The sequence below is a fragment of the Tachypleus tridentatus genome, chromosome 1 (assembly GCF_004210375.1).
Source record: "Tachypleus tridentatus isolate NWPU-2018 chromosome 1, ASM421037v1, whole genome shotgun sequence".
NCBI classification, from domain to species: Eukaryota; Metazoa; Arthropoda; class Merostomata; order Xiphosura; family Limulidae; genus Tachypleus; species Tachypleus tridentatus.
Genome location: NC_134825.1, coordinates 81,885,604 through 82,173,961, shown reverse-complemented (window position 1 = coordinate 82,173,961; position 288,358 = coordinate 81,885,604). Strand labels below are relative to the sequence as shown.

Genomic DNA, 288,358 nt, shown 5'->3' with positions numbered 1-288,358 from the left:
ATCAGACCGTACGCAACCGTCGACGAGATTCTTAGGCCCCATGTGCAACCCATCATGGTGAACGTCAACGACGTTTTTCAACATGACAACGCCCGTTCTCACACAGCCCGACTCACTACTGTCTTCTTGAGACACCATAACATCAACGTTCTTCCCTGGCCCTCCAGATCACCAGATTTAAACCCCATCGAACATCTTTGGAATGAGTTAGAACGACGTCTGCGACGGCGACAACCGCAGACTCTACCTCAGCTTGCAGCAGCTTTGCAAGCTGAGTGGACAGCCATTCCACAGGATGTGATTCGTCATCTCATCGCTTCCATGGGCAGGAGATGCCAAGCAGTTATTGATGCTCATGGGGAGCATACTCGTTATTGACGTTGAGTGACGTTAAACTTCAACTAGTGAGCATGGACTTCGCCTTTGCAGACTTTGGATGTTCAGCAGTGAATGTGCAAATTTTCACATATGTCATATAGAACTACCCGGAATAAACTTGTTAACAATGTGTCTCAAATTTTGCCTTTTGCGTTTCTTTTTTTGAAGAGTATATTTATGTCTCTCTCTCTTTTCAACTTTCGAGTTGTAAACAAGTAATTTTTTTAAATTTTTAAACGAGTTTTACATTTTTGTTTGTTGTTAAGTGCAAAGTTTTTGTTTGTTTTGGAATTTTGTGCAAGGCTGCAAGAGGGCCATCAGCACTAACCGTTCCTAATTTGGCAGTGTAAAACTAGAGGGAAAGCACTTAATCATCACTGCTCATTGCCAGATCTTGGGTTACTCTTTTACCAACGAATAGTGACATTGACCGTAACATTATAACGCCCCCACGGCTGAAAGGGCGAATATGTTTGGTGCAACGAGGATTCTTACCTGCGACTCTCCGATTTGGAGTCGAACGCCTTAACCCACCTGACCATGCTGGGCCAAGTGCGAAGTTACACGATGGACGGCTCGGCATGGCCAAGCGTGTTAAGGCATTCGACTCGTAATCCGAGGGTCGCGGGTTCGAATCCCGGTCGCACCAAACATGCTCGCCCTCCCAGCCGTGGGGGCGTTATAATGTAACGGTCAATCCCACTATTCGTTGGTAAAAGAGTAGCCCAAGAGTTGTCTGTGGGTGGTGATGACTAGCTGCCTTCCCTCTAGTCTTTCACTGCTAAATTAGGGACAGCTAGCTCAGATAGCCCTCGAGTAGCTTTGCGCGAAATTCAGAAACAAACAAACAAACAATACACGATGGGCTTATCTGTACTCTACCCATCGTGAATGTCGAAACCATATTTTATTGCTATAAGCCTACAAATTTACAGCTGTTACAAGGGGGGAGGCATTTTATTGTGTGTCTTAATTCATTTACTAGTGTTATTTACCTTCTTGTCGCCTCACCCGTGTTAGTTAATATCTTTAATTTAATGAAATGTGTTTACTTCAATCTTGTAAAATAGCCTATAAATATCATTGAACGTTAATATTACCCTTAAAAGCAACAAGTCAAAGAATAAACTATTCCTCTTTATTCCTCGTTATTCGTTCTTCAATTAGATTCACATTTTGGTGAGGAAGAGATATTCACAAATAACTAAACAATAAGTCCGTTAAAGAATGATGGATAAAATATCTTAAACTATTGGCAGTGAGTAATGGATTATACATTTAAACTAAACAAACTGTTGAACGTTATTAAATTGTAATATTTCAGTTTTCCTTTGTTGATTCATTTGTTTCATGTTAAATTACGCAACTCGTGAATACACTCCTTGGAATTTACCTATCAAAACCGATAGAACCTGTCAAGAAGCAGCTTCTTGATGTTTTTATTTTAATGTGACGTTGTGCTGTCATAGCCTGCAACCTGTGTGTGAATTCTAATGGATACTTCGAGTGTTTCTCAATGAAAGTAAGAAATCTCTAATACCGACAAAGACTTTCGCTCATTACATCACAGCTGATATACAACAGACGTATCTTTATTATCTTTACACCCGTTGAGGATGTAAACAAAAAAATACATCAATCATTCGAGACGTTTAACGAAAATGACTGTATTTATCTGGACAGTAAAAACAAACATTTATTAAAGATAATTACTTGACGTACATGCACAGAAAATTAATGATAACAAACAAAAATAAAATTATTATTAAACATAATAAAATAGGATGATCGAAACTAAATATCAAGTATATTATCTGTACATCCTCACTTAACAAACACCTAAGAGTCGCGATACGTACAAAAGAAATCTGACAGGTTGTCTCGAAACTGATCCCTCCACTGACACAGCGGTATGTCTAGAGACTTACACCGCATTAGATCGCGTTTCGATACCCGTGGTGGGCAAACCACATATAGTACATTGTATAGCTTAGTGTTTAATACCAAACAATAGAAAGCGTAAATAAATAGACATAAATTTTTTCTTTAAGTTCAGGTTTAAAGATATTCACGAAATGAATGCCAACACCAAGCGATAGAACCTTAGTACGAGCAGAATAATTCATAGAGTTAGATGTACAGAAACACAAATGTAACAGTGTGAGGTAAAAAGCCACCTGATAAATTTTCATTATCTATTCACTTAGGCCTAAAGCTATCCTTAACAAACTAAAAACTAAATTTCGCATATTCAAAGACATATCAGTTCACACAGAAGAAAGTAAATATAATGTCAGTTATAACGCTGTGTATATTAAAAAATAATCTAAGTACAACCGTTATGGTGTAAACTAGATTAAGATGGTGAAATTTAATTTTCTTTTCATTTATTTGTGTTAAAACATCCTAATTAGAATAAGGAGATTTTTAACTTTATATTATTATATTTATTTTAATACCAAGTTCTTTTTATTATTATTGAATTGACTAATTATCATTCAGAAGAACTAACAAGCCAGCAAGCAGTCCACTTGATCTCGAAATAGATCAAGCAAACACAGTGATGACGAGAAAACCCACTTGTAGAGAAAAATATACACGTAAAAAGCGCTGGTTTGGGTTGAGGAAATTTTTATGTAGACGAGCGAAGAAGGTCGAAAAGTTGTTCGTTCCTCTACATAAAAATTTTCTCAACCCAAACCAGCCGTTTTTACATATATAAGTAGACACAGTGTTAACTGGAGAAGACCATAATGATCAGTGAGATACAAACAATACGTGTTTAATGTGTTTGCCATTCTCTGAAAGCCTAACTTTGAATGAACTTGATATCGGGCCATGAATGATGCTTATGAATAATGTCCTTTACAAAATTAAGCCAGCATTCTAATTACCAGCAGAAACAGGATAATTAGTCACAACTGAATATCACTAATTATGTTCATTATACAATTTATATTATAAATCAATTACTCTTTTGTGATTAATTTGCAGTGATTTATCAGTTATGTTTGGGTTTTTGTTGTTTTAGCGCAACGCTACACAATGGGATATCTGCGAACTGTCCATTACGGGGAACCAAACCTCAGATTTTAACACTGTAATTCCGTAAAGTTTTCTCTAAACCATTAGGGAACATTGTTATAAAGAGGAAAGCTACCCAACGAACTATCTGTATTCCGCAACCACAGATATTGATCCTCGAGTTTTTGCGTTAAAGGTCTCTCAGGTTTACTGCGAATCCACCAGAAGGTTATCAGTTATTTACTCTTAAAAGTAATAATGTCAATAATGTTAACATTCTGCTTAACCTTTAACACCAAGGTCACAGTTCCTTATAGCAGTGTTTTGGATATTCTTTGTTCAAAATGTCACCTAGTGTCTCTTTATTACCTTGAAACAGTCAAAATTAATTGTTTATAACAAGATTTTTATTGGCTTTTGAGAAAGAATTTCAAGAAAAATGCCAAGAAAAATTGAAATTCTCTTATAAACTCGGTCATTGTCTTTTTCACACGAACGCTATTAAGGAAAGAAGTACTGATGAGTCAGTGATGTGCAAGATAACATGGAAGCTGCTATGTAGAAAATATTATATTTGCTCTATTGGTTTGTTGCTGTTTTGTTTGTTTGTTGAAGTTCACACAAAGTAACATGAGGACGTTCTAAAAAAGCTTTCGCTCTCTATTTCTACCATATTATATTCCCTAACTATCTGGTCTCTGATCTGATTTCAAACCAATTAAAAAGGATATTCATATCAAAGAACTTAATTTGGCTTTGAAGTTATTTGACAGTTCCAACACCTGACGCCTGTTTCATTATTAATCAATATCCAAATATACAGGGTGTTTGGAAAGTCACTGTGCACTTATATATTTATTAACAGTCATGTTTCAATATATTAGGTTGAGGAATAATTCGTGAGCGTTTTTAAATAATTTCATTCAAGCATTACATGCAAGACTATACAATACTTCAATGCATGAACACATTACACCCAAAACATTTATTATGATACTTTATTTCATGTAATACCTAGGTATATAGTATGCATTGTTTTAAACGAAATTGCAAGAAATTAAATGCGAAAAGCAGATGGTGTCGAAAATGCTCGATTTTGTCCACTTGACATTCCATTTAATGAGCTGAAAATGAAAGCAAAAATTAAAGACATATGAAAATCAAACACACCATCTATTAGAGCAAAAAATTATCTACCAAATGACATGAAATATTTTGCGAAAGCGTTTCATTTATGAATATATTTGTTTAACTTGAAAAAAACGCTCACGAATTATTCCTCAACCCAATAGAATACAGGAGGTAAATATGAATGACAATTATAAACAATGTTGAAAGTGACACCCGTTGGCATCAATACAGGCTTGGATCATTCTTATTTTGTTTATAAACACAGCTATCAGTTGCTGACTTGAAATAGACTGAATGAATGCTGATTACAAAACTGCACAGTGACTTTCCGAACACCCTGTATAACTAATATGACAACATTAACAACTGGTTGCATAAAAATATTAACTTTATAACTCTAATGAGTGACCTTAACTAAAATTATTCATTTTTAACAAGTAAAAGTAGTGTTAACAGTTCAACGTCAGAGAGAATAACACTATATAGAAGATAGCCACCAATCTTGAGGTCCTCCCAGTATCTCATTGCTAAAAAAAGAACACAAAAAATCGGATTTCGATACTCGTGGTGAACACACCACGGATAAGCCATCATGTACTTTGGGGCTTAACAATAAACAACGAAACCAGTCTTGAGTCAAAATCCTAACAAATAAAGTCAACTGATGTATGATAGTGTTTTGTAACGTCTAAAGTGATTTAAATATTGTTTAATAAGGAACGGTTGAAAAATAATTACCTCAGAATTTATTCAACTATGTATGTTTTGGATAATATTTAAATAATATACTACAGAGAAATCATCTCTGTCTTATACTTTGTTCCAGAAGCTGTTTTGGTTAACTCTGAACAACGACTTTCCTGTAAAATGTTGAAGTGAATCTACATTACACATATTGTTACTGAGAAAAACACGATCGAGCTTTCATGTGATGTTGTCCCCTTGTAGCACTTACAGAGCATCCACAAGCCTAAAAGGAATGATAATACAGAATCCAAAGCCTATTCACGTGTGTCCACATTAGATGCGCTAAAGTAAACCTATGAATTTCCTGAAAAGACAATTTATAATATTTTTCACAAGCGAACGTTTATCGTGTTTCACTAGCACATTTTAGAACCTAGACGCTGTTATATAACATGCTCTTAGGTTCCTAGTACTGTTAAATGGCTTCATACTCAACCAATCACGCACGAATAAGCACCGAAACTATCTCATTCGTTTGTTTTGCAAACTTCCAGCAGATTACAATATCTGTTCTCTTAAATATACACTATTCATAACGATTTGGCATTTTAAACTGTTAATCAGTCTATTAGATATGTCCTCATAGTTATCAAATTTCCAAATAATGAAAAACTAGTTGAACTATGTTATATATACAAGTTATCTGTGTAATTATTATAAAATAGGTGGTCACACTTTGAGAACACACATACCTACACTTATATGTTAAATATTTTCTTTTGGTTTTTACTATCTCTTATTGTTCACTTTATGTCTATTTTGTGCATTGATTTGTATACCTACAAAGTAGGTAAATCTCAGAAAATGTAATAAATATAAAAGAGAACTGTTTGTCTGATGTGTTATTTCAGTCGAATTTTAAAAATAACTAACAAAAGGACTAGCTTGCTGGTTCACCAGTTCTTCTAAATGATGGTAAAGTTAAATCATACACAACAATAGCAGTAAGAAATAAATAATCGGTGTTAGAAATGAATTAAATGATATTGGGTTAATAATCGTTTTTCTAACAATCTGATTTATAAATCACGTAAATAAAATTTACAATGATTACAATTCACTTATTATTCTAGTTCATACCGTAACAGTCGATGCTTTCGAAAGTTGGTGATATAAATAGCACCTCATCAGCCATTTATATGTTAACTCACAGCCTTCTTAGTTAATTCTTATATTGACGCAAGACCTCCTCAGAAGCGAATATATCAGATTTAGTGTGGTTGGCATATTGCAACATTTATACATTTTTTACTTTTATTTATAAGTTCTTCTGATACGTAGAAACCCGGCATGGCCAGGTGGATTAAGGCATTCGACTCGTAATCTAAGAGTCGCGGGTTCGAATCCCCGTCGCACCAAACATGCTAGCCCTTTCAGCCGTGGGAGCGTTATTATGTTACGGTCAATCCCACTAGTCTTTGGTAAAAGAGTAGCCCAAGTGTTTGGCGGTGGATGGTGATGACAAGCTGCCTTCCCTCTAGTCTTACACTGCTAAATTAGGGACGGCTAGCACAGATAGCCCTTGTGTAGCTTTGTGCGAAATTCCAAAAACAAACAAACAGACCGGGACATGACTTTATGGTTAACGTTTTGGACAAAGGATTTAAAACATGATGTCATATTATAGGCACGTTATAAAAGAAACAGTTAAACCGTTGATCGTCTCAAAGAACATGGCAAACCATTGTTGTAGCCGCAACTGATGACTAGCTGCCTTGCCTCTCTTCAGTTATTCAAAATTATTCCATTAAGAACAGCTATATCTGAATCCTAAGGTTTTTGGGCTTGTAGCTTAGCAGATGTGTGCATAAAGTGTCGATTAGGTTGAAAATTCTTATTTCGATTTCAACTGTTTTTGTTTTTCCTATATATGTCATAAACCTATGGTGTATAACCAAAACCGAACTTGCCAGACTGAATGAGAAATGACACATTTTTTATTTGAAGAACAAAAAAGGAGTGTTTGTTTCATTTGGTATGAATTCTGTGCAAAGCTAGATAAATTTAGTGATAATTTAGAAGAAATGCAGCTACTCAACACCACCTACCGCCAACTCTTGGGCTATTCTTTTACTAACAAGGACTGGAATTGATCATCATAGTATAACGACCCCACGGCTTAAAAGAGGAAGAATGTTTAGTGATGGAGATTCAAACCTATGACCTCTAGGTTGCGAGCGAAGAACCTTAACTACCAGGTTATGCTAGGCTTAAACAGTTTGTTGCAGTAATCAGTGATGACGAGAAACCCACTTGTTGAGAAATTTATATGCAAAAACGGCTCGTTTGGGCTGAGAAAACACTTTACATAGAAGAGCGAACAACGTTTCGACCTTCTTCGGTCATCGTTGTTCGCTCTTCTATGTAAAGTGTTTTCTCAGCCCAAACGAGCCGTTTTTGCATATAAGTTTGTTGCAGTGGTTTGCAACATGTGAGAAGGGTAACTAGTAATCAGTTACTTTTTAACAAAACCACGCGTCAATATGAAACTATGTCTGTAATTTAATTTGTAAAATTAAATGTTCCCCGTGCACAGAATGGGAAATTACATAGAACTCAATACCAGATCATTATACATTCCTTGGGCTAGAAACACATGCAGGTTCTGTATACGCACGTACAAATTGGCTTGATAACAGTATAATGGTAAGCATACCTTGGTGGTGCTCAGACAGCTTTAAAAGTATGTTTAGGCCAATGGACAAAAATATTTATGGATATTGGCTTTCCTGTTTTTCTGTATTTCCTTCTGTTGATGTAATGTTCAAACATTATCTTTTATATATATATATATATATATGAAGCACAAAATGCTGTGTTTATCTCTTTGACTCTTATCTAACTACTCGTTCGGCCAATCTCAAACAAAATTTGTGGAACGATAGTTTGTAAGAGGGTACAGGTTGATGGAAGTTCGCAATCCAATCACTTCGTACTATTACTCTTACTAGGCATTTATTATCTTTGATATAAGTTAACATTAACTACATTCATAGATGACGTAAACTCCTTACGCTGAAAAAAATATTAAATTTACTGTAGCCCAATATAAACACATAAACTGTGGGCAATGACACATAAATGTTTCATGTGATATATATCACAGAGAGTGCGCTAAAATTGTTCATCAAGGAATGCAATGACGAAAAAAAGGACGCCACTATTACAATAATATATAAATTCAACTGAACTGTCTACTCCAAAAGTCATCATAAAGCTGATATAAGGAGCAGTTTTTCTGAATTATAACAATTCCCTACTTTGGCGCGTTAATTTTAAAACTTCGGCCAGCAAGACACTTCTGCGCCCAATGACCGTCAATTAAATAATCATTTGAAACTCTGTAATTAAGCATCTACAGCTCGGTGTTAAAAGCGAGTAATATAAAGCAGCCATACCGCCACTTCTTTGGCCACTATCTAATCATATAAAGTAACCCTGACCATCGCACATTGCGATGTATACTCTTAAGTGTATACATACTGAGTTTGCTTTGTTTTGAATTTCCCACTAAGCTACACAAAAGCTATCTGCACTAGCCGTAACTAATTTAGCAGTATAAGACTAGAGGGAAGGCAGCTAATGATCACCACCTACCGTCAACTCTTGGGCTACTCTTTTACTGAAGAATAGTGAGATTGATCGAGACATTATAACGCCCCTACGACTGAAAGGGCGAATATGTTTGGTGCGACGAGGATTTGAACCCGCGACCCTCAGATTGCAAGTCGCACATATTAAATTATTAAAGTTTATATAAAACGTTTATTGAGGTAATAATAAATACTGTAATAATTTGTTATAAATAAATTATGTGAAAGTTAGGAGTTTCGTGTTGTTTATCACAACGGCCATCTGCACATTTTTTAAGTTCATAAACTGGACAATAAACGGGTACCTCATCTTCTATTGTGTATTGTATATACTTACATTTTAATACGTCTGAAAGTAGTTCATGATAATAAGAATCCCACTTGAAGTTAAAATGTATTCTAAAGACGGCTGGCATGGGTATTAAAACTTTAATTAAAATAAAGTACAGAATGACCTTCTTTGGTCATCATCAGGTTAAAGAGAGTTTGCAACTAACCGCTGCTAGGTACATGAACAGATAAGATATTGTAGGGAGCATTGCACGCACCCGTTTCACACAGCAACGGTCAGAAGGTCGAAACATTGTTCTGAAATTTATTTTAATTGAAGTTTTAATACCCACACCAGCCATCTTTAAAAACACGAATCTGAGAATAGTTCGTTTTCAAATTGAAATTTCTAGCTTTCTAAATTTAACAGTTGCATAAGAATATAGATTACTGAATTGATACAAATTCATAAAGTTTAATCAATGTAATTCTGTATAATCTGACAAAAAAAAATAATATGAAATTGATCAGGAAAGGTACAAAATACATATGTAAGCAACGTAATGAAATAACGTACTCAATGTTATTAGGCGTTTCATGTGTAACTCTAGTGAATATTTTTTCTTGCTTTTACAACTTTGAAAAATTATTTAAAAACGTAAAATAATTCAACTCAAACGTGGAAAAAAATCGCCTCGATCACAAATAAAATATTCAAGTATTAGAACAAGTTTTATTTTCATCGCTAGATGGCAAAACAATTACATCAATATCGTGTAATTTCAAGGTAATGTTCCTATGTGTCTAATAGCTGAATGTATTGTATAAATATATATATATATATATGTAGGGTCTGGGATGGCCTAGCGCGTTAAGGCGGGCGCTTCGTAATCTGAGGGTCGCGGGTTCGTGCCCGAGTCGCGCCAAACATGCCCGCCCTCCCAGCCGTGGGGGCGTTATAATGTGACGGTCAATCACACTATTCGTTGGTAAAAGAGTAGCCCAAGAGTTTGCGGTGGGTGGTGATGACTAGCTGCCTTCCCTCTAGTCTTACACTGCTAAATTAGGGACGGCTAGCACAGATAGTACTCGAGTAGTTTTGTGCGAAATTCCAAAAAAAAAAACACATATATATGTGTACACTTTAAAATTCCTCACAAAGTTACATAAATTTCTTACAGATATTCCTACTAAAAGTCGTTTGTTTAACTTTATCATAAATAAAGTGAAAATTAAAAATTTATTTTTATTTTGTAATTTGAATTTATTGGGATAAAAAAGGGCTTTTCATTTTATAAAAAAAAATTTCATAACAAAATTAAATTGTACCTGTAATTCTGAATAATTTATAATATATGGCGTTGTATATTATGTTACATGAATCCACAATGATGACTGAACATTACATTATCACTTTTAAACGCACGCAATCACAATACGAGTTTGTTTATTCCGAATATTCGTGTAAACTACACAAAGAATTATTTGTGCTATCCGCCACTAATTTTGAAAATGATAGACGGCCAACTCTTTCACTACTACAGTTATATAGTACACTTTGACTGTGACTGTTATAAAGCTTTCATGGCCCGAAGCAAGGGGCTATTTTGAGCTAACGGGACGTAAACCATGGTCTTTGTGATCCACAGGCATGCTTACGACTTAGATATACCTAAATCAGGATGAGAAGAAAAAGAGAATTTGAAGTGTCAATACATTTTATGTTTTCTATCGAAACTTTAGTGGCAAAACTAAAAATGTATACATGTTATAATTTTATATTATTATTTTTGTTAATTTTTTTAAGGGCAAAACGTTCTCTTATTTAAATTTGAACTTTTTTAGCGTCTTCTTTAATTGGTAATTAAATCTGTTATTGCTATTTTACGATTCTGTTTACAAAAAAGAAAGCCGTTCTATAAGACAACTGAGTTGCGCGTTTTAGTTATAGTCGCTAATAAAAAAGTGAAAAGGTTTTCCAAATAGGTAAGATAGAGTTTCCTTAGACCAAAATGACTGATCAGTTAATTTCTTTTTTTAACCAAAAATCAATACTAAAGAGATGTTTATTAATATAAAATACAATAATTCTGTTATGTGAACAAAATGGTATTTCAAATTTGGGACTTCAACGCGAGTAAATATAATGTTTTTATTATTAAATTATTTTTGTAATATTAATGTTAAAAATTAACTAAAAGTTTTGCATTAATTTACATATGTCACGTAAACAAAATAAAGAAATATTTTAAGGACAGAATGTTAAAAAATGAAATATTTAAATAAGAAACATCATTTTGAGTTTAGATCATTCTCTCAGCTAAGCCACTTCGCTGTGGAAGATTCAGAATGACAAATTGAAATAGGTATCTTTATAACATAATTCACATCAGTGCTTTACGCAACTCAACAAACAGCTGACTGTTGTAGTTTAAAACTGGATAAGTAAACATCTGTTTTTCCTGAAACAAGTTATCCAATGCTATTCTGACTTATAAGCAACTTTCTCTGCTGTCTTTCGTACAAATTTCGTCTGATCCAGCTGTTGGGCATAATATTCTCACAGGTTATAAAAACATAATACACTCCGTTAACTCTAATGTTAAACAAATGCTAGTGGTTCTTTACTTCCCTGACTTGGCGTGGCCAGATAATTAAGGCTCTCGACTCGTAACACGAAGGTCGCAAGTTCGAATCCCCATGGCACCAAACATGCTCTCCCTTTCAGCCGTAGGAGCGTTATAAAGTGACGGTCAAAATAGTATCCCCAGAGTTGACGGTGGGTGTTGATGACTAGCTGCTTTCCCTCTAGTCTTACACTGCTCAATTAGGGACGGCTAGCACAGATAGCTCTTTTGTAGCTTTGCGCGAAATTCAAATTAATATTGAATTCAAATACTAATATCGTATGGCCACAATTCATTTTTTATTTATGGAAAGTAGCATCCAAGCTAGATCTGGAAACTTTAACATTTCTACTTGCAGATTCGTCTTTGTCATTTTAATATCCAATTATCACTAAAATGTTTACTATTCGTTTGTTCTAGTCATCACAGTTGAAACTTCGGGTTATGTAGCAGCATAATGTCCAGAATCCATATACTCTACAAAGAGCCTACCCAGTCCGTGTTGTACAAGGAAAGTGCGCTACTGCAACATTATAATACAATGCGTAATTATAGTTGCCAGTTCTCTAAATTATCTACTTTAGCAATAAATTCTATACGATATGAATAGTAGTAAAAATAATGGATGAATACTACCTTTCTTCAACATACATTACTATCATTAAATGGATGTCACCATTGAGACTATGTACACTATAAGATGACACATATCATTCTCTACCTGGGATAACACAACTGCAATCACACTATTTTTGGCATCCATATCCATGATGAATAAAACATTTTTTCTTGAATAAGTTAACACAGGTACATCAACAAAGGCGCATTTTATGCAACTGGAGTAATTCAACATGGTACTCAATGTATTTAGAGTGAAATTCAACCTTTATTAATATAGACAGCGGTGTTTCTATCGTAAATAAACTCATCACAAAGTATCTTTCATGTGTCACAAAGCCGAGAAAGTTTCTGACATCTTGTTTACTCTTAAGTTTTAGACATATATTACTGTAGGATCGGTAAATATTCAATATCTATTCATTATTTGTCTAGAAACATGTACATGCATTCACGTTAGAGAAAGTTTCTTTGGCTTCCTTTCCGGGTCTGCATGTCACATTTATCGAAATACTGTAGCCAGGTTTTTCAAATACAACCTGAAATTTGTAACCAGGAGCTAAAGTGATGTTGGTGTATGAACTACAACGTTTTTAATGTAAATACATACCCTGAGTTTCACCAGGTGCTCAAATGTAGTTGGTACATACATTGCAGATGCAAACTGGCATAACAAGAATCTCATACAATGATGTAAGCAGTTTTCGCTCTTCTCTCATTGTCTGATTTTTGATCTGCATGTAGCTGGAAGAAAGCTGCAAAGTAGTAAATCAAAATGATCTTCAGATGCAATAAAAGTTGAATAATTCTTTCTATTAACACTTCATCTGCCTCAGTATTAGCTATATCACTGGTGCCCTAAAGAAGCCTGCATATTGATTGATTTATAGAACATAGATTTCAGATAGCTATGTGATACTGTATGATGTTTGTTTCAAGGAATGTATTGGTAAATTCTATAAGTAACTTTCCATATTTTCTCTGCTGGTCTGCACAATATTTAACCAGTAACTTAAAATGAATTGGTAACTGTAATTTTTATGTGTTGAAGCAGTGTGGCTCAAGAATACTAGATACACTGCTTTTGACCCAGTATATCAACAATAATATCATCTATTTCATTCAACAATGTAGAAAGGAACAACTAACCCCTAATTTTATAAAGGTAAAACTATCAAAAAATTTTAATAAATACACAAATATTATCCAAAATTCACAGAAAAAACTACTTAAAGCCATGTTGAACACCAAATACAAAGAACTACATGGCTTACAAAAACAAAAAAATGAACCTAGACCATCAACTGGCATGCTGCATTAAACCAGAAATTTACGGACTGGTACAACGAAACATAAACCAAATCAACACTAAGAATGACAGAGACAAAAAGATCTCCCACAACAAAAAACTAGAAAAACTAAGATGCAAACAACAGAAAAAAACACCAACACGACAAACTGTTGACTAACGTCATAATTAACAGATCCGACCGACAATTAAACACAGACGAGATACATCTACTTAACAAAGGACCTAACTTTGCAATAGCACGTAGGTCATTTCAACCTTAGAAATTAAAACATGTTTAGAAGATCCAGCCAGGAGACTTGTAATACTTTCCACATAAAACAAAAACAAGAAAACAACCGAAAACAACTAACAGAAAGAAGACAATTTAGACAATTTTATTGACATCCAACAGCCAAACTTCGCAGGAAAAATTAAAAATTAATATTTTTCAGAAACACCTAAAAACGACATCTTAAACGATTTTTTTCAAAGAATTTTCTCACAAAACCGTCAACATAATTTCACAAAACAGAAAGCTAAAAAACAATCTTATAAAAAGAGACATTAACATAAAAATTCTAAAAGCAGATAAAAGAAACGCTATAGTCATAATGAACACGAATGAATACATCCAAAAAATGAAGAACATCCTATCAGACACTAACAAATTTAAACTAATACACACAAATCTAACAAAGACACGAAACGCAACTAAACAAAATACTACTAAAAATGAAAAAAGCCAACACAATTTCACAAACACTTTATTCCAACCTACGCAAAACCGACTCACGCACACCACAAATATACGGCATTCCCAAACCTCATAAACCAGATTGTCCATTACGACCAATAATGTCCACATATGAATCATTTAATTACAATCTTGGTAAATACATAGCATGGACATTCTCCAAATATGTAACATCAGCCAGCTCATGCATCAAAGACTCTTTTAATTTCAAGTCTAATCATAATCAACTTAATTATAAAGCCTTAATGGCCAGTTTTGATGTTATGTCCCTTTTTATAGAAGTTTCAACCGCTGAAGCCTGCAAGATAGCCTTAGAACTCTATATCCGAGACCCTAACCCATCTATAGACATTCCCAGCAAGTAATTAGCAGCCCTCATAGAATTCACCACGATGAAGAAAAACTTCGTGTTCAACAACCACAACCATATACAAATAAATGGCCTAAACATGGGCAACCCAGTATCACCAGTTCTAGCCAATATTTTTATGGCACAAGTTGAAACACAATCAATTAACACAGCATTACATCCACCACTATGCTAGTACAGATATGTAGATGACACAGTTGCGGGATTCAGATCTACAGAACACACACTTAATTTTTTCAATCACATTAACTCTATACATCCCAACATTAACTTCACATGTGAACAGGAAGAAAGAAATCAAATATCATTTCTTAACCTCAGAATTACAAGAACCGATACACAGTTTAAAACAGAAATCCACCGAAAAATCACCCACACTGGACTAAACTTTCCTTGGGACTCAGCACATGAAGCAAAACAAAAACTCGACATACTAAGAAACCAAATAAACACAGTCATAAAACTATCCTCACCAGATAAAATTAACGATCAATTAGACAAAATAAAACAATATTTCATCAACATCAACAAGTTTCCTCCACAAACCGTAGAAAACATTATACGCAACACCTAGACAGAAAGCAAAATCAACCAACAAAAGTAAATGTATCTCACGAATCAAAAAATGACGTTACCGTATACTGCTGCATACCATATATTCCCGACATAAGCAGAAAAATAACCAACATTTGGCAGAAACTGGTAACAAAATATGACATTCCAGTTAATACCAAATTTATTCAAAAACCAGGCACAAAACTGAGGTCTATACTATCAAAACCACACTTACAAACACCACACCAACATTATTTATAAAATACAATGTGATAACTGCCACGACTTCTATATTGGAGAAACAAGTAGCAAAATGGAAACCAGATTCAAAGAACATAAAAAGTCACCTTCACACGTTTTCGAACACTGCAAGTCAAATAAACACAACATAACCACAGAAAACACTCAAATACTAAACAAAGGAACAAACGCAAAATTAAAGAAGCCTTACTTATACAACAACTGAAGCCCAAAATAAACTAATACAAAGGAACACCTTTATATCTGTATTAAAAATAATATAATTTGTTTTTGTTTTCTTGAATTTCGCGCAAAGCTACTCGAGGGCTATCTGCGCTAGCCGTCCTTAATTTTGCAGTGTAAGACTAGAGGGAAGGCAGCTAGTCATCACCACCTACCGCCAACTCTTGGGCTACTCTTTTACCAACGAATAGTGGAATTGACCGTCACATTATAAGACTCCCACGGCTGAAAGGGCGAGCATGTTTGGCGCGACGGGGATGCGAACCCGCGACCCTCAGATTACGAGTCGCACGCCTTAACCCGCCTGGCCATGCCGGTCCCAATAATATAATTAATAATAATAATAAAATAATAATATAAAAATTATATATACAAACATCTAAGCACGCCCTCTACATTCCGACACTCAGTTACACAACCCCTTTCAAACATGTGGTTAGATTCCGGTCAGTTACCTCTTTCTTTCTTTGTGAACCTGACGATGACCGAAGAAGGTCGAAACGTTGTTTGCTCCTCTACGTAAAAAATTTTCTCAACTCAAACGAGCCGTTTTTACATATATAATAATATCATTTCATATGTATAAAACCTATTCTTCATACTTACAAATCATAACCAGTATATGTCTTGCTTTAATATAGGTCCTCTAATGGGACAATCTTAAGTCTATGATTTTAACACTAAATATGGGTGGACACAGCATTTAGTTTAACATGGCTTTGCTCTAAATCAAATAAACTTTCGCAGAGAGAACTGTTTATACAAGTGTACATTGGCTTTTCAAAACAAAATAACGGGTATCGGATACTGCTTCGACTTTATGTTGGCTGGGCATGCAACCAGTGGACTTTTTGTGTCAATTCCTGTGGAACAAAAGTTGTGTATTAAATGTAATTGTAATTTTCTCACCTATACACTCTCTTGTGCATATTATGGCCAAAGATTTATGATTTCATCAGTATAACCATGTTATATCACTAGCATGTAATTTCTGTGTAATATGTAAGCCTAACATGCAGATTATGGAGTCCAAATAATTGTGACTGATAAACAACAAGCTAAGAACTTTTTAGATTGCACAAACCAAACCATATCTAGACCTAACGATGTAAAACTAATCAGCTCATAAGGAACAGATGGACAGTTGTTATTTCCCAGATCATTAGCCAGACATGATAAGAGTTCACTAGTTTAAACTATCAGATCTGATACCACTTACAAAGTTTTATCTTCCTCAAGCCTGTTGCTGATTATTCAGTCAAAGGGTAAAGGCACTTACGCTATAAATGATAAAATTATCCACAGTTATAGCAGGTATATCTTATTTTCTGATCACACTATGATTCAGAACATTTCCATATCTACATTATTGACACAGATGCTGCAAAAGATGTGAAGTCTCACTATTACTTTGTTGGCAGCTGTTCAGACTTAAAGGGGTCGATGTATGGTACCTGTGAGGGACGGAACCACCTATTCAACTCTTCCCTAGCCCACTTGGACGTAAAATCACTGACAATGTCATTGTACCTATCAGTTTTGTATGGGTATGTGTATTTTTCTGCCCTTATACTGGGATATGATTTACTATGTAAGCGTCATTTTTCATAAAGTACACAGCAAACTTTATCTGGAAACCACAATTTATGAGGCATTTCACATGGTAGATGGATCTATTCTCTACACGATCAAAAACTAATACAACCCTATGACATTGGCTTCAGAGCTCTGGATTTAATCAGCTTCCAGGTGTTTGACAACATCTAGTCATATTTTATCTTAACTAAGCAGCAGACACTGCATCATTTGATTCTGAGTCCAGATATCCCAAGCAGCTATTTGGTGAAGCTACCTAAGGAAGTGATTTAAATCTTCTCTGGATGAGCCTCTGGAAGATGTAAGGGAGATTTCTTTCACATCATAACTTTCTGTCAATTGAGAGAAGGATAACCTTCCATCATTTATTTTATATCATATTTAATTTAGTGTGGAAATGAGGTTAACATAAGCATTAACTCCTCTTTCGTGACCAAAATTTAAACATTCTTTAAAATTTCAAACACTCACTTGTGTTTGTTAGTGCAGCATGTCGATGTAGTAGTGATACTGCTTGTCAGTATTTCTCAAACACGAGGTTATAGTTTGAGCATGTCACAAATGTTCCTCTTTTCACACCCATAATGTGCCTGGTTGATTCGGAGTACATCACACACGGGGTCTTCTGGTGGTCACACTGCTGGGAGGTAAATAAGATCAAAATGACAAACACCGCCATTTGCATCTCAGCTATAGCCATTTATCAGGGATTAACCCAGTGTGGGCTTAAGGATTAATGGATACAGCTTTACGTAGATCATTACTGTACGGACTACTCATTGTCTCAACACTTATTTCTTCCTTGAAACTTCCCACCATAGTCCCCAAGTACAGATGATTTGCGTGAGAACAAACGACATTACAAGTTTTCAAGTGTACCATACCACAATTTATATCTTTGGTAAGTAGAGAGTGCTGAAGAGAACTCAGCATTCAACTTTTAAATGTCAGTCAGAAATCCTTTCATATCAGATTGGCTCTCCTCACCTCTAAGTCTTTCCATAACAAAGGGACATATCTTGTAAAGTATCTCACAAGAAGCATAAAACAAAACACCTTAAAATAATCAAAAACTTATATTAACTTCCATGTCTGCAATAATGACACCATAATTTTCTCTTAACTGGAGTCTGTTATACTATTCCTATGACTAACCTACCACAGAATTACGTGATATACACAATAATTGGATATTCGAGGACCTAGCATGTGGAATAATAGATTTATCAGTCTGTTATAAGTATCTCGCAAGAAGCATGAAACATAAACACCTTAAAAGAATTAAAAACTTATATTAACTTCCATGTCTGCAATAATGACATAAGTATCTCGCAAGAAGCATGAAACATAAACATAAAAGAATTAAAACTTATATTAACTTCCATGTCTGCAATAATGACAACCATTTTCTCTTTACTGGAGTCTGTTATGCTATTCCTATGACTAACCTACCACAGAATTACATGATACACACAATAACTGGATATTCGAGGGCCTAGCATGTGGAATAATAGATTTATCAGTCTGTTATAAGTGAAATAAAAAAGACAAAACACAATGAGAAACTTGATAAAAATAAACATTTTGCTTAATTGTGGGTCCGATGGATTTTGATAATTTAAGAGTGAAACAAACTGATTAAGGTAAAAGTAAATAAAATAAGCTTTGCTTAAAGAGGAACTAAAAATAAGGCATGCAGATATCTTCGTGTTTCTGCGCGCGTGTTCTACAGCAACGCCACATTGGACTATCTGCTGTGTTCACCATGTTTAGCATTGAAATTCGTAGCCTTGCCGCCGTTCCACTTCTTGAACACTACATACAAAATTAACTGTTGAACAATGAAATGGAAATAACACTTCGACAGTGTGTTTTGGTTCCTTTAAGACAGAAAGTTAATTTCTCTGAAAGTTCCAAACCTACATTCAAAATTTACTTTCTCACTGTAGCTAACCAATGAGATAAATGGATCACAAAATCTGAAAATGTTTATATTTTGTGTGAATATTGTATAGCCGTTCCACGTATATGTGTGAACACTGTATAGCCGCCCCACATTAAAACAAACAAACAAAATACAACACACCATCCTATAAAATAGTAGATAGTTTCTGTGTTTAAACCTTGCTTTAGAAACGAAAATCTAGGGATGGTTTTAGCAAATGATCTCATTCAGATTCATTATAGAACTTCATAAAATATTTTATATTTTCTAGGTATTAAATATACTCTACAGAAGAGTAAGATATATTGTTAATGCATACCACCTAGGCAAAAAAAAAAAAAAAATAAATTCAGTTATTCAATAACACAGGCTAGCGAATTTAAACTTCATAAAATTTGTTATGGTTTTAATAATGAACATTTCATAATTCAGCTATCCTGATTTCAAAAATATTTTTCTATCACATAAGAATTGTTTTACAAATCGGGAATAAAAAACGCGTAGTTAGATTAAATTAATATTTTGTTTACTGCGAGAAATGTGTTTTATTATTATATTTGAGTTCTGTAACGGTCGATAAGACTCTCACGTCGCGATTGGTCTCGAGAAATTTATAGCTATTGGTTGGCAACATTTTAAGTACAACAAAATATGATCTGCTTTTAATGAAAATGATTCATTTATGTAAAAGTACATATGACGTTTTATGAAAAATCTGTACGTGATGGAGAAAAATGGATAATGTTTTCGGATTCAGCATACAGGAATTATTGTAGGACATATAAAAATATCAAGGCTATGATGTCATCGCAGGCTTGTGTAATTAGTCTAAATATAGAATTTGGTATATAACACTAGTCTTTACTAAACAGTCAAGAGTATATTTGGAGAGGGATAACATTTGTCAGAGCGCTTTGTATGGTTTAAAGGCAGCTCTTATATTAAGGGTTTTCAACACCCTTTTGATTCTTTCTCAAATGTCCCTGATGTAAAGACTAACTACAGCTTTTAGTGATTTACTCTCGTTTATACTTTTATCCGGTGGGAAAGCGGCACGTTTTCGGATTTATAATGATAAAATTAGGAATTCGATACCCATTGGTGGACACAGCAGATAGCCCAGTGTGACTTTGCTATAAGAAAACACACACACACAGGTTTCTATTTTCTCATTCCCTTTCCTGAGAAAAATCATTGCCTTTCGAAACTTTGGGGGCAGATTTAATACTGTTTTATATCAAATTACTGTCATTATTTTTATTAACCAGAGTAGATAACAAATAATTTTATTAATAATGCACATAACTGGCTCTTAAATGCTTCTCATTCTGAATTTTGTAAATTTTTGTTGTTTTATATTCCAACCTAATCTAATATTAAAGGACAACAAGGAACCTTTGGCTTAACTTGTCTGTCGTATTCACTACATTGAACTAAATAATAAGAACTCAAAACCAACTTTATCATTCAAATGTTTATCTAGTTTTCCCTTAAATTAGATGCAACTACCCCATCTGAAAGAAAACGCTTCCGAAGACCAGCCACACTGTAAGAAAAATATATCTGTCTCGGCTGAAGATGGTTTTTTCTCTGTCAAAATTTATATTTGTGTCCCCTAATCTCAGCGTTAAATATGAAACAGGTGATGCATGAATACAATTAATTCCCTTAAAAATATTAAATATCTCAATTAAATCTCGTCTAACTCTTCTTTTTCCAAGAATACTAAATACCAAGTTCAGATATCTTAATTTATCCTCATGTGATAACTTTCCTATCCCAAGTATCATCCTAGTAGCTCTCCTCTGAACCCCTTCCAACAACACAATGTCCTTTCTGAGGTAAGATACCCAAAACTGAACACAATACTACAAACGTAGCCTAACAATGACTTTATAACATCCTTAGAGCTGTATTCAATATTTTTGTAGATACAACCTAAAATCCCATGTCTTTGCCACTAGAAACATTACATTGCTTGGATCAACCAGAACACTAAAATATTTTTTTCCATATCACCGCTAAAGTTTTTTCTATCAAAATTACACTCATTATTGAAATTATAATATCCCACACGCATTACCTTCCATTTATAATAATTAAAAACAATCTGTAATTTATTAGCTCAACTAATTAAGTAATCCAAACGCTTTTGCAAAGCATTTGCAACCTCATCACAGCCGCCAACACCCGAAAATTCAATGTCAGCAAATGTAAATACTCGTTTGATCATTACTTCTTCCATGTCACTGTTCTAAATCAAAGAGATAAAGGTCCTAACACTGGGCTCTAAAGTACTATACCTATGATATTAATCCAGTTTGACTAAATTCCATTTATAACAGCCTTCTAGTTTCTTCCTTCTTACCAGTTTTCTATCAAATGAACCAACTTATTCCTCATGCCTCTAGAGATAACTTTTTAATAAGCTTATTAAATGGCACCTTCACAAATGTTTTTTTAAAAAATACAGATACACCATATCCACACCTGTAGCCTCATCCACATAAGCTGTAAACCCTTAAATGAATGTCCTTAAATTTCCCGGTTTTTTCTTAGTGAACTGAGAATTAATATGATTATCTTGTTCAATTCTGTTTCCCTCTGACAACTTTTCATGATAATGAATAATGTTTATATCTTGATTCGTAAAAACTGAATTTGCAGCATATGCTTTTTGCTTCGTTTCTTCGATACTTGATTTTTGAAATTTGGAACCGAAATCTCATTAATCCTTATGTAGAAGAATATGAAATTTAATTTAACAGTAGGTTATCTGTGCTGTGTACACTACTGACACTGAAATCCGAATTTTGATGTCTTAATTTTCAGACTTCTCTTATCAGTTTGTTTAGAACATTTTACATTTTTGTTATTATCTCTACCAGCTTTTTAGATTTTTGACTTTTTTTGGCTAGAAATACTATATTACTTCTTGGCGATTGAACTCAGCACAGTGGAAAGCGGAAAATGTTGTTATATGTAAGTGTATGTAATCCACAGCATGAATATAGCTTTGTCACTGCAATGTTGAAACAACCAAAAGCACCAATTGCAGATATACATTATACTAAATTATTTTATATCATTTTTACCATATAAAGAAATAAGCACATTCAAACACCAATTCATGTACCAAAGAAATTCATTTAGGACAAGTCCAGTCTGCATAGCCCAAATGGTTATGACGTAATGTCTGATTAGTCAAAATCATAACAAGTTACACCACTGTAATTTCTCACAAAAAGCAAATGAATGAGACATCCGATACAATCACGTGTAACTTTTAAAGCATTGTTTCAAAAACATAGTTTTAGCTAGATGGAGAGGGGCACGGCATGGCCAAGCGTGCTAAGGCGTTCGACTCGTAATAAAAAATGCTCGCCCTTTCAGGCGTTATAATGTGACAGTCAATCCCACTATTCGTTGGTAAAACAGTAGCCCAAGAGTTGGCGGTGGGTGGTAATGACTAGCTGCCTTCCCTCTAGTCTTACACTGCTAAATTAGGGACGGCTAGCACAGATAGCCCTCGAGTAGCTTTGTGCGAAATTCAAAAATAAACAAACAAACCCGATTTGTAAAAAGTACTTACGTGGCAGAATAAAAAAGAACATTATTTTCAAAATCTGTGTACCTGAATTATGAAAAGTCCATTATTAAAACAAAACAACTTTTACGAAATTTAAATTCACAGACCTATGTTACTTTGTTACTTGTTTGTTATTGAGCTTTATGTTGAGAACTCATTGCGTAGCTTTGCGCTTAACTACGAACATGTATTTGTTTTCTTGGATGATAGATGTCGTAGTAGCGAATGTGCGAAAAAACTTAAGCAGGGCACTTCACGATTTTGTGTTGTAACTGTGTGAGGGTGAGTGTATTGTAGTGAGGCATTGGTTACCATTAGAGTAAGTGAAGGTTTTATAGATTTCATTATTACATAAAATTTTATGTACATGGCGAAATAGTTTTATTTTAAATTTATACTTAAACTATTAGTGAGTTACTACTTACGTTTATAAGTTCTTAGAATTTAAATATCTTAAGAAATAAGTGTTTTACAGGAGAGCGTGACTCGTTTTAATATGCTATATTGTGACCCTTGAAGACTTGAGTAAGATATCATTTGAAAGTTGAATTGAAGTAGGCTTAGCTACATTGTTGACTAATAAATTGTGACCTATAAATTATAATTTGTTAAACAAGCCAATAGCATAGGCAAAGTACGACTGTTAGTGTTACTAATATAAAATATCTTGTTTCTCGTGTTAAAGTACCGCTAGAGCGAATCTGAAATCGTGATTATTTTGGACAAGTTGTTTTAAATTTAATATCCATTTCTTTTTTTTTTACCAGTAACATTCTTCATATTTTTAAATTGTTTATGATATTGTAATTTAGAAGAAATATTTCAAAATTTTTAAAAACTGGTTTCGTAAAGGAAGTAAGGAATGGGTAAAAACGAGATGAGCATATTATTGCTTAAATGGGAAACTTAAATAGTATTAAGTGTTATTATCATTTGGCTGCTTCAGTTCTCCCGTAAAGTAATATAAGAAAATAATTTGTTTGTTATAGTTTTTCAGCAATATAAAAAGCAATGCCTTATTAGTGCTATTTAGGTGCCCTGTGTGAACATGCTGATCTGTTATGGAGGACAGATTTTGACCTTCAAAGGTTAGGCTTGCATTACCAACTAAAGGTTTAAACCTGTAACAGTTCTAACTTCGAAAATTTAATTGTAACACTCAAAATAATTATTTAATATTTTATTGGAAACGATTATATCACAATTAATTCATATAACTAAAATATTTCACATAGTTTAACTTTTAAAAGAACAATTTTTTATTTGCATTAAATAAATTAATGTGTATTGTTTATATAGAGGTATCTGATGCTACACTCAATATTCATAACAACATACTTTAAGCTTGCACTTAAAGAGTACCTTATTGCAACCAGTTAGCTCTTAAATGGCAGCCATCATCAGTTTGTGTTATCTACAACATTCCTGCTGTTTTTTTAAGGGTTAATGGAAGTGTAACTGACCTAGGAAACACATCTTTATCTTAATAGTTACCATTTCAAACAGGTTAAGTCATAGTCTATTTAACATAAAATTTTTGAATAACTGAAACATGTTTAATAAACATTGTAAGTTAACAACAAAACAGAACAGAGTAACACCAACCACTCAGAAATAAATACAAAGATTTAACTATAACAAAGTGTTGCAAGAGAGTGTTTATCAGCCACACTTCTTATTAAACAACATTGTTGGTTCATTAAGCATTTGATGTGGATAAATGTGTAGGCAAAATAAATAAATGATAAAAATTAATTCTACATGAATAGCAACTTAAAATGGAGTAAAGTAACTTAGGTTGGAAAGACATTTTAATTCTGATACTTTAAGCATTTAGAACACTACTGAAGCACTGCAGCTGATAAAGGTTAACCCCCTGTACTTCACCATAATGGTCTGATCCAATGCATAATAAGTAATGTTTTGACAGTGTGTGCATGTGTTTTTACTTAATACAGTAATGTTTGTTGAAGTAATGGGCATTATACAAATCAAAGGTTTGAATTGTCACATGTGACATTTAATTTGTATGTTCTGTTAAGACATTGTCAATGGTTTCTGTTAGCAAAAGAAAAAAAATTAACATTGTTTGCCACTTGATTAACTTTCAAGTGTTTAGAATTGTCTTGGCTGGTGGCCAGATCTTCAAACACAGCCCTATTATACATGATTATCCACAGCACAATAAATACATTTATTGTATTACAGAAGGCTTAGTAACTAGTGTTCTTAAGCAAGAGAAAATGCTAAATGTTATGTACTGTATTGTTACAATGTTTCATCACTTGGCACATCAGTGTTGTGGCTGTTTTTGTTATTCCAGTATCATGTTTGGTGTTTGGTAGATAGCAGTTTTATTTGACACAAGATATTAGTCACTATTTTTTGAGCTTGCCCTCCTCCTTCATTCAACAGTAGGTATTGGTATTGTCACTCTGATGCTTAATTTTATGCAGCTAATTTGAATGTATTTATGAACAAGAGAGGCTTGCTACAATACTTTGTTAGTTTTTTCTATTACATTTATGATATTTTTTTTTATCATTTTCAGATTGGGAAATAAGCCTCTCCCTTCAAAGTTTAGTCTTAAAACCAGCTCCACGCTCAAAGTAACCTGCTTAGAGGCTTACTATTACTAAATTTACATTATTGGAAAGAATATCTCAAAGTTCAGTTTCAGTGAAAAGTCACTGCTGTAAGCTCAACATACCTAAAAACTAATGCTTATAGTCCTGTTTGGGTAAGTGAAAGATGTGTAACAATAATATGAATGTTAAAAGAAACTAAGTCAAACAACAAAGTTGCTTCAAGGCATAATAAACATGAAGTAAATGGAATAGAATTCTAGCATTTGTATATTTACAATACATAAATGTTATCTAGCAATGTTTTAGAACATACATGAGACTATTTTAACCATATGTGATGGAGGTAATTGTAAAGAACCAATTAAAAAAATGCAGATGCCATAAATAATTTGGTTTTGACTGCTAGATTTGTATTGTTTTTTTGTTTTTCTGTTTAATATATTTTGTAAGTAAAACAAGTTTAATGTGATGAAAACTAATGGAAATTAATCGAATGTTGTATGTATTAATGAAATATATTTATACATTAATAAAAGGTAAAGTGCCATTCAATTTTGTTTGAACTTATGCTGTGTAGTTCAGGTCATTTATGATAACCATTACATGCTTGAATAAGTAACATGAGAAGTAGGAATATTTAAGTTTCAGACTTGTGTGATCCTACTAAGACAACTGAATGCAAAAAATTACGGTAACTTGACCAGCAAGAGTGAGCAGTTAATATAGTATTTGATAGTAAGTAATGCAACATTTAGAAATGTTTTTATAATTAAAATATCATAATACATAACTATTCTAAAGATTAACTTTAAAGTAAAATGTATGGTGCAACCAGGGTTGAAATTCTCAGAGTAGAGGTACTTGGCTGGGTGAAGTGGACCTGTTTTTGAAAAAAATATCTAGTGTAAACTTAACAAACAGTAATTTGAGTGACAATCAATAAACATTTTCTGATGGAGCAACTGAAGCACACGCATCTAAAAACAGCTCAAATAATTCCTGTTACTAGTACTGCTTTAAAAAGTAAGTTCCCAGTACCTGCATAGTTTCACCTCTAAGTGTATCATTGCTGTTATGATTACTGTTTTCAGTATTCAAATGTAATTGTCTGTGATTAACAAAGTAAACCTGAAAGTTTATTAAAATACATCCTAATGATTTGCAAGACGACAAAAGTATAAATTTTAACTAGCTCTCTGAATTTTTTGAGGCAGTTTAGAAAGTGAGCAAAGTGGTTGCTTGGCTTTCAAATAAATACTAAATTTTGTTTCATAATTATATGTTCACTTAATTCTTGGATAGTACAATTATACAAGTATTCTATATTTTAATGTGTCTCACTTTTTAAAAGTTGAATAGCTTATTTGGGCATTTAGGTTAGCAGTATAATACCCAACATATCACACCCCATTCAATTTACAGTAGATTATTAGGAAATGAAATAAGAAATACTTGAACAATAATTGGTAATAGAAAGCCTTTGTTTAGTCATTCCACACTCTTCAAATATTATCATGAAACCTTATTTTAAAAATTATCTTGACAGTTACCATTATTAGTTGTGTCTGCATGGAAATTAATATTATAGAAATTACAAACCATTAAGTTTTCTTTAAAGAAGTGATGAAAAACTATGATTTATACGTAACAATATGCAGCCCCTATTTATTTTTATTATTTTAATTTATGCAAAGCTTTAATAATGTTTACATGTGTGGGTGTTTTTTCTTCAATATAAATGTGTATTATCAATTTTTTTTAATCTAGGTTCTCACAGTAACCTTGAATGCAAGAGACTCTTGTCCATAAACATATACCAGATGGAACATGGTTTGTACATATACAACTTACCTTCTAGTAAACATGTTCTACCAACATTTACCCAATCTTTTAAATAAATCAGCTAATACTTACCATATAAGCAATATGCATATCTTAAATATGATATACCCAAACCATAAATTTCAAAAGTAAATTTGTAGCTCATTTTATCTAATAGACTTGTATACCAAAAACTTCTTGAAAATTAGTGCATTACACTTTTTTCCTAATTTATTTGCTCTTAATCCAAAAAGTCTATAGAGTTTTTTTTGGAACATAATTATCTTAGATTGTTAAAAAAGGATAACTTATAAAACCAAATTAAGTATCAGTTTTTAGGCATTATGTTAACAAATATATACTTTTTCCTATGACATTTCAGAATAATTTGTAGTACATAACCACAGGTTCCAGTTATTATAAAAGTAATTGTGCTTTTGTTTGGCATGATGGGTATTTCTGGCAAAAAGTGCAAATGATATTACAGTGAATGGTATGTACATTAAAGTGTGGCAATGCACATGAACATTGTTGATGTTTTGTGGGGGGGGTTTGTCTAACGTGTGTTATATGTACTTGAGTGATTGAAATTGTGTTGAGAATTTGCAGACATGGTTATTACTTGGTACTTGAAAAATAACACAAAGTTAATAACCAATAAAATTAGTTTCTTTATAATGTATTTTTGATTCTGTTATTAATATTGTATTGAAATTAAGATAAATTTAATGAAGATCATGAAGGTGTTTACTTGTAATACATTGATTTTTGTGTATGTAGTTATGATATACTGTATTACTTTAAATTTAAGAAACCTTTTTTCACATTTTTCTTAACTTTGAGGTATTTTTCACTCTTCAAAAGTCTGACATCATTTTCCTCAAACAACAGAGTTCTGAAAAAATCCTGCATTAAAAAACAGATTGGATTATATTTTGAAGAGAACTTAGACTTTAAAAAACATGTACAAAATGTCAAAGTTGTCAAAGTCAGCACCACTAGCAGAGTTTAATATTACTGTCTTCAGTCTTTGTCTGACTTTCCTGTTGTTGACACTTATTTTATTGTTGTTTTTTTTAATTTTCCATTTTTTACCCATGGAAGAGCATTTTATGTACGATACCAAATTTAAAGTTATTCTGTATACTGAACAGATTGGGAATTGTGTAGTTGGTAAAAAGTATACAATGAGTGAGGCAAATATATGTCGTTGGCATGGTATGAAAACCAAGTCATTTTCTTGCAAGAAAAGTACAGTCACTTTCTAGCCCAAGAAAAGAAACACATTCTGAAATTGATGTTGCTGTTTTAATGCATTTCAGAGAGTTACAAAAGAAAGGACTGCATTTAATGTTAAAAGCAAAAGAATTTGCAGAAAATAGTATTTCTTTCAAGGCTAGTTGTAACTGATGTGATAAATTTATGAAAATAGTAGGTTTATCATTATGGCAAAGAACAACGAGTCAAAAATTGCTATCAGATTTTGAAGATGCAGAAGATGGAACACGAGATGACATTCTTTGGGTCAATAGTGAATCAAATGATAAAGATACTTCAATTTCAGAATATAATAGTGAGTCAGAAGAAACATCAGAGTAGTATTCTAATTAAATAGAAAGCAGGAAGAAACATTGTAATGAAAATTTTAAATTTCCTGTATATCTTTATTATATTTCATTTTAAGTACATTAACAATTTTGATTTGTTAATAAACTCTTAAAACATATTTACTCCTTTCTAATTATCATCCAAGTTTTTTCCTGAAAATCCCTTTTTAAAAGTAGGATGAGTTAAGTTAGATGGTATCTTAACTTCAAAGTAATATGGTGTATAAATTATAAAATAATTTGAATTCTTAATAAATTTTTAAAATAACTGAAACTAAGCAGCAGTTGTGAATGTGGTTACAGGTACTTTTTTACCTCATGGCCTTTTAATTTTCAGATCAGAAGGATGAAGTTGGACCACATGATGATCCACAAGTTAGTGGTGCTCTACAATCCATCATACCTGCCATCTTAGGCATTGTTTTAGCTATCATATTTATCTGTTTTATAGTGTGGTTGATTAAGTATCTTTTGAGAAAGTAAGTAAATTATTTAGAAGTTTTAACTGAAGTTTAAAATATTCATACCATAAACTTTTAATCTTTTTTATTGTACTAGTTCTTATACTTAGAACAAATAAAAACAATTTATATGGGTACCAAATTAAAGCTGCTAACACTATTTTGTACGACTTGAACAAAAATGGCAAAGATTTCCAAGCTTTATATTTTAAAGTATGAATGTTATTTGAATATAGGATCATCTGGTTTTGTTAGACCCTGTTCAGTGCTGTTTCTTCATCATTTTTTAAATAAAGGACAGATAGAATCTACATGTTGATTTAGTAGTCCACCTCCAAGTATTGGTAACTTGACCACTCACAGTGCATCATTCATTCATAGCTAAGATATGATTATGGCATGTCTATCTTTACACAGGTTAATGTGTATTTTGAAAAAACCTTTTATTAAATTATGTGGGATTTTCCAGTAAAACAGTAGTTGTAGAAATGCTTTATATGATGTTTCTCATATCTACAGTTAAACATAATCGTATGATACATTTCATTAAACTTTAATTTTTGAATGCAATTTCAAAGTATAATAATTGCTCAAATAAAATCAAAGTTCATTAACACTGTAGCACTTTTTAAAATACAGATAACAAATCTATCTTTGCTTAATACATATACAAATGCTTCAGTTCTGTAGTTAAATGTTATTACTTGGAGGTAACAGTTGAAATCATGAAAGTACTGTTGGTTCAAGTGAACAATATTGGTGAAAGGTAATGTACTAAAAGAAGTTTCATAAAGATTTCCATATGTAGTATAGACCTATTTAAGTGAAAAATTCAAAGAAAACCACTGAAGTTTCATAATTCATTTTATAGATGGTTAATGCCTACTCAAACTTATAGAGCACTGAGAAAAGTTTTTTTTTTCTTAAATAAGCATACAAGGTTGATTTTAGAAACACTTTCAACAGGTTTAATGTTATAACCTAACAAGTTTCTTCAGTTATGATTTATTTACTCTTTTATCATTAATTTGGTTTTGTATTTGTATGGATAACCAGTTATTTTATCAATTGTAATGATTACAAACTGGAATTGCTGAAACATCTTAGGTTGGGTTTAACTGGTTTTAATGTTTGTAATTCTTGTAATTTAACAATGATTCCTTTCTTTTTTTTGTTACCTATTAGTTTGAGTATGAGCTTTGTTTTGTATGTAAATTTATCCACATTTACTATATTACAATCCTGGATCATATATATATTTGGCCTAATTATAACATTGCTGTTACAACTGAAAGCTGCAAAATAAAGTTTAGGCTGTAGTGTGTGTGGCATTGAAAATGTTTCTAATTTAAAGAAAATGTGCAAGTAATAGAGCAAAATATTCAAGAAATTACTATATAATTTAAATCCAGAATTGTATATGAAAAATATTTTAAGGACAACACAAATTATATTATCAAGTTTAATAAAAAAAAATTAATAAGCAAAACATAAATTAAGAATGAACATGATCACACAGATATTCAGTAAGATTTATAACCATGTTTTTATGACTAACAGTATGCCATGTCAGGTAACCATCATTGTAATTGCTTCACATTAAATGTCTAATTATGTAATTTATCTTTTAGGAAACAAAAGTCCTACCGTTTATACAAATCAGTAAGTGCAGATGATGAAGTGGAATTGAAAGACTCAAGCACAGCCCCTTGTGAATCTCGAGAAGGATCGTATTCTTCCATGCCTATCATGTCTGGTAATTCCTCATCTCCTGAAGATGAAAAAGAGGATTCAGGTAGGGCAGAACATCATCTTATAAGTTACATGACTCATTAGTTTTCATTCCAGAAATATAACTAGTGGATTAAATTGTTTGGAATTTGAGAAGACAATTCCTGAAAAGTGTGTAGTTTCAGAAAAGTACATTTAATTTTAATTGTTCTACTATTTTAATAAAAATGTTACTAATGTAGTAATTTGCATTCAGATTCTGAATACTTCACCTGCATGTTAATTTTCATGTTGAGTATAAAATTACTATTTATTATCTTAGTTTTCCCAATTCATTTGTATAATCTCTAAACATCACAAATGATTATCAAAAGTTGTTTTTTTTAAAGTAAATGTTTATTTTATTTACTATTTTCTCTACCATATTACTAACTGGCTATTATCAACATGCAGTGCAATGAAATGTTTAAAATTAAGAAACAGAAATACATTTAACTCTGTTGAATAATCTAAAAATATCTTTGGGTCACGTTAATTTTACATATTTATCTTTCACTTAGTTTATTTTTAATGTTTCCTTTTTCTTTACTTGTTTTATTTTGACAAGTGTAGTTAAGAAAAGAAATTAAAATAATATGATTCTCAACTTTTAAGTAAATATGCAAGTATAGCATTGTTTTCAAATGAGAAGAAATTAGTAAAACTAACAGTTTTATGCTATTTCATTACTCTTGATAGAGGAATAGTAAATTGAACTGTCCCAGTGATGCCTTAAATTGTGATGTCTTACTAATTTTTATAAAATACTAGACTTTAGTTAGTATTTGACACATCAGATTTGATAGTAGTGGTGGGGGAGGATATCATACAAACTGAATTACATTTGAACATTTTCTGGTACCACAGTATTGAGAATCCCTACAACATTAAAATGTTAGTTTCATCTGTTATTGGTAAAAAATTATAGTTCTAGTTGATACATGTGATTTTTAGTATATTAAATTTTGTATAAGAGTAACTTGTGTTTTACTTGCATTAATAATTTTAACATATGAACAGCACCAGAAATAAGTACAGAGACAGAGAATGTGGAATCCTCAAGTGAAAATGTAGAAAAAGAAATGGTAGGACATAATTTCTTTTTGATATTGTGTAAGCCTTAGGGATATATTCATATATTAACACAATCAGTTATGGGTGTTGGTGGTATATCATTACCTTTAACAAATACACAACTCTGTACACCATGCTTCATAGGGGTGCACCACTTAATTTTTTTTTTTTTTTCTGATACCAGTAGCTGATGGTTACTCAAAGTGTATGATACTCTATAGAAACAAATTGAAATTTAGCCTTTAGTTTATTTTTTTATCTTTCTGGTTGCATGTATAATAAAAACTATTTTAGACATGAATAAAATGAACAATAATCATGACTTTTTAAATACTTTGTATTAATTTTTCTAAATACATTTAACAAAATAAAAATACACAAAATATTAGCTTCTGAATTGTAACTAACTTTTGTTAGTTTATATTATAGTAAACTTTAAACGTGTAAATATTAACTTTACTACTTTTGTCATAAAACTCTTCAGCTAATTTTACATTTAGTATAATATCTCTGCCAATTCAGATGATAAAGAATGTCTTTTGGCTTCAATATATAATGTGAATATGATTGTAACAAGTTTAGATGAAGACAGAAAAAACAAATTGATGAGGTGCATCTTATTGTAACATTACTAATATATAAAAAAATTAATACATTTAGTAACTTAATTATTCAAGTAATTAAATCAGAATTATAGTTATGGCTTCCTAGTTTGAGTGTGTGACATTTATCACATTAAAGACTGCTGCTTTATCACACATCAGCCTGTTTGTCTTCTTGCCCACAGTGTGATGTAACACTAAACAATCGTTTGATGTAAACACTGCTACAAGTGTCAGAAGGTAAAACTTTTAAGCATCTTCAACCAAAGTGGGAGAACTACTTTTGTTACTTTCCCTGTATAAAAAAGTTGTTGTCTGCTTCATGGGAGCAAGTCTGAAGTACAATGCTGCAGTTCATTCTACCAGTTTTTACCACACCAACACTTTCCTCCAATATTTCATCATATATCAAAGACATGGTACTGCTATATTTTATAGAAGTACCATTGTTTGCTTGTGGTTTCTTTGTGAGAGGTTCTTTAGGTCTTGTATTATTTTTCATTGCATTTTGCTGTCTTTTGTTCTAGATGTGTCAAAATTTGCACAGCAAGCTTTTTTTTTGTCAGTGTTGATATAAAGTGCCTGTTCATGAATCTTGGACCGAGCAGGTCTGTGATTAAATAGAGGTGTTGTGACTGTATTTCAACTGAATTGAATTTCCACAACCTCTAGCAAATTTATTTTCATAGTTTTACTTCTGTGATCTGCATGTGCAACTTTAACCCTATTACAAGTCGGGTGGGTTCTACTCAGTCCATAATCACTAAAGTATCCATGAGAGTAATTATATTATGATCTTTGATAATTTACACATATCTTTATAAGAGTTTGCAGGCTATTGATAAACATTGCAAGGCTTTCATACATAAAATATCAGGTTTTTAAATTAAGTATTAAGATTTTTTAATTAAAGATTTTCTCTTAATTTTTTTCTTTCAGAATGGTGGCTGTCCAAAATGCAAAGTAATTTTGATATTAAGATTATAAATACTTGTACATCAGAACATTTTCAGATTTCACCTGCAAAATTTTTGTAATCTACACATAATAATCGTTTATTTTTAGAAAAACCTTTTTTATCTGTTATTTTCACTACTGCATTTGTATGGGGTCATTCAATCTGACTGACCTCAAAACTACCATACAACATTAGGAAGTAAATGTAAATTATGCATTTTTTATTCTAGAATGACTACAGGTTATAATACAAATGTTTAGTCCAAATAGCTTAAATTTCATAACATTATACATTTATATATTTTTAAAATAATCGACTTTTCAGCTGGCCTGGCTACCATTATAGAAGTTGCAATGATGTGGAGCACATGCACTTATGTTATCATATCCAAGGATAAAAAAGTGGTCTGTTTTGACTGGTTTAGTGAACTAGTGTTAATACAGTTATATATCTGTTATATGTTATGTATGGTTAAACATTATTAATATTTACAAACAAGTCTTAAATTTGTTATTTTTTAAAGCATAAACATAGAAGAGTAGATGAAAGGCTTGTAGAAAATAGTTCTCTTCTAGTTACAAACTTTGTACACTTTTACTGCTTACCATAGGTTGCTAAGCCTTATTAAATTTTGCACATGGAGGATGTGAAACAAAATTTTAAAAGAACCAGGAATCATGAATTATTCTATTAGTAACACAGAATTCCAACATAATTTATTATGCTTAGTAAATAAGTTGTATTTGGGTCTAAAAATATGAAATTTCAAGCTTCTAGTCTTACCTTACTGCTTGAGATATAGTTGATTAGTTTTTGGTGTTTATTTCTGCAAAGCAACTAGGCTATCTGTGCCTTGAAATACAGCATCAGAAGAATAAGTTTGCCATCCAAATACTTCAGAGAGGCTGAGAAAGCCATTAGGGGAGCATTTTGAGCTTTCAGTTAGTTATTCATAAATCATATGCAGAAGTCAGTGTACGTAAGCAAGTCTTTCCAAAAATGTACAGAGGTGATGGGGGTCAATGTTTGATTCAGTAAATGTAGCAATATTTCGGTAAATAAAAATTTTTTATACTCTTAGCTTGTCAGTATTGGTAATTTGAGTTCCTCAATGTATGAAACTATAGACTTTGTATTTGCACATCAGACATCTAATTTGAACCAATACTGCATTCAGCATACCCATGTGAAAAATAAATATTGATATTTAAGATTTTGTTTTAATATTCTCTTAAGTTAAAACTTAACTACTTTAAAACATTAAAATTTGTATTATTTACAATTTGATAACAAACTTATTGATACTCATTCCATTCTAGTGACTGATATGTTTTTTCTTTTATTCTGAAATGTTTATATGAAACTTGTATGTATTTATTTTTGGACATTGTAATTTGAGAGACTCAACAAAGCTTGTGATGGAAGAATGTTTTAAATATTTGCTCAAATCAAATGGTCTTGAGTATACAGTAAGTACTACAAATCTTTATGATTTGTTTTAACAAAAATAATTCAAGTGTTAAAATTATAAACTTCTCAAATTTTAGCCTAACATGTATTTCAGTAAAATAAAACATCTAAAGTTTTGTGGACTCTAATATCTGTTTAACATGACATTTCACAATGTTATTTTTACACCAGACCTACAAGAAACAGCCAGTAAGCTCTTGCTGTTTATTGATCTTGACAAATAGTCAAAATTAAAATGAAAGAGATGAGAAAAATTACTGAAAATAACTATAAGGGTAATTATTTAAAGTTATTGTCATTACTACTGTCAGTGCACAGGAAGTTCTAGTTATTAATCAAAGGGGATAAGAAAACTATGAAAAGAAGTATTTTTATTCTTTGCACAACTATCATTCAGACTGTCTTGATAAGAGATTCAGATATCAAAAGGGAAAATCTTTTAACAAAAATGAAAATACCTTATTGAAAAATTCATTTGTGTATGCAATTTGTAATGCTTACTGAACTTTTGCTAAATTTAATAAAGCTATACCTAGTAAATTCTGAATTATAGTAATTATAATGTATACATTCATAGACATGGAGGTAGTTAGTGTCACTGAGACTGTGAACAAATGGTAAGTAATAGCCTTAACCATAAACATGCATTTGTGAAATATCTATAAACAAATTTTTCCATAGATTGCATGTCATATGTTGCTGTTTCACATATAAAAGCTATCAGAAGCCACGTTTTAGTGTATGGCTGAGCTACAGTAGTCAACAAAAATGACTGCCAGCTCAAACTGACAGATAAAGATGAAGTCTGCTTTTATGTATTTACTTTATTACCAGAGATCTGTTACAGAAATCTTATTGTAGGATTTATGTCTGATAATCTTGACTAGATTTTATGATATTTGCAAAATGTAATTTTTTGCTTATTGCATATTTATTGAAGATTTTGTATGGAATAGACACAAAAACACTGCTTTAGAAGATGTGGCTACATTTGCAACTCCTGGCTTCTGACAAGTGTAAATAACTAAATCTAAAACATCTTGCAGCAACATTTGTTTTGTTGTTGAAAAGCACTTAAATTATGCATTCAGAAACAAGAACTATTTAGTCATGGACACTAAATACAGCATCTACCTCATTAGCGTTCAGATGAATACAATGTGGTGTGTGAGTTTAAGCAGTTAGTAAAATAATTATTAAAGTTATAAATATATTCAATAGAGGTCATGTGGAACTGGTGATGAGTTGCAAGTATTGATTATTAACTAAATCTTTAGGTAGTCATTTTTTCACTAAAGTTTCTAAAATCTTCAAAAGCTACCATAATGGAATTAGGCTGATACAATTTTTTTTTTTTTTAATGTGGAAATTTACTAGAATTTGACATTCTATATGAGAAGTAATTAAGCCTAGTAACTTAAATTTGTGTGTAATAAGTTTCAAAACAGGTTTTTCTTATTATAATAGAGCTTGTGATTTATACATCCAAAACAAGGATATTTGAAACTACCACACCAATTGTGTTTGGTTAATATGTTTATAACTAATCAGTATTTTAGCTGAACAATAAATAAAGCAGTTGAAATTTCCATAAAGATGTCGTGTATGAATATATATTGTAGAATTGTCAGTCAACTCCAGAAAAGGCTGCAGGCCCAACAGCTTTCCACAGGAACTAGCCGTTATATCTACTTGAAGTGTGGGCATTTCTTGTATGGAATAATGTATTTATTTCTTACAGTATTCTGTCTATTAAATGTTGTATGTGATTATGTCTCACTGTAAGAGGTAAGTTGTAAAAAATAGCTATTATTTTATGAATAGCTGTTTCAAAATTTCAAGTTTTTAATGGGTTATGTTGGTACTCTTAACCCTTTTGATGGGTTTAAAGACAGTGTCATCTCATTTGTTGACTTCAAAATTTTAGTGGACTAATTTTATGAATTTATCTAAGTTCACCTAACTATAGATTTTAATTCAAGTTTTCATATTATACATTATTTAACTTTTTGTTTTAAAAGTAAATACTAACATAATTTTTGTTACTTAGTGTGTTGAATACAGCACTTCTTCAGATTAGATGTTCGTGATGTCAAAATACAAAATCTATAGTTTTGTACAAATTAGAAACTAAAATAACCAATATTATCAAGCTGGAATACAATATAAAACCTCTTTGCTGAGATATTACTTGGGTACTGAACCAAACACAGTTGCTCTGCTCACGTCTTTCCATTTTTGGAAATGGTCCTTTATATACACTTCTATATATGATGTGAGTAATCAGTTGAAACCTCAAAATGTTCCTCTAGTGGCTTTCTCAGCCATTTGCAAACATATCTTTCTTTCAAGACAAACTTCCTTGTTGGTAAGTAGAGTCTTTGGCCTGTTTGAAATTTCATATTTTTTTAGACCCATATACGACTATTAAACTTGATAAATTATTGTGGAATTCTATGGTATTGATATATAATTTCATTTTTTTGGTTATTCAAATGTATATATAAAACCTGAATGAGTGTTGTTTTACATCCTCTATGTATAAAATTTCTTAAGACTTAGCATGTTACAACAATCAGTAACTTGAGTACGAAGGTTCTAACTAGTAGAGATAATTGTTTTCTTCACTTCTTTATTTACTGCTCTGTTGTAAGTAAAGTAAGTTTAACAACTTTTTTGTAAATAGTAATATCTATATGCATATATAATGTATAATAATTTAAATGTGACTGTATTTTACAAAATTCTAGTACACTAAAGCACAGCCATGACAAGTCACTTAGTAAAGACTAAAGATTTTTATATTATTGGATATTGTAACATCACAGTGCATATGCACCACATCATTGTAACCTCTGTATTGTTAGCTAGACACAACTGAAAGTCAAAATAATAAAGATGTAAATGTATAATATTATTTGGTTTAAGCTCTTTAGTCTAAATGTTTGTTTTCATGTTATAGTGTAGTCAAAGAAAAAGGTAGTTTATTTGTTATGGTAGTTGTAAGATTGATCAAACCAACTGAGCTTGTAGAGATTCATTAGTGTGAAATGACAGATAAAATATAAAGTATTTTCTTAAGAAATGTTTAATTGGTCAGAGATTATATGAATTTTGCTTGTGAAATTTGAAAATGTACTGATGAATTTTAATCCTAAAATGAAAATTACTTTGCATGTTGTATAGGATAAGTGATAATCTGCCAGTTTTAGCTGTGGCACAGTGGCTCACAGAATGGTTCTGAAGTTTTTTTGTATACAAACATTTATCTCATAGCTCAATCACTTCAATTTGAAGGTAGTGATAAAGATCCTAATGAGTAATAAAACTGAATTGGATATATAAAGCACTCTATGCTTAGTATTGCTGTTATAGCTGTTCAGAATTCTACCTGTAACATGAAATAATGCAAAATACAAATGTTTCAGGTAAACATTTCTATTGTCATATAGTTTGGCCGATATTTGATATTAAATGAAAAGCCTTCTTGGTAACAAGTGGAAGAAAATGTAAATCTGAGAATGTTTTTACATGCAATTAACTTATAATAAATTATGAACAAATTAGAAGGAACTGGAAGAGAAACACCTGAGTTATCCTTCATTAGTGATAATTACCACTTAAAAGTAAAAATATGTATTATCTGCTGTAACAACGTCTTTTGAGAACTTTGCTTCATTGTTGGTGGCATCGTTTTTTGTAATTAGCAAGTTTACAGAAAGTATCTAAGAAAAAGCATGTCTTCAGACCATGGATAGATGAGTGGACCACAATTTCTTACCTCCATCTACTTTCTTTTACATATACTGTGTAACCATGCTGCTACAACATTAGAAAAAATTATCATTAAAGTAAATATGTGAAAATTATTCAGTAACACACTGGCTACACTTACTTGTGTCTGTGTATACCAACAAAGTAAAAATACTACTAGTTCTTATACTTCAGTCATAAAAGAAATTTATTTAATCCTTTATTATAGAGTATTTACAGTTTTTTCTTCCTTTCCCAGGAGGAAACCCAGCCTGAACCTTCCACATTAAAGGATAGAGAGACTGAGCCAGTAGTGGTCACAGATATAGAACGTAAACGATCTGAACAGCCAAATGAAGAAAAGCCATCTTTGTATCCAGAGCTTATTTCAATTGACCCCTAAATATCAGAGAAATTGGAGCTTAGTTGTGAAATTTAAGGATGAACTTACAAGATATTTTTTATCAAACTTTTATTCCACTTTTATAGAACATGTATATTCCTTTTATTATATTTGGGGGGGAAACTGTCTATGGCTTTCGAAGTGATGTTCAGTATTTTTGTTATGCCTCTGGTATAATACAGCTATCATTTTATGTACTGAAATATCTCATTTAAGTGTTAAGTAATAGATATTAACTTTAAATAAAGAGTGTTTATGAAAATAGTTATTACATGATCACATGATACACGAGGTAAATCATCATTCCTGTTTAATAGAGCACCTTTTGTGGATTGTAGGATTGCATATTTTTGTCTAAGTTTTTTGAACTCGCATGTTTTCCTAATGTCATGAATTCCTGTTTTATACTCATGCATATGGTAATATACGCTGCCATATCATGATTGAATATTATATTGTAATTAATATGATGCAGTTATTGGCCGTCGTCTTTAAACATAGACAACTATAATGTAACCTAAAGGCTTAAAATTCAATGTATGCATGAATTGGTCAATGTCTGTTAGTTTGTCTTTTTAATAATTTGAGATTAATAACAATGACATTGTTAATTTTGCACAATTTGTTTTACTGTATTTTTTTAATCCTGTGAAGGAGGAACAGGTTTGAAGAACGTGACAATGTTGCTCTCTTGTGCATTTCCTATTATACACATTAACATTAGTTTTATATTTATTCTATGACACTTCTGTAAACCATAGGTTTATAGATCATGATACAAGTTTTTAAAAATTTAGTTTCATATTTTAGGAAACCATAAGATTAATCAACCTTGGTCTAAAACTTGTATCAAGAATTAGAATGTTATGAAATTGTCCTTCTTTGGTGAAATAATTACTAACAGTAGAGTAACTTTCTTTCAACACTCCCACAAGTTATCTGCTGAACAAAAATAAACTTGTGTGAGATAAGTCATGTGAAAGTGTTGTTTTTGTCTGTTTTTCTAGTAATCTCAGTTGTAGAGTCTCTTCAGGTCATTTTGTGATTTTCAATATGCTTATTTTTATGTATGTGCCTATTGGGAACTTGAAAAATTCAAACTAATTTAGTAACATTTATGTAATATAAAACTAAAGACAGTTGTACCTCATGAATTAAAAATTAAAAACATTGAAGTTAACATGGCAACTCCAGTTTGCCATGATTAGGCTTTTGATCACATGATTTTAGCCTCTTTTCCAGTTAATGTTAGGAATAATACAGAAATTTCACAATGTTAGCTCATCACCACAAATTTTGCCCCCCATTGGCACAGTGATATGTCTGTGGACTTACAATGCTAGAAACTTGGTTTTGATACCCATGGTGGGCAGAGCACAGATAGCATATTGTGTAGCTTTGTGCTTAATTTATAACAATGGTACAAAATTTTATTTTAAAACAAATAATACAGAGGAATATAATTTTTAATGTCTTAACAGTAATATAAAAGGATGAAGGTGAAAAACAAAACTGTTGACCTGTGAGCTAATTTGTTTTACTATTTGAACATTTGAACTAATCAGATAATTTTTTCTCTTTGGTATTAGCTTTTTTTTCACCTGGCTAATACTGATGAGAAATAAATCTTGGTTGTCTTGCACTTGAATAATTGTGTTGTGCATAGACTTTTGTCTGCAAGTTCTTAAACAATGAACATTAACTTATTAAGAGCAGAAAAGTATATTTACATTTTAAATCTGTTTTAAAAAAATCTACTTAACATTTTTCCATCTCTTTTGGTAGAGAGAAATACTCCATGTGAGACTTGGCTGTATTATTTCTTGCCATCATGATGAAAGTTCTATTTTTTATATATATTTTGTCACAAATACTTTAGTTTGAACAGTAATACAACTATTAATATTTAAGTAACTTTGCATATACATACATGTGTATGCACCTCAACAATATGTGGATCATAAATGTTAAAACCATTTGTTAATACTAACTATGTTTGAGCTCTTTAACCTTTTACCCAGCTGAATGTATTTTATTCAATAGATGCTGATAATTGAGGTTCATGGACTTATAAGTTGATTGGTAAAGAGGTTTTTGTCTATTGGCTGAACACACATTGTTTTACCTTCAACTAGCCTTCTGTAAGGTGGAAAAAAATTACATAAATTATATACATTTATCTACAAAGTTTTGTATGTGACTAAGGTAACACATTTTGTTTCATGTGGTCTTGCTTAAGAAGTTTCAATACCCCACACACAGGCTTTTTTTGTTGTAATAAGAATAGTGGCACTTGCATATTCTTTTTGCCATATTTGATGTAAAAGTTTAAATTTTGGTGCTACTGAGATATGTCCTATTATACATTCCTTAGTGATATGATTAATTGGAATATTGTTAGTACCAGAGAATGGAACAAATTGTGTGCTACTGACACTAAGATCAGGTATATAAAAAAGTTTAAGTGGTAGTATTTATCTATCATATTGCCATTTTTAAATTTTTAGTTATACTTTACAACTTAATCTGATATAGAAACTTTGCAGTAAGAATGTTTGTGTTCAGGAAGTTACATATAGTGTAATTGTTTTTGGTTTTACTCTGTAGTTTTATTTTACTTCCATTGTTTCAAAAACAACTTTTAATTTACAGTTGTAGATATATTTTATACTATTAATTCCTTTGGGGATTGAGCAGTGTATAATATTCATGTGTACTAAAATATATATATTTTACCTCTTGGTTTAGAATAGAATTATTAATAATCTCCATATTCACTTTCAGTTTTTTAAGGTGTATGTAGTTTTGTCCATTTTTTGAAATATTTTTTATTGTTTCTTGTATATGTAGGTAACAATACACATGCCTAAAGGAACATTTTTTTTCTGTACATTTAAAATATTTCTTATAAATCAGCAGTCTCATTTAGAACATTTTTATAGTCTATAAAAGTTATTTCTGTTTACATAATTATTTAAGTGCTCTGAAAGTCTGACTTTAATTTCTTTTTATGTAGATTGCTCAGATTCCTTTTAGTGTTAGTGCAGATAGCCCTTGTGCTGCTTTGCATGAAATTCAAACCAAACCTTTTATTGTGTGTGTATGTGAGCTAAACTATATCTCATAAATCTTGTTTAATAAATGTTATACAGAATAATTAAGATGTGGCATTTATGGTATTCCAGCACTATAAACACTTGTGCTGTCCTTGCTCCATAAACTTGTGGTTTTTCTCCATATTCCTAGGGGAAAAATGTTAATTAGTGCAACTACAATAATGATAAAGAAACAAATTTAAATGAGTTATAAAACTAATTAAAATACAAAACAATGTTTTGACCTTCTAAGGTCATCTTCAGGCTAACAGTTTGCAACTGTTAACTTGATAACCTAAGAAGATAGAAATGTTTTTCTGTACTTTATTTTAATTAAACTTTTTAATACCCATTCCAATCATCTTTAATTACATTTTTACTTCAGGTCAGTTTCTTGTCATAACAAATTTAACTGGGAACTTTAACTTTCAAACTGCAGTCATCATCAGTTGATGCTGCCACCTACAACATTCCAACTGTTTAATAAGAGTTAACAAAAAAACAAATTATGGTTAAGTATGACAGTACACAAGTTTTTAAACTTAGTTAGTCATTCAGCATGAAAGTATAATGTACAAAACAAGGAATGAAGCTTAAATAAAACCGAAATGTTGAAATGGTGCAATATGTGAACAAGAACAACTGTATGGACAGTATGAAGGTATTGTTTGTTTGTTTTTTTTAAATGAAGCTAACATTGTTCAGTTTATTTCTAGAATTAAGTACATAAAATTTTATCCTAAAAGTTTTTCTCTAATGAAAATATATTGTTTTTGTATATTTTAATGTGCAACTTTGAATATTTTAACAGATTGTACAAATTGGATGTTGAAGGTGTTTCTCATAAAATATCTCTGGAAATTCACATTAAAAGCCCTATATGAAACCATGAATAAGCAAATAATGTTTGGTTTTCACCATTGGTAATGGTAACATTTTATTACAGTTCTTACATTTTATGAGAATGCAATTAAATATAAAAACTGTTTAAATTTCTTAAACTAAAGATGAAACTAAGTAGAATAATTAGCTATGAAGTTATCTAAATAAGAGTAATAATTTATATGCATTCTGTAAATTGCTACATTTATATCTGTGTTTCACAAGTTAAGGAATGTTGCATATAACAAATAGAAATGTAATGAATTTAAGCATCTGATAACAACCAACTGAAATCTGAAATATAACTGCAAGAGTCAACCATGCTAATCAGTTAAAAGTAACAATATACACTGTAGGTATTACTGAGTGGTTGCCCCTCCCCCTAACCAGTAGATCCACATTACGGTTGACTATGCTAAGCCTTTGGACCTTGGACCTGGTTTCTTAACCCATGTGTATTGTAAGATGCCATTGAAACTTTAAAGTACCACACCACTGGATTAATACATGTATTATAAATTGATGTTTTTGTATCTCAGTATGCAGTCATATTAAAATGAGAAATGTAATCATAATACAAGATTTATTTTACTTGCTCATATTAGAAATTACAGATCTTCAATGTAACAGTATTTTTTTCCAATTTGAGAACTATTTTAATTTGTTTATGATTAAAAGTTTTCCATTTATTGTTTTTTGTGTGAATTTTGCAGCTTTGTCATTTGTGATTCCTAAGTACGTTTGTAAACTTTTGGTGAAATTTTGTCTATATGTCAAAGTTAAAATGTGGAAAATAAATTATATTTGTGACTTTTTTTTATGTTTCAGGATTATTTATTACACTAAATATAACTCTTCTTTTGGTGAACTAGATATTTCTTGAATTATAATTGTTAGCTAATGGAATGAAACATTCCAACCGACTAAGTTCTCACTAATGTTAACCAGTTGTACGTAATTTTATAATAAGAGCAAACTTCTCAAACTTGTATGACTTCGGCCATATAATTGATGGGTGTCTTGCTGAAATGTCCTGAGCTCCTGTCACAACAGACTCCAATGGTCACTTAAAACTTGTTCGACAGTAGAAAAAACATCATGGTGGCTTTAAACTAACTTCTGTGTACCAACTCTTACTGGAGTGGCTTCTGGTTGGAGGTACCCATGACTGAGTAGAATACCAAAGACAGGTGTATTCACTGGAAGAAGTTTAACTTGCTTCATTGAAACGTTATCAGATAGAATAAACACCATCTTGCTGCAATCAAATGAGATTAGGAATTAGAAGTCCACTAAGCTGGAAAGGTATACTTACTATGCTGTAACTGTATTCGTCAACCAAGGACTCTTTCGTGATGTCTATGTGATACCACACATTGCATCATCATGATTTCAATAGTAACATGCATTGCTGCTTGCTAAATCACCTCATTATGGACTTAGATGTGTGTGAATCTTCAGATTTCTAGGAGAAAACAAGAACGTCCTTAAATTGCATACTGCTTTTTTATCTTTGTGTGGTAGTAGTGAAGATGGTAACAGATTTCGATAAGCACAACTATATAATGATAAAGACAAGTTTAAACAGGTAAATTAACCCACTAGTTTTTAAGGAGATGGCAAAATATCTCTTGGAACATTTTCTTCAACATTTCAGGTAAGTTGCTGCTTTAGAGGTGCACATATTGACATTACAAAACGTGGTACTAAGTCTAGGTAGTCCTGAGCTTTATGCTTTAGAGCACTTGAACAAAGAATAGGTTGCTAGCTTTGAAACAGTTGTCAATGGGATGCATCACATATATGACACTGTCAAAAACTGAACAACCTATAGGGTTGAGTTTACTGGTGATGGCTTCATAAAAACTTGACTGTTTATATGGACTATTTAATATTGCACGTGAAGACATTCTAAGCTTATCTTCCGTAGGATTCCATGATATGCTTGTTGACAAGTTAAGCAAACACAATGTTGCATTACATAGACCTGCCATCAGCTCCAGTGCAGTAGATTCTATTAAGTGTCTTGATGCAGCCCTTTTGGTTCCCAGTAGAATAATAGGTCTTTCTTGACCCTGTTGCAATAGCCATACCACAAATCCAACCGAGTTGGATCTCGTTGCAAACTTTGGCAAATGTAGGAATAAACTTGTATCCCACATTGTGGTTAGTTTGAAGAACCACGCACTGGACACTACAATCGTATGTGTTGATGTTGATTCATGAGAGCAAGATTGAGTATCTAGTGAATACTAGTGCAGCTAGATCCTTGCATAATCTTGTCATGTATAAGGCACTTCTTGGAAAGCCACCACTTTGGTCAGTTAACAAGAACTTTTTCTAGATTCAAACTTAGTTGTCCTAAGGGGAGACCTGGTCAAAAATATTCAGCCAACTTTGCTTGTCTAACAAGTTAAATGTAGTTCTTTACAAAAAAAAAGTCCAGTATTGACCATATTGCACTGAGAATAATGAACTATGCATGTTCATACTGAAAAGAATATAATTCCCCTTATTGTGCAAGATGTTTTCTATTATATACTATGAATTCAGTCTAGTGCATTGTCGCCATCTGCCATATGATATACATTACACATGAAATAAGGTTTTCTGTCTGGAAAGCATATTAAACTTGCTTTAACAGTGATCTATCCAAGAAGGAGTGCTAGCCTATAACTAGAGACTTTCATGTACTAAACTTTCGTAAATAATCTGCACTCAATCCAAAGAAGATGACTCCGTGGATTTTTCAGAAAGTTTATTTATGTATTCGTAGGATCAGGTAGCTAATTCAGTTGGATATCATCACAATAACACTTGTCATGCGTATTATTAAACTTCCTTGCATGTTTCCTTGGAGCCTCAGTGATATATCCAGCACTGAAATTGAATGGCAATCTTCAAAGATTGAACGGTCATCTCTAGTAGTAATTTGCCAAAAGTAAAGAAGGAATGCCAGAGTTCTATCTGAATGATGCATTGATGCATCTTTGCTATGCACAGATCAAGGTCTGAATGTGTTTTTTTTTAGACGCTTGTTAATTGAGTATTATAGATATGTCTCGACAAACTAATATAAGTTGATCTAAGATTACTTTTAGCACTCTGAAAGATTGTATGAATTCCGTATCATACTATTCAGTTTGTGTAATTTATCTAGTACTTTTGAAAGGCTGATGAATCTTGCATTTACGTCTGTGTTTCAAATTGTAACTGAAAACCTGAAAATATTTCAAACCCAGATAATACACGTTCATATCCATGAAATGCAATTTTCAGTCATATTATATAAATGGAGTATTCATCAATAGTGTGAAGACTACAGCAGACAAGGACTAACCGTCTTCTAACTAATGAAAAATTATCTTCACCAAGATTGACCATTCATATTGGATACAGATGCCAATGATAGTGGACAATGCAACATTGAAATGACTAACGAACATCAAAATCTAGATGTATGTTTGTGTAATAGATAATAACGTAGTAAAGGTATTAACTATATTGTACAATATCCTCACTCCCTACGTCAGAAGCATGGAAATGTTGGTATGCTACCTCGCTAACTTTGGTAATCACGTCCGTGTACTGAGCATCAATACAGAAGCAGTGACAAATCTTATTTGGATGGATACCACAAATTATCACTCAGGGTGTAGATATAGTTGGATCCGACTTACCACACAGTACAATAACACATCTCCATCACCAGTTGGCAAACGTAGCATTTGTATAATCAATTATGAGTGCAAGATAACATGGTGTACCATAATTATGCACAATTAAGACGTGATTACTAACCAGAGATTTATTTGATGATCTTCAAACACCGAAATAGAAAGTACTTTAGACTTTGCAAAATGGAATAACTGGAGGGCACGTGAAAGTGTGTGCGGTATTACAAACAGTGGAAAAAGTTCTTTTTCTGGTATGTCTTTGAATGAAGCATTGGTATACACCAGATTTTAACTAAAAACATTCCTTGTTCATTGATGGAGGTCGCTTCACATGCAAGTCCTGGTGAAGCTGCACTATTTTCATTTAGTCATAAAGAATATACCCGTTATGTTTTTGTTGTGTTTTTTTTTTGTCAGAGGCCTTCGTACTAACTGTTTCCATTGTGTTTCAAGGAACGTACTTGGCTACATTTAATGTTGGTATCTACAATGACAAGATCTATTTGTCGTTAACCTTCAGTGTTGTGATATCTCTACCAAAAAATAATTTCTATTAGTTCTTGCACTGTCATGATATTTCTCTTCTCTGATAGCTTTACGGTGCGTTGTCTTATCTTTTTTTTTTTTTTTTTACTATAGGCATTCCAAGATATCATACGAACACGTTTACTCCTTATTGTGTTTCTTTTATTTGCTCTTTTTGTATTTTACCCCTCTAATAATTGTAAGCTATGAGATATATTTGTCATTGCAGGCATTCAAAGTTGTGTGAACTCAGTTTTCTAATGCTAATATTGTAACTAACGGATCTGTCAACCGCTAGGACAAGCTCAGAAGGAACCTTACTGCACCAGAGCTACTAGAATTAAAGTTAGTAATATTTCCCAATGGGATCAATGTCCTTCCAATTTTCGTTATATATGCCTGACCTCCACTGTGGCTGTTCGGCATGACCAGATGGTTAAGGCACTCGACTCGTAATCTGAGGGTTCGAATCCCCGTCACACCAAATATGCTCTCCCTTTCAGCCGTGGGGGCGTTATAATGTAACGGTCAATCCCACTAATCGTCAGCATCAGGTAAAGTGTCTATGTTTTTCTAGATTTGTATCTTAGTTAGTTTTAGCAATTATCTGTTGTAGCAAATTTTCACAAACCCTAGATAGCAATATCACTGGGACAAACATGGTGGTACGGACTGAATTCTCTACTATGATGGTTAAAGTGATTCTGTTTTAGTCCATTATGTACATACTACATTAAACTGTGTATATATACGTATATTTCGCAGTTGACAACGTAAAATGTGAGATGGATAGATAGATATCTGTGAAAGAATATGCCATTTTACTTATTTCTCTTTGTAATTGTTATTTTCGTGATAATGCTTGGTGGCTTTCGCGTACTGGGAAAATGAGACTGATGGTGGCATTAGTTATTATGGAAAATTGTTTGTTTGTTTGTTTGTTTTTTGGAATTTCGCACAAAGCTACTCGAGGGCTATCTGTGCTAGCCGTCCCTAATTTAGCAGTGTAAGACTAGAGGGAAGGCGGCTAGTCATCACCACCCACCGCCAACTCTTGGGCTACTCTTTTACCAACGCATAGTGGGACTGACCGTCACGTTACAACGCCACCACGGCTGAAAGGGCGAGCATGTTTCGTGTGACGGGGATTCGAACCACCGACCTTCAGATTACGAGTCGAGTGCTTTAATCACCTGGTCATATCGGGCTCACATCGCTGTTATGTCCTTCAAGTATTCATTTGTTAATTTATGTGTGACGATGAATTTCGAAATAATAAAGCTCAAGCGTGTTCCTATATTTAAAACGGTTTGTTCATATTTAATTATGTAGATGAATTTAATACCTCGCTGGGACAGTGATAAGTCTTCAGATTTATAACACTAAAATCAGGTGTTTGATTCCCATTGGTAAACACAGCAGATAGCCCGACGTGACTTCGCTATAAGTAAACACACACATGTATATAAATTTGATATTTTCGAGAGTGCAACTTTTTAGACGAATAAAGATTTAGCGCTTAAATTATTGAGATGGGTTATTTGGTAAAGAAAAATAATTAAAAACATCAATGATTAACTTAGGCAACATTTAGATAGAAAATATGGCTTGTTCTACGTCTTCTCAATGCTGATGAAAAATGTGTCTGAAACTGGAACGTGTTTTGGTAATCAACATGTTGGTATTTACATGCGTGACTCAGTGTTGTGTCTGAATATACATGTTCGTTCGAAGTGAAAGAAACCATGAAGTTGTTATAGTTTCGAGTAGTTTTTATTTATAAATTTTTTTGATTGAACAGTTTTCGTAAAGCTGAATGTTTTACATCGATATTGTTTCTGAACAACGTAGTCGCAGTTTACGTACTTTGTAATAACTACATTTAGTTGTGGTGTTACAACATAAATTTTGTGTGTGCTACACGAATATAATTCTGAATTTATTTGTGAAGTCATACGTGATTTTACATATTTATTCACATTATGTTCAACAGGTTGAATTTCTTGACAAACAGGTTAAAAAACCTTTAAGTTAAAAGTTTTGCTTATTATTTGTAATGTGGTTGATTTCATTTCAGTGACCGGTTTATCTTACTGCAGTTTAACCCCTCCCCCTTTTCTATTCAACCCCGGACACTATCTTCGTGACAACCAGGAAATGGGGGGAAAAACTCGTATGTAAGATAAAATTGCCAAATTCGCCGACTGGTGACTGTTTCCATCGGTCAGAACATTTAGGAGTCTGATTATGATAACTGCGCATGCACTACTCTATACCTGTATACCAAGTATTGTAATGATCGAAATGGTCAAGAATTTCACCGTACCATAACTATGTATCTTTTATCAATATTTGTAAATAAAGATTTTGTTTATTTGTTCTTTCCTTTACTGGCCGAGTCCGAAAGTACTATATAAAACACATTTCCTGAATTAACAATAATTTCGTGGCAGGAATTTAGGTTTAAATTAATGTCTGTCAGGCCTATCAGAAACGTTTGGTTCTCTTCACCCTGGCCGTGACAAATTGTTAGAGTTTGGATGGGACGTATTCACCGGGCTTGACTTTGGTAGAGTATGTTATTAGAGATGTGTGGTGGCCTAACAGATATCAACTATCTTCCTGAATCTGCACTTTACGAATAGCTTCATACTTATTTATCGGACATCTATTCATCTGAATACCACGATGGATGCGGAACGCTTAAACACCATTAGAGGAAAAAAAAAAAGACAGCAAACGTTATGCTAAATTGCGTTAAATATTGCCCATTGTCACCTACCGGAGAGAATAATCCTGATGGTGAAAACGAAGTGTATAATATTTCAAAGTTCTGTATTATTTACAGAATACTGTTGGTAATTGTAAGCAACATGTGGCCATCGCCAGTAAAGCCTGCATCATGTGTCTTTCAACAGTGTAAAAATATTAATAACCGGCTCATGTGTTTTCAATCTTTAAAAACAATCTGCAATTCATTCTATAGTATTTAGCTGACACGAGTTCGTTTTATAATACTTATGCATTTATGATGTGTGCTGTAAAAATGTGAAACTGTGTGAAATACTATCAGTTATCTAACACGAGTATGCTTCATATTATAAATGAATCTACGATGTGAACCGTAAAAGTGTGAAACTGTGTGAAATACTGTGTTGTTATCTGACACGAGTTCGATTAATTTGTTTTTTTTTAATTTCGTCGCAAAGCTATTCAAGGGCTATCTGCCCTAGCCGTCCTTAATTTAGCAGTGTGAGACTGGAGGGGAGGCAGCTAGTCATCACCACCCACCACCAACTTTGAGCTACTCTTTTTACCAACAAATAGTGGGATTGACCGTCACATTATAATTTCTCCACGGTTGAAAAGGCGAACATATTTAGAGTGATTGGGATTCGAACTTGTGAATAGATCGCCCTGACCATCTGGCCATGCCGGGCCAGTTCGATTTCTATTCATAGATCTACCATGTGAGCTGTAATAAATTCACACTGTGTATGTAAAACATTGTGTGCTGTTATATAGAGAAAGACAATGTACGCTAATAAAGCATACGTTACGCTTCCTTCCTTCTAAATTTTATTTAAAAAATGTGTAATTAATTATAAAAAAGCTATCACTGAGGGCAGTTTTTAAGCAATATAGACATGACTTTTGTCTATAGAATTAAATGTGAAAAATTCGTTTGACAGGTTTTTATGCATAAATCAAGTACAAGGCAATTAAACAAAAGCTATTTCCGCATATGTTGCTTTATTGTAAAGTTATATGTCGCATGTTTTATACACGCGGTTTTCAGGCGTATGAATAGTTCGACACATCACGTGAACTTCCTCAACCAGTTTGCATGAACGGTTGGCCTACTTTATTCTTCTCCGAACCCTAAATAATCTTGGCTGCTAGAGTTGGTGACGTCGAACTGAGTTCAGATTCAACTTTTGACGTTGTCATACAATTTCCCATGTTAGTCAAATACTAGCTTTCGCAAATCACGCATCCTGAAGTAGCCACTGTCACAGCGAAAACTGTTCCCTGTTAGACCGCCCTGTAGGAAACCTTTATAGTTCGTTTGTATAGAAAATATGAATACATCGTAATATCCACTAAAGTGATTTCGATTTCTAAAACCGATGAATTTATGAACAAAGAACTAATATAACTACTAAAACTTTTAATAGTTAAGCGATATAAATTGGAATATAAATTAAATACGTATATATAAACCCAGCTAAAAGCAATGTTTCCAGAAATAATTTTAGCTGCTACGACGTTTTTCCGTGTTTTTGTGTTCCTGTGGTTGCTACAAATTAACACACAAAGGTTAATTGGTAATCTGCGAAAGTCGGCTTTGAAAAAATGGACAACAGAATTCAGAAATAGTTTGTTCTTCATTGGTAATATTTTATACCTGTTGTTATGGTTTTGCGAATTTTCAGTACTGACCGTATTCATTCTAACGGAACGTTGGATACCACTATTCACAACATCCATTGACTTGTGCACAGTTCAACTGATTGGTGTAACCCTTCTTTCTTGTTTGTACCTTGGAATAAGCTTAAATCTTTTGACAGAGCCTCTAGTTCAGCTTGCATCAAATTTCAAAGGCATCAGGCATAGAACAATAAAGATATTACTCAACACCTGTGTAGCATTTGTTGCAGTTTCCACAGCAAGTGTAAAGACGGCACATTTGGCCTGGGCTTATGAAGAAGAGACACTAAAAACTGGTGTTTTAATTTTTGGTCCTCTTGGCAAATTGTCAACTACTTGGAACTGGCAAATCGAAAGTCTTATATGTCGCGTACTTATATCGAAAAGTGACGTTTTAAAGGATGTATTTGTTAGTGTACCATACCTTATGTACATTTTAACTGTGGTGCTATTAAGATTCTGTATCAAAGAAAGGACGCGTTCTTCTGTCTCGTTATTGTGTGAGCCAGAGAAGGGGGAAAAAATGGCATCAGGTAAGGTGTTATTAATTCGAAAACCCTACATACAAAAGTTGTATAACCCAGGTCATAACATATATTACACAGCACTATATTGGCTTCACTCCAACAACGTAAATCGCATTAAACTGTATTTAGGACATACAAATAGGTGTGGGCTTGTCTTATTGTTGGTTAAACTGGTTGTGAGTGTCATATATATTCACCTTTACTATTATTAAATAAGACATCATTTTAACGTAAACTTCTGGCCCGGCATGGGCAAGCTTGTGAGCGCGTGCGACTCGTAATCTGAGGGTCGCGGGTTCGCATCCTCGTCGCGCCAAACATGCTCGCCCTTTTAGCCATGGGGGTGTTATAATGTTATAGTCAATTCCATTATTCGTTGGTAAAAGAGTAGCTCAAGAGTTGGCGGTGGGCGGTGTGGACTAGCTACCTTCCCTCTAGTCTTACACTGCTAAATTAGGGACGGCTAGCGTAGATCGCCCTCATGTAGCTTTGCGCGAAATTGAACAATAAACCAACCAAACAAAACCTATCAACTTACGTTTTTTATATGGAACTAAGAATCCACTGTTATCAACTGATATAATTGAAATAGGAGCAACTGCCAGACAAAAAGAATATCACTTTTCACTTTATATTTGAGATACCCTTATACAGTTAATATTTTCAAGGACCTAACAGTCTAATATCTTTATAAAAACTCAAGATAAATTTAATCGAACTCTAATGTATACAATTTGAGAGTTTAATATCAAACGGTGATATTTTGTTTAGGGTTATTAACAGTTAATGGATACAGAGATGATCAAATGATTTCTAAGCGTTACGTTTTAAATGTCAATAACAAATAATGATATACTTAATGTTAGTTGGATCAGTATTTTGACTTTTGTTACAAGTTTGTGTCAAAATAATAAAGATAATTTTATGGTAATAACTACATTTTTAGTCGCGGCATAGTGGCTTAATGAATAACTTCGAGTTTTTCAAGTACAAAATTTTAACTCATAGTTCCGTCACCTCTTGACTGATTTGAAATCTATTTACAGTTTTGGACTCAAGAGGTTAAATCCTTATGACTAATGTATTGTATTTATCACCCCCAAAGTCTCATAGATTAGTTTATTTAAACTTTGCCTAAATGAAGTTCAAGTTCAACTTATATATATGTTGCATCTACAGGATATATATATATATATATATATGTACACACACACATATTTAAGGAGAAAAATATCTCAAAACTTGATGTTTTGGAAGACAGTGTGTGTTGTATTATAGCAAAGCCATTCTCGGTTATGTCTACAGAGGAGAATTGAACCCCAAGTTTAATGTTGTAAATCCGTAGCCTTACCGCTGTCCGACCGGGAGACTTTGGAAGACTGAACCTTGTGAACTGTAAAAGGTTACACTTTTATTTTTATATATATATCCTTGCAGGTTTAAAGAAAAGTTGTACTTTTTTCAATTGGAATGTTCACATATATTGGTATTCCCCTTCACAACGGTCGCAAATGAGTATAATAATAATATCGTGGATATACAACTTTTTCATCAAGTCGCTTCTTTTGAGAATTCAAGTTGATTTTATAATTTTGGAGACGGAGTCACAGAAAAGTGGTCTATGGCAAAGGAGGCAAAATTTGACATACTTTATTTGATTATAACGTGACAACTCCTTTTCAAGATAAAAAATTTGCGGGATTTATAAATTCAGTGCCTCAAAATTAGCTGCGAGAGAAAATGGGAGTACACCCAATAAACCTGCTTTCACATAGCGAGCGTCGAATAATCTACTTGACCTTTGTTTTTGAATTCCACGCAAAGCTACACGAGGGCTATTTTAGCTAGCCGTCCCTAATTTAGGAGTATAAGGCTAGAGAAAAGCAATTAGTCATCACTACCCACCGCCAACTCTTGGGCTACTCTTTTATCAACTGGCATTGGCTGTTACATTATAACACTCCCAAGGCTGAAAAGGCGAGCATGTTTGGCGCGAAGGGGGTTCGAACTCGCGACCCTCAGAGTCGAGTGCCTTAACCACCTGGCCATGCCGGGAGACGATTAAGAATAGCAACAATATTTAAAAACACAATTAGATACATGGTAAAGAACAAAGAAAAACTTTACAATAAAACCATTGTATAAACTACAGAAGTTAAGTGTATTTAGTCTACGGCTTAAAAGATAGAGCTAACATGAAACTCGCATTCTTCTTCATCGACCTTATTCCAATTTAATTTTGAGGTCGGTTAGTATTAGTCAAGAAATCTTACACATGGATGGTTGGTCCTAACAGTAACCCAGATGAGCAATATTTTGGAATTAAGCACAAACCTAAACAAAAGGCTATCTGTACGCTGCCCATCACTGGTATTGGAATTCGATTTTTTGCGGTATAAGTCCGCAAACATGCCGCTATTCCAGTGGAACAACAATGTTCGGTGAAGGTAATTTGAATCCGGTACCTACAGATTGTAAGTCGAACCCTCTAACCACCAGGCCAGGCTCGGTGAGACTCACGTAGTTGTGCCTGTTCTCACGCTTACACGCATTAGTTAAAATATCTCACGTTTTTTTCAAACTAACAACTTTCTAAACACATCATGGTTCTGGACCAGCTCGCTCCATATTTAACATCACATTGATCCACGAAATGAACTATATTCCATTATTTTGCTTTATTGAATAGAACACTTTTAAGGAAGCACGCCCCAAGACGCCCATAACGATATGTGCGTGAGATTTGAAAAAGTACAACTTTTTTGCGCAGTAAAATGCTTCGAGCGTCGAAGGCAGTCGCTTTGGAGAGAGAAGAGTCGCGAGACATGCTTTCCTTAAATAATGTTTTATTCAATGAAGCAAATGCATTTCTTGAATCAATATTATATGGGGTTAGCTAGTACAACAACTACTATTCGTTTCAGTTTTTTTTGTGTTTTTTTTGGAATTTCGCACAAAGCTACTCGAGGGCTATCTGTGCTATATACATATACATATCTGTGCTAGCCGTCCCTAATTTAGCAGTGTAAGACTAGAGGGAAGGCAGCTAGTCATCATCACCCACCGCCAACCCTTGGGCTACTCTTTTACCAACGAATAGTGGAATTGACCGTCATATTATAACGCCCCCACGGCTGAAAGGGCGAGCATGTTTGGTGCGACGGGGATGCGAACCCGCGACCCTCAGATTACGAGTCGCATGCTTGACCATGCCGGGCCTACTAATGTATCTAAACATGAGAATAGGCCTAAATGCTTAATTCACACGTTCAACGAGTGAGTATTGATAACTCTGTAAGTTACACAATGTAAACGGCATCAAGAATGACATCTGTTAATAACGAGAAGTTAGCTAATAACAGAACAAAGGGAAGAGGGTGTCGCGAGTTATAAATATAGACACCAAATCGTATGCCAGTTAAACATGTTCTCCCATAGGATCGTTCTGAAATACCTGAACTTTGTTCATGATTATTTTGTCAACCTGTGGAGAGACCGCTAGATAATGAATAATTAGAACTAGATTATTGTCTTGTTGGTTTTATACAAATTCGCCCCCGCTAGTACAGCGTTATGTCTCCGGATTTACAACGCTAAAATCAGGGGTTCGATTCCCCTCGGTGGGCTGAGCAGATAACCCGAGGTGGCTTTGCTATAAGAGAAACACACACTCATACATATTGTCCTTTTATTTATTTATTGTCTTATTAACTCTGTGTCGCATTTTCATTGTTGCTATTATTAACAGAAAAAGCTACCAGCATCAGTATATTGTCATATACTTTCACGGGTGTTGATTTATTTAACACAATGATGTTGTACAGAACACGTAAAATTGAAACAACGGTTTTTTATGTCTATGTAAAGACGTTAGGGTCAAATATCGATATGAATAAGCTTTATATATATATAATTTTAATACTCGTTCTTTCTGTTTTTAATTTTTTAAATAAATGTTTCATCATTTTCCTAATGCTATTAATCTGTAAACCAACTCATCTTTCAACATTATATAAATATCCCAGTGAACTGTTTCTGTAATTTTCTCACAAGCGCTCGACCCCAGTATCGAAACTTTCTACAAGCACAGCCCAGCATATCCGGTTGTTAGGATATTTTACTCATAATCTGATGGTCTCGGGTTCGAATCCCTACCACATTAAACACGCACGCCCTTTCAGCCGTGAAAGCGTTATAATGTTACGGTCAATCCTACAATTCGTTGATAAAAGAGTAACTCAAGATTGGCGATGGGTGGTGATGACTAGCTGCCTTCCCTCTAGTCTTACACTGCTAAATTAAGGACGGCTAGCGCAGATAACCATCTTGTAGCTTTGCGCGAAATTAAATGCAAAACAATCTACAAATTTATTTTTATATATCATATTAACGTCAAATTTCTAAAAACAATAAGTATTAGCTGTGTCCGTATTCATTTTATTAGTTTATGTTGTGTGTGACCAATGTTCGAGCTCGCGAAACGTTGCTGAACATGCTTTGAACTTTCAGAAAATATCTAAGGTAAAAAAGTAGTCGTCAATTTGTTATTCAGTTAGCTTTAAGAGCCTTTTATCTGGCCATTCAGGTCATGTGTCGCATGAGGTGACGTACAGATTGAAGATACGAAATATCTTATCATTTGCTTTTCTTTTGTCAATAAGTTATTATATATACCAATAGCTCAATGATACATAATCCAAGTATATTTTAAGTTATAATACAGAGTACATTTTACTGTATTTGTGATGCAGAATTTAAGCTACAAAAACTGTATAAAACGGCTATCTCTCAACACATGTGCTTGCAACTTTTATATATACAATGATGAAAACTCAACTGTCAAAAGCTCTGGCTTTGGAGTCGACGGCTGCTTGTGGGAAGAAAAAGAAAGGAAGTTAATTGCAGTGTTTATTCAATACATTTTATCCCACTAAAGTACTCTGAAAGGTTAAAAGGGTCAGCTGATCAATTTAAATTTATCTTCTAGTTACTAATAAGGCCTTGAAAACTGCATAACTTGTTCCTAATCTGAAAAGTAAAATAAGGTATGGTCTGAACTCTGTCTCAGAAGTTTTAACAATAACCAAATTATTTGTACTTTCATCTCTTACAGATCGGATTTCTTACCTTATCTGTGACAATGAAGTCAACCAACAAAACTGGATAAATCGGCTATCTCACAGTATAGCTGTTTGGATTGTACTGGGTCGTCCTTTAGTGATGGTGCTGGCCTCTTCGTATTTGGAAGGAAACTATTACGATTTATTTACACATGTTCTGTTGACTTTTACCACAATTTCACCAATTATAATTTCCTTGGAGAAGATTTTTGTTAAAAAATAAAATTCCACATTGTAACTTAGTACGTAGTAAAGCAGCTTTAATGTAATATGTTTAAGTCATATTTGTATTTAAAAATTGTCGGAAGTTGCTCAGTGGTTAAAGTGTTTGTACTGTGAATCCGAGGGTTTTATAGTTCGCGGCCCTCTGACACAGAAAATGTTCTCCACTTTATGGGGCGATGGATGAATTATACGAGTGGCGGTCAAGTTTTACTGTTCGCTTAGGTAAGTAGTTGGTGGTGAGTACTGCTAGCAAATTTCTTCTCTCTAGTTTATCACTTCAAAGTTGGGGACATCCATGTACGAGGCTGCAATTTATGTTACTCTGGGAGAATGATACATTAAAAATGTTCTTATAACAAATTTAAAAGGCCATGATAATTCAATTAAAAATTCCAAATAAATAGTACTTAGAGTATAAAATTAAAAATTCTTCTTTTAATTATTTATTGATTTATTATTAAGTGTATATTTATATCTAAACGGCTCAAAACAACAGCAAAAAACGTTCAATTCTTCCTTAATATTTGAATACGAATTTAGTATTCCACGATATACATTCGTGCAATTGAAGTAAATGAAGCCTGTTTTTTAAGAAATATTTCAATTTACATTATAAGTCTTTATATCAGTTGTGGAACTTTTTTTCCTCCTAATGCACCCCTTTTTTAAAAAATAAAATATAACAATAAAAGATTATATTGGTCATTCTTTCTGAAATAGATAGTTTTTCTCTCTTTAACAACGAAGCTAAACATATTACTCTTTTAAGGACATTTAACATCATAAATAAATAAGTGTGAAAAGCCCTAAATTTCGGAGCTGGTAAGCCGGGTTCTAATCTGTGCGATATCATAAAATCTTTTAACATGCACGGTAGGACGTTGGTGACTCACTACCTTCCCTATGGTCAGTAGTTCAAAACCTGAGACAACAGAAGTTACATTGGGATACCTGCTGTGTCCCAAGCGAAGAATCGAATCCCAGATTTTAGAGTTGTAAGTCCTTAAGTTTATCGCAGTCCCACAAGGGAACAACAATCCCTGAGATTTGTATGATGTAAGCAGTCTCCATTTTTTTAATCAATAAATAAAATATCAACGTACCACATTCTTCGGCAATTAGCACATTAAGTTTTTACTCAGACGTTCATGTAAAAGTGAACTTATGTAATTTAAAATGAAATATCGTAAAATTTCAAAACGTAGTCCTTATGGCATCTACTGATCACTAAACTAAATTCATCCAGTAGCTAACTATAATATAAAGAAACATTGGCTAAAGCTGAATGTTACATATGTACATAATTTTTGCTGGCACCAAACTAACGTACTGGTAGTTATAATTTATAATACTAACATTCTTGTTGTCTAACTGTCTTTTTCTAGCTTTCTGTGATTCCTTTTATCTTTCGTTCCTTCAGGTTTATTTTTAGTTTATTATCACCAGCTGAGAGTACTCGTAAGATAGTAAGAACTGTATAAAGAACAATGTTGTATAACATTCTCTTTTCTTCTTTCTTTTGTTATTAAATTTATAATTATCTCATTATATGTTAATTCCATTCTTCCATTCCCTGTTTCGTGGACAATGATAATTGACTCAACCGATGAAGTACTTGTGTCTAAATTTAACACAAAAAGTGTATATAAACAAGTGGAAATGTACCCTATTTCAGGGACTTTTTATCCCCCTTCTCGAGCAAAAGCCCTAAAACAAAACATTCCATATACAGTGTAAGATAGTTTCCAGTTAGCATACAAAAATATATGGAACTTGAGACAGCCAACTCTGGTGACAGATGCTAATACGAAATAATGAATCATCTTTCTCGTGAGATTCGTAAGACTAAGCACATAAGTTTTTGAAGCCCACTATTCTTAACATTGATAGGCCTAAAACTTGTGAAGTTTGAATCACTTTATTATATTGAACTTAAAGTAAATGCAGTTCGAGTTTCTTTAATTTGTTTAACTGTTTGTGAAATATTTAGCTTACATGTCCTCACAGTTACTTGATATCTCTTCACGGCATACTGGCCCGGCATGGCCAAGCGCGTAAGGCGTGCGACTCGTAATCCGAGGGTCGCGGGTTCGCGCCCGCGTCGCGCTAAACATGCTCGACCTCCCAGCCGTGGGGGCGTTATAATGTAACGGTCGTTGGTAAAAGAATAGCCCAAGAGTTGACGGTGGTGGTGATGACTAGCTGCCTTCCCTCTAGTCTTACACTGCTAAATTAGGGACGGCTAGCACAGATAGCCCTCGAGTAGCTTTGTGCGAAATTCCAAAACAAACAAAACTCTTTTTTATTGTGTTACTTTTTGATACTTTGAAAAAAGAAAACATAATAAAAATTAACTGTGTTTAATTTATGAATATATAGTTTCATAAATGTTGTACATTCTAAAACAAACCTTCCAGGTGACTCAGCGGTAATCTTGAAAACCTTGTAACTCTGAAATGTGGTGTTGTTATGATAGGCTTAATGCAGATATCTACTTTGCAAAATGGTGCTGAATGTATTTGTGCCGATTGTTAATAAGTTATGTACAACATATATTTATATTAAAATTATTATTTACATAAAGCATGTACATGTAAAAACTAGAATATTATTTTCATATAACATTTATTAAAGAATATAAAGAGAAGTAAATGTTGTTGACAATTCAAGGACATTCCAATGCTAATTGTTTTAGGAGATTGAAAATATGGGATTGAGCGCAAAGTTCCTTAAGCAAAGAGATGCTTATCCGCAATGGTTCATTGTTGTAATAAACAATAAAGCATTGTCTGAGGGAAAATAAATAGGAAGAAAGCATGTCTAAATCTCACCGTTATGTTGTAAGAAAATAGAAGGGTTCATAATTTTTTTTAAAAATCATATTTCAAGTGGGAATAAAAATGATTTGTTCAAGTAGCCAAACGTCAAAATATTGAATACAGAATTATGCACATGTGTCTCTTTAGACGTCAGAACATCCTGCTATGTACAATTTCCTGCATGCTGTTTGTTTGCCTGTTTTTGAAAAACTAGATGCACGAAAGTGCAATATGACGTCATTTTCAATTATTGTTTTCTTTTAGATGTTTGCGTATTTGTACCAGCCGTTCCTATTGTGTAACTGATATATTACATAAAAGGCGCTTAGTCCACAACACCCACCGCAAAATAACGATCTTTGTAAGTATTTCAGTTTAAGATCGCCTGAGATTTTCTAGAAACTCGGAAGACAACCGGAGACTTTCAAAAATTATCTAGTTGTTATTAAATGTAAGAGTGGATTGTTTACTCAATAAATAGAATATTAAGTAGAGTTAGTTGTAGTTAGTATAACTTAAAGATGTAATCTATCACAAAACAGTAAACATTAAGCAAAAACATGAGAAATAAATTTACCATATCGTATATCGTAATAGGCTGCATTGACGAACTATTATAGTCTTTGGTTCGTCGTTAGCCTAAACTTCGTGGATTAATTTGAACACTCGACGAGAATAAACGAAGTCAAACAACATGTTGTAAAATTAATAACTTTACTCAGTTTTTTGGTCCTAAGCTCTTTAGAAACAGCGAAAGGTCACTAAACGTAAATTTATTAAAGCAATATATATAAACATTAAAAACACATTTCGTAACTCACTGTGATACAAGTAGAATGCGAGGTGCTAATCGATTGATGATATTAATATTGCAAATTATTCTGATTGATCTAATATAGGTTTATTGTTTTGCAAAACTTTTGCATGTTAATAGCAACGTTAGGCATCAAACAAGTGTATATAAAAGAAAATCTTAAAATAATACATAACATAATGCTTAATTTAGTGAAAGCCAGTGACGACATCTACAAAGTATTAGGGCTGGTAACTTTTAGGAAACTATTTAAATGAGACTTGAAATTTTAACGTGTGTTTAAATGCTGAGAGCACCGAAAGCAATTGTGTATTAGGAGGGGGGTGATTTGTGGTATGTTCCTCGAGAAAAGTTTTTATTCAATAAAGAAAAAATATACACTCCCTGAATCAATATAGTACATAACAAATCCTTGATCCAACTTGTTAACCACTCATAATACCTTATAGAAAGCTGCTAACTGGACCCAAACTTGAGACTTGTCATCAATGAGGGTGAGTTTGAGAATAGGCCCAGATGAAGATAATGTCGTTCTGAATGGGTGAGAGTTGGTAGTCCTGCAGAGTATCACTGTAGTTGGTAGGATTACTTGTACAAATAATGCAAAATCGAGTCCAGGTAACAATAACAAATTAATGATACCATACACGTTTGATGCTTACTACGCAATATTTCTAGATCATAATGTCATCATAATTACATAATGACGAGTTTTCTCTAGCCAACAAACATATAAATTAAAATATAAAGCATATTGTTTATAACACTGCCTCTTCCTAATTTGTGAAGTATCTTCATTAATCCGAATGCACAAATAAAACAGCAAATTTAACTGTCCATTCATTAAGCCTTTCTGGTGGATTTCTTTTCCGAAAGTTATGTTACGGTATACAGATGAGGTAATTTCTCGTTCGTTATCTTTATCTGCTGTTCTTTCGTAGAAGTTCTCTTTAGTTAGGTGGTCGAGCAAATCCACTGATAGTTCTGCGCTTGGTAATCCTTGGATGGTACTGACAGTAACCTGGGCTCCTTAGTAGGTTAACTAACTATCTGTTAAATATTTTGTTAATGAAGTTATTCATCTCGTCTTTATCTCACCAAAGTACATTAAAAGATAATCGTAATGATTGACCATTGGCTTGGACTGCCTGTTATTTTGAGTTCTGTAAAAAAACTTCATTGATTGTTTTTAGTAGAGCATATACAGTCATGTGAAAAAGTTAGGACACCCTATGAAAGCCTGTGTATTTTTGTAACATTTTTGGATATATAGACATTTAATCTCAATTTTAACAATACTGAGATATTATAGGAATATAAATAATCAATTAAAACTAAAGAAAAGACTTTTCAAGATTTTCTGTAAATGTAATTCCACAAAAATGCATATTCTAACTGAGGAAAAAGTTAGAACACCCTACCCTCTAATAGCTAGTGTTATCTATCCCCTTTGGCTGAAATAACTGTGGTAAGACGCTTCTTGTAGCCATCTACCAGTCTCTGACATCAGTCTGAAGAAAGTTTGCCCCACTTCTCAATGCAGAATTCTTTCAGCTGTGAGATGTTTGAGGGGATTTCTTGCATGTACAGCCCGTTTCAAGTCACCCCACAGCATCTCAATGGGATTAAGATTTTGGCTTTGACTCGGCCATTCCAGGACTCTCCATTTCTTAGTTTTCAGCCATTCCTTGGTGGATTTACTGGTATGTTTTGGGTCATTGTCGTGTTGCAGGGTCCAGTTCCGCTTCAACTTTAATTTTCTTACAGATGGTCTCACATGATCCTCAAGCACCCTCTGATACACAGTAGAATTTATGGTGGATTCTATGATTGTGAGCTGTCCAGGTCCTGCTGCAACAAAGCAGCCCCAAACCATGACACTTCCACCTCCATGCTTTACAGTTGGTGTGAGGTTCTTTTCCTGGAATGCTGTATTTGGTTTACGCCAAACATGTCCTCTGTTCTAGTGTCCAAATAATTCAATTTTGGACTCATCTGTCCAAAGAACATTATTCCAGAGGTCCTGAGCTTTGTCTACATTCACTCTGGCAAACTTTAGTCTGGCCTTGATGTTTCTCTTTCTCCCGTACCTCCCATGCAAGTTAAACTTGTGCAGTCTCTTTCTGATTGTAGAGGCATGCACTTTAACATCAACAGTAGCCAGAGCCTGCTGTAGGTCCGTTATGACATTTTAGGGTGTTTGGAGACCTCTTTTAGCATCTTGCGGTCTGCTCTCGCGGTGAACTTGCTTAGACGACCAGACCTGGGCATATTGGCAGTTGTTTTGAAAGCCCTCCACTTGTTGACTATTTTCTGGACAGTGAAATGGCTGATTTCAAAACGTTTTGGGATCGTTTAAAATCCCTTATCAGACTCGTAAACTGCTACAATTTTCTTTCTGAAGGCCTCAGACAGCTCTTTTTCTCTCACCATGGTGCTCACTCTCACTTCAACGATCAAGAGCACACCAAACTAAATGTCTGAGGTTTAAATAGGGCAAGCCTCATTCAAAATGCTGAGTAACGATCTTCTAATCATATGTACCTGGTGTGATACACCTGTGTATGAGTTGAGCCATTTTAAGTGGGAATAAATGTGGGGGTGTCCTAACTTTTCCTCAGTTAGAATATGCATTTTTGTAGAATTACATTTACAGAAGATCTTGAAAAGTCTTTTCTTCAGTTTAATTGTTTAGTTATATTCCTATAATCTCTCAGTATTGTTAAAATTGAAATTAAATATCTATATATCCAAAAATGTTTACAAAAATACACAGGCTTTCATAGGGTGTCCTAACTTTTTCACATGACTGTAGTTCTTCTGAACAGCTACGTAACTTTAAAGCTGATTTAAGTATTTTCCGAGTAAAGTTTTAAAAATTCCGTTAATGTTGTTTCTTAGCTTTTCTTTATGCAAGTACAGTAGGTCCAATAACATTTTTAAATCTCTCTCTCAAACATCGGTGATTACAGTGTGTGTCCTGTAACTACACGTTTGGTAATTCATAAATGCCAATGAAATATCTTAACCCCATGTTTTCTGAGGCTGTTTTGTGATAATTGCTAATTGATCCAATGCATACGACCATATCTCTCCATCATGTCAATGTAAGATGGATGAATAGGTGTTGTCTTGGTTTTTTCTAAACTCCAACAATCTGACACAATAACACAAATGAGGCTGATTCAAAGGCCATCACTCATCTGTATGAAGATCTATAGACACCCCAAATCTTAAAACAAAATGAATTGCAAAATGTCTTTGCTGTGGTTGCTATTGCCTTGTTAGGAATGACATACTATTCTGATCATGTAGTGAAATAGTCCATCATAACCATGATGTATTTAATCTTATTGTTATTCTGTGGCAGAAAGCCATGCATCGATTGCAACTTTCTCAATCAACGCTACAATGTAGTATTGATATGGCTACCCGTGTTTTTTGTATTTTTTTTTTTGTTTATCACAGCATAGTTCACATGATTTTCTCAACAGATTCACGGCCTTCAATCCAACTATCGCACTTCTTCCAGTATCTTAACATTCAAGTATTCAGCTATCGAATGCTGTGGAGTTGATGAAGTGCTTTGTAATGCAGAAATTGTGGATGTACCAACTGTAGTCCATCCTTATTTCTTACCACTGACATCTTTTCCTTTCCAACATAACAAACACCCCCTCCTGTAAGCATAATCAATCCCACTGTGCTCGATACACTGTTTCTTCAAATTATGTGGAGCAACTGTTTGCCACACGGTCTTTTCTGCCATTATTTTTGATCTATTAAATAATTGGCTTCAAGTTCGTATCTTGTGGGTATCACACCTTAGATTAAACTGTGTTGGCACCTCAGCTTAGTTATATCACACCTTAGATTAAACTGTGTTGGCACCTCAGCTTAGTTATATCACACCTTAGATTAAACTGTGTTGGTACCTTAACTTAGTTATATCACACCTTAGATTAAACTGTGTTGGCACCTCAGCTTAGTTATATCACACCTTAGATTAAACTGTGTTGGTACCTTAACTTAGTTATATCACACCTTAGATTAAACTGTGTTGGCACCTCAGCTTAGTTATATCACACCTTAGATTAAACTGTGTTGGCACCTCAGCTTAGTTATATCACACCTTAGATTAAACTGTGTTGGTACCTTAACTTAGTTATATCACACCTTAGATTAAACTGTGTTGGCACCTCAGCTTAGTTATATCACACCTTAGATTAAACTGTGTTGGCACCTCAGCTTAGTTATATCACACCTTAGATTAAACTGTGTTGGTACCTTAACTTAGTTATATCACACCTTAGATTAAACTGTGTTGGCACCTCAGCTTAGTTATATCACACCTTAGATTAAACTGTGTTGGTACCTTAACTTAGTTATATCACACCTTAGATTAAACTGTGTTGGCACCTCAGCTTAGTTATATCACACCTTAGATTAAACTGTGTTGGCACCTCAGCTTAGTTATATCACACCTTAGATTAAACTGTGTTGGTACCTTAACTTAGTTATATCACACCTTAGATTAAACTGTGTTGGCACCTCAGCTTAGTTATATCACACCTTAGATTAAACTGTGTTGGTACCTTAACTTAGTTATATCACACCTTAGATTAAACTGTGTTGGTACCTTAACTTAGTTATATCACACCTTAGATTAAACTCCGTTGGTACCTGAAGTTTCCAGAGCCATCTGGTTAACTGGCATTCTGGATAACAAAAATTCACCAGCTTCGTTAATGTTATATGATCTCTCCAGTGTGTAAAAGTTTTTGTTCATATAGACATTGACGAAAATAATTTAGGGCTCCAACAACACTTAGAAGCTTTTTTTAAAGCTGTATTATACCTCCTTTCCGAAGCGTTCATTGTTTTACTATAGTAAGTAATCACGTGATTTTTCCGTGTTATATTCCCGAAACTACTGCTTCTACTGCAAAATTCTTCATATCTGTATTTGATTTCAGTGGATTTTTAAGTTTGTTTTTTGGAATTTCGCACAAAGCTACTCGAGGGCTATCTGTGCTAGCCGTCCCTAATTTAGCAGTGTAAGACTAGAGGGAAGGCAGCTAGTCATCACCACCCACAGCCAACTCTTGGGCTACTCTTTTACCAACGAAAAGTGGGATTGACCGTCACATTATAACGCCCCCACGGCTGGGAGGGCGAGCATGTTTTAGCGCGACGCGGGCGCGAACCCGCGACCCTCGGATTACGAGTCGCGCGCCTTACGCGCTTGGCCATGCCGGGCCGATAGGATTTTTAAGACCTGGGTACATCAGTACAGGAATAGTGATTAATTTTCCCTTCAGTTTGTTGAATACTTGCTCAAAATATCAGAACAAATTTGATACTGTTTACCCCCCGCTAGTACAGCGGTATGTCTACGGATTTACAACTCTAAAATCAGGGGTTTGATTCCCCTTGATGGGCTCAGCAGATAGCCCCATGTGGCTTTGCTATGAGGAAACACACAGACATACTGTTTCTCAAGTACTTAAATTGAACCGCTAATCGCTAATGGCCAAGTGTTTACGGCGTTCGACTCGCAATCTGCAGTTCACGGGTTCTAATTTCACAGGCCAAACATGTTCGTCTCTTTAGGTGTGGAGCTCTTAAAATGAAGCGGTCAAGTGCACTATTAGTTGGTAGAAGGGTAGAACTAATAAAAGGTTATACTCACTAGCTAGCTTTCCTCTAGTGTAAAACATCTGATTTAGAACGGCTACCAGATAAACATTAAGATACTCTTCATTATATATGTAAACGTTATACCACTGAAGGATCCGAATCATGGATTCTCTTCACAGTTCGCTAATGATGTGGCAGTCTGGAAAAGTGCCGCAACACCAACAATAGCAGCCACCAACATACAACCACAACTAAATAGAATAAGCAAATACTGTCAAAAATATAGAATAAAAATAAATAGCAAAAACACAACTCGTAGTCTTTACGAAATTTACAAAACACAAAAAACAACGGCCAGAAATATATATGAACGGCACACTACTTCAGACTGCCCCATCGGCAAACTTTTTAGGTCTAACCTATAATTCAAAATTAACTTGGATTAACCACGTTAACGAAATTAAAAATAAAGTCTGGCGAAGAACTAACTATGTTTGGAGTCTAATTGGCAAAAACAGTGGAGCATCTACAGATAACATAATAAAAATCTACAAAACATATATTAGACCAGTAATAGATTATGCAGCTCCAGCATGGATAACTGTAAGCAATAAAATAATCAAAACCAAACTATAAACAATCCAAAACACACTCCTCACAGCAGCATACAGAATTCCAAGAACTATATCATCTCAATTCATACACAAATATTCGGACATACCAACCATACCAGATAGACTCCTACATAATACAATAACGTGCTTCGATAAAAATTGCATGAAAAATGAATTACTATGCGAACTAGATAGGTACCTCATATATGATGAAGTTAGTCCTAAACATCTATTCCCAGTCAATTTATATTTTAAACGCAAAATAAATAAATAAATAAGAATAATAAAAATTAATTTTAAAAAAAGTGCCACGAACAAACTTGACATTCTGCTGATAGAGCAAAATAACAACCATGTACGTACCACAATACATGGACATTGCCCTGAAAAGGATCAGAATAATATTAAGTTCACTCTGACCTAAAAATAAAATAATTACAAATTTCAATACTGCAAGACCACATAAGTACGGGGAGGAGGAAGAGGTCAAAGAGGACCTGACCCTCCAGGGTATGAACATACACTTAAACACCGAGAGAGAGAACATTAAGTAGTTTTAAACAAAATTTGACAAACTTATCAGCAAACAATAATTTTGAAATTAAAAACATAATTTATATTTTTTAAACAGACTATATTTTCATAAACAGATGTTTGTAGATCTTATCGGGCATATATATTGTATTAACAACACATTTTTTAAATAACAATAATTTCACGTATTTACTTTCCAGCTTTAAAATTGTATTCAGTTTTTATAACATTTATTCTTATGATAGAGAAAAAGCATAACTATTGTAAAATCATTAAGGCTGAGATAAGTTAACAAAGTATTTTACAAAGAAAATACAAGATTTACAAGTAGAATTAATAAGAGGTCAGAATTTATTTTTATCATTAGTTTCAAGTCGGTTCGGCATGGACAGGTGGTTAGGACACTTGACGTAATCTGAGGGTCGCGAGTTCGAATCACCGTCACACTAAACCTGTTCACTCTTTCAGTCGTGAGTGGTGTGATAATGTGACTGTCAATCGCGTTATTCTTTGATAAAGGAGTAGCTAAGGATTTGGCATGGGGGGGGGGTTATGACTAGCTGACTTCCCTCTAGTCTTACACTGCTAAATTAGGGTGGGTAGCGCAGACAGTTCTCATGTAGCTTTGCGCTAAATTCAAAACAAATAAACAAGTTCCAGGACAACCCAGCTCTAGTTAGACTGGTAGTAAAGTAGGACATTTTATCAAACCGGATAAAATAGCCTTGAATATGTTACTCGTTTTGACCTAAATTAAAAGTAAGACCTAAGCTTGAGTATCCAACACGAAATACACGTAGTTACTAATAAAAAATAGAAGGAAGTGAGACATTTCCCACGCAAAGAGGTTAGATATTTTTTTATCCACTTTAAAATTGTAAGAGAGTGGTACAGGCTGGTGTAAAAAAGGCAAATCAACCTGCACAGTAAACAAAATTAAATAATTGCACATGTGAAGAAACGTAAACATTCAAGTTTTAAACTTAATGCGTGTTTGTGTGTGTGTTGAGGAATATTATCTAAAACTGAATCGTTGAGTATAAATAAGGTTGAGTTTTCAGATATTACTTATCGGAAACGTCACAGACTTACAAAGCTAAAATCAGGGATTCGATTCCCCTCGGTAAACTCAGTAGATAGCATGATGTGGCTTTGCTATAAGGAAACACACACGCACACTTATCGGGAAATAAAGTTTCTATAATTTTGTTAATCTGCCTAGCTTTCATACAAAGTGTAAAAAATAATGTTAAAAACGTTTATTGAGTTTTGTAGTTTTAACTGGAGTAGATTGACGCGTTTCTTGGATGCCATATTAGTTATGATAAATTGCAATACGGGCCCGGCATGGCTAAGCGTGTTAAGGCGTTCGACTCGTAATTTGAGGGTCGCGGGTTTGAATCCCGGTCGCACCACACATGCTCGCCCTTTCAGTCGTAGGAGCGTTATAATGTGACGGGCAATCCCACTATTCGTTGGTAAAAGAGTAGCCCAAGAGTTGGCGGTGGCTGGTGATGACTAACTGCCTTCCCTCTTACACTGCTAAATTAGGGACAGCTAGCGCAGATAGCCTTCGAGTAGCTGTGCGCGAAATTCAGAAACAAGCAAACAAACAATAAATTGCAGCAGTGATATGTTTATCAACGATATCGTTTTGTTGTTTCACGTGACAATATCAATTTAACTCGTGATGCACGAAAATAATATCCTAATAAAGGTGAAACAACGAAACTTCAGTGTTAATAAATACGTTGTGTCTGAAATTAACTGTGAATAAAGTATGTTAAAAAAATACACATGTTTAAAACTGTGCTTAAAATTTCCTAGCATCTCAAGTAAAATAAAAAAGTAAGGGTGGTTTCCGGGTTGTTTTTTTTTCTTTTAGCGATTTTTGTTTGTTTGAATTTCGTGCAAAGCTACACGTGAACTATCTGCGCTAGCAGTCTCTAATTTAGCAGTATAAGAGTAGAGGGAAGGCAGCTAATTATTACAACCCACCGCCAACGTTTAGGCTACTTTATTATCAACGAATAGTGAGATTAACCATCATGTTATAACGCTTCCATGGCTGAAAGGGCGAGCATGTTTGATGTGACAGGGATTCGAGCCAGAGACCCTCGGATTAACTTAACCCACCTGCTATTTTTATATTTTTTTCAGATAATGATTTCTAGTTATTACAGTCCGGGTGTGGTCCAATGTAACTAGAAGGGCAATGAATTAAAGATATCAGATTTCTAGTTGTGATATCTCTGAATAAATTCTATACTTTCACTAGTGGGCAGGTTATACAAGTGCCTGTCAATCCCGTTATTCTTGTCAAAGTCCTACAAAGCCATTGCAGCAGAGAACGCCATTGACTGGCTGCCTTTGTTCTGATGAGGACTGGATTTTATTAGGTCGCACAATGGTTTTGTTGTTTAGTAAGATAATAATTTGTATTTTTAAGATATTTAGTTTTCACTGTAAGGATTGGATACTTTCTTATAAATACACAGATAGATAACAGTGGCTGGTCAAATATACATTAATAACTTACGACTGTTGTTGATCAGATAATTTCTGACTAAAGTCCAAGGCTTTGCTAACATTTTCCAGTAAGAATATTGGCTACTTTTAATATTAATCTTATCATGTTTCAGTACAAAATACTGAGTGACTGCAGCAACTGACTATTGCCAGTTAATCATCTTATTATGCAACTTAAATATTCTTTCTTTTTCAACTGTATTCGGATTTATTATTTTAGAAGTCTTCAGTAACAACTTCCCAAGTTATAAAAACAGTAATAGCAATGATCCTCATCATGGTTCTAGAATTGTTCTATGAATTTTCTCTATTAGTTATAGTTCTCACGTACACATAGCAAAGATTAATAAACAGCGGTCATAGTGGACATTTTTAATGAATATATATATATATATACATTAGTATTTAGGCGCTGGCGCAAGAGGACAATAGTTCATCGCCTTACACAACATTGTTTCTTACAACAGTATATTACAACACAAACAGGAGTTGTGTTCCATTGTATGTCCTATCTTCTCCGCTGTTTGATGAATACTTAGTTGAAGCAAAGGCTGGTTGAGCTGCGTTTAATTTCTGTCTGGTTTAATGGCAGTCTTTAAAGAAGTAATAGTCACTTTTTTTTGGTTTTTTTTTACCTTCTAAATGTTCTGTCATTCCCAAGTAAAACTTTAAGTAACAGTTAAATCAGAAGTTTTCAATTCTAGAGGTTCAAAGAGATTTGCTTACAGAAAGATAAAGTGACAGGAAGTTTGTTGTTGTTTTTAATTTCGCGCAAAGGCGCTAGTCGTCCCTAATTTATCAGTGTAAGATTAGAGGGAAGGCAGATACTCATCACCACCCACCGCCAATTCTTGGGCTACTCTTTTACCTACGAATAGTGGGATTGACCATCACATTATAACGTTCCCACGACTGATAGGGCGAGCATGTTTGATGTGACGGAGATTCGAACCCGCGATACCCAAATTACAAGTGGAATGCCTTAACCACCTGGCCATATCAGGCCCGTGACAGAAATAAAAGTGAAACTGGCACAGTTGAAAAACAATAAATAAAAATCCTTACATGCAAAGCATTGGTGTGTCTTTACTCAGAAAGACACAACATGTGGTTGAATGTCCTTTCGTACTGCTATTATTTCTCTATACCTGTTGAGACCAGATATAAAATAAATTTTCGTCACGAAAAACATACGTTTAACAACGAAACGTTTTGTTAAACCTAGATTTACATACGTCCATGATCTTTCTCATTTCAGTAACTTCTAATCGTTAAAAGCTATACAGTCTCATTTCTAAGAGAGAAGCAGGAGGGAAGACTGACAAAGCGCGTACAGGATAACTTGAATAATCTTTATACTCGTAGCCATAACATAAGTGGTCAGAGCACTATCCTTGGCCTGAGATGATGATTCAAGTTAAGTACACAACTACTTGCTTTTCACAGGTAGGATTTACTTTAACGTTCCTGTAGATAGTAGGCAGTCATAGATTAAATGTTTGACCAATAAATATAGAATAAAGAAAGACAACATTTACATATTATCTTTAACAGCCGAAAAATCTAACTTAAATTGAATTTAAAAAATGTAGAACAACTAAACTCAATTGGTGCGACTATCTGCGTCTGGTGCAAAATCTTCAACTCAAAATGAATTTAATAAATAAATAAGTCCAAATAAAATTCAAAACATTTTATAAGTTAAATTCAGGATAATAATAAAGTGCAAGATAGATTAAAACGCGAGTTAAAATGATAAGACTCACTAAATCATTTATATGCTGGAATTTTAAACTAACCTAAAAATAATAATAATGCAAAACAAATTAAAACACAATACAATTCAGGATAAACTCAAACATAATACAGATTTAAAAACTTATAATTAACACGGGATTTATAACTGTAATAGAACATAAATCTATAAAGTTGGGTAAAACTAAACTTATGGGTTATGACTTTGATATATGATAAAACTGAAATGAGCATAATTAGGTTAGGACCAACCAACATAACGCAGAAAATTTAAGTGAAATTAAAATTAACCAGCGAAAAGCAAATCTTTAACATAATATTATAAATTATGTGAAATTAAGCTTAAATATGACTTAAAATTTAAAAAAATCAGCATATCATACATTCATTTAGCTTACAGGGCACAAAAGAATTAAAATGAAATTCAAGCTAAATGTAGGTCAAATAACAAAATAAATTAAAATATGAATAATGTGTAAATGACAAAATAAATTAAAATATGAATAATGTGTAAATGACAAAATAAATTAAATTATAAATAATGTGTGAATAACAAAATAACTGAAAATTTAACCCAGAAGAGTTCTTGATGTTCAAGACCATGAGAGTCCAGCTCTACAGGTTGAGACACTGAATATGATTTCCTGAGAGCTATAATGGTATAGTTCCTCTTTCCTCTGGCACTTCCCCACAGATTTGAGAGTATCTGTATTTTCTCATGGAATATGTTGTAGAGATAGTTTTTGTCAGGGATTGTGTTAAGATCTTCCTTCTCTAGGACTTAATAGCGATATAATAATGGACAGCATGTCATTTACAATATATTTTTCTTAAGCATAGTAGAGATGGCTAGAAAGTGTGCAAAGGCATAACCTCAACTTGAATGGTTACTGCCAGCTATGTTAACCTACCATATCTGATTGAAAAGGCATAACTTTTGCTTCTAATGTGTGTGTGCTTTTTGTTGTTGTTTTTTGTTTTGCTTTTTAGGTTTAGCACTAGTAGGTTCAGAGTTCTGTTTCAAATATTTAATTTGAAAATCAATGTTACTCGGATTGAAAGGAACTCACCAATCACGTGATAATCACTATCTTTGACCAAGAAGCCCTTCATTATGTCATCTGTTATTCAAGCTCTTTTACTAGCTGAGTTCTTTTACTCAAAGATGACCAGATGATCGTGGTTCTGTAGAGCAAAGGTCAACATTGAAAATGCAAGTTCGTTTTGCCTCTAGTTAGTAATAAGTCCAGTCATAATACGTAAGGGTAAACATTACAACGTCCAGTCGGGCCGTAACCTGACTTTTTCTAGAAATAAGTCACCAATCTGGATGTATGCCACTTCTTACTATAGCAATGATGAACGTGCTTACTGTAAGAACGCGTTGTTTCAAAAATCTGAAAGTGTACAATTCATTAGACTTTTATCGGATACAGTACGTACAACGACGTTAGTTTGATGACGACTATGTCGCATTCCTGAAAACAACATTATCAGTCAGCTAATATAACCATGTAACTTCTTCCATGCGACTGGGCTGAACACCAATTCTAACTAAGAAGGGAGGAGAAAAACTGAATGGCGATTCCTTACACCAGTTACTACAATTACGTCCACTACTACACTGATAACAACTAGTGCTCCTAACCCTGAAAGTTCCTTACGTCAGGTACTAAAATTATGCCTACTACTTCATAAACAGTTTGAAATTCTGAGAAAATATTTTAAAACTTCAGTTTTAAAGTCTACATAAGTTATTTCCTATCATTTTACAGAAAAAATACAAAAACACAGAGACATATCTACGAAAAATCTCTAAACAGTGTAGAGAATTTAATCTTTCATAAATTGATAACTTAGTTCATAAAAATGGCTCAACTGCAGAGAAAATGTATGTTTGATCTATAAGTTATGTACCAAAAAGGAGCATTACCCGTTGTCCACGCAATAGTCGTCACTGATGTTACCACATCAGGGTTGGTCGTTCCTCGAATGGTAAAATCAATTACATCATGTGATTCTGACTACCGAAAACAACTTCGAACTATCTTGGAAAGTTTTAACAAAACGTCACAAAAAGAACTATTTGCAATAACAAAAAGCAAAAACTATCTTGACTCAACCCTCGATCCTAAGCCTTATTTTCTGTGATTTGTATAATGAAAAATTGAATAAATGTAAAATATTGTTAAAGGATTTGTTGTGAATATCGTGCAAAGCTACTTGCGGCTATCTGCTCTAGCTGTCTCTAATTGTGTAAGAGCAGAGGGAAAGAAACTAGTCATTACCAGCCACCGCCAACCCTTGGGTTACTTTTTTACCAACAAATAGTGAGCTTGACCGTCACATTATAACGCTCCCACGTCTGAAAGGGCGAGTATGTTTGGTATCACGAGGATTCGAATGCTTTAACCACTTGACCATGCCGGGCCTAGTGAGAAAGGAGACAAGTAATACTGCAATAATGTTTTCATATTTTTTATCAATAAAACATAAGAATTTTAAGTGTTCTTATTCAAAACTAGGTTCTTGTTTCAAAAGTCGTCGCCTTTGCTAAAAACTATCCTACAAGTTGATAAGAGTTGGAGATTTGGCCGAACAGGATCCGCAGTAAAAAGCGCACAAGGTTTACTAGTTATGTGGTGTTTACACATTTCGATAGAGGAAATTGTTTGAAATGACACGTCCAACAAATATCTACAAAAATATGATAATATCTTGCTAAATCAGATTTAGGTATAGCTGATACTTACTAATTTACTTACTTGCTGGAAACAACATTATCAGATTCTCAGCATAACCTGACACATTAAACGTCATCAGGTTCTCAGCATAACCTGACACATTCAACAAATTTTCTGCATCTCTTCTACCATTGCAGACTTACCAGTACAAGCTCCATCATCTCTCGAAAATGAAGCTTCGTTACAGAGGCAAAATTGCATGGGAAATAATTCTTACTATCTTTTCCAAGTGCTGAAAACAGTCTTGGGTCTTCTTTCATCGTCCATTTTAACTTGCTAATAGCAAGAACTAGTGTAATGAACCAATAGGTGTCTTTCAGCATGCTCAGACATTTGTCAGTATTTATAGACTTCAATGTCTATAATTGTTTTCATATACCTATGGTCTATACAAAACATTGACATCATCCTCTTCCTTTTCACAATAATCGATGGATATGACCAAGTGCTCTATGAAAGTTGTACGGTCACATTCTTTGATGTGTGTTAAATCTCAGTGCTGGAAAAATATTTGATGTTCCAGTAAAACTGTGTGGCAATTGTTTTACTGGGTGCATATTATTTGTATCTATAAAATTATAAGCTATTTTTATTATATCCAGATGGACAAGTAGTCCTGAAAACACACTAGAAACTCCAAGAGCAACTCACCGAATTGTTTAGCGTTAGCGTAGTTATTGACTAGTAACTTTAAATATTCTAGGAAGTCGTTTGTTCGTTTTAAGTTATTACATAATTGTGATGATAGATAAATGGTTGGTGTGCATCACTTCTGCTTTCATTACTATGTTAATGATTATTCAAGCGGAAGCAAAATAGCCAAAAGTCTATAGTTACAGGTCAATTTAAAAAATGTCCTAGGAGTCAGGTAACATTTGCAGCAGGACATATAAACGAACGATAGTGTGCTGTTTCAGTAAGTGCAGAAGATGGTAACACTTCACTAAACTTCATCCACAATATAAAATGAGACACTATACTATCCACATCCGAAAGCTTCACAACCTTTCATTCTCAGCACTTTTTTTTTTTTTGCAACACTGCAGTTGCAAACTAGTTGGTAATTTATATAGTAGACAATACTTATAGTCGCAGTATATGAATCAAGACTGGAGACAACTAACTTTATTCAGTTATAATTGCGCTAATATGGAGTAAGATACCCGCTTCTTCACTCACACCTAGTTATTTGCTCAGAGTGTGAACTCGGTCCTTACATCTCCTATGTTCACTATTGGCACATACCATGTTCATAGTAATCCAAACTGGCCACCACACATCTGTAGCAAACTATTTGAAAAAGCTCCTCCTCTTCTTCCAAAAGTCAAGAGATATGTGTACCCCTGGGGTGACGTCAGTAGCAAAATATGATGATGTGCATATCATTGTTGCATTTCACAATCTTGAACACCTTGAGTATGATTTCGAGTTTGACAAGTTTCTGATCGCTCCCGTAGTATAGAAGAATATGGTGAGATTCAAACTCCCTTATCTGGCACTTTCATTGCTCTTTTTACACACACTATACACCGCCCCTTTCGCAGAGAAACCCTCACCAATACTGAGGTCAAACATAACAAAAATTGTTTAAGTAAACTCTGCTACAACAAATCCTGGTCACAGAACCAAAATTCTAACTTTTTTATTTAGCTTGTGATATTAATAAATAAAGCTATAACCAAAACGTAGTTTAAAGCCCATAATACAGCAGGTTTGAAAAGTTTTAGCTGCAGAAAAAGAAAATAAACATGAACACTAAGGACAGACAGAATTCGGATAATAACACTTTTTTTTTGTCAAATCAAATTCTGGTGCAGTATCCCACAATGCTACATTACTTATGTCTGTAGTCATTGCATAAACATACAAGGAAGATAATATTTTAGCTTGTATTTAATTATGCAAACCTCTTTGTTATTCTTCATTTAAGTATGAAATCAAAACTCCTGGTAGAGAAAGTAGAGAGAGAAGCTTGACCAGATAAGTACAAATATTTTTAAATCAACGTTATAGTATATAACCTTGGCCTGAAGTAAGGATCAAGTCAACGCTTGACTAACTATATGATATTTGCAAACAATCCGATTAAATAAAGTAAACTGCATAAAAACTATGGCAAATATTCCTTGAGGTATGGTAAAAAAATATATTTCCTTGTCCAAATTATGGAAAGTAAAATCTCCGAGTTTTAAGCTACTGCAATGTTATACTGAAAAAAAAACCTGGCTTTTTGATTTTCTTTTAGTCTATAAGTAAACATTTGTCAACTTCTTTTATTGGTAATATTATGTCTTGATAATTCATAAAGCTTTGTTAATTAAATTATCTTATCTCTGGCTGCTCCTAATTTTATATCATGGGCAAAGCTTAAAATCATTGTTCTACGTACAGGTCTTATGTCTTACGAATCGAATAGAAGCAAATAATTTCGTACTTTGATTCTTATGGACCAAACTAGGGGCTCATCACGAACAATATAATGCTGTTTTTTATAGTTATAAACATATACATATAAAGTAAATTGGAAAAAAATCATTGTAAGTAGAATATTTATTTTAATTTTATACGGACTTATATTATTGAATCCATATTATTGTATATAAAACGAACTAAATGTTTATTTTCCTTTTAGTTGAATCAGTTGAAGAAACTTTTTCGGAATGTTCAAAAGTCCGTGTGTGGTTTCGGATTGTAGCTAACTTGTTGGTGTTCTAGTTACTCATTATCATGGGTCATTCCCATTTGTTATTTCTAACTCTCCCATGGAAGATGTTGTTGTCTAATTACACAGTATACTAAGTTGTCTCTCTAGCGAGATCTACAGTTGAGAGACTTAGGAATATTTGGAGACTATATCCTTTCTATTTTGATTAATAGAATTCAGTGAGGTGGATAGTTAATACACCCTAAGAGAGATGAAGTTCTTTTATTTTTACATGTAATAATTATACTTTCTTAACCTTAAACAGGTTTTTCAAATAAAGAATTATCTTTAGAAATCAGAGAGTAGTGCTATCTTATGCACTTGTGAGGTTTGGTTTGCACTATGTTTTAAAAAAACACTGTTTTATTTCTTTCTTCGTTGGAAGCAGAATCAGAAACAAGAATGTCATTTTAGAAACATTCTGAGAAGGAGAAAAGTTATGCCAGCATGTAGAACATTTTCTATCCCCATAATGAATAAAAAAAACAAACACACAAACTTGCAATTATTAAATGTATAATATTCTTAGCTATATTGATAGTTTTTTTCATAAGTGAATCAATGCTTGATGATTTGCTACAATTTCATTTCTTTTGCTTTCCACCTGCTGTAATAGGCGTATTAATAATTTTCTTTTGTCTCATGATACCATGAGTGTAATACTATCAGGTGTAATGTACTTCTATAATGTCTATACAACCACACGGGTGATGCAGTCATGATAATCACTCAGCACGTGGTATATTTATGCAGATTTATTACCCTATTTCAAGAGTTCATTAATTGTAGGTCCAATGAATATGAAGTAACAGAGGTTACTTTATGAACTTCAGTTGAGTTTGTTGTAAGAAAAGAAACAAAACACAAAAATGTAAGACTACAATCTTTAATAACAAACTCCACACAGAAATAAAAATATAATACACAAAACAAGAGTAAACGTATTTGCAATAAGTATGTTGGACTGGCAAGAAAGAGAAATTAAATGAAGCCATAGTGATCTCTCTTTCACCAGTGTGAGCCTTCATCCCTGTAAGATAAAAGAAAACGCAGTAAAACTAAAAATGGCAATAAACCTAAAGATAGAGCAACATACCAAAATCTTGGTCCCCACGTTAAAGTTAAAACTAAGTTATAACAAAATCTACAACGTCTAAATCAAATCTGAAAAAATATACTAGAAACTGCCTAATAGGGGACAGCTGTATTTAACTACTTACTAAAATTAACTTTGAACAACCACGCTGCTTGTCATACACACGAGCTTTGTTGCTATTCATGCACACGAGTAGAACAACCTGGGACCATTACATGATTTGTTTACAGAAAAAAAAACAGATATCTACTTTGGGACATCACAAACAATTCTTCTTGCAAGAGAATAATATTACTGGACAATTAGTGAAACAGATTCCAGGCACAGCTAGAATGAAGAATGTTTACTTAAGCAACTTTCTACATTTAAACAAAATTGAACAGAAGTTTCAAAAAATTACATTTCAGGGTTAGTTTTAAAACAATATTTAACAAATTGTATTTCTTTTAGCCTTTTAAGAAAAATGATTATAAGTCCAGAAATAAATGTCGTTTTTGAACTGCGAAGTTTGGAAAAGTATAAACCAGTGTTGTAAAAACATGCTTTAATCAAAGTAAGCACCATTTGCTTCAACATACTTTTTCCAATGTGTAACGATACCGTTTATACCACTGGTGTAGAACTCAGAGTTTCTATGGTCATTGAACTCCCGGAAAGCTTCATCTGCAGCTGCCTGGTTTTAAAATCGTTTTTGTTCAAAAAGTTATCAAAGTGCCTGAAAAAATAAAAATCTGTAGAGGAAAGGTCTAGGAAATAAGGTGGATGAGGCAAAACCCCGATTTCCAATTAGTTCAATTTTTGGAGCGTCATCCTTGACAGGTTTCATAACGCCAATATTTTTATCTTCAGTCAATTCATGCGGAATCCACTCATCCAACTTTTTCGTCTTTCCAATCGCACTCAGGTGGTAAGCAATGTTTGATTTGCTTGTGCTTAACTTTTCTGCAAGCTCACGTACTGTTGTGCGAGAGTCTGTCTCAACTGCTTCCCTAAATATGTTTTCATGTAAAGATGGCTTTCTTCGACAACATTCGCAGTCTTCAAGACTTTCATCTTCATGTCGAAACCTTTGGAACCAACGCTGAACTGTACGTTCAGTAACAGATCCATGGCAGAATGCTTGGTTGATGTTCCGTGTAGTTTCGTCCAAGTTTGAATTCGTAGAGGAAAATCAGACGAAAGTCCTTTTTGTCCATGCTGCCTTAGTAGTTGTGAAACTTACTCTGAGTAGAGTTGAAACAGCAGAGAATTAAGACACCTTGTAAGCGACAAACGTTAAATGAAACCAACCAACGATAAATTATTCAATATTCAGCTTTTAAATGACATCGTGAGAATTCCGATATTTATATCCTCCTTGTTCTGTAGCAACTGATACCTCGTGACAGAAATTCAGCTCAGTTTCACATAATATTTATGTCTTTCCGAACCTTGTTATTTGTTATTACTATCACCACCTTTAAAGTTGTCAGTGTAGCTGAGTAAAATACAATAAGAACATACTTGTGACAATGAAAACATCGGCATACGGCTACTACGTTTTAAATTATGAGAAATTTACGTTTTACAAAACGAAGAGAAATACTAAATATTAATGTCATATTAAACTCCTTATATGTTAAAACTACAATTTAAAGTAAATTTTAAAATATAAATATAAACGTGTATGTCAGAGGTAAGCATATCAGTAATTTATCTTAAGTAATGCAAATATGGTGTCATTGAAGTAAGTACGCTAAAATAGCAATTCTAGAAGTTTTTGATCTTCTATTCTATATCTTCTAAAGGAATACGATCTCGCTCAACAGAAATATGATAAAGATTAAATATTTGTTACTTATTCATGCACTTTGAGTTCCCTTGAAAGGTGTAACAAAAGATCAAAAGTATTTCTTCATTCATAATCTTAACTCAGTTATGAAGTATTGTAATATGATTTGAGTTTATAGGTACTACTATGTATATCATTGTTTCCTGTATTGTTAAACTCGTGTTAAAACATTATTTTATTTTTTTGAATTTCTCTCAAAGCTACACTAGAGCTATCTGCACTAGCCGTCCCTAATTTAGCAGTGTAAGGCTAGAGGGAAGGCAGCTAGTCATCAATATCCACCGTCACCTCTTGGGCTAATCTTTTACCAACGAACAGTAAGATTGATCAAACGTTATAACGTCCTCATGGCTGAAAGGACGAGCATGCTTGGTGTGACGGGGATTCGAACACGCGACCCTCAGACTACAAGTTGAGTATCTTAACCAACTGGCCATGTCCGGCCGATAAAGCATTAATGTAAACATTAGTATTATTTTCCAGCTAGATGTTAGTACTTGTCTAAAACGAATTTGACTCTACAGATGATCATGTTACACATGATTAAAAACGACCAATTAAAACTTGAGATTTTTTAATTTACCTTGTATTAAGACGCCCATAATTAGTCCTTTGCTAGTACAGCGATAATTCTACAGATTTACAACGCTAAAATCAGGGGTTCGATTCCCCACGATGGACTCAGTAGATAGTCCGATGTGGCTTTGCTATAAGAAAACATACGCCCACAGTTAAATTACACAAACATCATCACATTATATAGCTTTCATGTGTGTACCGAGTTAACTTAGTGGTTAATGTAATAAAACATGAATCAGAAGGTTCGTGGCTTGTAACCATTACCGTAAAATCGAATTTTGGAGCGGTGAGTCCACTATAAGAGTTAATTCTAATATATGATTAAAGTAACCCAAGAGTTGGCAGTAGATACTGTTGACTAGCTGTTTTCTCTCTAGTCTATCAGCTCAATGAGAGATGGTTCCTACTGTAGAAATTCTTATAACCTCTTCTGTTGTATATTCAAATAGAACTGACTTCCTCTAACAGTGATAAGATACGTCTACAGAATAACGAGATATTTGGTTAATGTTTACTCTGAAATGTTTTCTCATTCATTGACGAAGATTACAAGAAAGAAAGGACAACTGAACACAAATGTATAACCACGATATACAATCTTTATTTAATTAAACACAGTGAAAAACTTATTTAACTTGCTACAATGGGTAATCATTGAAGAGTCAGATTTGAAGTAATATCTATCTATGAGAACGGTTTTTCAGGCTGGATAAACCTTAGGTTACTTAGGTAACTAGTTAGCGTCAGACTTACCCAAAATGGCACACGTGATTGATAATTCCCAATGAAATAAAAAGAGACAACTCTGAAAATCCATGTTTCTTGAAGACAAACAACAGCTTAACCGTTTAACAAAGTAACTGAGATTTGTCTGGTTAAAGCTTAATTCTTTGAATTCATACACGTAGCAAGGAAAAAATGAATAAGTAAAATTATCATTAAAAGCTGGGAACCCTAAGATAATGTAATACAATACAGCTTCACGTTAAATTATTCCTTTTTTTACCTAAGGTCCTCTGATGTTTGTTTAAAGTAAAAACGTACATGTGGCAGTTTTGCCAAGTTTACTTAATGGGTTAATGGTATATGTATGTACAATTTTTCAACTCATCTTACTTATAAAGTTTATCGAATATTACTTTTCTAAAATTGTGTTTGTTTGGATTCACAAGCTACACAATGGGCTACCTATACTGTGCCCACCACGAGTACAGAAACCAGTTTTTGTGTTATAAACCTCCAATCTTTCCATAACACCACTGAGGAAGGAGAGGTCTAAAATAAAATGCTTTCATTTTTCACATAACATGCTCTATGTTGGATAAACAGACATATCTAACCAACAACCAAGCAGCAAGGCAACTCATTACTGGGGTTAGCTGAAGTTCCTATACCATTGGCTGACCTGACCATGCCTACCTAACAAGGTGAAGTGAGAATAACCACAGCAGATTATATTCCAGTAGTTAAAGAACATGGCAATAAGTTTGCCATTCCTTAGAATGTTATATTTCAACAAACCATTCATTGTTGAGGCCAGTACTTCAGACATTGGAATTCGAGCATTACTCCTACAAGAACATGAAGTTGAACTGTTTCTGGTAATGTATGTGACTAAACATCTGTTGAGTAATGAGGAAAACTACTCTTTAGTTGAAAGAGGATGTCTAGCCATCATATTTGCCATTCAAAAGTTCCAGAAATACTTGTATGGGTTGAAGTTCATTCTCCAGATAGACCATCAACCATTTACACACATCCAGAGGTGCAATACCAATAGTGCAAGGATCATGAGGTGGGCATTGTATCCCCAAAACTACAAGTTTCACACTGAAGCCATCAAGAGAAGGACTGAAAAGTTGGTGTATACAGCATGAGTAGGCTGTGTGTATGAACTGAAAACAGTCTTTATATATTGTGTAAAAATGTTGTATTTTTTCATAAAGAGGGGCTTATTGTTGGAGGTACAGAAATGTTTAGTTTAAGAGTTACTATTTATTTAGTAATTTAATATTTAATGATTATTTAGTTTTTGTGACAAGAATGTTAAAAGGCAATTATTTTAAAATTGATAGTTGTGACAAATTTCGTTATATAACTCTGTTAGAGTTGTATGTTGTGCATGCAGTTTAATTGTTGTACTGGTATTTTCTAATATTGTTAATGCCATCTTACTCAAAGCTTCCAAGTTTTTCTCATTAGATGAATACTGTTGTCATTAGAGGACGAGGTTTTTCTGTTCGATGTTATAAATACATGCAGATACAGAATGCAAAAATAAGGTGAAGTAAGTTAATGAAAATAAAGTTAAACTGCATGATCATTAATTTAGTCATAATGGTCAATATCTAAAGTGAATTTCACAGTAGCATTGTAACAACAGAGATAGAGAAGGATAATTTGTTTTGTCAAAGGGTGTTCTAAAGTACCTGTGTGAGCTTTGACAAAAAGCAAACAGTTATTTAATGCTCTAAGTACAACTTGTTTTGAATATATTAGTTTAAAACAAGTGGATTGTGTGCTGTATGTTTATTGTTGGCATTTATAGCCAACAAGTCACAAAAACCTATTGTAAAGAATTCAGCCCCCACAAAACTGACACTTATGTTTTCTTGTTTTCCAGTAAAATGTTCATGTATTTTATGAGATCTAACATATACAAGTAACATTTGTTACTAAATAGTTTTAATGGTAGCTGAATTAATATAATTATTTATGCCTTTTTATGCTCCGATATTCATTAAAAAATAAATTGATAATACTGCTAACTTGTTCTAAACGTAGGGCAGGCTTGCACCACCATAAAAAAACAACCAAAAAAACCTTGGTAATCTTTCAAACTTTATAGATATCCTGGCATGGCGAAGTGGAGAAGGCACTTGATTTGTAATCTGAGGGTCACAGGTTTGACACAGATAGCCCTCAAGTAGCTTTGCGCAAAATTCAAAACACACAAAACCTTTATAAACAAGAAGTCGTTAGGCAATTATAATGTGTCACATATTTGTTAGCAATTTTTAGCTCACCAGCAAGTCTGAGAGCTTATTGGTGCTGAAAATTGGGTTTTGATACATAGATAGCTTTGTACTTAACAACAAAACAATTGTGTATTAATTGAAATAAATTACCACACAAATATGAATAATACAGTTTTATTTAAACTTTATTGTAAGATTTTTAGACATTTTTCTAACATTAGCATGCTATTTTCTTTCAATTCTACATTGTTACAGCTGAAATAAAACAGTTATTTAAAAAACGTGAGAGGTGTAAAATAAGAGATACAGAATGCTTTGTCTTCTTTAATACTGTGAAACTAATTTTATGAATAAAAACAAATTATGAGAAGCTAAAAGGAAAAAGCTATTTAAAGATCAAACATTTTAACACAACTTTAGAATGTGTACTTACCACTTACCAACATCCTTCGGTAAATAATTTATACTTATGAACTTACAAAAAATACTATTTTATCATAAAGCTAAAAGAGTTAATAAACAGTATATTAATTATACTAGTCTATAAAGTCTTTCTGTGGGTTTTGAAAAATTTTACATCCAAAACTAAAATTTTAAAATTATATAAAGAAAAATGATAAAAATACAGTAAATATTGTAGACAAATTAACAGTTTTCCAAATAATTAAAACAAGTCTTAAATTTTAAAATTATATAAAGAAAAATGATAAAAATACATTAAATATTGTAGACAAATTAACAGTTTTCCAAATAATTAAAACAAATCTATCTTATTATATTGCCAAAAGAACTTCTGCCTTTAAACATTAATAACACGTTCCCACTTTGCAAGTCCTAACTATTTTGTACATTATGTATTAAATATTTTAAAGAAAAAATAACTAACAAAAACTACTTAGTAAAAATAAAAATATATAACTAAACAAAAATACAAAATAAAATTGATAAAACTGTTACTATGACTACTACTACTACTACTCAACAACACAAAAACCACAACACTGGGAATTTTTACAGCAATGACTATATCAACAACAATCCAACTAGTGAATTTCAGCTACCATCAAAAGCCAAGAGAATTGCATGCTTGTTAAATTTAAAGTATTATTTACTTTTCTAAAGTTTTCATAAAAATAAAATTTGAACACAAATCTGTATGTACTATATAGATATAGATTTATATATATATATTCATGTATAACTATCCACAAGCTTATTGACTACAGATAGTTTCTTTTTTTTCATCTTGCATACAATAACAAAATGTAAAACAAAAAGCACGTGCTCCTTAATACAACTTGAAAACTTTTTATCAAACTGAAATATTAAAATATAATTAAGAAATGATTCTATGATCAATGGTCACTAAAGAACTTTAATTATATCAAAAATGAAAAAAGTTCAGATCTAAAACTATTATTTGATGGAAGGTTATGCAAATTTTTTGTTTCATCTATAATAACCTAAATCAATAGGGACTATATAACGTCTAAGAACATTAATAGCTAAAACAAATTAACAGTGATAACTATATCAAAAAGTCTTGTACTGACAAGTAAGAGCTGAAGTCACTTCTTTTCTTTTGGAAAAAAGAAAAACATTGTGAAAACAGTCTAAGCTTCCTTGATGTGTATGAAAAGAACATCAAAAATTAATTTTATAGATCTTTAACTAAAAATTAACAACAAAACAATTTGGCTGTTGTAAGGAATATTAAATCACGACTTGAAAACTCAAGAGCTGTAGAGACAAGTTACAGCTCCTTGTATAAACTGAACTACAAGTGTTAATGTTTTTATTCCTGATGTAACATTGAGTTGGTTTCTCTGTTTCATGGATAAGAAGGTTTATGAATCTCTAGACAGAAGGTTCTACCAACCATGAGATGAAAAAAGAGAAGTTGACACCGGTGAAAATTCCTAGAATTAGGAAAAAGGCTCCCATCATTCCAGCAGTAGGGGCATGCTCTCTGTCAACACATCTGGAAATCAAAACAATTAATATTTTAGTTTATTTTAAATGGCTTTAACACAAATTAATAACAGTTAAAGCTATTATGTGTCAGATAAAATAATGTAAATATTTCAGAAAGTAGATAAACAATTATTTAAAAGAGAATTTAAATGTATATTTTGAAAACTAATTATTAAGTAAATATGTTTCACATTATAATGACTTCCAGTACTTGATCTGATTATATATCTTTAATAAAATGTTTTCATTTCGATTTTAATATTCATGATTTCTAAAAAAAAACACCACAAAACAAAATATTAAAACAGGCAAGTTAACAGTTGCATAAGCTATTTCACATTATGTTTTTACATATTTCACAAAAACCACAAGTACAGCTAGCTACTTAACTTTGCATGATGATAAAAAATTATTATACATCATATTAATACATAAATATTAATTTGATCAGACTTCTAGTCCTTAAAATTATGTTGAAATTAATGATTTATATGTTGTAAATGGTTATGCACTGTTCCTGCATTCTTGAGGAATGAGGAAATGAAAACAAGTTCCTAAAATCTTTGATAGGTCCTGTTGCACAAACCACATTAGGTACATAATAACAGACAGTGAAGTTGCTGTACCACTTTCTTATGGTACATCTGGAGTATGCTACTAAACACTTCTAATACATGAAATCATTAAAAATCATTGACATTTTTGGTAACACTTTTTTAAGGTTCTTAATATCTTAGATACACACACACACAATGCAAGATTCATTATACAAACTTTAAACAATGTGTCAAATAAATATTTCAGCATATGTTGTTTCAAAACAGTACTAAAAACACTTCATACCGTGGAGCATACATCATAGCAAGACTACTGTAATAACCACTACTCAGTCCATGTAGTACAGAAACAATAATGTAGGCCCATTCATTTGGGATGAGAACTGGAAGAGATCGTTTATGTGGCTTGTAGTTACAAAACATGAAATATGGTATGGTTAAAGCCCTTAGGACTACTGGAATCCAAAGGAAACGTGGTCCAGGCTAGCAAAAAACAGTTAAAATTACCAAATGAATTAGCTTAGATATGGTATATAAGAATCAGGTAGTTTTAGTTATTTAATGTTCCTCTAAATATCAATTTTGCTATTTACTTTTTTAAATTGTGACTGTTATTACCAAAAAACTTGAATTGTAAAAAAAAAAATGTTCTTTACAAATAACATTGTAAATGCTCAAGACAATTCTATTTTGTATTAAGCTGATACTTTTACCATAAATTACAGTGTGACAGCAATGATTAACTATGTATTGAAAAGATGTAATTAAATTTCTACTATTGTTACAAACTCTTTATCAGCATCAAATAGATGTTCTTTGAGTAAAATGTATGTTTTTCTTATCTATTACTTATAATTACTCTTTCTAGAGTAGCTATTTTTTTAAATACAGACATACGTACATAACGCATGTTATTTATCATCCTCAATTACATGCAAAATATTCTAACTGGCATGTTTTTAAAATATTTTTGTTTCCCAATTTTATAAAGAAAGCATACTAATAAGAGACTGAAATAAGAGGAAAACTAAGACTATACTACATTATACTTATGTAAATTTTATGTTAGTGAAAACTATGTCAACTTCAGTAGTGCCTTAACTTTTTTACAAACCTTCTTCTGGTAGCTTACACTAACAAACATACATGGTTAATGAATTATTAAAGCAAAAGATTAACGTAAGATTGAAAAAGTAAAAATAACGAACAGAATAATCGTGTACTTGTGATGTACGTTCTTCAAATATTGGATATAACACATAAAAAGCTAAAAGGGCTTCATAAAATGGATTTAATAACGCCTTCACTGCACAAAATATTCATCAAATTTACACCCATGCAAGAAGCACTCTAAAGCAACTCTTCTTCTTACAAGAGAAGACAATCAAGACACCTGAATAGATAATAATTACTCCAGTGATCTAAGTTAATAAGTTATCTATTATGGTGAACAAGATTACTAGTTGGTGTAGTAATAATACTTACATAAAAGATCCATGTTAATAACAAGATATAAATTTCTTTGTAAAATAAGATTAGTAAATAGTACAGGTAATACTTACACAAGTACTCCAGGTTAACTGACCTGATCAACTAGTGTAAATAATTATTACAAATAAATAGATTTAGAAACAGTACTCACCCACGTAATCCAGTTGGGAAAGATGTTACCAATCATGGCAAATAAGTTGAAGCATAAGAAGCAACAAACAGGAGCAAAGTATGTGGCTTTAAATGGAGCATGTAATAAAATAACATAAGTCTAAATAAAACAATGTAAAAATATAGATAAGAACAATTTGTTTAAAGTTTAACTTTGAAGTGTAACAAATTACAAAAAATATATAAAAATACAAATCATTTGTACATGGAAATAGTTTATTTAGAAGCAAACATAATTATTTATTTATAGCTAATACTAGAAAATTCCATTTGATCTTCCAAATAATTTATTTCAAAACAGCAATAACAACAAAATACAGTTACAGTTATAGGAACAACAGATACTCAAAGAGCATTTAAAACTGACTCATCTTCACACATACAAACACATTTTTTAAGCTTACATGAAGAATAATATTCAAAGATCAATATTATTTCTAATTAGAATTAACCTTCTTAAACAACTATCTCAAACAAATATGTAAAAATTCATTACTATGACAAAAAAATCTTTCTTACTCCCAAAACCGAAAGGTAAAAAAATGATAAAATACCACAATTTAAAGCTTTAAAATAACAAATACACATAGGTAGTTCTATGAAAACTTCAGAATTAACACACACTGCTGGCCAAAATCTTAAGGCTAATGAACAAAATATGCATTTTGCTTTGTTAGACTCAACCACTTATTTGAGTAGAGCTTCGAAAGATGAAAATAAGAAAAGGGAAAATAAAAATAAAAAACTTTTTCAGCATTTAATAGGGAAAATGTGAAAACTATGAAATTAGCCTAAATATACTAGCTGGTCAAAAGCTTAAGGCCATACAAAAAGAAGTTCTAAACAGGGTAGAAAATGCCCAACAAGAAGTATCAGTAGTGAGTTGCACGGCCATCATTGAGGATAACTGCAAACATTCACTTTGGCATGATCAATATAAGCATTTGCAGAAGGCTGGCTGGAATGTTATTCCAAGTTGTAAAAACGTTTTTAGCATTTAATAGGAAAAATGTGAACACTATGAAATTAGCCTAAATACTAGCTGGTCAAAAGTTTAAGACCATACTGAAACAAAGCGTTAATCAGTAAACACGTAACAAAATTTAGTCATTTGTGTTCAAGCATTAGCGTTGTCAACATCTCCCACTGACATCTCCTGTGTTACATTGGGTAAAAACATGGCAAAGGCTAAAACGTTGACAGAGTTTGAACGTGGCAGAATTGTCGAGCTGCAAAAGCAAGGTCTCTCTCATCGTGCCATCACTGGTGAGATTGGGTGTAGTAAACCTGCTGTTGCAAATTTCTTAAAAGACCCTGAGGGATACGGAATGAGAATTTTAAGTGGTCAGCTCAAGAAAATTTTGCCAGCATTGAGCAGGAAGATTCGATGGGTTGTCCAGCAAGACACCAGCCAATCATCAAACCAGATTAAGGCCCTTACAGATGCAGAATGCAGCTCAGTCTAACAACACAAAATGCATATTTTTTCTTTATGTTCATTGGCCTTAAGATTTTCGCCAGCAGTGTATAAAGGTCCAAAAGGTTTGCTAATAAATCTCTGATCAACATTATACCTCATTCTGAAGTAAACGTTTTTTTACAAGTACATCATATATTCTTTTTTTTAATACAACACAAGGTATTGTTTATTTGAGGCACACTGAGGTATGTCTCCAAATAATCACTTGCAGTTTTATGGCATTTTTGGGAGATTAGCATACATTACACAGGTAAACATCACATACTGTAGATTGGATGGTCATTGAATAAGTTCTTAATTGTTTAATCATGTCAGTAAACTTGCATCTATAGCTCTAAAAATGTGAATGTGTAAGTGATATTTTAAGCAAATGAAAAACCACCAATAACGAATTAGTCAAACAAAATGCTAGCTAATGACAGGATTCTGCAGAAATCTCTGCTATACTTGTGTTGCACATATAACAGTGTTATTTGTTTACCATACTTGAGTTAAAGAATTTCATTACAGTACTAAAAAAGAAATTCCCCTTGGAAATGGAAGTTTTATAAAATAGTTGTAAATTTTTTCAATGCAGTGTCTTAAATTTCTCAGTTATAAAAATATAGAATGAAATAATACTGAAGACAAAAATACACAAAAACACGTGTTATTTCTATATACATGCACCTAATTTAACATGAACTATATATGTATATAGTGTCTTAGATATCCATACACATGCATTCTTAGTGATTAAAAACGTATTAATTTGCATTCAAGATACTAAGATATTTTATAAAATTCTATCAGTGACAGAGTAATTTTATCTGTTATCAAGATTAAATTCAAAATGACAATTATGTACTGTATGCAAATATAAACACTAAGGTTGAAGAAAACAAATATGCCTGAATAAATCATGTATTTAACAGATATATAATTCTGGAGTGTTAAAACAATGATTTTCAATCTTGGGTGCCAGCTAACACAACCTGAATTTATTTGGAAGTCAAACCCACATAACTAAGTCACTTTCACCTTTAATTTCAAAAACATTCAGATTATTTAAATTCTTATACAGATACAGTAACATCTTTGTTTTCTTGCAAATTTTAACAGTATCAACTAGAAAAAGCATTTTTAGAGAATGCAATTTCATTATTTTTGACTGTTTATAATTTTTGGAACAATTCAGTTATTTTGGACGAATAATATATATATACAGGGTAGCCCGTAAGTCCCTACCCATCCATATATCTTATGTATCCAGTGTATCTGTGTGCTGTCCCTCATTCTCACTGCATAATATTATGCAATGCCATGTTCTGTGAGACATTTTCCTCAACATATCAGGGGTTATTGTTCCAAATGCCGTAGTAACAGCTGCCTTCAACTTAATAACTAAATTAATAACTAATAACTAAATCATAATAGCTAAATCATGGACATTTGATACTGCTGCAAAATCTGAGCATTTTTTCTACTTACAGGAAATGAAGAAATCACGGCTGCTGGCCTGAATATTGGCTAGTACTACAGGAAAGTTTGTTAAAGTTACAAAGAAAACGTTGAAACATTGTGGCCATAATTCAGATCTGAAGAGCATCCAACATAAGTATTATAACGTTGTTTAGACACAACATATCCTGTATATATCCTCCTCAAAATGAGGTTTTCACTAGACATGTTTATTTTTATATTCTTTATAATTAGTGTTATTTAGATAAACATTAGAATTACTTGAATTATAATCTCTTCAACATTATTATTTGCACTTTAACATTCTACAACACTAAGATGTTTTTCCAGTTATAACAATAAATCATTTTTTTATGTTTCATCACCTTAGGCATTTTATACCATTATAAAATCTGAAGATCAGTTTGTTTTGGATGTTACTACTGTTAAGCCTAATACATCTTATTTGCTATGCTAAATCATGGACACTTAATACTGCTGCAAAATCTGAGCATTTTTTCTACTTACAGGAAATGAAGAAATCATGGCTGCTGGCCTGAATATTGGCTAGTACTGCAGGAAAGTTTGTTAAAGTTACAAAGAAAACAAAGAAAACGTTGAAACATTGTGGCCAAGCCTGAAATGAAAAAGAAAACATATTGATGTACTTAAAGTCTAATAATTACCTGGCACTCAGATTATAATTCAGTTTACTTTATTATCAGCTGGAAATGTCACAAATATATCACTATATAGAAAGAAATGTTTTTGCCATGTACAAACATATACACACACACATGTGTAATTACAATGAAAAACAAAGAGTGATGTTTGAAAAATACTTTATCAATTATTTTAAATTTTAATTGAGAGCCATAAATAGGATTTCAGAGGTTTTGGTGGATATTTTAGATATACCTAAGTATATTATGGATAACTTCCATAGAAACTTCAGTATCATTCAACAAAGTAAGTAAAGAATTTTTCAACAGTTATAATGCTCCTATACAGAAAATGTATTTTTTACAAGTACATATGTACCTCTTTCACATAATTAGCTATTCCTTCCTATTTAGTGCTGCCATCTACATGTGAACTTTTTCTTTACACATGCTACAAGCTTTCTGCTTCCCCATATTGAAATTGCAAAACTCCAACATTTCTCTCATGCAAATCATCATGCATGATGATCTTGAAGGAGAAGATAGGTAATGTGATAAGGGCTAAGTAAAATGTTCACAGCAAACAAATCCAACCTTCAACGTCCACAGGCTAAGAGAAAAAGGAAATATATTTTGGTGAAACATGGAACATGAGGAAAGTGGTTCAAATGGATGTACAGTAAGGGAGTGTAGGATCACATCAATGTCCCAATCTCAGTATATATATATATACATAAAAAAAAAAAAAAAAAAATCGGCCCGGCATGGCCTAGCGCGTAAGGCGTGCGACTCGTAATCCGAGGGTCGCGGGTTCGCGCCCGCGTCGCGCTAAACATGCTCGCCCTCCCAGCCGTGGGGGTGTATAATGTGACGGTCAATCCCACTATTCGTTGGTAAAGAGTAGCCCAAGAGTTGGCGGTGGGTGGTGATGACTAGCTGCCTTCCCTCTAGTCTTACACTGCTAAATTAGGGACCGCTAGCACAGATAGCCCTCGAGTAGCTTTGTGCGAAATTTCCAAACAAAATACATAAAATTTGTTGTTGTTTTTTTTAATATACATAGCTACAAAATTTTCTTCATTAAATCAATATTATTATCTCAGTTTCCTCAAGCGCTTCAGGCTATAAAGCATCAAAAGTAACATATAAAAACTTCATAAAATACAATTTAAATATTTCCCATCAAATATACTATAACAAAAATAAAGAAAATATTTTCCTTATAAATTTCTAGTCTTCCAATTGAATGTTTCAACAATGTTTTTTTTTAAACCTCAGAATGAATTATAATTTTAACACTTTCCAGACAGGTTATGAGTCAAAGACCATGTTATGTTTATTAACTCACATTCAAAATTTTATTGAACTACCATTTCATTAATTTACGTAAATAAATTTAGGTTTGTAGATTTTAATTCAAATTTTAAGTTTATACATTATTCAATTTCTTAATTTAAAAGTAAATATTAAAAAACACAGTTAAACATCAATATTTGTGTGTCATGTGGTATGTTGAATGGAGCACTGGTTCAGATTAGAAATTTTTAACATCAAAATACTAAGTCTATAGTTTTGTTAGAATTATGAACTCAAATTACTAGTATTGACAAGCTTAAATATAAAATAAGAGTATTCTATCTTTTTTTGAAACTGAAATACTGCTATATTTACTGGATTAAACACAGTTCATTTTTGGATACTGTCCCTTACATACACTTATTTCAGTACATGACAGGTGAATAACCAATGAAAATTTCAGATTGTCTCCCTAATGTTTTTTTTCAGCCATTTTAATGTATTAGGAGGCTACCTCATTCTTTCAAACCATGATTTCAAGCAAGTAGATGATGTTTTAATCTGCTCAAAATTTCATATTTTCTTAGACTGAAATACAACTTAGTTACTAAGCTTTATAAATTATAGTGGAATTCTGTGGTACTGATGCAGTAATTTATGTCTTTTGGTTATTCAACTGTATGAAACCTAAAAAAATGATTTCATTTCCTCTATTTGCCTAATTTTAAAAGGCTTAGCAACTTACATCAAACAGAAACCAAGTACAAAGGTTCTAGCTAGAAGAAATAATTGTTTGCTTTTCCTCTTTATTTACTGTTCTATATTTTAAGAAACATTAGTTTAATAACTTATTTCTAAATAATATTAATCTATATACACATGCAATGTATGATAATTGAAATGTGACTTATATTACATAATACCTGTCTACTTAATTAAACATAGCCAAGACAAGGTAATTTTATAAATTATTGTGAGCCAGGCATGGCTGAAAGGTCAATATAATAAAAATAACAAATGTAAATGTATATTGTAATGAAATTTAAGCTATTTAAAATGGTTTTTGTGTTATAATTTGTTGTCATTCTAGAACAAAAGAAGCATAATTTATATTTATTTCCTAATTTTTCATTATGGTTACAAGAATAGTCAAAACTTCCAAACCCATACAGAAGTTCATTTGAGAAAGTGTAAGTTTTTTCTTAAGAAACATTTGATAACTATCTAGACATTATAAAGATTTCACATGCGAAATTTGAAAATTTTCTGATGCATGAAAGTATTTTTAATCTTAAAATGAAAATTATTTTGTATGTTGATTAGGCAACATGCAAAAAAAAAAAACATTGCTTAACCCTTTAACCAGGGACATACCAGTGGTTAAACTCTCACTCAATAGGAATTATTTTAACTGAATACTGTCAAATTTAGTATTTTAGTATTCTTCAAAGAATATGTCTCTCTCAGGTATGTACAGTTCTTTGCATTTCATGTGAAATATGTCCATCACTGGTTTCAACTTAAAAAGTTTTGCTGGTGTCCCACTTCCTCCAATATAAGACTCGTTGTTTGCAAAGTGCAAAAATTTATGTTGCAGCATGAATTTTGTTTCAGTCATAGTTTCGTAGAAAAATGGTGTCTGAAGCAGTGGGTGGTGAATAAACTTTTGTGCAATTTCAGGCTTGTGAATAATGCCTTTAAAATACAAAAAGGTAAAAAATACAGGTATCTAATCACCTTTTGTAGGCTCCCAAGCAAGAACTCAAGATCTCAGCATCATTGTGTGTTTGGCTTTGTACTGTTCAGTGTACCAATTTGTTTCTTGTACAATGATTGCAACCAATTCATCATTAATATAAAGCTTTAAACAGTCTATCTTTTCTGCATCATCATCATCATCTAACTGAAATGTCATACCAAATGTACCAGTAAATGGATATAGTTCCTTGCTGCAGTGAGATTTTGTAGTCCATGCAGATGGATCAGCTGATGCTGCTTCAATTATGTCAGCTTCAGTTTCTGCTTCAAAACTGCTGTTCAAGCTAGTAATGCCTTTATTTTCTCCTTCTAAACTATTAACATCAAACTCAGACTGAGCATCAATTTCAGGATCTGATAACAACAGATTGTCACAAGCTAAAATTTCAGTCAAAATTCACACAGCTGTGCACTTATGACGTCTGCTTGATGCCATTATTTCAATGGCAAAAAACTACTAAATTACACAACCACTACATAGCCATGTAACTAAAACAACAATAGAATAACTATTAAAGAAGAAATAATTACTCAGATAAGATAAAACAGTTTCCCCATTTCAGAAACAGTCAAATAACATCAGGGTAAGTTAACTCATCTTTCGCAGAAGAAATGCAACATGCAGAAACCGAGTTAACTTGTCTACCCCAATTAAAGGGTTAACAAATCTTAAGAATTAATGAAAAGTTTGATATTTTGTTTACAAAAGCTCTGCAGTCCCAGAGACTGAACCCATGCTGAGGGAGTGAACTAGCTTACAGATATTGTTACAATTATTTTTAAGCACAAACCTTCACGTGTTAATTTCTGATAAATAACAACCATGATGTTAATGAGACTATATCAACTACAGCTACAATTTCATGTAGTTTTGAAAATCTTTCTGTAGCCATCTGGAAAAATTTGTATTTACCTTTTTGAAGATTTGCCAATAAGGTGGTCTTTTAGGTTCTCCCTTGTTTTCTTCACAACATTTCATAGAAATTTTATCAAAGTACCTGTAAAAACGCTGAAAATATAAATAAAAGAGTGAGTAAGCTTAGTATTTGAAGACATTAAATGGAACTAGAATAACTCATTAACCAATGCTTTACATCCTTGGATAATGTTTTGCATAGTAAGCAAAAAAAACTTAAGAAATTAATTGTGGTAACATACAAGTTCTCTCTTAGTATTTAAATATTACCCTTGTTTCTTTCAAGTTAAGAATATGTAGGAATACCAAAGTTCAAGTACATCATTCTTACCTACACAAAACAGTTCTTGTTAAACAAAATATGTATAAGTCACTGTGTTGAGAAAGAGTTATTCCACTACACACTTTCAACATAGTGGTAGAAACCAATGTAATAATCAATTTTTACCTACGATATATATATATATTACCAATATTTTCACTTAGCTTATTCTAATAATACCTAACCAGAAACTTACAGTTAATGGGAGAGTAAAGTAAGCATCCAGTGTCAACAGAAGAACAAATATTGCAGTGATGAAGTAATAAATAGCTGCTGTTCTCAAATTAGGTGAAGCTGGTGATAAATCAAACAAATTAGCAGTATATCTTGTAAAAACACACACACATAGATTGATAGATAGATACATCTATTTTTTTTCAAAGAAAAACACTGGATAAGATTACTTATGTTAGAAACTACTAATTATTTTGATATTACACACTTTGTAATTATTCATAACTATAATTTTTCACTACTTGATTCAAAGAAGACCATATCAAGTGACTGAAACCTTGAGCAATTACTTCTTAAGAATTTTCTATTACAGTGGTTTATTTTTTTAAAAGTTAAATTTAAGTTATTTATTTTTCTATAGGACTACTCACATCAAGCAAATTAAATTAAGCAAGATAAATAGTTGCAAGATTCTTATTGGTTAATTGCTACCAAAGTTTAAAAGTCTCAATTTCTGAACAAAATCAAGTAATTTTACAATGTAACTTCTCAAGAGTGTTTAATTGTATAAGGTTGAAACTGCAACTAAATACAATAAACTATAATGATATGTAACATTCCACGACAGAGTTGTGAAAAAAAAAAACTTCAATAAAATCCCAGTAATATCTACTTATTCTAATATCGCAAGCAATTTTAATTCAATCATGTACTTTGCCTAGTACCTCAGTAATCTGGGCTCAATTTCAATACATGCTACCAAAATATAATCAAATTTTAAAATTTATATTATAACATCAAAACAACAGTTTAGGAATAAGTTTAACTAACCTGCAATAGACAAAATATTAATCAAAGATGCAATTGTTCCACTGATATTCTGAAAAATAGAAAAACTACATAAATATCAATTTGGAATAGTTTAACATCTTAGGAAAAGCTGTAAACTTAAGTTTAACACTGTATGTAAACTATTTTAAAAGTTCTTCTTCAAAACACCACCAAAGTTTAGTTTGTGATGTTTTTCATAACAATACTGGTCAAATTAATAAAAATGTTGTCTGATAATTACATTTCACTCCTACAAAATAATCCTTTAATATAACATACACATTTAAACAAATATTATTTCAAATTATTTAAAAAAGTGGAATAATTACTACTCAATTTGCTGGTGTATAAGAAAATATTTTACTCTTAAAAGAACGACTGACTTTACCCCTTGTTTCATAAAGAGGATCAAATATAATGTTTCAGTATGAAATCTGATCAATATCATATTTAACCAAAATTACGTTGCCTTTTACTTTTGTTTGTTTTTTAAGTAAGTGAATTGACATTGTGTCACCTCTTGTGTTAAAATAGCATATTTGTAACAGTATCATTTCTCTTGATTCTTCATGACTAAAAGTTGTTTATCTCATATTAGTTACAATTAACCAAGACATTTTATATTTGAAATTTACTGACCTCATTCATTATGCTAAATGTTGTTAACATTATATAAAATAAAGTTTAATTTCTATACAATGCCTAACTTTTAAATTTATTTTTATAGTACCACTGAATCTTAAAGTTTAGTATATTTTGTAAGAGAGGAGTTCAATTATGATTAAAAATATTGTAAAGTTTTTTATTACTTGTTTTCAACTAGCATTTGAAGAGCATAAAAAAATCACATTTTTGGTTGCATTAATTATCCCAGAGCACATTTAAAAAATAACCTCTAAAAATGTCTTTGCAATAGTGGTATCCTAGACTTTCTTGACAATAGAGGTCATCTGTAAACTGAACCTCAAAGAAACAGTTAATTTGTTCAAAACACCAAGGTTGTCTTATATGTAGGATTGAGATCATCTTATACACCAGCAAATATAGTATTACATCTTAAGCTTGAATTAGATTAATTATTTGTTTCTCAGTCTACTTGACTCAAATAAAACATGACTCTGAAGCATGATTACACTTTTTTAGGGGTCTACAGGTATTATGTACGTATAATATAAGAACTAATGGTCTGAAATGTAGGAAATAATAGTAACATAGTTTATATTCAAATGTTATGATGCTTATACTGGAGAAAGATTTGTTTTCTCATGCCACTGACCTATCATACAAACTAATGGAATCTTTCCATGTCTATTCTATTCTTTTCAGTTACTGTAAAAATATTCACTATTATTTAGAACAAACAAATTCTGGTTTCATCAGTTGTGTCACTGAATCTCTTCATTCCTAAATATGCTGGTGATCATGTGTTTAGATCAGCATAGTAACAAAGAACACTTCTCACAACAGCATTATAATATACAAAGTAAATACACTTACAAAAATAACAGCACTATACTATCCAAAGTAATTATACTTACTGAACCTAGGACTACAGCATTTGAATACTTCATAGGCAGTTTAGCAGCAAGGCCATAAGCACAGTTCTGAAACACACCATTAGCCACTGAAAAACAAATTATACTTTCAAGTTTGTAAACTGTATCATACACACAGATTAATACAAAACCCTTTACTGCACACAACAGATAAAAAGTATACATACACCCATTTTTACTATCCACCAATCTCTAGATCAAAGCAGGTAATAAGGTACGAATACTATAAAACAGATGCTCTGCATTTCTTAAAGTTTAACATTTGTTACCAGGAAAACTTTAGCAAGACTTATAAACAAAAGATGTCTTCCTGTTGTAATCAACTTTGACAACTCTACACACAAGTGAAAGACTTAACACAAACTAATATATAATGATCCAGACTACTAATTAGAACTACATAAAAACAAGGAAATATGTTCAAGAGCTATTAAGATGAATATACATATGACAACAATTGCAAGGAAAACAGCTGTCTCATAAAATATGTATGAACACAGGTTAAAGGTATACTATGTATAATGTAATATTTTAATATAATGTATACTGTTTTTAATGTTTGCTATATTAATAAAACTCTGGTGCTTTATGTGACTGATTTATGGATTACTTAAGGACTTTGGCTCAGTAAATAAAGTAAGCAATGAAATAGTAGATTTCTACCAATATAAATATTACACATGCCTACGGCCAACTGTTCTATAAAGGGAGATATTGTAGCTACAGTAAGCAATGTTTTAGACCACAAACATAAGACATTATTCGCTTTAAAATACAAGCCACAAATGGAAAGAGACTGGATGAACATTATGATTTAATATTGTTGTCAATAATCCAGTTTCTGTACTATTCATACACACTATTAAAAGTATCTAATATCTGGTGTGTTTCAACGTTATAAAAACGTTTTTTCTCTTGAATTTATAAAAACTAGTTTCACAAATATTTGTGATAATTATACACTTTTTCAATCTCTTTCCATTTGCTTTATTTCTGTAATACTTTCATGCCTTTCTGTATGGCAGTCGTATTTATCTTGCTCTCTGTTGTTGTATTAAAATTTATATTCTTGTTAGTATAACAGTCATAGTGTTAGACTGCTTCCAAAAGTGTTGCACAAAATAAAAACTAAGCAAAGGAATTAATATATTTTTGGGTTTATTAATCATTCATTGAAAGTCAATAATAAACTCATTATGACATACACCACAATCTCATGATGTTTGTTCTTGCTATTTACTGTTGAAAATAATCACAGAAACAGTTACATTATAGAAAAAATTGTTTACTGCTTAATATTTTAATTTTTTTGTTCAGAATAAAAAACAATAAGTGAAGAAACATTTAACTGACATAAAAGAGAAACTTTGTCTTTCCTACTTACTATTTAAAATAACCACAGATATCATAGTGATGTAGAAAAATGCTCCTGCCCCTGAAATTGGTGAAAAAATTTAATGAATTAGTAAACATGACAGCTGAAGTTGTTTTTAATTAGTTGCAAAAACTGATATGAATTTCATTAAAATATTTTAAAAGTAAAGAACTGATTACTAACTTACCTGTTGAGCTAAGTGACAAAGACTAAAATAAAACTCCTAACTTCTTTAAAACTATATATCATTGTATAGTTTAGTCATTATTTAAAATTGCTTATACGTTTCACATCTTCATAGGTTGAAGTAGTATTGGCATTTTACACTTTAGAAAGTAGCTTTCATTATTGTGTGACCATAATAAAATCAAAACTGGCAAAGTTTGTTTTGTTTACATGATATAGTACTTTAACAATGAAAACATGTTGAACAAGTTATTCTTAAACTATATTGCAACAAGTTTACAAGAAGAAAAATATGAAACAAAATTAAGTAAACTGTTGAAGGTTACCAGTTTTCACACTTTATTTAATGTATCCTAAATAACAAAGATAAAGAAATATTTCAACAACAACTTTGTCTGTTGTAACCCAACTGCACAAAAGGGGTACATATACCAGGGTAGTGGAGAGAGCAAACCCCTGCCCCAAATGGAAATCTCTGTCCTACCCTATCTGAGATATTAGAATTTAGTCTTGAAATTTTAAAATTTTCTCTACATTGTGAGTCTCACTGACATGAAAATATCAACTTTATTAGGGCCAAAAAGAAGTGTCTTCTATCAGATGAAACCTGGAGGTGGATTTAATAGTTTGAAACAGTATCAGACCACCACAAAACTATATAAAGGACATCTAATGTAATTCAAGCTTTGTTGATAACTAATAATAAACAGATACTTCTTAAAAGCAAAAAAACATTTCATTTGTATACAACAATATTTGAATCCCTTTTACCCCTTTCTACTCCTCCAAAAAATCCTAGAAATGCCCCAATAGCATGTGCTCTGTTACCAAGTGAAGAGCCTTATCAGTAGCACCATATAACAGACACAGTGTATGGGAAATAATTTTATATGCTTTTTAATTAAAATATGTTACCAACAGTGTTTTATGACAATTAATACATTATTGAAGTATTTCATGAAATTTTTAATGTGGTGAAGAGCTCTGTTGTTGAGATACAAAATTCAACAGTTTTTACCTACCACAGCACCATGTGTAGTTTAAAAGCAATATTAAATGCAAACTTTTTTATCATCATTTAGTTAGTTAAGAATAAAGTATGTAAAAATATTTCCTGCTTGTTGTGATGCATCATTATTTGAAAATATAATTAAAGGAAAAAAGGATTCAAATTAATTAAAATCACTATGCAAAAGAGCTAAAAAACTTACACTCAGAAGAATCTAGCATGGCCAAAATTACTGTTATAATGAAGATAATAATAGCCACAGTTAAACTTATGATAATACGTTTGGTGAGGTTTCCTCCACTGAAAAGAAAAAACAAATTTACATTTCATATTTTAGAATACTCTCAACACTTTACATAAACAAGTATAAAAACATTACGTTATGTAAAACATTCTGTATGATCAGAATTTACTTTTCTTTTAATGACTTGCTTGAAACATTGTTCTATTTATATATGTCTGATCTTGCTCTAAGAAAGTGTTACTGTTGTAAAATATTTAATTTTAATGAACTGTTTTACATTTTTTCAGTAGTTAGCAGACTTTATTATAAGAATAACACTAGATAGTTAATTTTATGATTTAAGTCAACAGTTGGTCATTTGTATGGGTTTTTGCTATCCATTATGAACTAATACCTTTTGTATGACAACAAAAATGTATATTATGCATAAAAACACTCAAAAGAGTAAGGTTTACCTTCAACTCCAAATCAGTTCTTTTTAAAGCTGTTCAAAACTATAGTATACTAAATAGGACCTTACAACAACCAGTGATAAAGGAGTGAAATGCACTTTAATATCATTTTAATTTATTCATTGTCTATTATATGTATTGTGCAAACATCACTTATTACACATAATTTTCTTTCTAGCATTCTTATACCTAAAAACATTAAAACTATCTGTTTCCAGCAAAATTTCAAACTTGTGTGCGTGATAAGAAACAGAAACACAAATCAGATATTTATACACAAACACACTAATTATACATCATTTGTTCTCAATTATAAAAGTGTTACTGGTAAGATAATAAAAAAACTGATAAGTTTTATTAGTCTTTTTGTGAATTTCCACCTCGAGCTGTACAGAAAAACCATGAAAAAGTTATTTCAGCTATTTGTTGTTGGCAACAACCTGTCAAGCTAACTACAATTTTGCTGAAACACTCTGATGCCAGGACAGTTTCACACTCCACCCCAAAAGGAAAGAAAATGCAACCTTTTATTTATGACAATCAACAGTGTATAATAAAAACTATATACAGCTAACAGTCTGTGGTTAGTTGTTTGAACTGTTTTTAAGCATAATTTTGTATGCATCTAATTTTACAAATTATATATTTCTTTATACTTAGTGAGTTATATGTATACATACTGCTTAAAGCTAAGTAAACTAGGTGATGTAGCCATTAGTCACAGAATTTCTGTTGAAATGCTGTAGCTGAAGTTATGTCTACAAGTGAACATGGCTGTAGCAAACATTTATTGAAGAAATGAATGGTTATTGTTAAATAGTCTGTAAATGACACTAGTTGTACAAGATAATCCAAATGAACCTGCCAGACAATAGAATATATTGTAAAATATACTAATTGAGGATTGTTTTCAATACCATTAGCTGATTATTTGATATGCCAATGTGTATGATACATTTAAAAAATGACATAACTGCAGCTCCTGGAAGTACCATTTTATTTTATTTTTCATCTGAAGAACTAATCTAACTGATGTATCAAACATACATAAGTCTGTTAAAATTATGTAAGAAAATAACTTAAAAATATCCTTCAACAACGCTTGCAAAAACTATTTAACCAAACATATATATGATAATGTATCATGTAAAACATTATGTAACACAAATTTTCTTCCTGGATAGTTTGTGTTATTTCTTAATTGCTTATGTTGTAAAAGTACATAAAATGGCCATTATTCCCTTCAAACTGTACTTCTGTGACCTGGATAATGAAATTTAGAAATTAACCTATTTTCTGTGTGAAAATGGGCAAATTTGGACATTTTCATTTACATAAGGTCTGAATAAAACAACATATGAATAAATATTTCCATGTATTTATACTAAAGTTATATGAAAATAAACAAAAATGTTTAGAAGTGACTAGTTTTTTGAGATTTGCAACTGTAATGTTAATCACTTTCACATATTAGCCCCCAAATATAGTCTCTCATCATGTTTTCGTTATACACTACTTGGTAGCAGCATTCAAAGTCCAGTATATCTTGGTGGAAGTGCTCGCCTTGCTCCTCTGAGAGCCTTGCTCCATGCTGTCCTTGAATTTATCAAGATAAGTGTCAAGGATGTGGACTTTCAGGGACATCCTGCAGCCCATTTTGCTGTAGTTCTTCACCAGAGCCTCAACCAGTTCCACATAATTTTTGGTCTTGTGTTGCTCAAGAAGTCTTGAACCACTGCAGCAAAGCTGCCCCAAGCTTTTTTTCCCTTCATACTGAGCTTCTTGGGGAATTCTGTGCACTCCAGGATCTTCTTTATTTGTGATCCAACAAAGACACCAGCACTGACCTTTACCTCAGACAGCTTAGGGAAGAAGTCCTAAAGGTATTTGAAGGTTGCAGACTCCTTATCAAGAGATATGACAAATTGTTTTATAAGACCCAATTTTATGTGCAATGGTGGGAACAACACCTTCTGGAGGTCCACTAGTGGTTCACACTTGACATTGTGCCTCCCCACAGAGAACTCAGTCCTTTGTGGACAGTGCTTCCTGTTGTAGTGCACTGCAGTGTCCCTGCTGTCCCAAAGGCAAAGATAACAGGGCAACTTGGTAAAGCCTCCTTAGAGACCCATCAGGAATGCCACCATTTTGAAGTCTCCAGTAACCTCCCAGCCATACTCATCCTACTTCAAGGCTTCTAGCAAGGTTTTGACAGGGGAAAGAGACAGATACTTATTCCCGTTATGGAGCAGCACACTTTGAGGCTTCTGGATGAGGTATCAATGAAAAGGTGCCACTCATTCAGGTAACAGGCAATTCCAATTGCCTCACATGGACCAGATACATTGTGGCAGAAGCAGAGCCCATCTTGACGAGTGAGAAAGCTTGAAAAATGTCAGTGACGCTTTGTCTGACTTATACACTTTCATTTTTGAAAATTCTTGTAAGTTCTACAACAGTCTAGAAAGTTCTTGAAAATTCTTGTAAGTTCAAGAAAATTCTCTATCAGCTACGCAGCACTGAATCTACCTGGAATATTCTGGAAAATGGGTAAATTTGAAAATTTCATTATCCAGGTCACAAAAGCAAAGTTTGAAGAGAAAAATAGGTCTTTTCCATTTACATTAGGCATAAGCAATTGGGAAATAACACTTTCTGCAAAGGAGCAAGAAAAAGTAAAAATTTTTCTACACAGTGTAATTTTTTTAAAACGAATTAAGTACTTGTTTATAAGCTGAGAAAAATGTATATACCTAAAACCTTTTATGATGATAAGATCAAGATTAGCTACTTAGTTTACAAAAAATACATTATACGTTTAAAAATGTTTATTTCTCAATATGGACATAAATGTTTCCCCATTTCTCAATCTTTATAAATACCAACTTGATAATCTAGTTAGTTTTCACTATATAACAAACATAAGGAAGAAAAATTAACCAACAAGCAACACAATGTGTCAACATTTCAAGATATGCTTTAGAGAATTATATGAGTAAATACTGTTGATAACCTTTTCAAAGTACCTTTTAATGATATTAGAAATTCTATCTAAAGAAAACTTACAGATTGTTATTGACAAAAAACCTCGAACTATGTTTACACAATGTTAAGCAAAATTACAGATTTTGATTTACAGGTTGTTACAGACTAAAAATTTCTTTAAAATATATTCTGCAAGAACAGGCAATGCACAACATATGAAATAAGGATTTTGATAGTTCAGTATTTTATCATCTCATAAGTTTACTTTCAGCAATACAGTATTAAATAAATAATGATCTTTTCAATTATGTTTTTCATCATTGAACTTAACAGAACTACATACAAGAATTATATATATTGTTCAAAGTGTAATTATGAAACAAATGTTGTGTTCATAAACTTAGCATCAACATCATACATAAACACATAATTCACCCTGCAGAAGGTTTAAAAAAAAAACATTTGCTAGGATTTATTACATAATCTATAAACAATTCTTAACTAGAATAATCCAAGGACCATAACCAATCATTAGATTCAAAACAATTTTGGCTAACAAACTGGGCATAATGTTCAGACAAATTAAAAATTCTTACTAGGAGATTAAGAAATATTAGTTTAAGTTTTGACATCAATGTAGTTTTCATGCTTTTTTTCATGATTAGACATTATTTCTGTACTCTAGTTTGAAATAACATGCACACAAGTCATTACCTCTTGACTAGTTTTATTTAATTTTGATTTTATGTTAAGTGAAACAGGAGTGTATCTAAATCAAAACTTCCTTTAACACAGCCTTTATAAGTTACTGATCTAAAACAATGTAAGAACAATATCTTAACCTGTACTTACCCAATCTGGACAAACAGATTAATTCCATTAAAGACAACATTTGGAAGTTGTGATGCTAATCCAAGGTAAGACAAGAAGTTGTCTTGATATTCTTTGGCTCTTGTATCAACTTCACTTACATTTAGCTTAAACTTCACAAAATACTGAAATAAAAAACATTTGTATTAGATTTCCAAATATTAAATGTGTAATTTCTTCTTAATATTAATATCACCAAAGAACAAAGAAACATTCTTAAATGATGTATTTATCAAATGCATCAAAGAATCAACAAAGAAAAAAATATGGTATTTTAGTATACTTCAAGCTATTTTTTTAAATCATTTCTATGAGTTATATGTATAATTTGTAAAGTCTATAGCTTATGAAAGTAAAATGTTCATCACTTATATTCCACTTTCTTTAAGTAAATTTTTAAACTACCAACCTCCTAAGAATAGTGGTGTAGAAAATTACTTTCTTAATTTATTAAAATGTTAATGGAATACTACAATAAATGTGGTTAAATGCTGGAACAAAAGAATAATTATATTATCTTTATTCAATTAATACAAATAAAAAGCAATTGAGCTATGACAAAAGCTTTTAACTGTAAAGGCAGAATGTGTGATTTTTAAATATCCATGTAAACCAGTAAGAAACTATTGCCACAATGAATGTTCAACTAACTAGCTAAACTAAAATGTACTCTAAAATTTTTCTTGCTGGAATTTTCAAAAACTCATTAATTCTTGGATGGATGTGAAGTACTAAAAAACAAATCAATCTAGTAAAAATTACCAAAATATCAAGGTACCTAGCAAACTAAACATCTTTGGTTAAAGTCAAGCTTTAAATAACAATTTCTCATAAGATAATGCAACATTCCAGAGATATAATACTCATGAACAATATTAGCATGTACATGTAAATAAAAACACATACATGAAAAGAAAATGTATATCTACAATTTTCAACTAAGGGACAGTTTTTGTTTATTTGTTTCTTTTATTTGACCAATGTGCATCTTATGTTTTTTAATTAGTATGACTGATTTTTCCTTCACATGTTATTTCTTTTCACTATAGCTTCACAAGTTGTTAATAAAACCCCATGGAGTTATTCCTCTGACAGTTTGAGATCATTAAAAATTGGAGTAATCAACTAAGAATATGGACATATTGTGATACATTTTGTAATAAAGTTGCTTTATTATCAAACTGTGAGTGTATAGTGATACTTATGTGTATGTGAGCTTTAGAAGAAAAATAAACAAGTACAAATAAATCTTGTTCATACATAATCTAAAAATTCTTAAATACTGTTGACTTACATCATTTGCTGTAATGAACATGTTCCATGGCATAAGTGTGCCAATTCCATGTAACATCAGAATTATGTAAACCAGTTTTAATCTGAAAAAAGAGAATAACATTTTTCCAAAACAGCATAATTGCTATGAGTAAAATCTGTAGAATCCATGATAACACCTACACATATTCATGTTTAAAATAATTTCTCCTTCTCCTTAATATCCACAAAAGCAAACTTTATAAGAAAAATATATATACTTTTTTTTCAAACAATGATGAATGTAATTTTAACAAATATCAGTAAAATTTAAGTATTCATAACTTGAATAGAAATTTGTTGATGATGTTTGTTTTTATCATCATTCCATAACATCTCAATAAGAGAATGTTCTACACAAAAATAAACAAATAATACAATAAACTATCATATTTGATATAGGAGTGTATTTAATACTATATATTCCACTTAGCCCCTGTGACAAAATATTAATATACAACACATACGGATACTTTTGAATGCATCTAATCGAATTGGTCTGAGATCCTAAAAGAGCTAATGCTATCAAAATAATACTCATATGTTGCTACTTACCTATCAGTTGGGCCCTGATCTCTGGGATCCTGATCTTGAGTTTGTAATTCAGAGCTACAAACAGCATTTCCCTTGACTTCATCATTAGGTATTTGTTGATAAGCTGAAGAGTTATCTGGTGGATTATGATTTAAATTGCGATGAGGAGGGATAGGAGAACCTCCTACATTCAGCTCTTCCATTGAGGCCAAAGGAATTTTATCTGCTAAGCTTGTCATTCTGATACTATAATTATACTAGTGCAAAGTTTCTTTTGTGACTTTTTGTGATAAAATCATGCACTTCACTATTTAGTTCAATGATAAATTAACTTCATTCACTTCACAGTGACTTCTCAAAAAGCAGCAATGTTTTCTAAGTGACATCAAAAACTGCAGGTGAAGTCACTCTACCGAAATGTACAATAAACTCGTTGTACAGTATACTAAAATCACCATTAACCTTACCTCAACATCTTCGGGAATGTTAACCACTGGATATCTGTAATGTTTTTCGAATAAATTTTTGGGTGTAAGTAGGTATTTGATGCAACAAATGATTAATACGATGCTAATATACACAAATACAACATTCTGAAGATCATCAGCAATATTCCCTTTGACTTGGGGCAAAACTAAAACAACACTACACACATTATAAAACGTAATTTATATAACATATCCTTAAAAACGGTATAATAGAAATTGTAACTCATGCGTTAATGATAATTAAACGTGAACCTCCGGCTGTGGCCAAAGTCTTCTTTGCCCTTAATCGTCTCCAAGGTGACAGCATCATAGCGCACATCGTTCCACTTGAGAAACGGATCGATTGATAGAAAGTATTACTGCAGTTCTTTGCGGATCTCACCACGCTATCACAGCCATTAAAACAACAAGAATTTTAAATTTCAAGTCTTCAGAAGCAAAGTATTGTTTGTATAGATAAATTTCCTCGAATAAAAGTCGTTTATAACTGTTCGGAACCGTTACCACCGTAAAGACCCAGGTGTCTGTCTACTTTTCTTATCGCCATGAAGCTTCACTGCACAGCCGCAGTTAGCATTTTGTCTGAATCGATTGAACTGCAGACGCGTGTAGAAGCTCAGGCTCTATATGGAAGCTGTCGTAGTTTTTTTTAGCTGTTGATACCGTCGTCTTTTAATTTTTGTTATCAGCATTTCTTTCAGAATCAGAAAAAAAATTGGGCCCAATTAAATATAAGCACTTTAAATTACTCCCCACTTGAAACATCATCATAGCACCGTGTTTAATACCACGAATACAACTCAATTTCTCAAAAGATAAAGTAACATACCAGAGGTTTAGTACTCATGAACGGTATTAATATATTTGTGTAAATAAGCCCACAATTTCCAACAGTTTTTCCTTCACTTCTTTTATGTTCATTTTACTCTGTTTGGTTACTGTGACTGGCCCCACAACGGCATGTAAGCGGACTAACAATGCCAGAAAACTGAGTTTCGATACCAGTAATGGACAAAGCACAGATAACCTATCGCACAGCTTCGTGGTTAAGTACAAATTAACCTACAAGCTAATGTGACTGTTTCATTCGCTACCCTATGCATGTTTACAGACAGACAACTATATAAAAAGTATACAGTAAAATTCAATAAAGTGTATGTTAAATGTAGTAGTGATCATCAAATCATTGTGACAGATTATTTAGATATAAAAAATGAAGGTTGTTTAAATCACATGATCAAGGTATATGGTATTCTCAAACCCAACAGCACCTCATGCGACACTTTTGCAAAATGGCCTGCAGAAGACCCAATGTTCAAGAAAGGTGTTAATTTTTAACCGTTTAACAGAGGGATAGCAACCAGTTAGCAACACCCACCGCCTCCTCAACCCTTCTAAATGAGTAGCAAGCTTGACTGTCACTTTTATAACGCAATCACAGTTAAAAGTGCGGAGCGTGTTCAACAGCACATCCCGGGTTCGATTCTTGTATCTTCCAATACACATTAGTATATCGTAGAAACTATGCCACGCCCGGTCTCACGTGGTCTAGACCAGCGATTCCTAAATTTTCGACCTCTGTCTACCACATGTCTCCAGAGTGGATATGCAGTATACCAGCGCTTGTTCCCAATACGCCTGGAACGCAAACTAAATAAAACGAACCGAATAAAACAATATAGAATAGTAAAACTAATTAAGTTAAATAAATATTATTGCTTCTTTGGTATTGCAGGCAAAATATATAAGACTAGTACTTTATCACACACTTGTTTAAATAGCTGGTTCGAAACCTCTTGCATACCATCTGGTATCATATTGTCTACCACAGGTTGAGAACTGCTGATTTATAATCTAGATCGCGAGGAACGCACGAGACCAACCTTTACCAGAAGAGTCAAATACGTTGTTGTCATAGGTTGTTTTGTTTTTAATTGACATTCAATGCGGTTTTGTTTGTTTGTTTTGAATTTTGCACAAAACTACACGATGGACATCTGCGTTAGCTGTCCATAATTTTAAAGTGATAGATTAGAACGAAATCAGTTAATCAACATGACCCTCCGCCAACTCCTGGGTTACCATTTACTAACAAATAGTGAGATTGACCATTACATTATAACGTCCCCATCTCGAGCATGCACGAAAAAGGGATTAGAACCCGCTCCCTCACATTATGAGTCGCGTACCAATCCATACCAGTTCAAACATTATCAGTTTCGGAGCATAATCTATCAATACATAAGAACTATTTTTCTGTCAGTCTACAGATGAAATAACTTTTGTTGTTGTTTATAACGCTTATAATTGTTGTTAACAATTACTAAACTTACACAATGGTCCCACTCCAATTCTGGTAACTGACATTTTTTTCTTAGTCTTAACGCATTACAAATTAATATTTTTGAAAATGTTTCACTTACCTTTGGCTCTTCCCGTCAGGTAGCACAGCGGTATGTCTGCGAACTCACAACGTTATAAACTGGGTTTCTATCCCCGTGATGAGCAAGGTATAGATAGCTCATTGTGTAGCTTTGTGCTTAACTTCAAACAACAACACTTACCTTTAACTCTACTCTATATGTGAATTGGTATATTATTATCGCACTCTTACCTGTCTCTAGGTTCTTCCTCTGGTATATCTGTCCCATTTTTAAATTTCAGTTCATCTTTAGAAATGTTTCTCGACTCCCAGCTTGGCACAGCTTCGTAAGCTAACAAATAGCGAATAAATTCCAATTGAAACTAAAAAAATAAAACGATTGCGCGTAAACGAATCACGTACAAGTCACTAATTGGATAGGTCCTTAACAAAAACCTTTTTCTTAGAAATCGCGAAATCATCTTATTTGCAAAAAAAAAAAGAAGAATAATTTAAATCTCGAAAAACTTTATGATGAAGCAAATCGAACATGAAATAAATTGTTAGTAAAAAATAACTAAATATGTTTCACATATTCAAGTAAACAGAAAATTCAGATTATCTCAAATGGACACAGTTCGTGAGAAATTGAATTTCAGCGATATTTAACTTATTTTCTTGACTTACTAACACATATGGTAATCAAGAACAGGGAAAGCAAGAAGCAACAGAAACAATCACACAGTTGTAAACAGAGTATACAACGAAAATTACTTGAAGTAAGGTAAGATATTGATCTCAATATACACACACACGTGTATCGAAAATATAAAAATAAAATCTTCAAAACAAAACCCAAACTGACAGAAAACATCCATGATTGACAATCGGTATCTTATACCCTCAAACAATTCTTATTTATACATTTATCACACGTTTGCAGTTGTCTAATTAGGTGTGCAAACTGATGCTTTGACACTATTGATGGAGGGTGTGAGAGTGTTTGTTAACGATATTCGGATTATCGGTCACTAATTTTAAGCTGATAGATTACTCTTAGAGTCTAGAGGGAAGGCAGCTCTACCCAACAGTAACACCCACCGTCAACTCTTAGGCTACTCTTCAGTTAATTAGATTTTAGCGTTACTCTTATAACGCACCCACGGTGCCAAAGTGCGGATCCCGATTTTGCGGGAACGATACGCAAAACCATTAAACCCTTGGATTCACAGACCAGTAAGCTTAATCAGGTACACGGTCAGGCCTAAATCATTAGAAACGGTTTAAAATGAAACAATAAACAAAAACAACATTTTTAGCAGTTTTCTTGTTAGTTTATTTTAATAAAACAGTGTGGTCGATAGAAAACTGTGATTAAATTGTTTTTATCCAATAAATCAGTTTATAAACTTGTGAATACTGATCTCTTCCAATTCTTAGCTTACTTCAGTATAATATGTTATTAATAATTAGATAACACTTACATAATCCTTAGTTAGTTATCACCATTAGATTCCATCAAGGAACATAGGGCTTCAATCGCTTGCGGATTCTTCAACAAGTATTTTGTAGTATGTTTGAGTAGGTTGTTAGCCCACTGCACCGAGCCGTCCCTAATTTAGTAGTGTAAGACTAGAGGGAAAGCAGCTAGTCATCACCACCCACCGCCAAATCTTGGGCTACTCTTGTACCAACGAATAATGGGATTGACCGTCACATTATAATGCCCCCACGACTGGGAGGTCGAGCATGTTTGGCGCGACGCGGGCGCGAATCCGCGGCCCTCGGATTACGAGTCGCACGCCTTACGCGCTTGGCCATGCCAGGCCTCTATAGTCCTTACAAATATTTAAAAAAAATATATTAGCTTCATTACAGAACAATAACCTTTTGACATTCAGTAATTTATGAGACAGTTATTGGATGAAATTTCATACAACGTACAAATGACACAGTCGTAAAACGATAAATATTAGTATGTAAACATGTGCATGTGTAAATATGTAGGCAGAAGTGACTCGCTCATCTTAGATGTTCTTTCAAAGTAACAGTTTATCTGTGCTATAGATAAGGGCCTGGCATGGCCTAGCGCGTTAAGGCGTGCACTTCGTAATCTGAGGGTCGCGGGTGCCACACACAAACACAAAAAACACGCTATAGATAAATCACGCATGCACACGAACCAACTCGTCACTGTTGAAAACGAACTAGGCTTTATATATACTTAAAATATAAAATAGGTTAAATTTAAAGTTCTAAGAAAATTTTTATTTAACTTCAGACAATATTTTCTATGCGTAAGTAAATTAGCAACGTATATTATTATACTATCCACTATGCAGTTTGTTAACTTACAAAAAAGAAAAGTGAGGGGTGTTACAAAAATTAACGTCATTTTAGAGGGAGGATTGTTTGTTTTGGAATTTCGCACAAAGCTACTCGAGGGCTATCTGTGCTAGCCGTCCCTAATTTAGCAGTGTAAGACTAGAGGGAAGGCAGCTAATCATCACCACCCACCGCCAACTCTTGGGCTACTCTTTTACCAGAAAAAAAATAGTGGGATTGACCGTCACATTATACAACCCCACGGCTGGGAGGGCGAGCGTGTTTAGCGCGATGCGGGCGCGAACCCGCGACCCTCGGATTACGAGTCGCACGCTTTACGAGCTTGGCCATGCCAGGCCTTAGAGGGAGGAATATAGAGTTAGTAGTACATTAATTAACTATGTGTACATGTGATTAATTATTAAAGTATGACATTCCAATGTGAGAAAAAGGTCAACAACCTTGTGAGTTAAAATACACAAGCCTAAATATTCTGTGATTAATAAGTTGTAAAAATAGAGTTAACTCATACAAATACCACAAAAACATAACGCTCGACTTTTAAAACTCTTAATCCTGGGATTAGCAGTTTGGCTAGGATTTTTTAACAAATTTTTATAAACTGTTTATAAACCACAAAGTTTGTGAACCTATGAGGTGGAAATAATAGTGAGAACCTAATAACGAGTCTCACACATGCACAAAATTAGAAAAAAAAAAACAGAAACAAAAATATAAATCCCATCTTTTATATATTTGACGTATTAAATGACCAATTCCAGCCAATGTTTGGGAAGTTTATTGTTGTAACAGGCAAAAATAAAATTACTCAATACGACGCAGCACACGTACCCAACTAGAAATGAACTATATATACACAAGACGACAATTTGAGGATTAACCCATTCAGTTATAAAAAGAAGGTTCGGTGTTTCAAGATTAGCTGACACTAAGCTGATATCATGCACACTTCGAATTTCTGAAGAACTGAAACTGACTTGTAACGATTACTAAAAATCACCACATCAAATCTTCACAAAGTTGGCAATAGAGAGGATTATTGCATTACAATGACTTTAATGATCACCAATTGCAAGCAGAAGTGTTCAAACGAAAGTCTTTTATCATGTCTCTGTGTGACATCCTTGAACTTTATGTATGTCGACACCAAACGATTATAAAATCGTGCCGTGACGCACGTGTAAACTAAGGCATATGAGTCCCCTGAGCACGTAATATTCTATCACAAGAATCTTGAAGTTCGTGAACAATACGTGAGGTGGAGTCTACTCTGAGCCTCCCAATTTCTTGGTGTAAAAATTCCTTAAATGTTTCATCTGTGCACTCAATTATCACGTGGCGCAATTAGAACACCATAGTAACCATTACATTACATGTGCTGCAGTAAGCGTTGAGGGAACTATTAAAGCAGTTATAGAGTGCACAAGACACGTGATGAAATAAAATAAAAAATAAAACCTTAAACTATCATACTTACTCATTGACACAGTTAAGGAAACACTTCATTGGTAGTTACGTCACTAGTTACAACCCATGTACCAACTTATCTTCAAATTGAAAGTATTCGGAGCTTAAGCCTGTTTAATATAGCTGGTCTGAAAGCATCATTTAGTTAAAAAAAAAAAAAAGCCCAGTTCCCCACCCTCTAGCGTTGATACAGTTCAAGCATCTGCGCAGTACAATTCTGATTAATCTGACCTACTTTTCATTCACATCAGGACCACATCGGCTTTTTAAGCAGATTTCTTGTGCTATTTAAGTAACAACCTACTTGTGGGTTTGTGACTTTGACTTCAATGGTTACAGGATCCATTATAATATGTAATTCATATAAAGCTTTAACGGAAATACCATCAATATAACAACTCATCCCGCTTAAGATTGCCGGAGTTTTGTGTTTTACGCAGCAAATGAGTAGTTTTACACAATTTTTGGACAGTTCTTTAATGTGGACGGTATATAATCACAATTCTGCCAGTAAGAATGAACCTTCCCCACAGTCAGCTCTGCAGATTATCCATAGTGATACTTTTCACGTCATAACTGAACAATTACTGAAACGATCATATCCGGTAATGTACACTAAACATATTTAGCTTTATACTTACAATCCCATAGACATGAATATGCTTGTGACACCCATTGGCGTTGCTACTAATTCTAGTAATCTCTATATAAGTTCAAACAACATGTGTAGTACACGGCGCTGCTGACGCAACTCTAGACCTAAAAAACAACTCATGAAACCCGTTCCTCATTGTTTAATCTCAGAAGTTTATATAATTACACGTAGAATGGTGATTTCTAATGATTGTATTGAATGTGGTGCAAGTGATCCTACCCAAGCTGTTGACGAACCTGAATAAATCAATGTAAATTGTGACTTAACTGTCTCAGTGTTTGTTCGAGTTTTGGCCATTTTACAATTTCTGAATCTGTCAACATTTTCACACAAGTAATATACCGAGGCGATAACCAAAACTGAAGTGTCAACTAAAATAGGAAATCAGCAGATGATCAAGCCTGAAGACATTACATAATCAGAATGGGTAATCTGGGTCATAATACGTTGATGCAACGTGTGGCCTGAGAAGTCCATCACAACGTTGGTTTCATTCGCGTGATGCAAATAAAAATTACTACGCACCGAATCAATGCGTTCTAGCCCTCAGATCGGTAGCCAACAGGATCATAAACTATTGTCCAATGTGTGATCGAAAAAGATACTAAGCGGATGGCCTCAAAGACACTAAATATACATGATGTAGTGCGATTGGCACGTAATTATGTGTACTCTTTTTGCTTTCCTTATCAAGTTCTTAGCGTTGTTAATTTAATTGTCTCCTGTTTATCCTGTGGCTGGCTTAACATGCTCCAGGAACAAGAAAACTGTTTTAATGGTTCGCCATTAATTCTAAATCATATTAAAATTAACATTGATAAATAATCGACGTTTAAATAAATAAATAACTTTATATTATTAACATCTACCCTAATTAAGAGTTGTAAATAACTAAAAATAAAAATTAGAATAATTACAATTCACTTACTTAATCTAGTTCATACCATAACAGTTGCTATTCATAAAGTTGATGACAGACTACTCCTCTGTCTGTCGTATCACAGTCTGCCTGATAAGCTCTGGTGATGTTCGAAAGGCCTTGTCGGCTCTGCATATAGCAGATGTAGTATAACTAGTATTCTTATAGATTATTCTTTGCTTATTTGTTTATTGAATTTCATGCACAGCGACTTTAGGGCTATCTGCTCTTGCTATCCCTAATTTAGCAATGATAGAGTAGAAAGTTTGTTTATTTGTTTGTTGTTATGTGTAAAGCGAAACAATGGACTATCTGTGCTGTGCTTAAAGCACAGATTACAATACATTCGTCACAGGTTTCAAAACCTGATTTAATAGCGTTGTAAGCCTTCAAACTTAACGCTGAGTCCCTGAGGGGTGGATTAGAGGTAAAGCAGCTAGTCAATACCACCACCCACCACCAACTATTGGGCTACTATTTTATCAACGAATAGTGGAATTAACAGTAAGTTTATGATCCTGTGACGCCTGAAAAGGTGAGCATGTTTGATAACGGAATTCAAGTCCGCAACTCACTTTGCTTTGACTCACAGGTTCTTAGAATCACAATGCATGGAGTTCATATGTTATGTCCTCATTGGCCACCAATCGCAAAGCGAACGTGTTATAGCTTCCATGACTTTCTACTTTTTGGAGTTTTCCGAAACGAGTTACACAGTCTAGCGAACAGAAAAAGCGACATCATGCGTCTAGCTTTGTTTTAACAAAAAAGCTCTTCAAGATAAATGTGGAATATCATTATAAAAATATATTTCTGATTCCATCAGAGTTTACACTGCTACATTTATTTTACCTCTGCCTTGTTTTGATGAATCAAGGGCTGAAGAAAACTCATCACTTCTGGGTTTGTTCATATTTATTCGCCGTCTTAGTCGCACATCCTAAGAGTGTTTGTTTATATTGGCATTGTGAAGGAAAGTCTTTCGTGGATGTTAGGATCTGTAAACTTTCAGTTCAACTACGATACCACGCAACTCCGTCTTCAACAGCTACTCAATTAACTTGATTCGTTATTAATATTCTGACGTCAGTGTTATCATGACACGTCATCGTCATGCTATTATCTTCATTGTTTTAATATTTTCCATCAAATTCGTGAAACTTCCTGAAAAAGATAAACGTAAACCTTATTATTTACATAATACTAGAAACAAAATTTAAAAAAGAATTACAGCTTCATCTAGAAATTAGCCTCCTCAGCTCATGAAATATCCATGTTTTACAAATATTAAATACATATACATGTGCATGTGTTTCACTATGTCATCTTTAATGATCAAAAAGCACTTCTTCATAAAAAAAACAGATTTCATATTTTACAAGAGTTTTGAGAACAGCTTTCAACATGCTACAAAAATTATGTTGCAACATACTTGATGGTATGGGATAATTAGACAGCTGTTTAACAACTGTAAGTTACATGATACACACTTGCTTGTTTCTGAAAACAGACATCGTATACAATTATATAAAAGTCGCGTACCACCACTACCACTGATATCACGACACAGTGTCACGAAACGAAGATTTATGACAACTTGACCAACTATAAGACGGTTAAGAAAACATCAACATCACCTCTGCATCACTCCTTATTTTTACACCTATTCTTGCTCAACCCACCATAAAAAGATAATTGTTCTCAACAACACATTTCTACAACACAAAATACATAACTCAGAAATAACATCCAATCATGTTTTGAATGGTACATCTCAAGAACTATTTCTGTGGAGTGCAGCTTTAAGTTTTAAACAGGCATTTTATAAAAAAACAGTTAATTCAATATACACTGATATGTTTTTTTACACATAACCAAGCTGGAGTTAAAATAATATATTAAATTCCGCTTACTCTCCCACACTGAATTCATTTTAAAACCAAGCACATTTTGTTTCCGAAATCTGAAAAAAAAAATTAGTACGTGTAACAAAATTCGTCATTTTGTTTGATCGATATCATTCGAAATATTTTGAATTTAAATCGCAATTACTAAAAGCTCCTACTCTCAACACAGGATGATTTAAATGTAATCTGTGTCATACTGAAAAGTTTAAACGTAAGCAGAGATGCCAACCATTATGATTTGAGCGTAATCATTACGATTTTGATGTATACATTACGACTATACGCTCATACAGACAAATATTATGACTTGCAACTTCCAAATTATTATATATTATATAGGCCTATACAATAAAGTGATAAATTGTTCCCCCAGGGCTTGAAAGGGGTGAAAAGAAAATTTCTAGTGAGATACAAATAAATTTTGATAATAAATAAAAGACATAGTCCAAATGGATACTTGCAATAATCATGTTTGTGTTTGAAATAATAAAAAAATATTTGTATCTCCGACGTCCACCAATAGTTTGAGTGCGGTGCTTCTCCATACTGGGTACGTGGGGGAATTCATAGTCAGCCAATCAGCGCTCGCGTAGATGGGTATTTCTCGTTTTCTAAGCGGCACAGAAACACCAATGTGATCGTTTACAAGTTGGAAAAAAGAGGCCTCGATCACCAGATTGTCTTGTTCCTGCCAAATCTAAAAGGACTAAAACTGTGAATCAAAAATTTAGGAAAGAGTATAGTGCAAAATATCCGGTCATTGCATCAAAAGTCAGTGACAGTTATGTGTTTTGTACAGTTTGTCACATCGATTTTTCTGTGGCGCATGGCGGGATAAACGATTGTTCCAGGCATACAAAATCGGCATCTCACCAACAAAAGGCTGAGGCGAAGACAAAAACAATGCAGATAACGACATTTATGAGCAAGAATTTAGAAAATGAAATCATAAATGCAGAAGTCATTGCTCATAATTTATCCCTAGCTGTAGCCGATCAAGAATTTTTTTTTAAATTTAGTTATTAAATACACAAAACACAATCATAAATGAGCAATCTATAGCAGTAATAAATAATAATAGTTATAATAATAATATAATAATAAACAGCTTAGAGACATTGGTCAGGCCTAGTAGCCGCAAATGATAAAGGGCTCTGTTTGTTTGAAATAGTTGGCATCTCTGCGTAAGGACGAAGTTAGAGACGATCCCTTAAACGAGCAATTAATTACGCTCTTCCTTCTTTCTTCCTTATTACATATCACTGTTATGACGTCACGAATCCACCCTTATGACGCTTGCTCAGTTGATTTATTAAAACAAATAATATTAACAGTTCCAACGAACTGAATTGGGCAGACATGAATTTAGTTTTCCACTTACGATTCATAGTTTTAACCCAGTAAAGTCATCAAAAATTAACAGAATACGTTGTCTGTCTAGCGTTTTGCTGTGATTCGTATAAAATATTTTCGCCGACTAATTTAATACAGTATATTTTATTTTTTTGTTTTGAATTTCGCGCAAAGCTACTCGAGGGTTATCTGCGCTAGCTGTCCCTAATTTAGCAGTGTAAGACTAGAGGGAAGGTAGCTAGTCATCACCACCCACCACTCTTGGGCTATTCTTTTACCAACGAATAGTGGGATTGACCATCACATTATAACGCCCTCACGGCTGAAAGGGCGAACATGTTTGGCGCGACCGGGATTCGAACCCGCAACTCTCGGATTACGAGTCGAACGCCTAAACACGCTTGGCCATGCCGGGCCGGTAGATTTTAATCAAAGTTCTTTGTAACGAAAACGTTACCAGAGGGGCTGTGTACAGCAACTGAGAGGAAAGTGTACCTATAAGGCTTCTTAGTTAACATTTTTATAACATATTACATGTCCTTGCACGTTTCATATCACGAAGGAATGAGCTTTCACTAAGGTTCGTGCACGTCTTGCTCATCTCTTCTTTCTTAATATCCATAGTTTGTTTTCCTCCTCAACATTACATACAATGACACTGTACTAATGTCACACCGAACTTGTGTTATAATCAGTGGAATAACTGCGGTTATTTATTTTTTAAAAATGTTACTATTTGTAAAGCTGTATTGTTATTTCGAAGAAACGCCATCTTGTAACAATGTATAACAGACTATTGTTAAAATCCATTGTATGTTCTAAAGTCAACTTTTACTAACCTAAGCAAATAAAGTAGTATTGAAATAATTTGTAGGCAGGAAAAGTAGCCTAACCAAGCAGTTGATCAGTTTAATACAATAATTATAAAATTATGTAGCTGTGGCACAAGCTACATTAAATATTCTCTGTTCATTAGTTTTTTGTTCTTGCAGATCCTGGTTTAGTATCACTATACTGACGGCAGAATAGTCACGTGTTTCTGAAGCCTCTTATGGCTAGTAAAAAAGCATTAACTTATTAGCTTAGGCGGCTCTCGTTCATTAAGTTTGAAGATGGTGTCTGTCTGATCATGAACATTATTACTAATAATTCTTAACAGAAGCACTGGAGGATCTGTTTTTCTTTAATTGGTAAACATGCATTTATATCTTGTTGCTTACAAACACACATACATAAATATATATATAATGACAACTGTATCTGGCAACGTTGGTTATAAAGAGTAATGCTGTTAATGTCGCCACGTTACGCCCCATCTTCACGTGAGATACACAGATAACTGTGTTAAGAGCGGCATTAAAAGTTACTTTCATTTAGTGTCAATTTCGCGTAGTTTGCTATTAACCTTTTCGCTCAGCTGAGTCCTCATTCGCGGCATTAAGGCAGTAAAATTGCTATTCATTCGAGTGCTTATTCATTTACACTGTAATTATGGAATATTCACCTGAATTCTTCTGTTAAGTTTAATGGAAACTGATTTAAGCAGTTTCTCACAACAACTTGTGATACCAGATAGACGAACGGACGGACAATTCTGTTTTTTTATTATACATACACAAATAGTATTTGAAATACTTATAGAAACGGTGAAGGGAAAACATATACTGTTGTTATGGTTTGTTCTTAAACACAAAGCTATACAAAGGGCTATCTGCGCTCTGTCTACCACGAGTATAAAAACCCGGTTTCTAGCAGTACAAGTCCGCATACATACCACTGTGCCACTGTGAGACCATATCCTGTACAAAAATTCTGCCTCCTTACAGTGCGAAAATGAACTCCACCATACTATAGCCAATCAGATGTTGATAGCTTACACTTCGGCTCGCTGTCATCCAATCAATTAGAAATATTACATCAGAAAAGAGCATGTAGAAGTACATGCATTCAACATGCGGCTCACAGGACTGAAAAACCGCATAACAAGCGTGTGAAAATCAATGTTTGGGCTTGCCAAAGATATTCCAAGCGACAAATTACAGCAATACAATGTTTTAGTAGGGACTGCATGCAATATTTTTAAAATGATACGTTAATAGTAGCAACGGTTCAGTTAGAAAACCGAAACTATCCAAAAATTACTTTAAGTATCTTAGGGTGTGCTGCATGCGAGATACACAACGACGTTCGAGTGTACATCTTGCCTTAAAAACATTAAATATATCAATTAGGTCAAAATGGTCCCAACAGATAAATAACTACTCGAAAACCTCTGCTAAAGCTAAGCCACAAACATGGAATGAATAAAGCTGAGACGTGTGCTCTTTACAAATGAAGTCTGAATTGTTCGGCTGATCTACTGGTGGGGAGGGAACACTAAAAGCAAACTAAACAGGAAATAGTTAAAGTTATTCAAATCGCTCTTTTTAGCTGTTGTTTTTCTGGCTTAATAAAGGTTCAAACTACGCCAATTATATTGAAATCATTACATGAATAAACGACTCGAATTCCACATCCATCTAAGTTTGAATAACATGTCGTTGCAGAGCGTGAAATTATATTACCTAGTCCAAAGTAAAGCTAACCCGAAACAACTCCTTATACTTTTTAAAGTTACGTAATGGTGACTGGCGCATAACACACACAATTACAAATAAATAAAGCGGTCGAAAACTCCTGAAAATTTGATACAACTGGACTTTAAAGCTTCAAACTCCACCTAATTCTCCTATGTGTTCTCACAGCGAAACGCCATCACACCCACTTTTCTCAGAACACTGTTCAATTCTAACTTCATGATCTAATGATGACGATCTGATAAGTCTACATCTTACGAATGAAAATCCAAGTCTCAACAGAAAGTCCACCTTTTTTTTTTGCTCTTTTTATGATTGAATATTTTATAATTTCCTGACATTATTCATTATATTTTTATTACTGTCATAGATTCGCTGAAGATGGGATGTGAGCAATTTCGAAACGCTCTTTGAAGTTATATACAATTGTTGCGCTGTCGTTACTATCCATTAACATATATCATTTTCCACCAAAACAATCAATTACTAATACACACACACACGACGGTATGAAAAACTAGAAAAAAATATTAACATTGACTTAAACCGATGTTCTTGAATTTTCAGACCAACTGTCATCAGTTTCGTGACTCCCAGGCCACTCGTTCCTGCTAACATCATGTTTTCCAAGAAGAAATAAAGCCGAAATATTGAAGAAAGAAGCAACTTATCACTCAGAGTGAAGCATGTTATTTGTAGCTTCAAAAACTATTTCCTGGATTTACTTCAACCACCTTCGTAACAGTATTAACACTATCAACTCAAATTTCAGGCCCTCACGAACACACACAACATAGAAAACATAGTTACTTCTCTTATATGTAACTGTAAACAAAAAATAAAACTCCCATAAAAATTGCAAAACACTTAATACGAAACCGCAAGTTTTTAAATATCTCTCCAAAAACCCAATGAACCTACAAACTAATTCTTTTGAAGATCCGTCCACGCCCTGTAAAGTAGTTACTTGGAAATACAACAGACAATACTATTATATTTATATAGATTATTTATATTTATAAATCTTTCGTATTCTTCATACCGATTTATGAATATTTAGCGATACACCATCCAATTATGTACATTAATTTCTTTAAACGACTTTTTTCTTTGGACTAACAGTTTCTGGTACAAAGTCAAGTCACTTTATATGAAATAACTGACAATACTAATTTAATTAAACCACGTAAGACGTGCCATTTAAAAAAAAAATACGGAATTACAGTATCATCATTTAGAGTATTTGAAGTATTACCATCTAGAGTACAATTACATCAGTCGTACGTTTTCATACCAGTTACACCAACGCTAACTGAAGTACATAGTTGTAGGCAGTTTAACCACATAAAATTTACAATTTTTTCAACACCTAAACAGTAACTATTTAGAATAACTAGTTCAAACACATGAAGCACAGAATCATTCTTAGTAATGGACATCAAAAACGTAATAGCTTAGAGCAAGTCAGTGAGAAACATTCGTAGAATGTTTAATATTTTTTGTGATAGGTAATAATTCATTTTTTGTTTGTTTTTCGCGTCTTATAAGTGCAAAGCTACACAGTGAACTATATGCACTTTACCCACCGCTAGTATCGAACAACGATTTTTATCGTTATGACCCCAAAAGTTTACTTCTTAATAACTAGGCCTGATACACAATATTTTTTTTCATTGTTGTTTTTCATATAGCCATGCAAACCTAAACAAGAGCTATCTACGCTGGCCTTCCTAATTTTAAACTTGTAAACTACAGGAAGGTTTTTATTTAACAGCAACCACCGCCAACTCTTAGACTACTCTTAACAGAATATTGGGATTTTACCATGACTTATTACGCATCCACAATTCCAGAATTTGAAGCGCGATTTTGGGAAAATGGGACACGAATCTTGGATCCTACGCATGGGCGTCCGCAGGGAGGCAAGAGGGAGCACTCACCCACCTGGAAAATGGGAAACATAATTATTTCCTTTTTCATTCGGCATGTGTATATGATTTTTTTAATACAACTAAATTTCACACAACTTTATCTCTCCCTGGAAAAATTTCCGCAGACGCCCATTACCTTGGGATTCACAAAATGGCTATATACAACCCTGTAATGAAAGGAAAATCGAAACCCGACACATGTAATTGAAAAAGTTAATCTTTTATATTTGAAGCAATTCTTAAGAAGCAGCTGGATTTATCATACCATTGAATATATTTAATGCATTGACTTCTATCGTAACTGCATTTGCAACTTAATCTGTACAACAAATACATCTTTATTACTCACTTTTTAAACAAATCTGTTTAATTTAAGGCTTTTCAACCTACCCTGTTCACTCAGATTTCTAAAACTATTACAAGGCAATACAGAAGAACCAGCGTTGGTACGTGTATATCGTCACTTTAAATAACTGCTTTTTGTAAACATTTGATCATCTGAAGCCATCTGTTTCAAGACTTAGCGCCACCTGTGGTAAGGCTGCAATCCTCAATTTAAATACTATCTTGAATCGTTGAATTTCATACGTTTTGTAATATATAATTTAAAATCTAACCAGATGAAATATGCAGTATCAGTTCAAGTTTCCGCACCTGATTCCAAAAATAAGGTTTTTATATATATTTGTTGAGAAAGTTATGTCGTTTCCTTTTGTCTTCAAAGAAATTGAATAAATAAAAATGTAAATTGTATGGTAGTAACAATAATTCCAACTTTAAATCTGTATCTTTCAACACTGCAAAGCCATATGCGAGCTACGTGGAGTAGTGTACGTAATTAGGGCAAAATTATCACACTCCAACTTGTAGTGTGACGTCACACATCCTTGGTTAATAGCTTGGTCAGACCTGACAAAGTGCTGTGTAATCTGCGTGCAATAATGTTAAAAGCGGTAATTTACAAACTTTATTAGACAGAGCACTTAAAATTTTATTTAAAGTGTAATGATGTGATGTTATATTTGCCACGAGACTGTACGGTATGTGAAGACACTACGTGTTTCTATCTTCTTTTAATATTATATGCCTCCCGCTAGTACAGCGGTATGTCTCCGAATTTACAACGCTAAAATCAGCGGTTCGATTCTCCTCGGTGGGCTGAGCATATAGCCTGATGTGGCTTTGCTATAAGAAAAACACCCGAACACACACATTTAATATTATATTTGTTCTGAATTCATGTTTGTTTTAACATAGTGCAAATTTTACTTAACATGTGGTGAAAAACTGCTATATTTATCTTATTTCAAATTATCTTTGTTTTTCTCGAAGTAGGTAATACCTGTAGCGCATGTCGCTCTGTGTAAATGCGAAGTTTCTCACATACTAAGAAACCTCGGATTTGACAGGCTGGTTTGTAGAGTAATTTAAAATAAGCTCGTCACTCATCAGTCTAGTAATTGTGACAGTGAAACCTAAATAATATGTAAGTGCGTCTATTATGTTTGTGTTTATTTATGGAAATATTGTTTATTTTACATTTCCTTTTGTGTCTAATATAATTATTTCATGTTACACTCCTTGAGTAAGTGGGAGATTTAGTACTACTCCGTAACTGATATGTCGAAAGAATCTCCTGTTATTTAGCATGCCTATCTGATAGCTCGAACGAATATTCAATTCAACTGATTATACAATTCGATATACTTCCACAGAGTCTTCGAAAGTATTCTGCTTCAAAAGTAAATAAAATCAAAGTTAAAAGTAACAGACTGTAATTCTTGCTTTTGAAGTTCATGTCATGCTGTGTTGTAGCCAGCCTGCTGCACAAGTTTAACTGATGTCACGACAGAACAAACTGTAACGTTAGGCGTCCCTTATGTGACGTCATTTCAGTGTCTACTGACTGACTGACGACACTACTGTATATTGGTGCAAATAGCTAAAATAGATGAAAATTAGTAGTACTTATTAAAACACCAGAGTAACTGATTTCATAACTGCTCAAAACGACGTTAAAATGATGTTTATTTGGATATCGTTAAGGTCACTAATTTACCTCTTATTGGGTTGACAGATTGGTATTCAGGTTGGAAAGTGGGAAAAAATACCATCTAGATCTGATCACGTGACTAAAGACATCTTGCAACTGCTCTCAACAAAACAGTTTCAAATTGGTTATTACCAAAATTGAAAAAGTAACATCTGAAAGCAAGATTTTGTCGATAAAAAGGTCACTGCATTTCCCAACGTTAAGCGAAACCACCATGAACCGAAAATAATTTACTGCATGACCAAATATTTTGTTAAAAAATTACAAATTACACACATGCCATTTAATACATCTCTCAATCTTTGAAAACATGTTTTAAAAACAGGGAAATTCATAAAACAAGATACATTATCTGTTAAACAAAATTAGATACAAGAATTTGCCCAAATAATAAATAATTTAATACAAGAGCTTAAAAATATATAATGTAAACTATGCTTATTACAGAAACTAAGAGTTTATCACTGAACGAAGTGAAAGATCATGATATTCTATCTACAGAGATTTTGATGTACTAAATGATAGGAAACAAGAGCAGTAAGTTTTCAATGTATAATAATGGATTATAGGTGATCAAATATTACACAGGTACTAGCATCAGAATAACATAGAACATAAATATTTTTTCACCATTCTCTTTTTTATGTTAGCAAATGTTTATGTTAAGTGTCTTCACAGTGCAAGCCTGAATTTCGTGATTTTTTTAAATAATATAATGTGCTATTGTTTAGATATTAGTTTTAACATAATGTGCCAGAGGTACTTACCTCTGACTTCTGATCTCTCTCTGCTAGTCAATAGAACAACTGAATTCCTAAGGAAATACTATTTTTAATAAGATGTAGGCTCTCAGGGGGTAATAAATTTTCAATTGATGCAAATTATTTTAAACTTTTTGGTATCAACTCCAAAATAAATAAGATGAAAAACTCCTTCCAGAAATAGTAAAATATCTATACAATTCTAAAGCCTATAAATCTTAAATATAGTTTGGAACTCAAAATATGAACTTAATTAATTAATTTGAAGCATATACATATTAAATATTATGTCTATTTTCTTTTAGGATTTGAACAAAAGCAAGAGCCTTGTTTTAATGGTGTTTCAATTGTGAAGCTAAAAAGTTCATGTCTTTTTATAAAGTGCACCTAATTGTAAAAAAAAACCTGCAAAACGAAACTGGAGCATTCAATAAAAATATAATTATGTCAAGTGACAGAAAGTTACTTCTAGTCACATAACTTCTTAGATACAGTTTAAGACTGATAATGAAACTGTTTTCGAGCATACTGTTCCATTCTCAAACCACACCTAACAACATGTAACATATGTATATTTAATACATATTCTTGTGTATTGATTTTTTAAAATAATTAACTAAAACACAAAATATTGAATGTAATTTATAAATGTTGCTTTCTGCAGTGGCTTAGTTCGTTTGTTTTGAATTTTGCACAAAGCTACATGAGAGCTATCTATTTGGTAGGACAGGGATTCAAACCAAAGCCCACAAGTTGAAAGTTGATCACCCCAACTACCTGACCATAGTGGGTCAAATGGCTTAGAAATCAAATGTCTTCCATTAACAAAAATAGCTTGACACACACTTTTATAAAGTTATATTATTATAAAAATACAGAAATAATGAAATTAATGTGATACATAGTTACAAATTCTGCATTCTGGATATAGGAGCATTTTGAGAGATAATTGGTAAGATAACTTAGAAGCATTAAGCATTACTAAATAACTGTTTAGTTGTAAAACATTCACAAAGTCAGTAAAGGACAAAGTTTATTCTTGTTCATTTACTATAAGATAGATACCATTAAATCAAAAATATATTTAAAATGTTACAGAAAATAGTTCGTTTTGATTTTAGAATTTCGCACAAAGCTACTCGAGGGCTATCTGCGCTAGCCGTCCTTAATTTAGCAGTGTAAGACTAGAAGGAAGGAAGCTAGTCATCACCACCCACCGCCAACTCTTAGGCTACTCTTTTACCAACGAAGAGTGGGATTGACCGTAACATTATAACGCCCCACAGCTGAAAGGGCGAGCATGTTTGCGACGGGTAGTCGAACGCCCACCTGGCCATGCCGGGCCCGAGAAAATATTTTAATTTCATAAACTTTCATTATTTTACTCAAATGATTTTTATTACAAAATAATAATTTGCTACTTAAAAAAATATTATTCCATGTTTCAAATGTATCTTACTGACGTTTTTAATTGGAAAGGTAAAAAATACAAATCAGTGGAAAAGCAAAATTAGCATCTACTCACTTTACAAAAAAAAAGCATTTCTGTACGTTATGGTTATTCATGGATAATATTTTGAGTATGATAAAGTTTTTAGTATATAGAAAATACTGATACAAATTTTTATAATTGGTGTCCCCCTAATTCACATCAGAAATCAAGTTTTTTGGACAGGAAAATGTCATAAGAATAACAAATTTTAAGCAGAATAACATATGAATTTTCAAAAGTTTGATTATGTATACAAAATAAATATCAAACAAACATGTTTTAATTAAGTATTTTATTGAGGCTTTGATAATACTCACTATAAATTACAATGTACTGAGGCACTGTGTATAACAAAGTTTTTGTCTAAACATTCCAAACATGCTTATGCATACCAATAAAAACAGAGGCGAAATTCACTATGTATTAGGCCTTACAATTTTGCATGATAGCTAAAAAATCACTTGATAAAATCACAAAATTTGGTGAAAAGCTGGTTGTACGTACAGTGGTAGTACTTTATATTTTATTTTCACGTTATAAATAACATACTCATCAGTCGGGGGGAACAAAAATCCATTTTCATTCTTCAATACTGTTCTTTACACACTTGCTGTTGACAAACATGACTGATTTAAACCTACCATTTAGTTTTTAACAAATCCTTCATTCCCTTCTTAAACTTTTGTAAAGCAACGTATTTCACTGACATCAACGGAAAAATAAAACTCAGAACGAGTTAACCGGAGACTAGACCGTCTTTTCAAAATACCAAAGTGCCCTCTTAACCTATTGTATTCAGGATAAATCACAAAGAAATCAAAGGCCTTTTACAGCTTTATCTTATCAATCCTCAAAAAATATAACAACGCAACTTATACAACATCCTGTCTTACACTTCTTTTTTTAACAAAAGTAAAATATCAACTGTTCATATTATGATTAACAACATTAGAATCATATTCGTGATTTATATGATTATGTCTCTCAAATAATAAATAAATATTCCTTATAGTAGTCGCTCAAACCCTTATTGGAGAAATTATTTAGAACTAATAAGGTTGGGTTTAATAAAATATATTATGTCTTTAACATTAATAATTTTATTCATCTTCTATTATTCCATAATTTGTAAATTAGTTCTACATGCTTTAAAAAATTATATTTATTTGAAAAGTATTGCAAAATGGCCTGTGTAATATCGATAAATTATTACCTGAGTTTTTTGTTGTTGTTTTATTTACATAATTATAACTGATTAATAAGAGCAAACTTGCAGTAACAGTAATCTGGGGCGCGTAACAAACACCACGAACTCATGGAGCATTGATTAACGGGATGCAACTGCCAGTACTGGATGACGTTAAAATTTCATTTCAGGAGCTTGAATTTTAAAAGCGTTTTCAAAAAAATGAAGTCCGAATTAAAATTGCCCCTTACAACCTAATATTTAATAACATTTTACAATTTTCAACAACTTAAGCAAACAAAATAAAATAGTTCGCTGTAAATGCAACACTTTGAAGATCAAATTCAACTCACCTGGTTCTACTCACACAAACTCGTGCGTTTGTAGTACTCAAAAACGGTAGGATTAAGATTAAGATGTAACGCTCATGTTCTCAACCTCTGCTTTCATCCGTTTGCGCGCAAGGGTGCATGGGATATAGCGGGACTTTCTCTCCTAGTAAGTCTAAAGGAGGCTATATTAAACTAAATTGCGATAAAATCCAGAATGAAAAAAAAAATCTAACTGTACATGTCGGTTTATTCAAACTATATAAAACCATAATCAATGCTCAATGTGATATTTATGAATTCGTTTTGTAATGATTTAGTTGATTCTTCCGCTTAATAAAAAGCACGTGATCCAATGAAAACGTGAGCTGTTTTTTTACATGACTAAAATACTTCAGACGGGGCTTTGCCTAGGAAATTTTCCCACTTACCAGGCATCTGTTTCAACGCAAAATATCTAAATTAGGTTTGAAACTTCCCTGTAACTGTACTGCTCTCAAATATACAAACGACTGATACATGCTTTTATCCTAATTCAGCAACAAAAAATCAATATACTTTTATATATCGCCTGTGTTTGCAAAATGAAGTATATAATGACAACATTTTCCAAGGGTATTTAAAAGAGGTTAATGATCGAGTAAGAAAGCCCTTATTAATTGTGTGTGTGTGTATGAATTTCAGAGTAATGGGAATGTGCTAAAAGACTATAAGCTAGCTAATGTTATAATACATATTGTACTTTTGAGGTTCAAGAGAGGTGTTAAACATTGTCCATGTAATTATAGGCTATGTATTACTTTTATGATGCTAAAAGTTTTGGAAAGAATAATAAAAGATGCTTTACAAATCCCCCTAACAAAGCTGACAGTTTCGTTTGACGGTTAGCATGGTTTCACATGGTAAGCATTTGTTTCATAATCTTTTGACTTTCTTCAGAGATTTCAGTGGTCTTGTTGAGGCTAAATATGTGTATTTAATATAGTTGAAATTTCAAAAGGCTTTCGACAACGTGTCAAACAAAAGGCTAGTGAAAATTTACTAGGGATGTTTTGAATTTCCGCGTAAAGCTACACGAGGGCTATCTGCGCCAGCCGTCCCTAGATTAGCAGAGTAAGACTAGGAAAAAGGCAGCTAGTTATCACCAACTCTTGGGTTACTTTTTTTTTACCAACAAACAGTGAGGTTGACCGTAACATTATAACGCCCTCACAGCTGAAAGGTAGAATATGTTTGGTGTGGGTTCGAACCCATGACCTTTAAATTACGATTCGAATGCTTTAACCACCTGGCCATACCGGACTCTTGTGAGGGATAAGTTAGCTCAATATATTAAGGGATAGTAAGAGGAAAGAAAGCAGACGGTTACAGTATATAGTATTCAGTAAAACTGGATTACAGTTACATGAGAGGGGTAGCTCGTATGTTTCTCGACTTATTCAAATTAATGATCAAACAAATTTGTCAAATTTGATGATGATATTAACGTTTTTCATTTAGTTGGCTTTGAGGAGGATGCTGCTGTTTTGCAAAGGAATTTAGGTTGTTTTGTTTTAATTGGACAAATACACATACGACTGTTAACTATGCTAAATGCGAGATAATGCATATCACTTACGTTAATGTAAATTGTAATTACCAACTTAATAGAAATCAACTCAGCAGCGTTACTTATCTTGATAACTCTTTCTAAGGGATCTTTCTTTACTAGCTTCATACGGTTTTCAAGTCTCATTGACAGCAACGTGTGGCACAGTATGTGGCTGAAATACTGTTGTTGTAGACTAGTAATTTCTGTTTAAATGTTTATATTGTGGTTTAATAAAATGAGATTTCACATCATGTTATGAACATGGATTAGTATCTAGAAACTTCTTGAAAAGTTAGGAGAGAATTTTAGCTATATAAAAATTTAGTTAGGTTAGAATAGGTTTAATAAATAATTGTATTAAACGTTAGCGAATTTACTGTCAGTTCATCTGTTACTGTGAACAGATTAGTCATTTAGTTCAGTTTCGTAATTGCTAATTATGTTTCGTCGAAGTATAAGCGACACAAGAATGTGTTGTGAGAGGAAGAGAATTTGCAAGTAAGTGATTGGTATACTGGCGTCAACTGGGGCCTAGGCCTACCAATGAGCTTTAATCAAGCTTTTCTATTTCCTTGTTAGAAGTTAAGCATAAAGCTACACAATGGACTATCTGTGCTCTGCCCACCACGTGTACTGAAAACCGACTTCTAGCATTATAAATCCTTGGATATACCGCTGTGCCACTGGGGTATTATTAATCGAGCTAACTGTTGAATATTTGCCTTTTCTTTAGTCTATTAGTTCAAGTTTAAACTGGTGCAGATAACTCTTTAGTAGTTTTCCCGATTATCCAAAAACAAACTAATTAATACTTTAGCCTAATGACTCTACCAAACAAATAGTAGAAACTTTCTACTTAGAGAGTGCAAATTGCCAGTTTTAGTAGCACAAAACATCTAGTTTATAATGTCTCATATGAAGAAACTAAGAAAATAGTATTAATTTATAATGTCTCATATGAAGAAACTAAGAAAATAGTATTAATTTATAATGTCTCATATGGAGAAACTAAGAAAATAGTATTAGTTTATAATGTCTCATATGGAGAAACTAAGAAAATAGTATTCATTTTTTATGCACACGTTCACTTATTCTGTTCTTAACAATTTTAATTCGCTAATGCTATTGTATAAGTTATTACACTACGCTGATTGATACTAGTGTTGTAGAAACCTGCCATCCGAACCTGTGCGTAACCATACCTATTGAGCTATAATATATAATAAATGCAAATATGAGACGAAAATCACTCATTCAAAGTAAACGAAACGCATCATTCAAAATGTTGTTCTAACAAAGTCAATGAGAAACTGTCGTGGTTAATACATGGAAACACAAATGCAATTTTTCTTTATTCTAATAAGGTTAATGAGGACCTATGATGTTGATATATGGAAACAGAAACGCCATCTATCTTTATTTTAATAAGGTCAGTGAGGACAGATGGCGTTGATATATAAGGACATAAGCTCAATATTCCTTTGTTCTCATAATGTCAGTGAGGAGTTATGGTGCTGATATATGGGAGCAGAAATGTCATCTTCCATTGTTCTAATAAGGTCAGTGAGAATGGAAACGGAATTTTCCTTGTTCGTAATAAAGCTGGTTAAAACTGTAAAAGTCTTGGTACTTTTTAAGTGTTGATAAATTCATAAATACTCATAATGCAAAATCACAATTACTGCTTCAAATAATTTTATTTCATAATTTACCCTCAAATAATTACATAATTACTATCAACTTCATATTTATCTTTGGAAAGGTAATTTGATATCCTGGGAAATTGTAGTATTGAGATTTTGTTTTTTGGGTAATACGATGAAACAAGATATAATAATAAAGTTTCAAAACTAACGTGTGGAACATGTTTTTATATACCACCTTCATTGCCTACAAACGAATACAAATATTCAAAATTCTACAAGAAGAGTGTATCTGAAAAATTATTCATTACTAAGAATCTTGATTTGTTACTTCAGTTTTCCTATTCAGTTTTTGAACACATGATCTGTTTCAGACATTGGATTATGCTTTCCACAACTAAAGCTACCAAGGCGATTGCGTTGCCAATGCCATACAAGATGAACGCTCCTTGAATGTCAACCAATGTGAAAGCGTCAGCTGGATTTTCAGTGGTGATAAGGTCTCGATTTTCATACTTTCGCAATTGTTCCTTTTCCCACTGTACTACCAATCCTGCTTCCCAAATTCGACGGATGCTGTTGAAAAACGTAAGAAATAGATCAAACAGCTTTATTAGAAGTATGTACTTCTATTCAAAAATATTATGACTAATTTTAAGACTAATGAAACACCAATTTATGTTTCATAAAAAGTTATAATATTTCAAAGAAATTATACCCGTTTTAGGCTTTTTCACAAAAATATTATGGACAAAATTATATTTAATGAAAAAGGTAAGCGTAGTGATAAACGAATGCGTGAATTGTGCATTAAATTCTCTGGGAAATCTGTTTACAACACCTGTCAAAAGATGGCGTTTGTATATATTTTGTTAAGTGAGGTTGGGCGCTTGTAAACCAAATAACACTTCATATAATTACATCAAGCAGACCATGAAAGTATTACTTAATATATGTATGATTTAGAATGATACCATAACAAAAAACAATAGCTTCTAAAACTAGCTAATGTTAAAAAATGACAATCAGTTTTTTATTTATTTAATACGCTTTCTTGGATATTAAAACTAAAGTTGTCAAAACAAGTAAAGCGTGAGTTACTGTTACTAATCTTCAGATAGTAATATTTTCCATATAGCCGACGATAATTTAGCAAGCGTCGTAAGCAAAAATGACCGAACTGACTCTACTCATACTAGGACCTCAAGTGGTTTGGTGCTCTAGGTAACCGTCTATGTTACCTATCCTTCATTCTAGGTCTGATTACTTATAAATGTTTGGTGATCATTTAACTATGTTGTACAAATGATTTTACTGACTTGAAGATTATTACATAAAAATACAGATAAAAATATTATTTTATGTTTCTACAAATTTCATTAACGTTGGACTTATAAAGAAACTTTTAGGTTGTAGTCTATAGACTAGAATTTTGACGTGTTACGAAGAATACATTTTCAAGATACATTGATAAATGCATAACTGGTAGAAAACAGGGTGTATTGAACCCTGATATCACATTTACAGAACAAGTAATAAATTAAAGACCTCCCTTACACTTTGTCAAACTCAGTTTTTAGAGGAGAACCGTCTTGCAGAGGAAAAGCAAAAGTGTCAGAAAAGAAGCAGTCGGTGGAAACGTGGAACCTGTCTCTACCTAACATGGCGGCATGGGCAGAAAGAACAACTCTTCCATGAATGAAAACATAAGGACTCTTGAGGACTCGTTCAATGCCTTTATGAATATCATTCATCACCCAACTAGGATGTTTTCTCATTTTGTCCGCCAGATATTTCAGAACTCCATCTTCCGCAAGCTACAAATAACCATAATAATGTTCTATAAAGGATACTTATTGAAAGGTCAACTTTCATACAGGACCACACTAATGAATTAAAGCCAGTCACGCGTAAAAAGAATCAAGGCAAGTACTCATAAGACATATTTAATCATAAGGCAGTACAATTTTAATTCAGACAAATACCTATCCTAACTTGTTTGTGGTTATCAAGTTGTTTAGTTTGTTTCTCATTTTAAACCTGTTCGTGGATGAAAAAAGAAAAGATTTTCGCTCTCTACAGTCAAAATTATAAGAGGTTTTCAAAACTATTAAATCAATATAATTTTGTCTACCTATTAGACGCTCAACGTTTCTAACGTTTACATGACTACAGACCATGAAGCGATGAAAGTATGAAGTCCCTTGAAGTGTCCCTGCTTTCATTGCCCCAGATTTCACAGCCACTTGTAGCTCTCCAACTTTATCGATGGGTTTCAGAGGGGTTGGAAAGGTCACGTGAGAGGTCAAGGGTCCACAATAGGCTGCCAACAAAACGACCGCAACTAACAACCACGCGCCTGCCATACAACGAACACTAAGTTCTGGTGCAACTTCAATGTGGTGTCCTAAAACATACGAAAACATCCTCTACTCTTATACCCACATTGTTTTAGATATAGAAGTACAATTGGAAGCTTAAATTCTGTGTAATGTTTTCGAAGATTATGTAATAAGAGAACGGTAAGGACATACATAGGTTTATTTTATATCTCAGGAAGGCTGGTATCAGTATTAACATTTTCACCAAAATAATGCAGAGAACAACGTTTCATCTTCTAAGGTCATCTTTAGGTTAACAGGTTTGTTCCTAAGAAGGTAACATTGTTCTCTACTTTATATTAATAATAGTTTAAGTACCCATACCAGCTGTCCTGAAATATATCTTTACTTCAAGTGGGTTTCTCGTCATCACGAATCACATGTTTATTCCTATTTATATTATTATTTATATATAAGAATGCAGTATATAAAAAAAACCTTAACAGCGGTGTAGTGTTCACTCTTTCATACAATGTTTAGTTTTAAAATTCTATATGTCCACATGTGTGTTTTGGGGCATAAATGGCTCACATATGAAGGCAATGAATCCCATCTTAAGGTTATTACAGAAAAGTAAGTGTGAAATGCAGAAAATTTTCGCTTTTTTATATTGGAACGTACTCATTTGTAAGAATTTTTTATAACCTGAAAATATAACCAAAAATAATCAATAATCTTACACTTGGATAGGATTTCAGAATATGTTCCTTAGATAAATATTTTGCCAGGTTTTAAGGTTCTATGAAGTCCTCAAATAAATAGATACGAAGCACTTTGTTTGATTTCACACCCATTTGTTAGAGACCTATCTTGACTGGTCATTCCTAATTTAGGAGAGATACGTTAAAGAGAAAGCAGCTAGTCAACACTACCTATCGTCAACCTATCAAATATGGAATTGATTGAACTATTATAACTTCCTCAAGGTTGAAAGAGTGAACACGTATGGAGTTGGGGTTCGAAACTGCGACACGAAGCTTTCGAGTCAAGCACCTTAATCACCAGGTTATAAAGAGTATATGAAATATCAGGTAGACATGTGTTACTATATTACCTTGAGATGTTAGGTTACCGATGATGAACCAAAAAGCTTTTAAGCTCCTCCTGGATGTTTGATGTACTTTGGCCGATATGTTATCTACAGCATTCATCAAAATTCCAGAAAAGGCGAGTGTTAAAATAAGCACAATCCACATCTAGAAACAGAAGTGTTTAAAGCATAGTTCAAGTAGGTACAGAACTATTGAGAAAAAAAAATTAAGTCTATATATAAACAACATTTCCTATTCAACATGTACGTTTCCAGAATATATACATATATTAACGATGACATTTTAAAATGCTTCAAACAACTGGGAAAAAGCAGTTTTGCTCATACACAAAAGACAAAATTGAAAACTTGGCGCAAACCACACTGTAGATGATGCACTTGAAATAACTATTAGTTTACATAACTAGTTTAGAACACATCTGGAGTAATAAATTGACGTAATTTGTCTACGTTTCCGTGCTGATGATGTAGAAATAACTTAATCGTGTTTCCCTTAGGTAAAGTTGACGTACAGCAATAGCTATCCTATATAAGACTGCATCACTTTGATCCTGTGCGTGTTTCTATTCCTCGAGTCACGTCAAACCTATCTCAAAGTGTGATACATGTTGGTATTAGTTTGATATTATTTCCTGGCATTGCCAGATGGTTAAGGCACTCGAATCGTAATCCGAGGGTCGCCCTTTCAGACGTGGGGACTTTATAATGTTACGGTCAATCCCATTATTCGCTGGTAAAAGTGTAGTTGGCGGTGGGTGGTGATGACTAGCTGCCTTTTCTCTAGCCTTACACTGCTAAATTAGGAACGGCTAGCGCAGATAGCCCTCGAGTAGCTTTGCGCGAAATTCAAAAGAAATAAAACGAATCTCTTGAATTTTTCATTAGGAATAATCGTAGATGTAGGTAATCTATAGTTACACAATATCGCACAAGAATCCCTTCAACTAACTTGAATAACATAATGTCCTTATCTCATGAGGAACATATGTGGAAAGTCTTCATTTCGCCTCAATAGTCGCAACGAGAAATAAGGGACCGGTAGTAAGTGATGTAAACAAAGACACGCACATTGTCTTATGACTAACAACGTTTGTTTTATTTGTACGTTGGCACATTTCTGTTCCTTAGCTATCCGTATTATATTCATTCCCCACCTAAGATTTCCTGAATCTGCGTTTTTGTGGAAACTTTTGGTTACCTGTTGAATACCAAGGTACCACATGAAAAAGATAATACGATAGTAAAAGAGGTACTATTTGCTGTAGTACATTTTCTCAAGCATCAAGTGTGGATTAACTGGTAAAATAAAATACAGTAAAATGAGGAACATGTGTTTAGGTATAAAATGTCTTATTTCTAAAACACTACTTAACGTCTGCAACCAACATTAAATTATTCTTGTTGTCCTTTCTCATGTTTCTGTTAATGAATTGATCTCCATATACTATCCATGCTGTCAGAGAGCTATCTCCACTGGCCGTCACTAATTTAGCAATGTGAGACTAGAGAAAAGGCAGCTAATTATCACCACCCACCGCCAACTCTTGCACTACTCTTTCACCAACGAATAGCGCAGTGGTGCAGAAAGTTCAACCAGCGGTCCAAATCCGGCCCGCGATGAGCCGCCGAGTGGTCCGCGATGTCCAACGGGAAAGTCAAACATAGAGAGTTCGCGCCTGCGCGAAGATAAAGCGCTATAGACGAATATGCATTAGATAAGATACTGGATGGTTCCATATTTGTGTCGAGCAATAAAGAAAATTTAATAAGCAAATCTCGTTAATGCATAGGCATTTAATCATTGGCGCAATGATGTAATATTTCCGTAATTACGAAATCTCATTCGTTCCAACTGTTCTTCGAGATTTACTTACGAGCCCTATTTTGATATTATTTTGTAACAAAAATGGCAGCTAATCGTAAAAAAAAAGTTGACGACGAAAACCGGCAGTTTCATAATGATTGGACTGCGCAATACTGTTTTGTTCAACAACATAAGAACGTGATTTGTCTGCTGTGTCATTCGACAGTTGCAATGGTGAAGGTATCCAGTATAAAGCGTCATTATGAATCGAAGCATAAAGATTTCTACAACGTTGTCGGTGATGAACGAACAGCTCGAATTGAATCTCTGCGGCGGTCGCTGAATCACCAGCAGAACGTTTTCTCAAAGTAGTCAGCAGATTTAGGTGCAGCATGTGAGGTCAGTTACGATATTTCGTTGATGATAGCGAAATCTGGCCGACCGTTCACTGATGGTGATTTTATCAAGCAATGTATGATTACTGCATTGGAAAAGTTGTGTCCGGAAGCAGTTCGCAAGCTACAGACGGTGGCTTTGAATCGTATGACAGTTCAACGAAGAATTTCACACCTCTCAGCAGACATGACAAGGCAGCTTACAAATAAAGCAGCCAACTTTGTCTACTTCTCTTTAGCAGCAGACAAGTCGATTGACATCAGTTTAACAGCACAGCTACTAGTTTTTGTTCGTGGTGTGTCGTCATCGTTTGATATCACAGAGGAACTAATCGGCATGGGTTCCATGAAGGGTCAGACAACTGGGTCTGCTCTATTCGAGGACACAGTATGACTGTGTAGTAGTATTTCATTGGATTTCACGAAACTGGTAAGTGTAACAACTGATGGAGCACCAGCCATGACCGGAGAAAGTAGTGGGCTGGTAGCACTGTTGATGAAGCATCGAGAAAAGCAGAACAGACAGTTGGTGAAGTTGTACTGTATTATTCACCAACAGAACCTGTGCAGTAAAGAACTTGGTTTTCAGGCACTGATGGCATTAGTGACGAAAACCATTAATTTCATCAAATCACGAGGCTCAATAGAAGAAATTGATTCAGACTATGGTGACCTTGTGTATCACTGTGAAGTACGCTGGCTGAGTCGAGGGAAGATGCTCAGAAGATTCTGGGAGTTGATTGATGAGGTGATAGAATTCTTTAGAAGCAAGAACAAAGACACAGAAGTGATTTCCGTGACTGATCCAGTATGGTAAGCTGATTTGACCTTTCTGGTCAACATGACACAACACTTGAATGATCTGAATATGAAGTTGTAAGGCAAAAATTAGCTTGTCTGTCGGCTTGCAAATCACGTCCCAGCTTTCAGGACAAAGTTGCAGTTGTTCCGGCAGCGAGCAGCATCAGGCAACTTCTTGCACTTTCCCATTTTTCAGTCACAGCTACAGAAGAATCAGGACATTGACACACAAGTTTATGTTGGGAAGCTAAATACCTTGATTCAATCCTTGAACTCACGGTTTAATGACTTTGACCAATGCAGACTGTTGATGAAACTTTTTGCTGATCCGTTCAGTGTGTCAGTGGATGACTTGTCAGCAGAATATAAGCTCGAACTTACTGATCTCCAGGCATCTGATGAACTGCGTGCTATTTACCGAGAAAACAGTTTGCTTGACTTCTACAAAACGTTGCCTGATACATTTGCTAATCTGAAAGAGAACGTACTTGTCCACACCAGCATGTTTGGTAGCACGTACTACTGCAAACAGGCCTTCTCGCATATGAAACTGAACAAAAACAACTCTCGCAATCAGCTGACTAATGATCATCTGGAAGCAGTCTTGCGTCTTTCAACGTCAAACATCAAGCCGGACATTTTTAAGCTCATAGATGACATGCAGCACCATCCATCGCATTGACTTTGTGACAGTTGACGTATCATAACATTTCTTAGAATAACGTACAAACTCTTTGATGTAATCGTTATTTGTGTGTTCTTAAATGTGATGTCCATCTTGTGTGAAACAACTGTGGGACGATTTTAATCTTCACTTTTTTTGTGGCTCCCAACGGTTACGAGAAGTCTGTTTGTAACCCTGACTCAAAAAGTTTGTGCACCACTAGAATAGTGGAATTGACCGTAACTTTATAACGCCCTCTCGGCTGAAAGGGTGAGTATGTTTGGTGTGGCAAGGATTCGAATCCGCCGTTAAGAGTCGAGCGCCCTAACCACCTGGCTATACCGGATCATGTCTTAACTGAAAGATAAGTTCCTGATAGGAAATACAATCATTCTGTTACCGTTCTGTTAGCTATAGTTGTAAAAAAAGAGAAATAACACCAAGGTAAACTGAATATGTGAGGTGTTTACAACTCACTAGAATATGTGGGTGTTTACAACTCACTAGAATATGTGAGGTGTTTACAACTCACTACATTTACTCTTTTTCACACTTCTTAACAAAAGAAGTTGATACGCATTTTATATTTGACGTTCATTCATATATTTAATTAATAGAAATGTCTAAGTTTCAAAAGTTTTAACTCACGTTTCAGTTTGATTGAAATGTATAATATCTAATTATAACTTAAAATACATATATATTATTTTACGATTCTTAATGTTTTAATATGTATACGATTAAACCAGGAACCATTGTTGGGAACACATTCATCGTTTGTTTTTTTGTCGTATTTCTCTGTGTTGAACCCTCTTGTGATGCAGTGATATGTCTATGGACTTATACTGCCAATATCCATGATGCCCAGAACACAGATAGCACTTCGTGTTGCTTTGAGCTTAATAACAAAGAACATACTCTGGGTTATATTCAGTGGGCAATAAAACTGTCCTGAGGCAGATGCTAGAAAAGAGTTTGCAAGGAAAAGTTGGTGCGAACATCGTCAGGCGTTGAAGTTTTCAAATAACTGAATGAACGAGTGGTATAACTGCTAGGGTCTAATACAAAAAATTGAAAGTTTTATAAAACTCAAGGAGGAACACGGCTATGAGAAATGTAAGCAGGATTTTGTAGACAGAGCTGTCAATTATGATTTATTATGATTATTTATTATACAGACATGGTTTTTTTTTTTATTGTTTTACTCTCACTGTGCAGTAAGCCTTGGGCAACTACCCCTTTTGTCCATTTGATAAAATGTCCCTGTTATGCATACTGAAGAACGTTTTCACAGATATCCTGTTCTTAATATTCAAATCACACGTAAGCAACGATAAAGGAAAGACAAAATTTTGTCAACACACAACGGGAGTTGTTTACAGCTGAATAATGAAATATTGGATTTATCTTGATTTTTATTCTGTTCTCGGAAGATTATATTATAACATCTTCGTCTAAAAGCAAATCAATTACAATTTCACTTGTACTTTGAAGTTGTTTTTATTTCATCTAAAACTGTGTCTGCATGAAGAACTTTCTCGTGAGCGCATGCATCTGTGTTTTTTTTTTTCATTTGAAGTGTTTATGTCGGGTTATTTTCTTTAAGTAGTTTTACTGTAGTCAAGACCTCTGAGAAGGGTGGAGATTCTATGGGATAACTGACAAGCTTTTTCTTCTCGCTACTGACAACCCGGAAATTAAAAAATAAAAAGCAAAGTTTGTTTGTAGATTGCGTTTTCAAGAAATATCAGGGGTTCGATTTCCCTCGGTGGACTCAGCAGATAGCCCGATGTGGCTTTGCTATAAGAAAATACATACATATATATACATTCAAGAAATATCTTTAATTGTAGAGTCAAACACCAGTTTGAAAATCAAGTTCAACATAACTCTGACTAAAACCGATAATCCACAGATAACTTCCATAATGCTAACTGAATGGATTATGTTTAAAATCGAAAATGATTACATTGAGATTAAAGATTACCTGCCAAGTGAAAGGCCGAATGATAGCCAACGCACGATGTTCGAAACCAGGAACAGCCGTGACGAATGTGAGGAACTCGAAGTTGTACGGAACAGTAAAATCCATGTCTTCCTCTCTTTCGTAGGTAACAACCAGAGCTGTCAACCCCATGTCCACTTCCTGCAAGTAAATCATAAAAAGTTCAAAGGATGTTCAAATTATATTAACTATCTATCTATCAAGTAAATCATAAAAAGTTCAAAGGATGTTCAAATTATATTAACTATCTATCTATTAATGATTGGCAAAGCCGTAGAAATGTGACACGTAACCAATGATAGAATCCATCAAAAACACTTTCATTGAGACAAAACACGCATGTTACAGGTTGTCTAAAATAAAATACAGTTGCCGAGACATGTTCACGTCAAACACTTTATCATATTATTTGTTATTTCGTGCAATTAAGACATCAGGGCACACAAACGTATGTCATTTAAACCGTGTTTTAAATAAGTCATTTGATATAATTAGGACCTTAAGTTACACTAACAGATATACCATAATTGAAATATAAAATTGTCAATATATATATATATATAGACTATAAACATGTACAAATATATATTTGTCTATGTATATATATATAACTTGTTATTTTAACTCAAAAACAAGTTAAAGAAAAAATGCTGCATCAACTAAAAATATCCTAAGGTACAGGCTACAATGTAGGATTATAAAATGTATCCTAGATTTTGGGGGTGACCGAAGACGTAGGACCCACATAGCAGTAAGGATACACCGTCTATTAGTCTTAACCTTCATTCGCCAGTCTCACATAAGAGATAAAAGTAGAAATTAGGAGAGCAAGATATGGGTGCACAAGCCCACAACGTCTCACATTTATATCACCATTCACTGCCTGCAGACAGATGTCGGAAGGTCTCTGCTCTCCCAAGTAAAGAATTAATTGAAATTAAAATAATAAAATACTACCATTTGGGGATAAGTAAGATAAAAACTTACCTCTTGATGTCAACATTCCAGCCCCCAATATGGTAGAAAGGCACTAACGGACAGCACAGCAAACGAAATATACCAGCATGAAGTGTTCCTTCCAACTGTCTAAACTAGTATAAACCCCACCCACTAATTTCTCGCTCTCCTAATTTCTATTTCTAATTCTATATCTATTGCTATCCCTTATGTGAGAATGGCGAATGGAGGTTAAGACTGATAGACGGCGTATCCCCACCGCTATGTGGGTCCCACTTCAACAGTCACCTCCAAAACCTAAGGTACATTTCATAATCCCACATTGTAGCTTGTATCTTGGGATATTTTCAGTTAATGCAGCGTTTTTTGTTTTTGTTTACTTTGTTCTTGTTTCGGTTTGTTTTTGGGTTAAAATATCAAATTATATAATTAGTCAGAGGTTTGGATTTGTTGTTTTTAACGTAATCCTTTCCTATGATTTTACTTATATAACTTAATTAAAATGTAATTATTTTCACTAATATATATATATATATATATATGCACGTGTTTATAGCCTATTAGACACTCCCATAAAGAACAAAATGTGGAATACAGTTTGAAAATTTGAAACTCAAGTGTTAAATCTTTTGGCTTATTGACATTTCCTATTGGCAATAAATATCAAGACGTAAGAGCTTAATATTATTCTTAATACTGACGTTATTATCATGAGGTTTTTTCAAATATAAGAACTTTAGTGTAAAAAATAAAAGCAAATCACAGAAGAGCAAAAAAATCCTGTTTAGTATTACAGCGTAAAAATGTACATCACAACTTTTATGTCATTAAATTGTATTGCTTCTTTTGATATTAACCTAATGTTTATTTGGTGGATCATGTACATCTTCTAAAGATTCATTAATAGAGTTTAGTCCGATGCATTGTTTAATTTTGCTGAAAGAATTAAAATGTTTTTTTTTAGTTTTTCTCTTTTCTTCCTGCTTTGCTTTCAAGGAACGTACGGTAATATTAGTTCAAGTTGATGAGAAATATTACTGATGAGTGACATTCTACATAAAAATAAAATTTTTTTAGTTGAACTTCAGCACAGATTAGACCAATAATTAATTCTAAATTTTTTTCTCCCATCTGATTATAAAGAAAAAGAAAGTAACTAATTTTTTTATATTTGTGTGTTATTTATCGATATGACTATTTTGCACTGTTAGCTTATTACGTTGATATAAAATTAATTTAAAACTCAACAACTGCTCAAATCACGTGAGATATGACCTGGATTACAGCCAAGATATGTCTAAAAGATAGATTACTCAACTGATGAATCCAGAAACTTCTAATCATTGTACATTTTTATTTTATTACTTTTCATATCAATCATTTGGTTCAGTTTTAGCGCTGATTTACGTAGATAGCTTGCTGTGATTACAAGTTGAAGATAATATTAATATGTTCATTAAAGTAATCTAAGGAGAAAGCATATTAATATTTTGCAGACAAGGGAAACAAAAAACAAAAATTACCTTCCTCATAACCATTCCCATTATACCTGACCAAGTTCCATTCTCCTTAGCTCCAAACAAGCCATCTGGTGGCAAAACAAGTTTATAACTAAATAAATAGAAAATTATATACGTTAATTTAATTTTATTCATACATATATTGAATCTAATACTAAGAACTATGGTATTGTAGAATACAAGCGTTTGTTTGTTAAAAATTTTGCACAAAGCTATAAATAAGCTATCTGCACATAGTCGTATGTAATTTCTAACAGCTACTTGGAAGTTAAATATGTTAAATTGATGTCATAGGTGAGAAAGCTGCAAAGACAAAATATTTTCACAAAATGTCAAAATCATTGATGTAAGCCCAAATTAATTCAATTTATAATTATAAGTTATGATGTACATATTATTGTAATTATGTGTTTGTGAATATTAATCTTCTAAACAACTTGTCTGCTGAAAAACGTTAGAAAATTGAACATGCACTTTAATTGCTACATATTTTTCAAATACTTTATAAATATAGTTTTGCTGCAATGATTAAAATACAACTCTAAACACCATACATAAAACATTCTTCTAGCTCCTGTAGTTCATAGAAAAAAATGGGCAACATGTTATTAAATGGGTCACTCCAAGCATGTTAGTTCATAATGTGTATTATGTAATACTAAGTAGAATTATCTCCAACCTGAAATTCAGATGTTCTGCAATGGTGTTCAGGAGGCTGTTTTCTATACCCTGATCTCCAATAACATTCTTATCATTTCGAACATGATAGGTAATATGAGGAATTTTCTGGAGAAATAAAACACCTGTATATTAGGCAAAATAAAACAATTATTTGACTTAAATATATACTTCTTCGATAATATTATCATGTCATAACGCTAAGAATTTAAGATAAATGTGCCATTCTAGAATAGGAACCGTAACTATTTACCTGTACTAGAAATAATAAAGATTAATAATATCTAAACCTCCTTCAGGAATTACTCTAATCAACTTAATAATTGTATTTTAGCCAACAGAAGAAATAACTTAGTTTGAACTACACCAGAAAGGTTGTTATAACTTTCGTTGTGTATTTTGTCTTTTTTTATTGGAACATTTTTCAGTATATAGTAGTGTGGCACTTACTAGCTTGAACTTAAGCAATTGCTTAGGGCCCAAAGCTGTTTAAGTGCCCCCATTTAAGGAGATATTTTTCTTCGTCATTACTTTAATTGTTTTATTATCATGCTCATTTGAGAAAAAAAAGCGTTTTTAACAATTTGACATAGTGTTAGCTGAAATCAATATATAAAGAAGAGTGAACCTTCATGTCACCCACAACATCCTCACTACTTTTAGGTACCATGAAATTATTCTCGGTATGACAGTGAAAACATATGTGGTGCAACTTGATCAAGCTTATTTTTGGTTGATAACAATATCCACCTGCATCCGCCAAAGATTATCACTACACATCTTGAACAGGAGGCAATCGAGAGGGTGGACGAAATCTGGTATAAACGATATTGAGCATGTTTGGAACATATCACATAAGGGGATAGCATCCCATCCAATGCAATTCAGAATTGTACAAGAGTTTCATCCACATAGAGCTCAGCTTCCATAAAAACATGCATGACATCTAATTAGTGTGAGATAAAAGAGTCATTGTGTCTCGTGTCAGATATATACGGTACTGACTGTGTGCAAACGTATGAAAAGTGATTTTTTAAACATCTGATCATAACTGAATTTTCATAAAACCCTTTCTTTTTTCGCTTGTTATCATTGAAGACTTTATGAAGTTTATTTTTCTCAAAAAAATATTTTTTCAGGTTATCAGAAGGGGTCCTATATTTAATATAAATCATTGTATAAAACCTAGGTAAGTGGTATTCAATAAATATTTATTATATCACTATATTTGTTAGGGAAAATTTTATGTTCTATTTATAAGCTACCTGTATCGTTCGACATGATTTGTTTAACGACAATAGAACCTTCTTTTTGAGTTTATTTTTTAATAAACAAATGGAGAGCAGTTGCAAGCCTAGTCAATGAAAAAAACATAATATCATTTTTCACAGTGAACCATACCTTTAGAGTGCCAACTCGAAGAAGCCGGCCTTGGAAGTCTAATCTTTCGTGTTTGGATTTGTCTTGTGAAATATCAAGGAACGCGAAACCTTTAGATGTCGTCCAAGTAGCAACATGGCGAGTATTGTTACAAGAAAAAATAGCCCATCGAGTAGGCTGAGTAACTCTGAAGACATCTTTGTCCTGGTTTTAAAAACAAGACGTTTATTAAACTTCTTCAGAACTTATATCAGTCTAAAACATTATATTTGTTTCAGGATTTCGCGCAAAACTAAACAAGGGCTACCTGCACGTAACTGTTACAAATTTGTAACTGATGAACGCGAAATAAAGCAGATAGTCATTAGTACACACTACCAACTTTTGGGGGTGGTTGAAGATGGCTTTTTGCCGTCACTCTTATAAAGCACCCAAAGCCCCAAAAGGTAGAGGGCACTTTTGTGGTAAAAGGTTATGAATCGTAGTAATCAGTTTTGGTATGCTTGTCAGGCATATCTTTAAAATACTATTATTTATACTCTAGAAAAAAAATCAGTTAGGGCAAAGTTAGATAAAAACGTCATGCTAAATTTGATTAGAATTACTAGTGTTTTCTTCTCCCGCCAATGCTGTGGTTGCTTGAATCGTTCTGAAAACAGTAAAACTAGTTTACTGGTTCGCCACTTCATCTGAATGGTAAGTAAGAGTCAATTCAAGGAAAAATAACTGCTAATAATAATAAATAGCTGGCATTGAAATAGATAAATAATAACGTGTTATTCTGATTTGTAAATACCTTACATGAAATTGACAAAAATTTACATTTCAACAACTTAATATACTTCACGACATAACACTTTTTCTTTATGTAGTTTGGAAACATATTACTGTCACCCATTACTGTCTCTGTTATATCCCACTGTTGTCGTAACTGAATATAAAACATACGCTGTGGTTAACCTATTGTTAAACATTCTTCTCTGCATCTCAGAGATAGACGGAATTTTCGTTAATGTTCTTAAACCAAGATGGGAGAAGAAAAGAATGGTCTCCTGACATCATGCAAATCTAGTCCAGATTCATAATCTTTTTTTTTTTTTTAATTTCAATAGATTCATGAATATTACGTTGCTCGTAAGATTTTGATTCCGCGATAATTTTGGATTAATCCCAATTAATTAAATGCCTTGTTGTTTTTTAATATGTAAAGCCATCACCAGTTTTTGTATATAGTATTTTGACTATGAAGGACGTTTTGTATTCAGAAAAATGCCGTCATCTGAAGGGGTTGAAATGGGTGGAACATTAAATTATTTAATGGAACGGTTCCCAGTTTGGTTAGTAGAGGGGATTATATAAAGGAACGTCTCCCAATCTTATTGGTAATGAGTTATTTAATTCAGTCCGGTTAGTAGAGAGGACTGTTTAATCGAACGGTTCCCCGTCTGATTAGTAGAGAGAAATATTTAATGGAACCGTTTCCAGTATGGTTAGTAAAAGGGACTATTTAATGGAACGGATTCCAGTCTGATGTAGGTGTTACGTACTGCATATAATTAGCTAATGAAGTTTTTTAAAAAAAACGCGTAATAACCAGATTCAACCATGATAATTTAAAACTCACACACCACTAACATTGTATTTAGATGGTTCATCTATACAGTTGAGAAACTCTGTTGACATTAGTCTAGTTTAAACGAAACATTTTAACGACCTGAATATTTAGCTGTTTAATGAGTTGTTTAGAATTTCTTTTGGTCAGCTATTCTATTTGTTATATTTGAATGTTATTTCGTATTTTGTTACTTCATTTATACCCTTGGAGTACTATTTCCGTCAGATGAAAGTTGTTGGTTTTTTTAGCGCAAAGCTACACAATGGGCTATCTGTGCTCTGTCCACCACAGAGAATCGAGACCTGGATTTTAGTAATGTAAGTCCAGAATCTTAGCACTGGTACATCGGGGGAATGTTTCTTTCTCACGTGCTTTCCGTCTCTCGTCGACGACAAAGAATACGCATTCTCTTTTTGTTCCTCGCAAGGTCTTTCAGAGAAACTGTGATGTTAACCACCAACCTCAGAAGTATGACTACCCATTATACGTAAATGTACGATGTGCCCTTTTTGTATTTTCCGTATCGTAGTAGCTACAACTGCAATTATAACTGTTTGAGTCTTTTGCTTTGAATGTTATAAACCTTATTCTGAATCAGACGACCAGTAACCTAACGCTGAAGCTGAAACTGTGAGTGACCTAGAGACGTACTAGATTTTACTTTACCAAACAGTTGGGAGACTCTACTGGAATAGAGAACTAACTTGTGAAATACAATCAGTGACATTTAGTAAACATTACTTGTTAAACTCAACTGTTGCCTAGTCATTAAAAGACCAATTCGTCAATCCTTATCCTTGGATTAAACTTAAAATCATTAAATGTTTGAGTTAACATCATATTTCACAATGTTAATGTTCTCACTTTATTGTAGTTTACACTGTCATTAATCTATATTTCATTGTAGTTTACACTGTCATTAATCTATATTTCATTGTAGTTTACACTGTCATTAATCTATATTTCATTGTAGTTTACACTGTCATTAAATTACATTTCATTGTAGTTTACACTGTCATTAATCTATATTTCATTGTAGTTTACACTGTCATTAAACTACATTTCATTGTAGTTTACACTGTCATTAATCTATATTTCATTGTAGTTTACACTGTCATTAAACTACATTTCATTGTGGTTTACACTGTTATTAAACAACATACAACTGTTTCTTATCTTTTTTCTTCTAAACTACATCTAACTGCTGTTTTTATGTTGTCATTACATTATATTCTGTGCTACTTACTTTGTCATTAAACTACACCGTATGCTCTTTACTCTATTATTAAACAACACCTCACTAAGTTTTCATATTCTCATTAAAGAACAATTCATTGTTTACCTTGTCATTAAAATACACTCCACTGTTTACCTTTTCATTATTAAACTCTACCTTTATACAACATGTTGCTCTTGTTCTGTTATTAATCTATTTTCAGTATTATTATATAGTGTGACTGTCTTTTACATAACGGTGAAACGTGGTTGTAATTAATTATGCTTGCCTGAAGAGGTGCTACTGTGTTCGTTGTATCCCAGCCAGCCTGAATAGCTCCAGACTGAGCGAAAAGCATTGTCAGTAATGGATATGACGAATATAGTGTTGTCAAAATACCATTATTATATATGTTTCTATCTCTTGTAAATTCCCGAGGGATTAGACTAATAATACAGTGTTTAAAAGTAATAGGTTTAACATAATATCTTATGACAACTATAATTATACCCCACTATGTTTGCCTTGTCTTTGAGCTTCGTTTCATTGTTGTACGTATATTGTTTTAGACATTGTTGTTAACAGTTTCAATAAACAGGCAGTCATATATCTTTCCATTAAACTCTTACTCTATCATTAAACTACATCTTGGTGTTTATCTCATGATTAAACTCCAATCTATGCTGTTTATCTCCCCCCCCCCATCAGCATGCTTTATTTTGATTGGAGACTGTTTCACGTGTTGCTTACCTTCTTATCTGTGACTTTCACCAGTCGCTGGATAATTACCAGTTTTTGACAAAAAAGCGACATCCCGTTTGGAAGAAAACTAGCTAACGATTTAGCTTTATTTGTCCTGAACAGAATCCAGTCGGCATTTCTTCTGATAATAGGATATTTCTGCACCTTGTCGCGTGCATAAAAAACGAACTAATCAATAAATCAGTAAAATGGCATATCATAACTATAATGAACAATTGTGTAATACTTAAAAGCAATTTTCAATGACTAATAAAAAAACACATTAGTTTGGTAACTTTATCAATATGGTGTGTTCGAATTGATTTTGTAACTTCTGTATTTCTATAGATACGTCTATGACTTGTCAAAGATTTTTAAAGTTTCAGATTCATATCACCAATAATTCGTGTATGCTATACCGTAGTTAAAAGCATTCTGGTTCCTCAGCTTATTCTAACAGGGCCCGGCATGGTCAGGTAATTAAGGCATTCAACTTGTAAGTTCAGGGTCGTGGGTTCAAACCCCGTAACACGAAACATGCTCCCCTTTTCAGCCGTAGGGCGTTATAATGTTTCGGCCAATCCCCACTGTTCGTAGGTAAAAGAGTAGCCCAAGAGTTGGTGATAGGTGGCGATGACTAGCTGCCTTCCCTCTAGTCTTAGAGTGCTAAATTAGGGACGGCTATCGCAGATAGCCCTCTTGTAGCTTTGCGCGAAATTCAAAACAAACAATCTTTTAACAGTTAAAGTTACCTTCTCACATAAGCAACACGTAAAATTAATGTTATTCTTCAACTCATGAATTCGATTTCGGTTTTAACATAAGATGTAAAACAGACTCTGTTTTTAGGAACACATATAATAAACAGTATTTCATTATGTATCTTACGTTTCTACAGATAAAGTAATTGATCTGCTACCGTGAAAGGTAATAGAGTAATTTTAAAATTATAATTTAATCAAATTCAAAAAAGAAGTTGTTTTTTATTTGCAAAACAAATATTTGAAATATTTACGTTCTTAAAATTCGTGAAATAACGAAAATTAGGACGACATTCTACAAAGTTCATAGAAGGATAATCAGAATGCAATAATTTTTACTCACATCTGTGACTAAGAGAAATAAATCATAAAAAAATTGACGCCCAATTTGGGGCCATTTTTCCTGAGAAAAAACTAATATAATAGTTTGAATTACTGTGGACTGATTTACCAGCAACTGTCTCTGAGTTAATTCTTTAGCTAAGTTAATAAGGTACTCATTTGGTGTATGAAAGGTCCTGAGTTAAAAACAAAAACAAAATTGGATTATCGCAACATTTATAGCCACGTAACCACTTTTGTAAATTGAAAGTATAAACTTTAAGGAAGGACACACTTACGCACACAATTGTAAGTGATGTAAAACCTGAACTATACTCTAGATCTGATAAATGATAAATTCATACAATTAGGACACCGTGCTGTAATACTAACATAAATATTACATTTTTTGTTTTTTAATTTTGTGCAAAGCTACACGAGGGCTATCTGCGCTAGCCATCCCTAATTTAGCAGTGTAAGACTAGAGAGAAGGCAGCTAGTCATCACCATCCACCACCAACACTTTGACTACTCTATTACCAAGGAATAGTGTGATTGATCGTAACATTATAACGCACCCACAGCTGAAAGGGTAAGCATGTTTGGTGTGACGGGGATTTGAACCCGCGATTACGAGTCGAGTGCCTTAACCACCTGGCCATGCCGGGCCTATATCACATTCCAAATGAGGACTTTCTCAGTTCATTTTCGTATCATTACGTTAAAATAACTCCACAAGAGTTTATATGAATATATTGATATGTGAACTCGCTTCTCTTAACTGCACAAACATTTAGGCATAATATAATGTGTTCAATTGTTACACAGCACACAGATATGCGTAATTAAGAGTTATTAGAGTAAAACTTAAGAGACTATTAATGACTTGATACCTCCTGAATTAAAGTCGACAACCAGCTATCTTTACAAAGAACTACAACTGGTGGGTGATGTTTCCCGCTGTAAACATCCTCCGTCAACCGCAGGATTTGATGAAAGTCGGTCTTGCTGTTCACCGACAGCAATGTAGAAGAAAACCTGCGCCTATTCAAGGCAAACGTCAGATCGTCGATGTCGAAGTTTCCTTTAAAGAGAAATAAAAGTTGGACTGACTGATAACTAACTTCTGTTTTAAATTTCGTTCAAGGATCCTCGAGGTCTATCAGCGCTAGCCGTCCCCAGTTTAGTAGCGATAGACTAGAGGGAAGGCAGCTAGTCAACACCACCCACCGCCGGCTCTTGGGCTACTCTTTTACCAACGGATAGTTGGACTGACTGTCGCATTATAACGCCCCATGGCTGAAAGGGCGAGTATGTTTGGCAGCGGTGATCCAAACCCAAGACTTTCAGACTGCGAGTCGAACATTTTAACCACCAGGTCATGCCGGGCCGTAAGAACTAATTACTGAATTAAAAATGCATTCATTTCTTTATGTAAACGATGCACTAAAAACTCATAGCAAAAAAGGGTTTAGAAAGACGAAATTCTGAATATCATTCAATCTGACCAAAAAGTAAGCTATTTAAAAGTAGAATTCCAAACACCATTACTTCTTGAAGTTTATTTTATTTCTTTATAGAGGCTTAGCTTCATGTGAATAAACTAGTTACTGTCACACAAGTAGATTGACATCAAACTTATTATGAGTGATCAAATTTTTGTATTTTACTAGTTAAAAGAAAAACTCCGGAAAGAAATGTTACGAATAAAGGTAGCATTACGCCTTTCTCCAATGCCCAACTCTAGAAGATGTCAACTAGCATTTAGAGTTATGATTGACTGACTGTTTGGAATTAAGCACAAAACCACACAATGGACCATCTGCCACCACGGGTATCGATACCCGGTTCTAGCAGTGTGAGAAACTACAAATGCAGAATACTTTACTGGGTAAATTAAAAGACCCGATAATGGAATTTGCATTTTCAACCTGAAGGGCACATTATGTGTATGTGGGCTAAACGATCATGTCAAAGACCCCTTGGGGTTTAAGTATAATCGTCCATAACTTTAAATTACTGATTAGAAGGAATGAAGCCAGTCAGTAGAACCCGCTGTCACAAGTATTTTTGTTTATCTCTTAGAACCGAATAAGGAGATTGACTGTCACTTTTATAACGTGGCCTCAACTGAAAGCGTGGGGTGCGTTCAGAGGTATCACGGTTAGAATTGTAAAAGCTTGGATCCTTAACTGAACAATCTAACCGTTGGGCCACGTCAGTCCCAGATCTCTGAAAAAAATTACGTGTCAGGCTAACATTACATTAAGCATCTCAGCAATAAAGAGCACTGGCCCGGCATGGCCAAGCGTGCGACTCGTAATCTGAGGGTCGCGGGATCGCATCCCGGTCGCGCCAAACATGCTCGCCCTTTCAGCCGTGGGGGCGTTATAATGTGACGGTCAATCCCACTGTTCGTTGGTAAAAGAGTAGTCCAAGAGTTGGCGGTGGGTGATGATGACTAGCTGCCTTCCTTCTAGTCTTACACTGCTAAATTAGGGACGGATAGCACAGATAACCCTCGAGTAGCTTTGTGCGAAATTCAAAAACAAACAAACAAACAATAAAGAGCAATTTTTAAAAAATACTATATAAAAAAGGAAAAACCTGGAACATTGTTTGCTTGTAATTAAACACAAAGTTACACAATGAGCTATCTATTCTCTACCCACCAGAGGTATTGAAACCAAATTTCTAGCATTTAAAGTCCGAATACTTTACCACTAGGGAAGAGGAGCACCTGGAACAAAAACTGGAATTACGCATTTTACCAACGATTAGGAATATAAAAGACTTTACTGAATGATAAAAAAGTAATTTGCATTATTACTTTGATTAACGTATTTCGGTCATCACCTATGCTTATAAACAATTATTATCCTTAATAGATATAATTAGTGTGTACTGGACGTTTAAAAATATTCATAAAAGAGAAGTGTGTTGAAAGTATTTTGCTAAATGTTTATCTAAGCACAATATGTCATCAAATTAAAATGTTATTGAAATATTTATTTACTAGTAAATTACCAGTGAAAATTTATGGGAAAAACAAGCTCGAAGAAAATTCTCTAAATCTTCTTTTAGACAACCATTCACGTGTTCTTACCAGTTTTCAAGTAAATCTATGCAGCTAACCCTGAGAGCAGCTCCTAACACCCCTTAATCCTATTATTCAGATACTCCACAAAGTAATTTCGAAAATCTAAACAGATTTTGGACGATTTCTTACATGTCTGTTTTAATTTTCATGGATAGTTAGTGGATCCAATCCTTAAAGCACCATAAACTCTTTTGACAATCATAGTTCTAACTTAAAATTATTCAAAATCTATATTTATATCATCATTTTTAACGCATCTTTACATAGTAATATCAATTTTGAAATAAGTCTGTTTAATCAAACCCGAGAGTCCCAAATACAATCTTGGTTCCTCATTTTTTGACTATCTTAATGACTCTTTCGAAACATCCCTCTTCGTTTACATTCTGTATGGAATCAAGAGCCTAGAAACAAATTTCAAAGTCGATTTATCAAAATCTATGAGAGAAGTCCAAAAATAAAATAAACGTGGATTCTTACTTAAGTATTGATATACTAATACTCTTCTCTGTTTTCCCGTTTTAAGTAAATTTCTCTAAATGAAAACCCTACCTTGGTAGAACGCACATTTCAGTACAACAATGTCCTTCTTTCTCTAAATGAAAACCCTACCTTGGTAGAACGCACATTTCAGTACAACAATGTCCTTCTTTCTCTAAATGAAAACCCTACCTTGGTAGAACGCACATTTCAGTACAACAATGTCCTTCTTTCTCTAAATGAAAACCCTACCTTGGTAGAACGCACATTTCAGTACAACAATGTCCTTCTTTCTCTAAATGAAAACCCTACCTTGGTAGAACGCACATTTCAGTACAACAATGTCCTTCTTTCTCTAAATGAAAACCCTACCTTGGTAGAACGCACATTTCAGTACAACAATGTCCTTCTCTTCCCAAAACGTGGAAATCACGTCAAGTATTACATCATACTGCTGTCCTGTGAAAAAAAAAATCATTTATTATGGAATATTACTGGTATTCCTGTGGAGAAAATTACTACATTTCTACCACTCAACTGCGAAATAACACTAATTGCGAACATCCTCTAAACATGTTATTGGTAGAGTTATTTTGTGTAATTATCACTACTATCCTTTGAAAACAATATTATTTTAACATTATTCTGCAGCTTAGTGAAAATATTATTATACAATCACAACATTTTGCTATTGTTTATTATGCTAATGTTGTTGTTTTTAATAATATTTATTGGTAATGTTATGTACAAACAACAGTATTTATATCGTTTCTCTCGTATTTTAGTATTATGTTCATTATCGAAATTTGAAAATAATTTTTACTGGTAACTTTGTACTACAATTATATGAACGTAAACTTCGATATCGCCTCGTTTAGCTGTTCCCTGTAAATAGCTTTAATTATGATGTTTTAAATCCATACCTTATTTTAGTAGTTAAAACGTAAAACAAAAGTTTTATACTTAATGAATTATAATATACTTCTATCTGAATGATAGGAGAATATAAACTCACTTTGTGTTTCTGATGATTTGTTCAAAGCTTTACAAGATACAATAAGAAACAAGAGATGTAACACGGTATATGCGTCCATCAGGCGTGTTTCATTATCTTTGCAAATTTATTTCCAACAGGTATATTCGCTTGATATCTACTACAGTTTACATACTGAAATGTTATACTCGTGCCCTATCTGCTAAAGGAAAATTTTCTTTTCTTATTGGATAAAGAGATAATGACGTAGAAAATATATTATTCAATGTAACTTACAAATATGAAATTATTGTATCAATTGTGGCTATTTTATCAATACTGAAGATAGCAATAAATAGTAATTTGCTCATTTAACATTAAAAAAGTTAGCCAAGATGAAGGTAAAACGATGAATATGTAACATTATAAAAAGGTTTTTTTTTCAATATAGATTTATTTTTGTAAGCATACATAAATCGTTTCAACAACTTTCTAGCTTTATAATATACAATCTGGTGCACTCGTCCGTTTGCAATAAAGGATAGGAAATTGTGTTTCCATTTTGTTTTCTTAATATCTTAAACATTAAAAATGCAATAAAAATACATTAAGGTACCAACTGAAAAGAAAGACATATTGTTTTCAATAATTCTGTCAGTATGAAAATAGATGAGGGGACAAACCCCCTTCATGTCATCCTGTGTCACTGTTTGAAGTTTGGTGATAATTGATCAAGAAATGTGGAAACATATAAGAAACAGATTCACACACACACACACATATGCATTGATATTTATTTATATATATTTAATTAACAAGTATGTTGTTTTCTAAAAGGAAAGTAGAGTACTTTGTTTTCTGAAAAGTACTTATACTAAGAATTATTTAACACAAACATCAGAAAAACAGGACTAATCGAAACTTGTTATGACAGTTCCAGGCTTCTACAGAGTAATAGAGATTTTGGTGAATGTTATCTTCTGTGTTATCTTACAAGTTGAAATACGTATAACTTAACAGCAAATTCTCTTATAAACGCAAACCAAATGATTTTATAAATTTCTGCAAAATTTTAATAGCGTTATTGTAGTTATTTTTTGTCCACAACAGAAGCTACTACATGGGTCTGAGAAAATCACGGCCAGTCTCTTAACTTTAACAGCCAAAGATGCGCGGTATTTGTTTAATTCGGTTTAAATCTCATTTCAGGCTGAAACAGAAGTATCAAAATAATATGAATTTTTAAACAATTTACAACTAAATTTCTGTTTAAAATAGCTTATCTTGTAAGAAGATGATCATTTAATTTCGCGCAAATCTACACGAGGACTAGCAATGTAAGACTAGAGGGAACGTAGCTAGTCATCGCCACCCACAGCCAACTGTTGGGCTACGATATTGGAATTGACTGTCACATTATAACAACCCTACTGCTCAAAGGGAATGTTTGGTGTTATGAAGATTCGAACCCGCGATCCTCAGTTTACGAGTCAAGTGTCCAAACCATTTGGCCATGTCGGACCGTCATGTGATTGAGATTACGAACTAGGGAGACCATACCATGAATAAGATATAAGTAAAATATTATTATAAGAAGAATATTTAAATCGAATGTAATTATAAGGATCAGAGTGAAGTGGGAAATTATTAAAAGAAAGTTATTCAGGTGAAATGCGATTCAGATGTGAGAATAAATATTACAAGAGTGAGATTTACATGGAAGATTATTACAGTAATAAGATTCAGATGGAAGATGGTTATAAGAATGGCATTTAAGTACAATATAATTACAAAAATGATATTTATGCAAGCGTATTGTTTGTTGTTGAATGTCGCGCAAATCTACACGAGAGGTATCCGCGCTAGCCGTCACTAATTTAGTGATGTAATAGTAGAGAAAAGGCAGCTAGTCATCACCACCAACGCCAACTCTTGAGATACTCTTTTAACAACGCATAGTGGGATTGACCGTCACGTTACAACGCCCCAACGGCTGAAAGGGCGAGCATGTTTCGTGTGACGGGGATTCGAACCCACGACCCTCAGATTACGAGTCATGCCAGGCTTATATGTAAGCATATGTGGGAAACATTTACAAGACGGAGATTAATTTTTAAATGATAACAACAATACTATTCAAATAGATTTCGGTTAAAAGAACAAACTTATTGCAGTTTCTGATCTAATATCTCTGTGTTGCTCAGAGAGAGCAACAGTTGATAACAAGAGATCTTTAATTTTATTTGACTACAAGTGAAAGTTTAAAAAAGTAATAATTCATAATAATAAGCGTCTGTGTGAGCAAAACCACGTACGGTTATCTGCTGTGTCCACCAAGGGGAATCGAAACCCTGATTTTTAGCGTTGTGAATCTGTAGACTTGTCGCTGTAACAACGAAGGACAATAATAAGTGAATTTTTTAAACTTTTATCTTGATAAATTAAGTGCCCTCTTGAAACCTCTTTTTACGAATGTGTTATTAACTATTTACTGATAACAAAATAAACCCAGAATAATTGCACTAATCTAAACAATGAAGGAATAATACGGTTTTGTTTGTTTTTAATATTTTCAGCTTATTCAAGGCACAAGCACTATTGTTGAGTAAAGCTAATGACAGGAATGAGTTAATTTTTATGCACAACAAGTGTTAGATAGCTGGCCGTATGATCTGATATACACACTTCAATAACATTAAAAAATAAATAAATCACAGTATGTTCTCAGTTAGAAGTTTAAAGGGCAGCAGTATGTGTGTGTGTAAGGAGACCCATTTTGATTCTAGATATTTCCATGATTTAAGGAGTAATGGATCATATAAAAGTCTATCAAACGCAACGATGAATTAGCTGGGCGTAGATAAATTTTTAGATCACAGATACTATTGGTTTGAAATCTGAGCAGCGTAAATCACCCTGTAAAACACTGCAACTCAGCATATAATCGGTCATAAACAAACTTCTTGAGGTCAGATTTTATGCCAGACGATCAATGATGTGCGTTCCTCTAATCCATCGTCACAATACAATCTTTCTTGTAATGTCAAAAAGGTAAGGAAAGGTCAAACGACATAGGTAAAGGTCTTGGCCATAAACGAATCATGCTTCACACTGCCACCAAATTTAAGACTTATGTACATTTGGAAAGTGGTCAGTCAGATATAACTGTAAAGAGAAAGCCACATCTATCACGGACCTTTGTATGGTGTGGCATGGCACTACAAGTACCATAAAGACGATAACGCCTACCCAACTGCGTTCAACTGGTTTGCTACTTCCTAGGAGTCCAGCTCGTTCACAGGCAGTTAATCTCTGTTGGATAATCTGGCAGAACGTGAATCACTCCTAATCAGTGTTGATGAACTAAAAGTAATTCTGATTGAGGAATGGGTCTAATAGTGTCCATTTTGATCATATGCTTTTTTTTTTGTTTCTCATTTATCGGACTGCAAAGTCCGTAGTACTAAACGATCATGATGGGCGTCTAGAAAGGTATTTCCGGGGGAAAAAGGCAAATTCAAAATCAAGGGGCGATGGACCCGTACATTTTGCCATCGCAGTCAAGAGAACAGGCAAACTACCTCAATCACATTAGATGAGGTTGATATTTATAAGGTTAGTTTAAGACATGCTGCAGGCTTGCAGCTGTATGTTGAATGAATAAAGAAAGAATTACATTTCTAATTTGTCTGCAGACGCCCATCACGGATATGGAGTTCAACAGTATACACTTGCTTATGAACATACATGACTGATTGCCTGGCAAAAATTTTGCAAAAAAATAAACTCGGGAATATCATTCAGATTATTTGTCAATAAAATGTCTGCCTTGTTGTAGTTAGGACACAGTAAACTCCTATTATTCCTTAACTGGTTTTAGTGGTACAACAGCTACATTTATTCGATCTAAGTACGAACGGTTTGTTTGTTTTGGATTTTTGCTACCCGTCCTTAATTTAGCAGTGTAAGACTAAAAGGAAAACAGCTAGTTATCACCACTAACTAACTCTTGAGCTACTTTTTTTACCACCAAATAGTGGGATTAACCGTCACCTTACAATGGCTGAAAAGGCTAACACGTTTGGTGCGAAGGAGATTCGAACTCGCAACCCTCAGATTACGAGTCGAGCGCCCTAACCACCTGGCCTAGTTCTGAACTGATTCATTCGAAGAGAAACAGCTACTAAACAGCATTCACTGCCATCTCTGGTCTGAAATTTGACCGACACTTTTATAATGTATCCTGGGCCTCAAGGATGGATTCTGTTTAAACCATTGAAGCGCAAGACAAGTTTCACTTCCAGATTCAAACAAATCCTGGACAGGATGAACTTCCAGGAATTATTTATTTCCAGATGCGATAATCCATCACGAGTTTAGCTTAACACTAATATTGTGCAGACAGGCTATTTTATGAGAAACGCCAAAGAAGACACGTCTTAAATACTTGAAAAACACGCGTAATTTGCACATCTTGATCGCAAAGCTCCTCTTCCTCTCAATATTCTGTCTGACCTCATCTACAACACCACTAACATAACCGAAAAAAGTTAGCGCCGAGGATTAAAAAAAACATAGTAGCACAAACAGAAATGAAACAGAAGCTACTCCGAAACTAGTCATTCAAACAGAGTACATTTATTTGTTACTTTACAAGTGCTGTAATAACTTTAAAGACCAATACCACGTCGAGAATAGCACTAACATTAGATTATTTTTATTTTATTGGTGTTTTCTATCAAGTTGATAAAATAGCTTTTAAGTTGCACTAATGTAAGGCAATATCAATAGGAAGCTTTTCTTTGTTTTCAAATTCGAAACTTAACGTATTATTCAGTTACTACTAAGAGAACAATATCAAAAACGATTTTGTGTGTGCCAGTTTTGAAAGAAAATAATATTTGGCACGTATATATGAGTTTTCACATTAAAGGTTCGATTTACATGTAAACAGGCGTTGCAGTATTTCAGAATTACAAATAGAAGCCAATATTATGGCTCGTTCTTAGACACACTTTTACAGGTTTACCTGAAAAGTGTTATTTTTACAAAGATAATGATGTATAGTAACCACAGTTGTTGATAATGTTTCAGGACTGATCCCATGTAACCACGCACAGGTTTTGTTTATAATCAAAAGAAGGCACTGTGAAACAGTTTATACATATTAACTGAAAACTTTCAATAATTTGTCATGTATACTAATAATACAAAGAAACACCAACAAAATAACGAATGTACGTTATTTGTGGCTTATATGTTTTGAAACAAAAACTGTTTTGTAACAAACGTCATTGCGTTATTTTATGTAAAAATTCTTTCAAATTTATTTTCCCTGAAACAATTGTTTTATGAATTAAATCTTATTTTTAAGAACTTGATTAAACCCAATAAATTATAATTCCAATCTAAAATTCTTTACTACTGAATAATAATGATAACATAAAAATATCTAAATAGCTTCTACAACAGACATATTACAATAATCAACGTTAATGTTGTTGAGGGCTTATTCAGATAACTATCCTTGTATTTAAATCAAAATAAGCTTATTTTCCACTATATAATCTTTTTCAATTAAACTTTCTTCTTCTTCAGTTCATTGAACACTTTACAATTCAACGATAAACTAAGATATATAAATCTATTTCATTTTTTAAAAATGTTATCGACTTGAGTGTATGTATTTATCGACTATATATTTATCGTTTGATGCAACTGATACGACAATAAAACACGTCATGTGATTTTCTTTAAATCATCACACACGAATTTGTTATTGATAGGCCACGTTTTTGACTAACGTCAGCAACAGACACGTTGTTTAATCAGACTTTGATGATGAAAATTTCGTTTGTTTGCTTTTTCCAATGATAATCACTTTCACAACGAAAACATTACAGTAATCATTACAATTACACAGTTATTAATTTTGAGGGGAGAAAACTATTAAAGCTAAAATCAACTAACAAACAGCATGTTTTCATAAGTACCTGATTTTAATTTATCATATTCAATTTATGGAATTTTTATTCACTTAACAATTTAACACTAGTTCTCCCTACCCGGAAAAATTCATGCGTACGCCCATGGTTTGATTCGTAGTTCTCATAATAATTAAACGTAAGTTTACTACTAAAAAATTAGCATGATAAAATAAATTACAATTCCAAGATACGCTGTCAAAGAACAAGTTCGAGTTTTTATTTTTGAAACAAGAAACTGAAAAAATAGTAAAGTTCGGATTTCTTTACATAAAAACAAAATATGCTGGCATAACTTGTATGATGCCTACACCACATGTTAAATCAGAATACAGTTTTTATACTGAAATTTTTGTACCATAATATATACACATACACACACAATTTATAACATCTTAATTTCTTCCTCCTAAATTTAAGTACACTAAGAATAAAACATTCTTTTCAATAAGTGTCCTCGTTAAAAATAGACATCTCCAACAAATCCGCTATCCAAATAATTAAAGTATTACAACAGAATTTAAAGAGAGCTAATTCAGTATGGTTGCAAATAATCCCATTTAAAAATATGTTTACTATGAGAGAGACGCCTCCTAAAAATATTAACATTACCTTCTTATGTATTCGGATGACTACCGGGAGAGTAAAATCATGAATCTGATGGAATGTGTTGCCTACTGCAAACATGATTTTGAATTAATAATAAATAACAATTTCAAAGTTTCGTAATTTTGAAAATGTCATATCGAATTTTGGGTAACTTAAAAATATAAAAGTACATTATAAAAGCTAAATGCCATAGAAATTACTTTCGTACTTCTGAAGTATACATAAACGTCGCCAACCTGAAAGTAAATATTTTAGATATAATACAGACACATGCCAACAATGCCTTCAAAGTTGATATTTACGATCCTAGTGTCATCTGCTGTCTAAATATGGCATTAGAATAAAAGCAAAGGACGCACATAAAACATGATCAAGCAAATGAGAAAACAGAACTAAAGACTAAAGATAAAATCATCAACATAAATTAGAAATGTCATCCATTGTTTGACATCAACAGGATCTAACTAATATGAATAATTTCAGTCCTTTATTTTCCTAAAACACTTTGAAATTGTTTAGAAGTGTCAAAAATAATATAAATCATAAAAATAAATTAAATTTGAAAAAAATATCCATTTACAATTTCAATGGACAATTTACTTTTCAGCGATAAATATAAAATCAAAAATTCACGTAAAGCACGAAACCAATATATTCACTTCATTAAAAAGCAGTTAATTAGATTTATAAAAGTTATGCTACTACTGATTTCAATATTTTAAACAATAATAGTATACAATAATACACTGAAATAATTTTTTTATATATTTTATAGTACAGGTTAATATTATTAATAGATACACGGAGCGTATACTTGAAAACAAAATTCAAAGCAGGTCTAAGTATGACCTAATACTGACTGGCTATCTTATTAGGGCCTCTCAAACACACTTGAATAAAACAAAAGAAATCACATTGGACATGATAAATATTATGTGGGTACTTGTATCCTACATAAATGCAAAATCTGATTATGTAACGGTTAGAACGTTAGAGTAAAAGAAAAGATCCTGTTTTGATTTACAAAAGTCCATGATAAAAGGCATCCATCTTGAAGGAATGTAATGAAAATGTATGAAAAGTAGCAATCAAAAACATGTACGTCTGTCACTAGAAATCACTGTAGTTGCCAAGTGCTGAAGACCAAGCCAGAAAAAATATATGTCTTAGTCATTACAGTATCAAACTATCGAACATGCAAAGAACAATACTATTGTAGTGCACAAAGACATCTTCTCACTGTATGGATTTCTTACGTGCAAAATTTTTAATTTTTCCAAGTTCTAATTTTGAAACATATTAACTATAGTTGAAATCACGTGGTAAATTAAGACCAACATATTACCTTCTATAGGATGATCACATAAAGTACTTAAACAGTTTCATGGAGTAGCATTGTATCCCACTTGACCCTGCATCTGTTACATGAAACATGCTACATATACCAGAGCTTTTTCTACATCTAGTTATCCATAAAGTGTGTATTGTGCATGTAGATCCACTACGAATTTAAAGAAATTTGTCTTTCTGAAAGAGATGAATTTTGCTGTTCTATTCAAGAATTTTTTTTTTGTAGAATAGTTTCTTTATGTGCTGCATGATACAGCTCTTGGAGGATGTTTTATAACTGTTAAACAGAACAGATATTTATACATAGCAGTGTACTTGCTCCATGGGACAGCCCCAGATTGCAATTTTGGCAATCTCAGATCAGATCTGCTCTATCTTTCAAGAAATAATGTTTGTCCTTCTGCAGAAATTCCACCCTTGTCTTACTATTATTTCTACCATAATTTATAAACATTCACTTTATCTCCAATATTTCTGCTACTTTGATGACCACCTATATACTGCAATTTCTTTTGCTTTAAGTTTAAGAATTGCTTTGTTTTTATTTTTATTTCATCACAATATCTTGATTCTTTCACTTCACCTGTAACAAAATTCTGTGTGTCTTTCTGCATATAAGATCTACAAATTTGTTGTTCAGATACCCAGAATTACCACACTTTCATACTGCAGTCAACAAGTCAGGAAATCACATATTTTAGATACAAACAGAAAGGCATAGCTTCCATTGTGTTAAAAGAGAGCAGTATCTGAACAATACTTACAAATGCTAAATGCACATGGTATGGTCTGAACTAATGATGAGGCCCACATATTGCTTTTAAAGTACAAATTTCTATAGAAAGTGTTAATAGCATGAGGAATACTATTACAGCATAAATTAGTTGTGTTTTTTTTATGGTAAATAAACATCCAGTGTTCCAGAATGTTATTAGTCCATTTTATTATGCTGCATTCCATCTAAACTCATAATAATTTTTCAAAGATGAAAATGCAACAATCTATCACACACTTATTGTTTGAAATAGTATTAAAGGATGTGACAATCACTACAGTCTTGTGATGAAATCTCATGAATAAGTTGTATACCACAGGCTACAACTGAATAAGACACCTTCTTCTATCCTGTTGAAAACTATGTTCAGAATATCAGCATGGTAAAGCAGTCCTTCACATTTGACAAAATAAAGTTGCAAATAAACCCCATCAAACAGACCATGGGGGCTACTAGGAGGAGGATGCCATATCTCAATTTATTTGTACTAATTGAAATGTGCTGTTTTCTATCAACAGTTTTTTCAGCTAAAGTGAATAATGTCCACAACATGCCAATGTTGACTTCCATTTAACATGGCAGCCCTTAAGTTCTTGTGTCATGCAGAAGTAATTCACTAAGTTTACTATTACTAGAACTCTTCTTCCTAATCTGAATTTGTTAAAAATTAATATTCAGTTTTGTAATTCAAAGAATAAAACTTTGACTTGATTTCTCAGTTTGAAATATTTAAGTCTATATACAACAACATAGTTTAAAAATGCTGTATTACTATGCATATAATATTGCATGTCTAAGGCAACTGAGGTTAAATTAAAGGAGTCATATTAGTCAACACGATCACAAGAGGTTATCTGTGAACTTGTCAATGCATGCAAACAACATTTCATTTCATGACCAATGCCATGACAAAAAATTAAGATCTAAATTTAAAAGAATTTATTTCTTAAGATTAATAAAAGACCCAGTAGAAGGCCAGAAACAGTTTGCATTCATGACAAGCTTAATGGGGGCTCTAACTAGCTCTCACAAAACTCAATTTACTGCCATTTTCAAACATCAATATGATGGTAACCATCATGCATGATGGACTGGTAAAGGATGATCCCACCTGGTATTAGAAAACAGGAGAAGAGTCTAATAAAATTGCCAGTCAGTGTGTGATTCAGGCTGACACAATTACATACGAGATTTTACTTTGGTTATTTCACACAAAACTTTTTGTCTTGTAAAAAGTAATTGCTTGTCTTAGGTTTTGAAGCAATCTTTTTCACAATCAATATAATTTTTAAAAAATCCAAGTACAAACAAGTTTAATACAAGTTAACAAGAGTTTGCAGGGTTTTTTTTGCACATCAAGTTTTATAAAGATTCTTAAGTCTTCTGAAATTGATTACAAGTTCAAGAAGAATAACAACACTTTCCTGACTGTAAAATATTAATTATAAGTAGACTTATTAACTAATACACTGTTTGTATAATGATACAAATATAATAATTTGTATATCAAGAATCATAAGTTAATCAGGAATAAAACACTTGAACATATTACTTAACCTTATAAACTTTGTCTTGCTGCTTCACTTCTTAATAAAGTGAAGTCAAAGTTTGGGATTTCTAATGGTGCTAAAGCTGGAAGTTCTCTTAAACCGCAACCAGGGCTTGAATCGCTGATAGGAGAAAACTGATAAGGAGAATTTCGATCTGCCATTAGATGCAGAGTTCTACTTCCTTGACCTACAATTTTTCTTTGTAAATCTTCAATGGTGGCTCGAAGATTTTGATTCTCCTGCGATGCTTTCTCTAACTTTCCTATTAACTGTTGAACTAACTTCTTTAATTCTTCATTGTTTACTCGCAACTCTTCAATCAATGTTTTATCATCTTTAGGTGTTTTTACAGCACCTCGAATGATGCTGTCATAAGACTTTGACTCCATAACACAGTCTGAATTAACAGTTTCACTATTTATTGTAGCATTAGGCTGAATTAGAAACTGAAGGAGTGAATCATTTTCTGCCATTGTTCGAAATATAGCAAGCTGTATATTCTCGGAACTTAAAGGATGCGCTTCTCCTGGTGGTTCCTCTTCATTGGCAGTTTTCAATCGAGCCACATCAGCTTTCAAGTTTTCTGCAGCCTTTTTTGTGGCATCTTGTTGATTTTGTTTGTACTGAACTACAGCTTTTTGTCGAAAATGGAAATCCCTCTGTAGCACCAATGATTCTCTAGCTTTATCAGAACTTGTTTGTTTTAAAGCATCATCTAATAGATCTAAGAGGTAATGTTTAATAAAATCATATTAGTAAGTAAATCTCAAAAAAGTTAGGCTATAATGAAGTTATTGGTGTTTAATAGACCATTTAAAACAAAATTAGAAAATAATAATACAAACTAAGCAAATTTCGACAAGTGTAAGAGGAATCTATGTAAAAAATATCAGAGAAATGTTTTGCACACTAAATTTCATCTTATATACACATGTGTAAGAGCCTTGAATACCTACAGTATTTTAGCAATTTGTGTATAATATAAACAAATAGCATTATGTAAATTAGAATAAGGAATATTTACAACTCACTAAGCAAAAAAGGAAAAAAAAATTAATTTGGAATTCTATATTCTTACAGATTAGAAAACATAAAATATTTTTCCCATATTAATTTAATAATATTAATGCAATGCTATTTTTGTGACCCTTTGCTCTTAAAATATCAATTTCCATTAATGTAAAGCTTTCAGATTTACTTAAGAGATTTTTTGAAACACGAACAGTACCTGCTGCTCTTTGATGACATGAAATGGCTTCTTCAAACTTTCCTGATCTTAAATAGTAATCAGCTTTACGGGACTGTTGATGGGCCTGAAATGTGACATTGAAGAGTTCAGGTCTTTGCATACATACAAATTCTATGCCAAACATAAACATCTCCTTGATAACAAAAAAGGCATACAATATACAGTTTCAAGATATAACATTCTGATGCACCTTACTATAAAACATGTTAGTAGATCTAAAAATGATTATATGTAAAACTGTAGATTATTAGACAGTATCATGCACATTAGTTAAAATAATCTAAAACCAATACATTTTTTTAAACTTGGACACAAAGACTGCATTATTAGTTTTTAGCACATTCACATGCCCTCCTAAACTAGATGATGTCCCACAGAGAGAGAAAAAGGTTCATTTCAACATGCACCTTACACGATGGTATTTACTTCCTGTACGATACAGGATGTGATGAGAAACTTTTTTAATTTGAAATGACCCTCAGAAATGTTGACTTTATTAATTATACAGCATTCAACAAATCTTCAGTTTATGTAGTTTTCTGTTTTGTTTGGATGATTTCCAATTTACAGGAGGTCAAAAAATCTCACATGTAATAAGAAACTTATTTCTACTTCTTATCTAAACAACACTTTTATATCCTTTGACTCTTGTATTTAAATCACCTTTTACAAACAAAGTGTTTTGTATGACTGAGTCATTTTTAATATTATATAATGCTCCAGCTATATATCCTAATACAAATGTAAAGCATTACTGTTACCTTTGACTAATTTTAAAACATCTGATAATGAATCTCTGTTAAACTTGGAATCTACAAAAGAAAAGAAGAAAGTAAAACTTAACATTATTCCCTCTAGATTCATGAAGTTATAATGCAAGTATTGAAAATATTATTGTCTATTTGAGAGAATCTATTCCATAAACTGACTTCCAATAACCTATTAAACTTATTGTTTAGTCTTACCTTTTCACACTTTAGTTTCTTGAATGTCATAAGGTTTCTTATTCTGAATAATCATTTTCTCCGTGCTTTAACTGCTCACTTGTCACGGAGAACATGTGAATGTGCCATAACTAATAAAAGTCTTCATAAACATGCAAAAAATTGTGTATTTTAACTAAATTTGAAAATCTGTTTTTTAAACATGCTTATTATAACAACAGCCACAACCACATTCATGTAAACTTTCTTCAAATCTCACCTAGAAGTGACGTACAGACACGTACAAAATTTATGTGAAAACGAATTAAAAAATACATCACAGATATTTCACGCATTCCAAAAACACTTAACAACATACTTTTTATATAACTAACTTGACTTAAGGCAAAAGAAATTAGAAGGCAAGACAAGTATGTGTCTAAATAAAAAATGCTGAAATAAAAATAGACATATAATGATAAATTGGAAATCAAACTATTTCTTTGACATAAAAAATCAAAATAATTATACGATAAACATACTAAGGAATAAAAATACACCCAAATAGTCTTATATTTGTCAATAAGATTGAAATCTAAACAGCAGCATGTATTAGTGATATACTGTGGTACATAATTTCAATGTTTAAGTTATCCAATGTACACCAAAATACTAAATAAAAGATGGAAAACTCATTGACTGAATAAATCACAGTTATGGTACATTGTGCTATTAGTAGTATAAACCTAATGTGAGTGATGCACACTGTAGTCACTGAATCAGAGTAATGAACACCAATTATTTGACTATCACATGAAATTTTAGTTTTCCCAATACCACACATAAAGGAAAAAAATTGTATCACTATACTTACACTTATCATCACAATAAGGCAATTAACCCCACTAACTGATCACCTAAATACATCAGTTACATTAATTAGTGCCACATAAAGTAATCAAGTAATTTGAATTATGATTCAGATGACTAATGTCACAAAAATAGTTAGCTACTCAAGATTAGTATGGAATAAAAGTCAACTTGCCAAAAAGAAGTCATATGAGTTTTACATCAGCCACCATAGAAATTTTTACACCTCCAGATTGACCTCATTTGGGTGCTATCCCAGGTAGCAGAGATACAAGTATATCATTTTAGATGGCAATAACTTAAAATATTTTGTAGTCATCAATTCACAACTTATTGAGGACAGTTTTGCTGACTAACATAAAACCTGTATGTTTTTTCTAGTGATAAAAATTATCTTAATGCTACCGAGCGTGATACTCAATAGAGAGCACTAAGGTGAACAGAGTTCTTGTACAGTGAATAAGGATACTGTTAATCTTACGTGGTCCCAGAATGACCACTCTGCTAAAAAAAAAAATATGGTTAAAAATGAGTAAATGGCTACATAGCTCGTATATGAAGCTCCCATACAATACCAAACTTCCATTTAGTTTCATGTGCTATCTCCAGATCAAATGAAGATAGAAATAGGATGATTACTCTTGAAAAAGGATTTCCTAATTGAGTTTCAAGTCAAATCTGGTGTTTTAGGATGGAAGCTATAATGGATGTTCGAGAGGAAATTATTTAATTCTAGGAATCAAACAAAATAAGTAATAATAATCCTTTCCAAAACTTAGACAGCTAATCAAAGTAACATGACACAATATCTGTAATTAAAGGCAATTTGGAATTCTTTCCATGCTTAGGAGTAACAATAACTTACTATAAGTCTGGAAATCTCTCCTCCAGACAAATGTGGTTAAGAAAAACCAGAAAATCAAGAGAAAGGAAATAAAAATGGTACAGCATCTCATAATGAACATCACCAGGTCTAAGATATTTCCAGATCAACATAAAACAAGTTTCAATTACACCAGATTAAATGGTTGGTTACAACCATAAAGACAATCAGACCAGAAAGAAAGCAAAGGAACAAGAGTAGATGATTAAATGGCAGAAAAAGCACTTTTTAATAGTGTTTACAATATCTTGTATAGAACTTCTTGGCCATTAAGTTACAGAATTGAAAGAAATGAGATGGGCAGTTCTCATACATCTTTCCTAATCTTGTCCCACATGACCTTGAAACTGGTACTGAAAATATGCTTAAAGTAAAATTTTGAACCACCAGCAGCAGCAGGACAAATGTTTTTGAAATATTGTCAGATCCCCCCCTAATCTGATGCTGTCAATTAATCTAATTTTAGATTTATTTTAAACTTGGCCACATTATGTCTCAGTTCGACACGGCAACAGCCATTACCTTTTTTTAGGCAAGTGTAACATTAGAGAAACATGAGTGTATCCTTGAATAAGAACGCACATGCATTGCATGTGAGATTTTACATTTTATTTCTTTACATTTTTGTTAGGTTAAGCTAAAAAATCTGCAATTTTCACATTTTAATCATATTTGTTAAAACATACATAACAAAAAATAAAAATATAAATAAAAAAATGAATTCACAGACATACTCAAAGTACTATTAAACTGATTTTTTACTGATGTGCAAATCTAATACTTGTCATTCATTTCCTAAACCTTGGTGAATCTCACAGGTTTGGTGATCCAAAAATAATTAATGCAACTTTCGCATATACATTTTAGAATAAAAACATATATCAATTACTAAAACAGAATGCCCCAAAACTACTATAATTTACCAGACTTCCTCATTAAGCTATAATTAGATTAAAAGTATTACACTGTCAGTTTGAAGCATCAGTGCCAAGATCATAACACAAATATTTCTCAAGCAAATGATGTCCCCACCAAATTCTACAGGACTACTGTAAGCTTGATACAGAGAAGAACATGCTCTTTCTATTAATTACAAGCATGTCCATCCATCACGTACAACTGATTAGTGAACAACCTGAAGTCAGACAGAAGGGGCTTCTCTGATGATAAAGTAACTGATATCTCAGCAAATTAAAAAGGTGAGATGTTCAAGTTTCACCCCTTGCTTGTAATCATTTATAGTTTGTGTTTCTAACTGTTCAAAAACTGTAGCAGCCTATTTTTGAAGTTAGAAAATTCTGAAGTGGAGAACTTAGAGTCCAAATACATTCCTTCCTTTTTAAAATTATGAAGTTAAAACTTACACAGTACAAAACTCTAAATAATAAACTTCTTTTTTTCCTATCAAGTTTATTAACACAAGTTAGTAATAAAGATGTTTAACCCACTGACTGCAGCTGCTGTAATGCGCACAGAATTTTTGTAAGCCGTATACCACATACAAAATATCTGCATTCAACTGCCAGAGGCAAACAGTACCCTACATGCAAATCAGCAATCAATTGGTTAATTAAATTTTGAATGTAATACTGTAAAAAGTCATGACAAGTGGAAAAGAGCCACAACCAGATGCAAAGAATTAACAGTTAATGTCAGGAACAAACTATCACAGTGGTGAAGGACAGTGTTTCCACTGTGGTATGAAAGTTTGGTAGCAGCCAATATTCACCAGAATTATGGGAAAATTATCACTGCTTCACAGACCACAACTTATTAACAAAAAAAAAAAAGGTTGAACAAATGAACAGATCAATGGCAATAAACAACTGACATGGGGCATGAAAACAGGTATATTCTACTGTATTGAAGAAGTTGTGAGAGGTTCCGAGAGCAAATCCAACATAGAACAACAACTCCACTTGATATTTCTACCATTTTCGTGGAAAGGTGTCCATTTCAGTTTTCCAAGATGATGAAGGGAAATGACAACTGCTCAATAAAGTTATTAAGATGTACTTGATCCAATACATCTTCATACAACAGGCAAAGAGAATATAATGTCATGGTATGACTAATGGAGACATGGATGGCAATGACATCCAAAGGTAAATGGTATGGTCAAGGAGGTAAGTACTCTGATCAACAAGCAAGCTACACTCCTCCTGAATCCATCTATCACAAAATCTGTCCTTTCTGTACAATGAAAATTTATGAATGATGACAGTATTCACAGTTTTCAGGAATGTCTTCTGTCTGTTGATTTGCCATATAGAGTACTGTCTGCCCAAGAAATCTGAGAAAGCCAACAAAGGCCTAACAGAATCCTCATATATGGTTTGAGAAGGCATACTTCTGGAGAGGGACAAATGATCAACATTCTTGTCAGCCTGGCCATACTCAAAAGGCTCATCAAGGAGAGGAGTGACAGCAGAAGACAAAGGTTGTTCTATATAATGCTCTATTGCAATGGGCTGCCTGTGCCTGTGGTCTGAATTATGGTATCAGAATTCATGCTTGATACCAAACAAGCATTACTTTTTTGTAATGGCAAAACATGGGTAAATTAAACCCTTTCCAATATAAAGTGGGAAAAAAAATATTGAAAGAAAGTGAATTAAATTAAACCACTTCAAGAAGCAAGAAACAAAAATAAAGATATCTGAACTCAAGCACCTACAAACAAGAAGTCATGGTTCAGTAGTGGCACACAGAGGAAGTCACATGCATCATGTAATAACAGTGCTCTCCTGTTGGAGAGATGATGCATGATGATTTACATGAGAAAGGAGTGTAGAATGCTTGTGGCATGCAATGTAAAAAAGTTTGCATACAGAGAGCAGCACAATGAAAGAAAACTATCTTGTGAGAAGAAGGAAGTACAGTACTGGAATTTTTCTGACCTGTACATTTTAAGCAATAAACATGATTACATTCATTACACTTTTGATCACTCAGAAAGCCACTAACGTGGATTTCTACTAGATCCAAAACGTGGTTATGAATATGTACGTTGCATTGTTAATGTTTCTTCCAAGCAATTAATAAATACGCTACACTGATCATGGTTAGGTGTAAAAAACTCCTTTTACTTTTCTTTATGTTGTTTATGATTCATTATTGTAGGTCTATGCACAAAAGAAAATGAATAAAGGATAACAACATTAACTTCACCTTCATAAATAATCAGTAATAAAATGCAAAACATTATTCTACTAACATAATTCAAGAGAACATAAAAATTATCTTTTTAGATAAATGGGAATGGAGGGATGGTTCAAAAGGCATTCAGTAAATAAAAGACAGTACTTCCGATCTGGATTATTTGCTTTTCTCAGAAGACTTAAAGAAAGGCCACATTTGGGAGACTGTAATAAGTCATGGTTGGATGAGCTAACCAACAGAAACAGCAATGTCATCCAAGGACAGACCCAATTCATCCAACTGCACCTGGATACAAAGGCCAAAATAAACAATGGCAGATCATCTGTTCTGAAAAAGCATGGCCCACTGAGGAAGGAAAACACATCCCCAGGTGGGATGCTGAGGTAAGCATCAAAGTTTTGAAGCATACAGTAGAGACAGTTGCAAATGGCAGAAGAGTAGAGGAGGTTCATGAGACTGTACAAGCTCTGGACTTTGGAAGTGCAGAAAGTCCCGGTGCACAGCTGAAGTCCCTGATGATGAACGGGGTCCAGTATCTTTAAGGCCGAGGTCATGGCAGAGCCACAGACCAGAGACCCATAGTCTAGTTTTAATCAAATAGGAGCATGATATATCTTTAGCCTAGGACACTGATCCACTCCCCAGATGGTAGAAAAGAGGACACGGAAGATGTGCAGTGCTCTTGTACATTTGACTCTTAGCTGCTCGATGTGCGGTATAAAGGTCAGCTTATGGTAAAAAATAAGCCCCAAGAACTTTGTCTCAGGGACTAAAGGAAGCACAACTTCACCAACACAAAGTCAAAGAATATTGATACAAGATGCTATCATTTGAGAATAGCTTCTCTGATTGACATTTCAAGTTAAATCAGGTGGTCCATGGTGCCCATTTTTGTTGGAACCCACACTGGGTGGATGAGAGGAGATTGTTTAATTTGAGAAACCAAACAAGATGAGCATTAACAATCCTTCTAAGGTCTTACAGAGATAGTTTATCAAAGTAGCCAGACAGTAGTTTGAAGGAATCTTGGGATCCTTCCCAGGCTTAGAGAAATGTAGGACAATAGCCTGGTGCCATGCATAAGGAAAAATATTCTCCTGCCAAATACAGTTAAAAACAATCAGAAGAATAGCAAGAGAAGCAGGAGATTGATGGCACAGCATCTCGTACTGTATATCATCAGGTCCAACCGATGTACTACCTGATAAAGGGCCAGTTTCAGTTCCACCAGTGTAAAGAGACAATTACAGTCATAAAGATGATCAGCCCGAAAGAAAACAGATGATCACTCTGCCCAAGTCTTGATGTCTAAGAAAGGTGGAAGATGAGGCAGAAGTGCTAGATACCTGACAAAAGCTTTCACCAAGAGTATCAGCAATGCTCTGGGCAGCAGCTATTTCCTGGCCATCAGAGAGCAAGATTGAAAGGGGATAAAATTATATTGTCCACTGACCTGTCGATTCTTGTCCCATATGTCTTTGGAACTGGTGCTGGAAGAGAAGCTGGTTGTGAATTTAATCCAAGATTCCTTCTGGCTTTGACATCTCACCTGCTTAGCCTGTGCACAGGCCTTCTGGAAAGTGATGCAGTTCGAGAATTTGGGATATCTACAAAAGGTATCCTAGGCCCATTATGGAGCCTTCCATGCCATGTAGCAGGCAGGATTCCACCACAAACAAGGATATCATGGAAAATGTGTCGAGGTTTCAGAAAAACATTAAGCAGCTGCCTCAATAATACAGTCAGTCACTGCTGCCACGCAGTCATCTATCAATGGCAGGATCAAGTTCAGTGAGAGCAGTGGAAGAGGGCCAGTTAGCTTGATCCAGTTTCCACTGCAGCACATGGGTCGAGTGGCATCAACCAAAACCAGTCTCTCTCAAAATGATAGGAATATGATCAGTGCCTCATGGGTTACTGTCAACCCTCCAAAAAAGTGGGAGAATAATGAAGTGGAGCAAACTGAGAAATCAATAACAGTAAAAGACTGATTAGGTGCATGAAAATAAGTATAAGAACCAGTATTGACAAGAGAAAGGTTGGGATCTGAGAATGTACACTCTACTGAGTGACCCCTCCCATCAATATCAGCACCTTCCCAGAGAGAATTATATCTTTTAAAGTCCTCCAGGATTAAAAAGGGAGATGGCAACTATTCAACAATAGCATCAAGGTCTGGTTGCTTACAGATCTCTTCAGGTGGCAGGTAGAGAACAAACAGTGATGGTATGACCCAAGAAAACACGGATGGCTACGATCTCCAAGGGTGTATCAAGTGGCAAAGATAGTGTGAGCACATGCTGATCAACCAACATTGCCACCCCTCCATGCACTTGTTCATCACACATCCTGTATGAAGAAAACTGCTGAAAGGTAACTGAATCAGCAGGTTGCAGAAATGTTTCCTGTAAGGAAAGACATACAGAATGGTAGGAAGCAATCAGTGCTTTGATGTCACCCAGATTAGAATGTAAACCTCAACAGTTCCTTTGCATCAAGGTGGCCATTTTTATTTATGTGTAGGCAAATTGGGTGGAGAGCTCTTCTGTTTTCAACCACGTCTTTTATTTCTTTATTTTTTTTTATTTGGGAGAGATTTATCAGCCTCCATGGATCCTACCCTGGTTCGATTGGGCAGGTCTTTGTTATTGGAAGAGGATTCCATCAACTAAGGATGTGAACAAACGATCATTTTGCATCTTGGGGCAAGAGAAGATGTACCTGAGAAAATGCCTGTACGTGGAACCAAAGGAAGTGGATCCAGGAGTTTGCTGGAATGAATGGCAAAAACAGAGATGGGTGTTGACATCGACTCAACAACTTTCTTAACCATAGAGGTCAAAAGACTTTTCATGTGGTTTTAGAATGATTTGTTGTAAGGCACAGAGAGATTCATCTGCACTCCCACTGTAGAAGTATAACAAAGTGCAGCAGGATACATCCGAGATGAAGTGGTAGACAGTAACTTTCAAACCTCAGGGTAAGTAATGTTTTGAATCATTTTCAAATGTTATACCTATTTTTCTTCAAACCAATTAGAGCGAGAATGAAAGTAGGATGGGGGAGAGCCATAACAATTAACACAATGAGTGTCTGTTTCACACTCATATGCATCGTGGTCCTTGCCACTGCAACAAGCACACATCAAGGAATCACAACATGATGTCCTCGAGTGACTGAACAGCTGGCATTAGAAACAACCAAGAGAGTTTGGAATATATGGCTGTGCCTTGCAATTAAGATAACCTGCCTTGATGGTGGCAGGTGGACGTGGTAATGTAAATGTCAAAATGAGGACATTGGTCAGCATAATAATTCCATCTTTGCAAGTGAAGATATGCCTCACTGCAGAAACTTCTTGGGTGAAGGAACCAGTGAGGATCTGACTCAGGGATGTTCTTTAAATCCCTCTCAACAATAACTCCTTGTGACAAATTAAAAGTAGCATGAGAAGTAACCTCAATGGATATATCCCCAATTGCCTTCAAATACAAGAAGAATCCACTGTGTTTACGAGTGGATGTTTCCACCAATATGTCACCAGAGCAAAGCTTTCTGACTGACTTTGGAGAGCTAGCAAGTCCCTCTTGTCTGTTCTGAATAAAAAAGAGAGACATTACAGAGGTTGTAGATTGCTGCTCAGAATGTTCAAGATGTGGTCATTTATCTATAGACTTTTTTTTTCACTATTTATTTAATTTTTTATTTGTGGAATCCATAATAAAGAAAAAATATTTCAGTGTCCACTAACTCCACAAACAATGGAGCCTTATGAGGGGATGCACTACAGTGCCAAACAAGGGCACTGCAGCAATGCCAGGGTTTTTTGAGTACTACCCAAATACCAACATCAGATACAATGTCCACAGTACCCATTGAGAACATCCAACACTGGTACTAGGTTGGCCCTAGCTCAAGTGGACCAGCAGACTGACCCAAGAGTGGCCACCCATCTACAGGAATTCAAGACCAAAATGGCATGTTTGGATTATACCCCTTAACCACCAGGATCCTTTCCTCCCCTTCATGGGTCACCATGCACAGTAAACACGTGGATAGATGTATAGATTCCAGAGGAGGTAAACTGAGAAAATGAAACTTCTCTGGGAGGTCCCCTCACCACATACAGGAGTTCCACACACCGAGGAGTATTTTAGTGCATCATCCTTAAGAGCATAATGTTTTGCAAAAATAACACACCATCACAAAATCACCAATTTACATATTAAAGAATTTCATGCCATCTGCTGAGAACAATTCTATTATCCTTATTCATAAAATACAATTTTCAGTTTGTGCTAAAATAAGTTTCATTTTTAGAATTGTGTAAAAAATAATCATTTTATGCAACACAATTTTTTAAAGGGTCTCTTTGTTAGATAACAATTTCTGTTTTATTCTTACATATCAATTTATTATTTTGTTCAGCTATATTTTTGTCTTAAGTATTAGCTCACCTGCCTCTTAGTGTATATTAAATATTAAACAAATAACTTTTATATTAAGAATGCAATGACATGATGACAATAACACAAATGTTAAATATTATTCATGTGACAGATAATATCATGGTCTGGCAACACAGTAAAAAGCCTTAAAACTTGAAACTACTCAGATATCATAGCTTTTTAGTGTTAAATACAAAATGTAATTAAGCAATTTTATTATAAATGCATGTCAGTATAAGTACATAATTTATAATTCAAGTTTTTATATTTCCCATATTTCCATTTCTTAATTTCAAAAAGAAAGACTTAAATTTTTCAATTTTAATTTTTCTGCATCAAGTGACACTTCTGAACTCTAAATTCTTCACTTCAAAATTTTCTACCTTATAAAACAGGCTGTCACACAATATTAAGCCTTTCTTGTTTGCAACAACATTCATGTAAATATTCCTAACAATTATCTGATCAGGTGGCACACAAAAAATTCCAAAAAACATTTTTTTTTCCTTTCCTATCATTTAATAATTCAATTCATATACATACACTATCATCTTAGCCATCTCTAAAATTTCATATCTCTTACAGATGATTTCTAGAGCTTCTGATTCTTGGTTTACCCAATAAATACCAGAAAAATATTGTAAATGGTTCATTAGTTCATAATAATTCAGTACAATTAGTTATGCAATATCCCTCAGTTCCTTTCTTCCTAATTTGAATCTAGCATTGAAGGGGTAGGAAAGGGTAGATATAAGGAATTCTTATAAATATAAAAGTCATGTAATATAAATTAAAGTAGACCCTGTGCAGAGAAGAATTTGGGGGCAAAGAAAATCTCATATAGCATGTAAAATGTGAAAGCTCAACACAAACATTTTAAGCTATCAACATAAAAGTTGAAAATAGCTGAAAATAAAAACACCAAGAAAGTCAATAAACACTAAAAAATAAATATTTAGTATTTCTAATAAAAAAATTCCTCCCCTCTTTTGTTTTAATTATCTCTGCAAACATCTTAAAACCTTTGAAGCTCATATTATCATAATCATTATATAATTACAATTTTAACAAAGATTTGATAACATCACAATTATTTAAAACTTGCTATGAGCAATCAAAGATTCTAGTTTAACTAATTTGTTACAAATTCTTCTAGTACAGAGGGTTGAGTATATTATGTTAAAATTATTTTGAATATGTAAGCCATGTTACAAATGCAGTCAATAAAAATATTTAATAGAAATGGCATGTATCAGAAATAAATTTTAACACTGCTTCCTATTTCATAGATTAGTGTTAAAAGGTAAGATTAACAAATTAAAAATAAATAAGTACCTTCCACCCACTCCAGTTTTCAGAGTATTAAATTGAGTGAAAAATCATTACTTGCTATTTTAAGCACTTATTCGCCATTAGCAATATTACTATTCTGCCAATAGTATTAATATTAAATAATAATAACAATATTAGTGTACTATCACTAATATTGGTATCAAAAAATATTCCCAAAATGTGAAACTATTTGTGCTACAAATAGGGCTACGCAAACTTTTATACACTGTGGTTCAGCTGCGTATCTGGTAAGATGTTTTTTATTTTTAATCAAAGTCACATGATTCCTCGTATAAAACACTGATGTAATGTAACTGTTCTGAAAGCCATTACGCCTATTTAACACTTTATTTGTACCAGATAATACAATTTACTTAGTTTTTCATTACACAAGATGTTATCATGACTATTTACATTACCAAAACAGTGATTATTACTAATTATCTATTTGCTTTAACTCTATATTACTTATAGATCTAATAAATATATTTTGCTATGTCCTTATATACAAGAAACTTATGGTAAATACACTCACGAAATTTAGAGATGTATCCATATTTTGTTCTACCGCCCTCTACTATTGTAATTGAATATACAAAAAGATATATATTAACGAATTATAATCATTACTTTTTATTCATAAATTAAAGTTTGTTTCTTTGTACTTAAATGTAAAGATAAACAATGGACTCTTTTCACTGCACCAACCAAAGGTATCGACGCCAAATATTTAGTGTATTAAGCACTCGAGCTTACGGCTAAGCCACTGAGGGCGTCTAGTTAAAAAATTTTTAATAATACTTTTGAGAATATTTAGCTCCTAACAGTTATTACAGGTAAGGACGTCACTCCGTTTACGTTTTTGTAGGGACTCAGTCAGAAGACAAAGTTCTGTTGTTGTTGTTTGTTTTCGCCAATGGTTGATAAATAATAACGGTTACGGATCTAACAGTAAGTGGAGTATATTTGAATTTATGTAGTGCATATTGATGTATATAAGACATTAATACTAATAAAAATGACCTCATAACACCAAAATGGTGTTATTATTTAATTAGACACTCGAAGTGCTTTGGACGAGCTTATTTTTTATTATTAGTTTGAATAGTTTTAACAAAATCAAATTTAGCGAAGATTGACTTGTCTAATAAGTAACTGTAGTCCTTCGTAAAAAAAAACACACAAAAAAAACTCATGATATGACTAATCATTTAAAAGCATTCTTAATTTCTTTTGTTATTCAAAAACCTTTCATTTTGTAAAGTTTGAAAACTATAAACGTTTTTGAGTAATTTTACTAAATATTTTCTTCTCTCGACAATAAAACTATAAATTTTCGAGTGACTCAGAAAAGCATTATTGCATGTCTCGGTTATACTTTTATCTGTGTGTTTCCTTTAATTCAGACATATTTGTATATCATAAAGGAATCTGATAATCAATCATTTTTGTTCACTGTATGCTCGATAGATACATGGCTTGAAACTACATACTTGCTCAATTTGTTGTGAAAAAGAAAGACAGCAAGTAAACATGTTTACTAAACTTTTTAATTGAACATTTTTGTTTTCTTATCGTAAAAATCTAGAAAATGCACCTAGAGGTAGGTTAGTGTGTTGTGGTCAGGTACATGTTTCTGTGGCTAAGTCGTATGAAACTACTTCCCTACATTACGCATAAAGTAGAACAATAAACAATTATTCTTTAAGTTCCTGGTAAGGTGTATGAAATCTTGTTCATTTTACAATGTGCCCCCGGAAAGACCAAGTTTTCTTTTTTTTTTCTTCTTACTTTGAATATAAAGTAAGATTACATACTTTAGTTTCCATGTAAAGCACTTCATTACACAAACCAGTGGCTAGGACTAAAATATTGAAAGGCAACACACAGTAACAGTGAAACTATTATTGGTCAGGCTCTTCTGGATTATTTCGTAACAATAATGTGAAGCTTTGTCCACGTATATATAATGAAATCATTTATTTTTTCAGTAACTTTTATTACAGACTACGTTCTCCGAAATTAACGCATGTTTAACATTTTAAAGTTAATTGAAAATTTTCTTCATTATCTGTAGATGAAACAAAATCGCGCTGACTAATTTATTGAAGGAATCACAAACACATTAACTCTCACTGTGTAACTAAGTTGATTGATGTTGAATTGAACTATTGTATAATTAATTCAGTCATTAACAATCTACGTAATAAAAGAATCTTCTAGATTCTGTCAAAGTCTTAACTTTTATGATATTTCTAGATTTTCGTTATCATGATGTAATGGTACGTTTCTCCTAACAAATGGGCATTTAACTACGATATTAAAAATATAGCTTGGACACTAATCTGTTGCGTAAATAACAGCAATAAAATTAATGATTAGGATAATAACCAACACCAAGTATCTGAATAAAACTTAAAGTAACTCTTTAAATACATATGCATGTTTAATAAAAACGAAAATAAGTAGCAAGACACAACAAATTGTCGGAGAAATCAAACCATAAGAATGTTATCTCTCATACAAAATTAATACAGGTGAAGAAAAGTCTGAAATTTTGCTTCAAAAGCGTATAATTGTTGTGCTTAATACATGAATTTCCAGCTTCAGCCTAATCATTTTCCCGCTCAGTCATACCTTTCTCAAAGTAATATATTCAAGCAGTGGCGGCGCCAAGGAGGGGGCTTGGGGTGGCTTGAGCCCCCCAAAAATGAGTAAAGCTCCCCTCAGCCCCCAATATTGTTACCTACATATATTCATAAAATATGGAAAACGCAATCGTCGTTGTTGCTTAACAAATTAACAAAAACATAGATCTGTAGAACTCAACGTCTTCATTGAGACGGAAGTATGTGTCATGTATCCCATAGCAACATACTGAATGCACTGAAACTCATGCGCTTTATGGCCGCTCCCTGTGTAATGCCATTCTATCTTGAGCTTTGACGAAGATTAGACAACCACGTTGATTTCAAGTTACAACAGATCATCAGGGATTTTACTTGATAAACCAAAGGTTTCACAACCCATTAATTTCATTTATCTTTTATTTAAAAGTAAAACATAGCATTTATATATAAGTGTATTGTGTATAGGTCAAAACTATGAAGTATTTAGCCGGTGTCGTGTCCTCTTTGAGATCATTTTGCATTGTATATCTGCCATCCAAAATTTGCTGCCAATCACCAAAACAGGCACATTGTTTTGAAGTAAAATCGACTATAAACATAACATGATGAAAGATAGTTAGCCTGATAGTGACCTTACCTTTCCTCAGAGTGTATTAGCTTCACATGGGATAATTCGTTTCTGCTATGTAAACTATGCCTTTATATTATAGTTATTTTTATTTGTTGCTTTACTCTTAATGGTATATTAAATGTTCAATCTAAGCTAATCTTGATATTCTTTGTTATTATGTATTACCTTGGGTGGAATTTAGATGAGCTTCCTCTTTTACATATACGCATACTTTCATAAACAGATTATTTCTAATTTGTAATAATGAATTATTAATCAGAGTATGAGTTTCCAATGAAAACTGCATTGAAAACGCAGTTCAAAATAGCACACCTTTCTGAAATGTACCTTGGTATTTACATTATTATAATTTACCATCTATACTTCATATTGATGGCATTTTGGAAAGCCCCTCCACAGTTTACCTTCCCCCAACGAAAATGTCCTGGCGCTGCCACTCTATTCAAGCTCTAACGAGTCTAAACACCTCTACTAAATGATTCATATTTCTTTGTAGTTTAATAAAAGTCAAATCCCAATTTAAAACTTCTCTTCACCTTAGTATTTCTAAATAAGCTATTAGTCTAGTAACCTGTCTTTGCACACTTTCTACTGTTTAGCTATAGTACTATATATAGTAAGAAGTTCAAACTGTACAATTTATTATAATGAGGTCTTAAATAACGCAACAAAACTTTTCTTCCTTAATACAAGATTTATACAAAGGATCTCAGAACTTCTAGAACTCTTTTTGTAACAGCTAAACGTTTACTAAACAAAAGGTTTCAAGATTTTATCTGCCATAATTTTCTTTCTTTACTACAACAAAATTATTCTCACATAAAATTTGAATTCTCTCTTAAAGTTCTACACACCACATGCCTCACTTTAATCTTATTAACACCAAATTACTTTTCACCATCTTCTTGTTTGTTCAAGTTTCTTTTTAATGGAATAATAACACTTCATTTCGTTATAACCAACTAATTCGGTAATCTTCTTTCAAGTAAAAGAGTTAGTATTTATCTACATTTTTTTGCTTTCTACCGCTGCTATATTTGAAGGGCTAATCTAATTTTAACTGACTTCTACGTATGAAAATGTCTTCCCCCTTAGTGGTTCAGTTTTTCAAAACCATAAAATTTACAGTACACTGTTACAGCAATTTTTAAATTGCGTTATAATCTCTCCTCATAATTCGAAAACAAAATAACAATTCATAAAATAATACGCATACAAACTCACAAAATACACATATAATAGCGTACTTTACTGATTATTATTTCCTTGGTCTTGTATTTCTGTCGGTGACTCAGCGATGAGCTTAAGAACTTATAATGATAAAAATAGAAGCTAGATCCCTGCAGCAGACACAGCGCAGACAGCCTAGTACGTAGACTTGTGTTTGGATTTACAAGATTCTTTCGTGTAAGTGTTATTATTTATCTTATTTTTTGATTAAATATTTAATTTACTTTTCATAACAAGAAAGTTAAAAGTGTTTATTTTAAACGAAATAGATATGACAAGTTCGGTCGCGTATGTTGTGTTTGCAATTATATTGTTGTCAAGGCTTTACGAATATTGTTGACGTCACGTTACTCGAACCTTCAATATTTTTCTCTTTACCTTAAGTTATACTCCGGTGGTTTGTCGAAAATCAGAAGTTTCAGATGGGTACGATATAAATATAGGCGTAAGTTTATTAGAAGTTCAGTAAAATGAAATTCAATCAAAAACAAAAGTTAGATGACCTAAAGTTACCTGGTGTGTGAGTATTTTGATGTGAATTTCACAGTTTAATGGAGTTAAAGAGAATAATTTTTCTTGTCACAGGGTGTCCCAAAATAACTGAACTCGGTTGTGTGGACTTTGACAAAAACGAGACAATTTTTTAAAGTTCAAGATACGAGTGTTGTAACCCTAGGGGTAGCGTAAGTGAATTATTCGTTGATATAATTGTGATTATATCTTGTATTTTCAACTGAATTTTAAAGTAATTGAATCAGTCTAGTAGACTTTCAGGATGAAGAGAGAATTATTTAGAGTTTTAAATAGGACTGTGATATTCCATAATGCATGGAAGTTTTGTACATATGTTTGGCTTGTTCTGAATATATTATTTTAAAAAAAGTGAGTTGTGTACTGTCGGTTGATTGCTCAACTTTTACCGCTAACAAGTCACAGAAACGCACTGTAGAGAAATCTTCAACCTACACATACAGATATGTAAAACTCTAGCACTTTGTACTTAACAATAAAATAAACTTTAATTTTCCTCAAAATGATTTCATTAATAGTTATTTAAGTGCTCACTAGATGGCAGGAATTCGTGAATTTTCCGCTAACGATATATCTGTATTTATATAGTAATAAAAATCATTAATTTATCAGTATCTTTCTCTAAAAATAGATTTGTTTAACGGATTTACTAATAAATATATTTATCTTAATGTCGATGTTTGTTTGAGTTAAGTATATATTTAGAAGTACGTGTAACTTATAATGCTAAATGTTTATTGCGAAATTTGTAGAAGATTCTAGAGTGTTATAACCAACAATGTACTCTATATGTAGATAAAATGTTGTTGCCAACTGAACTTTCGAGATCCTCACTTAAAGGTTATAAATCGACACGCCAACAGACAGGAAAATATTGTTGGTTTGCTACAGTTAGTGTACTATAAACATCGGAAGCTATAACTATGATTAACGCTTGTCTGTCGGAAAACCAGATATTTGATCAGGAATGTTTGTAGATTTCGAACATTATAAATCATTTAACTTTAGACAATTAACTCTGAACCTTAGTATTCCTGTGAGGACATGAGATTATTTCGTCGGTTAAAAACTTTCGTGTGCTCAATGAAGCAGCAATCCAGCTTGCCATGAAGTGAACTGTAACGATATCAACTCAGAATTCTTTCGCTCATCGTGAACTGTCGATAAAATACTCAGTTCCAGACCGGATAAAAGACTCAATATTCTTTCTAAGTTTGTAAAACTTTTGTCTATAAATCATTATTTGTGATAACTGTTATTACAAATTATATTATTGTTTGTGTGTTAAAATATATTTATGTTAAGAAAGAAGATGGCCTAGCATGGGCAGGTGGTTAAGGCACTTGACTCGTAATCTGAGCGTCGCGAATTCGAATTCACATCACACCAAGCATGCTCGCCCTTTTAGCCGTGGGGGGAGTTATAAAGTAATAGTCAATCCCACTATTCGTTGGTAAAAGAGTAGCCCAAAAGTTGGCGGTGGGGGTGATGACAAGTTGCCTTCTCTCAAGTTTTACGTTGCTAAATTAGGGACGGCTGGCGCAGATGTCTTTCGTGTAGCTTTGTGCGAAATTCAAAAATAAAGAAGAAAGAAGACTGTGTGTATCAATGTTGTTGGCACATATATCGTACATTTATACATAGCGACATTCAATTAAATTCTAAATTCAAATTTTAAGCTCTTTGAAATCGTAATTCGTAATATAATAAAATCTCTCAGTGGCACAGCGGTATGTCTGCAAACTTACATCGTTCAAAACCAGGTTTCGATACCCGTAATGGGCAGAGTATAGATAGCCCATTGCGTAGCTTTATACTTAATTCCCAAACAAACCAAACATAATAAAGTAGAAACTAGTCCGAGATAAATTACAATACGTAACACTTGGTTTGTTAGGTAAAAATAAAACACAAAGAAAATACTACAGCGCATCAGAAGCAAAAATAAACAAACAAGAACCAAATGAAACACGGTTTAGAAAGGGTGAGATTCTGTTTCCAAATCAATGAACTTAGAACCTTTATCACACAACGCAACTACTAAATATTGTTATTAGAGTCCTTTATATTTGTTGTAAGTGTATATAAATTAACGGATATGTTTAGATCAGATAAAATTATCTTTAATTAACTAGTTATTGTATTTATTAATCAGTCAATAAATTGGTTGCTTCAAATATGTATATGGTATGTGTTTCAGTTAGCTCAGCGTTCCAACCAAAACTTTACATAGATAAACGAGTAAACAAAAATAACACATTGCCAGTAATTACAATAACAATGAAAGTGAACTGTAGATTTAGAAATTTATACAACACTCACAAACAGATATGATATTCAAACAAAATATATAAGACTTTCTATAGATTCCTGTCTTTTGGTCCTTTATTATATGGTAAACAAAAACTGAATAAATTCCACACAGTTCCTCGATATTACAATACTTTCTTCTTAATACAATGTAATACAATAAAGATAACCAGTGAAACACAAAATATTAATATACAAAAAAATAGCAAAATGATTATAAGTTCGAGATACAGATTTTTAAAATGTTGTAATCTGTTCTAAGTACGAATTGTTAAAGTAGTTTATCTTTTGGATCCAGGGAGAAATCTTTGAACTGTGTGTGTGTTGTGTTTTTTGTAGCAAAGCCAAATCGAAAGACAATTTTTGAATTACTTGCTATTGAAGTTTTAAACATTATGAAGTATAATATCTTTAAGTTTAGTTTCAACTAATTTTACTCAGTGTGATATATATAAATGTAATATACAATTATTGAATATGTAACTACACTGCAAACATTTCTTTTTGTATTATCCAAAGAAATTTGCTGTATAGCTTCACGTAACATTGTATGCCAATTTTTATTTAACACTCCTACGAAAAGTGGGGCCTAATAGGCCCCAGAGCAACTTGGAAGGTTATTAATATTAGGCTAATAATAGCCTTTCATTTAAATACAAATTTATTAGCCTAATATTAATAACCTTTCAAGTTGCTCTGGGGCCTATTAGGCCTCACTTTTCGTAGGTTAAATACAAATTTATTAGCCTAATATTAATAACCTTTCAAGTTGCTCTGGGGCCTATTAGGCCCTACTTTTCGTAGGAGTGTTAACTCATTTCACTTAATAGTAGATACACAAAAAATACATGGATATTCATAGATGTGTGCGTGTGTATGTATATATATATGCATACCCACACTTATTGTACGCTATAAGATGTAGATACTGAAATTGTGATTCAAGCGTTGAAAAATTGCTTATTACATTAATACACCCTTTGAACAGAGCACGCTATGTTCACGTGCTTACGCTTATGTGAAGTTTTCCGCCAATGACGTACTACGTCCGGATTACCGCTGTATCCAAGATGGCGAGAAAGTTCTTGAACGCTAAGATACTAGTTATCGAAAGCTGTACCTTGCTATAAATAATTGAACAATCACGATTAATTCTCGAGGCGTTTTACAAACATCTTTGCTGCTTACGTTAATTATCTGTCACTCTGAAAGGGATTTGCAGTCGTGCTACCTTAGAAAATGAAAGAAAAGCTTTCCAGGCGTTACGTGAGGTGGTAGGCTCAGCAGCAATTCTTTGTGTGGATGACGGAATGTGGGAGAGGACGCTTCACTGCGAGACGACGCAGTCATGCAGTGAAGCTACTAGACTGTGAGTATAACAAACACAACTCCAATGAGAACAGCCCACTTGTATATACTTACCTCCTATTATATTAAACAACACCTTATTCTTATAAATACTAAAATACGGGATGTAAATTAAAATGAAAAACATTCTTTTTAATCACAATAAAGGTAGCTATACAAAACGGTAGAAGGGGTTAGGTAATAGCATATGCTAGTATTATTTAATGAAAGTGTGTGTTTAACGCGTTTGTAACCGTCACTTTCTTTCGTAACTCTTTGCTTTATATTCTTCATCAGTCGCCCACATAAAATTTATTATACGTAGGCGAACTTACCTGTATTAAGAAAGTAAATGAGATATATTATTCAGCTTCAATAAACAAGGTCATTGCTCTCGAACGTTTCTATTTAACTTAAACAAAGAAAAAAATGTATTGATATTATTTACGTTCTACAAAACACCGTTATTAATGAACAATGAAAAATATATAATCGGCAATAATCAGAAAAAAACGACAACTCAGTGTTTAATTTTTGTAATCTCTCTTTTTTCACTCTAACACATTTATCTTCACTTTTAATTTCATATTTCAATTGCCAATGCTTTTAATGTTCAAGAAAATAAAAATTTTAACTGAACTTTGAACTTTGTAGATCTGAGAAAGCCGTTCTAATAGGATGAGATTTGATAATACTTTATAATCGAGTTTTGTCAATTCTGTTTAAAATATACGATTATTTAACACACAAATCGACAGTTCAACTAGCTCTTAAGAATGGGTTACCATAGGATGAATGGAACCATTCTGGTAAATTAAAGTAAAATATTCTAACGTTCCAGCACTGTTTCAGAATAATTGTTTTTTAAATGGGCAATAAAACTAATGGTTGTTTCTAAAAATAATGACTAAATTCAACAGTTAATTTCAAAAGAAAGCAAGAAAACTAAAGCTAAAATAAACTTTATGTTAATTATTTAATACTTTTAAAAATAATATATTTTTTATTAACATACGTATGGAGAGAAAATATTGTTTAACAAGTAATTTCGCGAAGTTAGTTCTTTTATTGTTTCTCTATCTTGTAAAATATGCGTTACCCGTTGAACAAATTTTTGCCTTGACAACCATGAATTCCGACACAAGTGTGAGATCATCTCATCTCGCAAACAGGTGAAGTTGGAAAAATCTTGTATTGTTGTAGCTTCTGTGATTTATGAAGAATATTTCAGCGCTACCTGTTGGTAAAATATGAAACCTTTCATTTTCGTACGCAAAAGAATTTTATCCATCTAGGAAATCCACTTTACTACCATTGTTTAAATATTTTTAATTTTCATCAATAACTCGGAAAAATAGGGTTTGTTATTTATACCAGACTAAATTATAGTAACAGAATTTTGTAGTTACTTATCTATTAAATGATCTGAATAGTGGCAGTGATATACAATTTTATAACTGGTGTGGAGTGACCTAGTAGTTAACGTGCTTGGATTGTGAATATCGGGGTTCAGGACTCGCTTCTCGCAACCTCATAAACACACTCCGCTCCTTGTGGTTGTAGCTGCGTTACGAAACGACGATCTATTCCTTTATTCGATTAAATATGAGTAACCCAAATGTTGGTGGTGGATGTTATTTGTTAGCTGTCTTCTATCTCGTCTGTGTTTTCGAAATTAGAAAGTGATATGTATAAATAACCTTTATGTAACCTTGCACTAAATTAATAGAACAAACATTTTTATCTTCAGTAACTCGTGTTTATAATATCAGCAAGACCACTTACCTGCTAAGTTTCATAAGTTTTTTCTAGTTCTTTTATTTACCGATGATTCTCACATTCGACTCTTACACCACTAATAGGGGCTGCATCTTAGCGATCTTCTCTCTAAGGATACTAATTATATTCTGTCTGATCTGCCCTTTTATAAATACTTTTAAGACACGTGCACTGATAACTGATGATGGTAGCATACACTTTCGATGCTTGTAATGTTTGACTAATTCAGTGGTCATACAAGTACGGCTCAATCATAAAGATAGTCATATTTATTGAGGAACAGATTATGGCTTACCCCTTATATCTTATACGTAATGTTTGGAACTCTTTGTTATCGTGGCATTGTACTGAAGTAGAAATAAATATACAGACAAAAATCAAAACTTTCTAGCTGTATGTATAAACACTGTCAAGTCAACATAGTTGGCTGTAATGATTTTTTGGAAAATAAACTCATAGGGTTTTTACACCTGTTAATTACAACGATGTGTAACTAATAAATGCACGATATTATAGTATCACCTGTTCCATGAATTTTATTTCCTAACAAAATCAATATTTTAACCAGTTTTAGTCCCCTTATACCATATGTCCACTATTTTTGATAATATTGTTTTAAATACATGAGAGATCAAAAGGTTCTGCATTATTGTTTATTACCAGAACCTATATAAATAAACATTAATGAAGATTATTCTTTGGTTAAAATATTCAATATTTTGACCTCATTTCTGTCCTAGTTCAAAAATTAAAAGCTTTTTATAGCTATCCCCATTTTACATAAACCATAACTTTGTTTATCTCACATGTTACTTAGATTATTCTAAAGAATGTTGTTAGTCATTCTTTGGCTTGCTTCGGCTAAGTGGTATAATAACTAACATTTTGTCTGTATCTGTTTCTCTAGCAGCCATCTTTTTGCTTCCCACGTTCATGACACGGCTAAATTTGGTTACCACGATCTATTTTCGTGATTTCTCTGGCGTAGGAGAACTATTTCAGACTTTTCTAAAATGGTTTCATTCCAGACACAAAGTACGAGGAGAAACTTTTCACCCCTTCTTCCCAAAATAGAGCACCAGCTGAGAAGTGGTTTTTCTTTCACTCGTGTTGCTAGCTGTAAGAGCAGATTTAGATGTCGTAATGGTAAATTTGGAAGGAGGCCATTCGACGTCACTAAATACCAAAAACAGTCATAGCACGTTGTGATATTTCCAAAAACTAAACTAAAACCAATAGAGTTGCTATTTCTCTGTCGTTTCATCTGATAACTTACAGATGTATAAGTTATAAACAGACTAGCAGATAGATAGATAAGTTTCGTATATTTTTTCTCGTGATATAGTTTTAGTAGTACCTGTTCCATGATCAAGATTAGATTACAGGGCCATTTAACAAACAAGAGAAATGAGAAAACTTGGAAATGTTATTGTTATATCCAATAGAGTTCCTCTTCTCAACTGTTTTTAGTCGGAAGATTTGACCAAGTAGCAATAACATCTACTCGATCTTCCAGTTTTTGATATACGTTATCGTCATAGTTTGGGAGAGTTACAGATGTTTCATCAAATAGAAGAGCTTTCATTAGAAGCTTTCACTCAGATAGTTTAAGCAATGAAGCTTCGTTACAAAATATTTATTAAGTCCTTGTTGCAGTGTTTACGTTAACTAACCACTGGTCAAAGTCTTTACTCTAATGGCCACGTTAGACAAGTCTTCATTACAAAGTATCAGCCAACCTCGCTGGAAGGTTTAACTGCTATACTCACATTAGACAAGACTAAATCAGACGTTAAGTTACAACAAGAACAGTCGTAATACCAAAAACGTCTTTACAGAGCACCTGTTAAACCCTTGTATACTTTAAGGGTCGTTTTTAACGTAAAAATTACGCACAATATTTATAATGACCAAATTCATTTGTGTAGTTAGAAAGCAAGATTTGTGCAATAGTATTATTTAAACTCGAACGTCTTTTTTTGTAAGTTTCACTTTTATGTTCTTAAATTAAATGTTATTTCTTTGTTTGAAATTAACCACAAAACTCAACAATGGGCTTTCCGTGTTCTTTCCTACCATAGGTATCGAAATCCAATTTCAAGCGTTGTAAGTCTGAAGGCATGCTGCTGTGGCGCTAGGGGGAGTAACTTTTGCTGCAACACTCGTGATAGTCGTTTGAGAATAGAACACAAGCTAACCCCTGATGGAAGATTTCAGCATAATATACATAATAACCAAAATTTTGATACAAAACATAAATGTTATTACATTTCTTTAATGCTGAAAAACGAACATTAATGCAGGTTCTCGTATACTTCTCGTAATTTTCTGACGAAAGAACAGCTAAAATCGAGTGGGATTTGAACCCAAACACTCTATCCACGTAACTTGTCGGAAAATTATAGAATTAAATAGCTGTTATATTTCAAATGACCCTTGTTCAGGCATAACGATCAAACCAGCTCAGCATGGCTAGGTGGTTAAGGGACTCGACTTCTACTCCGAGGGTCGCGGGTTTGAATCCCGGTCACACCAAACATGTTCGCCCTTTCAGCCGTGGGACGTTACAATGTGACGCTCAATCCCACTATTTATTGGTAAAAGAGTAGCCCAAGAGTTGGCGGTGGGTGGTGGTGACAATCTGCTTTCCATCTAATATTACACTGCTAAATTAGGGACGGCTCGCGTAACTATGCACAGAAATCAAACCAATGTTTTAAAAATAAATGTGATGAGATTTATTACTTGTTTTAACTCCTCTTTAGCTTTCCTTAGTTAACTGATAATAAACGTATATCAGATTCACGTTCTCTTTCGTTGTTCTCTATTTCACCAATGAGCATAACAGACTCGTGTTTCCTTTTTATGATTAAGGATTTGATGGTATAGCATGCTTTCCTCAAACCCTCGTAACTAATATGCAATTCTTTAATGACGTCAATAAACGTATGTTCAACAAACATTCGCTTGGTACTCACGTGCAAACTACTGATAAGACAAACACAGAGAAAGATAAGATCAGCGTTGTTTGTAAAACAAAGCGCGGTTACAAACGTCAAAAGGTCAAAGAGAGGTAACATCATTAATGTAAATAGTAGTAGATAAGTAAATCATGCAAGGTTAACAGATGTCTATAAGCCTGATTTAATCTTGAAAACGTAGCTTTCCGTTGTATAAAACAAGTCCTGCTTATACACGTGTGTGTTTGAAGTTGGAGAGATCTCACGTTGTTGTATTTATCTTGTAGCCTGAGAGAGTATAGAAAGAAAGATAATTTTAGTGTAAAAATTTGAAAGATGAGAAAATATACAAATCTAATTTAGTAAATACTATAACATTCAGTCATAAATCTAGAGATTTACAACTCCTAATATACATGATTAAAAACTGTAGTACTTTTCCTTAATGTTTTACTCCATTAAATAAACATAAATATCAACACGATAGGTCACCAGGAGTTCTGAAACATTCTTTCAAATTTTAAACGATTACCTCAAAGATTAATCTACCCACTCTTCTTGTTCACACTGTTTGATGTTCACTCTAGAGCTGTTTGAATTACTTTCTAGCATTTTAAATCAGATATCAGATTTCAATCAATTTTTTCAGTCAATCAATTAACTGTACACCACTTCAACAGTCATATTTTTCTCTCTTCATTTAAGTACGTGTTTTACATCTCCTCATCTCTTTATGTGTTTAGGTACCACTTCAAAAGGGTTTTCTTTGCCTTACAAATCCAGGAATAGATTTTATCAACAGTAAACTGCACTGTGTAAGCAGTATTCCGTCACTGCTAACAAGTGAGAGCATGCCGTTTCCAGCTAATATACTTCCTGTTTTTCTCAAAATTGAAGCTGCATCCAAAACAAGTTATTTCCTCAAGGACAAAATCAAATGTCTTTATTCGAGAAGGAAACCTCATAAGGATTTTGGTATCCTTTATATTAGTTTTACACATAGATCTTGATTATATCCTTTATATTAGTTTTACACATAGATCTTGATTATATCCTTTATATTAGTTTTACACATAGATCTTGATTATATCCTTTATATTAGTTTTACACATAGATCTTGATTATATTTTTTTCATTCACCTTTAAACAATTCGTGATAGTAAAGTGAGTTAAAACAGATATATTCAGGAATCGAGTATAATCAACTTAATATTTTAGTGGTCTATTCGGTGTGACGTGGCATGGCCAGGTAGTTAAGGCACTCGACAGTAACTTAAAGATCGCGGGTTCTAATCCCCATCACACCAAACACGTTCGCCCTTTCAACCGTGGAAGCGTTATAATTAGTTGATAAATGAGTAGCACAAGAGTGGGTGGTGATGACTAGTTGCCTTCTTTCTCTTTCTAGTCTTACACTGTTAAATCAGGGACGGCTATCTGCCGTTTCAAAACAAACCAAACTCTGTGATTTAAGTTGAAGTCACTCAGCGTTTGTATATGTAACAGTATTTTTAATTTATTATTACGTTAGATTTCTTGTTTACTGAGTAAATATGGGTACATATTTTAAATTTGTTTTTTAAAAAAAATCGTCAAGTATCGAACCTTTATTAAAAGTTTGGTTTGTTTTGAATTTCGCGTAAATTTACACGAAGGCTATCTGCACTAGCCATCCCTAATTTTGCAGTGAAAGACTAGAGGGAAAGGAGCTAGTTATCACCACCCACCACCAACTCGTGAGCTACTCTTTTACCAAAGAAAAGTGGGAGTGACCGTCACATTATAACGTCCTTACGGCTGAAAGGGCAAGTATGTTTGGTGTAACGGGAATTCGCACTCACGACCCTCAGATTACGAGTACTTATTTTTTATAGTATGAAAAGTGTGTCAGTGTGGAATCTCTGATGAATGTTTGTTTTTTGTATTTTGAATTTCGCACAAAGCTACTCGAGGGCTATCTGTGCTAGCCGTCCCTAATTTAGCAGTGTAAGACTAGAGGGAAGGGAAGTTAGTCATCACTACCCACCGTCAACTCTTGGGTTACACTTTTACCCCGTCACATTATAAAGCCCCCACGGCTGAAAGGGCGAGCACGTTTGGTGCGACCGGCATTTGAACCCGCGACCCTCAGATTACGAGTCGAACGCCTTAACCCACCTGGCCATGTCGGGCTCTCTGATGAATGTGTGGGTAACTAGCATGAATATCATGTCCTATGTGAATGAATAGTATATATATATATATATATAATATCTATGAAGTTTGAAGTCCGTTTTACTTCACTATTTAGTAGCTTAAATTGATTTATGTGTATAAACAATGATGAATGAAGAAATCTTTAACATGTATACAAATAATTAACATCTGTAACAACGACCCTCATAAATATATATGGACAAAATAATTGATTTATTATTCGCATTGAGTAAATATTTCAACTCTGTAATGACTCTTGTAACGTGTTCTACAGTTTTGCCTTTTTTTTTTAACAATGTTGTTTTCAGAGGGGTGGTATCCAGATCTCTAATGCATGCCAGTAAAATAGTGTTATTAACACAAATATACGCCATACTATGTGTGCCATTCAAACTTGCATAAACGCTCTATTAAACTATTATATCCCTCGTAATGTACAGTATAGTTATGTATTTCGTAACATCATTAGAACTAGAAATAACTGTAGTGTGAGTAATATAGATAAATATAGTGACTGTTGCACCTGTAGAATATTCCATGTAACTTTGCCACTAATATAGAATATGTATTATTCTTTATGTCTGTTGACATGCTACGTTAGATATGGTGTTTCCAGTAACCGTGCGTAAGATTTAAAACTAGATAAATTTTCTTCGAAAATACGGGAATAATACGTATTTAAAACGTTATCTTGTTAAAATGTTACATAAATAAGAATATTTGAACTTTCAACTGTTTAACCCACTAGGTGGCACTAAGACATAAAACATGAAAAGCTTGATCAAAGAAGCCATAACAATACCCTCAAACGAAGGGTGTAGTATGGAAAGGCTAGGAAGATTACATGGGTTCAACAATGCGTATAAATAAAAGTGAAAACTTTTGTCGACACACTAGTTTTGACATAATCTGAAAACAGTAATGAAGTATGACTCTTTAGCACTGGTTACAAATGTCATACGATCAGATTCATTGCTATCGATGTGGCAGATCATTGAGAAATTAGTGATTTTTGAAAGTTGCTCAACGTTAGGCACGTGTCTTTGTTTACACAAAAACAAATGAAATACTATACACTGAGAATTACTAGTTGCTACATACACTACAACTGTAATTTGACTGAGATTATAAAAACTCCTCGACTTGAACAGAAGTATCGTTTAAAGGTTTATAACGCTAAAATTAAGGGTTCAGTCTCAGGAGTGGACACACTCTACTTTGTTATGTAGCTTTGCGCTTAACAACAATTCAGCCACTTTACAAAGATTACTTATTATAAACTGTATTAATTTAACAATTTTACGTGACTCTTAGTTTTCTGAGTCGAATCATATTTTATCGATTATTTCTTTTACACTGGGATCGAGCGTGGCCTAATGGTTACCTTATCAGACTATGGATCTTCAAGTTCAATGGTCGAGTTCTATCACCGCAAACAAAACCACTCTCTGCACGTTGGGTTAGTAGGTCAGTTCTAAGGGGTCCCCCGCTGGTACAGCTGTAAGTCTTCGGATTTACAACGCTAAAATCAGGCGTTCGATTCCCCTCGGTGGGCTCAACAGATAGCCCAATGTGGCTTTGCTATAAGAAAAACACACACACACAGTTATAAAGGTGACAGTAAAATACACTGTTCGCTCAGACAAGAGCAGTGTGAATGATTTTAGAGACCATTATTATTTTTTACTGAAATAAAGCCTCTATTTTGAAATGAAATTAATTTCATTGTGACAAAAAACGAATTTGTGATATCTGAGCGTGTTAGCCTCAAACGTTTATTGGTGACGTCATTGGTCACATAGGTATGTGAACTGCGTGTTATATTTAAAATAAATATGTTACAGTGTTTCAGTTGGATTGATACTTTCCGTTGGTAGAAAATATTAAATTAGTAAATGTAATTATTTGCTTTTGTAGAACTGTGTAAGCTACGTCACATATAAGATGTTTATGTATGGGTGTAAGAGAACAACAGATTATATCAGTTTTATACAATGTGTTTTTCAAACATTGTTTTGTAAGTTAAATATTTGAGTTGACGGATCAAGCGCATATATGTTAAGCGAATAATTTATTCAGCTATACCTGACTGTCTCTTAACGAGAAAAAAGTAGATGATGAAATGAATTTTTACTTACGGTAGCAGTATACATATATTAATAAACTTGTATGTGTGTTTGTTGGTAAATACAGCGTAAATCTAGTGATAGGGCAGATGGTTATCATCACCCACGGACTACTCTTTTACCAAAGAATAGTAGGATTGACTATAATGTTATAACGTCCCCACAGCTGAGAGAGCGAGCATGTTTCGTGGGACGCAGATTCGAACTTTCGGACTGCGATTCCAGCGCCCTAACGACCTGCCCATGTCAGGCCCGTTCAAACAGACTCTACATGATAAGAGCTCAAAACTTGAACATTTTACTCATATATAATAACATTTTGTGTTTTTAAATAGGCATATAACTAATTAAAATAGTTTATTTTTTTGTTTTATTAACCCTCGTATGTTAACACAAATAAGGAGCGGTTTTATTCACATTAACCTAGCATGGTGGTAAAATATATACCTCGGACGGTATTTCTTCAATCAACTATAAAGAAAATGTTTATAAGCAACCATAAATCATGTCAGTTAATAATATGTATAATTGTAATCAAGAAACATGTAAAACCGATAACGTTAAGGTAACAACAATTACTTAGTTATCTGCATATACTCACTTGAGTTGAGGGGCAAACGGTCTGACTGCAATTCCTGCATGTATATATAGAAAACATCAAAAATACAAAAATCATGTAACTAAACGGGAATTTTGTTTACTGCAAATTTTTTATCATTCATTTTTGGTGGCTGGTTGCCCTAAGGAGATTGTTATGAGGAAGTTAATTATCATAGATTCCGAATTATTTTACCTCGACAGATGTCAAGGTCGTCGCCATTCGGTTAACTATGGCAGGGCCCAGAATGGCTAGGTGGTTATTCGAGTCGCAGTCTTATGGTTGCGAGTTCGAATCCCTGTCACACCAATCATACTCGCCCTCTCAGCTGTGGGGGTGTTATAATGTTATGGTCAATCCCACTATTTGTTGGTAAAAGAGAAGCCCAAGAGTTGGCGGCAGATGGTGATGACCAGCGTTCTATACAGAACGCCCTCTATCGAGACTTGGGTAGGACTGTAAATTAGAATAAATCTGTCGTTTATAAATAAGTTTGTAGCAACTAACGCGAACTTTATCATTCTACATCGTGAGGTAGTTTCTACTATTATTTCTATGATGTGGAAGGGCCGGGTAAAAGGATATTGTGTGACTAGAGGGATGTAGTCTTACACTGCTAAATTAGGGACGGCTACCGCCGAAAGCTCTCTTGTAGCTTTGCGCGAAATTCAAAACAAACCAAGCCTATAATAATAAGAAAATAACATATATTTAACTCTAATAATAACTATAACTAAAATTAAACTCATACTTATAAGTAATTAAAACAAACTAAAGGTACAAATCTTTAAATAATACTATAACTGAAACAAAAAAAAAGAACTACAAAACAGTGGCCTCAAAACATTTGATTCTTTCCTCGAATTTGGGAAAGAATAAAAAAAGACAGAAAGTCTCCTTTATTATATTATTTTTATATCTTTAATTTTTTTAATAATTTGATTATCAATAATAATAATAACGGAATCTCTTTAAAATGAAAACTTGGGGGAAATTACTAAAGAAAGATATAACTAACACAAAATATATTTATTTTCTTTCTCAAAGCGGAAATAAATAATTAAACTTTAGCTAAATATGGCGAACGGTTATAACTTGATTTGAACAAACAATACTTTTGTTTCCTTTCAGAGATATTATAAAATGTATAAGACAAAGTCAATGCTCTCTGTAAAAATCCACTTAAACATTTGGAGCACCAGTTGGAAGATCCTTCCGTTTGATCACGTGATCCAGTAATGGCACAGATCAATTTGTCACGGTCTGTTTGAAACAACGTCTTGGGTTTTCGCTTCCGAGTCTAGTCTTTTAGTGCCATCATTTTCTTTCAGCGTTTTACCCGATGATTCATTTAAAACGGCGTTAGAGGTCACACAATATCCTTTTACCCAGCCCTTCTACATCATAAAAATAATAGTAGAAATTACCTCACGATGTAGAATGATAAAGCTCGCGTTAGTTGCTGCAAGCTTATTTATAAACGACAGATTTATTCTAATTTACAGTCCTACCCAAGCTTCGATAGAAGGCGCTCTGTATGGAACGCTGCCCCCCTCTTCTCTAGCAGGACATAGTTAAGGGAATGACCGTCAGGTGGGGTCACTCTTTGACCTTTTTTTTTCAAGTTTACGTTCAAGTTTTCATGAACGGTAACAGAAAATACCTTACGAAACACATATCAAAGAGTAACTTTTAAGTTATGCAATGATAAATATCACGTATTTTTGTATGTATGAAAATATGTAACCTTTAATCAGCATACTCAATAGTCGTCACATATTAAGCCCGAATATCTAGAGTATCCTTGAGTAGAGAAAGAAAACGAATCCGCTAACCACGTAGGTCTATCTAATCTTACAAATAATATATTATAATAACCCCGCGCTTTCTTACTTCAAAAATGTCAAAAATCTACTCGTCGAGATATTAGTTTTAGGTGGAAGGGAAGATTAGTGGTTATTAAAATGCATTACTTAGTACTTGTTTGGATAAAAGAGAAAACATCACTACTAATATAGGTTTGTTTAGATATAAGCAACATCTTTTGTTTTGTTTTTCATTAGAGGATGACATATTCTAATGAACTCGTTTCACACTCCAAAAAAAAAATTAACTGACTGGAAAATTATCATTTTATTCAACATGTTCCAAAGTTGTATACTTTAAAATGTCGTTTTATGAATCTTTGGAGATACTGATTCTTCTGAGTTAAGTATCTTAAAATATTTTCTTCACCAGCAGTACAGGACTTGTTCTTCTAACGTTGTTCACCAATTGTTTTAAAAGCATAACAAATTAAAATTTCAATGATTCTTGATGTGGACGGCTATAAAAACGTTTTCAAAAACGTTATAACAATAGACTGAAAAGTACATATAAAAATTCCAGATAAGTTATGTGTTGTTTCTCGAATTTTTGACGGAATTAAAAAATATTTGCGTTCGACTGCAAGGTTCGAAGCCTTTCCCATGATTCACAGATGTCCTAGTTGTTTCTGTAGAACAGTAAAATCTGTTTCTTTCAAATGGAGTTCGTACCCGAAAAAAGTAACAACAGAAAAAACTGTTAGAACACCCGCCAGTCGCACCTGAGCACGTGCACCAAGGTTAGTCTCCCTAGTTCATACTCTGACTTCTGATCTTTGAGTGTTCTTTCGGACAAGTGACCTAGGAGGATCTGATACACCTTGGACATCTACCACCCTCCTTGACTGCTGGTTTAATTCTTGAATGTCGTAGATGAAGCCCACATGAGTTTTTCGATACAATTCGGTCCGGTTGCTAAGAATATCCGTTATTACATCATGCTTGATACAATTGTTCATTCACACCGGAGAGTGCTCCTTTTCAGGCCACGTCCATAAATGTAAAACGTAGATATTTCCTAGTCTTTCGGCAATTAGTTCGCTATTTTTCGTTTTTTGTCAACCTAAAATATTTTTCACACAAACAGTTTCATAGATACCAATTTAATAATAATAATAAAAAAACATACAACACTAAGCTTATTTTAATATAAAATTAACACTATATCTAGTTACTTGTTTGACCAGTAGTAAGTGGTCATAACGAATCTAATAGATTTAGTGGTGGAAGGCCTATCTTCATCATGTATGACATAGTTTTTCAGAGTACTTAGTGAAATGTGTTTGTTAATTTTTTTATGGAAATAATCTATTGATATGATATTGACAACATAAGGATGTTTGCATAATTCTATAGGAAAGTTGTGTTTTTGCATCTAGGAATTTGTATGCTTTAGTGATTATTGAATTCTGGATTATATGTAGCTTGTTTAATTATAACTTTGTTACATTTGTTCATACTTTACCATTGGATGTATGCAATGTTTATAGGATTTGAGTTGTTGTCAGTCAGACGTCATAAGAAATTAGCTCTATCAAAAATATCATTTACATGTTACATTCAGTTTAGCTTAATCGTAGTTTAGGCCTAGGAATTTGGCTGTTGCAGCAACCAGGAGAAGAGGTATAATTCCCTTGCTTGTAGTTTCTACTTCATCGGGACTTAGATCCATATGGGCCTGGGAGGGTCAAGTGCAAACTGACTTCTTCTTCCCTCCACACATGTGTGATAGGTATACAAATAATGTCATCATCACCCGGTATTCCCCGCTGGTCGTCCTTCCAAGTACTAAGTGCACGTGTAAGAACACAGTTTCAAAATTGGCGTCCCCCAGATCCCGAGTGATATAGGAACACAAAATCCGATTTCAGGTTTGAGTCCAGTGACCATAAAAACCTACTGCTTAACCACTATTATACTTGTGTAACCTGCGGGGTGCGTTTCAGTCCCCTACCTTCCTCCCTCCAAGGAAGGGTATGCCATATAAATAAAGATACTCCCGGCCCACCCCGAGTCCATCTGACAAATCCGGTCCTGATAAGTTCATAATTATGGGAGGAGTACCTTGACAAATAAACATTCAAACTAAATTAACTTAGGATAAGAGTAGGTCATTTTTTCCCCACTTTCATAATCAACACTTTCTGTAATAAGCCATAGTTCTTTGATTTTAAACTCCGAGTTAAATGAAAATCAAAATAACTACACTTGGTTCTAAGCAGCAATCAGTACTTTTATTAAAATCATTCGTAGAACGTGAAACAGGTCACAATTACAGGTCTTTAAAGTCGAAGAATCACACATTAATAAATAGAGATTCCTTTTGTGACGTAAATTTAATAAAAAACACGAACAAGTGATTGACTACATAAATAAATAAATACAACTGTAAGTGACATTCTGGTGAACGAGGATCTACATAGAAAGATGAATCGATGTCGTTAGTTCGTTCCTCAACAGTAGACGATAAAGGAACTACAATTACTCTGAATAATTGCAGGAACAACTAAAATTTGCACAATCAGTTATCTTCGCCACCACGTGCCGGTGCAAAAAAAAAGTGTGAAAAATAAAAGTGACAGGAAGCTCCTGCATTGTGTTGTCTTGAAATTATTACATCACACTTAATTAGACTATTCAGGTTCGTATTTATTTCCATTGTTCATCCATCTGACTTCTGAACTGTACACGTCTCAGTCAGTGTAGCTTGTTGGACACTAAAATCGATGAATCATTGGAGTGATGAAGACAGTCGCACTTGATTGCTGACTGAAAGTGAATAATTCCTTTACTCGCAGTAGCGTGTAGCTGGTAGTAGACGCTAGTAGAATAAAACATAACCAAAATGTATAATTTATATTTTTAACATCAGAATTTTAAAAATAATTTTGTCACGTCTGAGACAAAACATAATTACTGCACAATTAACTGTTTTGTACTTGTGGCAAATTTCGATAAATCCTATAATGAAAAAAACAACAACAAATATAGAAAGAGCTTGGATTTGCATGAACTGTACTTTAAATCATATATATATATAGTTTACGTTTACGTGGAGATTCATTAGTTCGTTCATGTGGATAAATGTAGTTAATACTCGAGCAAGGACTCACTTTTCAAACATTGCTCTTTTGTTCACATTAGTTACGTTATATTATTATTTTTAATAAGCTAAAGTGTTGGATATAATTTTCACTAAACATATTTATGGTTCAACAAAGAATTACCACAGTTTAGTCAACACATGTTATCAGTAAACCTGGTTCTATGTTGCCATGATTTCATGAATCAATGAATTGTAAAACATTTTTCGATATGTCCTCTATTTCTCCATACAATTTAGCCAGGCCCGGCATGGCTAGGTGGTTAAGGCACTCGACTGGTAATTCCATGATTGCGGGTTCGAATCCCCCGTCATACCAAACATGCTTGCCCTTTCAGCCGTGGGAGCGTTATAATGACAGTCAATCTCACTACTTGTTGGTAAAAGAGTAGCCCAATAGTTGGCGGTGGGTAGTGATAACTAGCTGCCTTTCCTCTAGTCTCACACTATTAAATTAGGGACGGCTAGCGCAAATATCCCTCGTCTCGCTTTGTGCGAAATTCAGAACAAACCAAACAATTCAGCCAAGTTATTTGTTTGCCATTTGGGCCACTAAGCTTTCTATATAAACTTATATAGTTTTAATAACACTCATACTGAAACCCAATGAAACCAAACATGGTGTCGAAAGTTCTGCCTGTCCTTTTTTCTTCTTCTTCTTTAGGTGTCGTTACCACATTTGCTGCGTGTTTGAGATCACAGTCTTAGGCCCGGCATGGCCGGGTTTGTTAAGGTGTTCGTCTCGTAATCGGGGGTTCACATCCCCGTCGCGCCAAACATGCTTGCTCTTTCAGCCATGGGGGCGTTATAATGTGACGGTCAATCCCACTATTCGTTGGTAAAAGAGTAGCCCAAGAGTTGGCGGGGGGTGGTGAAGACTAGCAGCCTTCCATCTAGTCTTACACTGCTAAATTAGGGACGGCTAGCACAGATAGCCCTCGAGTAGCTTTGTGCGAAATTCAAAAACAAACAAACAAACACAGTCTTAGATGCATCCCTGTCAAACAGGTCTTGTCCTCGAGGAAATGATATGACTGATAAGAATTTGTTTGTACCTATCAACAGTCACCAGTTCTGTCAGATCTCCAACATCACTGATTGAGATACATCTCACACATCATTCTTCACTGTCAATGTAGCTTTTTTGTTATGTTGTTCTTCTCTTTGCCATCGAATTAAATGTTTTCAAATAACTTGAATTCGGATTGGTCTATATGAGTAACTTCCTCCAATATTTTTGTTCCAGTGTTTGAATTCTTGTGCCTATTTTAACCTAATCACTTTCTGCTAATAGGCATTTTGCTTTTCTGGAGGTAATGGATACCCGTAATTGTAACTAGATCTTTATTTTATTGTCGTATATCACGTAAATAGCATACTCCAAGCTATTTAGTGCTATTTTTCAAGAGTTTAGGCTTTCTATATCAACAGGATTACTAGTTTTACGGGTCATCTTCAGAGTTTCCATACAGCTACCACTAAAACACGAACCTTTGCTCTACTTGACTGCATGGCGTGGCCCTCACGAGCCAAAATTTTGATTTCTATACGTTTGTCATGCGGAACTGCTACCTTGGAAACGACGAAAATATTCGCAGCACTACTGTTAGAAATAGTAAACGCCTTTATATTTTATTCGAATTATAGTGGAGTGGGATTGTCTGATTGATTAGATGGCAGTCACCCATTACTGTATAGTATTAAATATGACTGTATATTATTAAATGTGACTGTATAGTTTTGAACGTGACTGTACTCTAGCGTAGTTATTTTTCATACAGAAAAGAGAGTTATTCTTTGTTATTAAGCACAAAGCTTCGCAAAGGGCTATTTGTGCTCTGCCCACCACAGGTATCAAAACCCGGTTTCTAGGAGACATGCTGCTGTGCCACAGGGGGGGGGGGGAGCCAGAATAAAGAGAACAACACGATAATATTTACATTTTATTAATTTCTTCAGTAATTATTTTGAATACGGTGCATTAATTTAATACAAACACATAAACAAGTCTGTACTGAATATATCTAATTGAATATACGTACTGTTTTTAAGATTTTATTTATAATGATTAGATTGTATTGTTTCTTCAGTTGTATAGTGGCCCGGCATGGCCAAGTGTGTTAAGGCGTTCGACTCGTAATCCGAGGGTCGCGGGTTCGAATCTCTGTCGCACCAAACATGCTCGCCCTTTCAGCCGTGGGGGGCGTTATAATGTGACGGTCCATTCCACTATTCGTTGGTCAAAGAGTAGCCCAAGAGTTGGCGGTGGGTGGTGATGACTAGCTGCCTTCCCTTTAGTCTTACACTGCTAAATTAGGGACGGTTAACACAGATAGCCCTCGAGTAGCTTTGCGCGAAATTCAAACACAAACAAACAAACAATCAGTTATACAGCTTTGTAGTTAACGACATTTTTTGACGTAATCTCAACATCTCACGAGATTCGGCCATCCTATAAGATTTGAATAAATTTTAACTTTATATGCTAAGCTAACAGTGCAAAATAATTTGTATAATAAAAACACGTCAATAAAATGAGTAATAAGAGGTTTATTAAAGATTATAAACAATACTGTTACTGAAAGTAATAATAAAGAAAGAATTGAATGAAATCTCCTTACAGAACATGTAAGTACTGGCGGTCTACTTCTTACACTATTGTAGACTTCATTTTCCTAACACCCTTCCTTCAGATACGTACAATTGTACATCTTCATAAACATACCAATCATCCTTTGAACGATAGCTTTTCTACTTTCAGAAAACCAATCTTTATTTTGATAAATGTCTATCTTGTTTCCAAAAAAAAATTTAATACCTATACATATTTTCTTCAAAAATAAGTCAGGTATTTGTGTGTACGTGACTGGAAAAATCAGTAAAACACTAATGGCTTCTTTACCTGATCAGTTGGATATGTACTTATAACTATTGATACTACATATATAATGATTAATGTTATATTAGTACAGTGCAATTACTCACTTTATTGATAAATAATGATGAAGTAGTCAATTCTTCTTTAAAATTTCATTAATATTATTAGTATAATGGTGTAAAATACTTTTGAATATTACTATTTTTATTTTACACATACGAAGATTAATTTGCATTCTTAACTTATTATATGGGTTTAGAACAAACCTAAATGCTTTCTACTGGTCGAACCTCGTGTTATGTCACTGACACTACATCCGAAATTATTATTAACAACGAAGGAACCTAAGAGAAGATTCGATACATACTAATCATAATAACGTTTTGACATCCTGCGTATTGTTTTAAGAAGTTAAGTATTTTAGTTGTTTGGAATTTCGCACAAAGCTACACTAGGGCTACCTACACTAACCGTTCCTAATTTAGCAGTGTAAGGCTACAAGGGAGGTAGCTAGTCATCACCACCCACCGCCAACTCTTGGGCTACTCTTTTATCAACAAAAAGTGGGATTCACCGTCACTTATTACATCCACGTGGCTGAAAGGGCGAGCATGTTTGGTGTGACGGGGATTCGTACCCGCGACCACCAAATTATGAATCGATTGCCTAAACCACCTGGCCATGTCGGGCCTGAAGTTAAGTATTTCTTGTGAATGTGTTTTATCTGATCAAAACGTTTTTTGTATAAAAAGCAGTAAAATTAGAACAAAGTGGTCAGCTATATAAAGCTTGCTATAAGAATAAAAAAGGCCAATTTGTATAGGAACGCAAACCCTGTAAAGATGTAATGCAAAAACGGAGAAGCTAAATAACAAAAACTGATTAATAACTGCTCCCCTTTTTTACTTTAACCGGAACAAGCAACAGCATTAATGTTATCAGTTTAAATCGAGTACCTGTGGAAAGGCGCAGATAGCTCTGGTGTGGCTTTGTTTAAATTCAAAACAAAACCCGTTGAGAACAATTCACCATTAAAACTATAATAAAAGAACAAATGTCTCTAATATACTGACACGTATTCTACAGCTGGCAAACCAGCAATATTCCTCAAATCAGATGGTGTTATTTTTGTTTTTATTTTGAATTAAGCACAAAGCTACACAATGGTTTATTTGTGTTCTGCGCAGCACGGGTATTGAAACCTGGTTTTTAGTGTTGCAATTCCGGAGGCATATCACTATGACATTGGGGAGCCCAGATCAGGTAAATATCTACCGGTGGAATTTTTTGTTTTATCCTTTCTTTTTGTTTTACCTCTTCAACAATTAGAGGAAGAACAAAAAACATTTACCATTTTTTACTTCTTGTTTCTCTTAATGTAAAAGTAATACGAATCTACTGTTTTCAGCGTAAAAATATTTTGATCGTTTAGAAACAGTTACATTTCAGTTGTGACAACACCCCAGATTTGGCCACAAGTCCAGTCCTATGTATAAGTCTCGGCGGTGAGTTTCTACCTTGACTAGGTACTACCTTGCGTCTTGATATGATTAATTTCATGAACCTACAGATTACTATTTAGTTCTGACCTATATAGCTACTTTAGTTTTAAACAGAAGTCAGCACAAGCTATGAAAATTATCGTTATGGCAAATGATTCACAATCTTATTTAGAATATGTGTACAAAAAACAATAACAAATGTTACGGCCACAACGAACTCCAGTTTCAGACGAAACTCTCAGTTACAACTACAACATCTACCTTCGATTAATTTGAGTGTATAAAAATGAACGCAATGTTGCTGAATTTTATCTGATGGTGTCTCATGCATTCCCTCTTGCACGATATATAATGACCACTATATTCCATTACTCCCTAAATTACAGTAATTTCCTGATCGTGCGGAGAGTCGACGAGGAAGTTTTTACGTTTTATTCTTTTTTATCTTTACTTGTCTACATCTCGTTAAGTATATATACACAGCACATACATACACATCTGAAATAAGTACTTTTTTATATTTATAAGTAAGCAAGAGCAACCACGGAGTCAGAAGAAAGGAAACGTCTTACAAAAGTAAATTAAATCAGCTAAAGGGTCGAGGGGGAGAAGATAAATTATTATAACTAACATCTTGATAACGTTAAACCCCTCAACGTTCTTGTTTTTTAATTACTTCGTTCCTAAGCCTTTGAAACAACTTGTGTGCCTGTACTATAATGTGTGAAGTTTTAACAGTAACATGACCGAAGCTGAAACAAATTCATTTTAGTCCCTGTTTTTTTTAATACATAAATATAATTGTAACATTTAAATACACCACTGATAATAAATATAATTGTAACATTTAAATACACCACTGATAATAAATATAATTGTAACATTTAAATACGCCACTGATAATAAATATAATTGTGACATTTAAATACACCACTGATCATAAATATAATTGTGACATTTAAATACACCACTGATCATAAATATAATTGTGACATTTAAATACGCCACTGATAATAAATATAATTGTGACATTTAAATACACCACTGATAATAAATATAATTGTAACATCTAAGTACACCACTGTATATAAGGCCAAGAATTTGTTTAATAAACTTGTTGAATTTTTTAACGTGTTATATCAATAACATTTGATTGACATAAAAATGTACAATGAGATAATTGAAGCCTTGCCTTAAAATAATTTAATACCGCTCGAAGACAGGGAGCTGAACAAAATAAAGCAGGATAATGCAGAGAAAAAACATATTCTGTTTATCTATAAGTTTGATAATACATTACCTGCTGAAAAAATTATAAAAGGGATTACATAATAAATTTTGTTTCAATTTTATCACATTTTATTCTAGGCTGCGAAACCGAGAGGTCAATGGGTAACATGCCTCAAAATTTGATCAGGTAACGAAGTGTCCCTCTGAATAGCAATTTGAACAGAATTATCGTGTAAAGTCATTGTTCCTACTGTAAATTTAATAGTCAATGTTAACGTAGCAAACGTTTATAACATTTAGTTGTAATCAATGCACTTTTGCTAAAGTTCTTTATTGTAACAATCATGGCAAATAGCCCGATGTGGCTTTGCTATAAGAAAAACACACACATGCGATGTTACAAAGGCAATTCCATCTTATTTGTTCACTGTTGTTTACAGAGTTTTATTACATCTGTTTAGTGTATTATTACATCTTTTCAGTGTATTATACACTTTTAGTATGTCCGTTCATAATATTATCGAAGTTTTTCTTTTGTATTTAAGATAGCCAGGCGGGTTAAGGCGTTGAACTCGTAATCCGAGGGTCGCGAGTTCGAATCCCGGTCGCACCAAATATGCTCGCACTTTCAGCCGTGTTATAATGTTACGGTCAATCCCACTATTCGTTGGTAAAAGAGTAGCCCAAGAGTTGGTGGTGGGTGGTGATGATTAGCTGCCTCTACTCTAGTCTTACACTACTTACATATCGAGTAGCTTTGTGCGATATTCAAAAATAAACAAACAATCGTATTTAAGACAGAAAAAAAAATTTACTGTCAGTTAATAGTTCGGTCGTAACCCAATATGAACTCAAAAACAATTGTAGTAAGTCTCTTGAACTATTTCTTTGCACGAATGAAAGGCTGTTATTGTTATAAAACTTTTTTCTCAAAGTGTAAAATTTTATTTTCAAAATTATGTAAATTTCAACTTTTTTTTTTATCCCGTTTAAGAGTCTCCAAAACTTAAGTATGACAAACATAAGTTTTGGAGACTCTTAAACAATTTTTTTGAAAATTTTTGCTTCCTGAAAAGTTTCTGCTGATTGTGACAAGTACCTGGTGGGTATGCACAAATATAGTTTTGGTTTTGTTTCACCACGTAGGAACTCCAAGAAACAGACAGTTAACTGTTTACCGGCAATAACGTATTTAATTGCGTTTTTGATTCTAATACGCTATTAAGTTCAACATAATTAAAAGTGCTTTGCTCCTGATTTTCGTTTGTATTCAATGTCCGGTGCATCACATTGCAGTGTCCAACAGTAGTCAGTAAGCATTGACGGATTCCAATTGCCCTGATATCGTTTTTCCATTGTAGCAAAACTGAAGACTTCGATGAAACGGTGCGTGATGGGCAAATTTGGATGTGATTTTTGTGATCAGCAGCCAAAAACCTATAAGGAACACCCAACAGTGTTCAAGAAGCAAAAACTTTGTTGTGCAGTGTAATTATCTTGAAAGAGCTGATTGGACTGTTAATTCAGATCTCTGTTATCTCCAAACGTTTTGTATAAAGCGCTACATAACCTACGATTCATTGGTTTTAAAATTTACAAAACTTTCTATTTTACAGTATTTTCGTAACGTAAGTAAAGAAGTCCCTCTTGCAAACGACATTATATCAGTTGACGTGTTAGATAAAACCATCACAGTACGCTATTCAAAGACGTAGCAGTAAAAAGAGCGCGTGCAGAAACAAGCACTCAACTGTCACGACGACCAAACGTCATGAGAGCTTCTGAACAATTCGCGAGCGGAAAAAGAGCTCAAGCCGGCGTGGTGGCTTCAGGTAGCACGTGATAACCTCTAACTTCATCGTGACGTTTTAGAGACAATATCTTTAAATATCCGTTGTGATATTTTGTTCTATTGTGTTTCAGACTTTACTTGAAGTCTCAATCATAGCTCTGTTAATTTTCGACGACATATTTTGTTGACTTTCAAAACTGATCTAAGTAACAATACATCTTATGAATCCAGCAACTTTTTACAGCTCTATTACCTTTTATATCGTTTAGTCTCATGATCACAAATAGCTAGCTATTTTAAACAGAGATGATGAATATATTTGAGGGTATCAAAAAGGCTTAGAGGTTACCGTCTATAAGAACATGTGGCCATATTCTATGTATGGATGGTCGTCGGCTTAACTTGTAATATCTTTAAAATTCTAAATTTCGTTTCAAACAGTGTGTTAATAACATGAAACTGAAACGAATTTGCGATTGAGTGAACAATAGTTATAAATTATCATAAATGTATAAGAAAAAGCTACCTGTTTTTTCATTGCAATTATCATTTCGTAAATCCAAACAGAAATCAAAAACTTGAGGTGCATAGTTGCTTTAAACGATTTTTCTAAGTGTAGATGCTGGGTGATGATCAAAAAGTAGATACGTCTAGTTAAGGAGATAAAAATGTATAAAACTTATTAAAAACCATAAGAGAAAGGCTACACTTCGAGAAATAGGACGAGGCTTTTAATATTCATGAGTAGTTTTATTTATAAATATTTTACTGAAATCAAACGGTGGGATTGGGAAGGATTGTTTGAATGTTTTTCGGTGTACAAACTTAAGCTGATACGTTTTTTGTACACAATGAGTTTACACTCACAGCGTCCCTAATAGCATTGGAATTATACTCACTCAAAATTACGTGGGCAAAACTACCGTCAATGTTGTAATTAATCCCATTAATTATAACAATCTTCGGTGTGTTCACCACTTTAGTGTTGTAACGGAACGAAACAAAACGTCACTGGTAGCGTGTATGTATGTTTTCTTATAGCAAAGCCAATTGTGCTATTTACCGAAGACATCGAGTGGAATCCAACCCCTGATTTTAGCGTTGTAAATCCGTAGACTTACCGCTGTACTAGCGAAGGGCCACTGGTAGCGAAACAAGTCGGTAAATGGAGGGCTCACAAACCGTGAGTTTCGATTAAACTGGTTATTTTGCTCCGAAATTCGAACGGGTGGTATTTAAAATGAAGTTAAACCGTGTGAAAAAAAAGCCATAATTAAAACTAGTTGTCTTGTGAAAGTTATTAAAATATGAGAACAGCGTGACTGACAATTAACGACCAAAAAATGTTAACCGTGAAGCAATCGTAATGTTCGTGGTATTTAAACTTCAATAAAAAATGTCATAATTTGCTGTTTATCAAAGGAATGAATGAGCCTGAAAAGAGTACATTTGGTATCGTCCTGTGCGTGACTGGTGTTATGGTTACAGAAAACGTGCTCAATTTTCTGATATTAAGTCCTAGATTGTGAATTTGCAGAGAACTGCTATTGTGTGAGGATAATAATGAAGGAGATACACAAACGACCAGAACACATCGGACAAGAAAGTATAACTTACAGAGGGAAAGCTACAACCAAACTAGTTAATAAAGAACGTATAAGTACACTTATTCCTTTTCAGCAAGTAGAGGACTCCTTTGAAATAATTTATTCGTGAGGGATAGTAATTGTTCTACAATCATACAAGAAGTAAATGTCTTCTGTTTAGGGTTCTCGTATGATCCGTGTGCCCAATTAAAATTATTATTTTTAAACAAGGGTGTAGAAAGAGTCTGAAACACCCTGTATCAAGGTTTTCTATGTTCCCCTTTCTCCTAATTGTTAACCCTCCCCTCAGTCGTATACACACAATAATCGTCTTTTCTTAATACCTCGGTCCTCTAGATGTTGCCCAATAATATATTATCTCAGTATTTTTAAAAATAACAAATGATAAGAGACTGTTGAAATACTGGCAATCCAACATTATCATAAGCTTCTTTTGCATGTCTACTCACAATAAAAGAACTATTAGATCTGGATGAAAGTAAACATTGCTTTTTTGTTTTGAGTTTTTAAGAGTATCTTTGTTTGTTTGTTTTTGTTTTGAAATAAGCACAAAGATACACAATGGACTATCTATGCACTGATTACCACGGGTATCGAAACCCGGTCTCTAGCGATGTGAGCCCGAAGATATACCGCTGTGCCACTGGGGGGCTTAATATCTACACCTAACACACAACGTTGCCAGATCTCTTATTTTCAACACATAATGTAGGTAGACTATTGATAAAATATAATAATAACTCCATTTTAATTTCATGTCACGCTTAATACATGTATTAAGCAACTCTTGTTGTTGGAAATGTAGTTGTAAAAGTTTCTCACCAGTTGTAATTATGTATTATCTTGTTTCTCACTATTGTTTTAATGACAGTTGGTATATTTTTTTTAATGCTGTTTACAACAGTATAAATTTTCGTATTTTTATTTTGTAACAGTTACAGTCGTTTCTGAAAGAATAATATCTCATCCTGATGTACACATGTAAAGATAAAACCTGATTAAAGTAGTGTTGGATTCATTGTAAAATGTTGCACTATCGTTATGTTTTTCGTGTTAGAAAATTTTTCTTTTTCATATATACGTTATATAATTTTCAGTACATTCCCCGATTCCTGGGCCCTCACTTGTACAGCGGTATGTCTCCGGATTTACAACGCTAAAATCAAGGGTTCGATTCTCCTCAGTGGGATCAGCAGATAGCCCAATGTGGCTTTGCTATAAGAAAACACACACACACCTAAGCAACTGTTTTAAAGGGCATTAGTTTTACTAGTTTCTAAATGCTTCATTTCTTGAAAATGTACCGCTATTTATGAAAACTTAAGTTTTGTGGTATGTAAAAAAAAAGTCCAGAATCAGTATCGATGGTTAAGATAAAACTGCATGAAGTATTTATCAGTAAAAGAAACATTTAAAGCAACTTTGTAAGTTTCTTCAATCAAACAAAAGTAACACTGTACATATAAATACCCGTTAAGTGTAAAATATACTTATTAACACATTTTCAAACTAAAAGTTATCCAGACAATAAGGTTTGGTTTGTTTTGAATTTCGCGCAAAGCTACTCGTGGGCTATCTGCGCTACCAGTCCCTAATTTAGCAGTGTAAGACTAGAGCGAAGGCAGCTAGCCATCACCGTCCACCGCTAACTCTTGGGCTACTCTTTTACCAACAGTTAGTGAGATTGACCGTCACATTATAACGCCCCCACGGCTGAAAGGGCGAGCATATTTGGTGCGATCGGGATTCGAACTCGCGACCCTCAGATTACGAGTCGATTGCCTTAGCCACCTAGCCATGCAGGGCCTTGTTGTTGGTAGTTAAGCATAAAGCCACACGATTTGTTGTTTTCCGTCCACCACGGGTATCGAAACCCAGTTTTTAGCGTTGTAAGTTCGCAGATATATCATTGTGTTACTGGGGAGATCTTTACTAAAAATAAATGTTTAAATTAGGTCTTAAAATTAAAAGCAAAATAAATTTAAACATTGTTGACTGAGTTTAAAACATTTCAAAAAATCGGGAAAAAGAAAATGAAGAACTCATTTTTTTAATATTCTGAGTTTTGAATAAACAGATTCATAGGTATTGTACGAAACTTAGGTCTTTGATGTTATCATCAAATATCTCGAAATCAGTTTTAATTTTAAATGGTGGTAAACGTGCACATCACTTTCTTTCCATTATATTTTATAGATAAGATGGTCATATATATATTTCATCAAAATCTGGGATATTATATCATAATTTGTGTGTGAGGGATAGGGTCAAGCAGAAATACGAAATGCCCTATATCTCGAAACGATTTCGTGAGTTCATGTAATGGTAAGTGGAAACAATGGAAGAAAGGAGGTAAGAAAAATAAATGTTTTGAATATCATGCTTAACTAGTCCTTCAGACTCGAATGCTGTCTAATAAAGGACACTTTCAGGGACAATTTTCTCGTAGGGACACTGACCTATGACCAGTTAATGTCCCAAAGATCGTTTTGAGCTGACTGTTATATTTCTATGGTGTCGATGATGTATTACTGTTTAATATTCGAACCTTACGAGTCTTATTAGTCTAATGAGAAGTGTTCACAATGGTTGACTTTGACTTCTATAAGTTCTATCATAAGAAGAAACATCCACAAAAGACCTTAACATTCGGTTTAACAAATGCGTTTCTTGCTGTGTTTTATAATGTGTATATATATATATACCTGAAGTGATTTTCCACAATTTCATGAGTCAGTGAACGTTACAAATAATGTCAGTGAATGTTTAAAGAAACAAGGAGATGGTGGGACAAACGAACAAACAGGCAGATAGATATTTATTACCATACAATCTGCTATAGCGAACTTGGCGATCTTTAACTAAACAACATTTACGCATTGTCTTAAATGCAATAACTCATTTAGAAACTCCAAACACGTAGATAGTTTAGAAAGCTCTTTTTCCAGAAAATTCGTATAATTACAGCATCATTTTAGAGATATTGTAATGCTAAACTAACCTGCTACATAAAATTAATAGAGCTACGGTGCCGCATTAAAAGCAGTTATTGCTATAAACGAGCAAATGTTTGCGTAAGATGAAAAAAGCAACAACAAAATACACACACACAAAGGTTCTTGAAAGCACACTGCACTTTCTGGTATGCTTTGATTATCTGCAGGACAAGTAGCTACAATGAGTTGACAGACACAATGCCTAGTTTACTGTCATTAACTCTCCCCTTTCTCTCCCACAGTTCCTAGCTCCCCTTCCTGTTGTTGACGCAGCTCAGTAAAACTAAACCCGCAGGAACGATGCTCCAAACCAATTGCCCTTACTATATGCCACATAATTTTAGGCAGTAATGGCGCGTTTGAAGCTGGCTGTCATCTCGGGAGCCTGCTGCAGAAGTTTTTGTCAGTTATGAGAGGATTAGTTGACCTCTGACTCTTTTCGCGTTTGCCCTTGGTGTTTTTTATCCACAGTTTTTTTTTCTGTGCCGAATTGTTTAATAAATCGACAGAACGTGCTTTAGTAACGAGCCATAATCATCTTAAGGTATCTTATTTATACAAGCTGTCCCTCAGTCGTTCAGGACTTTTAAGCCTTACACTTGTACCCAAGAGTGGAATGGCCTCATCATTCGTGGCTGCGCTGCGCGTGCAGCTGTAATTGCTACTTCCGTTTTGAAATACATGAATATTTCCACTGCTAGTTGTTGGACTGCGATCCGGAATGGCAGTGGAATGAAATATGTAATCACAGAAAAGTGCCATATGTATATCACATATAGACTCATTTGGACTTCACATGAAAATTCTTTAGATGTCAGTGACGGCTTAAGATTGTTATAAATAATAAAATTTACAACTATAACGCAGTACAGGAGATATTATTCACTATCGAACAATAAGTCTATCTAATTTACGATAGCACAGAATAATGAAGGTCTTATTATTTTTATACGGAAATTGATTGGAAATACAGACATACTAAGTAATTATTGTTTGTAGACAAACAACATTTAATTCAGTCTCTTCGGCAACTGCATGTAGTGAGACTTTGTAATATAGAATACTATTCTATCATTAATAATCTTTTGACAGGTAAGGAAACTTCGATAAAATAATTCTAATATATACACAAAGCATGATCTTCAGGTGTTTTCTGTTTATATATTTAATCCGGTGTTTGTTTTTTTAAATATAACCGGTTTCGTTCTTATAGCATTCAAATGGCATTGTGCATAATTATGCCGAAATAACCATGATTGTTATCAAATGAATTACATCAATATAAGTAACGTAGCAATCTCCAGATTGTTAGAACATTACAAAATATCCATGGATCTTTGATAACTGTATGGAAACTGGACGATAAATGGATAAAACACTCACATCATGACAATACATCCACCACCCCTCACGGACAGAACAAAATGTTGTATAAATTTCCATTAAGCTCTGGCCTATACACTCGAAGCAAATTAAAATGAATGGCATTAATCGCTGTATATTATAGTGGATTTCGTTTTTGTTTAGTTTTTTAAATCATTTCTGACGTTCAGAATCTTACGAGAACCTGTGCCTTTAATTCACAGCTTATGGGATGCAATCCATCTATTCAAGTCAAAAGAAAGAAGTTCCTAGCACACGGAGAATGTGCTGGCCTACAACTCCCATTAAATTCCTGGTCGATGTATTTAATGGCAAAAGACTGCATGATCATATTAAGCCAACATCCCAAATTAATAATTCGGTGGCTTTCCATATCTTCTGCTATTATATTCAGTGGGCTTAGGCTTGTGTAAGTTAGGAAGCAACAACTCAGGCTCTCACACCTCTAATACTGCATCTGATAACCATTTCTTTGTCAGATCCTATCATCTTAACTATCTGTTGTAACAGAGTACCATGGGACTTCAGAACACTTTTTCTCGATATATTGGTAACATAGCATACACACATCGTTTCTGTGAGTTTCGTCAATGTTAGAAATATAACATTATTCTCAAGTACGTAAATATCCAAATAATAAAAAGAGATAACACAAATAATAACATTAATAAAATCACGATAAGAGGATTATTTTAAGTTAGTGAACACTGTGAAGTTCAATTATAAATTAGTAGTTGAGTAGAGGTTTAAGGGTATTTAAAATAACTGATAGTTTACCAGTCCTATTAGCTTTTTCAATTTTTTATTGTTTTATAGGGTGTTGTAACAAGGAACTGGATGCATTTGATCCTGCTTGATCTTTTGATATGGAAGAAAAATATCATACTTTTACATTGATGCCGTTAGGTCTTTAATCGCGTATTATTCTCTACAACTGCTTCCGTTTCTATCTAAAATAAACAGCTACAACTTGAAGTATGTGTGGACATGTTTACTAAAGTGTTTTCCCTTAAAGTGAAATGAGACAATATTTAACTCACTGTTAGTGTTATAGGTTTAACTAAAAATATCAGGCACAATGATTCTTTCTTCGTTTGTTTTGGAATTTCACGCATACGCATTGGTTAAAAGAACCCAAAGAGTCGGTGACGGGCAGTGTAAGACTAGAAGGAAGGCAGCTAGTGATCACCGACCATCGCCAGCTCTTTGACTACTCTTTTAACCAACGAATAGTTGGATTGACCGTCGTTATAACGCTCCTGGGACTGAAAGGACGAGTTTGTTTGGTTTAACGAGGATTCGAACCTGCGACCCTCAGATTACGAGACAAGCGCCCTAACCATCTGGCCATGCTAGGCATACAATGACGCAATATTGTATACTATAATTCCAGCTTAGGTCGTAAAGTGTATTGAGTGTTTATAACATTTATATTATTTTTAAATAATACTCCCCTTTAGTACTGTCTGTCCAACATGAGATTGCGTATATATTTCACTATCTTATTAACCTATTTTCACTTTATCATAAATCGGTTTATCTGATATAGTAGAGTAAACATGAATATCCATTCTTTGCATACCCCAGTTTCTGGTAACTTACTAAACCTTACAAACTTTAATAACGAAGTTTCAGACTGACAAATTTGTCACCGCTCGTATTAATTCGTGAAACATTAAGTCAGTAGTCTTCAAACTGGGATTCGCGAATCATGTCCAAATTTTCCAACAAATATGGTTTATAAAATAAAATAAAATATCTTCCATAAAGTAAAATAATCTCACTTAAAGCACATAATTTTAGAATACAGTTTTTAATGTAGAGGAAACCTTTTTTTTTTAAACGTTATCGATAGGTTTGAGGGTACGAAAAAAATTGAATTAAAATAACCCTTGGGTTACTACAGTTTGAGAATTGCTGATATAAGTGACTCGGAAATAATGCTTAAAACTCTACGGATCTAAAAAACGTGATGAAATGCTTTTTAGGCTATGTGAAGTGCAATGTTACATTCAACATGTTAGATGTTAAGAGCTTGAATATATATTATAGCTGTAATATAACTTAGAATTTAACTTATTTAGAACAAACGTATGTAACTTTTCTGGACTGATTACGTTAACAAAAAACTGTGTGGTATAAACGTATAAAGTATCACGAAATGAGGTAGTATGAACAGCAAACAGTGAATCATTTATCCGCTAACTAAGAATATTGTAAAATGTAAAAACAATGTTATTGTTAGGTCTGTTTACTCTTGAAAAAAAAATTAAATAAAATTAGATTGCGCTTAAAATATAAGAAGCATCTGGATTACGTAATAAATAACTAAATGTCGTACATAAGTAGCAATATTTTGCTGCCGACCAGATGTCTTCTTGTGGTTGGTGGTTCGAAATCAAGAATGGCACTGTGCTATCTGGACTACCATAATTGAAGCAGAGCACAAGCTTTAGTCGATGTTAAATTTCCCTTAACCATAACCATGTCATCCGTATCATTGATGTTTGGATTACATATCTGTAACAAAAACTTCTGGAATAAAAATCATTATCATTGTTGCATTAAATAAATATCTGAAAGAAAGTCACCTATATAAACATCCGTCGTCATTTGTGACAAGATTACAGATAGTCTGTATTGTCTACAGCGCATGCTTAATCGTGTGTGATTGGCGCTGTTCGCAGATTAAAGTTCATAAACAGTCATGGGTTGTCTGTGTCAGAGAATAAATGTGTACACGAATGCTCGGAGTGTCGCGAAATTATTTCGCTCTAATAAAATTACAAACCAGACTTTACATATGACGACAAGTGGGGCAAAAAGAAAGGAAAAAGCAATAAAAATAACGACTATTATGGAATAACCAACTTCTAGCATCTGTCACTCTAAGTATTCCCATAATTCGAAGCGAATTCGGTTTCTGTGATATTGTTATCATGGTAGACAAACAGTTGATTTGACAGCTTTCTCATAGCTTTAGAAGGAAACGACGTCTTTGAAATACTACAAAGTATCGTTAATGGTGCCAGAGCTTCAGAGACACTTTGTTATTGAAAGAGAAAAACACAGAGATAGAGTTCTGCAAGTTTCATTAAGTTTGTGAAGGAACATTTGATTATTTCCATACAAGATAACAACGACAAATGGCACAATGGTGTGATTTTTCAGGTGTGAATAAAGAAATGGTGTGCTAAATTATTCAAATTTATTCCTCCACACGGATTTTAGATATAGAGAGAAGTATCAAAATAACTATCAGACGACATAAAACAGAATAGAAATGTTAGTATTCATGACAAAGTTATTAAGAATAACTGACGCCGTCCCTAATTTTGAACAATTGAAAAGAGAGAAGACAACCAGTCAACAGCACCATCCTACCCTGCCCTCTAAAGTAAAGAAGAAGAGGAGAGATCAGTCATCTTCCCACAACTCTCTCCAGACAGTAAAGGGTGATATAGATGTGGAATGTTGTGGGCTTGAGCACCCACATCTCTCTCTCCCAATTTCTATGTTTATTATTTCTATTGCTATTCCTTTACTTTATTTATACTTTTTTGTGAGACTGGCGAATAGAGGTTAAGATTGATAGACGGTTTATCCTCACCGTAATGTTGGTCCTATTTCCACAGTCACCTGCAAAACCTAGGTTACATTTTATATCCTACATTATAGCTTGTACCCTGTGATCCCTTCAATTAGTGCAGAGTTTTTTATTTTTAATTTATTTTTGTTTCGGCTTGTGTTTGGTTACAACAGACTAATATATATACATACATATAATTATGTCCCTTGCCGAATAACAGGAAATTTGTGTCATTGCTGTGGAAAGAAGAACCAACATGCACGATGCTGTCGTTCAAAACCCCAATAAAGACCAGCCACTTTTCTTAGAAGGAGCAGAAACGGGTCAAACCACCAACATTTGAGCCAGTCGGTATAGTACAAGCAAAACTTCAGAAACTAGACAAGTTGTTCACCCCCCTATCCATCTAGCAACTTCGACCTTAAAAACTTATATTCTCTGTTAACCACTAGGTTAAAGAAAAACAACTCCAAGCGCAAATCGCTGTTCCGGAAACCCGCATTCAGGTTTTACTAGACACTCAGGCAACAGTTAAACAGCTTCGACTCTACAGATTAAAATAACTTACATCCACGCCCCATACTGCAAAATTCGGAAATAAAAATATACGTGCTTGGCTCTAGAAATTTCATACCATGGGCGGGATCGTTTAAAATAATAATAATAAAAAGAAAACAGAGTTGCTAAAGTCACGATTCAAGTCAGCATGGGCTGTTTATAAGCTTTGCAACCCACATCTGCACCGGGGCTTTTAACCATAAAAAAACTGCATGTTCCTCCCCCTCCAAAGAAACTTCTATAAGGCAGGAGAAAGCAGCATTGAAAAATGAATATTTAATCTTTTCACTGAGAGAGAAAACTTTCCAAGTTAAACTTTACATAGACAAAAACATAAAACCTTTGATTGTGATTCAAACCCACATGTGATTCCAGTTAAAAAAAAAACAGGTAGAAGAAGAAGTAACATTGGTTTTCTAGTTGTTCTGTAATTCACTGGTTTTACAGAACAACTTTGTGAATTTTGTCGACAGTAGTTGAAAGAGAATGGCCTGTCACTAACAACTGGTAATAAGACATTTGAATAGCGCTTGAGTTTTTCCTAAATTAGATCTGAAGGCAGGATATGACCAGCTAGAGCTGGCAGCAGAGGATCATTACATTACTTTATTGTTGCAGGTCTCAGAAGATCTAGATTAAAGATTAAGATATGATGAACCGCAGCCACACTTCAATCCATTCTGTTGACAAGAAACTCACGAACAAATCTCACGGCCACACTTCAAGTTTTTTAGAACATCATACGTCAACTTTTACATAATATTCTTGGCGCAACAAATCTCACGGCCACACTTCAGTGCATTCTGTTGACAAGAAACTCACGAACAAATCTCACGGCCACACTTCAATCCATTCTGTTGACAAGAAACTCACGAACAAATCTCACGGCCACACTTCAATCCATTCTGTTGACAAGAAACTCACGACGAAACACCCAGAGCCGTCTTTGAAATACTATAGGGGATAATAACTCTTTATAGACAGTAACGGAAACTGTTTCCATCACATGCGAACATTATCACTTCTACCTCTATAACATACGACTCAAACTAATAAGAGACCACGAATCTCTTCAGCTGACTTTAAATGGTCCTAAGTCCGGGCTATCGGCACAGATTAAGCGCTGAAAGTTCGGCTACAACCATACGAATTTCAAATCATTAGCTTAGTAAAGGAAACCTACCTGACTACTTGTTAAGTAATCCTAAAACAAATGAAATTCAGCATACAACGAAATATGGAAAAGTATTATAAAAATACACAGAACATCTAACAGAAACCTCCTCTTCAAAAGCCAGAGAGCTAGAGGATATCGAACAAGAATTAACAAAAGATAAGACAGTAGAACCAGTCATCACCGCTAACACGTTAACATACCACTCCGAATAAGCTGAATTACCAGAACGTTAATCATGCTTATAAATAATTAACTTTATCATAAAAAAACATATTTTATCATAAAAGACTCGTGCATTGTTAAACCAAATGCTCTCGTGAAAGGCCAAGACCACTAACTCCACTAAGAAAGAAGTATTATTTTTCAATGACTTTCTAGACATCTTAAGAAAGTACTTAACACTGACAACCCACATAAAACTTTGGACGAATTTCTTCGAAACTACCGAGTCACAAAAGCTTCTACAGACATGGGTTTACAGTAACGGTGGATGATCTTATATTAGTATGAAAGGGAAGGATAGCAGAGCACACTACGCCTTCTAATCGAAATCTTTACAAAGTCGCATATGTAAAAGTGTCACTTAACAAAACTAAAAAGAGTAAGACAGATAATTCACAGACAAAAAACTGCCATAACAGACCCATGAATCATCTCAAGTGAAGACAATTTTATTCCAGCCAGAACTACTCACCGGACATCTCATTTAACATGACATTAACCACAACACGTTCACAGATGTAGAGATTAGTTTCACTAAAATATTTTACACGCAGTCTTGGAACATGAGACTAAAATCTTACTAATTACCAATAATAATAATAAATACATAACAAATAAATATAACAATAATCCCTAAATATTTTCAGCGTTTTAGTTTCATGTGTGATATACGCTAGCTCTAAACATTAATTTATTTTACGTTCAGTTATAGCTTCTTTCAACATGCTTTTAAACACTAAAATTCGTGGTTTAATCCTTGCAGTAGACTCGATGTCTAGCTTTGCGATGAAACAAACAAACCCCATTCGATGAGAAATGTCAGACCATCTATAATTTGTCACGTGTTGTGTTAGACTTGCATTTCTGATTTGTGTAATAATGTAATGAGTTAGATAATTAGTTAAAAAAATCATATTGTGACGTATAGTCATATATACTGCACTATTTTAAATTACAACCAAATAATTTATGCATCTTACTCTGCATGTTTCATTGTTTGTCGCTTACGCTCTTCCAAGGTGAATAAAAGGTCGTTAGCCTTTTGTGGTTGAAAGTAAATATGTGAATTACCTTTCTGTATCTCGAGAAGTAATTTTCCTGTAAACAGCCAGAAAGACATAAGAATATGTACAAAACATCTACAACAAATTTGTTTATTAAAAATATCTTTACACCATTTTTCGAAACTAAATGGGCCTGGCATGGCCAAGCGCGTAAGGATTGCGACTCGTAATCCGAGGGTCGCGGGTTCTCGCCCGCGTCGCGCTAAACATGCTCGCCCTTCCAACCGTGCGTATAATGTGACGGTCAATCCCACTATTCGTTGGTAAAAGAGTAGCCCAAGAGTTGGCGGTGGGTGGTGATGACTAGCTGCCTTCCCTCTAGTCTTACACTGCTAAATTAGGGACGGCTAGCACAGATAGCCCTTGAGTAGCTTTGTGCGAAATTCCAAAACAAAACAATGCACTTCTAATGATCGAAACTAAATACTTGTGATATCTAATTCAAGAATAAACACATGTACTGTTGATACTGGAACTAATAATATGTATGTGTGTGTTTTCTTATAGCAAAGCCACATTGGGTTATCTGCTGAGCCCACCGAGAGGAATCGAACCCATGATTGTAGCTTTATAAATCCGTAGACTTACCACTGTATTAGCGGGTGGCAATAATATGTAACAAAATTATTTGATACATAAAATTGTGAGAAATAAAATTCTGTGATTCATTTTCTCATATTCTTATTTGTGAGAAAACTGTCTGTAATAAACGTTAGCATTATTTGTTGAAAGACATATCTTTCTTAAATATTAAGGGTTGCGGATAGCAGTAAGTAAAGAAAAATCTAAAATTTCTAATTAATCTTAAGCTCATTAAACTTTACTTTTTTTTTATTTTACTGTGACTATAGACTTAAAGGAATCAAAATATATTTACCCAAGTAGTTATCGAGTTCTGAACAAAAATTTACGGGACACATGTTCATTGTGGAAAATATTTTTGTATGAAACTAATAAATGATAAAACTGATGAATACATATTAGACAGTGCTTTATAAGTTCGCTATTGAATACAGTAAGATCTTAAAATACTCCGAGTGAAAAGCTTGTATTTTCAACATGTGCCCGACTGATAGGTCAGAGACTTGAAGTTTCATGTATAATAAATCCCAATATAGGGCTGGTGACAGAAGAAATAGCAACTAGTTAGTTCCACCATTCGTGTCTACGTGAATATTTCTAACCGAAAATCTGGATTGACACTCACTGTTATAATGTCTCCGCGGCTGAAAATGCAGAGCATGTTTAGTAGCATTTTGCAGCTCAAACCTTGGACCTTCCTCTCGGCAGCACGACTCGCAAGCCACTCGGCGACATCTGGCTCATGGTAAACAATAAATTGAACTATCAGGTCATCCCTTAAGTAATGTCCGATTTTAGGTTCAGAAAAAGAAAAAGAATTTCAATCGCTTTTAATGTTATTTAATCAATAACGTATGTTCCATTATTATTAATTACTTCCTGCCAACGATTCACAAGCTTCTGAATGCCACATCCATACAATTCTTGGGGTTTTGAGGAAAAGAATGTAGAGAGGGTAGTTTTGACATCTTCATGTGTTCCAAACTCTTTTCTATCAAGATACTTCTGTAAACTTTGGAACAAATGATAATCAGATTGGGCAAGGTCTGGAGAATAAGGATGATGTGGAAATTTTCCTAGTCTAGCTCTTCAACCTTTACAGATGTGATCCTTGCTGTATGGGGCCTCGCATTATCCTGGTGTAACATAATACCATTACGATTGATCAAAGCAGGCCTCTTTTCTTTCAGTGCAACATTTAAGCGCTTTAACTGTTGACAACAGAAGTCTGATGAAATCGTTACTTTGAGTGGATCACACCAACAATATCCCACCAAACGCTTAACAAGATTTTCCTAAGGTGGAGGAACATTTTGGGCTGTGCTTTAGTCTGTTTACCTGCACTGAGCCATTGTCTGCGGTGCTTAACATTTTTATAATATAACCAATTTTTATCTCCAGTCACAAACCTGTCCAAAAAAGTGAGTTATGTTCACGAGAGTGCATAGAAGTGCAAATGTCCACTCTTGCTCTAAGGTTGGCTTCTGTCAAATTATGGGGCACCTTTTGGCACCTTTCCAAGCTGTTGCAGGTAACGGTGAACTGTTGAATGGGTTGAATCAAGATTCTGTGTGCTAATTCTTCAATTGTTACGGCACAATCTTTATCAAGTGTAGCCAGCAGCAAGTCATCATTAAACTCAACAGGACGATCTGAACGTGGAGCATAACATATACTGTAGTCACTTGACCTGAACTTCTAAAACCGCCTTCGACATTTTCTTTCAATGAGAGACTCAGCACCATAAACACCTTGATTAATGATATGAAAAAGTGGAGTTGAGTTAGTTTCTTTTATTTGTCTGAACATTTTTATACACGTCCTACTACATATTTTAATCATTAAAGAATTCTCCAAAGACAGAAATGATGATGTACTTAAAATTATTAAATTTTCGGACATTACATAGGGGATGACCTGATATATGGCAAGATATAAAAGGTAATGTCACTTCTAAATTGCCCTGCATGGCCAGGCGATTAAGGATCTCGACTCGTAATCTGAGGGTCGCGGGTTCGAATTCTCGTCACATCAAACATGCTCGCCCTTTCAGCCGTGGGGGCATTATAATGTGACGGTGGGTGGTGATGACTAGCTGCCTTCCCTCTAGTCTTACACTACTAAATTAGGGACGGCTAGCACAGATAGCCTTCCGTGTAGCTTTGCGTGAAATTCAAAATAAAGCAATCAATACTTCTAATTAGCATGGTGATTTGAAATGGCCTATATAGTATCCTGTACATACATACACATATATCTATTTATGAGTAACTTTGAAAGCCCTTTGAGAGTCGCTGAAGTTTCAAAACAGATTTTACTCCTGAAGTATTCTGCAATGTGATGTACTTGAACAAAATTTTACCGTAAAAGTTGTTTGCTGGATGCGTGATGAGAAGAACGCATTATCATTTAAATTTCTTCTGTATAAACAACATAAGGAGAATAAAATATAAACACAAATTTCAGCTTTCTCTTACAAAAAATAAACACAGAATACCACTTCCTTTAATAAAAATAAACATAGAATCCAACTTTCTTTCATAAAAATAAACACAGAATACCACTTCCTTTAATAAAAATAAACATAGAATCCAACTTTCTTTCATAAAAATAAACACAGAATACCACTTCCTTTAAAAAAATAAACATAGAATCCAACTTTCTTTCATAAAAATAAACACAGAACCCAACTTCCTGTAACAGAAAATAAACACAGAATAAACAAAATAATAAAAACAAAATTCCGCTTCCTCTAAACGGAAAAGTAAGCACCAACTTCTACTTCCGCTAACAAGAAATAAATAAGAAAGTATGTTTCCTCTAATAAAAAATAATAATAATAAATACAAGTTTCAACTTCCTGTTTTTTGTCAGTCAGTCAGTAGACACTAAAATGTTAGATAAGGAAATTTAACGTTGCAATTTGTACTGTCTTGACGTCAGTAAAACACGCGCATGCATGAATCACGAGCAAGACAAATTATGCACTTTGAAGGCTACAACACAGGGTAACATATGTACTTCATAGGCAAGAAATGAAAATATTTGTTATTTTTAATTTTGGTCTCATTTGCTCTGAAACAGAACACGTTTTTGCGATCCTGTGGTAGTACATCACATTATATATATTCGGATATCTTAAGCCAAACAAACCAAAAGCATGATGAATTTTTGAGTGAAAGAAGAAAAACGTACATGCACTCGTATTATTTTTAATACCATTATTAAAACACTCACAAATAATAGCATGTAAATCCGAACGTTCCAGGAAAACGATTCTATATAATATCGTTGTAAAAATCATTTACAGAATTTCTAGGTTTTGTTTCGCTGAATCTGACATTACTTCTTTCAATGGATTTAACAAGCAGGAAATGAGCCAACAAAACAATAGAAAGTATTTGCTTATGGTGGTTTGAGATTTTAATTCTGGTATTCAAAACTCCAAGTTTTTTCAACGTCAATGAACGCCCTCAAATAGGATCACCACCGTACATGAACTGCCACGGAACTGGGCAAGAATTCATAAATGAACTTCTTTTCAAATCGCACGTTTCTCGAGGGATTCTGTAGGCGTGTTCTTTGTTAATAAGATCGTTTCCAATCAAGATGAGCTTCGTGCGCGCGGCATGTGGAATACACGTGCCGTATGGAAGATGCCCGTTTGGCGCCGACGGCCGCGTGGGAACCATACCTTCATAAAGGTATATACCGTTACTCAAAATTTCCCACGCGTGGGCGACAAGTCTTACAAACCTTATAACGATTATGGAGCAAATCGTCCCAGTGGTATACATATTGCAGTGTAGCAACACCTGTCTGAACTTCTGATCCCTGCAGGTGCTATTGTAGTGAAGTTCAAGGTTACAAAGCGTAGGTGGAAGAGAGGCAACAACTCATTCAGATTATGATATATGGTGTTCAGAACATGAGAAATCAATTTATTGAACAAAACCCTAAATACACCTCATAAATAAAACGCCATGACTGTTTAGTATTTTTAATATTCGACTTAAAGACTAAAGTACAATGGAGAAAATATTCACATTGAAATTATTCTCAAATGGGAATGCTTAAACCATCAATCCATATCTAAATTCAGTACAGAATTGTAAGTCATTTCACTTGATAAGTCGTAATTAAATATCACTGTCTTTGCAGGACACGTGTAGTTTGTCGTTTTTGTTGGTAAAGTGATGTTAGTTACAGTGGGTATTCGCGAATGATCTTGTTATACGTGAGGTGTGATGGACAAGAATAGATAAGTTGAAAACCAAAAAACCTTTTGCTATTACTTTATCCATATTCAAGAGGAAGTATTAGTCAGTTCCTTTCAACGTATCAAACGTTACTGTTCATTACTCTTCCGAAAATTCCGATTTTTAGAATTAAACGGAGAGACTGTACTTCTAATGACATTTTTTCTTATATGTTCTTTTTCATACATTCATTAATTTTCTCATCTTAGTATATTTCTCAACATTCAAAAGTTATAGTCATGTGATTCCTCAGTTTAACACGAAGCAGAAATGAATATTCTGTCGACAGATTTTTGAATAAGCAATAGAAAGAGACTCAGCGTTGGGCTGAGCAGATAGCCCGATGTGGCTTTGCTATTAGAAAAACACACGAGACTCAGCGCACTTGGCATTCAACAGATGGCGCTGTAAAAGAATATCAAAAGCTATTACGAATAAAATTGTGAAATAACCATACGCTCCATACAACCTCTTAATTTGTATGGTAACAAATATTTTACTTGAGCGCATGTAAAACATGAAGGCGTTAAATGCTTGCAAAATGGTGATAATGATTTCGTTAAATCTATGTTAAATCAAATATAGAGTGGGCAACGTCCATTCCACTAGACAAAAAAACTTGAGATAGAAGATGAAATGAATGACCTTGTGTTAAATCTAATAAATTATATCTTTATGACAATATTTTAGAACTACTTCTTCGTGAACGAAACACAGATTCAGTAGTTGTACATTCTTCTTGATAGTTTACGCTTCATTGTTTGTTTGTTTTTTGAATTTCACACAAAGCTACTCGAGGGCTATCTGTGCTAGCCGTCCCTAATTTAGCAGTGTAAGACTAGAGGGAAGGCAATTAGTCATCGCCAACTATAAGGCTACTCTTTTATCAACGAATAATGGGATTGACCGTCACATTATAACGCTCCCACGGCTGAAAGGGTCAGCATGTTTGGTAGGACGGGGATGCGAACCCGCGACCCTCAGATTACGAGTTGCACGCCTTAATACGTTTGCCGGGCCTCGTTTCATTGTTATTTCAATACCTCTTTCCGAAATGCCCCCCGCTAGTACAGCGGTATGTCTCAGGATTTACAACGTTAAAATCAGGGGTTCGATTCCCCTCGGTGGGCTCAGCAGATAGCTCGATGTGGCTTTGCTATAAGAAAAGCCATTCAAATTATTTTAATGGGCCCGGCATGGGTGACGGTCAATCCCATTATTCGTTGATAAAAGAGTAGCCTTATAGTTGGCGGTGGGTGGTGATGACTAGTTGCCTTCCCTCTAGTCTTACACTGCTAAATTAGGGACGGCTAGCACAGATAGCCCTCGAGTAGCTTTGAGCGAAATTCAAAAAACAAACAAACAAAAAATAAATCATTTTAAGTTTCTTCCTATTACAACGTATTTTGAAAATAATTGGTGAAATATTTAATCGTCGTAAAAATGTCAAAGCGTATGCGTTACAATATATCAAATTTCATTCAAACTTATTTAACACCAGAAAGGTTTGTGTCAAATTTCAGTTTTTCTTTTAGATTGTCGCATAATGTTGTTTGAGCAAATTGGTTTGTTGTTTTTTCCGCAACTGCTTAGACTCAGAATTTTCAATCACTAAGTTATCTTCCCTTAGAGGGTAAAATCTTTGGAAAATCTAATTATCAGCAAATGAAACCCATTAAAAATCCACTATTTTAGTAGCTTTAGGGTTTTACAACTTACAAATAAGATATTCTTTCAAACTACGCTAAACAAAGTGACACTGACCGTCCTAATAAAATACATTTGAATAGCGGTTGAAATAAAACGTCTCTACGAGCAGTCCCAAGTTAAATGTATCTTAAGAACAGTGATAAATAGAGGGTGGAAAAATAAGAAAACATAACCGTGTGTGTCTATAGCAACCTACATGTTTTTCATCTCCCTTACAAACGGTAGTTCACGAAAGAAAACTGAAGGAGTGCGAAAGTAGGTGTACTATAGAGGTGTTTTATGGAAAGTGGGTGTTCTACCACCCCTACCTCACGATTTAAAAAGAAAATGAAATGGCATAAGCTTGCGTTGAAGGTGTGGTGTGGGAAGTGTTGCCAAAGGTCTCAAATTGTGATTTTAAATGTTTCCACAACAATCCTGACTATGTTCTGTTCTCAGGACAACCCTGACTGCGATCTGAGGTCTTAATACAGTGTTTCTTGGAAATACAGAAAGATAGCATATTTAAAAGCTTTACTTCAAAGCCATTTTTTCACTCAAACTGACCTGAAGGGGTTCAGTTTGTTTCAAGTTAAATAAAAAGCTACACAATGCCCACTATGTTGTTAAGTCCGCAGATATGCCATTGGGCCACTGGAAGCGATAAAGTTCACAATTTCTTGCTTCTACTAATTCTGTAATTTTGACCTGTACTAATTTTATCTGTGCTGTTATTACTTTTTACGTTTTAATTACACGGTGAGCAGGAAGAAAAGAACAAAGTGTTAAGTGGACAATCTGTTTGGAAAATCTAAAAAGGGAATGGAGTTTTGATGATCTTATTTCATATTCTATCCAATTTAACTGAACTATTCAAACATCAAAATTTCAAATTATGATGTAATACCCATGTTTAGGTAACGAATTTTAAAAATGCAAAATTCTACTAGAATCATTGTGAAACAAAAGATGAGAATCGTTAAGTACTGAGTTTTTGAAATACCAGAATAAAAACAAATTCATATATATATTTAATGTTCCCCTCTGGTACAGCGGTAAGTCTACAGATTTACAACGCTAAAATCAGAGGCTCGATTCCCTCTCGATGAACTCAGCAGATAGCCCCCTGTGGCTTTGCTATAAGAAAACACACACACATATATTTTAATTTTCTATCGCTAACAAGTCAGTTTCTGTAAATAAAATCAACTGCTCAAAATGTTGAGCCATAACAATGTAAAATCGACATTTAGTAGAAAATATCCAGATCATGTTTTAACCAATCCCTGAGTTTGGCATGGCCTGGTGGTTGTGGCGCTTGAGTTGCAATGTGCTGATTGCGGGACCGAAACTACTAGTAAAATACGTTCCATTTTTTAACCATGGGGCTGTTATGATATGGCGGTAAATCTCACTACGCACTGGTAAATATTTGTCCAAGTGTTGTCGATGGGTAGTGTTTATAACTGCATTCTCTCCAATGCATCACATTAATATTAAGGACGGATTGTAGCTTTGTAAGAAATTCTACAGCAATAACAACAAAACAAGTGTACTCCTCTTGGACAGAAATATTTTCAAAGTGCAACGTCAGACAACAAATAATGTCAGTGAAATAATTAGGTCTTCGACAACTCCTTTTGTAAAATCTCTTTTTTTTCGTATCAAATTCTATCATTTCTGTGTATGCTAACACTTCCATTTTTTAAATAACATATATTTTATTATGCTCTCAGTATATAACTTGCTTTTACCTAACTAGGCTTTTAGAATAGTTCGACATTTTTTATTTTGTTTGTTTGTTTTTGAATTTCGCACAAAGCTACTCGAAGGCTATCTGTGCTAGCCGTCTCTAATTTAGCAGTGTAAGACTAGAGGGAAGGCAGCTAGTGAATAGTGGGATTGACCGTAACATTATAACATCCCCACAGCTGAAAGGGCGAGCATGTTTGACGCGACAGGGATGCGAACCCGGGACCCTCAGATTAAGAGTCGCACACCTTAACCCACCTGGCCATGCCGGGCCTTTTTTTTTTTTAATTAGCAATCATTAAAATTACAAGAAGCTAGTGACCATTTTACCTTCTTCAGAATGCTCACTTTGCACGTCTAATCATAGGGAAAGCTATGGCCACATGGTTAAGGCGCTCGACTCGTAATCCGAGTGGTAGTGTCTTCGAATCCCCGTTACACCAAACATACTTGCTCTTTCAGCCCTAAGGGCGTTATAATGTAACAGTCACTCCCACTTATATTTTATAAAACAGTAGCTTACGAGTTGGTGGTGGGTGGTGATGACCAACTGCCTTTCCTTCAGTCTTACACTGATAAATTAGGGACGGCTAAGGCAGATAACCCTCGTGTAGCTTTGTGCGAAATTCAAAACAAACAAACAAAGAGAGAGAAACTCGAGCTATGATTTGATGGTTCACTCTATATATATATTATAGATTTTCCTCTGTTGTTTCAAAATTTGATACAGAAAACAGAAATGAGTCATACGATAGATTGTTTTACTGGAATCATTATATTTCTAATTTCCCTTTTAATACGTAAATTATTTGAATATGGTTTTGTGACAAGTTTACCTATTTTGCATTTTTAAGTGAGTGATGTCTCTAATGCTATTTTAACAGTGGCTGTTACTTATTTTGCAAATACGAAGTATAAAGAAACATTCGATTCGAAGAAAAACTCTGGCGTAGTTATAACTTACATTTAAGGATGGTACTAAACCAAAAGTTTGAATATTTTTGCTATCAAGAGATATGGCTTTGGCATATGGCTGTTTTGTCTGCACCAGTTTATCAATTTTGGCGCGAAATAGCTGTGGAGCACGATAGACCACCCGTGACGACGTAGCAAGCTACAAACTAACACTGAATTCCACTGAACGTTTTCTCAGACGCTTACAAAACTGTTAAAGGCCAATTCGGAGACGTAGTGTTTACAAATTGTTGTGTTTCTCATGGCAACGGTCAATGTCCTTTGATATAGTATATAATACACAAAATTACTGCTCTTCTTGTTCAAGTAAAACAACAACAATAATAATAAAACAATAATACTAACATAGCAATATTGCAATTACATAAGATCAACAATTGCTCAGTCATTATAAAGAGGTGTTTACTAGATGCAATGCATGGTGTGATGTGAAAGCGCATTCTTCTACGTGTGTGCTTCACGTTTACACGAATAGTAACAACGTTTATTAACTTGGTTTAATTCGTGCCGTAGTTACCTTGTACTCAACTTTGAAGCGCTAGTTATTTATGAAAATTACATGAGTACTGCACTAAGCTAAACAATAACTAAGCAGAACTTTCGCTATATCCTTAAATAATTGAACTTGTCATTCTTAAGACAAAATCTTTTCCACCCATCCTCGAAAAAAAAAATGAAGATAATATAGCAAAGTACTAATACTAATAAAGAGTTTCATATGAAATATTATCACAATAAAACTGGAAGAGTAAGGCCTATAATATTATCACAATAAAACTGGAAGAGTAAGGCCTATAATATTACTCATGTACTCTAGCTTTTGATAATCAGAACAATTTTTCACGAGAAGAGAACGTTTGATATTACCCTCTATAAATGAAAATGATTAAGTGGAAGTTAGCAATCGATTAATTAAGTTGATAAAAACATAATTATGAATACTTTGCCAGTAAAGAGAAAGTTTATAAATACTGGAAGACTGGAAAACTCAGAACACTTTTGTCATTCTTTACTCAATGATCTTAGCTTTACTTTTTCCACTTATCGCCACTTAATATGTCCTGTCATCTAACATAATGTATAAATTGTAAAGGTAAAATAATAAAAATTATACATCGTAGTATCACATATTTAGATTAGCCAAATTTTAAGCTTAAAAGTTTCCTGTAGGTCAGCGGCAAGTTTACAAACTTAAAACGCTACAGTCTGAAGTTCGATTCCCTGCAGCAGACAGAATGTAGATGATCTATTGTGTAGCTTTGTGCTAAAATAAACAGATAAACTTAGAATGAAAATGAAAAAAAATAACTAATGTTAGATGTATTATGAAGTACTTGTAATATCTTTACTAAAGCATTTCTACGTTATATTATTTTAAGTTAGAATAAGTTCAGAATCTTAAGGCATTTGTGAAATATGCTAACTGTACCACTTTTGTTTTTTCAGGTATTTCTTCCCAAAGAACCATTTATCTAGGAGAGTTACTCTCTCTAAATAATAAAACATAGTCTTCTTGACAGTGGTATGAGGACACAGGAAGACAGCAGTGAAGACTGCAAAAAACTCATAAAGAATGTTAGTTTTATTTTTTAATAGGAAAACATTACCAAATTTTTAAGATTTACAAACTATCTAACATTGAATTGTGAGTTACATATTGTTAAAGTGATCGAAAAGGTGAACAGCTAACTGTTACAAGCGCTATAAAGATAAGCCATTAAAGTATTGAAGTATTGTAGTTATAACATTTAAACTTTTGAATGTATAGCATTTTAAAATTTAAACTGAGCAGTGAAGTATTACCAAATCTGACCTGCTAAGTATTAAATTTGCTACTCAAGACGAGTTACCAGGAGTTGAAGATGCCACACAGGAGGAGCTCTTTGAAGTCGCTAACGTTTACAGGACAATATTTTTATTTTGATAATACTCTATCTCTTTTATTGAAAGCGAAATTAATTCACTGTTTAATTCATCAGGTTCATTACATAATTAGTTCTTTTTTCCTCATTCCATGGAAAAATGCAAAACATAAAGCTTCTTTAAAAAAATAGTTTTTCCATGCAATTAACTAATATTGTTTTCGGGAATTATTTAAAAGCTTGCACACTCCAAAAAATTAGCATATAGGTTGAAAATAAAGAAATAGTATATTGAATTTTACCATTTACTGATAATCATTGTGTTGCACAAGAGGAGTTACTTGGTATCAAAGGTGTAAAATTGAACGAGTTACTTGATGTTGAAATTGTTGCACTGTATGAGCTGCTTGGCGTCTAGGTATGTTTTACTCGTGAAGCTACTGACAGTCAAAGTGTTGCAGGAGACTGATAAACTATTAAACTAAATGTGCAAATTTAAACTACCACGTTTTTCTATTGCAAAGACTGAGTCCTTAAATGTTGTAGTGTTTTAAAAGCCATTTTAAAGACTCTTGATAGTTTCAGAAAGTAAACTGTTACATGTTAAAGTTTTTGTAAGGACTCAGTTTTTCTGCTGAGTTCGAAATGTTGCAAAAAATGAAATACTAATTAACACAGTGTTTTAGAGGATTCGCTACTGATTAACGGTAGTTAAGTGTTACAGTCAATGGAACAATGAGCACTACTATATTATACAGGATAAGCTAATAACTGAGTGAGCTAATAGTGTCAAAACATTGCTGAGAATGAATGCAGAATATCTAAATATTGTAATTAATAGGCTTTTGGGAGTCAAAGTGTCACCAAAAATGAGTACATTTATAGAGAATGGCTAGTAATTATCAAACGTTACACAAAATAACTTATAGTCTATTGAAATATTTCAGATTATCAATGTAGAAATATTTTACGGACTGAAATACTTTGTGTCAAAATTTCGTAGAGGGATTAATGAACCTTGAAATATTGCAGAAGGTTAACTATAAGCTGTGGAAACACTAAAAACACAAGTCTGTGAGAGTCATAAGACAAAATTCCATTGTTTAAATTCAGTACTTATAATGTTTAAAATAAAAGCTTCTGTACATATAGTTGTTATATATATTCGAAATTAGGCAGTACATGAGTTAATAAATATAGAAGTATAGTTTGCAGACAATGGAAAATCATGTAGTAGAAACAAATATAGAAACTACACAAATATCAGTATAAACCATGCTTTTCACGTTTCGGTCATCCCAAGACTATTAATACAATGCAGCAAAACAACTATAAATCAGAGAGTGTCCCTCAAGTTCATCAGTGCATGTGTCAAAGAAGACAGCCTTCAGGAAAAAAATACTGATAGCAAGTGTGTGCTAGATATTGTTTTCAATGAAGAATTAGTCCATATGACAGAATGGATCCAAAATATGTAGACCAGCGGGTGGTGTATACAAGATGTTTTGCTGGTTCGCAAAATTTGCTCTTCTAATAACGAACCTGGTCAAAGAAAAAAGCTAAAACGTTTCCACAAGTGGTGCTAAGCATCTCAGGATGTCCTCTCTAGAAGACAGAAACAACTTATCTCAGTACAGCTTCAACGGAATGGAAACCTTTACTGTAGAGAGAAGGCCAAAACAAAAGGCTGAAATGGGTAATGGAGAAGAAAAAGCAATATGAATGGGCATGGCAAAGATTCTTCTTTACCAATAATTGCAAGTTTAGACTGTTTATCAACAATGAACGGAGGAATATTGAAATAAGGAAATGAGGACAGTATAACTATTACAAATAAAACATGGGTGGTGGTGGGGAGGGGTGGAGCTTTCAAGTAGTATTTTTCTCAATAGTGTTGATACTTGGCAAAAACTGATGGCATAGTGACAAAAGAAAAGTAGAGACATATCTTAAAACACTATACCAATTCATTAGAACGTACTTATTGGTGAAGGGTTTGTTTTACATAAAGATAACAACCTTAAGCACGTGACTAATGTGGTAAAAACCTACAAAGACCTTAAATGGGCAGTTAGGACTTGGCAAGAGCTCAGATCTGAACATCAGTGAGGAAAAGTAGGACCTTAACGGATATATAGGAGGCCAAGATCTAATACAGCATCTTATGAACTAGTACAGCATGCTACAAGGTATTTGAATAAGCATTTCATACACTTTCATCAATAAACTTTACAACAGTATATTAACAGGTGACCTCTACTATAAACAGCAAAGGACTTAAGTATCAAATACTGAAAAGTGCACCTCCATATATGTATGCTGTAATTATGGCTCAGCCTACTGTAAGAATGTAGAACTAGTCAAACTTCTGTGCATCCGTGGGTCGAATCTTTCTCTTGCCGTACCATATGTTCCCCACACTTTTACATATTCAGTATATTAAATTATGGTAATCATTATCGCTATAAAATGTAATCAACAACTGATAAACGTTGTCACTGTTAATTGTTGTCCAGACAAATAATAAAACCAAATTCAGCAACATGTATGCGTGAACCCTGATATGAGTAATTTTTTAGTTATAAATCAAGGATAATACATTTAAATATTAATCATCATAGCCATGAGAATATAAAAACTAGATAAATGTTTATAATCTAGATTATTTGTACAGGTCCGAATGAAATAAATCAAAATAGTTATTACAAAGCACTGTTGCGTTACATACTTGTTTTAAAGTACGAGTTTTAAAGAAAAATACTGCGATGGTGGACAGTGATAAACTCTGATCCATTTTCTTAAGTAAAAATGACAAGAAATACCAGTTTAATAGGCGTGTACGATTTACTGTAAGTCAAGAAGAAGGGTGACCAACCGATTTTTTAAACCAAATTAAGCCTACTTTTATATATACATGATGTACGCGATTAAAAAACAGTAGTTAAAAGTCAGTTTTGAACACAAATATTTTGATACTTTTTTATGGAAAAGCGAAAAAAATTACAATAAGGAACACGAATATCTCACAGCTATATACGATATGAATAGCTAGTCCTCAGCGTTCTTTTTTTTTTTCAATGGAATAGAAGAAATATCTTTTCTCTGACATACAATGGACAACATACAACAAGTAAAGCTTTTCTTACTTATTAATCCAGTATGTTTGAAACTTTCACAACAGAAGAGAATGGAAAATTAATTGTTGCATTCATTGTTTATTTTGAATTTCGCGAAAAGTTAGAGGAGGACTTTCTGTGCTAGCCGTCCATAGTTTTGCAGTGTAAGACTAGAGGGATGGCAGCTAGTCATCACCACCCACTGTAAACTCTTGGGCTACTCTTTTACTAAGGAAAAGTGGGATTGACCATCACATCATAACGCTCCCACGACTGAAAGTGCGAGCATGTTTGGTGTAACGGGGATTCGAACCCGCGACCCTCAAATTACGAGTCGAGTGCCTTAACCACTTTTCTATGCCTGGCCATGTTGTATTGATGTTTTCAGTCTTATTATCACAAAACGAAGTTTTCTATTTAAGTATGCATGCGTATGTATTTTTTATAGTATAAACACATCAGGCTATCTGCTGTGCCCACCGAGAGAAATGGAACCGCTGATTTTAGCGGGGAACTGTTTTGTATTTAAATTGGCAGTTTGTGAGTGAGTAGTTTTCAAATGAGAAATCTATTTAATATGCTTTTAGATCTAACACAGCTTCCGAGGTTTTTGGTTTATATCTATAATATAAATAATTCAATTTCGTCATCACACAGTGTAGATACATTATCTTTACACAATATGTGTATTACCATGTGCCAAAAGCTGACACACACACACAAAAGATAAGTGTTGTCGACAATAGCCTGCCGACGAACGTGGTCACTAATTTTAGATGAAACTTCTGTATTTGAAAACCTGAAAGCAAACGATGGCTATTCACTCTGTAAGGGTCGTAGTGATTGTTTCTCTGCTGCATCTGACAAACATTTCTACCTCCTGTGTCATTTGTTAAAAATGATAAGTTGTTTGCTAACAGTAACGTACAAAGAGTAATATTCAAATAATCTGTATGAACATATATAGATATATATATACATTTTCTCTGGATTTCGACTCGTATTCTATTGTGGAGCTTGCTACCTACAAGGAACAGAGGCATTATTCAAACGTCTGAAAGCATTAGATAGACAGAGATTCTTTACTGAATTCTGAAGCACCAGACCACCGATCAAGCTTTTGATTTTCTTTGGCGCTATTTTTAAACAACAGACAAACTTCTTATGGAGAAAGAATCCGGGTTAAGTTTGCATTTGCATATTACTTTTTTCATACTTTCATTAGACGTATAATACAAGTATTAGGCAACAACATCCATATAGTAACTTAGAACACCAGACGTACAACTTTCATCACCATAAGAAGTCTAGTACTGTTTGTTTTTTTCGATTCGTTCTTGTCCTTTGTTATTAATGAGGAGTGGAATTTGTTCCCAAAACCGGTATAACTCAGTGACAAGTTGTGAATCGACCGATAGAGTGCGCTTCCAATTTATGTGTAAAATTAAAATTCATTTCTCCCTTCCTCCTAAATGTATGTATATACATGATACACGAAAATGGGAGAGTAGATATAATTATGTGCGCATGCTTTACGGCAAAAGAAATTTCATCTGAATTTTGTCTCTAATACTTAACATTGACAACTTGTTTTTAACAACGTATAAAACAATTGTAGAGTTTTTAACACATATGGCATAAATGGTTCCTCAATTTATATAAATTCCGTGTATTAGCTTTCTAAATTTCTAAAGTGTTAGCTAATCAAACGAAATCTACATTTGAAAATTGCATGTAGTTTAAACTATTATACCGTTCACTACACACACACACACAGACAAATAATTCAATAACTAATTGTCGTAACTTTATGTCATAAATATAGAAACTAGAAAGAATAAGGAACTAAAACTTAGAGCTATTTATTTCTTTAAGCGCAAGACTCCACAGTGGGCTATCAGCGCTTTGCTCATTGCAAGGATCGAACTCTAAATGTTATAGTCTCTCGGAGGATGGTGAATTAGATTTGTTAAATATCATGACAAGTTTTTTTGATCTGCATAACTAAACATTTTAAAAAACTGAAGTAACTGTATATTTAGTAATGTTTTTGTCTTTCAATAATAAAACAACGTAGTTTATAGTGATTGGGTAATTATTTTATAATTACATTTCTACACCAACAAGTGTTTATATATGTATACTAAATACTTTTTAACTTTGAGAACCGACTTAGTGCTACGGGTTTAACGTTTATTGGGTGCAAGAGTTGAATTAATCCCCCACACACATACACACGAAACCGGTACCGTTAAAGCTCTTCGAAAGATCTTAAATAAATTAATGAAATGAGAGCTTACGAAGTTCGCTTATTTAACTTCCTGTTCCTCGTACATATACATGTATACATGTAGGCTTGTGTGTATGTAGTACTTAAAAACGTTCTAATTAGAAATAATAACACAGAAAATAACTTTCAGAAAGAACAAAAATAAAAGACATCGAGATGTTAGTTTACCAAAATATTTGATATAATTTACAAGAACCCCAACTTTTTCGAATATGGAATTAAATCAAACAAAGAAACACAATTACAGAGGGTTTTTTTTAATTACTACATAAACTTTGTTTAATAAAAATTTAGTTGTATGGGTCAAAAAATGCAACGTTTTCAAAAACGAATACAAAAAATTAACAACTCAAATAACCCCATCATCACGACTATCTAACTATTTGCTAATAAACTAGAGATATTCAAAGTATAAATTTATTTTAAAAATAAATGGTGTAGATATGGTAACATATAGTAGCACCCCCCCCCAGGTTTATTATCACTGAAAAATGTTGGTCCTACAAACTTCATAGCTGCTGTAACACAGCAGTGAATAGTCCCACAGTTGTCTAGTCGTGTAACACATCAGTCAGAAGTCCCAAATATTTCATAGCCGCTATTACCATAAAAAAAAAAAACACATTTGAATATTTGGTGAAAAGTTAACATTCAAGGAGTTTTATAAAACAACCATTTTCCATTTACCAGCTCATTGTAATTCTTCCGGACTAAAATTATCGACAATGACATGTATTACGGTGTTTTATTGCACGAAAACGCCTTTGAAAATTTTAATATTCTACTTGCTTTTCTATATTAAGTTTATAACTGTTTACCTTTTCATTTTTATAACGTTAGGAAAATGAATCTTTATAATTAGATAAATCAGTGATAAAGATAGTTAAGATTGTGTGATCGTGTGATTTTCTTATAGCAAAGCCACATCGGGCTATCTGCTCAGCCCACCGAGGGGAATCGAACCCCTGATTTTAGCGTGGTAAGATAATTAAGAATTAAATAAAATCCACAGGTTGTGTAAAAAATATAAAGTTGTAGACAAAGCAAAACAAAAGGAATTATGCAGTGGACAAAGTTGTGAAAGATATATGGTATACGGATAATCTACCTAGATAGCTTGGTCAAGAGGGTGTCGTGTACTATACCATTTTAGCGAAATAGATTATGGAATAAGTAAGTAAGCTGTAAAAGTCATCAAGACTTCTGTGTAAACAAAACTAATTTAGTAACACAAGTTACATCTCAAACATTAATTATTAGAATAATAAAATACTTTAAAGGATTTTTATATACATGTTGATATATATATATCTCAATGTGTATAAATCTAAGTTGGTATTTTTTTCTATTAAAACCAACATGTCGAATTTTTATGGCATTTATAATATATTGCTCAGTTTCCTAGGCTTTAAAGTTGTTGTACTGATCAGTAGTACTCTAAGCTTCGTCATTATTGCACTAGTCAGTAGTACTCAAAGCTTCGTAATCATTATACAAACCAGTAGTACTCCAAGCTTCATAATTATTGCACTAGTCAGTGACACTCCAAGATTCGTAATCATTGTCAGCTTCGTATTCACAAGACAATACTTGTCAGTAGTGTCACAGGCTTCGCAGTCAATGTCCCATATTAAACAATAAATAGTACAGCAAACTTCATAGTCAATGTACCGTACTATACAGTAGTATGCAAAGCTTCATAGTTAATATACTATACTAGTCAGTAACATTCAAAGCTTTGTAGCTACTGTAACGTATTGATCAACAGTCTCCAAACTTCATAATCATTGCACCGAGCAAATCAATGGTACTCCAAGCTTCATACCTACTGTACCATATGGCCAAGCAGTGCTTGTTCAGTATTCCACTGTCTCTGTAAGCTATTGGCCTAATTTTCGAAGATTCACTGTTTCTGTAACACATTGGAGTTGTCCTTGAGACTCCATTTTTCTTCAAAACACAGTTTTCCTTTGAGTCGTCATTATCTCTATAATACACTGTTGTAGCCTTTAAAATTCTAGTCTCTTTAACATACTTTTGCAGTCTCTAAGGCTCTCCACCTCTTGTGTTATTTCCAAGTACCCTAGTGTTTATTTAACACATTGTTGTAGTCTCTAAGGCGCTTCATCTCTGGTGTAGTTTCATAGTATTCTACTGTTTCTTAAACGCCCTACTCTAGTCTCTAAGACTCCTTGTCTCTTTAACACACTGATGTAGCTTATATGTTTCCTTTTCTTCTTTTCTACGCATTTAAACTATTGTTAGAGACCAGTAGACCAATAGAATATCACAAATGTTGAAATGTAACACACTAGTGTAAATCATAAAGTTCCACTCTCTCTTTAACACACTGGTGCAGCCATTAAGAATCCACTATCTCTTTAACACGGTGGTGTAGCCACTAAAGTTCCATTGTCTCTTTAACACACAAATGTAGTCACTAAGGATTCGCTGCCTCTTTAACACACTGGTGTAATCCTTAATATTTCAGTGTCTTTTTAACACAATGTTATATCCGTTAATATTCTACTGTCTTTTCAACACCCTGATGTAATCTCTAAGATTCTACTATTTCTTTAATATACTTGTGTAGCTCTTACGGTTTCATTCTCTGTAACAAACTGGTATAAGTCCTTATATTCTACTCTTTATTTAACACCCTAACCCATAAGATTCTACTATCTTTTTAATACACTGGTGTAGCTCCTAAGACTCGATTATCGTTACAACATGTTGGTTATATGATAACCATATAGAAAGTGCTCGGGTTATAAGGGTTTCTGTTTCAGTTTTATCAAGACTTCTTGGACCTACGTGTTTTTAGCACATCATGATAACCATATATGATAAGCATACGCATGTTTATTTGTAGGTCATTTCCATCATTCAACCAGCATACAAATGTCTATTTGAAGGTCATTTCCACAATTAATTTCTCGTGGATTTTAATTCAGCATAAAACAAGCACAAATAACAGTTAGACCCCATCGAAATAAACGGATAAACAAAAATAACGTAATCACTCTAAAGGTCACAAACAACAAAATATAAGGTTGACCAATCAAAAACTTAAACGTTATTAAAACTCAAAGAAACAGTTGTACTCAAAACTCACCATTTCTCAAAATGCTTGACTTCCAAAGACGAAAAAATGATAAAACTGTAATGAAATATATATATGTACTAAAAAGAAAGAATAAAAATGTAAAAATAATAAAAAAATTGTGGGACCTATTCAGATTAAATAACACCCGATTTATAGAAATAAAAAGTGACAAAAGCTCACTTGATACATGTTTTATATAAAACAACAGCTCTCAGACGTTTAATGAGTATTCATTTCTGCAGGTTTTTATTTTATAATTTAGAAGTTTAGTAGTTAATGTCTGAAAAACAAAAACCTAAAACCCTTTGAAAACAGCAAGAACGTACGATAAAAATGTTTGTTTATCAGGGTTAACTTTCTTGTTGTTGCTGTATTACATTAAATTAACTCAATACTTCCATCTGGTTTATCTCTAAAAGTATCTAAAAGTGGTCCTTTCAGATGTTTAAGAAAAAATCTGTGTTTTTGAAAACCTTTTAATGGATAATACATTCAATTTGCAGGTCATTTCCATTTTACAACCAGCATACACATATCTATTTATAGGTCATTTCCATCGTTCTACCAGCATGCACATGTGTCTATTTGTAAGTTATTTCCAAACACAGTTTTATTCTGACATTGAGCATAAACATACATTCACAACAGACTTTTCAAAAAAGTTGGACATTTTTAAGCTTGAAGTTTAATAGTTAATAACCTAGATTATTATTATAGGTGAATTATGCATTATATATATCTTTAGACATTTAAAATTATTACATGCATGTAAATTCACTGCAGCTCTGTATTCTGTTTCATTTGTCTGATCGCCAGAGGGCGGCAGGGTGTGTCAGTTTATACTTTAGCAGTCACCTTCTCTTTATGTGCATCGTGTGACGTGTTTACCTTCTACCATATGGACACCTGGCTTCAAAAATATATTATAAACTACCTGAAACTAAACTAAAAACACAAAAGCTGGTTAGTTTCGACTGTACTAACGATTCAAATATTTTTTTAAAAATTATCTTTATTAAAACTGAAATAGAAAACTTCCGAAATTTCACAGCTGGATAGGGAACAGGAGGGGAAATAATGCCCTTCCCCAATCGACACAGCTTTAATGCACCAGCTAACTAATGTCTTTTAAGGCTTCATTAAATTAAACCGACAGGTTTACGTCTTGTGTACAACTTGCGATCACATCGACCTCTATACCGAAAATATTGCACTGAACAAACAATACAAATTAAAACGAAGCTAAGAATAACAAATTGCGTATTTTACTATAATCAGGAAAGTAATTAAACTAAACTGCTAAATTACAATTACGAAAACTAAGGATAGATGCTTAATTATGACCAATAAGTTTTAAAATGTATTTATGACTAACCGCCCAATGGCTCAAGGAAGGTCTAAGGGCCTTTCACGTTAAAAATTGGATTTAGATAAAATCGGTGAGAAGGTCACATATAGATCACTGTGTAATGTTTTGCTTAAGAATTAACAGACAAAACTATGGCTATGAAATTTACATCTAATAAATAAAGCTGACAAGAATAGTTTAGATAAAACGTTTGAATATGACTAGGAAGTATCAAACTGAATGCTTAACTATGACCAGGAAAGCTTGAACTGAGCACGTGACTATGATAATAAAAATTTTAAATTGAAAGTTTGACTGTGACCAGTCTGTAACTAAAAAAGTTTCCACTGAACACTTACTTGTAATCCAGAAAGTTAAAAGCAATCAAGGAATATTTTATTGCTTTCGTATCATTTCCTATTGTAGTAATTATAAATATAACTACTGAAAAGTGTAATTTGACGTAATCATTTGTAAGTTTGATTCTAGTTTTGACAAAAATAAAAATACATTCAACGATGAAGTGTGAAATTAAAACAAAAAGCGAAATATGTAGAAAAATATAATGTAGTTTACTTGGCAGGTCTTGATACTTGAAATATTTTAGTCTGTTTAAAGTTAAGAACAAAGCTACACAATGAGTTATTTGTGCTGTGCCCATCACGGGTATCAAAACCAAGTTACTAGCGTTGAAAATCCGCAGACGTACAGTCGTGTCACTAGGGGAAAATATTTTAGTAATTTCTGTAACAAAAATTAGATTCTTGAAACACTCGAGAATGCTTATTTTATGTTTCCAAGTTACAGCTTGACTGCTTGCTCTCTTCATTAATCCGAGGGTGGCGGTTTTGAATTCCCGTTACATCAAATATGCTCGCCCTTTCAGCCGTTGGGGGCGTTATTATATGACGGTCAATCCCACTTTTCGTTGGTAAAAGAGTAGTCCAAGAGTTGGCGGTAGGTGGTGATGACTAGCTGCCTTCCCTCTAGTCTTACACTGCTAAATTAGGGACGGCTAGTACAGATAGCCCTCAAGTAGCTTTGTGAGAAATTTAAAACAAACCAGACCAAACTCTTCATTTAAAATACTCTACTTCGGAATAGATATAACTTTCCAGTTGTTAGAATAAATTACTGAAACGGAAATAATTGAAGGTTAAACATATCATACGATATTGTATCACGTTGAAATTATTATCGACGTTCAGAACTTATTGTTTTGTAACATAAGAGAGTTTCCAAACTACAAACTTTATATCAGTAAACATAAGTTAGAGAGTTACTTCACTTAAATTTGGCTGTCAGTTCTCAAAAACTTATTTTTTAATAAAATCTATTTTCAGTGAGGTTTTTTTCACATTAGAAACTATTCTTAATTTTGAAGTGTTGCAAAATCATTAGTATCAGAGTCCTGAAGAGAGACTTTATATTTCATATTTCAGAAAAACTTGGATACGAATGATTCTTGGTGCAAAATTTGTAATTTTAACTGAAAGATGAAGTTCGAATTTAGTCTTATAGTATTTTATTTTATTGATAATTCGTGTAACGGACGTTTCTATAAACAAATAACACTTTACGGTTACTTGTAGTTCAAACATTCACCAACAGCAAGACAATCAGATCTCTATCACGCACATGTCTTCCCCCCCTCTTCCTCCCTTCTACTTTACCAAGAGAGAGGCGAGTCTGCTTGATTAAAAGGCGTCACCCTATACCCACTAGTTTGTATTCGACTGTGCCCTTGAATGTGCGCCAAATATGGTGACGCCAAAATTACGTCACGTGTATAGGTGAGAAGAACAGCTAGGGCACCCAATCTGGCCATAACACCACTCGAGAAAAAAGGCAGAGAAAATGACAGTGCCGCAAGGCTACAAGGAAGATGGCTTTGTAAGGTCGGACAAACATGAGCTTGAGATATGGCAAGATGCCAACAGGTGTTCTATGTAAAGATAAATTTTGCTGATTACAGCCACTCGGAAAAAGTGATTTCTGGAACGTTTTCCTAGAGACTAGTTACTCAAAACACATTTCTGAACATGTATTGAATAACAGTAAAAATAAAACAAGTCGTTCCACAAAGTTTCTGCGAAAAGTTTCATGAAGCAAGGGAGAATTTAACTAAATAATGTAGTTAAAAAACCAAAAAAAACATCAATTCACGCTAACTGAGAACTGAAGATGCGACTTCACGGTATAGTTGTTCTAAGAAGTTATGCGTCAGAGCAAAATATATATATATGTATACGTAGTATAGTGTCAATACATTATTCTATCATATTCAGTGCCGACGAGGCATTTTATTTAATGCCAGAACATATAAACCCGGCTGGTACACAATAACGCATTGATGGTTTAAGCACTATTGTCATTATCACTTACTAGAACAAATGCAATGATGTGAACTAGATTACTTAAGTAAAGTGTAATTATTATCAACCTTATATCATTTAAAGTTAGAATTATGTTATGTTAACCACACCACAGTCGGCTGGGTTACAACAAACACAGTGGTGGCCTTGGTACTATTTATAGTACCAATTGCAAGAACAACTGTAATGGTATGATTAAGTAAGTTACTGAACTGTCCAATTCAAGTCCTTCCCATTTTCACCACCATGACATTCTGGCCTTGATATGTGCAGATGTTTCAAAATATACCTCAGAAGAACACTGTAAATATTCAGAAGAAATGTTGACATTCGACCTTGAACTCAGAGGTAAACTTAAAGGTCATATAGATAAAGCTTTCTGTTAAATAGGAAGCTACTGAAAGGAGAGATATCATCATCATCCTCTGATCAAAGTCAGCTACCTACGTAGGTCAGAATAACTAAGTACTTACAATTGTGATGGTTGGTTTTGTTTGTTTGTTGCTAGCCGCAAAACACTAGGGTGTTTTTTTTAGAGTTCCAATCCCACAGACTTACCGCAGAGCCAAAAGCCTATAATTATTAGAATACATTGATTCTTCAGCGTCACACATTTGTATTAGATCTAGCTAACGATGGAAAATAATCCCCATAGTTAAATATACAGTAAGTAAATGATAAATTATGAAAATAAATATTGTGGTCAGTAATGTTAATACGCCTAATGTTGAAGAAAAAATTGAATATAACTTTATTTACAAGGTAAATGAAAACTAGTGTTCACTTCACACACTGTAACTGATTCTCTGACCCTGAAAAGCGTGACACCAGTATACGCACAATATGGAAATGAGTACAAGTTGTACAATTTGAAACTTGAGCTTCGTCGTGAAATTCACCAGCCATTTAAATTACGATTTTGCAATAAAACGTTTCTTATAACACCGATTGTAAAATAGACTACAATATACACAGTAATATTTCCCGCGATTTTGAATGATCATGGCCTTAGATTGCGCACGTTTCTGTAGGTGTTTATAATTTATTAGTGCTTAACACTTCACAGTTCTAGTTTATCTTGCAAGGGCAACTCACTATTCCACGTTTAATATACTTCAATTTTATTTTTCTATCATAAGAGCAATACCCTCTGGTGGTAGAGCAATAAATCTGAAGACTTATAACGTTAAATTTCGAGCCTTATTTTGTTTGTTTATTGAATTTTGCACAAAGCTACTCGAGGACTGTCTACTTTAGTAGTTCCTAATTTTAGTGATAGAATATAGGGACAAAAGCTGATTTACGTCCCCTTCCGCCAATTCTTGGACTACCTTTTTACTAATGAATACCGGGATTGACTGTCACGTTATAAGTCTCTCATGGCTGAAAAGACGAGCATGTTCGGTGAGATGGTTCCATTCCGTGACCCGCAAAGATTATAGGTGGAGCGCCCTAACCACGTGACCGTGCCAATTTTTTACCTACAAAACATAAGTCAATCAGAATAAATCTGAATATTCTGATTGAATACCATTTAAGTCTACTTCTACTTATAGATTACCATTCTTTGTGTGTGTATGTGTGATTTATTTTTCTTTTATACTAATGCATGTCTTATTGCCTCATAATATGCTTCTTTTTTTTAGCAGTATTAGTTCTACATCTGGTTTTACTTGGTGTCAATTTCAAAATGGGTGTGTAGGTGTGGGAGCGTAGGGAGGGAGAAGTCTACGTTGGTTATATCCTTGTTATTCTTTGCCCGCTGGCAAAATGGTCGCCACAAGTTCCTGTATAATCCGTCACGTCCCTCCGCTAGTACAGTGGTATGTCTACGGATTTACCACGCTAAAATCAGGGGTTTGATTTCCCTCGGTGGACTCAACAGATAGCTCGATGTGGCTTTGCTATAAGAAAAACACACGCACACACATGATCCGCCACCACAAATTCGCTCTTTCCTCATGACGACTTTCTATATACCTTTATCTATAAATTTCTACGAATACTCATACTTTTAAAGAAGACGAGTCCTTCGGAGCGTCACTTCTGTGGTTGTTGAATCCTAATACTCACCAAACGTCCGACCCACAACCATTGTTAACCAATAACACATTTAATCACAACACAATATTGATATTTACATTATCCAATGACATTCGCGATAAGCATGTTTCACTTCACCATGTTTCTTTCGTCAACTGCACCTAATGACAGCCCTCACTTTATCTAATTGCATGTTTTCATGCTCGCGCAGACAAACGATTGTGGTAAATGTAAACTGATGTCTTTATTGCACTCCTTTCTGCTATGTGATTATTTTGAACAATTTTTTTTGTTGGTTTTTTTTTCTCTGAATTGGTTAATTTGAAGTAATTTCTCCAAACCATTCATTTTTCTGGTTTAATTACTCTGTAATAATCTGTAGACTGATGTCTATATTACACTCTCTTCTGCTATGTGGTTATTTTGAACAATATTTTTGTTGGTTTTTCTTCTCTGAAATGGTTAATATGAAGTAATTTCTCTAAACCATTCATTTTTCTGGTTTAATTACTCTGTAATAATCTGTAGACTGATGTCTATATTACACTCTATTCTGCTATGTGGTTATTTTGAACAATATTTTTGTTGGTTTTTCTTCTCTGAAATGGTTAATGTGAAGTAATTTCTCTCAACCATTCATTTTTCTGGTTTGATTAATTTCTACATTGTTCTCTAATCTCATTGTTTGAACAAATATTTTTTTGTTGTTCATTTTTAAATGATTACTGTGACTTATTATCCTTTCTTTTACATATTGTATCTGATGGCTGTAAACTACTAATATCTTTATTTCTCTTTTCTTTTACTTGTTTATCATCAATAAGTATTTTGTATACATTTTTCAGTTTATAATCATTTCTGTCTTCTTTTATTTGGTCACTGACAGTTATTTTCTCCATTGCTCTCTCTTGTCTTATGTCTACCAGTGGCTCAAAGGAAACTCTCAAGACTTGTAACTTTAAAAATACGGTTTTCGATTCTCGGGGTGGAATAATATATTGCGAAGCGAGTATCTAACCCCAATAAAAACTTTAAGTCGTATAGTATGTTACGCCTAAGCATGACCTGTTAAACGGTAGTTGGTTTAATATATTATATCACATGCACAGTATGATTGGCTTTATATATGTTTGTGTTTTAAACTGTTACAATATGTCCAACAAAAGTGGTGTATTACAACATTTTAACTGCACAGTGTGATTCCTTGCAACTGTTTCATTAATTCACACAATAGCTGGCAGTGTGAACAAAACAGGTTAATGGAACCAGTTTAACATAATTTCAAGGGCTTCAGATGATTGGTCGGTTCCTAAAAGAAAACTAGCGTCATCAAACTTTAAAACCAGCTGTGTGAGGCTATTATCATAAAATACGTTTGTTAGCTTTTTTAATTCTATAAAAATCGGTTACATTATTACTATTTAAATTTATATACATTACTTAAAGCGTTTCCCGAATTTAAAGTGTCAAAACTTTAACTAAATAGTCAACAATATTAATAACCATAAAAAGTTTTCTTTGTTCAGAATTAAGTACAAAGCCACACAATAAGTTATCTTGTCCTCAACCACCCACGAGCATCGAATCTCGGTTTTTAGTGGTGTGATTCCACTAAAAGACATACCACTGTGCCACTAGGTGGCGACGTAAAGTTTCTAGATTTAAAGTTGACATGTAAAACTACTGAAGATAATGAATAATATTTCATTCGTTAATAAAATCTAACCAAATACTTAGAGATAGTATTATACTTGAAATTCATTTCCAGAATCTAACAGAAATAAGCACGAGCTAAATCAGCTTAAAAACTAATTATCAAAAGTTAAACAGTCTTTAATTTGTATTATTATTAATATTATTTTAAAGATGTAGAGCAACAACGAAGAATGTTTGTTTGTTTGGTTGGTTTTTGAATTTCGCAGAAAGCTACACGAGGGCTATCTATGCTATCCGTCCCTAATTTAGCAGCGTAAGACTAGAGGGAAAGCAGTCAGTCATCACCACTCACCGCCAATTATTGGGCTATTCTTTTACCAACGAATAGTGGAATTGACTGTAACATTATAAAGATCTCATGGTTGAAAGGGCGAGCATGTTTGATGTGACGGAGATTCGAACCCGCAACCCTCAGATTGCGAGTCGAGCGCCTTAACCACCTGATCGTTTTCTTTGGGATAGGCTATTTACTTAATCATAAAATCTGTTGCATAATCTTAAGTCTTTGTGTGTGTGTGTGTGTGTGCTGACCTGAACTCTAGGTCAATCCAAGTTTGTTGAAATCAGAACCCAAGTTAATGAACTCCGTTATAAAGCTTACATTCGTATAATTTAAAAAATATATACCCATAATTTACAGTGTAAACGGGAATAACTGGACGAAGAATAATGACATAGATATTTTAGACAAAAAAGTATTATATTGTTAAAATAGGTAAACTATTGTTATGCAATAGTAACTTTAAAATTTAACTAAATAACGTGTTTTTTTCTTTTCGTTTTATTCCAGCCCGAGGGACTGGCGAGTGATAAAAGTGTATTAAACACCTAACAATTATCAAGAAGAATAACATGCTTACATGTGTAATATTTGGGTTTTTTTAATTCCTTTTAACCCACCATGAAGCAATCTAAAGTAGTGCGACATTGTGGTAAACTTATTATTTATTATTACATAGTGGACTAACTGTTTGACGATGATTTTATAGATTTCTTTTCTGTTCATCAATGATAACATTGAAAATATAATACACAACGTAATTCTTTGATTTGTCGTACCTCCTACCGTGAGATGCAGTTTCACCTATTCAAGACTCATCAGTGCGACTCGGACCAGTAAACCAAAGAAATACAGTAGAAGTTCCAACAAATGGTGATGAGTGTATAATATCTATTGAAAGTTTAGTAAGTCATAACCTCTTACTTCTTTGATGTTAACTTTGGTATAAAGAAAAAAAAAACATCTGTTTCTAATACATATATTTATATTGAAAAGATTTAAAAAATATGTTTTAGGTAACATATTTTACGGCCAAAATGATTTCAGCCAGTTATATTATATACTACATTAACACACATAAACGTGATTCTTGAAACTTATAAAAATAACAAATTTACGATGAAAGACAGTTATGAATCTCTACAACCAGTTAATTGATGGTAACATAGTTTGTCTTTTTTTAGATATTAAATACTCACATATGCCTCAACATAAGACCAGAGAGAAGATTTGTAAATTTGGCCTTTAAATATCAGGCTATAATTAAAGGTGTGGGTTTTTGTTTATGTTGTAAATATGTATATGATCATATTTATGTAATTCAAACAGTTCGTCACAAGCACGAACATTATCAAACATTTTAATATTCCATGAAATATAATGGTTATGAAAATGTTCGATTAATTGTAATCCTATTTTTATAGAAAATATGTGGTTGTCGGTTTTGTAGTATTTAAACCACAGCCGTAAATAAAGAAAGTTTGGCTAACTAAACAGAAGGCGCCATGTTGTTACCTATTATGAGCGAGGTCTCAAGCAAACAAACAGAACGTATAAAGTATCCGTACTCTCTGTATGGCACGACTTTGCTTGCCTAGACATGGGTTCATTATACTCATAATTGTTTAATTTAATTATTTGAATTTACGTAATTTAATTCAATTTATTAAAGTTTCACCCTAAAGTTAAGTTAATTGTGAAATTAAGAACCAATTTATTAATTGTCAATTAACTGAAGCTTGTGGTTGACGAACCAGTAAAAAGTAATTATTTTATGTTGAAATACGGAGTGTCGCTTCCTATTATTAGAAAAATATTTTTCTGAACTCATAACTCAAATGGAGCAACAATATACATAAAATAGAAATTAATAATCTTCATGTACATTAAAAGTATAGACTTTTTTGTTAGTTTAAATCAACTGCAAGTTCCTGATAATTAATATAATAATACTAATAAGTTAATTCAATAATTACATGGAAATGAGTTCATTTGATAAAATTTAAAATTTTAATCTAATTAATGGACCCATGTCTATTCTTTCTCAATGATAGCGTGTGTTTGTATTTTGTTATAGCAAAGCCACATCAGGCTGTCTGCTGTGACCATAAAGGGGAACTGAGCGCCTGATTTTGCTTAACATTGTCCTATGGGGGGCCTCTATGATAGAAACATGAGTATTAAGAAACTGTAGCTTCTTGACAAGATACCAGTTTACACTTTGCAGTAACAAAACATACACATGTAATAATAGATGTATCTAGATTTACTTTATTGCACCACACGCAGTTTAGATAAAAAAAACTGGACAGCTCCTTGATGGCTAAAATTATAGGATCATCATAAGAGATTTGTTTCGGATGGTCAAGAAATTCTCTTTAGAAAATCCGACCGAGTTCCAAATATTATAAAGATGTTTTCTGGTCCTATACAACAGGCTCGGCATGGCCAGGTGGTTAAAGCACTTGATTCGTAATATAAGGGGCGCGGGTTCGAATCCCCATCGCACTAAACATTCTCGTCATTTCAGCCGTGGGGTCGTTATAATGTGACGGTCAGTCCCACTATTCGTTGGTAAAAGAGTAGTCCAAGAGTTTGCGGTGGGTGGTGATGACTAGCTGCCTTCCCTCTAGTCTTACACTGCTAAATTAGGGACGGCTAGCACAGATAACCCTCGAGTAGCTTTGCGCGAAATTCAAAACAAACTAAATCTATACAATGATAGCTTAATACTGTCTTACTTTAACACGTAAATGTTTTCTTTTCTCCGTATGACTGTTGGGCTTATTAACCTAAATCATAATATTCAGTCAACAAGATTTTCCAACTGTTTGCATATCCTCAAAAAGAAATGCGAATGTGACATTGTAATCTATCAGCTCAGTGAACTGCATATAATCAAGCATTCAAATTTGATAAGGAACCCCTATAGTAATCTGCTGTAAGTGATCTTTCAGACTATTCGCTACTTGGTATCAGTAAAAATGACATAATCAAGGCAAATTTCAATCTGTTTTTGTCTTTTTAATGCTGTGAAAAGATGACACAGGTTCTCTCGAGATCCAAAACGGAGACGGATATGGGAAATAAAAGTTTCTTGTAAAGATTAGAAAGGAAACGAAAAGTTATTTGTATATGCCGTGAGTAGGCCTAGCTTTTTATTTGTTTTATTCATCGTGGTCTCTTTAAAACCTCATAGCACGAGCTAGTCCTCTGATCTGTTATCAAATGTTAAAAAATTGCAGAACCTGATTGAAATTTGCCTTTTCTATATACTTGTATTACCATCAGATTGTCAAGTTAAAGGATAACGAATATGATAAACTGATCCACAGGTTTTTGATTCCTTGGACATACCAGGTATCACAAACATTTGCTTTTTTCATCAATAACAACAAGCAATAAAAGAAATGTTTCAGTTGAAAATTTGTTTTTTGAATTTCACCAACACAGTGATCCAATGGCGTATTAACAAAAAAGCAACGCTCCTTTTGTGCAGACTTCTCAAGTGAAATAGCGTACTATTCCAAAATTACTGTATATTTATGACAGCAATAGTTTCCAAAGGAAGAACAAACTTAAAGAAGCTTTACAAATTAATTATACTAAGTACGGCTCAGTACTATGGTTACGTTTCGACTTCACCTTAAACCCTCTTCACAATGAAGCTTGTACAGTGATTTTCCAAACTTATTTTATGGATATCAGTATGTTCATTGTAATTTGACATATGTGAGTTACATCAAACGCACTACTTCCATAGGGTAAGAGAACACAGACGAAACTTTTCCCACAATTCTTCTTCGAAGATAAATTTAACCAGCAAGTTCAACATGTGGACTGAGGTTTTTGTGGATCTCTTTCGTTTCGGACCCCACGTTTATGAAGATATATAAGGAAGCCCGAAACGTCGTCTCCTAATAAAAAAAAAATACAGAAACTGTCCATAGAAACTTCGCTCCATTTTCCCCATAGTCTTACAGCAGTTGTTTACCGATGAGTCATCGATAAGGTTACAGATTTATAATGCAAAATTCTGGGATTCAGTTTTCATACGGCGAACAAAACAGAGCACTATCTACATAGTCCATGGCCAAGCGCGTAAGGCGTGCGACTCGTAATCCGAGGGTCGCGGGTTCGCGCCCGCGTCGCGCTAAACATGCTCGCCCTCCCAGCCGTGGGGGCGTATAAGTGACGGTCAATCCCACTATTCGTTGGTAAAAGAGTAGCCCAAGAGTTGGCGATGGGTGGTGATGACTAGCTGCCTTCCCTCTAGTCTTACACTGCTAAATTAGGGACGGCTAGCACAGATAGCCCTCGAGTAGCTTTGTGCGAAATTCCAAAACAAACAAACAATCTACATAGTTTGTCGTGTAGCTATTATAGCAATTACTAGTTCAGCTAACAAAGTTAAGTGAAAACAATTTTACGATACCACATTTTTAAAGCCAAATAGAAGATAAACTAATATGGATATAAATTTACAATGATCAATTAAATATATAGAGGAAACAATGAAGTTGTACGCTTGCATTAACATAGAATATGAATTGGGAAGAGAGACCCAGTGAGCAACAGAGACATTTATTCAACTACCCAAGAATGGAAAAGCAATGAACAGCAAGATTAGTTTATTAAAACAAAAGGGAAGTGATGCTATAAACTAGTTATAAAAATATATAGAGTTTGAAACAGTAATATAAAGTTTTTATGAAAGCAACAAAACAGGAGAAAAGAAAACAACTGAAAATTTATTTCGAACTAAATGATAGAAACTAGCGCAATAAATAAATTACTTCTCATGATTCAAATAAGAAACAGAGAAAAAAATCTAGTTAGAATTAAATAAATGAGTTAGTTTCCAATAACAATAAAATAATAAAATCTTACATTGCCAATTAATATAAAGAAATACTAATTTCGAGAGACCAACTAAAAACGTCAACAAAATATATTGCTTTTTGAAAGTATAACAGAGACAAGAGAAGAAAGTATTAGAGAGATTTGTTTCTTACAAACAAGTAAGAGAAGGTATTTAAAGGAGATAGTTGTTCAAAATAGGCAATTAAAAAGAGAAGGAGAAATCGATGGACTAGCTCACAATGACCAAATAAGAGCGGTGACAGTAATGTTAATTTGCAGCAACAAATCATTTCTTAGACATGGACTCATTCTACTTATAACTGATCAAATTTAATTAGTTGGATTTACGTAGAGGTTAGTTCGTAGGTACTAAATCACAAAAAGAGATATTAAATCATAATAACTAAATAAAAAAGATGGTAAATAAATTTCACAATAACGAAATAAAACAGTACAATCCAATAAAATAAGTATGAGGATCGAGATATTAGGTCACAAAAAAGAAATAACAGATGCAAGAGGAATAGTAGGATTCACAAGTCCCCCGCTGATACAGTGGTAAGTCTATGGATTTACAACGGTGAAATCAGGGGTTCGGTTCTCCTCGATGGACTCAGCAGACAGCCCATGTGGCTTTGCTATAAGAAAACACACACACATAGAATCCACAATAATTAAGTAAAAAATAGAAAGAAAGAAACCAAATAAAGCAGAAAGATTAATTAACCAAATAAGAGAACACAGAGCAATAAAGTGATTAGTTCAAAATAGGCAAGTAAAATAAGAGAAGAATAAAGATATAATCCACATTTATAAAATAAAGAAAAGAGTAGCAAAGAAATAGTTCAGAGTAAGTACAAGAGGGAGACAAAGTCAGAAGAAATTAGTTTATATTAATTGTAAAAAACCAGTAAATAAAGAATAGTTCTTATTAATTAAGTAAGAAAAGAGGAAACAATATGAAGGTTTTAACAACAAACTCAGGAATAGAAATTTTAGCTCATGGTTATTAAATTAAAGACGAGAAGGCAAAAGAAACTGTTGTACATTAAGAAAAAAGAGAGAGAGAGAAGAGAGTCCAAATGATAAGTAAGTTCTTAGTAATCTCTAACGATAAAAAGGGGTTTCTCTGTGTGTATGACCGCCATATCTCCGAAATGGAAGAACCTAGAAACCTGATATTTTCACCTGTACTAAATGGACCCTGAGGGTGTGCACCTGTTTATTATTACTTTTCTCATCCACGTGCGTGCGAATATTTTTTATGTGGCAAGCTAGCAAAAAGGCACATAGAAAAGAAGTGGTGCCTTATATTACAGATAGAAATCACAAACAAACATACATGCTCTTTTATTATAGACTTATGGCCTGAAAAATTGCAGAAGATGCCAAAATAAAAAAAAAATTGAACAATACTTCGAGATGCCTGGAATTCATTTCCCACTAAATATCTCCAAAAGCTTAAAGAAAGTATTTTTCATTGACGTTAGGCAATAGTTTCACCTAAAGGTCGTTACACAAGCAAATGGCCCGGCATGACCAGTTAAATTAAGGCGTTCTGAGGGCCGCGGGTTGGAATTCCCATGGCACTAAACATGCTCGCCCTTTCAGCGGTGGGGGCGTTATAATGTGACGGTCAATCCCACTATTATATTAGGCGGTTATTAAAATAGGTTTCTTTTGAATTTCGTGCAAAGCTACACGAGGGCTATATGCGCTATTCGTCTCTAATTTATCAGTATAAGACTAGAAAAAAGGCAGCTAGTCATCACCGCCCAGCATGAAATCTTGGACTACTCTTTTACCAACGAATAGTGGGGTTGATAGTCGCATTATAATACCCCTACAGCTCAAAGGGTGAGCTGTTTGGTGTGACGGGATTTCGAACCCACGACCCTCAAATTACGAGTCGAGTGCTTTAACCACCTGGCTATGTCGGCCCGATAAAAACATAAGTGTTGCTGTTGTTGTTTCAGAGCAAAGCTACTCAACTGGCTGGCTACCTGCCCATCGCAAATAAGTTATATCCCAGATTTTAATTTCACAATTCCGTGAACTTACACCAAAGGACATATAAGATAAAATAAAACAAAATAAGTTACTTTCAGCAAATAAAATAATAGAAAATAAAATAAATGTTGATTCCAAGCAACCAATATACAATAAAAATTAAATATATTACTTACTAGCAAGTAAAAAGGAAGAATGTATTAGTGTTAGCAATCAGTTATAAAAAAAACGAAAAAAAAACGATTACTTCCTAGTTACCAAAAATGAAGGGAGAGCAAAAACGGTTGTTAGCTTAAAAAGAAAAAGATGAAAATATTGAAACTCGCTAACTATTGTATAGAAAAAAGAGCAAAAAAAACCAATTACTTCCTGGTATTGAAATAATATATTATAGAGTTGGGAAGCTTAGTTTCTGGTAACCAAATAACAAGAAAGAGAGCACTAAAAAAGATGGATTCTAAGTAATTAAATAAGGGAAAACGTAACGCAAGGCAGCAATATAAAGACCGTATTACGCAGTTTTGAGACTAAAACACGTTAAGTTTGACCAAAATATCAGAACGATTAAAAATGAATGTGTGTTTTATATCAGTGTTTTGGCCCGACATGGCCAGGTTGTTAAGACACTCGACTCAAAATCTGATGGTCGCGGGTTCGAATCCCCGTCACACCAAACATTTTCGCCCTTTCAGCCATGGAGGCGTTATAATGTGACGGTCAATCCTACTAGTCTTTGGTAAAAGAGTAGACCAAGAGCTGGTAGTGGATAGTGATGACAAGTTGCCTTCTCTCTAGCCTTACACTGCTAAATTAGGGACGGCTAGTGCAGATAGCCTTCGTGTAGCTTTGCGCGAAATTCAAGACAAACCAAATCAAAACCATTAATGTTCTTCCATTGTCTCCAATTTGTTTGTATTTTTGTTAACAAACGTAAAAATTAAAAATTAATTAATTAATTGTGGTAAATGAAGTGGCAATTTGACCTAAGTAAGAATGTTCCCCCTATTTGTAACAAATCCTTATGTGATAGAAAAAATATTATTTTCTAAATCTGCGTAACTGAACTGTGGAAAATGCTAAATTAAAACCAAAACAACTTTTAAAAGACTGTATTATTCGACATGTTACAGAAAACACACACACCAAGCAACTACAGGTTTAATGTTGTTACATAAATATTAAATTTATAATATCGGTAAATACATATTTAAACAAAGAAAATAAAATAGTTTATTCTCGTAATATGACTCCCTATAATTGTACTGACATTCCACCCAGTAGCTAATTGTAACCTATAATTGTACTGACATTCCACCCAGTAGCTAATTGTAGCCTATAATTGTACTGACATTCCACCCAGTAGCTAATTGTAGCCTATAATTGTACTGACATTCCACCCAGTAGCTAATTGTAACCTATAATTGTACTGACATTGTAGGTAATTGTAACCAAATTAATTTTATTAGATTGACTAAATCAAATTTATATGTATAATATTTATAAAAGGCTTACTCTGCATATATTTATACTGCAAAATATATAACATGCTAATCCCTCTATATAACGTATTAAATAATCAATACTTATTACATTAATCTTTGTTTGTATGATATATTAATTAAATCTTATAGCCTTTAATCAAAATTTCTGTATATATCACATACATCTCCTTTTATGTATAATATAGTGATCTTTCTGTATAGATTAATATTTTTATAAAACACATGATTCATATTTTTATAACAGATTAATCTTTCTGCAAAATAAGCTAACTGTGGTTCAAAATCATTTTAAAGGTATGAGTGTATCTTGGAAACTGCCGCAAATCTCTGATTATCAGGTTCACCTTAACAACGTTGACATCAAAGAAAGTGTTCTTTTTACTTCTTTCTCTGTAATATTAGCTCTCACCCCAACTCTGAGATCAGTCCAATTAGCTCTAAAGTAAGGGCTACACAATGACAGTGATACATGTCTAACAATAATCTTCCAGTTCGCCAGACAGTAATGAATTCAGCTCAGTCAAATGAGACAAAATGATTAGAACAAAGCTTAGGTGCTTTTGGACATACAACAGTACGAGGCCTGCTGACAATAGTTAGTGTTCGGCAGCCTGAAACAAACCTGCCGTAGTGGAGAACCGCACGATAGAACGAATACATTTTTAGCCAGATCTAGCAGCACCAGCTGTAAGGTTAAGGAAAATGTCAGACGCACGAAATCATCAAAAAGGTAGTTGTTCTAACAATGTACAAATGTTAACTTTCTGTGGAGGTTTTTTTTGCATCTTTAAGGCTCCGTTTTCTTCTTTTCCTGAAGCTTCAGAGTAACAATAACTATATGTTTTCCATTATTTCGTTTGCTGTTGTGTTCAAGAAGGAGTTATACCAACACTTAAAATAATGAACAGCAAAACATGAAGAAATATGATGTTGAGAGTGCACATAACTTGATTATTGACCACGTTGCTCATTTAAAAAGAGTGAAACAAAATTCCACGTGAAAAACAAATATAAAGAATTTACATGGCAAGAAACAATCATATTAGTGCAAAACTAAACCAAATGAAAATGCATATAAGAACAGTAAAAGAAACTTAACTAAATGGTTAAGTATCTTAAACTGGCGTTATAGATCGCGTCACCAAGTAATTAAGAAATAACAACTGAAAAAAACAACTTGCAAGGAAATATTCCTTTAAATATTCAAGATAGAAAAGAGCAAATCTAGTGATGATGTAGGAAGTAAGCAAAGAGACGTGGACAGAACTACAACACTACAATGCATATGTTGCTCTTTCATTGAGTGAAGTAGTGACTTTCGAGTAGTCAAAGTTATATTTGCAATGGTGTGTACGTTCGGATTTGTAGTAATGTACACAAATATTAAAAATTGGCGTTCTATAAAGTTAAGGGTAAAGAACTACAACGTTTATATATTGATATTTTGTTTGCATTAACTTAACTACATACATAAACAAAAGATAAAGCATACTGCATTAGCAGGAGTGTCGAAATCTGTTTTATCATACCGCTTACTTTATGTTATATGTTATTTTAAATTTCCCATTTTCAATACTTACTTAGATTGTCAAATTAGATAAATGTATCCAAATATTCTTTAAGTATTTCTCTTTTAATAATTGTTTTGTTACTGCGCCCCATATGATTTTAAACCATCATGTACTTTCACATATCTACGTTACTTAATATTGATTCATACTTCACAACATGTGTAATGTTAAGAAATAAAGGGAGAAATTAAGAACGGTAGAATAATGAACGGTAGTTGCACTCATGCTACCTTAGAAAGGCAACAGAATCAACTGAAGACTAAATCTGCAAGCACCTACAGAAAACTAAATGAAAGTAAGTATTGTGCTTAGCTTTTGTTTCTGGTTAACCTCTAGTGCCACTATTTTGCTCATAACAATAGGGGAGAAACCTAAGCCTCCTCCCAGACACTGAATTCTGAAGATTAAATAATTTGGAACACTTAGAGAATTGGATAAAACATCAGACTCGAGTAGCAAAACATCAAAGAAATTTTTGGATAGTGTTCCAGTGAACAGATTATTTTTGGATAGTGTTCCAGTGAACAGATTTGATGTATTTTTGCAAAAAAAAATTTTCAAAAATTGTAGTTTTAGAAATGAGCAAATTAAAGAAAGTAAAAAGAAATAACTAGTTTTACTTTCAGACTAAAATCTTCCACAACTAAAATGCTCAGAAAAGTTTCTACAGAAACGATAAAAAAACATCAAGGTATCTTAAGTAGAAAACTGTATGTTTACTAAAATTATTTGTCAAAGTGCATTTTCATAGTTAACCGAACTTTCAATGACCTATTTTATACTGGTAACAAAATATAAAATATCTATATTTTTATAACAGAAAGTACTTGTTAAATTTTTCGATCTGTAATACTTCACTGATAGTAAAGACGTATTTTGCAAGATCCATTGCAAGACATACGGTTAGTTTGTGTCTGAACCAGGAAAAATTCCTTTGTAGGACGGTAGTTTAACCTGTATTTACTCTAAGAAAAAGTCCATTGTAAGCACATGATACAAACATATGAAGATGAAAAATGAACTTACTTGTAAATTATCTTTAAAACAGGTTCTGGATCATTCAAACAAGAGAGTAAGTTCGCTTGGCCTGAACAATAATAGTAGTGAAGTTGTGTTTGTTTCATTAGCATGACTGGTTTTGTTATCACATAACGTTTGCAGAATCACATTTTATATATATAACATTATTATGTTACCTGTAACAGCTACTTCTACTAAATATCTGAACTAATTACAATACTAAAACTATTATGTTTACAAAAATATAAGGTTTATATTGTAACAATGTCTCACTGTTCTAAGGTTCCTGGACATAAATGTATTCATATGTACCCATAGGTTACTCGAAGGATTGTTAAACAATAGTTTAAGAAAATCTCAGAAATTAGACTTAAATTTAATTCTTAAAGCAATGAAAACTGGCCGTCTCTTCCTTCAATTTCAAAATACCTCCTGAAATATATATATATATATATATTTTCCAAATGTAGCAAACGTTTCATTCTAACAGAATAAATTTTCACTCTACTTAAAGCATCAGTTACAAGTTTTTATTTCAGGGTTAGTATATGCACACTGAAGAAAGTTGCCATAAATGTTTACTTATATTCATACATATATATTGATAGTAAAGTAAAACTTGTGGTCAAAATGTTGAGTAACGTAAAAAGGTTCGTTCTTGTAATAATACGTCGTTCTGTTTCAACAAATTAATTTCCCTAATTTTACAGCCTGGCATTTGTTTTCACTGCATTTTTATCAACTTGTCCTAAAATGTTTATAATGTTATAATTGCTTCCTTACGTATGTGTTGAAAAACTGATAAATTATGCATTACTTATACACCTATCAAATCTGTCATCAATTTTTTTACAAACATGAGTATAGCTAAAAACGCGTTCGCAAATATTCTTACTTAAGCATTTCAAATACGAAATATTTATTAATTGAAAAAATCGATAATAATTACTTGAACAGTGTACAGTATTTGTCACCCGACTCTTCTATAAGAATGTTTATTTTGACTCTTATATCAGAGTCCATCTGCGTGAAATTCTGGACAACACTTTAGAATTATCTGGACTTATTTATGTTTTCAGTGGTTGAGAAGCAATACAAACCTGTCTTTGTTGAATGCATAGGCAACAAATAACTTCAGTAAAATATTTTTAAAGCTGTCAAACCATCTGCAACGAAACTGTTATGTAGTTGTTTTAACGATGTCGAGGACTGCGCGAATAGTTTATAGTATGGAGTTACTACTGTGTGCATGTGTGTGGTCCACTGTAAATCTACACCCTAGCCTCACAAAAGGCTGCTAGTAAATTCGGCAAGTTTGACATCTTCTTCAAAACTATCGTAGCAAAGAAGAAGAAAAACCAAATAAACTAAAACAGTTAATTTAATGAAAATAATAATAAGATAAAGAAACAGTTATACAATAATCAAACGAGCTAACTGCTACAGAAATGGGACCATGTTAACACTATTTCGGAGAGAAACATATAATAGTTATAATTCACTTAATATAATCACACCACACCTGTTGTTTATGAAACTGACTACTTAAATAGCGCTTAGACGACTTCTATGTCTGCCATATCTCAGTCGGCCTGATAAGCCCTGAGATTTGGCAAAAAGCTTCATCGACACCGGATATGTCAAATGTAACGTGGTTGACATAATATTGTACATTCTTTTTGTTTTCTCTCATAAGTGCCTAGAATTAGCACAAAACACATGTACCTGTTAAAATAGTTTATATGAAATTATCGTTTACTTCATTTGACTTTTACCTCGAGTACATATTACGAAACTTCTTATGACAGTTAATTTTATTTTAATTGAAAGAAATTTCTTTCTTTATATTTACCAAACCATTGCTTTATGGTTTATGGTAAAAACAAGTTTTACTGATTTTCAAAGATTAGAACCAATAAATGTTAGTCTCAACAATCTTTACAGAAACTGAAAGAAAAGCAATCTGAAAGGAAATATTCAGATGGAAATACACGTATTTATATAGAGAAATACACGTAGTTATATAAACATATTTACTTTTAGGTATCTTATCTTCTACGTTCTTGGAGAATTCCAGTGATTTTTATCGTTATCTTACAATTATCTATTTAAAATCATTTGGACAAAATATTACAAATAATATAAAAGTAGTAGAGTATGCATAACTATAGGACATATTTTCAGTAGGATCTAAATGCAGATTAGCTCCTAACCTACATAAAATTGAAGTAATAAATAAACTCAACAAGATACGTCACAAAAATCAGTAATTATCACGTTTTGGTTTCTTCATATTTCAAATCCTCCTCTTTTTCGTTTTATGATAAATGTGGCTAATGGAACATTTCACCTTCTACTGTCTCCAAATCTTTTACATCTAAAAAAAAACAATACAACAATATATAAACGTTTAGTACCTCTCATATTGTAAGGTATGTGTTATTAGTAACGTGTTTCTCATATGTAAGGTATGTGTTATTAGTAACGTGTTTCTCATATTGTAAGGTGTGTATTATTAGTAACGTGTTTCTCATATTGTAAGGTGTGTATTATTGGTAATGCGTCTCTCATATTGTAAGGTGTGTATTATTAGTAATGTGTCTTTCATATTGTAAGGTGTGTATTATTAGTAATGTGTCTCTCATATTGTAGTGTGTGTGTGTTTTTCTCATCGCAAAGCCACATCGGGCTATCTGCTCAGTCCACCGAGGGGAATCGAATCCCTAGTTTTAGTGTAGAGTGTGTATTATTAGTAATGTGTCTCTCATATTGTAGAGTGTGTGTGTTTTTCTCATTGCAAAGCCACATCGGACTATCTGCTCAGTCCACCGAGGGGAATCGAACCCCTAGTTTTAATGTAGAATATGTATTATTTGTAATGTGTCTCTCATACTGTAAGGTGTGTATTATTAATAATGTGTAACAGCACGAACAAAAGAAACGAGTAATATTAAAACATTTTAACGTTAAATAAACAATTTTGTGTTATGATATCAATATTTTATTTCAACTTTATTTAAATCCCAAAACACACTACCTGATTATGCTATTTATAATTAGTAAACACTTCCATGCTGAAATTTATCAGTAGCTCTTCAAATTTCCTAATAAAGACACATTACTTTTTACAAATGAAATATAAAATATACTGGGTAAAATATACATTGAATTTTCAATTGATTTATAATTATCCAAGATGATTATAAGTGTTGATGACCTATTACTTTATCTTCTGGTCTAATCAGTCTTTTAAATACACTATTTTGCATTGTTGCAACTTCGATATGCTTTAAAATACATTCACTCATCAGTATTTTATCCAAAAGCACTTAGTAGTGGACACTCTGTACAAGTCAAATAGTTCCACTGACGTTTTGTAAAGAAACTAATGTGCTATTATTATAATTATTCCTTTCATCACAAGCATACAAATTTTAACTTCAAATTTAACATCGTTCAGAAAGGTGGTAAACAGGTTCTTTATATTCTCTATCGCGACATCTGATAAAAAAATACCCAACTGAGAATACTGTTTCGGGAATTTTAGGCTGATAACGTGGGTTATCAGTTGTCTTTTCTCGTAAATCATAAAATTATATGATTATTTATATTCTGTAATATATTTAGTATTACAGAATTTAAAGTGAAGCTCCTTGTTGTTTTTCCCTACACAAATCTGTTGTTCGGTGCAAGTGCACTGGAATGGAACAATCTTTTCTACTATATTTGCTATCTTATATAAATAGTCTTCAAAATTACATAAAATAATTAATTATAGTTATTGAAACAAAATTGTTTTAAAGTGATTTCTCTGTACAACATAGGCTTACCTAAGAAGTGAATTTTTCTTTGTTTTAGTGCTACTGAATCAGTTCGTAGGGCAGAAGAATTCCGAATTTATTTTTCTTGTGGAACACTGGAGCAAGATTTGTTTGAATAACATCATTAGCCATGTATTCTGTGCCAATAACACTATTTGAAACAGTTCGGCTGAATATTGAATCTTATTATTTGTATCATATTATGTTGTAATGACACTATTTGAAGTACATTCAGTTCAACACCTGCGATTTTCGCATTCAACAGTCTCTGTTATATAAAGTACAAATGGACAGCAATATGCCGAGTGTGTGAATTAATTATTCGCAATGTTATACTCCAATGGATACAAGTTACGTTTCATGACGATTACAACTTTACAATTTGATATTTTTACAAAACTAATTGCCCTCGATGGCTCAGTGGTTAGTCTGGGGGCTTATAACGCTAAAAATCGAATCTCGATACACGCATTTGCCACAACACAGATAATTCGTTGTGTAGCTTTGTGTTTAAGAATAATCAACTGACAACGTTAGAAAATGTGATAAAAGTACTTGCGTTTGAGTCTTTTGTTGCCTCGGTTAAGAATAAAGTTTAAAAAAATACAAGCTTGGATGATTTTACGTTTTATCTCATCTTAAGACTTCGTGTTTTATCAACATTGGTATTAAATACTCTGTAGTTTCGTGGTGTTAAAAAGCAAACTATACTTTCGATACAGTTTTCCAAGTGTTGTTAGATTAAACTTTGAAGTTGCTACGTCAGTGAAGACGAAACGTTTAACATCTGTGTCTACTGTGATGAAGTGACAAGTTTTTGGATTTTTTTCAACGAGATAACAAACACTTGTTGGACACTTGAAGCATTGAAACAGGTCCTTAGCTATCAGCGGTTGCTACAGTTTCACGTTGTTTTGACGTCACAGCTGTACGGATGTGTCGTATTTCCGAGCGTTTGCGTATAAACGTGTTTTTGTATAAGAATTATATACTTGGTATAAAAAAGTTAAATAAGTATGTGAACCACACGCCTACAATTACCCTCGGAGTGTGTAATATGGCTGGTGTGTTTATGTTGCTAGCAAACTTAAACATTTAATGTTAGATTATCGTCGGACACAAAAGAACATTAAGTCTAATTTATTGCCAAACACAGGAATAATACGATTTAATGCTAATTTTTGTATTATTTGTATTGGTTCATAAATACATGTATGTTCGATTTAGGGCCTACGGTTCATTCTTACGTTCTGTAGAAGGTATTCACTTAACAAATTGACAGGATAGAGAAACTGAACTTAAGTATATATTTAAGCGTGAAACAAGATAAAACTCGTGTCAAAAACCCAAGTGTACATACCGTGTAATCATGCATCTGTAGAAGATTATAACATTGTTGTTGCAATTAGAATTATTGTTATCCAAACAAAATCATTAAACATAAATACAAAACTTTCCATCACAGAACTACGGTTTCAAACCAACTTCTGCAGAAAGCATTAAACTCTGTATAACTAAATGTGCTTAGTCACAATGACACTGCACTAGAGATGTTTTACAACTGCATCAACAACCAGTTCGTCTCTCAAGGCCTTCAAATTTAAACCTTTAAGAGGCTCCTGCTTAAGAATAATTCAGTTGATGCTTAAAGTTCAGAAGTTAGCTCCATTGTTGGGCACAGATAGGTAGGTATAAATAGCCCACAAATTTAATGAAAATAACATTAATTGTTAGTTTTTATTAATTATTTTCATACTTTTCTTGCCTGCTACTTTTCACTGGTGTCACTAGGTGCAGGTTGTAATAGATTCAAGCTAAGTTTCATGAAACCTACAACTCTGGTATTTGATATGCCTGTTCATTATTTAAATTGTGTTTAATTAACTGAAATTTGCGCATGACAGAAGTAGACCACAGTCACTACAAATTAATAAATGGCGTATGAGACGGTTGTGAGCGGTCTTATTACAACTAAACGCCGTTTAGAACCGTTAAACATCGCACTAACTCATTGGATTAGTCAGATTGTAACAATAGATATTTTTCAGAATTACATGACCATAAAAACAATAAAACTTTTCTAACGATATTACTATAGATTTTACTTTTATATCCTTGTATCTTTAGGTTATTGACCCCTCAGTGGCACAGCGGTATGTCTGCGGACTTACAACGCTAGATACTGGGTTTTAATACCCGTGGTGGGCAGAGCTTTCTGCTTAACTATGAACACCAACAACGCTTTCGGTTGTTCAAAACTAGTTCTCAGTGTACAATAGTGACTGAATAAAAGTAGTAAAATCATATTTATTTTATCCTTATCTCATTTTCTATTTTTCGTTAAGCAATAAAACGTTATTATTACTTTTCCAATCATATCTATTAACCTATTTGCTACTAGTTTATCCGGCTAAAATGTTCCACACAGTATTTAACTGCACATTAAGCTAGAAAAGACGATCTTTCATGTTACAAGAAGTCTACAACCAACAACCACACGCCCCAGTTAACCACGAATAAATCACGGTTATGTTGATTTCCACAATGTTTTCAACAAAGGTAGTTAGCGCTAATTTTAGGTAAACTGAATGTATTGTGTCAGAGTAAAGGTTCCAGCGCTAAAAGTAGATCCTGGAGATTTAAGTAAGCTAAAAAGTGGCGTCAAAAGAACAATTCAATGTTTTGTATTTGTATGTGTTTTTTAGCCACATCGGGCTATCTGCTGAGCCCACCGAGGGTAATTGTATTTGTGTACAATATATGCAACGATTGCTCTTTAGAGAAGGGGGAGGAATTAGGCAGAAGTATTTGCCCTTTTATTTTGTTTGTTTAGAATTAAGCACAAAGCTACACAATGGGCTATCTGTGCTCTACCCACCACGGGTATCGAAACCCGGTTTTTAATGTGTAAGTCCGTAGACATGCCACTGTGCCACTGGGGGACTGCCCTTTTATTAAACAACTGGAAGAAATATATATCTAATAAATATTACTTTTCACTGAGTGTGAGTACTTAATGAAAAGTAGTTTAACTCTCACCCACACCACCAGTAGAACATATTTCTTCGATTTTATTTTGTTAATCGTATTTTTATATAAAACACAGAAACTATTGTGTCTCATAAAAGGATGGCAGCTTCACCACTCCAAACCCACCTTGTGGTTACACTAGTAAAATTTACATTTTTACTTTGTTATTTCCTTTAGGCCTGAATTACAATCAATTTATATACTTTTTCTCTTGTTAAACTTGGCTTATTTGTAATGATTATCTTTATTAGTAGATTCTTTCTTCTTACTCAACTCTGTTACTTCCTCCATATATCATAATCATTCCTTGATTGCTGCTGTTCCTCTTATTTTTATGTCTATTAATTATTTTAATTGTGTTTGTTTAACTGAAACTAATGTGTGAAAGAAATACGGCCACAGTCACCATGGCTGGCATATGAGTGATCAAACAAGTCATATTTTATTATTTAGATTAAACACCGGTTACGAGCAGAGCTTCTTTAAAATAGTTACTGTTTTGTGTTACTTGTAAAAAAAAAAAAACCAGTATGATTCCTTCTTTGTGGCCAACTATGTTATAAGTTTTTTAGTTAGTTAATGTGTACAGAGTTTTGTGAAATTTTAGTTTTAAGAAATATAAATAGTTTTAAGATATATAAAATTGTTTAATCGACATGTACAATAAACACCATAGAAAGTGGTAGGTATCTGTTAACGCAATGGAAATCCAAATTTAAAACGTTATTTGTATCTTTTGTGGTAAAAAAAACTTTAATAGGGCCACTTTAACATACCTAATATATAAATATAAGTATTTTTTTGTGGTTTAAAATAAACTAAGAGACAAATCATCCCTCACTCTAAACCATATTGAAAAGAAGCTTCTAGGGAAAAGAGCAATAAGTTACGGATGTTATTATCTTTAGAATATACGTCTTTAGGTTCGGATTGCCTAATAAAAAAATTCATTTTCTCTTAATTTATAATAAGTTCTCTAGTTTGACTTACCTGAGAGGTTCGTTCTCAAATAGGATTTCAGAAATTGTTGCCCTGTGCTATGACTCCTCCGCGTGTCACCCACGCGCTGCTCACGAGTGTTGCGTTCCACGCTAGTTGAATGGACACTCAACATTCTCCCACATAACCGCACGTGCAGCGCGCGCACATCAAATGGAGACGAATCTTAGTAGGTCATTTGTTCAGCGGCTTACACCTGGTGTAGGTTAGCATAGACATTTTTCTGAACGATCTAGTTTGATAATCGGTTGATTGAACCAAGGATTAAGCCGGCATCAAGTTACGAGTAGTTGTGCTTTTTCTAATCGCTACAGTAATGATGTGATTTCAATGTTTCAAGTAACGCAGCCCAGTAGCATGGCCTTGGCAAGTTTCGGAACCAATCAGGCCAGCGATTTTACGACACTGTTGCACGCGCGAAACATCTATCGACGGTCTGTTGAGTTTGTAAAATACGCCTCTGGTCCTCTTCCGAGAAGAAGGCGCTGTTTCGAAGAATTTACCCACGTGTCATATTGCTGTCAAGTCAACATTTTAAGATCTCGGTGAGTAGATAGGTCCATCCTTTTATTACGAAGCGAATTGGTGGTTTGAAAGTCACGTGATATTTTTATTGTGCGAATCGGATACTTTCTCTCACCCTTCCCTTTGTCGCATGATTGTTTGTTTGCTTTGTACGTGGCCCGGCATGGCCTAGCGCGTAAGGCGTGCGACTCGCAATCCGAGGGTCGCGGGTTCGCGCCCGCGTCGCGCTAAACATGCTCGCCCTCCCAGCCGTGGGGGTGTATAATGTGACGGTCAATCCCACTATTCGTTGGTAAAGAGTAGCCCAAGAGTTGGCGGTGGGTGGTGATGACTAGCTGCCTTCCCTCTAGTCTTACACTGCTAAATTAGGGACGGCTAGCACAGATAGCCCTCGAGTAGCTTTGTGCGAAATTTCCAAACAAACAAACAAACAAAAAAGCTTTGTACGTGATCTTTCTTTTACAAGGATTTTCTGATAGAGATGTAGGGACGAGAGGAGAGGCGCCTATAATAACGAAAGTGGGGTGGGGCGTCAGGTAAGTGCTCTTATTATTTTTAATTGTGAAGAATCGCCTCCTTTCTCGGTTTCTACGATCAAAATTTAAACGTAACGAGCATGAATTTTTTTCTTCCTATAATTATTTGTCGAACGAATGAGACAGTTTACACAAGACTTGGGCGGTGTATCGAAAGGTGGTTTAGCAAAGATACGTTCTGTTCAGATGAAGGTTGTTTTTTTTAAATACGTGTACTAACTTTACATCTAATAATATAATTAATGTTTCATCAACGGAAGTTGTTGTTCAAAACCTTTGAAACCATCCTCATCAGAGTTTAACTACACCTATATTTTTAAGTGTATATTAAAAACAAATGGGTACCTTAACGATACAGATTATACTATATTAATATGGTTAGCGGATCATTATTTTAGCAGGTATCAAATTCTAAATAATTCAGTAAAATAGAAACTGACAGAGTATTTTTAGCCTGAGAAACACACAAGTTAGGCGATCAGTTCAAACATGGCCATTCCTCATTGAGATGAAGACCAACCAGCCAGATGAACGATGGTGAGGAGTATATTTGCTGCTTGAACCTAGAACCTTTCAGTACACAGTCCAGCCCAAATAACATTTAAGACAAACTGATTGGTTCCTTCCTGTTAACTATATAGACGTGTTATTATTCAGTTTTACGAATTTACACATAATTTATATTGATGGTATAAAATGTAAGGAAGTTAATCTCAGGAATTTTCGCGAATTTATAAACTTTATAACACAAATTATATTATTTAGCACGTATATGTAGGTTCGTAAGCGAAAAGAACTGGACTTCTAGCGACTAAACATGAATAAATAACAATATCATTTGAACTATTGTCTGTAAGAAATGTAGTTATATAATGAAAAATAATGTTGTAAATCAAACTTTTCGCTTCGGAGGGAAAAATATATAAATTTGCTGAACAACGGAATGTGTAAGAACTGTTAAATACATTAAATAGGGAAAACAGTCTTAACCTCTATACTGTATATACTTTTAAAGTAATCGATTGTGAAGAATGTATTACATACTGAACCAATAATTCATTATAAATATTTATTAGATCTGTAAATCTTCAGGTTAAATTTCAATTTTTCTGTAACTGATCTTCTAATATATTAAGACTAACATTATATACTGAATTAGATGTGTAAATGTTAAATGCCTATAGCATACGACTAAAACATGAATAATAACATTTTATTATATATCGAATAAAGTTTTCGGTACAGCAACCTTTGTATTCTTTCAGCACATATAAAATTAAAAACATATTACGATTTTCGCGGGTTTGTTGAACTAAAAACTTCTGATTAATAATTCTGAATGTATAGATTATCCTATGGTGCCAGTTTTAAAGGGTGTTGAGCTAGTAATATTCTGATTAGAAATACTGAACCTGTGCAGATTGTCCTATTGAATCAGTTTTAAAGGGTGTGGAGCTAGTAAACCTCTGATTAGAAACATTGAACCTCTGTACATTATCCTGTAGTGTCAGTTTTAGTATTAAGAACATGCAACGCACCAAATAATCTTAGTTTCAAAAAACAAACATGTTTTTAGTTAATTTTCCTTTTCTAGTCAGTAAAAAAATATGAGATGTCTTAAGAAAATGAAAAGCTAAAATTGTAATCGTAAAATAGAAGAATCACTACAAAGAAGCTTAAGTCAGTAAAAATAATTAAAACACGCGTTATTATAAAAGTAACGATTTGGTATTGTCTAACTGGTCTGTCTTTTCAGTTGTATGTGACATTCTATTGAAAATGTAAAAAATAACAATAATAATTTCTGTGTAGGCTATAGTTGTATTCATGAATACCGCTTCTAAAGCATTTTAGAAATGTTTAGTTTGTTGTTGTTTTTTTTCACTGTAAGGTTTATATTCAAAAAAGGTCAGGTTAAAATAATATTAAATAGTTATTATTGAAAGATTCTGATATTTTGTAACAGTAGAATAATGTTCAGTTGATAAATTGAAAATCAGTTCCAGCGCCTAAGCAACCAAAGTAGGCATATCTTAACCTTCAGATATATTTCGTTCATCTCATGGAATATTCGTTTTCAAAGTAATTTAGAGTTCGAAGAATAAAATACATTCCAGGCATAAATAGAGTTAGGTAATTAGCCATATCCTGGAAATTCCAGGTAAATAAAAATATTAAGTTTACTATATGTTTTATTATACCAAAGCAACATCGGGCTATCTGCTGAGTCCACCGAGGGAAATCGAACCCCTAATTTTAGCGTTGTAAATTCGTATCAGCGTGGGACTCTTAAGTTTACTCGAAATAATTAATAAATTAGCTTATTGAAATTCACCAAATTAGGCTAGAAAGAAGTATAATTATTACTGTTAATGCTGACGGTTGCTTGTTTGTGTTCAAGGTAAACACAAACTCTGTTACTTATATTGTTATACAAGGTGATCTTATCGAGCTATTACGACCTTTTAAGTAATTTCATTACATAATTGTATTTGTATCATCTCAGAGCACAAAATTATTTCCTGCTCTAAACAGAATTCAGGCACCTGAATAATTGTGTCTTTTATAACATCATCTTAACATACTCTTGTTCTATAACAAATATAAAAAGATAAATTATCATCACACATTGTTTCATGAACATTGTTCATTACTTCAAAATGAATTGAATTTTGATGTAATTACATTACCCATAATATCCTGTTTAATCTATGTTATAAGTCTGGATCGAGTGTTAAGCCTATATCAATATATGTTATAAGCTGTATCTTAATGAAGGAAAGTAAGCATATACATATTGATTTAAGATATAAATAAGGTACTAAAACAAGTAATAACATTTATCCTATGGCATAAACAAAAATTTTTTTCTTAATGTAGGTATCAAATAATGACTTAATACAGAACATAAACTTTACACTAATAATTAATTTTAATATATTGAAGAAGTTATGTATAACTAAAGAAATAAACTCTAGTTATAAGGAATAGATATTTTTATAACAGGTTATAATGTACACACAACAGGTAATAAGTGTTATTTCAAAATTAAACGTAAACTATATCTATAGCAGAAGAGAGGCCTTACTTCAAACGACATAGTGCTCACATACTACGCCATACGTAAAGTACATATTTTGATTATTTTGCTATTCTGCCCCTGTAGTATGGCCGCTAAACCTGTCTGATGCATGTTAGTATCGTTAGTGCATTAATACTGTTACGCATTAATAATGAATTAGTTTATTAATTTTATTATTACTTTTCTGTTGCTGTATTTTAAATTCTAACAATGACTTGGTTTGGTTTGTTTTGAATTTCGCACAAAGTTACACGAGAGCTATCTGCGCTAGCCGTCCTTAATTTAGCAGTGCAAGACTAGAGGGAAGGCAGCTAGTCATCACCAACCATCATCACCATCATCCAACTCTTGGACTACTCTTTTACCAACGAATACTGGAATTGCCCATCAAATTATAACGCCCCCACGGCTGAAAGGGCGAACATGTTTGGTGTGACGGGGATTCGAACCCGCGATCCTCGGATTACGAGTCAAGTGTCTTAACCACCTGGCCATGCCGGGCCCTAACAATGACTATATGGCTAATTCTGTAACTCATAATTTTATTTAAATATTTTTTGAAATAAATAACACTCAGTTAATCTGTTTATCTTCCCGTTTATGCTTTATAAGAACAATGTTAAATATAGTAGCAATAAAAAAAACGCTTTTGCATAAGTTACGTTCCAAAGTCATTTTCTTTAATAAGCCAAAATAAAAGAATGTTAAAAATCATTTCTTGTACTCTTACGAAGAGACTTCGTGCCACAAGGGTTGTGATATTATTATTTTTTATGATGTTTTATTGTTAAAATCACACGAATTGTACTGAATCTGAACATTGTACTTTCTCTTTCTTTTTTTGTTTTTCCTCTAACAGCAACTCATGATTAAAGATAGCGAACTTTAGTTTAAGTAAAATGTTTAATTCGTATCATTACAGTACAGTGGTTAAATGTGCTTTATAGTAATGGTTTACATGTTTTAAAGCGACAGCGTGCTACTGCAGATCCGAGGCCACATCTTTACCATCTATCTATACAAATTTATTATTTAGTTGATAGAAAATGTCCAACTATTCGACAGTGCAATACCACCATAGATAGGCTTATAGTTGGATAGTAACAACATACAACTTTCTAAAAGTGGAGCTTTGTGAGATCTTCAAGAACGCAGAAAATTCGCAGAACAGAGCATTTTTGACAAATTAGAACTTCAAAGACTCATACCAAATTAATTCATTGTATCACCCTCGCCAACAAAGTGAAATCTGTAGTTACGAAAGAGAGTCTTCGAACTCAAAGAACTACGATGATGAAGTTGAACATATCTCCTGATACTCTTAACAAAAAAAAAAATAAACTGTGATTTCAGATTGACGAAAACTACGAAACTAAAAACTCACAAGCTTCCAATATAATTCAATCCCAATGGTTATTTTCATTAGAAACATGGACAAAGCAATTGAAACCACATCAATCATATTTGAATATCTGCCTGTTTAAGTCAGTAGCTACAATTCTAATAAACCTTAATTTAGCTTATATATGGTCTTTTAAACCGTCCCCCGTTGGTACAGCAGTAAGTCTACGGATTTACAACGCTAGAATCAGAGGGGTTTGATTCCCCTCGGTGGACTCAGCAGATAGCCCAATGTGTCTTTGCTATAAGAAAACACACACATACATGTATATACACACATTCTTTTAAACCGACACTGGGTATGGGGAATCTGTAGAATGTATAGTATACTGGATATGGGGAATCTATAGAATGTATAGTTTATGACTGATCTCACCATTTGCTATAGAGGCATTATCTTCTGGAAGCTGCTCCCCCCCAGTGTAACAGCGATACGACTGCGGACTTACCTTGCTAGAAACCAGGTTTTGATACCAGTGATGGACAGAGCACAGATAGCCCTTTGTGTAGCTTTGTACGTAATAGCAAACAACAAATCTGGAAACTGCGACGTCCAGCAATACATAGTGCGTCCTCAATACCATCAGACTGAACACGATGAAAGTTAAAATAAGTAATCCTAATAGACGCACAGAATCTGGCTCATAATTCTTATAATAAACCTTCAGTATTATATTTAGAGTTGTTATTAATGTTGATTCAGAAGAACCCAGGGCGTAATTTGCATGTTTAGAAATGTAATGTAGAAGTGTAAGAAAAATATTTAATGCCAATATCAAGGTTGAACTGATCGTGATCTGATTGTATCCCAGAGTTCATAGTCCATGGAACTTTACCATAAAAAAGAGTCCTCCATACTTTGGGGCCGTGAATGTACTATAATAGTGACGGTCAAATTCCACTGTCGATCAGACAGTAGTAACCTAAGAGTTAACTGCCTACCGTCTAATATATGGGTTGAACATTAGGGACAGCTATTCACAGATAAACCCTAACGTACCTATTCGCAAAAATTCTAAAACAAACAAACAAAATTAGATAAACGATATATTCTGAATACCATTTCAACTACTGTTATATGGGTGAGTAGCGAACACTGTAGAAAATCTAAGAACATGTTATTCTTTCTCATGAAGCCAATGAAATTATCTTTCATAAGCTATTACTGTAAATTTTAGCTTATCTGTTTTTACTTTTTGTTTTAGATTCACTATACGGCAAAGCGGAATGACATTAGATTCTATTTTATGTTTTACAAGCTTCATATAAGGAGAAACTTTTTCTGTACACACATATATATATCAATGAGCAACTGACTAAATTAATCATAATAAGGTGCAGACAGTGTCTGTTAACTATTGATAGTTTACCAGGTATCACAGCAAATACACTTTATATTTTTATGGAGAGTTCCCCAGTGGGTCAGGAATAAAATTGGCTCATTTTGCTAAAATCAATTTCGAATACCCCTGATGGACAGAGCACAAATTATGTAGCTTTGCACTAAAACAAAAGCAAACAAACAAAATAGAAGCGGGTTTGCATAGAAATCCTTTGTGTAGCTGTGCGCGAGAATTCTGAAACAAACGCATTACCATGGATTTCGAACCATTTGATAAATCATATGAAGTCAAAAATATAATTGCTACTGGTGTTTCTGAATGGATGTTAGGATTTAATACAAAACTGATATCAATCTTTTTATGATAAAATGATTGATTATGAGTCTAAAATATTGAAAAATATATTTTTGTGTATATCTTATCTCTTTCTCTCTCGTTGTGAGGTAGCTAGTTTTACGCTAAAATTGAATGTATCTACATGTCTATCAGTTTACACACGCAAGCTATTTCATCATGTTACAAACTTATTTTAGTAAGTTGAAGACAATTCTGCTCTGTTTGTGTTTATATATAGTATATATGTAAATATACACTGCACACGTACGTGTGTTTATGCGTGTATACCCACTGCCAACGAGCCTTGGCAAATTAATTTAATTAAGTTGTATCCAGCACATCGGCTTATACACGTCAGACAATAAAAATCGTTGTTTTGCTCACAGTACAGTTCATTAGATCCGAGATATTAACAAGATCTACGTCATTCCCTCGTTAAAAACTTAATGCATGACTGTGTACTAGGATGTAAGACAGTACTCGATGTGTTATGCCACGCGTCTTTGTTCATGAACTTTGCCCTCAAGCTTTGACTGCTTTTTTTAATATACCGTTTTTGACTCTGTGGACATAACTTTCATGTCGTTTAATTATTTTGCTGGATAAGAACTAGAGACTCAAGAAACGGGTAGTTTCTGTATAAATAATTACTTTTGTTCTAGACTTCAAACACAGCGTTAGTTTTCCACAAAATTTCGAAGACAGACACTAACCAACATAAAACAACGTAACAAATAATTTGTAACATGCTACAAAATGTAAACTTTCTTGGGACACGCAAAACATCATTTGAATTATCAGATTATATATTTATTTTGATCGTGTAATGACAGGTTGATACTGATATCTTCCCCATTGGCTACGGAAACTAAGAACTAATTGTCGTGGCCTAGTAACGGCGCCTGGCAACAACAGTAAACCGATTAGAAATGGCAGACTCATCCTCCGCAAATGGAAGTCTACAAGACGCTGTGTGACGACATCACCCGAAGCTCGCTCGTCGGTTCCCGCTTCAAAAGGCACCAATTCAGAGCAAGCTTGTGACGACAATATGACGTTTAATTTTCGGAAAGCTTCGGATGCACTCACTACCATATATGGGGAATGTTGGCGTAAAGCCGAAAGATGATAATTCCTTAAAGGCACGTGCTCAGAGAGAGATTATTTAACATTCCAAAACCTCTATACACCGATCTAAGCTCTTATAATATAAATATCGTGTTAACAACTCATTATTTCGTCTCTATACTGCATACTTAAGGCACAACAATGTAAGATACGTAGAGGAAGGAAAGACAACAAGCCTGTGTACATGCACTGCGTAAACAAAAACTTGAATAAATGCCAATTTTCTTTAGCTGTAACGTCATTTTGACGTTTCTACGTAGGTAGATAGAGTTTGCTCTTATTGGATGATTAGTAAGTTCCGGTTGCCATATATGGAAGAGACACGCGGTGGCCTTCATTCATGTGGCTTGTTTCATTCAGCTGACGTATAACAAAGTACACTCAGAGACGAGATTAGCGGCAGTGAGAGCTGAGCTTTCCACATGATAGGAGGTCGAATGGTAAACTCTTGCTTTCAATGTTAATGTCAAGGAAGAAGTAACCTGCCGGATGACCCCACGATATCTGACAATAAACAACCGTGTCTTCTGGAAATAGGTCCTTGGCCGCGGGGCGCGTGCCGGTGTCTGTCACTTGTGCGACTGTGGAGGTTTCTACGGGAAACCCGCAACGATCTTTAGCATGATTATGGACGCACTTGACATCCTTTCTCGTACAGTGTTGAACGATCACAGTTTTAATCAAAACTTTGAAAATTACAAGCTTTTCTTTTCACCGTCAGTCCATACATACGATAGAACGTACCAGTTTAACACTGAGACGGGTACAGACTCTTCTCGTGAATCACCCGGCTCTTTCTGTGAGGCGATGCCGGACGCTGCTGACGATATTTTTAACAGTACAAACAACTTCGTCCCAACTGAAGAACAAGCATTATACACTTACTCTGCTTCAGGTAAGATGATATCCAAATTAAGTCTCTTTCTCTCTAGAAAATATTATGTTCTAACCATAACTTGAAAGTCTTAGGAGTTTAAAGCATATTACACATTTTTTATTATTTCTCCCCGTGTAGATCGCTATTCTGATAAGGCCAGTCTTTTTCTTCTTACTGAATAACATGTTTTTAAATAAAATTATTAAATGAAAGGTAGTTATCCTTCTTACACCATTCAAAGACGAAACAGGTGGTTGGGCTGTCATGTCTTACGCACTGATAACAGAGAAACGGCGTGGGTGTTAGCCTGATAAGAAAAACTTTTCTGACCTGTATATATGTGTGTTAAAACTGATCGTAGATTCTTTCGGGTGAAAACCGCCTTAATTAACGTGCTGTTAACTTTGTCCTAGGATGAGAGAGGACGCCTGCTAAGCCTGCCTGATTACCTCTTCGCCGCGTAGCTCCGCTCCATCACGATAAAAAGCAGTGACGTTTACGATAAAAAAACGATGACGCGAGAGAGTATTGACGTTTTCAATCTAGTGCGCAATCTCAGAGTAAAAATTTGTTCGTTTTATAGGTAGACGTGTTAATGAAAAATCTAATAAAACGTAAGACCGTAAATACAAGTGAATATCCTTAAAATTTTTAATCTATCAAATTTTGTTAGCGTAATGTACATTACATGTTTTTACTAAGTAAACGCTATTATTGCACCTCTAGTGTCGATCTCTCGAACTAATCGTGATAACAACCACTCTACAGTAAGGGGAGGAGTTTGCCGCTTAGACATTAGAGGAGGGGATCGTAAATCAACAATGTTCTTGTCTAGTATGTATTCCTTCTCTAGGCCTAAGAAAGAAAGGTTTCGTGTTCCCATGAGTGAGTGGGTTTTCTGCCTTCACAGTACAGTTGGTGTACTGTGTAAATATCTTATTTTAAATCTTATTTGAATAAAACAAATTTGGGTAAGAGATGGAATGTCATGCAAAACACGAATATAGTACTAAAAATATTCCAATTTAAGACTGAAATGAAAGCAATATCGTCTGGAAGATTTTGCGTAACCCATAACTGTTAGCCTTCAAGACTCAAGTTGTGCGAAACAAAAGCAAAGACTCTACTGGACAATATACTTATTGGTTTAAATTATATGTGATCTTTAAACAGTCGAGAATAAATTTGTATAGAATCCCATTTTGTCTTCCTTAATACGTAGACAATAACTTATAAACTTAAACACAAAACAAAAAGAAACAGTGATATTTCATTACCAATCCAATGGTATATTCACAACACCTAAATAACTATATACTATACAGTTGTTATTAATACCATAAACAGTATACCGTACTTCTAATATTTTACAAGTACTGGAGCCTTCGTCATTGTTCTTTATACAATAATAATGCAACATGTGCTATTGTTCATATCACATAATGACACACAATATACTCTTCTTTTTTCACCATAATAACATCACACACTGCTATTTTTTGTGGTGACATATTAACGTTTACTGTGGCATTATTATGTCACTAATGTTGTTATTGACCCAGTATTAACACCACATTGGGTAGTTGTTAATAATATCATCGTAACGTCACATTAAACTGTTGTTAATAAAGTCGTAGTAACGTCGCCACATTGGACTATTGTTAATAAAACCGTAGTAACGTCACATTGAAATGTTATTATTAATATAAAATAAGCACAATTTTATGTTGCTGTTAGTAATGGAATAACAACGTAACAGTGAACTGTCATTAGTAATAGAATAATATCGTCCCATTAGCTAATTGTGATGTACCATAAGCTAAACTCGCAGTGAAAGTACATACTAAGGTAACCAATGATAAATAATTAACGTGGTCATTTTCACACTTATACAGTGTTTGAGGAAGCTTCCTTCATTTTTTTCAAATCAACTAAGAAGAATTCGCGTACATATTTGAACTTATGCTGAGAAAAGTTTTTATTTTAATCTCTGTCTAAAACATACTACATTTTAATTTAACAAATCAAAATTCTCTGAAAACATTTCCGTTTTTACTTGGGACTATTTTTGATGTTACAGATAATAAGTAGGCACTTTGTTAGAGACCCGCATTACAGTGTGGCCCGGGAAATCTGTCAAATCAATGCCGAGCAGAATAGAAACAAACGTAAGGTATTTAAAGGCAACTGTGATCGAGTTATAACGAAGATGTTAGACTATGTATCCAGTGTAGTGTTTTTTGTTATTAAACAAAAGTGTGGTTTTAGTTTTCCCCTTCCACAAAATGGTTATGCTATTATTTGTATAAGCCTTTATTTCGATAGAGGAAGAATTCCTCGCATGAGAACAATCGTACAAAAACGGGCCGAACGTGGCACAATGGTTAGCGCGCTGGATAGCTGATTTGAGGATTCTATATTAGCGTCCCGCTACCAAAAAAAATTGTGTCCTGCTCTTTGGAGTTGTTTGAAAAGTTCACCCACTATTCTATCGGACAAGCGTAAGACAAGGGCTGATACGTGGGTGCTATTAATCAGCTGTCTTCCCTCTAGTCTATCAGTTCAAAATTAGAGGCGGCTAACGCAGATAACCCTTTCGTTTTCAGACTTTCGAAATGTCGTCATCTACACTTGTTTTTTACAACTTAGTTTCAACCCTCCAGTAGCTCTAGACGGATCTTCGATAACAAAAATATAAGTTCACATTTGGACGTTCAAATTCCTTTTTGAAAATGTGGAAACTGGGATTACTAGCTCTAATCTCCAGGTGGAAAACAGATCCACGTTTTATACAGTAAACCATTAGAAATATTTAGAGTAAAAATTAACACTGGAATAATTTCAGAAAACCTTCTGACATCGTAGGACAGAGTTCTATTCTTGACATTTCTGTGGTTATAGTGCAGGTTTTTTACAGACGTTAGTCAAATAGTGTTTCTATTTCATACTTGTAAAATTTTATCTATTTTAAGTTACCCTGATTAGCGAATTGTATTGTTCATAGAGGATAAATGAATTGTTATATCAATAATTTAAAAAAAAAGAAGTTCGATTTTCATAATAAATATTTTGCTTCAGTCTGTTACAACAAAATGTTTTCATGTTATTTACAACATTTTAAGATACATAAAGCACAATTCATGTATTTTCTTAATCTGGTTGCATCAAAAAATTAATGTTAGGTTAAATCTATGATTACACATATCGCCACTATAAACTTACCATTCTTATTTTTCAGTGGTATAAATGTTAAATATCACCACTTATAATATAAACTTACCAGTCTAATTTCTAAGTGTTATATACGTTAACATATTTGAAGATTGAAATGAAGCTTACCACGTGGTTATTCAATATTCGTTGTCAGTTTCAAACCCAAACCAGCAGATAAATTTGTCTGGGTAATTACATAATTTCAAAGCTAAGCTCAGTTGGCGTTGAGTGGTCGGCTGTTATTACTTTTATATTCTGAATATTTCAGAAAATTAAGTATATGAATGTTACTTGACGAACGCTTAAATATCATGATTTAAAGATATAAGGTTGTAGTTTGGCATCTTTTGACAAGTCCTTCAGAATTTAACACATCAAGATCGAAACTGGATTTGATACGAATATATGCACGCCATCCAGTGGTTAGTAGACGCACGAGGCCACGAGTTCGTGCACGAGGGAGTGGTCTTCTAGTGCCAGGTGAGCCATACGTTGTGAACACGTACCGTAATTATCCTCTCAGAGTTCAGGATTGGTTAATGATTGTCTTTGCCGAGTTTACGGGCTTTTCTCAAGAAGCTATACACACTTGGACGTCGACTCCTAAAATTACCACACGATGCAACTTACACGGCCAATACCCGAAATGCCACACTCGCGTCGTCCTAGTCTCCCGACTGAATTGAGTGAGTTGATGTGCCTGTGTTTGGAAATCCCACCGAACCTGTGCCTGCAAAATTCCTCGGTATCTTATTCGATGTCCCGCGACTTCCACGGGCTATTTGAATTCATGTATCGCCAATTTTTGCCGATCTAATGGTAGGAACTAAGATTTGACATTTTATTTGTGTGAATTCTTCCGGAAAACGTTGTATGATGTCACTGAATAACGCCCACTAGAAAGCTACTAAATATTTTCTGAGGAGCAAACTTACAATCTACCCTGTTAATACGTTTCTAAATACTTCATTTGTTGGTAAATATAATTATAACCTCTGAGTGTTCTTCATAGCTCTAAGTTATCGGACGATGAGACAATACGTGAATTTCAAATTAAAATTAATCCGGCACCTTTGTTTTCGTCCCATATTTTGGCGGTACCCCAGAAAAAGCTTCGCGGCCCATACTTTGGGAAACACTGGTTTAAACTATAGTACACCCATTTTACAAGCAAATATCAAACGTTACATGGAAAAAAGTGCTTAACACTTTGGACAAGCAACCTAGAAATTGTCGTATATAAGCTGGGTTTTGTAATTAATAATCCTGTTTGTTTTCAGTCAGACTGAAATTTTGTTTTTTGTTTTTTCTAGAATACCTGAAAACAGATATACGTTAGTTAAGTAATCTTCTTGTACATTTCTTCCTTTCCATTTAACTTTAAAATTTATCGTAATTCATTAATATTAGCTAAATACATAAAAACCAAAGTTTGATACGTTTTGTATTAGAGGTCTCGAACGACTTTCCAGATCACTGGGGGATAATTTATAGTCAAATGTTGCTGTCTTAAAACCGTATTTTAAAACTTCTAGGAAAAGGATATGAATAACAACTGGTATAAAAAGTGTAGGATTTTAGCAATGCTATAGAACGTAGAAGACGCTACGTTCGATTTTCACGTTGAAAATCATGACCCTTGATGCTGCGCATAACTCAAGTGCGTGCATGCGTGTGTGACGTTGCATCGCGGTGAGACTTAAAAGGATGTTTGGAGAGATATGGCTGCTATACTCAAAGTACTGCAAACAGCTGCCAAACTTGGTCTTTGTCGTTCGAGTAAATCTCTACATTTTCATCATGGTTTGTACACACACAGAGGGAGACAAACACCAAGCTCCTAATGGCTAATATTCTGTATGAGAAATATATAACTCTTTTTTTGGAGTTTCCACATTATTTACACATGTGCAAAAACGTTCGTTGCGACATTTTACTAACAATTGTGATTGGTTCCCGTTCTGTTGCGTACGTAGCTTAGTGCAGGTCGAGTATTAACGGCAACTTATGTAGTTTTTTTTAAATATACGAAGTAGAAAACACCACAGAGACTTAATATTAATATTTTTTTTCCACAGCCGAAACGGTGGTCCCTTCAACCAATAAGTCTGAACAAGGGATGTACCCCACTACTTCCCTTCAGCAAACCAGTACAACACAGAGAATTACGTATCGCCGTGCCGCCCCAACAGCTACGTCCCCTGCCCATCAAGGAGCTCAGGGCCAGATGGGAGGGTGGCTGGATCCAGAGAAAACTTCCGACTTTACACCTTTTCTAAATATACTCAGTCAAACTACAGTTCCAGTTTCCTCACCAACACCACCTGGTCCAGGCCTTGGAACTCCTTCACCTGCACCATCCTCTCACTTCTCAGCTTCGCCCAGCCCCAGTACCTTTGAAACGGTCAGTGCCCCACCCCCACCCTCTCTAGAAATAATTGGTCAAGAGCAATTTTTCATTAGTCCTCAAGGCCAACAAGAGCTACTACAGTTTGACACCAGCAGTGAGGGGCTCACCATGAGACAACCTCCAATGTACAGTAGTTGTGCTGTTCCAGAAGGGAACGTCGCAGCTCTTGTGGCGGCTACTGGAGGAATACCCCCACAGTCCATGATCGTCCAGCCAGGGATGGAGCTAGCGCCCATGTCAGGACAGAAATACCACTTGTCGAGTTCTTGCTATAACACTCCTGATTATGGAACTTTGACTGGTCTCCAGCTGGGGGCGGGTCCTTCTACTGTGGTACCCAAACAGGAGCCAGTCTCCGAGAGTGGCTTCCTGACCGGTCCTGGACCGGGGCTGGCAGACTACAACCAGGCTACGAGCAAAGGGCACGAGATCCTGAACCAGGCTTATCAGACCAGTCCAATGCCTTTCAAGTTGATTCCGGTAAAACCACGCAAGTACCCCAACAGGCCAAGTAAGACACCAGTCCACGAACGGCCTTACGCCTGTCCTGTCGATGCTTGCGACCGACGGTTCTCTCGCAGTGATGAACTGACCCGCCATATCCGGATCCACACTGGACAGAAACCATTCCAGTGTCGAATCTGTATGAGGTCATTCAGTAGGAGTGACCACCTGACCACGCACATCCGCACTCATACAGGTGAGAAGCCGTTTTCCTGTGATATGTGCGGGCGCAGATTTGCTCGTAGCGACGAGAAGAAGAGACATGCCAAGGTTCATTTGAAGCAGAAACAGAAGCGATCAGCGACTCAGAACCAAACTAGCGAGGGGCCGAGTAACAGTTTGTCTGTTTCTCAAAATAATCCTTCCACCAGTGCGGTTCCTGGCAGTGTTTTCTGTACGTCACAAAATGTGTCAGTGACTACCACTGCTCTGCAGTAAGCTTGACCACGAGAGTGTTATCGTCAAACGAACGACTGGCCTTTTAAGTTTATTTACAGCTGTGCCCATCTGTTCACTGTGTGCAGCCTAGAACAATAGTAGAACTGATACTTGTGAAAAACAAACGTAAAAGCTGAGCGAAAGGTGAAAGGGTGTTCTCTCTTTCTTTCTTTCTCTTTCTCTTTCTCTCTACTTATACGACTGAGTTAAAAAGATATATAACGTCACAATTTGTGCCTCGGAATTTATCGTTAAGACCAAATTTGACGTGTGTTCGAACAAGCGGTGAACACAGCACAAAATAAAACTGTGAAGATTATTCAAAATTTGTAAAAAAACAACAACAACAGAAAACTAAAAAGAAACATTCACGCCTGTTGCTATGAGTGACTACTACTGTTTAAAGGATCGTTTAATAATGAAATAAGGTCTCTTTCCATCTAATGTATATAAGTGCGTTTTATACAATAGAATGAAAAGAAGTGATTTGCAGGAGCACCTCAACGACTTTAAATCAAATTAATCGTTGTATTGTCAACATATCACTTCATGAACCGTCTTTGTTTCAACCTACATTTCTAGACCTAACCTTTAAACTAAAACTTTTATATCTGTATCAAAATACTTCGTTATATTTTAGCTAAACAATTCTTCTTAAGTAGTTTTTGACTAATAGTATATTTTTTTGACTCACTTGATCAAATATTTTAATAATATTCCCTGGGCTTTCATCATCTTCAACAGATATATATTATTTTTTCTAACTTCGATAAATTCATTATGCTACAAATAATAACTCCACAAAGTAAAATTTGGCTCAACATTTTACAGAATAAAAGGTAAATTTGAGAAATTAAAATAAATATCTTGAATGAAGCATGGTCGAAATAATATTTTCAACAGTTGATACCACTCGACTGTTTGAGTTAGTTATTAACTTATTGTTTTCCTCTTTATACATTTTAAATAGTTTCACACATAATATTTCTTAATAATATATACATATATATGTATGTTTTCACAGAGTAAATGAACTGTTTTAAAGTTGCTCTTTTGAATTGATTATCGAGCTGAAGCTTATGTTTGGATATATGACAGTAAAATATCACGTTTGTTTTCTATAGATAGGTGTAATGCTTAAATTTTTTCTATAAATGTTAACTCTTATAAATTTTAAACTAAGTCTATATTAGAGTTGTACAGAAATAAAAGATTTTACTGCTTAACAAAATGAAATGTTTTAAAATTAAAAGAGATGATGTTTTTGATTTTTTTATAAAAACAATTTTTACTTCAAAACTACAGAACTATTTTCTACCTTCAAGATGCTTCTGTACCAATTACTGTATCTGTGATTATCCGTTGTGTCGTACAGATTAACCTCAGAAACCTTTTTTGAAGTGCGCACAAAGTCAGTACCGTCATGTTCTCTATCTATTAACTATAAACTATTAATATTTTCACGGTGAATGTTTAAAAAATAGCGTAGCTTGTTTTGTGGTAACTATGGTGTAAATAGTGTAACAATGTCTTGACACTTAACTGTTTAGTTATAATTCCAAATAATAACAGTTACAAAATATTATGCTTCAAAGAAGAGGCGAATTGTTTCGCCGAACAGTAGTCACAAACTTGCGTGATTAGATTTGAATATTCTATTAAAAAAGTGAAATTTATTATTGTTGATTATGTATATGTGTATGAACTAGCATTTTAAAAATTTTAATGAATTGATTGTTTAATTATTGTTTTAAACACTTGTTGTAAATTTAGATTTACAAGCTTTAGATTTAGATCTAAATGTTGTAAATTTAGATTTAGTAAGCTTATTTGTTTTAATTGGCCATATTCTTTTTTATTCTGGCTCTCGGTGATTTAAAAATATTCATAAAGACTGACGTTTTGTTTGCTTCTTTATTTTAACAACCGCGTGTGGGTTTTCTTGTTAAATTAATGTTCATTTGTCAATGTTAGTGACATAGTTTTATAACTTAGCACAAAAGCCGTTTTTCTTCTTTTTTGTTATTATAGACAAAATTAACTTTCTCGTGAAAGCACTTGTCTGAATCGGTATTTAGGTCGCGATGGAGAACCTGGGAGGGTCAGAAACGTTTTCTCGTGAAATCGAAGTGTCCAGAAAGTAACATGAAAAAACACACACCCTAAAGTATGATTATTTGACTTTTATTTGCCCCCACACGTGATATAGTAATAACTGTTACAATATTTATCAGCTGCGTTTCTCAGATTATAAACAAAGACAAAAAAAAAAAAGCAACAAAATAAAACGAACTCAGTTGACAGGTCCTAATTTAATGTTGTACAATATCATTTTTTATTTGAAATCTTTGTTTAGATTCTTAAAATGTACTTTTTTCCCTCAGTTAAAATTGTTTTTATCACGTGCTTGTTCCAAATTGTCTTGTGCTTTTTAAATGTTATTTCATATGATTTTTAGCATTATTGTTCATATGTGCTTTATTCCAATCTCAAGATGTAGTTGTCTCATATCTTCTTTCAAACAAGAATTTGCTTGTTAAAATAATTCCCGTCTCAAAACTACTCTGAAAGAAGAGGTGTGTATTTACTCAAGTTACCGTGCTATTAAAAGATATATATATATAGTCTTCACAACTTCTCATGGTATGAGTTATTACTAGTTCCACTCTCAACATTTTTCTCACGTGTATTCACGTCAGATTATTGATAAACTTACCTTTTTCCTACACTTTACTGAACTCCAAATACATCGGAAAAAATAACGAGTTACATCAATAAAACAACAGAAATGATATAAGAAGAAAAACTGAGCGATGTATACTGATTCATATATAATCTTTCGAAGAACAAAACTCCTTAATACATACTCGTTTAACATTTTGTAAAACTAAAACATCTTTTTTTAGTAATTTAATAAACGGATTGGTTTGTTTTGAATTTCGCACAAAGTTACACGAGAGCTATCTGCGCTAGCCGTCCTTAATTTTGTAGTGTAAGACTAGGAGGAAGGCAACTAGTCATCACCACCTACTTCCAGTTCTTGGGCTACTCTTTTACCAACAAATAGTAGGATTGATCGTTACATTATAATGGCCCATGGCTAAAAGGACGAGCATCTTTGGTGTGACGGGGATTCGAACCCGCGCTCCTCGGTTTACGAGGGGAGTGTCTTTACCATATGGCCATGCTGGGCCTTAATAACTAAATCTTTGCCTGTGTCTCACATATGTTAGTTAAAATTAAACCTAAAAAATCAAAGTGCTGAAAGACTAAAAACACTTTTAACGCAAGGAAACGAACAAAATATCATTATAAACATACAATAATTCGCAGAATATATTAGTATTATTTTTTATTAAATATTTAATATTTGTCAAAAATAATTTCATTGGTGACTTACCATTAATTTTACAATAAAATAGTCGAAATGTAATAGTTATTAATATCAAAAAATCAAAACATTTTTATAAAAATGTATCATAGTTATTATATTCATGATTGCTTTAAAATAATTCCCCGTTTTGCTAAAAAGCAGTCGAAATTAAATTTATTTTCACTTTATAAAAAACTGAAAAAAATACTTTAAAGTTTCAAGGAATAGTTATTTGTAACAAATGATTTATTTGGTATAAATTCACTCATTCTAAATCTTTTATGGTTCATAACAGATTACAATGTTTATAGAGATTAATTTCATTAAATTTCTAAACCAAGAGTCTACGTTTATATAAATATATTTTGATTAAAGTTCATTAACTTTAGAATTTTTGTTCAAAGATTGTATTGAGAATTTATCCTATCATTTTAATTATTTTATACTTTGT

The 288,358-nt window shown here is 33.5% G+C and overlaps 6 protein-coding genes and 2 long non-coding RNA genes across 23 annotated transcripts; 4 read left to right on the top strand and 4 right to left on the bottom strand.

The window, feature by feature from the left end:
• Positions 1–23,132: 23,132 nt before the first annotated feature.
• On the top strand, positions 23,133–44,271 carry LOC143253636 (uncharacterized). Of its 3 annotated transcripts, none has more exons than XM_076507826.1 (7): positions 23,133–23,253; positions 25,523–25,711; positions 27,327–27,389; positions 29,325–29,466; positions 31,080–31,243; positions 32,239–32,303; positions 39,335–44,271. In XM_076507826.1, exons 3-7 carry the CDS (start codon positions 27,380–27,382, stop codon positions 39,476–39,478), a joined length of 525 nt encoding a protein of 174 aa, XP_076363941.1. In that variant the 5' UTR covers positions 23,133–23,253; positions 25,523–25,711; positions 27,327–27,379; the 3' UTR covers positions 39,479–44,271. The 3 variants fall into 3 exon arrangements, with proteins under 3 accessions (XP_076363941.1, XP_076363925.1, XP_076363936.1); XM_076507810.1 differs by having other exon boundaries at positions 23,134–23,290; XM_076507821.1 differs by lacking the exon at positions 23,133–23,253 and adding an exon at positions 23,640–24,059.
• Positions 44,272–51,507: 7,236 nt separating this feature from the next.
• Positions 51,508–72,376, top strand: LOC143253630 (uncharacterized). Of its 2 annotated transcripts, XR_013029745.1 has the most exons (3): positions 51,508–52,621; positions 57,729–58,182; positions 72,169–72,376. XR_013029745.1 is itself a non-coding variant. In XM_076507791.1 (2 exons), exons 1-2 carry the CDS (start codon positions 51,895–51,897, stop codon positions 57,956–57,958), a joined length of 957 nt encoding a protein of 318 aa, XP_076363906.1. In that variant the 5' UTR covers positions 51,508–51,894; the 3' UTR covers positions 57,959–60,115. The 2 variants fall into 2 exon arrangements, 1 of the variants encoding a protein (XP_076363906.1); XM_076507791.1 differs by lacking the exon at positions 72,169–72,376 and having other exon boundaries at positions 57,729–60,115.
• Positions 72,377–84,755: 12,379 nt separating this feature from the next.
• Positions 84,756–130,183, bottom strand: LOC143253602 (equilibrative nucleoside transporter 3-like). Of its 8 annotated transcripts, XM_076507742.1 has the most exons (17): positions 130,041–130,176; positions 127,016–127,062; positions 124,089–124,208; positions 117,281–117,592; positions 111,294–111,393; positions 107,641–107,722; positions 106,329–106,471; positions 101,998–102,095; positions 100,610–100,660; positions 99,208–99,293; positions 97,670–97,718; positions 96,861–96,958; positions 96,340–96,435; positions 92,239–92,347; positions 88,771–88,856; positions 87,415–87,611; positions 84,756–86,578 (listed from the first exon to the last, which is right to left on the bottom strand). In XM_076507742.1, the coding sequence occupies exons 4-17, from the start codon at positions 117,339–117,341 to the stop codon at positions 86,455–86,457; spliced, it is 1,380 nt and encodes a 459-aa protein (XP_076363857.1). In that variant the 5' UTR covers positions 117,342–117,592; positions 124,089–124,208; positions 127,016–127,062; positions 130,041–130,176; the 3' UTR covers positions 84,756–86,454. The 8 variants fall into 8 exon arrangements, with proteins under 8 accessions (XP_076363857.1, XP_076363841.1, XP_076363847.1 ...); XM_076507726.1 differs by lacking the exon at positions 124,089–124,208; XM_076507732.1 differs by lacking the exons at positions 124,089–124,208; positions 127,016–127,062 and having other exon boundaries at positions 130,041–130,183.
• A 3,280-nt stretch (positions 130,184–133,463) lies between these two features.
• On the bottom strand, positions 133,464–156,256 carry LOC143253584 (putative glutamate receptor). Of its 2 annotated transcripts, XM_076507670.1 has the most exons (12): positions 156,136–156,256; positions 155,493–155,579; positions 152,434–152,624; positions 150,468–150,623; positions 146,908–147,090; positions 145,508–145,614; positions 144,832–144,919; positions 142,334–142,492; positions 136,686–136,827; positions 135,428–135,657; positions 134,808–135,067; positions 133,464–133,826 (listed from the first exon to the last, which is right to left on the bottom strand). In XM_076507670.1, exons 1-12 carry the CDS (start codon positions 156,212–156,214, stop codon positions 133,592–133,594), a joined length of 1,917 nt encoding a protein of 638 aa, XP_076363785.1. In that variant the 5' UTR covers positions 156,215–156,256; the 3' UTR covers positions 133,464–133,591. The 2 variants fall into 2 exon arrangements, with proteins under 2 accessions (XP_076363785.1, XP_076363795.1); XM_076507680.1 differs by lacking the exons at positions 155,493–155,579; positions 156,136–156,256 and adding an exon at positions 155,193–155,244.
• Positions 156,257–162,275: 6,019 nt separating this feature from the next.
• On the bottom strand, positions 162,276–179,971 carry LOC143253590 (nuclear receptor-binding factor 2). Of its 3 annotated transcripts, none has more exons than XM_076507694.1 (4): positions 179,764–179,971; positions 168,576–168,696; positions 167,590–167,674; positions 162,276–167,085 (listed from the first exon to the last, which is right to left on the bottom strand). In XM_076507694.1, exons 2-4 carry the CDS (start codon positions 168,603–168,605, stop codon positions 166,370–166,372), a joined length of 831 nt encoding a protein of 276 aa, XP_076363809.1. In that variant the 5' UTR covers positions 168,606–168,696; positions 179,764–179,971; the 3' UTR covers positions 162,276–166,369. The 3 variants fall into 3 exon arrangements, with proteins under 3 accessions (XP_076363809.1, XP_076363818.1, XP_076363825.1); XM_076507703.1 differs by lacking the exon at positions 179,764–179,971 and adding an exon at positions 179,232–179,486; XM_076507710.1 differs by lacking the exon at positions 168,576–168,696 and having other exon boundaries at positions 179,764–179,970.
• A 7,650-nt stretch (positions 179,972–187,621) lies between these two features.
• Positions 187,622–233,944, top strand: LOC143253568 (uncharacterized). Its single transcript, XR_013029701.1, has 3 exons — positions 187,622–187,929; positions 193,390–193,621; positions 233,236–233,944. It is a non-coding gene; the product is annotated as an uncharacterized LOC143253568 (long non-coding RNA).
• Positions 201,656–269,278, bottom strand: LOC143253573 (uncharacterized). 3 transcript variants are annotated; one of them, XR_013029709.1, is made up of 3 exons: positions 268,733–269,278; positions 263,169–263,268; positions 201,656–202,252 (listed from the first exon to the last, which is right to left on the bottom strand). It is a non-coding gene; the product is annotated as an uncharacterized LOC143253573 (long non-coding RNA). The 3 variants fall into 3 exon arrangements; XR_013029710.1 differs by lacking the exon at positions 201,656–202,252 and adding an exon at positions 258,417–262,224; XR_013029707.1 differs by lacking the exon at positions 201,656–202,252 and having other exon boundaries at positions 262,255–263,268; positions 268,733–269,276.
• Positions 269,279–269,420: 142 nt separating this feature from the next.
• Positions 269,421–287,165, top strand: LOC143253555 (uncharacterized). The gene is made up of 3 exons (XM_076507618.1): positions 269,421–269,802; positions 276,798–277,987; positions 283,261–287,165. The coding sequence occupies exons 2-3, from the start codon at positions 277,714–277,716 to the stop codon at positions 284,532–284,534; spliced, it is 1,548 nt and encodes a 515-aa protein (XP_076363733.1). The 5' UTR covers positions 269,421–269,802; positions 276,798–277,713; the 3' UTR covers positions 284,535–287,165.
• Positions 287,166–288,358: the final 1,193 nt, after the last annotated feature.

What these genes read in the sequence shown, in the direction of transcription:
- LOC143253636 (XM_076507826.1), top strand. An exon ending in AGATGAAAAAGAGGATTCAG is followed by an intron (nt 31,244 to 32,238) that starts GTAGGGCAGAAC and finishes ACATATGAACAG; the next exon opens with CACCAGAAATAAGTACAGAG. An exon ending in AAAATGTAGAAAAAGAAATG is followed by an intron (nt 32,304 to 39,334) that starts GTAGGACATAAT and finishes TTCCTTTCCCAG; the next exon opens with GAGGAAACCCAGCCTGAACC.
- LOC143253630 (XM_076507791.1), top strand. Translation starts at nt 51,895, where the DNA reads ATGTTTCCAGAAATAATTTTAGCTGCTACGACGTTTTTCCGTGTTTTT. An exon ending in GGGGGAAAAAATGGCATCAG is followed by an intron (nt 52,622 to 57,728) that starts GTAAGGTGTTAT and finishes CATCTCTTACAG; the next exon opens with ATCGGATTTCTTACCTTATC.
- LOC143253602 (XM_076507720.1), bottom strand. Translation starts at nt 108,430, where the DNA reads ATGACAAGCTTAGCAGATAAAATTCCTTTGGCCTCAATGGAAGAGCTG. An exon ending in AATCTGTTTGTCCAGATTGG is followed by an intron (nt 102,096 to 106,328) that starts GTAAGTACAGGT and finishes TTTTCTTTTCAG; the next exon opens with TGGAGGAAACCTCACCAAAC. An exon ending in TAATATTTTGTCTATTGCAG is followed by an intron (nt 96,959 to 97,669) that starts GTTAGTTAAACT and finishes ATTTATCACCAG; the next exon opens with CTTCACCTAATTTGAGAACA.
- LOC143253584 (XM_076507670.1), bottom strand. Translation starts at nt 156,214, where the DNA reads ATGGACGCATATACCGTGTTACATCTCTTGTTTCTTATTGTATCTTGT. An exon ending in TGAAAGTCACAGATAAGAAG is followed by an intron (nt 147,091 to 150,467) that starts GTAAGCAACACG and finishes TTTTAAAACCAG; the next exon opens with GACAAAGATGTCTTCAGAGT. An exon ending in TGGGAATGGTTATGAGGAAG is followed by an intron (nt 142,493 to 144,831) that starts GTAATTTTTGTT and finishes ATTTACTTGCAG; the next exon opens with GAAGTGGACATGGGGTTGAC.
- LOC143253590 (XM_076507694.1), bottom strand. Translation starts at nt 168,605, where the DNA reads ATGACATTCAAGAAACTAAAGTGTGAAAAG. An exon ending in AGAAACTAAAGTGTGAAAAG is followed by an intron (nt 167,675 to 168,575) that starts GTAAGACTAAAC and finishes GTCACATTTCAG; the next exon opens with GCCCATCAACAGTCCCGTAA. An exon ending in ATGTCATCAAAGAGCAGCAG is followed by an intron (nt 167,086 to 167,589) that starts GTACTGTTCGTG and finishes ATTACCTCTTAG; the next exon opens with ATCTATTAGATGATGCTTTA.
- LOC143253555 (XM_076507618.1), top strand. Translation starts at nt 277,714, where the DNA reads ATGATTATGGACGCACTTGACATCCTTTCTCGTACAGTGTTGAACGAT. An exon ending in ATACACTTACTCTGCTTCAG is followed by an intron (nt 277,988 to 283,260) that starts GTAAGATGATAT and finishes TTTTTTCCACAG; the next exon opens with CCGAAACGGTGGTCCCTTCA.